The 288,358-nt window shown below is 32.8% G+C and overlaps 12 protein-coding genes and 2 non-coding genes across 25 annotated transcripts in view; 9 read left to right on the forward strand and 5 right to left on the reverse strand.

Annotated features, from left to right (window-relative positions):
- The first annotated feature begins 3,534 nt into the window (after positions 1–3,534).
- On the forward strand, positions 3,535–10,015 carry LOC129914961 (uncharacterized). Its single transcript, XM_055994412.1, has 16 exons — positions 3,535–3,826; positions 3,882–3,938; positions 4,021–4,101; positions 4,162–4,308; positions 4,377–4,715; positions 4,783–4,821; positions 4,891–5,007; positions 5,079–5,558; positions 5,624–6,103; positions 6,169–6,648; positions 6,714–7,178; positions 7,244–7,723; positions 7,789–8,301; positions 8,368–8,418; positions 8,485–8,925; positions 8,981–10,015. The coding sequence occupies exons 1-16, from the start codon at positions 3,743–3,745 to the stop codon at positions 9,032–9,034; spliced, it is 4,308 nt and encodes a 1,435-aa protein (XP_055850387.1). The 5' UTR covers positions 3,535–3,742; the 3' UTR covers positions 9,035–10,015.
- Positions 10,016–36,744: 26,729 nt separating this feature from the next.
- Positions 36,745–47,603, forward strand: LOC129914962 (trithorax group protein osa-like). Its single transcript, XM_055994414.1, has 9 exons — positions 36,745–36,810; positions 36,875–37,204; positions 37,270–45,204; positions 45,283–45,348; positions 45,406–45,522; positions 45,630–45,686; positions 45,748–45,804; positions 45,869–47,248; positions 47,357–47,603. Exons 1-8 carry the CDS (start codon positions 36,745–36,747, stop codon positions 45,962–45,964), a joined length of 8,724 nt encoding a protein of 2,907 aa, XP_055850389.1. The 3' UTR covers positions 45,965–47,248; positions 47,357–47,603.
- A 2,138-nt stretch (positions 47,604–49,741) lies between these two features.
- Positions 49,742–198,467, reverse strand: LOC129914533 (uncharacterized). Of its 8 annotated transcripts, XM_055993842.1 has the most exons (13): positions 115,154–116,048; positions 76,678–77,018; positions 72,170–74,657; positions 68,397–69,447; positions 59,337–59,719; positions 59,078–59,215; positions 57,646–57,960; positions 57,344–57,574; positions 55,668–57,071; positions 55,414–55,596; positions 55,251–55,346; positions 53,469–53,586; positions 49,742–50,583 (listed from the first exon to the last, which is right to left on the reverse strand). In XM_055993842.1, exons 2-13 carry the CDS (start codon positions 76,707–76,709, stop codon positions 50,444–50,446), a joined length of 6,579 nt encoding a protein of 2,192 aa, XP_055849817.1. In that variant the 5' UTR covers positions 76,710–77,018; positions 115,154–116,048; the 3' UTR covers positions 49,742–50,443. The 8 variants fall into 8 exon arrangements, 7 of the variants coding, with proteins under 7 accessions (XP_055849817.1, XP_055849816.1, XP_055849815.1 ...); XR_008772195.1 differs by lacking the exons at positions 76,678–77,018; positions 115,154–116,048 and adding an exon at positions 52,409–52,701 and having other exon boundaries at positions 50,411–50,583; XM_055993840.1 differs by lacking the exons at positions 49,742–50,583; positions 76,678–77,018; positions 115,154–116,048 and adding an exon at positions 52,885–53,072.
- Trnae-uuc (transfer RNA glutamic acid (anticodon UUC)) lies at positions 85,336–85,407 on the forward strand. Its single transcript has one exon. It is a non-coding gene; the product is annotated as a tRNA-Glu (tRNA).
- Positions 198,468–214,437: 15,970 nt separating the features above from the next.
- On the forward strand, positions 214,438–219,738 carry LOC129914544 (uncharacterized). Its single transcript, XM_055993856.1, has 4 exons — positions 214,438–214,618; positions 214,683–215,197; positions 215,256–215,391; positions 219,182–219,738. The coding sequence occupies exons 1-4, from the start codon at positions 214,609–214,611 to the stop codon at positions 219,706–219,708; spliced, it is 1,188 nt and encodes a 395-aa protein (XP_055849831.1). The 5' UTR covers positions 214,438–214,608; the 3' UTR covers positions 219,709–219,738.
- A 2,607-nt stretch (positions 219,739–222,345) lies between these two features.
- Positions 222,346–224,039, reverse strand: LOC129914542 (uncharacterized). Its single transcript, XM_055993854.1, has 2 exons — positions 223,810–224,039; positions 222,346–223,739 (listed from the first exon to the last, which is right to left on the reverse strand). The coding sequence occupies exons 1-2, from the start codon at positions 223,886–223,888 to the stop codon at positions 222,388–222,390; spliced, it is 1,431 nt and encodes a 476-aa protein (XP_055849829.1). The 5' UTR covers positions 223,889–224,039; the 3' UTR covers positions 222,346–222,387.
- A 1,863-nt stretch (positions 224,040–225,902) lies between these two features.
- LOC129914545 (low molecular weight phosphotyrosine protein phosphatase 1-like) lies at positions 225,903–226,703 on the forward strand. The gene is made up of 3 exons (XM_055993857.1): positions 225,903–226,051; positions 226,120–226,472; positions 226,534–226,703. The coding sequence occupies exons 1-3, from the start codon at positions 226,021–226,023 to the stop codon at positions 226,624–226,626; spliced, it is 477 nt and encodes a 158-aa protein (XP_055849832.1). The 5' UTR covers positions 225,903–226,020; the 3' UTR covers positions 226,627–226,703.
- A 2,248-nt stretch (positions 226,704–228,951) lies between these two features.
- LOC129914546 (low molecular weight phosphotyrosine protein phosphatase 1) lies at positions 228,952–232,065 on the forward strand. The gene is made up of 4 exons (XM_055993858.1): positions 228,952–229,214; positions 229,283–229,464; positions 229,648–229,812; positions 231,928–232,065. Exons 1-4 carry the CDS (start codon positions 229,172–229,174, stop codon positions 232,012–232,014), a joined length of 477 nt encoding a protein of 158 aa, XP_055849833.1. The 5' UTR covers positions 228,952–229,171; the 3' UTR covers positions 232,015–232,065.
- A 266-nt stretch (positions 232,066–232,331) lies between these two features.
- On the reverse strand, positions 232,332–238,664 carry LOC129914540 (adenosine deaminase 2). Of its 3 annotated transcripts, none has more exons than XM_055993847.1 (8): positions 238,250–238,664; positions 234,186–234,299; positions 233,628–234,128; positions 233,402–233,571; positions 233,164–233,345; positions 232,966–233,102; positions 232,547–232,907; positions 232,332–232,480 (listed from the first exon to the last, which is right to left on the reverse strand). In XM_055993847.1, the coding sequence occupies exons 2-8, from the start codon at positions 234,274–234,276 to the stop codon at positions 232,381–232,383; spliced, it is 1,542 nt and encodes a 513-aa protein (XP_055849822.1). In that variant the 5' UTR covers positions 234,277–234,299; positions 238,250–238,664; the 3' UTR covers positions 232,332–232,380. The 3 variants fall into 3 exon arrangements, with proteins under 3 accessions (XP_055849822.1, XP_055849824.1, XP_055849823.1); XM_055993849.1 differs by lacking the exon at positions 238,250–238,664 and adding an exon at positions 237,872–238,127; XM_055993848.1 differs by lacking the exon at positions 238,250–238,664 and having other exon boundaries at positions 234,186–234,405.
- A 1,978-nt stretch (positions 238,665–240,642) lies between these two features.
- On the reverse strand, positions 240,643–247,795 carry LOC129914541 (adenosine deaminase 2). 3 transcript variants are annotated; one of them, XM_055993850.1, is made up of 9 exons: positions 246,192–246,530; positions 245,876–245,896; positions 242,599–242,723; positions 242,158–242,521; positions 241,924–242,093; positions 241,677–241,858; positions 241,293–241,429; positions 240,871–241,228; positions 240,643–240,805 (listed from the first exon to the last, which is right to left on the reverse strand). In XM_055993850.1, the coding sequence occupies exons 1-9, from the start codon at positions 246,262–246,264 to the stop codon at positions 240,706–240,708; spliced, it is 1,530 nt and encodes a 509-aa protein (XP_055849825.1). In that variant the 5' UTR covers positions 246,265–246,530; the 3' UTR covers positions 240,643–240,705. The 3 variants fall into 3 exon arrangements, with proteins under 3 accessions (XP_055849825.1, XP_055849828.1, XP_055849827.1); XM_055993853.1 differs by lacking the exons at positions 245,876–245,896; positions 246,192–246,530 and adding an exon at positions 247,702–247,795; XM_055993852.1 differs by lacking the exon at positions 245,876–245,896.
- Positions 247,796–254,227: 6,432 nt separating this feature from the next.
- LOC129914534 (eukaryotic translation initiation factor 4E transporter) lies at positions 254,228–262,754 on the forward strand. Its single transcript, XM_055993843.1, has 3 exons — positions 254,228–254,606; positions 254,729–256,411; positions 259,805–262,754. The coding sequence occupies exons 2-3, from the start codon at positions 254,776–254,778 to the stop codon at positions 262,738–262,740; spliced, it is 4,572 nt and encodes a 1,523-aa protein (XP_055849818.1). The 5' UTR covers positions 254,228–254,606; positions 254,729–254,775; the 3' UTR covers positions 262,741–262,754.
- A 2,511-nt stretch (positions 262,755–265,265) lies between these two features.
- LOC129914536 (carotenoid isomerooxygenase) lies at positions 265,266–279,785 on the reverse strand. The gene is made up of 8 exons (XM_055993845.1): positions 279,577–279,785; positions 274,704–274,845; positions 270,757–271,015; positions 270,561–270,668; positions 266,634–266,887; positions 265,731–266,500; positions 265,577–265,675; positions 265,266–265,510 (listed from the first exon to the last, which is right to left on the reverse strand). Exons 1-8 carry the CDS (start codon positions 279,619–279,621, stop codon positions 265,337–265,339), a joined length of 1,851 nt encoding a protein of 616 aa, XP_055849820.1. The 5' UTR covers positions 279,622–279,785; the 3' UTR covers positions 265,266–265,336.
- Trnap-agg (transfer RNA proline (anticodon AGG)) lies at positions 270,449–270,520 on the forward strand. Its single transcript has one exon. It is a non-coding gene; the product is annotated as a tRNA-Pro (tRNA).
- A 7,757-nt stretch (positions 279,786–287,542) lies between the features above and the next one.
- Positions 287,543–288,358, forward strand: part of LOC129914537 (leucine-rich repeat-containing protein 40) — a 12,601-nt gene continuing 11,785 nt past the window's right edge. The window contains exon 1 of the mRNA XM_055993846.1: positions 287,543–288,001. Coding sequence (XP_055849821.1) covers positions 287,842–288,001 — 160 coding nt within the window. The 5' untranslated portion in view covers positions 287,543–287,841. The remainder of the gene's footprint in view (positions 288,002–288,358) is intronic.

Below are 288,358 nucleotides of genomic sequence, written 5' to 3' on the forward strand. Positions count from 1 at the left end.
AACGATACCTTGGCACTACTGTCTTTATTCAGATAAAAGTGAACTCAAGAAAATTATCTGGAGTTAATTGAGTGTATCACTTCGTTTCGTATCTCATGTATCGGATGATTTAGTATTGAAATTTTAGTAACGAATACATACGATTTGCTACAGCTCTATCCCTGGTTTCACTTTTAGAAATATGGTCACCGTAACTATAGCATTTTTGTTTTGTTTGTGAATAAACTGACGCATTTTCTACCGGTAGAGCATGATGTGTATTTGTTTCGAAGGAAAAACGAAGTCATTAGCTATTAAAAAGACAAAGAAAATAAGATCTACTTTTGTTCTGTTTTTGTAAATAATATGGATTTTTTCCTTGCAGTTCACACGTTAAAAAAAAATGGTCCCAATCTCTTTAATATCGGATATTCGATTGATGTCATGGGCATACTTTTAGCAATCTTTTGACATACCTAACAACTAAACAAAAAGCCAAAAAAAGAACAAGTTGTCAAAAATCACAGTACACATAATAAGTTAATATATTCCGAACGTTGTCAAAATTTGTTTGTCAAAAACGAGCACCAATCTGTCAGGTCGGCCTTAAATTTTTATATTTCAATCGCAGTAAACAGGAAATTTGTTTTTGTTTTAATTTATAAAATGTCATTTAAAAATATTATAAGTTGAAAAATAACAAATTTTCTTCGTGTTTTATCGCGGAAAATGGTTAATAATAATTGTTTAAAAATTAGTGGTGTGCGTGGTTTATCGGTTTTTGTGCGTTTTTCGTCGGTATTTTAAACAATTAAGAATTAGGTAGCTGACATTGGTAGCCAAAGTGTCATGTTTTGACAATCTGGCGACCAATGTCAGTTCGGAATATATTACCCTTTTATGTGTACTGTGGTCAAAAATGAACATCTTCGTTGAGTTCAGTCTTCAACTGGTCAGTTGATTTAACCGTTATGTGGCTGTGAAACCGTCTGCTGAAAGCCACATATAATAAAGGCCAGGTGTATACTTATACAAACATACACTGTGTGGGAAAAGACTTCCAGGCCCAACTAACGTTTTTGCTTCCGGTACCAAGTTATAAAAATACTTCAGCGTTATCATGGCTGCGCAGAGTCACCGCACTTGGGAATGATTTCTGTAGAACCAAGTGGCGAAAAAAAAAGGCATGTGTGCATAGAGCCTAACATTTAGTTTTTTTTTTCTGTGGCTAAGGATTTACACTTAAAACTCGTTTATAGAAATTCATGTTTGTGTCAGTGTCTTAAAATTGTTTTAGGCGCCACTATTGAGTACATTTTTTTATATAGCCACTCCCCGATTTTCAACCGACTTTTTCCTTCTTCGCTGCTCTGGAGATTATGAACATGTTGATTCCAGTTCTTTCCAGAGACCAAGGGTCTGCTCTTCCTTGCACCTTTTTAGATCATCTTCGTCCTTGTTGCTATTTTTAAGATTGGTTTATGAACTTCTACTATGAAGGCTGAACTGTACGATCGGTGATCGGTGAACTACATAGTTTCTCTAAATCCTTGTTTATCGTCACGTTCATCATATATCGAATGTGAACACCGCCTTACAGATTGACGGCAGTCATACTTGAATGTGTTATCTATGGAAAGCAACAAATACAACGCTCAACCATAGATAAACAACTATGTATTTAAATCGGAAACTTTCGTTTGTTAAATCTATGGAAACTTACACCCTTATTCTAACTTACAGTCACAACTTGTGACAGTTACAAAAATTCTAACTCCTATGGTGATCTGCTACTATGGAGATGCTCCTATGGAGCATTATGGATAAATTATGTAAATAAGAAATAAAAGTGAAAAAAAACTACAAAAACTACTAAATATACCATATAACATCAAAAAGTACGCACACATTGTGTCACAAAAACAGAACAAGATAGCGCGACAAAAGTCTTCCAGAATTATGTAAAACCCTACACCCTTTTTGACATGAAAGGTGGATGACTAAGGCCTTTGTCGAACCCCAAGGAGCAGCGTGTATTCAAGTGGACAGCACGCCTCTGTATATACCATCATATGCGTCTTGAAATCGATGAAATAGTGATGAGTATTGATTATATATATTGTGATTATTTGATCAATGTTATAATTTTCGCAACTCAACGAACTAAATTCTTATACACCTGTACTAGATTATGTGGAGAGTTTTTTTTTACATTCCTCATATACACATTTCACTTTCTCGCACATTTTTCCCAACCAAATAAAGTTTTTATTGAACTTTAAGATGGATTTAAAAACTCATTTTATGATGTCTGAAGCCTTACGTGAACAATCTGTTGGTCCTCATTACTGTAGTTAAAGAGCTGCAAAGCGCACCATCGATGAAAAATTCACACTACGGCAAATCTTGGAAAAAACCCATGAACATTATTAATTTCAAGGCTCCGTATAACAGTATCCATAGAAGCGAGCTGAATATAGCATATTAAGTTTTGGCATCCCTACCAACCTCGTCTGGCTTTGCAAGATGACCATCACCGATACCGATGTCAAAAAAGGCTTTTTCTAAACATAAAGAACTATCCCTTCAAGCAAACGAGTCGGACCTCGTTCCGAATCGGCTCCGAAGCCTCGTATTTGAGGTCGGAGTGTCTTTTCTCAGCTCGGGTTTCTTGCTTGAAGGGATACATAACTCTTACGTCAAAATTTTTCAAAAGCCTGTCCAATTGCTTGCATATGCCGATGATATTGACATAATATATTGAAGGTTTTGAGTTATATAGGCAGCATCAGTGCAAGTATAAAAAAGCCTTACAAAACCCACTTCATTTTGACATATGTAAAAGGAAGAACAAAGCATGATGCCAGTGTCACTTTTGTAAAAAACGGACACTTTATATCGACGTATTGGACAAAAGGTCAGTTATAACTAACGGGCAGTAAAGAACTTCGTCTACCTGCTTTTAACACGGAAAAACAACACCAGCGCTAAAGTCAAACGGAGAACTACTCTTGCCAACCGCTGACACTTTAGTTTGAGAAGGCAATTGACGAGAAAAGTTGTCCCGAGCATACTCATGGACTTTGACGAAGGCGGATGAAAACTCCTTGGATTGTTTCGAGAAAAAAGTTCTTTACGGGTACGGGTTGTACAAAGGTGGAAACTCAGAATAATGGGCTGTTCAACCAAAACTTTGCATTCATTGAAGTAAGATCTCAAGAACGCGAAAATTATGTTATCTAATTTAACAAATCTGAGCAGCAATATCACAGGTTAAATAACCCTGATTCGTTGAAAACCAATAAAAAAACATGACGTTCGTAGCATCTAATAAATTCTTAGCTTAAGCTCAGAAGGTTTGCCTTGATTTTAAATCTTTGTTTAAACAATCATAGACAATCATATATAAACTGACTGACGTACAAACCCTTAAAGTTAAATTCAATTATATCATAAAATGTAAGCATAATTAACTTTTATGAAAACAAAAGTTTAAAATTTATCATATAAAGCTGTGTCACATGAGGAGTTATCTTAAAATTGGAATGACACAAATTTAACAGTTTTTTTATGTTATTAAATAATATTGTTTATTAAATATGTTTATTTACCATAAACAAAAAAAATAAAACAAGATTAGACGATCTGATATTTTTTGAAAAATATATAAAAGCTATAGTTCTTGTACAATCATCAATCAGTACAACTGGGCGGCTGTTGAAATACACTCAGTGAATTATCTAAAAAATATAATTTAAATAGAATGAAGACGTTCAAGTGTTTCTTCGTAGCTGCAGCTGTTGTCGCTTTAGGAATGGCTAACATTTCCGAAGCTCAACTTTCGGGCGTAAGTGATTCTTGTTTAGTAAAATATTTCATATATATATTATTTTCTTCTTCAGTTAATAGGAATCGGTAATAACAATCACCATCAGCATTCATTAATAAACTTAAACTTGGTAAGTTGCTTTAATTATACAAAGCTTAAACAAAAAATTAAAAAAAGGACATACAATATTTATACATTTTCAAATTAAATAGGGATCTTCAAATAGGCCACAACACAGCGGTCATCAATCAAGTTCTGTGTTCTCTGGTCATTCTGGATGGATAAATGGAGTGGTAAGGCACTTTAATTTGATTATTTTAATGCCTAGAAATATTTTTTTTTAATGTTCTTAGAACGGACTTTCATTACAAAATGTCAACACCAATAATATAAGACAAGACTCATCACTGATTGGAAACAGCAACAGTGGTTCTTCAGGAATCTCACAAGGAAGTGGTAGTGGAATATATACATTTGGATCTTCTGTGTCAGGAGAAATGGTAAGAAATCTTGATATTTGTTTCTTAATGCTTATACCTATTTTACTTATTGAATCTTTTTTTTAAAGGGTGGAAGCGCTTCACCACAATTTCAAATCCCAAATACAAATGGACAAAGTTCATCAGGTGGAAATCTAAATATATTACAGGGAACGTCTGGAAGTTCTACACAAAATACTTATGCTTCATCAAGTCAACAATTTGTTTCTTCTTCCGGTAGCAGTGAAAATGTTCATGTTGGTCAACAATTACCACTTTCTCCAATCCCTAACGATGGTTTGTCAGGAAACGTACAAGGAGGAATTACAAATATTATAGGGCAACAAATATCATCCGAACGTCAAACACCTGATACTGAAAATACATCGTCACTGCTCGGTTTAAATATCAATGTCGGTCAAATATTGGTAAGAATCTTTATTCTTTTTTATACTAATAGTTTTGCTTATTCATAAAATTGTTATCAAATTTTAGAGTAATACAGTAGAAGGTGTGGCTGGACTTTTAGGAGGTGTAAGTTATATTTGTAATTTATTTATTTTCTAACTTTTATTAATTTTGTGTCGATCTTTTTTTTTTCAGAGCTCAAGCTCATCTTCAATAGTATCACAAGGACAATCCTCTGCCTCTGGAATTGCTCAAATTTTACCAACAGTCCAACCATCAATTACTCCAACTCAAAATCCAGGACAAAACATGGTAAAATAACTTAATTTTTACTTTATAGGTCTTAAGTTTATAAATTTATATTTTTAATGTCTTTTTTTTAGGCTGGAAGCTCATCATCACAATCTCCCTCCGCTAACGCTGGTAACTCAGGACGTCCACAAGGAAGTGCTCAAAATTATATCCAGGGATATTATTACATCGTGGATGGAACTAAATATTATGTTTCCCAAAATGGTGCTACAGCAGTGCCACAGGGAGGTCCAGGCTCTTCCCCATTAAATGGTATCCAAAGTGGTGTAACAGTAGCGCCACAGGGAGGACAAGGCTCTCTCTCAGGAAATGGTCCAATTTCATCAACAGTCCAACCATCAATTGTCAAAACTCAAAATGCAGGACACTACATTTCTTCTGATATCTCTAATCAAAATTCAATAACTGAAACTTCGAAAAATGTTACATCATCTGTACAAACTGTTTCATCAGTTGTAGGAATTAACACTGCTAATTCAGGAAGTCCACAAGAAAGTGCTCCAAATGGAGTTGAAAGCAATCCCTCAAGGCCTAATGTAAATGGTGGCATTGTAAGAAATCTTGGTTTTTTCTTTTAAAGATTTAAGTTTATAAATATTTTTAACTTCTTTCTTAGGCTGGAAATTCATCACCACAATCTCCCTCTGCTAACGCTGGTAACCCAGCACGTCCACAAGGAAGTGCTCAAAATAATTACCAGGGATATTATTACATCGTGGATGGAACTAAATACTATGTTTCCCAAAATGGTGCTATAGTAGTGCCACATGGAGGTCTAGGCTCTTCCCCAGGAAATGGTGCCCAAAGTGGTGTAACAGTAGTGCCACAGGGAGGACAAGGCTCTTCCTCAGGAAATGGTCCAATTTCATCAACAGTCCAACCATCAATTGTTCCAACTCAAAATGCAGGACACTACATTTCTTTTGATATCTCTAATCAAAATTCAATAACTGAAACTTCGCAAAATGTTGCATCATCTGTACAAACAGTTTCATCAGTTGTAGGGATCAACACTGATAATTCAGGAAGTCCACAAGAAAATGTTCCAAATGGAGTTGAAAGCAATCCCTCAAGGCCTAATGTAAATGGTGGCATTGTAAGAAGTCTATATTTTTTCTTTTAAAGTTTTATGTTTATAAATATTTTCAACGTTTTTCCTAGGCTGGAAACTCATCACCACAATATCCCTCTGTTAACGCTGGTAACCCAGGACGTCCACAAGGAAGTGGTCAAAATTATATCCAGGGATATTATTACATCGTGGATGGAACTAAATATTATGTTTCCCAAAATGGTGCTACTGTAGTGCAACATGGAGGACTAGGCTCTTCTTCAGGAAATGGTGCCCAAAGTGGTGTAACAGAATTGCCACAGGGAGGACAAGGCTCTACCTCAGGAAATGGTTCAATTGCACAGACAGTCCAACCATCAATTTTCCCAACTCAAAATGCAGGACACTACATTTCTTCTGATATCTCTAATCAAAATTCAATAGCTGAAACTTCAAAAAATGTTGCATCACCTGTACAAACAGTTTCATCAGTTGTAGGAATCAACACTGATAATTCAGGAAGTCCACAAGAAAATGTTCCAAATGGTGTTGAAAGCAATCCCTCAAGGCCTAATGTAAATGGTGGCATTGTAAGAAATCTTGGTTTTTTCTTTTAAAGTTTTATGTTTATAAATATTTTTAACTTCTTTCTTAGGCTGGAAATTCATCACCACAATCTCCCTCTGCTAACGCTGGTAACCCAGGACGTCCACAAGGAAGTGCTCAAAATTATTACATCGTGGATGGAACTAAATACTATGTTTCCCAAAATGGTGCTACAGTAGTGCCACATGGAGGTCTAGGCTCTTCCCCAGGAAATGGTGCCCAAAGTGGTGTAACAGTAGCGCCACAGGGAGGACAAGGCTCTTCCTCAGGAAATGGTCCAATTTCATCAACAGTCCAACCATCAATTGTTCCAAATCAAAATGCAGGACACTACATTTCTTCTGATATCTCTAATCAAAATTCAATAACAGAAACTTCGCAAAATGTTGCATCATCTGTACAAACAGTTTCATCAGTTGTAGGAATCAACACTGATAATTCAGGAAGTCCACAAGAAAATGTTCCAAATGGTGTTGAAAGCAATCCCTCAAGGCCTAATGTAAATGGTGGCATTGTAAGAAGTCTATATTTTTTCTTTTAAAGTTTTATGTTTATAAATATTTTCAACGTTTTTCCTAGGCTGGAAACTCATCACCACAATATCCCTCTGTTAACGCTGGTAACCCAGGACGTCCACAAGGAAGTGGTCAAAATTATATCCAGGGATATTATTACATCGTGGATGGAACTAAATATTATGTTTCCCAAAATGGTGCTACAGTAGTGCCACATGGAGGTCTAGGCTCTTCCCCAGGAAATGGTGCCCAAAGTGGTGTAACAGTAGCGCCACAGGAAGGACAAGGCTCTCCCTCAGGAAATGGTTCAATTGCACCAACAGTCCAACCATCAATTTTCCCAACTCAAAATGCAGGACACTACATTTCTTCTGATATCTCTAATCAAAATTCAATAACTGAAACTTCGCAAAATGTTACATCATCTGTACAAACTGTTTCATCAGTTGTAGGAATTAACACTGCTAATTCAGGAAGTCCACAAGAAAGTGCTCCAAATGGAGTTGAAAGCAATCCCTCAAGGCCTAATGTAAATGGTGGCATTGTAAGAAATCTTGGTTTTTTCTTTTAAAGATTTAAGTTTATAAATATTTTTAACTTCTTTCTTAGGCTGGAAATTCATCACCACAATCTCCCTCTGCTAACGCTGGTAACCCAGCACGTCCACAAGGAAGTGCTCAAAATAATTACCAGGGATATTATTACATCGTGGATGGAACTAAATACTATGTTTCCCAAAATGGTGCTACAGTAGTGCCACATGGAGGTCTAGGCTCTTCCCCAGGAAATGGTGCCCAAAGTGGTGTAACAGTAGCGCCACAGGGAGGACAAGGCTCTCCCTCAGGAAATGGTCCAATTTCATCAACAGTCCAACCATCAACTGTCCCAACTCAAAATGCAGGACAATACATTTCTTCTGGTATCTCTAATCAAAACTCTATAACTGAAACCTCAAACAATGTTACATCATCTGTACAAACAGTTTCATCAGTTGTTCCTGTTTTGGGAGGAAATGGGCAAGGAAGTGTGTCAGGATCAGGATCAAGTTTGTCAGAATCTGAACGCCAAAACTCTGTTAATGAAAATACGTCATTACTAGATGTTAATCTAGGTCTCAATGTGGTAAGAAATCTTAAATGTATGTATATGTTCGTTTTGTTTATTTATATAATTTTAATCAAATTTTAGGGTGATGTAGTAAAGGGCGCCACTGAACTTTTAAATAATGTTTTAGTAGGGGTTAGTTAGTTCGTTTGATATTTTTTGTCCGAATTGTTATTAAATTTTTGCCAATCTTTTTTTTAGGGTGGAAGCTCACAGCATCAATCTTCATCGACTAACACAAATGGTCTGTCAAGTCAATATGAGATGGCTTCGCAAAGTGCAGGTCAAGCATCTTCTGCAATCACACAAAGTGGCTCCACATCAGGAAGCGCGCAAGGAGGAATCTCTACCTCTGGTCAAATTGCAGGTCAGGCATCTTCTGCAATCCAACAAATTGGCTCCCCATCAGGAAGCACGCAAGGGGGAAGCTCTACCAACAATTACGCTCAAGAAGCATTCACTAGCACAAATGGTCTGTCAAGTCAATATGAGATGGCTTCTCAAATTGCAGGTCAGGCATCTTCTGCAATCACACAAAGTGGTTCCTTGTCAGGAAGCGCACATCGAGGAAGCTCTACTAACAATAACGGTCATCAAGCATCAGGACTGCTAGGTATTAATCTTAGTATCGGCTCAACACCGGTAAGAAATGTTTGTTTTTATTTTTTTCACATGTTATAACTAATTTAATTTTTAGACCGAAGCATCCTCAAGCAGACACCAAGGTGGTTTGTTTAGTTTTTTGGGGTAAAAACTTAATCTTTTTTTATAAATAAAAAAATTAATACTTAACTTCAAACTCATTTAATTCAATCTTATGTACATATTCAATTTTCGTCAAAGCATTTTTTAAACTTTGAAAGCTTAACTAATAAATATTTCAACATGTTGTGCATTGAAATGTTTTTTTGAATATTTTTTTTTTATACTAACTTCCGGCTTATGTTCTGAAAACCTATCTCACACAGTTGAACTTAACTGTTTCTGGATGTTGTTTTACCACTTTATTTTCATATTTCTTTAAAAATACAAAATTTTGAATTACTCCCGGAAGCATTAAGAAAACAGGTGACCTGACAGGTGAAAGCTATAAGATGCATTTATACAGGATTATACAGTTTCATGAATGTATATAATCCGGTTATCATCGCTGCTCTTTCAGCTTAAGCTGTGTGTTAGTAATCGTTATAGTGTTTTTATCTGTATTTCCTGGTTTTTATCAAGTGAAAAAAATAAATAAAACATTAAAAGTGAAATTTTAAAGTGGTATTTTTGTTTTAAAACACAATTTCTGCTTAACTATTCATATTTTGGTGTTAAATTGTGATTTTCACATTGTGTTGTTCCAGAAAATTAATCGTAATTCTTTGTTTTCTGTGAGTCATTTTTACTTTACTCTCCAAACTTCTTTGTTTTTGTTTTAATATTTAAGTTTATCTTGAGTGATTTCTTTATTTTGTAAATTTCTTATTGCATACTTTTAGGCAAACTAAATTTTAAAAATTAGTATTGCATAAACTCAAACACGCCGATATCAATTGCATAGTTTTAGGTTATTATTTATTTAAATTTGAATTATAACGTCTACTTAAATGAATTGCATTATCTGTAAAGAAATTATTGGCGATGGAGAAAGAATGTGTTTGTGTTGGTTATGTGATGGATTTGCCCATATGAAATGTGCTGGTCTTAATGTCAAAATAATTGAAGGTCTTCTTAAAATTGGTAATGGTTTACGCTGGTTCTGTAAGAACTGCATCTGCAAAAAAACCACTGATTTGTTTCAAGTCCTTAAAAAATCTAAAAAAACATTTAATGATATTACAAATGATTTGAAAAAAAATACAAAAAAAGTTGTCTGATTATGAATTGCTCTTCAACGACATGAATTTCGAAGACAAGGATTTATCGCCAAAACGTAAGAAGACAGAAAATAACGTTATCTGCGTCCCAACAGGGTCGAGGCTATCTCTCGTAGCTCCTTCGCAGATAACTTACTCAACACCAATAATTGAAGAAATCCCTAATTCTCCTACCGTGTCGCAAAAAAATCTTCTTTGGGTGATAAAATTGCTAGCTCGCAAACCGTCGGCCCAATAGCTTCCGAAATGGATGAGGGTGTTTCGGACGGGTTAGTTGTTGTACCACCTGAGAAGTCTATCTTTATATCACGTCTTCACCCAAATACTACTTGTGAAATGGTAGTTAACTATGTAAAAAAGAAACCTTCTGTGCCTGAATTGTCTTTGAAGTGTTACAAAATGCAGTTTTCGTATGAACGTCGTATTTCATCGTTTAAATTATTTGCTCCTGATCCTGCTATTAACCTTATGTTGTCTCCTGATTTCTGGCCAAAATTTACAATTGCTCATGAATTCAAGAACAACCCTAGAAAAGAAAACGTTGGTAGATTCCCAGTTTTTGATAATAACCCATCCATGGTTCAGTCAAAAAACTAAATATTTACTATCAGAACGCTGGAGGAATGAAATCAAAACTAAAAAACTTTTATTTAAATTGTATTAATGGAACTTATGACATTATCATTATAACTGAGACCTGGCTTAATTCATCTGTACATGATGCTGAGATATGTCCACCTGATTATAACTTATATCGTTTAGACAGAAATCCTTCTAATAGCGTTTTCAAAAATGGAGGTGGCGTTTTAATTGCTGTTAAATGTTGTCTTAAATCTGAGTTGTTTTTTTCAAACAAGCATACAAATTTGGAACTCGTCACAATAAAGATAAATTACTGTCATTCTTCGTTTGTCATCTGTGGTATTTATGTCCCGTCTGGATCATCGCCTTCTGTTTATGAACTGTATTCATCTGCTATATCGGATATTGTTGAAAATTCAGTTATGAGTAATATATTTATCTTTGGGGACTTCAATTTAACAAATCTTGAATGGAAAAGGGATGATGATTTGAAATATACTTATAATGTGCTAGAGCATGGTCCAATATTTCAAAGAAATTTTGTTGAGACAGTACACTTATGTGGTCTAACTCAAATTAATGGATTAACAAACGAATTTCGTCGATTTCTTGATCTCGTGTTTACTGATTTTCCTGTTTCCTGTGATACTGTTTGTGTAAATGACTGGCTTTTGCCAAAAGTACCTCACCACAACGTACTTAATTGCAATATACAAATCGATCATCAAATTTCATCAAATATTATTGCTGAACCTAACTTAGACCATGAGTTTAATTTTAGTAAAATCGATTTAGTGAAGTTAGAACAATTTTTTATCGATTTTGACTGGACAAGTGTCTTAAGTATAAGTGATGTCAATGCATGTGTTGAAAACTTTTATGCTGTTTTAAGTAATTGTATTCATTTTTGTGTTCCTGTTATAAGAAAAAAAGCAAATCCTCCATCAGTGAATTGGTTAAATAAGGATCTAAGACGCTTACGAAACTTTAAAAACGCATGTCACAAAAAATGGAAAAGAACTTATACTATCGCAAGCTATTTAACACAAGTTTAAAAACATCTTACAAAGCCTATATTTATAAAATTAAGTGCAATATATCAGGTAATCCGAAATCATTCTGGAAATATGTTAACTCCAAACGAAAAAGTTCAACATATCCGTCAACCGTGCAATATAAAGATAAAATTTCTAGCTGTGATAAAGAAATTAGTAACATATTTGCAGATTTCTTCCAACAGACATATAGGGGGAAGTGGTCACCCTTCGTACACGGTCACCCTTCGTACAGTGAGCTTAAAACAAAAACTAAACGGTATTCAAACACGTGCTTACTAGTGTGCATAGACATAGTAGGCGCCGAGCTGCTAGATAAATTTTGAATCCTAAGTGCAACGGATTCGGTCGCCACAAGACTTTTAGTGTTTTTTAGTGCTCTGAGTAATTTTTTTATGTACATTTGATGTCATGCTGTGTTTAAGTTAAGTATGTTTTTGGCTAAACAGTAATGAAGAATTGTTGTTTAAAGTGTTAAATTTGTGTTTTAATTATAAATATTGCAAAATCTCAGTACATTTTTTCAAAAATCGATTTTTCTGCATTATGTACAGCTTGGGGAGCATTCGTACAGTCAAACATGGGGCACATTCGTACGCATACGTATGCCCGCCAGTAAATTTTCTTGAGCAGATAACAATCAAAACACGGAGTTACAGTTTTATTGAAATGAAATTTAAACCTCTATAATAAGTTTTTCGCATTCTATAGTAAATTAAGGTTGGTATTTTTATATATGTAAATAATAATTTGTTTCAGAATCGTCGAATCGCGAAAAATTAAGTTTTTTATTTGTTTTTGTTTTTTTCTGAGTCAAGTTCAATTAATTAATAAAATAATAAGTAATTAAATGTTTTAAAACTCAAATTTGGCATTTGACAAATTAAAAGTTAGTCAAATTAACATTTTAAATACCCTGTACGAATGTACCCCATGTGCTGTACGAAGGTACCCCACGGGTGGGGAGGATTCGTACAAAAATCTAATCCCAGTAAAATGGCTATAACTATTTAAGCCTTTGACTTAGAAGTGTCAAATTTTTTTGTAAAGTGTAATAATATACATATTACAAATAAAGTCCATTTTCTCGAAGCTGGAGTGATTAAATAAATAACTAAAAAAAAATAAGTAAAAACTGTACGAAGGGTGACCACTTCCCCCTACCTCGAGCAATCCTAATTACTGTGATAATATAGATTTAAGTTTTCCAACCTGTGATATACCTTTTATAAGATTGACTGAAGCGGAAGTAGTGCAATATATTGACGAATTAAAAAGTAACTGTTTGTCCGGTCCCGATAAAATTCCGTCCATATTTGTCAAAGCAAGCAAGTCCTATATATGTTCTGTAATTACGTATATATATAATTGTTCACTGTCAACTGGTGTTTTCCCTGAGCTGTGGAAATCTTCATTTATTGTCCCTCTTCATAAGAGTGGAAATAAGAATAACGTTGAAAACTATCGAGGAATTGCGAAACTCTCATGCTTACCAAAATTATTTGAGAAAATAGTCTGCAAACATATTCAATTTTACTGCCAAGGATTAATTTCCTCTGAGCAGCATGGGTTCTGCTTGCAGAAGTCAACTTCAACAAAATTATTGGAGTTTGCTAACAATGTTAACATCAATCTGCAAAATGGCCTCCAAACTGATGTTTGCTACGCTGATCTTAGCAAAGCTTTTGATAGAGTTTGCCACTCCATACTATTTAATAAATTGGCAAAATACGGTTTTCCTGAATGGTTTCTTGACTGGACAAAATCTTATTTAAAAGCACGAACACAGTTTGTCATCTTTAAGAAAAGTATATCTAAGCAAATTGATGTCTTATCCGGAGTTCCACAGGGTAGCCACATTGGACCACTTTTATTTATCCTTTTTCTCAATGATATTTCTAAGGATATTTCGTATTGTAAAATTCTCAAATTTGCTGACGACTTCAAACTTTTTTACGGTTATTCGAACCCAAATGGCTATTTATTTCTACAACACGACATTGACAGAATATTTGAATGGTGCAATACAAATGGAATGGAACTTAACAAAAAAAAGTGCAAAGTAATGTCCTATTCCAGGAGCAGGAACCCCTATTTATCTTACTACTTTGTTGATGAATACATGATCGAAAGAGTTGAACATTTCAATGACTTAAGAGTCTTATTTGATACAAAGCTGTCGTTCAACCCTCATATTGACATCATCACAAGCAAGGCAAGGAGTCGCCTCGGTTTTATAATGAGGTTCTCAAAAGAATTCAATGATCCTCATATTCTAAAGGTTTTGTATTGTGCTCTCGTCCGTCCCATCGTTGAATATTGTAGCTGTATATGGTGTCCTAGCTACGACGTAGCCATAAATAAAATTGAAAGTGTTCAAAAACGCTTTTTACTATTTGCTCTTCGACATCTCCCTTGGGACCCGAATCTAAATCTTCCGGCTTATGAAAATCGCTTAAAGCTTCTTGGACTGTCGACACTTAAGAAACGGAGAGAAGTCACCAATGTTCTTTTTATCTACCAGCTTATATCCGGATCAATCAATTCACCTTCTATCCTCAGCATGCTGAACATCAACACTCGCCCAAGACTTACTCGTAACCCTTCATTTTTTTATACTGCTTCATCCAGAGTTAACTATGGAATTAATGAGCCTGTTAATATTATGTGCATGGACTTTAATCAATATTATCAAGACATAGATTTTAATTTATCAAAAAATATTTTAAAGAAGAAACTATTTAATTGTTAATTATGATTTCTTAAACTTTCTAAAATAACTATTGTTACTATTTTAACAACTTAGACACGTAGTCTGTAGTTGAATAAATAAATAAATAAATCCGTCTCTATTATCTTTGCTAACAATTATCGGTTTTCGTTTTTAGCTTTTTTATCTCAGAGAAGCCAACTGTCAAACAGATATCTTTGTTTTTTTTTTTGCTCAGACATACCTACATACATATCAGAGCACAAAACTTTTAAGCTCTGAGCTTCATCGATTTGCTCAGGATAAAACGACCGAGCAAATAGAGCGAAACTCTGAGTCAAGCTATGTTCAATTATTTTTTAGTGGTGTGATAGCAAAAAAAAAACTTCAGACAAACATACAAAAAAATTATCGAAATTTTATATAAAATGACAGTTTGGCGCTCAAGTGTCTTTCTAAATAAGATCTGACAGCTCCGAATAGAACATGCTCAGAGCTCTTTTCTGATCGCTCAGACATCTCTTTTTCAATCGATGGATCATGGATACGATCACAATCAGGGGATAAACTGGAATCGAATTATAGATACGCTGGAAAAAGAAAGATAAAGTCATTGGGAATTGCTCATTTTCTTTTGGGTATGTTGCATTGTCAGGATAAAAAGTGGCCTAAGAGCTAGCTTTTCGGAAATAATGAATTACAGGTTGCAAGCAATTATTAAAACCCCAAAAATTACACACACAGCTTCTTTGGATCTGATTTTCCAGGACTTAACAAAGAGTAGAAGTCCATGATTCCCCCATCTTTATGTTCTCAACACTGCATGTACCCCAAATCTCACAGTGACATCAAACAGAGGTGCAGAAATCCTTAATACAACTGATCTATATAAGCAACTTGGATGCCTTGTAGATTCCCTATAAAGTAAAACAGATTTACTTTTCCAATCGAAGCTGACGTTAGCTGTATGTAGGTACCCAAGATATACGATATTGTCAATTCTTCACATAACAGATTTAAAAAAAATAACGTTATTTTCAGCATGAACCTTTTGTAATAAATTATTTTCTACAGCGACAGGGGCAGCATACAGCAAGTTGAATAAATAGTCTAGCACTTATTTGAGCTTTCGAATAATTGCGATGGTTTGGATCTCAACTACAATAATTTTAATTCTGAATTATTTTTGAAATTTCCTTTTCGGTTGTTGTGGTAAATATGGGAATTTCTGTGAATTATTATGCTAGCAGGTAAAGTAAGGTTCGTTTAATTAGACGCACTAAACAAAACAAAATTAAGCAAATGAAATCTACGATCTTAGCCTTCGTACACTTGGACACTTAAGGCATTTTACTATTTGGTTCAAAGTATGTTTTTTGTATACATAATTCATGTGTTTACTAAAGTAAAGTAAATTAAAGTTTTTTGTTTACATAATTCATGTGTTTACTAAAGTAAAGTAAAGTAAAGTTTTTTGTATACATAATTGTGTTTACTAAAGAAAGATGTGCAGCTAAAGGCACCGAAGAATGCGAAACCACAGATGGCATACTCCAGGGAAGTGTCTTGAGTCCACTGCTTTTTACATTCCTTGATTATATTATACTTTAAGGTAAGGTTCAAAATGATAAATAGTTACTTGGGATGACGCTATCATTCATCGCGTTAGCGCGGGATACTGTACAGAGAGTATGATTAAATTAATGGCAGCTGAGATGAATCTAATACTCTTAGCCTTGCTGTATGGGGCGTAGGCATAGATATTGACAAGAGAGGATGAAAGCCTTATGAGGTGCTTTAAGAGAAAGATTCTTCTTGTAATATTTAATCCATTCTGCTCCGATGGAGAATGCAGAAAAAGGCTATGTCATACAACGTTTCGTTATGACCGCGAACTAAAGAAGAGGTAGGCCTTAAAGCTCCGCAAATTTAAGAGGACCTCAACCAGTTTGACGTGCTTAAGTATAGGCAGCTGGCAATTGATAGAGCTGCCTAGAGAAGCTTGTTGGTTGAGGCCCAAATCCAGAACGGAGTGTCTTACCGCTGCCAGTCACCTTAAAGAGCACTACCTTTTAGTATCTTAAACTCGTTTTTCAACGAATTCGGCTCTTTGCACAGCTCGTTTTTGGTATGTGCAAGAGTTGTCATATTTTTGAAGAGCCTTCAGATACTAAGCCCAACAAATTTCCGTACAATTGTTTGCTTGTTCCTCATTCTGTGCGAAACTATTTAATTTGAAAAACAAAAAATATACCCAAGACAGTCAGAAATTAAGAATTGAATTATAAAAATTTAATTTTATTAAATTAATTTGAAGTAATTAAAGAAAAAACACAGGTATGTGTTTAACTAAAAACTGTTACACTAGTAGAACCTCCTTTGTTTTTAACGACCTCACGCAATAGTTTCTTCATCGAATAAACTAGTTTCGAAGTTGTATCCGAGGAGATCTTATTCCATTCCTCAAGTAGAACAGATTTTAGCTCAGCTTTGGTAGTTATTGTACGCTGACGAATTTTTTTTTCCAAATGATCCCACAAATGTTCAATTGGGTTCAAATCCGGTGACTGTGCTGGGTGTTTAATTTGTGCTCGAACATTATAAAGCAACCATTCTCGTACTAGAAACGATGTGTGTTTGGGATCATTGTCTTGTTGGAATATAAACCTATTCCCCAGACCTAATTTTTGAGCACTTGAAAGAAGATTTTCCTTGAGTATATTCAAGTAACCATATTTGTCCATAGTACATTCAATAAATACAAGATTCCCAACACCAGACGAAGCCATACATCCCCATACCATTACATTAGAGTTGCTATGATCTTTTACAGTGGCAGTTAAGTTTTTCGAATTCAAAGTTGTATTTGGCTTTCTCCAAACCATTCGACGACCATCTGAACCAAAAATGTTAAATTTACTCTCGTCAGTAAATATAACTTGATCCCAAAAGGAATTCTCCTTCTCCAAGTGTGCAATAGCGTACTCCAATCGAGCTTTTTTATTTGTTTTTCGAATAAATGACTTTGTTCGGCTAACTCGACCACGAAATCCATTTCTAGTTAGTAAATTTCTTATTGTCTGGGGACACACATCAATACCATCTGAGGTTTTTAAATAACCAGCAATTACAGGAGCACTCTGCTTCGGATCGGCAGCAACACTTCTTAAAATTCGTTTTTCTAGACGACGATCTATCTTTCTTGGTCGGCCAGATCTAGGTTTATTAGCAAGTGTTTTTGTTTTCATAAATTGTTCCACAACATATTGAATAGAAGAACGGGGTCTTTGGAAAATGTTAGCAATTTCAGTATATGACTTTCCGGCGTTTCTCAAATTTATCATAATTTGTTTGTTAGCAAATGGAATTTCTTTATTTTTGTTTTCCATTTTTAATTTATTTCTAAAATAAAATTAAAATAATTTAATTAAAACTGTTATAATTATGATGAATATTGAAAATATTGTGCAAATTTTAAATACACACCTTGCATCCACAAAGACTTAAAAGCAAATGACAACTGTACGGAGACTTTTTTGACGCTGTTCAACAGACAGATTGTGTGATAATGATAATAACGGCGATGGTGTTGCGCAGAAATTCTTGCTAATTGGTGTAAACACTGTCAAGGGAAGGTATATTCTTTCAGTGTTGCCACTTAAGGTAATATTATTAAATATTTTGGATTTTTTTTACAAAACATAACAAGTATGTTTTTGTACGGAGACTTTCTGGGCCATGTATATTCTAAGAAAAAGATTTGAGAGATTTGATATTGGTTAAATGTTGATTTATTGTCTGGGAATATTTAAGCTTTATTGTTGAAAAAGAAAAATGGCAGAGGGAACAAAAATATCTGTGTTGTCTAAGAATGAATGTAATCTTGTGCTTGATGGCAGCTTGAATTGATTCATGAGGAAGAAGTGGACTTAGACCCAGTTTTTGTTGTTAAAGTTCACAACGAGCTTACTCCATAAACATGTTATTTTCAATTAATTTAGTTTCCGGGATTAACTCATCAAATTGGCTAAGTTGGCTCTTAGTGTAAAAAAGATACATAAGTATTGTGAAAATTGTATGATAAAAAATTTGTTAAAGCAAGATGTCCAGCTGGAGTATCTGAAATCATAGAGGTGTGTGAGAGAGGGAAGCGTCTTATGTTCTCTGCGTTTTATTACAGTCCTAAATTATTTGCTTGATGATAAAATGACGGACAAGGTACAAGCAATAGCAAAACAACAGCATTCAGTTGGTCTCAGAAATGGAACAACACAAAACCTGGAGGTTTCTGCATGCGGATTCCTGAGGTCAACCCGGTGAATTCCACAAGCGGATCACTAGTGTGAAGAACTAACGTGAGAGAGTGATAATCCAGCTGTTCGCATTCGGTCGTAAATTGTGGGTTCTTTCTATTCTTGTAAATTAATTTTATTTACTAAAGAATGGTTGAGAGTTTTAAGTGGCTTGGCCTTGCTCCTTCATGAGTCGTGTCAGGAGTAAGGAAGAGAATTTTATAAACTCGCTATCGAGAGTTCGAAAGAAAAGGTGGAGTTTCATATAGTTTTGAACATCGATATGCGCATATGTTTTGACAGTTCAAAGTTTAGTTGATCCAACACTGAGAAACTGAGCTTACTCTTGTAGAGATATTACTCTAGTGGAATTGTATTTTTTTTTTTTTTCAAATTTAGCCCATTGTTAACTCATGGCCCTTAGGACACTGGAGTTATCAATCGCTTAAAATCATTTATTTTTGAAGTGTAGCGAGTAAATGGCCTAGAGCTTGTATGAGCTTATGTCAAAATCGAACAAACTGACTTATCCTACTTCTAAAAATATGAGCAAGAACCATAATGATTTTTCTGTCTAAATTAACTTTTATTTTCTATTCGTTGTGCTCATGTAATCGCATGCCAATTAAAGTTGGGTCTGCGAACCAACTGTCAATGTTGTGAAGAAGTCATTGGATCATCAACAACCTATCTACATAAGATATTAACTTATCAATGAGGGATATCAACAAATCAAGAAATTTTGTTTTATTAGCTACAAATCAATTTCTATATTTATAAATTTCCGTTAAGTTAGGTCTTAAATGTGGTTTAAGGGTTTTATGCATAAACAAAAAATACCAAGACTGGAAACTTTCGTACGTCTTTCCCCCCAAAACCCTTTTGTGTACAGCGTTGTCTGTGAGTATATGTGAAAGCCACCACGTTGGTAAATGACGTTAACACGCACACATTTATAGATTCACGACATTCACCACACATCGGACACGACCACAACTATAGGTTCACGACATTCACCACACCTCGCAGCTTGTAGGCAAACGTCAGTTGACCGCCGAGTTTCCAGTCTTGGTATTTTTTGTTTATGGTTTTATGGTGGCTTTTCCCTCAGTGTGGGAATAAAATAGTAACAGAAGCAGATAGCGAGTAAACATTTTGACAGTTTCAGCGTTGGGACTTAAGTTGGCCCATAAATAGGCTTACACTTCAGTGGGACATAACTGCACAATTTCATTATGCTCCATTCAAGTACGAGAAAAGTTTAAAAAAAATTTTTTTAAGGGGGACATACTAGTATGTTCATAATTTTTGAAATGTTGTTTTACAAATATGTAGACATTAGATTTGCATGCAATTTAATTTTTAGTTTCTCAAAATTCACAGTGAGGTTTACAAATATCATAAGGGGAAGTAAAAATTATGAGAAATTTGCCAATCTTTTGGCTTTGTCCATTGATGGTACCAAGCTCAAGTAAAGAGACGGGACAGGAGACACCCGAGAAAAGGCATTTCAATCAGAGATTGGATTGCTCTGGAAGTTGCCAATGCTCTTTGGAGCATTTTGCTTTCATATTATGTATGACAGCAAAATATACATCTTTTTGGCTCACCCACTGATAAACATACGCTGTTTTCTTTCACTCGGCGAAATGCCAATTGAGGGAAACTCTCAATACCTACAACATTGGCTACACCTAGTGTCCTTTCTACTCTTTATTGTGTTTTTTTTTAAATTAAGCTAAAATATTAAGAAAATTGTAAAGCTGAACAAATAACATGACATAAGATATTAAAGATATCTCAAGTTTTCAAAATTCTTAATGCTTTTTAAGTCAGTTGTTTAATTGTTATATTAAATTATAAAATCTAGTACAAATCGAGTTGTGGTTGAGTTAGGACAAGGTACTAAACTGGTATAACAAATTTTATCTTAGACTGTAATTTCTAGTGACGTCTGCTATCTCAGAGTGTAATTTGTAGTGACGCAGATAGCAGATCCTCAGATTGAGATTTTTAGAGAGTCTGCTAACTCAGACTTTGATTTATTGTGACGTCTGCTATCTCAGATTGTGATTGATCTTAATTTTTCCAATTACATTGAAAAAAGAAATACTTTTTGTAACTAAAAATATTTTGCATGAAAAAAAAAATGTATTGCAAATGAAAAAAATTTGCATAGATAATAAAATTTTTGTTGCAATTAAAAATATTTTGTATTGAAAAAAAAAAAAAAATCAATGCAAAATATGTGTATTAAACATTTTTTTTTACTCGTCGAATTTCTTACAAATTTGATTTTTTTTTACCTTATGTTATCTTTAATATTAAAGTTGAAAAAGATTATGTATGGTCAAATAGCCAAATTGTAAGAAATTCGAGCAGAAAATTTTTTATTTGCAATAAACATTTTATTTTCAATGCATTTTTTTTCATTTGCAATAATTTTTTTTTTTTGATGCACAATATCTTTAGTTGCATTAAATATTTTTTTTTTTTTCAATGCAAATATTTTTCAGTTGCAATAAAAAATTTTTTTTTATGCAAATACAATAAATATTTTTTTTTTCGATGCAAAATTTTTTTTTTTATTCTTTTTATTTTTTTTTTTAAATTTCACATGGGTTTTTTTTTTTTTAATTGATATTTTTTTGCAACCCTGATTGATTGTAACGTCTGCTATCTAACACTGTGATTTATAGTGAACACTGCTAAGTATTGTATTGAATACAATAACTCAAAGTGATTGCATACGCTGACGATCAACGTCGTATCAGAAAAACATGTCTATACTGTAGTAGAACTTTTGGAAACTGCTCTTAAAACAAGCTAATTAAATTGGCAGCAAACTATGGATTAGGCGTGAACCTTAAAAAAAACTGAACTTGTCCTCTTTAGTCATGGTATAAAAAGAGAAGGTATGATCATTAGAAAAAACTCTGTATCGAGAACTGTCAAAACTTAAAAATGGCTACTTAAGGTTTTGACAGCTGCCCATTGAAATTGTTGTTGTAAGCAAATTTGTCTTGGAAATTGTTGCTGCTTTTGACTGTTCCAAATGCCAAACGTCAAAATCTTATTACCCCATTTTGTAAGATGGCGGCTCTAATGATCATACCTTGTCTTTTTATACCATGCTCTTTACTTACTTAAGAAAATCTACAGTGGCACTTAAGCTAGAGGGAATAAATTAGGACTGTCTCCAAGAATTACTCACTATCTATACATAGCGCCAGCGGTCGTCAGACCTGTTTTAACTTTCGGGGTCACAGTTTGGTGGCCTGCTTTGGAAAAAGTAATATATCGCGATAAGCTAAGCAAAGTCCAACGTACAACCTGCTCCTGCATGCAAGGTACGGCCTCATAGGTCTAAATGTGTCAGTTGTTATTCTGACAGCCATTTCTACTTAACCTAACCTAAACCTAACACATTTTTAAGGGAAAATGAACAAAAAGAACCTCAAGAAGTAAAATTAGTCGCTTCTTTAGTTACATTGTATCCGACGAGTATAGGTATTCACCAGCCTATGGCAAAGAGACCCTCACAAAATTCATATGCAGAATTGGTTAAAAACAATTCTTTTTTTTTGCAAAATGTTAACTTCATCAAAGCAATAGTTATCACAATAATAGACACCAGAATTACGAAATTCATTATTCAATACACAAATCGTTGTTTTTTCAACATTTTTACTTGCGATATAGGTACTATATATCAAGTTATGCATTCGTACAAAAAAAAAAAGTTGAGATAACATTTTTCCATGACATTACGATGGTAGACAATGCCAAAAAAGTGGGTCCCGGAAGTCCGTCTGTCTGTCTGTCTGTCTGTCTGTCTGTCAGTCTGTCAGTCTGTCAGTCTGTCTGTCAGTCTGTCTGTCTGTCTGTATAAGGAGCTACAGCCTAAACGGATGGACCGATTAATGTCAAACTTGGTATGTAGCGTTATTCTGCGACTCTCCAGAGGGGTTTTTGGAATTAATTTTTTTGGACCAAAAATAACGGTACTTGTCATATACCGATTTTAGTAAAATTGAAATATCTCGAAAACGGCTCTAACGATTTTGTTTAAAAAATTCAAATGTTAGTTTTAAGCTAAGGTCTATCTTTCAATGAAAAAATTTTTTTTTGAAAATCATTATTAACGGTACCTGCCATAGAACCGTTTTTTTCAAATCCGATTATCTCCGAAACTGCTTATTCGATTTCAACGAAACTTTTTGTGGAGAAGCATTTATATAATTTAAATATAAGCCAAAAATAAAATTTTGAAAAAAATAATTTTTGGATTTTTAAAAAAATTTTGAAAATTTTTTTTTGAAAAATCAAATTTTCGAAAACGGGACATTGAACTTTTTTGAAATTTTGTTTTTAGATGTTGATTAGTGATTTCTACCAAATGGCATACCAATTTTATTTTAAAACTTTTTTTCCAAAAAAATATTTATAAAAAATTAGTTTTTTAAAAAACGGCTCTAACGATTTTGAAAATTTTTTTTCTAAAAATGCATGTTAATATATCAATCAAAACTGCATACTTGTTTTGGAGGGCAATTTAATTTCAGATTTTATTTTATTTTTTAAAAAAACGAATTTTCTTTTTTTTCCAAATTTCTATATAAAAAGTCTTACAAATTTAAGCAACTTTAACTCTAAGAGCAAGTTCGTGCGACCCAGTCGTGCATTTTATTTATATAAAGGTGGAACCAGAAAGCTTCGACTGTTAACATTTGAATTCGATATATCTCTTTTGTTATGCATCTTTACATCATCCTTTATCTATAGATTAAGAACTTCAAAACGAATTAGATCATACTTCATAAGGCCAGTTGTATAAATTGTTTTTTTCCGATCCATGGAAAATCTATTATATTTAGAAATCAGATTAAGCTCTGGTTTATCTCAGCATTATTTAATCTTGTGAAAAAGATTATACCAGTGTCAACTCAGCCTGGTACGCTGTTCGCACTAAATTTCAGCCGAGATAAAGTTCCCATACAAGTTATCGATAATTTGTATGGGATCCATTTTAGCTCAGATAAAATTTTTCGATAATTTGTATGGCAGCTAAAATTTAGCGCGAGCTGCGTACCAGGCTTCATTGGGAGCTTTTCATATGTCAAAAAAATGCTTTACTATTCGAATTGAGAAATTATATGGAGATCACCTTTTCCTATTGGGCACTAGGTGGCGGGTTCATGAAACGTCACCTTGATTTTGATAGCGAGTGTTTCAGTTGCATCTTGCATAGGATCTGTGTTCATTTCATATTATTCTGTCAGACAATCTGATAAGTTAACTTCCGGTTAACATTTACACGTGAATAACTGCTAATGGCTTATGAAATACTCGAAGTACCATTTGGTACAATATCTACTATTTGTTTTTTGAATATTTCTTATTTTGCGGCCCTAAGCAATGGCCCGTTTTGCCAGTATAAGTAGTTTCGGGCTGTCTACATAAATTTCAATATATTATGTATTCTAGCTGTGAAACCATTATTATTGACAAAATTTTAAACACACAAACATTTATTGTTTACCCAAGCCGAACCATTTATTTATATTTCCTTGAATATTATTTGACAATTTACACATGCCCATAGAATAAAAGCCTAGAACATTGAAAAATCCATCTGTTTTCATAAACTTAGTAAAACAATGAAAAGGAAAAACAAAATATAAAAAAAAAAAAAAATACATCTGTTTTGTAAGAATATATGCTCAAAAATGAGCTATAGGTAATATTGTAAATATTTTTTTGTGAACATGACAAGCAGCACGTTTTTATTAAATAAGTTATTGCTTTGTAAGAATAAAAAGTTTGTTTACATTCTGTGTGTTTATTTTTTTTTTTTACCATGGCTTGATTGCGCCATAGATTTATCATTTGAATGACTTAGCCCACGAAGCAGAGGTAAGAGTCCTCAGCCAGTCTGCATCTGCATGTATGTCAAGCTTCTGCATAAACTTTGTGGCATCTTGAGAAAGTTAAACATGCTAAACTATGCCAGTTGGAGGCCGTTGTTTGGAACTTTCTTAACTCTCACTGCTGCTAGTTTTTTAAAATCAAATCTAAGGCTGTTGGGTCGGATGATATCCAACACGATTTTATAAGGATTCTGCTTCCCTTTTTGCTCCACCAAATAACGCACATTTTCAATACAATTTTGACCACCCCTGTTTATCCCTGCAACTGGAAAATTTGCAAAAGTTTTGCCATTGCCAAAATCATCCCCAGGAAATAAACCAGAATACCGAAAGTTCTAGAAACAATTATAAGTTATCAAATCAAAGTTTTTCTAAATAACAACAACTTAATTGCGAAACATCAATCTGGTTTTCGTGCCAAACATAACTGCACTTCCGCTCTAATCAAAATATGTGAAGACATTTAAGTACGCAATGGGTTTGATAATAATAAGATGGGATTAATTGTCTTTTATGGACGTTTTTTAGTGCATATCTTAAAATTTTCCTCTTTCTCAAAAAATACAATTTTTTCATATATTATATATGCTTTTTTAATTGCACTGTTTGAATTCTTAATGATAATGGATATTTAAACTTTTATGCAACTTTTGGTTACTTTACCATAACTTTTAAAGGTTTTTCGGTAGTAAGTTTGCAACTGTTATAATAATATGGATTGACAGATAAAAACAGGTATAACTTTTTTCGGAGGCGTCAGATTGCCTTAATTTTAGATTTTTTGGAATCAACATTAAAAAATACCTTGAAATCATGTATCATATATGTATAATTAATACCATCGTCTATTATTGTTAATTTTGAAAATCTCCATTTGGACTTGCGGACATGAGATTTTTTTAGACTTTTGAGATAAGTTATAGAATGGCAAACCGAAGATATTGAGCATTCCGAGGTTAAACCCTTATTTGACTGGATTAATTTAAACTATGTGAAGTTATACTTTTGTGGCGGCGTTATTTTTTACTATACGCTAAGAAGACTTTAAATCCACAGTACACATAAAAAGGTAATATATTCCGAACTGACATTGGTCGCCAGATTGTCAAAACATGACACTTTGGCGACGAATGTCAGCTACCGAATTCTTAATTGTTTAAAATACTGACGAAAAACGCACAAAAACCGATAAACCACGCACACCACTAATTTTTAAACAATTATTTACCATTTTCCGCGATGAAACACGAAGAAAATTTGTTATTTTTCAATTTATAATATTTTTAAATGACATTTTATAAATTAAAACAAAAACAAATTTCCTGTTTACTGCGATTGAAATATAAAAATTAAAGGCCGACCTGACAGATTGGTGCCCATTTTTGACAAACAAATTTTGACAACGTTCGGAATATATTACCTTATTATGTGTACTGTGCTTTAAATCAACTTGTAAAATTCCTTGAACACCTTAAAGTTAAACCTGAGGGTTGTCATGTTATGTTATGGAGCAAAAATTAGGAATTATATAATAAAACGGCGAACGCGAATTTTGTGGTACAAACTACGCGGCCCACAAAAACCCATATATATATATATTATATACCTACAGAACGATTAGAAATTTGCTCTAGAAGTTCAGATTTTAATTTTTTTAAAGTTTTTTTTTTTAACCGAAATAGGTAAATTCAATAAATTAAAATTCGATATTTAAGTAAAAAAAAAAAAAAAACAAAACAAAAACAACAACTGGAATGAAATGTCATTCAAGAATGAATGATTGAATGAAAGCATTCAGCGAAAATCAAAAAAACATTAAGGTGGTTTCACATTGGCGCGTTGTTTTAAGATCGCATGTTAACTATGGTTAACTTTCATTGTTTTAGTTATCTAAGTTTAGAAGTAAGATGTTTGTTTTATTACCATGAATTTTTTTGTAAAAATCGAATTCTATTAAAATCGAGTCTATTGTAAACACTTTTGATACCAATGAAATCTATCTTCGTCCTTTTCTCTCTTGAAAGAACATAAGAATTTGACAGTTCCTTTACCATTTTACCAAGTTTTCACTTATAGATGTTTACATTTTTACATTTTTTGCATTTACATTTTGTCGCACACCAAATGCCGCATGACAAAGCGTTTTTCTTATAAGGTTCAGTGAAAACTAACAAAAATGTCTTTTTTGTTCCTTAAAGCCTACAATAACCTAAAAAGTAAAAAAAAGGGAAATTTACAAAATTAAATTTTTTTTATTTCTTTCTAGCGCTATTTGTTTTTGTTTATTAAAGCAAAAAATAAGCTTTCTGTATCATTACACAGCCACACAAAAAAAGAGAAGTTCTGACCTGGGGTTGCGACTATATTTTTCATATAGTTTTTGGGTCGCTGAATCCAGATTCGAAGTTAATTTTCCCCTATCACGTCAGGTTTCCGAGATATCCCCAACAAATGTCAAAACCAAAAAAACAAAAGTTCTTATTTGGGGATGCGAGTATGTTAGTCGTATGTCAGCTATTACATGAAGCCTCAAGAGGCGCGCCTCTTTTCAAAACTAATGAGTGCAAAAGAGATAGAAGATCAAACAAAAAATTATCCGACCGGAGAGTAGTGGGCCAAAATTCTGAGACTCTTTTTTGACGTTTCTTTTTCCACTCTTTCTTTTTTCAACATTCCCTTTCATTCTGTTTGCTTCTTGGTGGAATACAACAACAACAATACTTAACTCAAAAGAGAAATGTCAAATTTGAGTCTTTGACTCAAGAGGCATCGTGTAATAGTATGCGCCTCACAGAATGATTATCAAAAGAAAATTCGAAAAAAGAGTAATTTGTACAAGAAAATTATGGTGAACAAAATAAAGTAGTATATACCTTACGAGTAGCAATATTTTCTTTACGTAGAGTAAAATAAACCTTCATCCAAAAAAGTGTATGACTCTTTTCACTTTAAGATTCTAGTAAAACATATTTTACAAATTTAACTATTCTGTGAATAAGTTTTACCTTACACTAAGGTAATAATATTACCTAATTCTAGGAATTTTCCCCTATACATAGTAATAACTCTTAATTGCTGTCATTGAAAAGTCTGCCATTTTCCATGTGTTTTGGAAATTTTTTTTTTTTACAATTTTATTTAGAAAAATGTCATCAATAAAAATGAAATTGACTTTATTTGATCCAATCTGGAACTAAATTATATACCTTCCATAGAGAAGTTCAATTTAATTTAAAAATCAGTATTTTCAGCCTTATAGTAAGGTAAAATATGTACCTAACTTTCTAGTAATTTCTATTAGAAAGTCATACAAAAAAAGGCTTTACTGTAAAGCTAATCCTAAGCTATAAATTTACTAGAAAAGTAAGGTGAATTCCATTTTATTGGGGAGTCATCCCTATTTAAACTTTACATTAAAGTTAAATATACCAGAAATAAGGTAGTTCATACCTTATTTTTTCTCCGTGTCTTGAGGCTTAATGTAATAGCTGACTATGTGTTTTGGGTCGCTAAAACCGAATCCGAAGTCTATTTTGCCGTATCACGTCAGGTTTTTGAAATATTCTCAAAAAATGTCAAAACCAAACAAAAATTCTTATCTGACAATTTTTAAGGATATCTCGAAAACCTGACGTGATACGGCAAAATAGACTTCGGATTCGACTAACATATTCACACCTCCAGATAAGAACTTTTGTTTTTTTGGTTTTGACATTTTTTTGAGGATATCTCAGAAATCTGAAGTGATTGGTGAAAATTAACTTCAAATCTGGATTCAGCGACCCAAAAACTATATGATTAACATATTCGTACATCCAGATCAGAAAAACGAGATTTTTTTCGTGACATTTTTTGAGGTTATCTCGAAAACCTGACGTGATGGGGCAAAATAGATTCGGATTCGGTTTCAGAGACCCAAAAACTATATGAAAAATATAGTCGCAACCCCAAGTTAGAACTTTTTTTTTGTGTGGCTGTGTTATTTTTGATTTTATGGTAAGAAAAACTGTCAAAAAATGAGTTTGAAAATTTTTTTCTCGCTAGCGTAATTTTTTTGTAAAAAAGAGTTAACAAATTGTTTTTTATACAAAAAAAAATATGCATTCCGCATTTTTTGTTTTAATTTTCTAGCCCGAAAAACCATACAAAAATGCGTTTGAAAATTTTCACTTTTGTACTTTTTCAGTTCTTGAGCCATTGCAAAAAGTCAAAAAGTGATAGATTTCAAATTCATTTTATGACAGTTTTTACGACTACAAAATAAAAAATAATTATGAAAAAAGCTTATTTTTTGGTTTCAAAAGAATTTTTTGTAGTTTTTTTTCCAAAAACAAATATTGCTAGAAAGAAATTAAAAAAAAATTAATTTTGTAAATTTCCCCAACTTTTCACTTTTTAGGTCACTTTTAGGTATGTATAATGGCCACTTTTTGCAAAAAGTCAAAAAGTGAAAATTGCCAAACTCATTTTGTGACAGTTTTTCCGAGCACAAAATTAAAAATAATGATGCAGAAAGCCTTTTTTTTGGTTTCAAAAACCATTTTTGAAGTTGAACATTTTTGAACATTTTTTCCCATGCTAATTACAACAAAAAAGCTATTTTCAGTACAAAAAACGTTTGTTTACATCTTCACCAGCCCAGAAATGACATTCGCTGGAAGTTTCCCATACCACAAATATCATACCAACAGGTAATGCGATAAATAACGCCTTCTCCCTTCCGGAAATTTAAACCTCAGCAAGCATGAAAAAAAATGAAGTGTGAATAACAAATTTGAGTGAAGTTGGTGGAGGTTGAATGATTGAATGATGGAATTTGAACGAATGAAACATGAAACAGGTTGAATTGAATCGCAAAATGCAAAGTGCAAACACAATGTCTTAAGGCGATTACACTTTGCATTTTCTTATTCGATACTTTTTTTTACGTAGTTGAGCGTAGTTTAAATGTAGTTCAACAATAACTAAATCGTTCAAAATATATCAAAAAGTAGGTATATTATACATTCCTGTGTATTTTGTCTTCAAAAAATGTAGTTAATTGCAAGAAAACAACAACAAATACAATAAAAAATAAAGAAACTATTTTGGTATAATTGTGTTCAAAATTGTTGCAAATAAAAAAAAATAAAGAAATTGGCACTCGAATTTCGAGGGCTGGGTCGGCTAGTTCGTATAAAAACTCATGGAAATTAAATAGATTTGTCATATGTCAGCTATTACATGAAGCCTCAAGAGGCGCGACTCTTTTTAAACACAATGAGTGCAAAAGAGAAAAAAGATGAAAGAAAAAATTATCCGACCGGAGAGTCGTGGGTCGTGAGTCCGAGACTCTTTTTTGACGTTTCTTTTTCTACTTTTTCTTTTTTCAACATTCCCTATCATTTCTTTTTGCTTCTTGGTGCAATACAACAACAACACATTTTAAATCAAAAGAGAAATGTCAAATTTGAGTCCTGGACTCAAGAGGCATCGTGTAATAGTACGCGCCTCACAGAATGATTATCAAAAGAAAATTAGAAAAAAGAGTCAAGCCTCTTGGGGCTTCATGTAATAGCTGACTATGTTTTCATAGCAGAGTTAAAAACATCCGAAGAAATCTCCTGTTCAAGGCCCAACTATAACGGACATTAATTGACATGAGCTTCTGTCAAATTCAGCTAAATTCGGCACTGGCACGACTACAAACGCGGTTTTAGGGAGCCTTTAAGCCTCGTTCTTGTGAGCTATTACATGGTGACGCCTGAGGCTTGACTCTTTTAAAAATTCAATGAGGGCAAAGGAGATACATGACAATTTTTCTTTTTTGCAATCACTGAATTTTGAACGCTTCAAGCATCACAGAGAAATTGCCCATTTTCAGTGCATGTGCATTGTGAACTTTTAATCTAGTGTCGTGGAATCATTTTATTCAACTTTTGTATGGAATATTCAATTCACACGACTAGTAGCCCATAATAGTATGTCACAATGACCACACCAAATATGAGTATGCAAGAATTGTTAAACTGTTATACTGTTATACTGTTATACAAGTATTATAAATGTTTCTCTGCTAACAACTCCAATTGAATTTTGAGGAAAATACATCATAAATATTTTATGAAAACTAAAGTTTAATCGGAAATCTAATAAATTATAATAATATGTATACATATTTTTAAAAGTTTGCTGGAAATCTGGATTTTGATTCGATGTGCGAATGTTATATCAGTGATACCGACCACTTCTGTTATGATCGCTTAAACCGAAAATAAAACTATTATTTTAGGAACCTTAAACTTTAGGTGTACGGGCCGCTATCGTTCCATGGCTAAAAAGGCTCATAAAATGAGTTTCCAGAGATAAGACCTTTAAAATTAAATTTTTAAAACTTGATATCTGACAAGTAAAGTTCAGGAATAAAGGAATAATAGATCATGAAATCTAAGATTTTTCCACTTTTTCCCCTCTTCACCCGCTCTTTCAGCTGTCAGATTCACAAATCTGATTCTGAATCTCGTCAATAGAAAACGAGACCTTATAAAAAAATTCATTAGAGAAGTGTATTGATTAAAGCTGTGGGCGCATGTGTTCATTTTGGTTACTCCTCATGTTTTCAGAAACAGGACGAAGCAGTTCGTACAATTTTGGCATAAGCTCATGCAAGCACATGTCTATTATAATTGGGTTTTTACTCTAATGAGGTGGGTATAAGTGAGCGACTAATAAATCGATTAACAATTGATAAAGTTAAGAGACTTAAAAGAACAAAAAATATGTACATACATATGTATTTTTATAACATAGCAAAAAATTAAACATTTGCCTTATTTAAAAGGTTATGATAAAATATTGATAACTTCTTGTGAAATCGGAATATTCCGTTGACAACATAAATAATTCAAAAATATACCTAAATGGGCAAACACTGCACACGAGTTAGGAAGTTGTTTTTTATTAAACTTTTGTTTGCCATAAAAACATTGTGCAATGACTCAATTTTGTTTCATATTCAAAACAGATGTCAAAATAAAATTAGAACATGGTTGGATTAGTTTGGCAGTGGGTATTAGTATTGAAAAATAGTGGATAAGATAACGTTTTTCTGAACGACAAGGGATAGGTTAGGTTAGATTAGGTTAGGTTAGGTTAGGTTAGGTTAGGTTAGGTTAGGTTAGGTTAGGTTAGGTTAGGTTAGGTTAGGTTAGGTTAGGTTAGGTTAGGTTAGGTTAGGTTAGGTTAGGTTAGGTTAGGTTAGGTTAGGTTAGGTTAGGTTAGGTTAGGTTAGGTTAGGTTAGGTTAGGTTAGGTTAGGTTAGGTTAGGTTAGGTTAGGTTAGGTTAGGTTAGGTTAGGTTAGGTTAGGTTAGGTTAGGTTAGGTTAGGTTAGGTTAGGTTAGGTTAGGTTAGGTTAGGTTAGGTTAGGTTAGGTTAGGTTAGGTTAGGTTAGGTTAGGTTAGGTTAGGTTAGGTTAGGTTAGGTTAGGTTAGGTTAGGTTAGGTTAGGTTAGGTTAGGTTAGGTTAGGTTAGGTTAGGTTAGGTTAGGTTAGGTTAGGTTAGGTTAGGTTAGGTTAGGTTAGGTTAGGTTAGGTTAGGTTAGGTTAGGTTAGGTTAGGTTAGGTTAGGTTAGGTTAGGTTATGTTAGGTTAGGTTAGGTTAGGTTAGGTTAGGTTAGGTTAGGTTAGGTTAGGTTAGGTTAGGTTAGGTTAGGTTAGGTTAGGTTAGGTTAGGTTAGGTTAGGTTAGGTTAGGTTAGGTTAGGTTAGGTTAGGTTAGGTTAGGTTAGGTTAGGTTAGGTTAGGTTAGGTTAGGTTAGGTTAGGTTAGGTTAGGTTAGGTTAGGTTAGGTTAGGTTAGGTTAGGTTAGGTTAGGTTAGGTTAGGTTAGGTTAGGTTAGGTTAGGTTAGGTTAGGTTAGGTTAGGTTAGGTTAGGTTAGGTTAGGTTAGGTTAGGTTAGGTTAGGTTAGGTTAGGTTAGGTTAGGTTAGGTTAGGTTAGGTTAGGTTAGGTTAGGTTAGGTTAGGTTATGTTAGGTTAGGTTAGGTTAGGTTAGGTTAGGTTAGGTTAGGTTAGGTTAGGTTAGGTTAGGTTAGGTTAGGTTAGGTTAGGTTAGGTTAGGTTAGGTTAGGTTAGGTTAGGTTAGGTTAGGTTAGGTTAGGTTAGGTTAGGTTAGGTTAGGTTAGGTTAGGTTAGGTTAGGTTAGGTTAGGTTAGGTTAGGTTAGGTTAGGTTAGGTTAGGTTAGGTTAGGTTAGGTTAGGTTAGGTTAGGTTAGGTTAGGTTAGGTTAGGTTAGGTTAGGTTAGGTTAGGTTAGGTTGGGTTAGGTTAGGTTAGGTTAGGTTAGGTTAGGTTAGGTTAGGTTAGGTTAGGTTAGGTTAGGCCCGTCTGGACAGGATGCACCCTCACTGATACCTTTGATAAGGTTTCATACATGACCTCACACTGTCATGCAAATTCTTTAATATATTTTTTTAAAGAATAATACAAAGCTTAAGCTTCCACACCGTTAGCACCATCTATGAAAAGTCTGTTCTGCTGCTTGCATATTCCAACGATACTGACATAATCTATAAATTTTGCGGTAGAAAAAGACTTTGTGGAGCTTTGTCTACTCCCATATAATTACAGATAACAGAACCAGCGCTGAACTCAAACGGAGGATTATACATGCAAATCGATGCTACTTCTCATAGTTTTTTTTCTGCATTTTAAAGCATAAACACAATCAAGCTTTGCCGTCGATTTTGACAACTGCCAAAAGTTCAACTATACGAAATCTGTGTAACCTCATACAATGACGCTTTTTTCTACGTACGCTTTTTTTGACAAACGTAAGGAAACGTAAGGAAGTGAGCAAAAGTTCAACTAGGCTGAACTTTTGCTTGCTTTCTGACATTTATCAGATATAATTAATTATAATTAATTAATTAAACATAATTATTGGGCCAAATGTGAATAAAAAAAAGTAAATTATTGCAATACTAGGTTTGCTTTTTTTGTTTCTCTATATAAATTTTGCACAAAAAAACCACATCTAGATATTTTAAATCAAAACTATTTACGTAGGTATTAAAAATAACAATAATTTAATGATGTGGTAGACTGAGTTTTATTGTTAATTCTCTTTAAAAGAGAATTTATTTTGATTGGTTTTGCTTTTATAACTATAGGATTAAAAAATAAACAAATTGTTATGTATTTTTCAACACATTATAATATCCTTCTTCATTTTTCCACATTTAAATCAAGATAAACCGTTGGCCCAATAATTTTGTTAGTGACTGTGTTTTTTTTTTTGTTTGACAGCACATTTTATGTTTCAATCAGCTGTTCAAAGTCAATGTGACAGAAGCGCGCTTTGAGGATTTCTCAAAGTAAAGCAACGACGCGTCTAGGCAAAGCGCGAATGTGTTTCTGCTTTTAGCGTTTTAACAATAAGAAGAAGTTCTATTAATGGTCTTTTCACAAATTCGCTTTGAAATTCAAACATAGGAAAGTATTCAGAATGCTCACAATAAAATTTTGCGCTTCACGTTGCGTTTTGACATACACAAACCATCGAAACGCTCGAAAAGTATTTTTGCGTTTGACGTTTGCAGAAAGTTTATCATGTTTTGTGCGGTATTCATCAAAATAAAAAAAAAACAAGACCAATGATTAACATCAAATTTTGTTGTCAACACTTACATAGATTTGTTCAACGAACAATTTCTTAGAATTATCATATTAATTCTATGAATTTGACGTTCAAAGTTTTTCAAATTCGCAGTTAAAGTGTTATTAATTCATGTTTCGATTTCATACTTTTTAAAGCTCCATTTTAGATAACTTGGGTTTTGATTTTTGTTTTTTTTTTATAGGGGAGAGTGGAGCACTTTTGAATACGGGGCACATTTGAACACTGCATGCAAATTTTTTTTTTCAAACCTATCTGGTTCGATTGCCCAAGGTTAGCCCAGGATAGCCCAAGATTTTTTTTTCGTTAGCCTACCCTTAGTTTTAAAATTATAACGGAATTATTTTTTTTCACCTGAAAAATCCCCAAAAAAAACTTTTTTTTTTATTCTGTGTAAAAATTGTTGGTTTTGCACTGTGGTTCGATTGCCCAACATTAGCCCAGGATAGCCCAACTTTTTTTTTCTCGATTGCACTATTTTTTCAAAAGATACAACAAAAAACTTTTTTTTCATACTTTTGGGGGTATATAATCGATATAATATGAAATTAAAGTCAAGCTGCTTACACCAATTAACGCTCCTGGTACATGAAGAACATCCACTTTGTTAACATTTGCATTTAATGTCTAGAAGCATAAATGGTATGAATTCCATTTTTCTAAGTTATGTTTTAAATGAATTTTTCTTGTTTTTTGTTTTTCTTTTCAACACATTAATGTAATAACTATAGTTTAAGTTTAAAGGTTATTTTTTCAGAGTTTTTATTATTTTTTGGCTCCTTGAATATGATATAATAATTAATTTTGAGTTAGTGTACGTTCTTATTAAAAAACTATTGAACTATCTTATTAAAAAACTATTCATTACAACGAAACTAATACTGCTGTTCAAAAGTGCCCCTTCCTTGTTCAAAGCTGCCCCATACATGGGGCACTTTTGAAGATAAGATCCTATATTGGTTAAACATCAAAATTTAATATAAATATTTCGTCTGACTAACCAAATGTTATTTGAAATCAAAGTTCAATGTTGCTTTTCAATGTTAGTAAACTTTACAGTTCAAGAAAACGAACATATTTCGTTCAAGCAGCTGCGAAAGCAAAAAGTGTTCAAATGTGCCCCACTCTCCCCTACTTAAGCCTATGACGAAACGAAAAAAGAAATTTTTCGTCGGTCTCCACCAGGACCACGAAATGCTTGCGAAATCTTGAAAAAATCACAAATTGCAAACCATAAATAATAAAATAAAAACAATGTCATTTTTTCGCACACAATTAATGTCCTCGGCAATTGTTTGTGTGCGAAAAAAAAGTGGAGTCTTATCAATTTCGCTGTGTCAAACAGCGTACTGCAGAACGAAATTTTTCGTTTATGATTTTGTTGTGTCATTTTTGTATGGGATTTTTCGTTTCGCATCAGCAACGTACTGGGCTTTGGGGATTAATACCGATTAAGGAAGGAGCTGCCAAAATAACCGTTGTGCTAAATTGCATTATTTTTCTAAGCTCATTTTTTGTTTTTTTTTGCATTTTCTATAAATGAACTGAATTGACAATGAAAAATTGTGGAAAAATCTCTAACTGATAAACAAGGCAATAAACTTTGATAATTTGTCAAAAAAATTGACGTAATGCCAGTTTAGTGCTCAGTTGTGTTTCTCAATTATTGCTCGGGTCACGGTCTTGTTGGAGCGAGCTCCATATGCTCAGACTCTCCTCTTATGTGCGCCACTTTGGACTTAAACTGAAAAACACCTAATATGTGTGTAAATCATACTTAATTCCACGTTGTTGAATTCGTGGCATGAAAAAAATATAAAACATTCATAGGTCCACATAATATGTACACAGACAACGCGTGTTGTTGTCAAAATTTTGCTGAGCTGGCTGCAAACTTTTTCACAAAACAACTCTACAATCAAACAAACTGTCGTGATGGCTTCTGTTTCTAAACTCTCTATAGAATTGACAAATATTAAACTTTTCATTGCCTAAAGCAAACAACTCCGAGCTGTCGTCAGGGAAATTTTCGCTTTAAACAACTTTGTTAGATCAACAATATTGTGTCTGTTTCATATTTGCAATCCAAAAAATATTTAAAAATGTATTTGCTGTATGTATTTAACTTTTCAAAAAAACAAGTCAAATTTGGAAAAAAAAAACAAAGTTAAACAATAAACACATGTGATCTTGCAAAAATAATAAATTAAATAAAAAAAAAATTAAAAAACAACCAAAATTAGATTTGAATTTAGACGGTTTTGAGAGTATAAAAGGTGAGGTTTTTGTTCAATCAGCATTCAGTACAATTGGGCAGTTGTTGAATAAATTACAAGTCCTAGTATAGTTACGAGAAAACAAAAAAAAAAGTTTTTGCAATGAAGTATTTCTTCTTGACTGCAGCTGTTGTTACAATAGCTTTTGCTAGCCCTTCTCCATTCTTGGTGAGTTTGATTAAAAATAATTTTTATTATTTCTATGAATTTAATACACTAATATTTTGTATAGTTTAATAATAGAGGGCTTGGCGGTGGTTTGAATATTGGCGGAAATGCAGGAGCAAATATTGGAGGCAGTAATGGACTTGGCGGTGGCTTGGGTCTAGGTCTTGGCGCAAATATTGGTGGCAATAATGGACTTGGCGCTGGCTTGGGTCTAGGTCTTGACGCAAATGCAGGAGCAAATATTGGTGGCAATAATGGACTTGGCGCTGGCTTAAGTCTAGGTCTTGGCGCAAATGCAGGAGGCAATAATGGACTTGGCGCTGGCTTGGGTCTAAATATTGGAGGCAATAATGGGTTATTAGGAGGTCTTGGCAACATTTTTGGTGGTAATTCGGTAAGGTTTTTGAAACATTTTTTTCCCAGAACACACAAAATCTAACCGAAATTTTCTTAATTTAGGGAGGTGCTTTTACTGGTGGTTCCCAATCGATAAAATGGCAGAATGGCAAACCCACGACAACCATTACCACCACTACAACAAGATTCAGAGTAACAAATATGGCTAAACCTGGAAAAATTCCAGCTCTGAACATAGATGATGGTAAGAACTATTGGATTGTAACATTACCTTCAGCTAGAGGCCAGCCTGGAGCAAGACCAGCTCCATCATCTAATCCTGCTCAACCTGTGTACCTTGCTACAAGCATTACTAACCAGCCACCATCAAATGTACCAACTGTACAACCTTCACAACCAGATGTCCAATATGTTCCCCTCACTAGTGGATCTACGTTGTATCTTATTACAATTAGATGTACCCCAGAAGTACCTAACTCATACAGAGTCGATACACCTAGAGGACCCATGTACCTTGTATCATATATTTTCACCAGAAAACCTACATCAAACCCGCCTTCAAGTTTACCACGCGAAGGATTAACAGTAGCTACAATGCCTGATAACACGATGTTTTATATTGTGGTTAGAACATTTAGAACACCTCAACCTGGAGCAGTACAATCCACCGATCCTACAAATGGAACTCCTATTTGGATGGTATCCAGCATTTCTCCAAAAAAACCATTAGGAAATATTCCATCTGGACAACCTCAACAACCTGGAGCACAGATAATCGATATGCCTGATAAGTCAGTTGTGTACATAATAACATACTTCTGTAGTCCCAACACACCTGGAGCCCAACCATCACAACAGCCCGACGGAACAATTAAATACCTCCTCACAACAGTTCATATTCAAAAAGCACCAGCTGGTCAGCCTCTTACAAAAATACCAGATCCAGAAGACCCACAAATTCAACCAGTAGCAGACAAAACTGGAGTTATAATCTACTATCTTATTACTTACTTGTCGCCTTTTAAACAACCTAATGCTATTGAATATAAACAACCTAATGGAGTAACTTGGTACCTCATCACAATTAAAACTCAACAAAAACCAATCGGCAGCGACTTACCCGTAAAAGAGCCAATTAGGGAAGAAAAAGGGCCAGATGGTAAACCTGTATATTATCCATCCGGAAGCATACCATCAGGACAGTATCCATCAGGACAACAACCCTCAGGACAATATCCATCTGGACAACAACCCTCAGGACAATACCCATCTGGACAACAACCCTCAGGACAATATCCATCTGGACAACAACCTTCTGGTCAATACCCTGATGGACAACAACCAACAGGACAGTACCCATCTGGACAACAACCCTCAGGACAATACCCATCCGGACAACAACCCTCAGGACAATACCCATCTGGACAACAACCATCTGGTCAATATCCTGATGGACAACAACCAACAGGACAGTACCCATCTGGACAACAACCCTCAGGACAATACCCATCCGGACAACAACCCTCAGGACAATACCCATCTGGACAACAACCATCTGGTCAATATCCTGATGGACAACAACCAACAGGACAGTACCCATCTGGACAACAACCCTCAGGACAATACCCATCCGGACAACAACCCTCAGGACAATACCCATCTGGACAACAACCATCTGGTCAATATCCTGATGGACAACAACCAACAGGACAGTACCCATCTGGACAACAACCCTCAGGACAATACCCATCCGGACAACAACCCTCAGGACAATACCCATCTGGACAACAACCATCTGGTCAATATCCTGATGGACAACAACCAACAGGACAGTACCCATCTGGACAACAACCCTCAGGACAATACCCATCCGGACAACAACCCTCAGGACAATACCCATCTGGACAACAACCATCTGGTCAATATCCTGATGGACAACAACCAACAGGACAGTATCCATCTGGACAACAACCCACAGGTCAACAACCATCAGGTCAACAACCTTCAGGTCAAGTACCCTCAGGTCAGCAACCCACAGGACAATATCCATCTGGACAACAGCCCTCAGGACAATACCCATCTGGACAACAACCCTCAGGACAATACCCATCCGGACAACAACCCTCAGGACAATACCCATCTGGACAACAACCATCTGGTCAATATCCTGATGGACAACAACCAACAGGACAGTATCCATCTGGACAACAACCCACAGGTCAACAACCATCAGGTCAACAACCTTCAGGTCAAGTACCCTCAGGTCAGCAACCCACAGGACAATATCCATCTGGACAACAACCCACAGGTCAACAACCATCAGGTCAACAACCTTCAGGTCAACAACCCTCAGGTCAACAACCCATAGGGCAATACCCGTCTGGACAGCAACCCTCAGGACATTACCCATCTGGACAATATCCAGCTGGACAACAACCCACAGGACAGTATCCATCTGGACAACAACCCTCAGGTCAACAACCCTCTGGTCAACAACCCTCAGGTCAACAACCCTCAGGTCAACAACCCACAGGGCAATACCCATCTGGACAGCAACCCTCAGGACAGTACCCATCGGGTCAATATCCATCTGGACAACAACCCTCCGGACAATACCCATCTGGACAGCAACCAACAGGACAGTACCCATCTGGACAACAACCCACAGGACAGTATCCATCTGGACAACAGCCCTCAGGTCAACAACCCTCAGGTCAACAACCCTCAGGTCAACAACCATCAGGTCAACAACCTTCTGGTCAACAACCTTCCGGTCAACAACCTTCAGGTCAACAACCTTCAGGCCAACAACCCGCAGGTCAACAACCCTCAGGTCAACAACCTTCAGGTCAACAACCCACAGGACAATACCCGTCTGGGCAGCAACCCTCAGGACAGTACCCATCGGGTCAATATCCATCTGGACAACAACCTTCAGGGCAACAACCTTCAGGACAATACCCATCTGGACAACAACCTTCCGGACAATATCCATCTGGTCAGCAACCAACAGGACAATACCCATCTGGACAACAACCTTCAGGTCAACAACCTTCAGGTCAACAACCTTCAGGTCAACAACCTTCTGGTCAATATCCTGAAGGACAACAACCTTCAGGACAATATCCATCTGGACAACAACCCACAGGACAATACCCATCTGGACAACAACCCTCAGGCCAACAACCATCAGGTCAACAACCTTCAGGTCAACAACCCTCAGGACAATACCCATCTGGACAACAACCCTCAGGACAATACCCATCTGGACAACAACCTTCAGGACAATATCCATCTGGACAACAACCGACAGGACAGTATCCATCTGGTCAACAACCCTCAGGACAATACCCATCTGGACAGCAACCCTCAGGTCAACAACCCTCAGGTCAACAACCATCAGGTCAACAACCCTCAGGTCAACAACCCACAGGACAGTACCCATCTGGACAACAACCCTCAGGACAATACCCATCTGGACAATATCCATCTGGTCAACAACCCTCAGGACAATACCCATCTGGACAACAACCCACAGGACAGTATCCATCTGGACAACAACCTTCAGGTCAACAACCCTCAGGTCAACAACCATCAGGACAACAACCATCAGGTCAACAACCCACAGGACAACAACCCACAGGACAGTACCCATCTGGACAACAACCCTCAGGCCAACAACCCTCAGGACAATACCCATCTGGACAACAACCCACAGGACAATACCCATCTGGACAACAACCCTCAGGTCAACAACCCACAGGACAGTACCCATCTGGACAACAACCCTCAGGACAATACCCATCTGGACAATATCCATCTGGACAACAACCCTCAGGCCAACAACCCTCAGGACAATACCCATCTGGACAACAACCCTCAGGTCAACAACCCTCTGGTCAACAACCCTCAGGACAACAACCCTCAGGTCAACAACCCTCAGGACAATACCCATCTGGGCAACAACCCTCAGGTCAACAACCTTCAGGTCAACAACCCTCAGGTCAACAACCTTCAGGTCAACAACCATCAGGACAATACCCATCTGGACAACAACCCTCAGGTCAACAACCCACAGGACAATACCCATCTGGACAACAACCCTCAGGTCAACAACCCACAGGACAGTACCCATCTGGACAATACCCATCTGGACAACAACCCTCAGGTCAACAACCCACAGGACAGTACCCATCTGGACAACAACCCTCAGGACAATACCCATCTGGACAATATCCATCTGGACAACAACCCTCAGGACAATACCCATCTGGACAACAACCCTCAGGTCAACAACCCTCAGGTCAACAACCCTCAGGTCAACAACCTTCAGGTCAACAACCATCAGAACAATACCCATCTGGACAACAACCCTCAGGTCAACAACCCACAGGACAATACCCATCAGGACAATATCCATCTGGACAACAACCCTCAGGACAATACCCATCTGGACAACAACCCTCAGGTCAACAACCCTCAGGTCAACAACCTTCAGGTCAAAAACCATCAGGACAATACCCATCTGGACAACAACCCTCAGGTCAACAACCCACAGGACAATACCCATCAGGACAATATCCATCTGGACAACAACCCTCAGGACAATACCCATCTGGACAACAACCCTCAGGTCAACAACCCTCAGGTCAACAACCTTCAGGTCAACAACCCACAGGACAATACCCATCTGGACAGCAACCCTCTGGTCAACAACCCTCAGGTCAACAACCCACAGGTCCAGTTTCAGAAAATTTACCTCCACCTACCGAACCTTCAGTCCAACCACTTCAAAAGCTTGATGGTTCAATTGAATATATTTCATACAAGCCATCGTCATCAAGACCGGGAATGTTGGAGCCAAGCGTATCAAAGGATAAACCCCAAGGATTACCTGAATTACCAGCCTATAAAGAACTCGTAAGCCCAACCAATCCCTCAAAAATTGTCTATATTCCTTTGTGGCCACAACAACCAGCTGGGCAACAACCTTCAGGTCAACAACCCACAGGGCAATACCCATCTGGACAACAGCCCTCAGGTCAACAACCATCAGGTCAACAACCCACAGGTCCAGTTTCAGAAAATTTACCTCCACCTACAAAAACTTCAGTCCAACCACTTCAAAAGCTTGATGGTTCAATTGAATATATTTCATACAGGCCATCGTCATCAAGACCGGGAATGTTGGAGCCAAGCGTATCAAAGGATAAACCCCAAGGATTACCTGAACTACCAGCCTATAAAGAACTCGTAAGCCCAACCAATCCCTCAAAAATTGTCTATATTCCTTTGTGGCCACAACAACCAGCTGGGCAACAACCTTCAGGTCAACAACCCACAGGACAATACCCATCTGGACAGCAACCCTCTGGTCAACAACCCTCAGGTCAACAACCCACAGGTCCAGTTTCAGAAAATTTACCTCCACCTACCGAACCTTCAGTCCAACCACTTCAAAAGCTTGATGGTTCAATTGAATATATTTCATACAAGCCATCGTCATCAAGACCGGGAATGTTGGAGCCAAGCGTATCAAAGGATAAACCCCAAGGATTACCTGAATTACCAGCCTATAAAGAACTCGTAAGCCCAACCAATCCCTCAAAAATTGTCTATATTCCTTTGTGGCCACAACAACCAGCTGGACAACAACCTTCAGGTCAACAACCCACAGGGCAATACCCATCTGGACAACAGCCCTCAGGTCAACAACCATCAGGTCAACAACCCACAGGTCCAGTTTCAGAAAATTTACCTCCACCTACCAAAACTTCAGTCCAACCACTTCAAAAGCTTGATGGTTCAATTGAATATATTTCATACAGGCCATCGTCATCAAGACCGGGAATGTTGGAGCCAAGCGTATCAAAGGATAAACCCCAAGGATTACCTGAACTACCAGCCTATAAAGAACTCGTAAGCCCAACCAATCCCTCAAAAATTGTCTATATTCCTTTGTGGCCACAACAACCAGCTGGGCAACAACCTTCAGGTCAACAACCCACAGGACAATACCCATCTGGACAGCAACCCTCTGGTCAACAACCCTCAGGTCAACAACCCACAGGTCCAGTTTCAGAAAATTTACCTCCACCTACCGAACCCTCAGTCCAACCACTTCAAAAGCTTGATGGTTCAATTGAATATATTTCATACAAGCCATCGTCATCAAGACCGGGAATGTTGGAGCCAAGCGTATCAAAGGATAAACCCCAAGGATTACCTGAATTACCAGCCTATAAAGAACTCGTAAGCCCAACCAATCCCTCAAAAATTGTCTATATTCCTTTGTGGCCACAACAACCAGCTGGACAACAACCTTCAGGTCAACAACCCACAGGGCAATACCCATCTGGACAACAGCCCTCAGGTCAACAACCATCAGGTCAACAACCCACAGGTCCAGTTTCAGAAAATTTACCTCCACCTACCAAAACTTCAGTCCAACCACTTCAAAAGCTTGATGGTTCAATTGAATATATTTCATACAGGCCATCGTCATCAAGACCGGGAATGTTGGAGCCAAGCGTATCAAAGGATAAACCCCAAGGATTACCTGAACTACCAGCCTATAAAGAACTCGTAAGCCCAACCAATCCCTCAAAAATTGTCTATATTCCTTTGTGGCCACAACAACCAGCTGGGCAACAACCTTCAGGTCAACAACCCACAGGGCAATACCCATCTGGACAACAGCCCTCAGGTCAACAACCATCAGGTCAACAACCCACAGGTCCAGTTTCAGAAAATTTACCTCCACCTACCAAAACTTCAGTCCAACCACTTCAAAAGCTTGATGGTTCAATTGAATATATTTCATACAGGCCATCGTCATCAAGACCGGGAATGTTGGAGCCAAGCGTATCAAAGGATAAACCCCAAGGATTACCTGAACTACCAGCCTATAAAGAACTCGTAAGCCCAACCAATCCCTCAAAAATTGTGTATATTCTTGTGAAGCCAGTCGCACCCCAACCAGAAGAAGTACTTTACGGTCCAATTGAAGATAATTTACCTCCACCTTACAAACCTTCATACCAACCAATTCAAAAGCTTGATGGTACAATGGAATTTGTTTCATACAAGCCATCGCCAACAAAACCTGGAATTTTGGAGCCAAGCGTATCCAAGGATAAACCTCATGGATTACCTGAATTACCAGCCTATAAGGAACTCGTAAGCAAAAACAATCCATCAAAAATTGTGTATACTCTTTTGAGGCCAGTCGCACCCCAACCAGAAGAAGTACTTTACGGTCCAATTGAAGATAATTTACCTCCACCTTACAAACCTTCATACCAACCAATTCAAAAGCTTGATGGTACAATGGAATTTGTTTCATACAAGCCATCGCCAACAAAACCTGGAATTTTGGAGCCAAGCGTATCCAAGGATAAACCTCAAGGATTACCTGAATTACCAGCCTATAAGGAACTCGTAAGCAAAAACAATCCATCAAAAATTGTGTATACACTTTTATGGCCACAACAACCAGCTGGGCAACAACCAACAGGACAACAACCAGGTGGGCAACAACCTAGCCAGGTTTCACAAATGCCACTTCCAAACGTGTCTTCATTGCAAAAGGTCACAGATCCAAGCGGAGCTACTTATTGGATACAATATATAGTTTCGTACGAATATCAGCCTAATGCACAACCCGTCAAAGACTCTAACGGAAAAGTATTGTACTACGTAGTGAAACAGAAGTATAATCAACGACCCCAAGTAAATCTTCCTGAATTACCACCTGTTGTAGAAAAGGTCGGTCCAAATGGCCAAAAAATATACGTGATTATGATTCAAGGACAAATTCCCCAACCCCAAGGACAACCAGGACAACAAGGACAACCAGGACAACAGCCCATTCCACAAGGTCAAACTTCAATTATTATTTCCGTTACCGGAAATTTGCCAGGTGGTAATGTTCTCTTGCCCAAAGAAATTATTCAGGCATTGAAAGATCAAGGAGCAGATATGCCACAACAAATGTTAGATTACCTTCAAAACTTAGGTTTAGACGAACCAGCATTGGTAAGTTAACCTATAACATGACTTCAATATTTTGGTTGTAAAAAATATGTCTTTTTTTTTTTTTTTTTTTGTTTTTAGGAATCTCTAATCAGTTCCATTCAGGATGGCAATGTCCCACAAGGTTCAGTCATTTTACAAGATCAGGTATGTTTTTGGGTATTTTAAATTTGTGGCACGTTTATATACGTAATTTATCCATAGTCATCACCAAACAACGGCAGTCCAAATTCATCATATCAAATTATCGGAGGTCCAGGTGGAGTTTATAACGGAGGATCCAATGGAGGATCCAACGGAGGCTCCAATGGAGGATACTCTGTAAGTTAATGATTATATTTTTTGTTTTACATTTTTGAATTTTATATTTATTAACATAGTTTTAATAATTTCTTTGCTACACGAATAAAATCTTAATTTACTTTTAGCCATCACAAATTAACGGAGGAGGTCAATATGGAGGAAACTACAATGGTGGATATATGGTAAGTGCTTGCACATTTCCTTATTATTTTGGGATATATTAATATTTTCATTTATTTTTAGAATAACGGATCTAACGGTATGGGAAGTTCAAACGGAGGCTACAATGGTAGCAACTCTGTAAGTTTTTGATTATTTCTTTTTTCTGTCAAATAAATTCAACTCATATATTTTATTATCTCAGGGTTTCATGAATGGAGGATCACCCATGATTTCTCAACCTATGATTTCTCAACCCATGATTTCTCAACCAATGATTTCTCAACCCATGATGGGTTAAGCAAATTAACTGATGATGGTGTTATCTACAAAAAAAAATTAACTTCTATTATTATTTTTATAACTAACTCCCTACTATTTTTCTGATCCTTTTTTGTCCTACTTGGCTTACTGTCAGAAAAAAAAAAACGATTGCATTTACAACGAAAAGAAACAATTAGATTTTTAAAACATGACAGCTGTCAAGATTGGGTCAACATAATAATATATACGATAAAAAATGTTTTTAAAATTAAATTTCAACGAATAAACTTTTTATTTCTTTTATAATTTCAAAAATTTTGTTTCATAATTATATACAATTGAGAGTAATGTATTGTTTATATCATATCTGGGAAAGTATAACGTCAACTTGACACAAATGTGAGAAAATAGTCACACTTATTTGACAGTTTAGCAATCAATCAAAAAGATCATAATCCATTCTTCAGCGATAATAAAATCTGATCACAATTTTGTAGGAGCTTAATCACAGTCTTCAAAAAAAGTGACAATTAAGTAGCTAATATTAGCCGCAGTTCATTAGAGGAGTAAAACTGCAGATAATCGAACCATTAACCAAACAGACAATGTTTAAACTGTCGCAAAACACGCATTCGAAATTTTAAGCGTGCATACTTTTGAGCGTTGACGCTGACAATACGCAGATTGTGGCTCAATTCAGATCTTAAATGTCAATCTAAATGATATTTGGATATATTATAATTTAATAAAGAAGACAAGAGAGAATGCATCAGACTACTAGCTGAAAGAGACCGAAAAGTCTCGCAGGTTCTCAAAATCTTGTGGCGACTGGCGAAGGTGACAGATTAGAGAGATATAACAAAACCCACTTCCAATAATAATTGAAGACAAGGAACTGTTCAAGGTTCAAGCACGTAATTTCAGTAAAGTGCATGGATAAAAATGTGTGCCATAAAACGCATCATAAGCAACTAGAAAAGAGCTCGTCCGAGTTGTTCAAATATGCTGCGGGTTTTGTCAGGTTATACCTAAAAGTATGCACTAAACGCTAAGCGAAAAACAAAAGAGTTTACTCTTTCGGCATTTTCCAGCCCTCATAGAATTTTTTTTTATTTCAACACCTACCCACGGACAAAAAAAAAAGTAAACAATTTCATCGGAAAGTTCCTACAACACGAACTTTAATTTCGAGAAAGTTAAATTGCTAATTGAGTTCCATCTTAACAAAACCGACCAAAAATAAAAATTATAAAATTATAGTCACACTTTAGCCTAAGTTGCAGTTTATCATGCTTATTTCCAACACTGAGATAGCACGAAGGTAAGGCACATTTGTAGGTACATAGGTTCGATCCTGAGTGGCTGACAGTGTTCTTTTTTTTTATTTGCGCATTCATGAAATAAATGTGATTTGTCACTTTAATTTAAGGTGGATGTCATCTTAGCAAAAACCATGCAAAAATCCGCACAAACAAAAACAGTAAAACTTCTACCGGAAAGTAACCTACAACACGTTACTTAACTTCGAAAGGCTGGAAAGAAGTTGAAAAAAAAAACGTGTTGTAACAGAAGGAAATGATTTTGTACAAAAAGCAGGATCAAAATTCAAAAACACTGGTAAATATTTACCGCATGGTAGGACGGACTTACAAGAATTTTTTTTTTTTTTTTTTTTTTGTTCAAAAATAAACCCCTTTTATTTTATTATTCATTGAATTTATTTAACTGTCTTTTTCTTATAATTAAAATAACATGATTATGATAGTGATTATTTTTATATAGCTATAATTCTTTTTTCTTCTTCTTCAGTTTTCTTTATGTAATTACTAGTTTTTATTTCTTAAATTTTTACATAATTTGTTGATTTTTCGGTTTTTATTTTATTATTATCAAAGACCATTAATATATTTAAAAACAAAAAAACTCATCTTCAATGCATTTTATTTTGTATTAATAATTTTTGTTTAATTAAATGAATTAAAAAAATAATAATCATAATTTCTTACTCAACCCCTTAAAATATAAAACTAAATAAAATATTAAAACGAGACTTGATTGAAATATAAAATATAAACATTAATTATAATAACTGTAATGCATTTCTACTCAATATAGCACCGGCGAATATCGATTGAACTATTAAAAAATAATAATAATAATAATAAATATATAAAACAATTTTGATTTTGATTTTCGTTTTTTTTTTTTTACAATTATAAATGTAAACAATATTGTTATACATTTAAAACATTTATAAATATAAATATTTATATACATTACAATTCAAAAGAAGTTATTTTAAAATATTTAAAAAAAAAAAAAAAAAACAAATATATTTAGGTATGTATATGATTTTGTACATTTTTTTTATTTGTGTGTTTCTTTAAAATTTAATTGTATTTTGTATGGTTTTGATTATGATTAAATTTGTTAAATTTGTAAAATTTAAATTCATATAATGTCGTTGACTTCTTTTTTTTTAATTAAATTTAATTTCCTTCTTTTTTATTCATCGTCGTTGAATTTATATACTATTTATGTATATATATATATATATATATTTTTTTTTTTAAATTTATAATAACTTTTGAATCGTATTAATAATTGACTTCAATAATTAACACATTTATCGTTCCATTGAAATTTAATTTACCATCAACAATTTTTAAGAAGTTTATACTATCGATTAATTTTTTTTTTTTAATATGACGACGAGTAATTTGTTTTGGTATTTTTATATTTTTTTGTATACTTGATGAGTTGTAATGGGATTTAGTTTAGACCAATGATGAATTAAATGAATATGATTCTTTAACCTTCAAAGAGTGTTTCTGGAAATTAAAAGTAGCGAAATGTAAAATATCAATTTAATCAAACGTAGTATTTCTAGTTTGATCGATGTTGCATGTCAACAAAATTACCACAGCATTTGATTACTTAGAGGGTGCGAAGACGGTTGCTATTTGCTATTCTCACGTTGAGAAAAAAAAAATTAAGTGGCAAAAAAAAATTTTTTTTGTTTTTTTTTTTTTATTCAAATTTTTTCTTAATAAAGAAACTATTTTTTTAATTAAATATTTTTTTGTAATAAATATAATTTTAATAAAAAAATGTATTTTTTTAAGTAAAATAATTTTTTTTTTTAATAAATAAATTAATTTTAATAATTTTTTTTTTATAAAAAATAATTAATTTTTCGGCGAAAGGAGTGATGATTATTTAAAGGCAATTCTACCATATCAAAGTATTGAGGTAAATAATTGAGGGGATCTGAGGTCACTAAAAAAACAAGCTACTCTCCTTCAAAAACACTCCCTTTGGATTTTCATGAAACTATTTTTGTTTACTTAAATGAATTTTTCAAGGTTTCTGACTTAGGCTGCCTCCACCTGCGTGTATATATTAAATGTTTAGAATCCAAGTGCAACCATGAATAAACGAAATTTTTTATCATGGCCTAAATCAATCGAATCTTGATGTGACATTTTATGATCCTTAATATTCTAGGTATGCTTGTTTTGAATTAAGTAATAAGTTTAACTTAATTCACTTTATGTGCTTTTCTCTATGTTTTTTTTTTTTTTTTTGTTTTTCTATTTTTCTTAAATTTTATTTTGGTATTTTGCATGGATTACTGATAGTGTGCAGTTCAGTTTATTTTTTCAATAAAATGTACTTTTTTTTGTGGATGTTGTTTTACAAAATCTACAGCTTTAGCTTAGATTAAATTACTTTCTGCATATTTCATGTTTTTTTTTTTTTTGTAATATTTTGTGTTTTTTCGTAATTTTTTTTTTTTTTTGAAATCAGTCTGTTGTTTTTTTTTTTTTGTAATGGATTTTATTGTTTCTTGCAACTTATGATTTTCTTCTTTTTTTTACTCATATGAAAGTGTTTCGTAAATTTATGTATACCTACACTCAAGTCTTTGTTTTATTGTTTCACGTATTTTTTTTTGCAAAAAAAAAGTAAAATGAAATAAAAGGAGATTGGAAATTTAGCTGATTATTATGATATGTTTAATCGTATGTAATTTTTTTTTTTTTTTAAGAAAAAAAAACTGTTTATAATAAAGTTTAAATGCCTGCGCCAAGCCGTGAGATATGGTTTAACTGTAAAGGATTTTACGTTTTTTTTTTTTTAAATTACTTAAGTCTTTTAATTTATTTTTTTTTTTTAATTTTAAATAATCAGTCAAAATTTAATATTCGGTATTTTTTTGATTAAGGCAATTTTTTATTTGGATATTGTGAAGTTTTACTTTAATGATTTTTCTATCCCGCCATAACTGTTTTTGTATTTATGTGTTTATTTAATTTTTAAACTTAAGATGATGTGTAACGTTTTCAATGATTAGTAAATCTGTTTGTTTTTTTTTTTTTTTTAACTTTATAGCAACAATTTTGGTTTCTAAGCTGTATCTCTGTATAATGTATAAAGAATTCAAAAAAATACAATAAAAAGAAATTTTTAATTTCATATAAAAAAAAAAAAAAAATCAAGACTGCTTCACTTTTTATGTAAAAAAATTGTCTCGTTGTTGGTAAAGTGGCAGTGAGTCTGTTGGAGAAGTTGAACGATCTTCTTCGGGTGTTGTTGGTGTTTTATTATTTAAATCGGGATTAATTTTTGATGGACGAGCTGCCATTGCTTTCTCTGTTTAAATGAAAAAAAAAAAACAAAATAACAAAAATAGATCAATATTTAAAATTTCAATTAATATTTAAACTTGCATCTAGTTTAGGTTTCTTTCTACTTTTAATAAAATTAGATAACTAAATTATATATTTTAAATATTTCATTTTTTTTTTTTTATTTTAAACTAACATACTTACTAATGATGATTATAATCCGTCTATTCAAAAACTATACTACTAATTTTTTAAAGCTAAAGTTAAACCAGAAAAAAAAGTTTGTTGCAAAAAGCAAACCTCAAAACCTAAAGTATAAAAATCTATGACGAGTTCGATGAATTTTTTTTTTTCAGACCTTATGCAAAGAATAACTTTAAATAAGAGTTAATTTCTACCCTTCTTCCTTCTTCCAGTTTGCGGAAATTTAAGATAAATGGGTAAAACACTTTTTCAATTGGAATTAAATGTTTGTATATGCCAACATATTATGCATTCAATGCCAAAATATAACAAAAATTCAGGGAATAAACGCATATACAAAAAAATTATAACAGTTTGCTTGATTCAAATTAAATCCATAAAATGAAATATTTAACTCTACATATTAAAAGAGAAAGATAGGACAAAATGAAATGGCATTTTATAACAGACAGACTATTAAGGTAAATAACTTTTACATCTACTCAAAACCAAAATAGATTCGAGTATACTAAAGTGAAACTATTATAAAAAGTACAAAAATTCTTTCATGTTATACGAATTTTTTGGGAGTTTAATCATTTTTCACACAAAAATATAAAAAGATAGTGAATGCCGCACATTATATCAATATTGTTTGACATTTTCCCTTTTCTAAGAGATGTTTTTTCTCACTAAATTAACCTAAACTGTTATACGAAATGACCATAATGCATTATAAATCCATTATAAAAATTGAAAAATTCGTATATCATGACATTGATTATAAAAACTGAAAAAGAATGAAAGATCTTGTTATATTGTGGGACATGAGTGCTGAACAGGTTGGTCCTCAATAAAATGACGAAACCCTCTTCGAAAATCATGGGTTATCCTACTCAAATCATCTATCCTTCCGTTGAGACCACAAAAAACTTCCGTTAAATCACAAGTTGTCTCGGTAAAATTACAAATTGTATTGATAAAATCAAGGATTATCACCTATAACGACCTACGTGAAAAGTCAGGAAGTATCACAAGAAATAATGGTTTACAGTTTTTAACAATTAACTAAACAATTATTGTTAAAAAAAAAATATATGTAGATATAGTAAAATCTTGATGATGATTGATGAATATAGTATTAGTCAATTAAAACATCATTGCCAAACAATTTACATCTAAAATATCACAATAAGTAGAGAATAATATTTGCTTGCATTCCAAAGCAAAATAATAAACAAAAGATGCAATAACGTGCATAAAAAAACTAACAAAAAAAATAAATAAAAAGATATATTAGTTCATCTGGAGTAGGTAATAGGTTCGTTCTGGTAAAATACTGACTTATAGCAAATAAAGATGAATGTTTTTTTTTTTTTGTTTTGTCAGTTTTCTTCTAAACGATATTTATTAAATTCTTTAGATTTCTGTCCATTTATATCTATATCTCATAATGAAAACGAAAATATTAAACAAAATGTTTTAACTAAAAAAAATTTATTTAATAATTAATTAATACTTTTAACTAAAATTTTTTTTTTATTTTCTAGGATTTTTTAAGTTATAAGTCCTCTCAATAAAAATAATATACAATAAAAAAAAAATATTATATTATATTATATTAATGAAAAAATTAATAAAAAAAAATAATTTTTTTTTGTACAAACCTGTGTGGGTGTTATGTGTGAACCGTTGTTGGGCTTTTAATTGCAAAGCAAGCAAATTGCATAGATTACAAATTGTATGTGTATTTTTTTTTTCAAGTTTTTTGTTTTCAATATTTCAAATCGAAATAATGTTGATTTATCAGTATTTGTTTTTTTGTTTTTTTTTTGCTTTCGTATTTTTTTTTTTTTTTTTTTTTCAATTATTATGATAGCGTAAGAGAGAAGGCATCCGCAAAAATATATATAAACTGAGAAGAGCTCCATCTACTTTTGGTTAGATTGGCTAGGATTTCCTATTATCACATCAGGAACAAACACAAGCAAAAAAAAAAATTAAATATAAATAAAAAAAAAATAAAAATCAAACAAAAAGAATATATATATTAAAAATTAAAAAAAAAAAAAACACAGTTATAATTAAAAGAATTAGAAGTAAAATTGCATTTTTATACATAAATAGATTTATTGAAATGAATTTGCAGAATATCTTTAAAAAAAAATTTTTTTTTTTAATTACAAAATGTGCTTTGGAAATTCAATGAAGGAAATGTTCAAATCGGAGATGATTATTTTTGATCACATGATTGAAATGACAATGTTTTTATGATGACGATGATGATCGTGAGGAGGGATGAATTGCAATTTTTTTTAATTCAAATTTCATCTATAAAAAATTACAAAAACAAGATAAAAACACATAACATTATTATTATTATTTTTTTTTTTTTGAAAACAACACATCAAAAAAATTGAGGGAAATTTTTTTTATTTTTATTTCGTAAGAATTAACAAAGGCATAAATGTGTAGAAAAAATAATTAAAAAAAAAATGATGAGGTGAGGTTTTACAAAATGATGATGAAATAAAAAAAAAAAGAACTCGCATTCCAATTAGTTTGTTTTTGTTGTTTAAACAAAGAAAAACAAACAAAATCAAATTATGTAAAACATATGTATTTACTGTGTATAATGATGTACTTATTTATGTATAAAAGAACGATTGTTTTAAGTGTTATCGATTTTATTATTTTCTGTTTTCGATTGTTTTTGACTTCACATACCTGCGACAATTTTACTCATTTGCATGACTTGTTGAGCTAAAATTTGATTAAGTTGAAGTAAATGTTCACGTTGTTTCTTTTCAGCATTGATTTTACTTGGTGGCAGATTGACTGTGTCCTGTAAAGAAAAACATAAATATTTGTTTGAAGGTAGAAATGTATAAGAAAGAACTCAAATAAATTGTACTTAAGATTAAATGAAAGAGGTATGAGGATAAATGAGGCTTTATTTTTAGTTCCTACTACCTTCTTTTCTATTAGCAACCAAAAATAAAACGAACAAGTTGGCCAACTAAGAGTCACGGGTTACGCCAGTATTTAGAATGGATTTGTCCCGTTAGTATCACGGATTTTTCGAATAACTTATCACAGTATAGATATCCTAGTATCATATTATTTAGCAGGGGTTGCCCACGATAACTTCAATGAATATAACAAGCTGAAGTACACATAACGGGTTTCTCCAGCCAGTATCACAGGTTGCCCCAAAACGATTCACGGATTGCTCCGGTTAACGTCATGGGTTTCTCTACTTAATATCATACTCGACTCCAGTTTTCATTCCGGGTTCCGGTTTATATCACAAGTTATCGTGACAATTATCGAGGTACCCCAGGAACTCTTCGGTAATTATTGACAATTGCCCTGTTAAGTATGACGGACAATTCTAGCAAGTATCACGGATAACTCGGTATGAGCCGCCTTGTATTGGCATATGTCATCGGTTGCCCTCGTTAGTATCACAGATTGTCCCGAAAGAAAAAACATGGATTGCTCCGATAAATATCACGGGTTTTCTTTACTTAATATGTATCACAGAATGTATCACGATTGACTAGGTAAGTATTCAATTTTTTTCCGTATGCATCACAAGTTATCAAAAGTATAGAGGTGACCCAGGAGGTATTAAGGATTGCCTAGGTAATTAAGGTACATAATTATTGACGATTGACTTAGTAAATATCACGGATAATTCCAGCAAGTATCACAGGTTTCTGGATGTTAACAAAAGCTTCCATTGGTATTTTTCATGGGTTGCTTTCGTTAGTATCACAGTTTGCTACGAAAATAATCACCTTGGTTTACTCTAGTAAGTATCACGGGTTGTCCATGTTAGCATTCAAAATTTTTCCGGTATAAGCTATCACGAATAATACAAATATCACGGGTTATTCATTAAGAATCAAAGCTGGCCTTGGTATATAAAAATTATGGGTTGACAGGGAGGGTTAGAAGCTACGTTGGTATCACAAGTTATAACGACAAGTATCGAGGTATCCCACTTGGTATCAGGGTTACTTGACAAGTTGACACGTTGTGGGGCGGAGCTATTTCTTAAAACTTGATTAATTCTGTTAACTATGGTGCTGGAGCCTCCTACTTCCTTTGCCTTTTGCCATCTTTAATATTGTCTCCACCAGGGAACAACATTATATTATTATAAATGAGTCTTAAGTGTTATACGGGGCCTTAAACCTATCAAATTATTGACTAATTTTCACAGAATTGGTCTTTTATTGTGAGATAAGAAGATCGAAAAAGTGTCGCTAAGAAGATGGTAGGAAATTGGGAGGTAGGTAATTGGGAATGGAAGTTTTTAGAAAGTGTTATACTCAAACCTATCAAATTTTTATATACTTTCATAGAATGTAACCAGAAGACTTATTTTTACTAAATCGGTCGTTTTTGTTGGTAAGGAAGGTGGGTTGAAAAAAGGAATATCATCTCGCTTACATTAGAAAAAGACTTAAAGAGACATTTAAAAAGCTTTAAAAAACTTACATTCGACGAATTAATGGGTGCATCCGAAAGCATTTTCTTAATGACTTCAACTTTTTCCTGCCGGCGTTTCTTTTCCTCTGGCGATAATTCTGGAGTCTGTAATAAAAAAAAAGGTTGTCAATTTTTTATTTAAGAGAAAAATTTAAGAACCTTCAAAACATACCGTTTCTGGGATATATCGTTCTGGTATAACAATTTTATTTGGCGCCAAAAGAAGATTATCGATTGTATTCTCCGATATTTTCTCACCATGCCCTAATGCCGATCTAACAACATCTGGAGCATTGATTCTTGGTCGTAGTGCAACTTCCATATCTAGATCATCTCGCGCTCTCCAATTTGTATTCTACATTTAAAAACAAAAGCAATGAAATATAAAATTTATCAAAAAATATCAAAAGATGGCAACACTCTTACATTTCGATTCATATCATTTTCAGCTTGAACATTTTCCATAGCCTTGGCATTAACATTATTTGGAGCCGTATAATGGCGTCTTTTCTCTCTAGGAACTGCCCGCCGATGCTTGTGCGATGAAGGAACCTTTTCCGTATTAGAAGTCGACGACTTTGCCGATTGGGTAGTTGTCGATAAAGTAGTATTGTCTTCGGAGGCACTTCCAGCTGACATTTCGTTCATTATTTGACGTGCGGCTTCACTCTGGAAAACAGTATTCAAGTCGCTTATGCTTTTATTTAGGCTTTGCATAGACTCCGTCTTCTGACGGAGTGCATGCTGAATCGATATGGGCGGAGCCGGTGGTGGGGGTTGTTGGTGATGATAATGCCTTGATTTTGAATGATAGCCATTTGGCATGGAAGACTGCTGTTGTTGTTGTTGTTGCTGCTGTTGTTGATGATGGAATGGATAGACATTGCAGTTCCGATCAGACATTGAAACCATATAAGGATTGTTGGGCGCTGTCGTTGATGGCGAGTTACTGTAGTAGTCGGTGTACTTGATCGATTGTCTGGAGCCAGAATGATTTTTGTGAACCTTTGGCATTAGCTTAGGAGGTTCGGTATAGGTACGTGGCAATGATTTAGAGCGCGCTTGGTAATCTTCGTTAATAAATGGTGATTGATGATGCTCCTCTTCCTGAACTTGATCAAGATTCTGAGTTGATGTGGTGGTGCTGCGTTCACGATCGCGATGTCGTCTCTCTGATTCGCGCTTCACAATTCGAACGGTTTTTATTTCTTGCTTTTCTTGGTTAGATAAGTTGGCGAAGGGATTGGTATCTAAGAATCCATCGCTATCCACTCCACTGGTTTCAAGAGGATCCGAGTCCTGATAGCGATAGGTGCGGTTAATCTTGCCACCATCATCGAACTCACTGTGTTTACTAGAACCAGAGTAGTTGATAACATTCACACTGGAATTGGCGGAGCTAGTGTCGACATAGAGTGGAGTAGAGAGACTTGGAGTGTCATTGACTGTTCGATCCACACTGACCATGGAATCCAGGTCGGTTTCTATCCAGCATGTGCTTGATGTTCGCTTTTTGATGTGCGAGGATGCTGTTGGGGTTGAGGAACCTTCCTTGTTGCCAATCTCCTGGTACAGGCGATTTGAGTTCTCTGTTAACTGGCGAACAGCTTGACTTAATTCTTGACGCTGACGTTGCATGTCTCCAACAAGCTGCTGAACTCGTTTGAGTTCTGACTCTAGGAGTGCTGTGGTGGAACTGGCATACTGCATACTCTCACCTCGAATTGGATTCAATGCGTTTTGAGAACCTCTCGATGCCTGTAGCTTTTGCCTGAGAACTAAAAGCTCTTGTTCGAGCCTAGCGTTGCCAGCAACGGTTTGTTCAAGTTTCTAAAATAAATGATTGTTTTTAAAGAAAGGGGTGTTAGAAATGAGGTTGGGATAATTAGTCAGCGGAGTTAGGGTGATAATAATGATTGCGTCTGCTTTCGTGCAAAAGTTAAATAGAAAAAACTAACTACAAAAATAATAATTAGAGGATAGTAGCTTAAGCGTGTAAGCATGTTCATTATGTGATTCCTCTTCGTGATATGATAAAGCAAAAAAAAACACAAAGTTAAAAAAAAAAAAAACAGACGACGACTACTAGGCACCTCGTCTACCTTAGAATTTTCAGCGAGCAACTGATGGACTCTAGACAATTCTGCCTCAAGAATGTGTTGTTGCTTTTTGGCAGCTTCCAAAACCATTGGTGTACCATTGGAATCATGGATTCTAGCACGAAGACCGCCCAGAGCTCGTTCCAAGTCCTCCTTGTCACGTTGCAGATTCTGCAATGTACCGGATTCTTCCTGTAACAACTGATCCAATTGATACAGTTGTCTAACTTTGGACTGAAAATATTATAAATATTATTATAACAGTTACTATTTTCTATTTATTATATGAGTTGGCATATACTAACTTGCAGCTCTGTATGATTTGGACTTAAGCGATCCCATTGCTTTTGCTCTTCCTGCAGCATACGTCGTTCTTGTACCCGTTGATTGAATTCTAATCGATCAAGGGTCACGGATTCAGGTCGTTGGATGCCACTTAAGCGTCCGGTTGTATCGTTGCTGCGATAGAGTGAACCCAATTTAACCATGTTGTCAACCAAATTCACCAATGGTTTGCTCTTCTCATATTGACGTTCAAGATCAAGAAGATGTTGTTTGAGATAGTCTAAGCGTTGTATTGATTCGGCACGTGTTAGACCTTCAGCTGTGCGAATTCGGTTCTGAAGTTAAAATAGAATTTTAATAAATAGTAAAAAAAATTGAGAAAATGTATGAAACAAATAGTTTGTTAATGACATAATTATGTTTAGTTTGAGTTCCCAGAACTGAATAATATTCATTATTTATGTATGCGAGTAAATATTTTAGAATTTATTGTAAAAACATGCGATTAACCATATAATTTATACTTAACTTTTTTTGTATAACAGATTTTCAACAAATTAATTGCTTAAGATCTAAATATTGCAATGGCATAAGGTAGGAATTTTAGCCCATTAATGTACTACGCAAAAATCAACGAAGATAATTGCATCATAAAATATTGGTTCAATGTGTAAATAGCTCACAATACATCTAAATTTCAACGTCCCCCGACCTGGGCGAAGAGAAGAATGCCATATGCAAGCTTAATGATTTCCTTTTTGATTCATATGGAACACATTAAACATTTAATACTGCGATTATAACAGTTTGATAGTTTTGTAGACGAATTTCAGTATTTAAATATCATTGCGGTCCTGGAAGTTCAGGGTCTTTCGCCCGTCAGCATACTTAACCTGCCTCTACTTTACTTCTTGTCAATATTGCATTTTACATTACTATTGCTGTTAAACTGTTATACAACTTAAGCTGTTATACAACTTAAACTCAGTTTATGCATATTATGTAAAAACATTCCTAAAACCGCAATACATCAAAAGGACTGTTTTAAGTTAAGTTATTGTTATATTTATAACACTATGTAGATACAATTTTATGACAGCAGAAAGATAACCTTAGTATTTTAAGATCAAAGTGAAGTGCATAATTTTCATGAAAACATAGTTGCATATTTCTAACAAACTGTTATACAACTGTTATAAAAGATAAGTTAGGGGTTATACTGTTTATTTTTGCAAGAAATTTAAGTTATTTATTGTCTGAAAAATATATCCCACAGTACAAGCTTAAAGAAAAACCTTCACCACCATTTTGATTAATAATAATAACAGAAGTATTTGAAAAATTTAAAGGTTATAAACTTTAAAATGAAGCTTTGCGAAATTTTGCCCATTAACCAAATTGTTAGTATAAATATTTAGCTTAGATGCGCTCAATTAAAATTTTCATTTCAACCTGAATTTCATGAATATCGGTGCAACATTGCTCAATAGCACGAGCCGTATTACTGTTTTGCCGCCGCAATTGAATCAATAACAAAACCAATTCCTCATGTGTGCGACTCAATAAATCTCCAGCTGATACATCCAGATTCTGTTTATGAATATGTTTATGTTCGTGTAACAAAATATAAAAACAAATAAAATAAAACAAATTTTGTTACATGCTGTATAAAAAAAAAACATCAAGTAAACCAACTCCCCAGAATACTCACCCTCATCTGAGAACTTGTCTCACGTTCCAACAGATCAATTTCAGCTCGACTTCCAACCCGTCTCATGGGATGATATCCATTAGCTTCCCTATAGGCATTTGCTGCATTGATATCATAGCTGCTACCTCTAAAATCCATCGTTATACCAGCCGATGTGCTGCCAGCCATTGGGGTAGAAGTTGATGACAAGCCATATATATTATTACGGTCTCGTTCAGTTGCCAATTGTGTGGTTTTAGCATATTTAGCATCCATAGCATTGCCATAATATGAACTGGCTAATTTGGAAATTTGTTCATAATTTAACATTTGATCGGATGGATCTGGTTTAACTGTCAAATTGACTTTAGGTATATTGCGTACATTTCGAACAGATATTGAAGCTGAAAATATGATTTTGAATTGTTAATTTTATTCAAATAATAAATTAAATAAAGGTTTCATAATAATGTCAAGTTACATTTTTATGATATTTTATTGACCAACTGTCAAAGCAGTTGACAAAACCTACTTTTGACAGCTGACCAATCATGTACCACAAGAAACAAAAGTGACATTTGAGTTATATATCAAAACATCTAAGCTATTCAGCTAAAAAAAAAATAATAATTATATTAAATAAAAACATCTTAGTTTGCTTGTGGATCTGTTTGATCGAAAAAATTTGAAGACTTGAAAAAAGAAAAAAAAAAAAAAATCTTTTACAAAAATGTCTTTTCTTTTTCACATAAAAATTGCATGCTATGTCATTCTTATAAAAAAAATAATTTAAAGATGAATGAACCAAGAGCCTCATCTGGTTGTTGGGATAAATATCAATTACTTATAAATGTGACAGCGTTAACTCCATTCTTAATTTCTGTCATCAATGTAAGAATAAATTGCTGAGTCATACTGCGTAAAAAGACGCCTGTGTGCACCGGGCTTAAGCTTTTAAGAAAAGTCGACTAAAGTAGGTATCGTGCAATAGACTCTTCTATTTTAATGACAACAGCATTTGACAGCTGTTGTGGCATGTTTTGCTCATGTAAATGTAGCGTTATCTAATATCAGTTCAATCTCGTTCACAATTTTGTGTATAACAGTATAACAATTTTATTATACTTATATTTGTTAATAAATAGCTTGAGATAGCATTTTGCACGGCTACAATACTGCCTAGTGGCTTTTAAAAAAGTCTTCTTAAATGCCTTTAATTAAAGGTCAGTTCACACTGTGAAACAGAGCGTTATTTACTTCAATTTTAAATTAGATGTCTGATTTTAGTTCTGCTCGGCTAAATTAAACTTAAAGCGACAAAGCATCATTAAAAGGAGATCAATATTTTGGTTGGTACTCGTGAAATAGATAACATTCTAGTTGTTGGAAAAAGTTCGGTGTAAAAGCACATAATTTGACGTTTCACTATGACGTGGGGGGGAATATAACAGCCTTATTGTTTTTAAGATTAAAGAGACAGTTTAAATTTGATATGGTGATTGACAATTTAAGGCATCTGTCAAAAGAACTAATCAATAGCAGAAATAAACTATATAGACTATTTGGTGCATTCGTCTCAATAATACTTCTTTCTTAAATTTTTCCTTCAAATTCCAGCAAACAGAAATATTTATTAAAGCAAAACTATATTAAAATAATATTTAAAAAATCAAAGTTTTACAAACTAATTAAAATAAAATCAAAATAAAAATCTTACCAAATCGGTGGTGAAAAAAAAAAATTGAAACAAAAACAAAAAGTGTGTGACTTGTGATAGTAGTAGTAAGTAGTAGTAGTAGTAGTAGTAGGTGTGTGATTTTTGCAAGTGTCATTTATTCAACAACAACAAAATTTTAGTAAAATTTATTTTCATTTTCTTTTTACAAATTTTTATTTTATTTTTTTTTTTTTACAAAATTGAAATCATATAAAATCATGCTCTTTCTTTCTTGCTCGTAAATTATTTTCTTTTCTGTTTTTGGTTTTATTTGTAGTTTTCTTGAGTGTAGAGTTTTGCGAATGTAACTGTCTTAGTTTTGACATTACTCTGAGTTTCTGTTTCTGTCATATTCAGTTGATTTTCTGAGCGTATGCTATTATCAACTCCGCTCAATCCACTTTCATTTGAATCGCTTTTTGGTGAATTGGTTTTTTCACCACTCACACTCAAACTGCCACCTCCTCTGGCAGAGTTGCCATTATTAGTGCCATTATTGCCACCACTATTTTTCATTAGACCACTTGACATTGAATCCCATTGTCGAATAGTTTCACGATCGATTTCAGTTGATTTTCTTGAATAGTTTGAACCACCACTATCTTCACGTAAAACTTCATAAACATCATCCATTGCAGCTGCTAATTGCACATAAACATCATTTTCATCTTTCTCATCAGGTGCGTCTGCAACTGTCAAACTTTCATGGATGGGATCGCTTAGTCGAGTCTTATATGATGATCTTCCTGAAACATTATCATTGACATATGTAACGTCTCGAGAGATTTTTACTTTATTCGACTGCTGTGGATGTTGTTGTTGTTGTTGTTGTTGTGGACTTGTTTCTGACATTGTTGCTGGTTGAATACGATCCAATTCATCCATTGATCGTGCATGTCTCTGGGAAACACGTCGTAAACTTTCCCGCCAGAGGGCGTCTTCTTCCCAAAGTTGTTCACCGGCTCCGCTAGTGCCTGAAAGTTTCGATGTACGATTATTCAGTTCTGTAACACGATCTGTATTAATGTGCTTGCTTAAAATATTAACCTCCACCGAGGGAAGTGGTGAGGATGTATTGGATGTAGATGATGCAAATGTTAATGACGTTTGACGTTGATGATGGGAATGATGATCAAAACTCTCAGCCAGTGGCTCTCCACCGCCAATCTTTAAACTCTTACCATCACAATAGCTTAGCTTTTCTATGTTTGTTTTTGTTTTATACAAATTCTTACTGTCGATCGTTTGATCCTTCTCTGTTAGAATGTCAACCGAGAGCGACCTAGCTGAGCCTTTGAGACTCATATTGTCTACTATCACAGGATTTGTTGGCTTACTAATTGGATTGTGAATATGAGAGATTCCAGTTGCTGATCGATGATGAGAACCTATCGCGATGTCACGTTTGTTGTTGAGAGTAATAGGGCTAGCAAGTTCTCGACTGCTGGTTAGCTCTGAATAATAGTATGGAGCTGATTGTTCGGATATATTGCTATTATTTCGACTATGAATTGGAGTTATCTGAGTTAGGTCGAATGCCGTACAAAATGATGTCTGATCGAGATCGACCGAAGATAAAGTTACGCTTTTTGCTGTATCGGCAGAAAAAGTCGTTCCAGGTATGGCTGTCAGTCCTGAAGTCATTATGACATCAGCCGAGGCACATTGAGCATCATGTAGTGAAAGATTCTTTTCTTTAAGGAGTGATTGTTGTTGTGGCTGTTCCTTGTCACCTTCAAGTTTTTGCAATGAGTCCGTCGATGAGACGAAATTAATGTTTCCATAAAAATGTTCATCACCCTTGTTGCGGAATATTTCCGGAGGTTTGATCAAATTTCCTATTATCCCGCCCCTAACTCCAGATCCTGTTGTGTCATTTAATAGATTCTTGTCAGAATTCTGATATATATAAAGATCATTAGTAGTTTGTAGATGATTCAAATACGAATCTAGATCGGTGGTGTTTATTGTCTCTTCGAACTGTTCGCTCATTGACTCGATCTCACTTATCGATTCCTCAGACAGTGGTCGACGGCTACGTTGCCTCTCCAGTTCCGAATCAGAACCTTGCCGATGTCGATACTCTACAGAGTCTGTTTCACTACTGTCACCTGTGGTGAGTTTTTGGGGCAGGGAACTGTTCGACTGGTAACGAGGACTTGACACAAATGATGGAGAGTTATTCTTGAGCTTGTTGTACAAATCAAAATCTGATGATGTATTCGAACTGTTGTCTGTTTGAATGCTATAGTTTGAATCTGATAATGTTCTCTCGTGATTTTTCAAAATCGGTGTTTTTAACCCACGAATTTTCAAAAACTGATCAGGAAGTGATAGACGAGAACTTTTTAGACCTTCTGGTTTGTTGCTTATGTTCAACGATGAGTTACTTGAGTGGATTTTTGGAATTTGATCAAAGGATATGTTGAATTTTTCTTTTCTCTTCACGGTGTCATAGTGTTCTGATGAGAATATCTCCTCGGTGTTTAGTTCCTCCATGGGAGGTGGTGATAATGGGATCGGTGGTGGCGACACAATTTCACTGTCTGAACTTTCAGCACAGTTCGCCAGTGGTGTTGTTGCTCCAAGATAGTACGATGCTGGACGGAATGTATCGGACAAACTGAAACGTGATCTTGATCGCATTTTTGTGCTATCAGGGTTCTTCGAGGATTCATCATCCGCATCAGAGCTATCACTGCTCATGATTGTACTTTGTGATGGTTTAAGAATATCCGGAAGATCTTTGCGTTTACTCTGTGCTCGTTCGGAAGATTTCTTTGACTTTTTCTTCAAAGTATCGGTAGATTTTTTCAGAGTATCTGTATTCTTTGTCTTTTTGAGAGTCGACTTCCCAGAGTTAAGAACTTCTTCAGATGGTAAGATTTTGCCCAATGACAGTTCCATATAAACTGGCTCAGGAATTGTTTGGGCAGTTTTTTCGGGCTTTGCTTTGGTATTAGCTAAAACGCACACCACTTCATAGTTTGAATTTGAGTTGTCCTCAAGGCCTTTAGTCATTTCTACATAAGGGTTCTCTTCTTCGGCTGTAGAGTCATTTAGACCTGCAAAGACCAAACTCGCTGATGGGCTAAGAACATTACGTTTAGGTGTCATGGGTAGATAGTGGTCTTCAGCTAGACTTGGCAAGGTTGGAGGATCGTTTTCATAAAACTGCTCGGTTGCTGGGTCATCCATCAGCAGGCTATTCACCGAACCGTTCTTTTCATCATTGTTAAGCCCAGTTGGGGTTGTAGCTGTTTCAGAATCGGCTAAAGCTTCATCCAGATCATCGTCGGTATACTCACAAGTTCTGTCATCTTCACCATCTTCGTCTTCTTCAGAGTTGAATTCATTCGCCTGGTTTGCAATGGCAACAACTTCTTCTTGTACACCAGCTTGTAATAGAGTAGCCTCAACTTTCTCGGAAACCTCTTCTTTGTCCTCAACTTTCAGGTCATTCGAAACATTTTCATAATTCTTACCAGCTGATGTTGCAGTTGCTTCTAAAATCTTAGGCTTATAAACAGGCACATATGACGAAACTGAATAATCTTCAAGCTGAAGGCATGAGCTGAGCAGCTCTTTCTTCGGCAATGCCGGTGAGTTTCTTTGTGGCAATGCAGGTGGTGGTGGTGATTCTAACAAACTATCAGAACCATCAACATCGATCTTTTGTAAAATATTATGGGAAGGGCATTCTAAAATGGGCTTAGGGCTAGTTTTTGTGTTATTACATGTATTTTGGTTTTGTACGCTACTTTTTGGATCAGTGGGATTTTTTAAATTTATATTGTCGCTTATTGTTTGTTCTGATTGTGAGCCTATGTCTATTGCACTTTTGTTTGTTTCAATTGTATACATTGAGGATGAGGGAGTAGTTGGAGTAGTAGTAGTAGACGACCTTCCTGCCGGCGATTTCTCGGACCCATCTGACGAAATTATATATAACAAATCAATTTACAGAGAAATTATAAGAAAAACAAAAAAAAAATTGTGTTTTATTCTTAATTTTAATTTTGTAAGTGATATTTTATAAAAAAAAAAATAGAAAAAAAAAATAATCAATGAAACTAAGTGATTTTTTTTTTTATAAACCAACACCTCTGAAGAAAATAGCTAAAACCTACAACCCAAACCATTTTTTTCTATTTTTTTCTACACCGTAATCAATCCCATTTGTATGTTTTTTTTTTTTAATAAAGTATAAAAAAAAAAATTATTTTATAACATGCAAATATTTTTTTTTAATATTAAATGCGGTGTTTTGAAAAAAAAGCTTTTGTAGAAAGTGATTTTCAGAGTTTTGTTGCTGGTTTTCTTGGCTATACGCAATTTTTTCTATTTTGTGTTGTGTTAACAAGGTTAAAATACAAAAATGGTGTTAAATAAGATTAAATTTAAAATTAAAAAATAATAATTTTAATTATAATTATAATTAAATTTTTTGGCGCGCACGGCAGGAAGGTAGTTAACAATTTTGTTGTTGTTGTTTTCTATTGTTTAAGAAAAAAATATTAATACTAAAAAAATATTTTATTTTGTTAAAACTAAAACAAAAAACAAAAAAAAAAGAGAAAAACTTAAAAAAAAAAATATGTATAAAAAATTTCCAAAAACGAAAAAATATATATAAAAAAAACTAAATAGATTTTTCGGGATTTCTATAGAAAGAAGAAGTAAGTATCTACATTCATTCAAACTAATTATGTTAGGTTAAGTTAAATATATTATATATTAAGCCAGTTATATAAAATAAGTAACAATTTTTATTTTTTTTTTTTTTAGTTTTCTATCTAGCCTGAAGAATCAACTGACTGCGTCAAGCGTAAAAAAAACGCATGCATGCACAAGGCCTCAACACTGTCTTCTAGTACAAAGTTCCTAGGTGTCATAATGAGTCCTAAATAGAGCTGAAAGTTAAAAATAATTTTATGGGCGTAAACAGTAGTTTTGCGACCCTTTCTGACTTTCTGGTGTTTCCCGTTCTGCCCACTAAACAGCTCAAGAAAGTTCAGATAACAGTGATCGTAGGAACGACTGAACTCTTCAATCTTGCACCTCATCTCTTACATCTATGTTCCTTCTTAAGTTCTAAACTACTTATTATAAGTTGACAATTAAAGTATCATTTGAAGCATCTTATTCGTGCGCTGGTTATGAGCTATAAAGCGTTCTCAAAATATATTTGATTCAGACACTATGGGTTTTAGTTTTTGAGCTTTTTTTTTATTAAACATTTTGGAGTTTTAATTTAAAAAAATATTTGCTGAGCTATTGAACGCTTTTTTTTACTGACACTTAAAGACTTTGATTATCTTTTAACCAGCGGACAAGAAACATGTTTCTCAGGATACCTCATTTCTCAACTTATGATAAATAGTTTAGAAGTTAAGAAGGAACATACTTCCTAACATAGATAAAACCAGTTAAATGCATATTAATTTTGTTTACTACACCATAGTATTTAAGTAGGTAAACAAAAAGCATTAGAAAAAATGGTTAACACCAGTATGTTGAAGCTGATTCAATAAATAATCACGACATGAAATACGCTAACCTCTAAATAGATTGTACTAAATACCTGCATCTCTAAAATGCATAAGAACATAGTTTTTAGTTATAAAGTTATGCACAATACGTGCTACAAATTTAGAGTATTAGACTTTTTCAATGGGTATACCTTTAGTGTAAATTTTTTTTTTGAGTACATAACTATATGTACGGATACTTTTATTGTACAGTACAGATGTAAAGGTACTCAATACAGACTTTCTAAAAAGAACGCAACATGGTCAATGTAGAAATATAAATTCGTATATAATATTGGCATTTATTTATTCAGTACAGACTTTTATTTACTGAGTACATACTACTAAATATTGCTTTAGTTAAAGTGTACTATATTCAGTACATAAGAACTTTTACTCATTACATATTAAGTTCATAACAGTCTGTATTGAGTACATAAGGTATGTACTTCGTCTACGTATTCGTCTTATTTATAACGATGCACTCAGCCCACATAACTAGGTCACGAAATAAGGAAGAATTTAACTAGGTTTGTACTCTATATATTATTCATTACTTAAATTCATTGAAAACATGTATTTTGTGATTAGTACAGTATAATCATGTACCAACGCCTTTCTAACAATGTTTTATAGAATTTTTATGTACAGTAACATAGCATGCAATGCAAGTCAAGTTCTCAGAGTTACAGTGAGTTCCGGAATTGGCATTGAAGTCCCTTGCCGATCGAATTGAGCCCGTTGGAGTTTACAAAAATCTCTTTTAATTTGCAAAGAAATCCTTGAAAAACTGGCGCCCAACATACGATTGTTTAAAACTAAATCTAATTATAAGCTCCAACACAACGTAAGAACTGAAAAAATATACAATATGTCCCCAAACCCCGGTAAAACAATTTTCATTTAGATCACTTTTTTCAAATTGATAAACCAATTTTGAAAAGTTTTTTTCTATTTTAGCTTATGTCATTTGGGACTCAAAAAATAACTTTCTGAAGAAACGATTCATAAATGTAGTGGCTTTTATTTAGAAAAGTCGATATATTTTACCGACCGATTGACTTATTCTTCCTTTTCAAAAAAAAAATATTATTTTTCTTCTCATTCACTCGAAGCTCCTCTTGACCGAATATTTTATAAAAGCTCAGAAAAAATAATATAACAGAAAAAAAAACTAAATTGTATTTCACTTAGCATTTTTACTCGAAGTAGATAAGTGCTCCCTATCTCGTTCTCAACCTTTCGTTTCACAAAAAAAAAAAAAAAAAAATACAATAAAAAGTAAACCTCCAGACATTTCCATATTCCAAATCGAAGTCACTTTTCACTTTTGAAATACTTTCAAGTGAAATGAAAAAAAAAATCCCAAGAGTAGGTACAAAAGCAAAATAAAAAAAAAGAACAAACATAAAAAGATGTTTAACAAAAGCGTGCACACAAAAATACAAAAAAAAAAAAAATAATAATAAAAAAAGAGAAGAAGAAAGTTAAGAATGGCTACAGGAGGCTGAAGGAAAAAATAAATTCAGGCATAGTCCTTTTAGTAGAGAAGTAAAAAGAAGAAGAAAAAATAAAAAAAAAACACTCACAAAATCACCAACAACAATGACATAAAAAATTTAACAAAAAAAAAAAAAAAACAAAAACCAACAAGCATACAACATTTAGTGGAAAGAATTTCATTTTGTTTACCGAAATCTTAACGGAGGGTTACATACGATTTATATGCAAGCATTTTTAAATAAATAAATAAAATTTAGTCAAGTTAATATTTTATTAAATTTTTTTTTTTTTTTTTTTTTTCAAAAAAAATTTTTTTTTTATTAAACTTACCTTCGTCATCGGATGAGAAACTATTGTAACCACCAGCATTGGCATGAGTCTCGGAACGACTCCTCTGTATACCAGATACTCCTCCGACCACTACCGCACCATTGGCGCCACTGGCACTGCCATTGCCAATAGTGAGATTGTGTGGGGCGACAACACCAGATGAAGGATGTTGTTGGGCAGGATTGTTTGCCGCTCCTGCCGCAAGGATGTTCGGATTGCTGCCTAGCTTTGTCATCAACGTTGCCGAACCACTCTGTTGCATACCTTTACGGGTGAGTGGTGATTGCAACATCCTTTGCTTCCATTCAAGCAAACGCTTCATTGACTCCTCACGTTTTCTTTCGCCGTCCTGCAGGGACGATGTCGGTGTGCTGGGTGCATCTTCGTCTCGATTGCGGGGCAAACGGGCACTAGCTGACCTCAAAAACTGTTCATGCTGGCTGGGAAGCTGTTGAGAGCCCTGATGATGGTGTTGAGGGCGCAAATGAATGCCACTGCCGATGATGTCCTTGCTGATGGCACTGTTGCTCACACCACGGCTCATTCGTGGCACACTCGAAGTCCCCTGATTTATGGTTGCCTCTTGAAGAAGTTCGTTTCGTTTGTAGGCTCGCTCGTAGGGATTCTCATAGCCAATTGTGTGCATGCCACTTGGACTTGGGTAGGCTGCAGTATAGCCATATGCTGAGGCTGGGGCTGGTGGTGGTGGTTGCTGTTGTTGTTGCAGATGGTGCTGCTGCTGCTGCTGTTGTTGTTGGGGCTGGGCCGTCTGAGGACTTTGCAGATAAAGAGCACTCTGTCGCATTTTTTCAGCATAACTTGCCTCTGAATAGTAAAAACTGTCTGGCGCACGGTTGATGTCCAAGCTGGATTTGGGTCGTGGGGCACGTATGGCATCTGGTTTGATGGCACCGCCAGTTGATGATGATGTTGCTGCAGCCGCTGCTGCTTCAACTCTGGCCTCGTATTCTAGAAAATCAGCCGAGTGTGGTCGTATGATCGATGCTGTTGAGGGTCTTGTACGCAAGTTTGTGCTGCTTCCAGTAGTTGACTATGCAAGAAAAAAAAAAAAAAAAAACAAATAGTAAATTATCATACAAAAAAAAAAAAAGAGTCCTTTGAGAATTTAAAAAGGAGAAAAAATACACTCATTTGTCGTATCAACTTCAACCAAATAGAATTGCTGCATTTCCGGGGACATAAACGAAACACAAATGCGGACACGAGAATAAATGTTTCTGACCCTATTTTCAACATGAAGGGATGTAGATGAGGGTTCGTTGACGATGAGACTTCTCCCCAATCAGGAGAGGCACAATTTCTCTTTGGATTTAGTCCTAATAACCTCCAAACCTTCAGCTTACATGGGGGTTGTTCTATCTTGCTACACTCCTGTCACTCATGGTGCCGACTTGTGTTTCCTTGTCATTTTGGGATCAACCCTACGGCACGCGCGGCCAATAGCACGGATTTGTTACGACTCTTTTGTGTGCTAAAATTAAGCGCAGAAAATCTTCTTCCACCTGATTTTATGTCCTGAAAAAGTCCTGTTTGTTGTTTTATTTCTGTTCTTTCCACATAAAGTTTGCAAATGCAACAAGGAAAATCTCGTTAAAAGATTTTTTTTGTTTGAGTATGTGTGTGGTTTTGTAAATGTGTGTTAAGTTGGGTGGAGAGGTTTTGTAACAAAAAATTTCTTCATTCTTTCTTTCTTTTGTTTTGTGCCAGTTTTTTAATCCTCATGTTGATTAATTTCCAGGAAAGCAAAAGGAGTTGGTGTGTGTAGTGTTTTCTTTTTTTTTTTGATTTTTTTTTTTTAAATTATAGCTGGAAGGCGGTCAGGATGGGTGTATATAATAGTTTAGTGCACTTTTGTTTAATGCAATTTTCGGGAGAAAACAAGAAATTATTTGTACAGGATGTATACATGGTCGTAAAGTACTTTTTCTTTGGATGTACTTATGTACACTGTATATATATTTTTGTAATTTATCTGAGGGCATGTTACAGTTAAAGTAATTGTTGTTGTTGGTGTGCTTTTTCTTCTTTACGATGGAAGAAATGTGTGTTAGCAGAGCAGTTTATTTTTGTATTGTGGAGGAGGATTCAGATGCAAAGAAGGTGGAGGGATTTAAGTATATCGTTTCAATAAAAATTTTATGTTGTGTAATTTAAGGGAAAATTTGGGTTAGAAGTAACCAGAGGTATTCAATATTTTCAGTGATTTAGGAAAACCTTAATAGATAAGGAAGTAAGGTATATGCGGCTAATAATGCCCAGCCCAAAAAAATATGATTTGGAATAATCACAGAAGCTAGATGTTTTTAATGCTTCTGAACTCACTTGCTGTCATCAGTGTTACGTCATTCAATGTACTGCTCGACGTTGACGTTTATGTTCGAAAACGTCTGGCGAAGATTATTCGAAGATGAACTTTACAAACTGTGGAGATGTAAGGGGGGGGTGAGCAGCGACGGTCTAAAGATAATCCAAGAGACGCATGAGCTGTTTTGTAGATGGAAAAAAGCCATTTCGCCTTATTAGACAGGAAATGGAATGGTTGACGTTTATGTTCGAAAACATCTGCTAAAGACTAAACAAATTGTGGGGATATGTAATGAGTGAATAGTGACACTCCAAGGAGATGCTTAAGCTGTTTTGCAGGTGGATAAAAGCCCTCTTGACTTATTCGACAGGAAGATCCTGCGTAATTATAATAGACTGGATGACGTTTATGTTCGAAAATATCTGACGAAAAAAATACTACGACAATTTGCAAAAACTGCAATGCTCTAAGAAGAAGCAAGTAGGTAGAGGTATGAGCAAGGAAACGCAAGAGCTGTTTTGAAGTTGGAAAAGAAATCTCTCAACGTATTTGTCATTAAGATCCATTGTATAGACTTTATGATCTCGTTGACGTTAATGTTCGAAAACATCTGGGGAAGAATGTACAAACTGTGGAGATGTACAGCGAATGAATAATGACGCTCCAAGGAGAGGCATGAGCTGTTTTGTAGGAGGATAAAAACCTTCTTAACTTGCGTAGATTATATGGAATGGTTGACTTTTATGTTCGAAAAAATCTGCCGAAGATTGTACAAACTGTGGAAAGGTGTGATGAGTTAATATTGAAGCTCCAAGGAGACGCATAAAGTGTTTTGCAGGTGGATAAAAGCCCTCTTGACGTATTTTACGTTAAGATCATGCGTTAATTATATGTACTGGTTGACGTTTATGTTCGAAACATAAGTCCTTAACTTCTGGAATAAATCACCGATAGAGTGACCAGATTGAAGATGTAGCTTAGTAGCTGACGACCGTGCTGTATGAAAAAAATAATTGAATGCCACTTTGACGCATACAGTGCTGTAGTGCTATCATATGTAGAAAAGAGAGAAAGTTTGATTGAGTGCGGACAAGAGTTTAATGTTTGGCAGGATTCAGTGAGTATTTCGAATTAGAGTGGTTGTTCAACAACACCTTTATTTAGTTTGGCTCCCACATCGAACAATTCAAAGCGAGTTGTGATTATGGAAAAAACTTGAAAGAAAAACTTTGTCATGTTTTCTTAAAAAAAAAAAATAGCATGTGGCGCTGAAGTTAAAACCAATACTTCCAGACTAAAGGCGCAAATAATTACAGTTATAAGAAAGCAAAGGTTGTTCCATGGTTGAATTAAAAAAATTGTGCTAGTAAATCAAAATCCACAGTTAAAAAGAACAGCCATCTATCAGTTAAGCTAATATAAAAAAAAAAAAACAATTATTAATTACCTCTAAATGGTTTGGTGTATATCTGGATGGCATCGGTGGCACATGTTTGGTGCTGTCATATGTTGGCGGGCTCATAGGTCTCCTATATGCACTCCCTCCCGCCACCCCTGCAGCCATTTCTTGTGGCTGAGGTGTCTTACATTGCTGTGTCAAATTATATATATCCTCATAATCTGAAAACGGTCGATTCTTAGACCTGCCATAGGCATCTGGTGTCCTTCGCTCTGCACTTGCATATCCCCCCATCACTGCCTGATTGGGTGGATACCTCTGCTGGATGATTTTTTGCATGTACAATTCTCGTTCACCATAGATATCATCGCCAATACTTCGTGATGGCATTCGCATAAGTTGTTCCTCCAAATCAACACCCTGATGGTTATATCCCGATCCAGGAATATTCTGTGGCAATGAACCACCTGCACTATAGTCATTTGAGTGATATGGCGACTGACGATTGGCATCCATGTTAATTTGCTGCATCTGATTGGCCAGATTGTCCGCTGAACTTTGCATTCTTAACGACGATGTGACATTGCCGGTTCGTGAGTCATAAATGGCATGATGTTGTGAGCGTTGCATTTGTTGGAGAGATGGTGACATGACGGTATTGCTTCGTCTAGCTGACGATGGCTGTTGCTGATTTTGACCATGTTTTCGGCCAACACTGCCCTCATTGTCGACCGAATGTTCGGGACTTGGTGATGAATAGCCTCCGTCGTTAATTCGTCGGGGTTTCGGTGGAGCATTTGCGTACAATGGTTGGGCGCCATTGTCGGATGCTGGAGTTACCGGACCCTGACTCAGGCTCATCTTGCTCTGTTGCGACTGCAAGGTATGAATGCCAGAGTCGCTATTATCAGCACTCTGATTGAGCGACGACACACTCGGCTGTGATGTCTGATCCGATTCACTGCTAACTTGCATCATGGTGGCAGCGGTAAGGGCTCGCACCCATTGGATCATCGCTTCAGCTGTTTCGGCTGCTAGCCAATAGGTGCGCATGTTGGTATGTTCACACTTAAAGGCATATTTTCGATAAATTTTATCTTCCGGCAGACAAGCAGACACTTTGTACGAAGGAAGGAGTATGGAACCCAAAAGCTTTTCCTCCTCTGGGCCTTTGTAGTAGTACAAACAGTATTCGGCCAGCACAAACCATCGTTTGCGCCACACCTTTAACCCATCAGAACCCTGTTTGTATAGCCAACCCGACATCGCCACAGGGGACGTGGGTGGACGTTTTGTAATTGGCGATTTGAGTGCTTGTATCGAACCAGAACTTTTCTTCCTATCCAGCTGCGAATGCTGGCCGGCTGAGGTGGACGTTCCCGATGGACTTTTATTCGAACTGTCCTCGCTGCTGGGTGTTTTAGCGGGTGTCTTATTGCCAAGTGCCCCAGAAAGTTGCGTTTGACATGCTTGATTCACAACATGACCAGGATGATTCTGCTGAATGTACACGGGACTTGGTTCGCTGCCTGGAGTTATGCCACTCATATCACTGCTTTTCAATGGTGGTGCTGGCTTTTGTCTTGCCGATTGGCCATTGTCTTGCAGCGAATGTTGATTCGACAATAGCTGATGGTTTTGCTTTTGTTGTTGCTGTTGCTGCAATTGCTGCTGCTGTTGCTGTAGTTGCAATTGCAGTTGCAGCTGATGCTGCTGTTGTGCGTAGAGGCTGGCTTGGTCCTGATGGAAGTGCTTGTTAGTATTGGGGGCGACTTTCAATGGACCAGGCGCCGGCTGGAATTGACTGCTTAGGTTAAGTGTCGATGGTGGCACGGTACGATGTGAGGACGCAGCAGCAGCAGCAGCCGCTGACTGATGATGCGGTGACTGTTGCTGTTGTGGCGATGACATTAAGCTCGAACTCTGACTCATATGATAGTGACCTTGTGGAACTGGCGGATTCAATGCTTGACGCATGGCAAAAGTTCGCTGCTGCTGCACCAGTGCCTCATTTTGCGTTTGAATTTGAGCTTGGATTTTGGCCTGCTGCAATTGTTGATATTGCTGCTGCAAAGCTGTGACTGGATTATGTTGAAGCTGACTGCTTGCAGTTTGATATAGCGGTCGTCCGGCTGCCGCAGACATTTGATAGGTTCGTTCTGGCGGTGTCTGATAGATTTGTTCGCCGGTAAATTGCTGCTGATGGTAGGCTGTGGTTTTGAGCATGTTGTGTTTTCCCTGAGGTTGCATATCGATGGGGGTTAGCTGCGAACCACTCGAACTGGGTGATTGCTGCTGTTGTTGTTGGTAGATTGACTGATGACCGCCACCACTGCCACCACTACCACCTCCATGATATTGCAAATGATGATTCTGGAAGACTGGCGAATGTGCCGATGTCCGATAGTCGGCTATATTAGTTTGATACGACAGGGGGACTTTCTTTTGTGGTGCTAAATGGGAATTGGCCTGCTGCAGTTGTTGCAGCTTTTTGCTGTCCATGGTTGCTGCGTTGAATAGTGGTGGAGAATCCAACCTGAAATAAGATAAACAGAAAACCTTTCATTATTTATCATCAGAAATGTATGGCAACATGAATTGATATTGCATAATATTATGCAGGTAAATATATATTATCTCTTGCTGCCTGCATTGAATGTCTGTTCTGAGCTTTATATGAGCGCCCAACATAAATGGGAGCATTTAATTGCACATAATTGATTAATAGCACATCAGTGTGACGGTGGGTAGGTATAAGGAAGACTTTGCTGCATGCCAGCATACATAATTTGTAAACCGGATAAATTAATTGCATTTGATGGAAATTACTTCAATTACAAATATGTACTTGTTACAGCATTAGAATTAAATTTGTAATTTTAAGAAACACATTTCCATGATGTTTGATTTAATTGTAATTGGAAATGAATAATTGACAGATGGCACATCCAGCTACGTGTATATTGAAGGTAAAACATAAAACAAAAACCATGTCATTACCGTGGCGTTCCATAAAACTAATTAATTTCGTGGATAACAGCATTTTTAAGTAATAAGCTCACTAGTTTTTACTATCAATTTTGTTGGGAATTGTTTTTATAAAGTTTGTTTTTTTGTAAAAATGCAATTCAACTAAAAAATATCATTACCGTGGCAAAATTTAAGAAAAGTGCAGTAAACAGCTAGTTCGTTTCTTCAATTATAGTGTTCTATTCCTAAAATAAATGTCAGATCTTAAAAATCTTAGATGAAAGGTGGAGAAGAAACAATGCCAAAAGCCCTCGGAAAAATCAAACCTTAACATGGTGCTGACACTTGAAGAAAAAAAAGAAAAAAAACCATGAGGAATGCCGCGATATGGACATTTAAAGACTGTTTTTGTAATTTAAGCTGAATATGAATCGACCTTACCTAAGATGACACGTACTTGAGACGGTACTAAAATGTTGGAGATTTTGCAGTAGGTCAGTAAATGACGGTACTGACATTCTGAAAATATTTTCGTGAGACAAAATTAATATGAAACAAATTTTGAGGCAATTAGCGTTATTGTACTGACATTTTGAGCATTTTTTTTATGAGACAAATAATGTCACGGTACTGACATTTTTAAGGATAGTTTCGTAATTTATTAAATTTATACTGATTTTTTTGTAATTGCTGATTCTGGTTGGAAAAGATTTGAACATGGTACAGTACTAAAATTTTTATGATTTTCCGTTTGTCAATATAATAGCACGGCACTGACATTTTTCAAGCCATGCAAAATATGAGTCAAATATTGATGAAATTACTGATTCTGGCCAAATAGTAGAGTAAGGCATTTACATTACAAATATTTTTGGAGTATTTTCGTTTGACATACCTATAGAAGTTATTTGCATAAGTCATGTAGAATGTGAGACGAATTATGATGGAGTTGGTCATTCTGGTTGCCACAGTCCTCAAATTTTGTCAATATATGGCACGGAACTGACATTTTGACTATTGCTGTGACACTGTCACATAATAGACGTATTGAGGATATTTTCTTGTAAAAGGCACGCTACTGACATTTTGAGGATATTCTCGTGTGTCCATAATAAACACGAGTAGGAAGTAGGAAAGGACTATAGAATATGAAGCAAATTTGTATGCAATTAGTGATGGTATAAGGCCACGGCCACGGAGGATATTTTTACAGACAAAAAATGCTACCTTACGAAGGTTTTAAGTTTTTCGTAGATCTAGAAAAACTTTGTACGAATTTGTCTGCGCGAAAGTGATGGTAAAATTTCGATAAAGCGGAAAGTCAGTACCGTGACAATTATTCTTTATTTTCGTACTGATATTTTGCTGACATTTTGTTACAGGAAAGCTTGATCCCTTATTAAAAGCGATTGAAAAATGACCGGACATGTTATCACCTAGAAATTTCAACGGGAGGTAAAATGAGTAGAAAATCATACATAAATTGTAAAATTAAGAAAAAAAATCTTGCATAACCAAAAAAAAAATTTTTTTTTTTTTGATAGCAAAAATGTTCCTTTAAGGTTTTTTTTTCAAAAAAAACTTACCAATCCCATAGCTGATACAAACAGGTAAACATTGTAGCGATGAATTCTTTATAAATCGCTTGTGTCAAAAGAATTTATATAAAAAAAAAAAAACTATCAAAAAAAAGCACGAAGAATACAAACCAAAATCACAATCGAATAATTTTTTTTTTTTGTTTTATTTTTTCTTCAGTTCACTTAACCGAAAATATTTTATTTCGATTTTCAAATATTTCTCTATCCACTTCACAATATCATTTTTTCGATTCATAATTATTTTTATTTATATTAATTTTATTTATATGTTTATTTTTATTATTTGTATCTCTCGTTGTGTACACACTACGTAATAAAAAAAAATCCTACGAAATATCAATAAAATATTCAAAAATTAAAAAAAAAATTTTTTTTTTGTTCAATAATTCATTTGGATTCAATATTAAATAACCGCATTGCACTGGCACCAGCATCATTCGCTATCATCGAAATGTTTTTCGTTTTTTTTTTTTAATTTTATTTCATTTTTGCAAAAAATTGTACAACTTTTATAGGTCAACGATGTATAATTATGCTATGACCGACGACGGACGGACGAACAATTCGAGCCGTGCTGTATGCAATGCCGGCTGTGATGCACCCGATGCTGATGTTGCAGCGATTATTTTTTTTTTTTGCTTTTTTTTGCATGATTTTTAGGCACGTTTCATGCGAGCAAAAGATTACTTCACACAGTGCAATCAATTTGTATGTAAGTGAGTATTTTTTTTTTTTAGCTTGGTGTTGGTTTGGTCAAAATGGCCAAAAGTATCTCACAGACACAAAGCACACACTGCTGTTGGGAGCTAGATTGAAGATTAAATTCGAATGCATTAGCTGAGCATTGGCGAGACTCTGATATGGATGCGATGCTGCTGTTGCTGATTCTGCTGCTGCTGGTGCTGCGGTAACAGCTGATGGATGAACTGCAAAGTATTTTGTCCTCAATCCAAGTCAACTGTGTGCCCGCAAAGAGCAGCGAGCGAGCAACACACACTGTGTGTGTTGTGTGTGCACACACAACATCACACAGAGAACAAAATGATTAGCGAAAGGAATTTCTCGGTCCATCTGTGCTGGCTATTTATTTTTTTTTTCTTCAGTCTTTCGTAAAGGACGGATTTTTTTTTTGTTTTTTTTTTTTTAGTATTTTTGGTGATGCTGTGCTACTTGAGTTATTTTTTGGGGAATTCTTAAAATTTTTATTTTATTTTTTTTTTTGTGAATTGAAAGAGAAAATGTTTCTGTCAGCTAATTTTGTATTCCTAATGTAATTGTCTTTTTTAGCAAAATGTTCGTCCATTGGTATAATGTGTGTCAACACGAACATAATTGGGCATGATTTTTGGGTGAATTATTGCATACAGTCGGTGATGCAAGCAAATTTTTTTTTCAGGTTTTATATGATTTTTATTTAATTAAATTTATGAGTTAAATTAAAGGTGAAAATATCGAGAAACACGACAAGTTTTACATAAACAAAAATCAAAAAAAGCATTTGTTTTAAATCTAAAAGTTTTTGGTTTGTACGTACAGTTTTTCAACTTATTGACTCTTAAGAATGTTTTCTTCCCAAGAAAATTATTATTTTTAAAAAACTTATTTTGAAACGGGTTGAGTCTTCATTTCACTTTCTATTCACAGAATGTTTTAGCTTGTAAAAAGTTAAAATAACAAAAAAAAAAAATTATTTGTTACGTATACGCCAGAGTGTCACTAATTTTATTAATTAAGTACGTATTTGCCTTTCTTTATCAAAAAAGACTTTGTTTCATTTCTTACAACTATAAACTCATTTAAAACCACTACCCAATTGAATAGGTTTCTTATTTGAAACTCAATGGAACAATTGTATCGATCAGTTGTGTTTATCTGACAATGTTAGAAAAAAAAAACACATTGTAGTGTTTTTTTTTTGTTTCTTAAAATAAAAATTTTCGAATTAAAGAATTTTGTTCAACCCCAAATGACATGTAATTAATAAATAAATACAAATTCTTTATTTAGAAAAAACATGTGAAATGATTTATGGTATCAAGGTCGAAGTCTTAAAAAAAATGTATGTTGTAAGTTTTAAAATAGAATATTAATTTTTTATGAAATAATTTCATGTCATCAACAGTATTTCTCGATTGGCTCTAAACGGGCAAGTTAAGGGTTTTTGTAAAAAAAATCCATTTGGAGATAAAGATCATAAAGATCGGCAATAAACTAGTATTAAGTTAGAGGATAGATAAGTCACTAGGGGCGATTTTCTTTAAGATTTCAGTTTTTTTTTTTCAAAGAAATTTTTATTTTTTTTTTTTTTTTTGACAAGTTTCAATAAAATAAAAAAATTGGGAATGAAAAAAAAAAATTTTTTTTGAAAAATTATTTTTTTTTCACGATTGATTCCGAGGAGCCAACATTGATTCGGAAAACTACCTTAAAAGCCTTCGGATACGGATATCCATGGCACCATGGAAAATTTGACGTTAAAAGACTTTTGCTGACCGTTCACTCCCCTAGAGATTTACATTACATAAAAAAATGGAGAGAGAAATAATACCGAATTTTAAGACAGAAAAAAGAGACGAAACGAAAAACAAGTGGTCGAAACAATCTACACAGGGGATATCAGCCCAAAATAGAATTGTGCGCCTGCCATAATGAAAACGGGAATAAAGTAAGCAATACGCTGTGCTGAGGATTTGGAAAAGTCACTTTTCGAAACTGCTAAGCAGCAAAGAAGCCCATACTTCCGCTTTAGGATAGAACAATTCTATTCTTTTTGGATGGTTACGATAGACCTAAAAGATATCGAAACAGCGATCCCAAGACTCAAGTCGCATAAAGTTGCTGTCTAGGATGGCCTACTACTGTACGAACTGCTTGAAGCAGCACCAATTCATTTGTAATGCATGGTCGGAAGTAAGTATGCCCACTTAATGGAAACTAGCTGTAGTATGCTCAATTTACAAGAAGGAAACGCTCTGAGTTGCGCCAACTAGAGGAGTGTAAGTCTTCTCAACATCGGATATACAATTTCGGCTTTACTGTGTGATCGCTTACAAATTGGCCAACGACCTAATTGGTTCTTATTGCTATACGGCCTTAAAAGTAACATCGATTTGGTGAGAATGCTGAAAATTCAGCCGTTAAGATGACTGGGTCATGTGGAACGTATGAACACCAACGCACTAGCCCCTCGAGTTTTCGTATCCAACCCCGATAGACAACGTGACAGCGGAAGACCTAATGTCAGGTCATGTGAAACAGCTTACTTGGAACCGAGCTGGCTACAGAGCTTTGATGGTTGAGGCCGAGATCCATCGTGGACTGTGATCGCCATCTTAACTAACCAACTAATAGCAAATGATAAAAAAGAATGCCATTTTCAAATTGAAAGATTGTATTAGGCAACCCTATCTGAACGAAACTTCTGTAAGAATCGTATTTTATTTTTATATTATTTTTTTTCAACTCATGTGTTTCGAATGAACTTATCTTCTCTCAGAAACAAGAGTTTCCAGCTAACAAAAGTTCTTCTTTGGTTAAACAATGTTTAATATACAAAAACCTATAGATGCATATTATTCCTTAGACAGAATTAAACCAGACTACTTGCATAAAATAACAATATTTTGTCCTCAAAATAAAAAAAAAAATATTCTTAACCACAAGGCAATAAAGAAACTTCACCGGAAATAGACACATGCACTCGAACACACATACAAACACACTCAGAACTCAGTGTTATAGAAATAACACACATCTTTCCAGTGATGGTGGCTGGCACAGTGCAGTTACAGTTAAACCCCCCAATGAAATATATAGAAGAAGTATATCCCTAAGGATACTTAAACACCGTTACACACTCAACTATCCAGGGAATGCATTCTACATACTCGAACGACATATAAGCAAAGCATGATGCATTTTTTTTTTTTTATTTGATTGTTTGGTTCACTTGAGTATTCCCCCCCTCTGTTGTCCTGGTGTTCTGTGTGAGCTTTCAATATACTTATCTGTGATATTTCGCATTTCCTTGTCGTCCTGTTTTTCAAATGGTATTCAATGGGACAAAAAATCGTTGCTATATTTTTTGTTTTCCTTTGCATTTGTCCATTTGAAATGTGCAGGAAACACAATAAACTAGAAGTCTTATCTTTCTTATAACTATCATTTTTTTTTTTTGCTGGTTTGGTTTCCATAGAGATCGTTATGTTTTGTATATGTTTGTATGTGTGTGTCTTGTATAACAGTATCATGTGTTATAAAGGTATAAGAAAACAAGAACGAGAAAAGATTGTAATTGAATGGAATGGGTATAAAACTAATGGTTATATGAAACTGTTAACAGGACGACCGACGAGGACTACGTTTTCTCTCTGTTTTTGTTCCTGATTTTGTTCTGTTGTCTTTTTTATCTAAATTTATATGTAAGTATGAAGAAAAACAACAACAAAATTGTCTCGATTGTAAAACAATACTTTTTTTTTGTTTGTTTTTCTTTGGATATTTGGAATAAATGACAAGAACAAGTATACCATCACAGTACGATCAATATTTAATTTCGATTGTTTTAGTTCACTGGAATACTATTTTTTCTGTCCTCTCTTTGAAATCCTTTAAAAAAAAAATAAAAATAAAGAACAAAAATAAAATCCTATTTGTTCAAGAGATAATAATCTTAAGTGGGTAGTTCATTGATGGTAAACGATTTACCAATTGCAAATTGTATGGAAACTATTATCCAGAATTGACTATGCTAAGTGAAGTGCAATCATAAAAAGAAAAACAGTATTTTTAAGGACATATAGTAAACTAAAATAATTCAGCGGATTAGCTTTGATTTAATTGAAAATAAGAGATTGCCAGGAAGGAAGAACTTTTAGTAGTAGTCATAGTTTAAACTTTATGTCTGTAATACTTAAGGTCTTTTGAAGTGCAACTTATATTGCACAGCAATAAAAGGTTGGATTGAGGGATAGGAAGAAGTTTGTACTGTCACACATTTGAGAAGAAATTGTGTTGGATTTAATGTCCTTGAATTAAACTCCAGGAGAGAAATTCTTGAAGTCTTTTATTGAGTCAACGTATAAAAGTTCCATTTGAACGGAAATTGAAGTCTTTATTCTTATAACTTTCTCACTAAAAGCGAGGCGCTACAATTCAATGAGGATTTAGGTCTGAACCAACAAGTTTCTTCAGCCAGCTTTAGTATCCAGTTTCGCAAGGTATCCAGTTAATTGAGGTACCTTTGCACTTGAGTACATCACCTAAAACGCGTTCTTACTCCACTGCATCACCTCTCCGGGTTGGAGTCTTTCCAGGCTTATGAATTATTGTTGCCCTCTACTCTTTTGGCTAGGTAAGTGTTCTTAAACAACCTGTACATTTCGTTGCTCTATCTTCTTTTCCAATGTTGACGTTAGAGTTCTCTATTATAATTTCAAGGATGATTTTAAAAAAGTCGCATAGCAAAGATAACGATGAGGATACTACCAACCTGATCGACGTACAAGCTTGGCAGGGATGCCAAAAGTAGACTCTTTTTGACTTTTAGCTCGTCTAATTAGATTTTGTCATACGATTTTGAAATCGATGCATAGGTGATAGGTATCGCTTTGATGTTCTTGGGTGCGATGTCCCTTTAAAACCGAGGTTGAATCTAATTGACAAAACATGGCATAGGTCCATTCGCACTAACCTCTTTCGGATCTGGAGAGACCAGGTTCCAGGCAGCCCGGACGACCCTTTAGCAGGGAGCTGTGAGTAATAAACTGTATTACAATTTTTTTTGTATTGCCCTCTCAAGATCTCTTCCCAAAAGTCAGAATCAAGGAAAGGGAAAAAGTATCTACACTACCCATTACCCAATTACTCACACTCTAGCCAAGTAGCCAAAAAGCCTCTTGACTGTGGCAACTGTCGAAACGCCGCCAAAGCATTGAGATAAAGTTTTGTAAGCATTGATTGTAAATTAAGGAGTTTTCTTTATGCCAAAGACCTTTTTCAGGGCACGCTACTCCTACTGTATCGGGGGAGCCCAGAATTCATAGAGAAAGTTTTCTTATCAATTACATTCAACATCAGATAAATGGAAAGAAAATTCTTAAGGTCAAGGAATTTGGAAGGCCCCAAAACTGATCCCCGAAATTTAATATAAACGAAACGCCTACCAAAATGTTCGGAGTACGACGAAATTAAAACTACCCAAAAAACTAGGAGTCCAAGACTGAAGGCGCGAAAGAATACAATTTCCGAACTACCAATATTTTCCGAAATATCCCATCAATCATACCGACCCTTAAATTTATGTCAATTCTTCATCTACTCATCACTAATACAATAATTTACTACTTCCGTGTCATTTTAAAAGGTGTGTTTAGACGAAGAGCTTTAAGTAAGTGAAACCAGTTCAAAATTGCTAGTGCCAACTTTTTTATCGATTTGAATCTTAGAACTAACTATTCTACTCAGAACATTTTCCGAAGGCATCCTGAAACTAGCAAAGATCCCAGACCTTCAAAGTTCAGATGTGAGACATGTATGGGACGCACAGAGATTGCCCAAAAAAAGTTGTCTGTAGTGTGAACTCATGAACGCGTTGGATCATATAAATTGCCCAGACTAAAAATCGAATTCCACCGAACCACCTATGTACGACTTTTTGACCGTTAAACCACGGCTAAACCAATTTCGCACAACGAATACTTGTTCACCAAACCACCGACGAGGTACCTATTACGTAATTTTGCACCAAACTGCTATGGTTCGGCTATGGTTTGGTGGTGATGGTTCGGCGTTCAATAAAAAATTATTTTTTACCCGTTTAGCTGCATTTTGCAATGAAAACTTGTTCAATTTCTCGATAATTGATTTATATTTAAACAATTTTTTTTTAATGATATGTGTAAGCCATTTCCATTCTCTCTTTCGGTGGAATCGGTGGCGTATACGTACTTTTTTCTGTTTTTTGTATTATTTTAAAAAATGATGAGTTGTTACGAAGATTACAAAAGAAAGTACTTTAAACGATTCAAAGAAACTTCTTGTTTTATTCCACTTCAACTAAAAAAATTATTTCAAAGTTATCGACCTTAAAAAAACAAAAGAAGTACCATCATATTGACTTATTCACACAGTTCAATAACCATGTCCATTGCTCTTACAAAACTTATATTTCTTTTGTTTTGTTTTAAGTTTGAATTAGAAAAACAAAACAAAAAAAATTTGTGTCAACGCTCTGCATTATCAAAATAAAATATTTACTTATGTTTTCAGGCTAAATTTTTCAATTTTTTTGGACAAGTTCCAAAAAGGATTTCCCCTATATACTCTGTGTAAGAAAAAAAAAAAACAAAAATCTTCAAAAAATTTATGACAGCAAAACACTGAGAATTCGAATTGGAACAGCTTCAATCGAAGAGAAAGCAAAAAAAAAAAAACAACATAAAAAGTAAACCAACGACAGGATGTCATCGACCATATATAAAATAAAAAAAAAATCCAAGAAAAAGGATAATAATTTATTTGAAATGACTTTAGGTAAAGGTTTAGCCTACATTTTCTTCGTCCTCGCTCGAATCTCGCTGAATGATTTAAACAGATTAAATAGCTTTTTGCTTTTGGTTTGATGGCCAAGTGAAAAAAAAAATATAGAGGATTGATTGAAAAATTGATTTCAATACTCTCAAATATGGGCCAGCAAATTTTGCTTTTAGCCCAATTTTGTATCTGCAAGAGATTGCTGCTTATTTTGACAGTCAAACTGTTATACAGCTAATTTTTTTTGTGGTTTTATTTATATTTTGATATAAATTTGATGTCAGTTGCAAAATTTCAATTTCCATTACAACGATGATGTGATAAAAGGGAGGAGGGCGTTGGTTATGATTGAGGTTGGATATTGTGCAGGATGATATTGGTAATAAGTATGTGTGAGAGTGAATGTCTGTTTGTATGTCAGAATATATAATATTATAGCATGTTTGTGGGTTGCGTTCAATGCATGTCATTTAATATTCATTAGGGTTTATGGAAATGATTGATGGTAATTTATATGCCAGAGGATATATTTATTGGCCTTTTGGGAATATGGACGGCGGGTGTGCATCCGGATATAGTAAATATATGGAATGCAATAATGCATAATGGCTGTATTGGTAAAGTGGCTTTATATGAGCATTAAAGGGGTAAAAAAATTAATTTTAGGGTTTTGGAAGTAAAATAAGAATATTAAAATATTTTATTTGTAATGGATAAGAGAAAAAATCAAGGTTTCTATCTATCCCAATTGTTTCATGAAAATACTAAAAGTAATAAAACCCCCCAAGCGATTACTTTCCATTTATTATTATGATCAAGTATTTATTTGTTATACACATGTTTTCACTTGACCTTCAATACTTATTCTTTACTTTCATTTTTAATGGCATTCAAAAGCAATTCAAAACTGAAACAATAAGCTATATACCTTCTTCTAACAAAAGAATGACGAAAGAGAAATTGCATATAAGACAAAAGATACAATTTTTATTGTGTGGATGCTAAGTAGGGAGGATAAGCTATAAATAGCTTATTCTATATGACATATTTTTACGTTTTATAAATATTTTTTTGTTTTTAAGTTTTGTGTTTCTTTGTTTCTTTCGCATATCCCATATGGTCTAGTGGCTAGGATATCTGGCTTTCACCCAGAAGGCCCGGGTTCGATTCCCGGTATGGGAAATATTTTTTTTTATTTCGTAAATGTGTACTTTGGAAGAAAAAATAAAAACTGGTCGTCATAAGAAAAAACTGATTGACGGTTGATAAAACTAAAAAATGTCGTATCGAGTATTTATTGAGACAAAGCGATTGCCGTTAAGTGAGAACGATTGATTTTTGCCGGCAGTGCAGAAGTGCAAAGACCAGCAGTTAAATTGTCTGCAAAGCAGTGTTGCCAGGACCGGCTATTTATAGCCAAACCGGCTCCTTCAAATTTTCCCACGCTCCTTCAAATTCTGATTTCCGATTTATCAAAATTTGGCTCCTTAAGTTTTCAATTTGGCGAATTTTGGCTCTTTCAAAATTAAAAACTTTTATAATAAGAAACTTGATTTCTTTATGTTTTATTATGATCACACCTTAAAAGTCTTCGAAGTTTAACTAAACTTCTTCGAAGTAGAATCTGACATCTTGCTGAATAGCGCAATTGTGAATTTACCTACTTCCATGTTATTCATTTTTGTTTCCACTTTTCCACAATCACCGTCATCGAGTTCCTATAAAAAATCGTTTGAGCTCGTCAATTAGAACACTGATTTTTAGTTTAAAAACATTTTAAGATCTTCTACGCTGTCTTTTTTATCACAATACTTAGAACTAACAAAGAACGGTGCTTTACAACTCGAACTATGTCGTATATTCAATATGTTGCCTATCAGACAAATCAAATCTTTTGTATTTAATATTTTTGAGACCTATTCTCAAAGAAACAAATTTAGGCCCATTTGCTCATACTAGTCATAAATTCTAATCTTAGATAGGTCGAACATAGCTCTAATGTTTTACTTAGTTTATTCTAAGTTTCTAAAAAATATTTATGTTAAACCTAGCAACGATTCACTTTCATGCGAGAAATCGCTGAGAGCTTCAAATTAAAATGTCAAACGACTCAAACGTCAGTGTATTTGAATTGTTTTTGAGAAATTAACCGGGAATAATTCAACAAATTTATTATTTTTGCAATTTTTATTGCAGAAAAAAGTGTTAAATAGTGAAAGTGGCAATAAAAATGTGTTTAATTTAATAAAAAAAATTATTCATTTGACAGAATTTGTTTTGCAAATATTTTTGTTTGTCAAAAAATAATATGAGATATATAAAAACAAAAAGTGAACAGTGTTTCAAAAATGTGTGTCGTAAATTTTACCGTTTGAAGATGGTTAATGCTAATAAATGTGAGTGAATTTATATTAAATTGATAATTTTTTTCCTTTTCTCCCACATACATCAATTTTTTAAGCCGCGTTCTTTCTTTTTTGGTCAATTAAATACTTTAAGTTGATCATAAAATCCTTAAGTTCTACTATTTCTTGCCCCTAAGTTATGTTAAACTTAGAGGAATTTATGACACAATTTGAAGTTCGTGCAAACCGCTATGTATAACTTAAGGGTTTATGTTTCACATAAATATTTAAGACTCGTTTCAGCAAATGGGCCTTAATGAATCTAATGTTTCAAAAACGAAAACTTAGATTTAAGTAAAGTAGGTATATTATGACAAAGTCCTGTTTATGAAATGGATATTTGAGTCAATTCAATGACGAAACATGCAATAGTAGATGTGTTTTATTTTTTTCGTGATCCAGGTCAGATCATTTTTTTATTTGCTTTACAACAAACGGAATATAATTGATCATGATGAGAAAAATGAGTTTATTCCATTAAACCTTATAGTTTTTGTTTATATTATCATAAATCTAATTTAATTTAAAGTTTGAAAAAAAAAATTTTTTTTTTTAATTTTAAAAAATGGTACAAAATACATATTATGAGTTATAAAGAACGGTTTTTGAAATTGGCGATTTTTGACGCCAAGACTTCTTAAATTCGGCTCCTTGTCTCTAAAATTCTCTGGCAACACTGCTGCAAAGTGCAAAGGGTCATGAAAAAATGCACTTTACTTTTAGAAATTGACAATGTCAAATCGTTAAGGAAATTATTTCATTAGATGATTTGGGAAATTGTTTCATTTGGGCTCTACTGTAAAAAAGGGAGCGTATCGGAATCCCGCTTTTTAAAAATCCCGTTTTTCGAAAATCCCGAAAAAAAGTTTCAAAATCCCGTCTACTATAATACCAATTTTTTAAATCCCGTCTTCTGAAATCCCCCTTATTTAAAATCCCGATCAATTATAATCCCGCATTTTAAAACCCCGTCAAATCCCGAAAATCCCGTTTTTTTTTTTACAGAATACATGCTTAATGCATAAATAAAATAAACATGAGAACTAGACAAAAAATTAATAAAACTGATTTTTTTGCGTCGTAAAGCCCATATAATATGTACCTACAACATATTATGAAAACGGTATTTCTTTTATAAAAACATAAAATGATTCAAACCTTAAATTGAGTTCACAAGTGAAAGATATTTCATTTAATTAAATATCAAAACTGTTGAAATGCATCCAAATCATATAATTAAACGGCGAGCATAGTTTTTGTGGTACAAATTACCCGGCCCCCAAAAACCGAAGGGGAACGAAAGAGAATGACGCGTAGATGTGCAGAATCACATTTTTTTTTACTTTTTATTAACCGAAATAACGAAATTAAACAAATTAAAATTCGATACAAAATAAAAAAAAAAACAAAAACAAAACAAAAACAAAAACAACTGGAATTCTATTGGAAAATTTCCAATCGACTGGAATGAAATGTCATTTATGACTGAATGAATGAATGAAAGCATTCAGCGAAAATCAAAAAAACATTAAGGTGGGTTCACATTGGTGCGTTGTTTTAAGATCGCACGTAAGCTATGGTTAACTTTCATTGTTTTAGTTATCTAAGTTTAGAAAGTAAGATGTTTGTTTTATTACCATGAATTTTTTTTGTTAAAATCGAATTCTATTAAAATCAAGTCTATTACTTTTGTAAACACTTTTGATACCAATGAAATCTATTTTCGTCCTTTTCTCTCTTGAAAGAACATAAGGGGTGCTTTCATAATTGCATGGTTGCTTTGTTTACATGCGGTCATTTGCGATCAGACTAATGTCAGAAAAACTATATGCGCATGTATTTTACTTTGAATTTATGAACACTTTTTCTGATTTGCGTCATTTGGCAAAATTTTTAAGTTTCAATTCAGCCTCTTCTCCAAAACAATTATATTTTCTTTAAGAAGAAAAAACAACTTTTTTTAACATTTCTCTAAATATTTACAAATTTATTATATCCAAGAAATTCGCGGCTATTTTTGTTATTTTTAATTGAACTTTGAATTTCCAATCAATATTTTGACAAAATTGAGAAATAAAGAAAAGCTGTATCATTTTTACCGCATTTTCTTTCTTTCTTTGAGTTTAAATTCATTGCGCATGGGAATTTTTTCATTTGCACATTTGCGCTGCAAATTTTTGCGTTTTACATTTATGAACACCTGACATTTGTCATTTGCATTAATGAAAACTTTGCATTGGTCAGACTTGCGCAACCATGCATTTATGAAAGCGCCCAAGAATTTGTCAGCAATTACATGAAGCCTCAAGAGGCGCGACTCTTTTTAAACATAATGAGTGCAAAAGAGAAAAAAGATGAAAGAAAAAATTATCCGACCGGAGAGTCGTGGGTCGTGAGTCCGAGACTCTTTTTTGACGTTTCTTTTTCCACTTTTTCTTTTTTCAACATTCCCTCACATTTCTTTTTGCTTCTTGGTGGAATACAACAACAACAAATTTTAATTCAAAAGATAAATGTCAAATTTGAGTCCTTGACTCAAAAGGCATCGTGTAATAGTACGCGCCTCACAGAATGATTACACACCCGACAAACAATTTTGGTTCTATAAAGCTTTACAGATGCAATTGAAGCAAAATTGTTAGTAGGGCAGCCACACAAAAAAATATAAAAGTTCTGACCTGGGATTGCGACTAGATTTTTCATATAGTTTTTGGGTCGCTGAAACCGAATCCGAATTCCGTTTTGCTCCATCACGTCAGGTTTTCGAGATAACCTCATAAAATGTCACGAAAACAAAAAATTTGTTTCTCTGATCTGGATGTGCGAATATGTTAATCATATAGTTTTTGGATCACTGAATCCAGATTCGAAGTCAATTTCGCCCTATCACGTCAGGTTTCTGGGATATCCTCAAAAAAATGTCAAAACCAAAAAAACAAAAGTTTTTACCTGGGGTTGCTACTAAATTTTTCATATAGTTTTTGGATCGCGGAAACCGAATCCGAAGTCTATTTTGGCGTATCACGTCAGGTTTTTGAAATATCCTCAAAAAATGTCTAAACTCAAAAAAAAAGTTCTTATCTGACATTTTTTGAGGATATCTCAAAAACCTGACATGATACGGAAAAATAGAGTTCGAATTCGGTTTAATCAACCCAAAAACTATATGAAAAACTTAGACGCAACCCCAAATAAGAAATTTAGTTTTTTTGGTTTTGACATTTTTTGAGGATATCTCAGAAACCTGACGTGATAGGGCAAAATTGACTTCGAATCTGGATTCAGTGATCCAAAAACTATATGATTTACATATTCGCATATCCAGATCAGTGAAAAAAATTTTTTGTTTTCGTGACATTTTTTTAGGTTATCTCGAAAACCTGACGTGATGGGGCAAAACGGACTCCAGATTCGGTTTCAGCGACCCAAAAATTATTTGAAAAACTTAGTCGCAACCCCAGGTCAGAACTTTTTTTTTTTTGTGGGTGTGTTATCAAAAGAAATTTCGAAAAAAGAGTCAAGCTTCTTGAGGCTTCATGTAATAGCTGACTTTGACAGTTCCTTTACCATTTTACCAAGTTTTCACTTTTAGACGTTTACATTTTTGCATAAAAGGCACTAATATTTTATCGCCGCATGGCAAAGCGTTTTTCTTATGAGGTTCAGGGAAAACTAACAAAAACGTCTTTTTTGTTCCTTATCTACAATAACCTAAAAAGTGAAAAAAAGGGAAATTTACAAAATTAAATTTTTTTTATTTCTTTCTAGCGCTATTTGTTTTTGTTTATTAAAGCAAAAAATAAGCTTTTTGCATCATTATTTTTGATTTTAAGGTAAGAAAAACTGTCAAAACTGTTAAGGTATAACTACAACGGCCACTTTTTGCAAAAAGTCAAAAAGTGAACATTTTCAAACTCATTTTGTGACAGTTTTTCCATCACAAAATAAAAATTTTGATGCAGAAAGCTTATTTTTTGGTTTAAAAAAACAATTTTTGTAGTTTTTTTCTAAAAAAAAATAGCGCTAGAAAGAAATAAAAATTTTTTAATTTTGTAAATTTCCCACTTTTCACTTTTTAGGCCATTGTAGTTATGCCTTTAACAAATTGTTTTTATACAAAAAAATATGGTTTTCGCATTTTTTGTTTTAATTTTCTAGCCCGAAGAACCATACAAAAATGCGTTTGAAAATTGTCACTTTTGTACTTTTTCACTTTTTGAGCCAATGTAGTTAAAAGCCACTTAGATAATGCTAAAAGTCAGTAAGTCAACATTTTCAAACTCATTTTTTGATAGTTTTTTTCGACCAAAAATTAAAAATAATGATGCAGAAAGCTTATTTTTTGGTTTGAAAAACAATTTTTGTAGTTTTTTCCAAAAACAAATGGAGATTGAAAAGAAATAAATTTTTTTTACTTTTTTAAATTTCCCACTTTTTCACTTTTTAGGTCATTGTAGTTAAGCCTCAAGGCTTTAAAAGTATAACTACAACGGCAACTTTTTGCAAAAAGTCAAAAAGTGATAGATTCAAACTCATTTTATGACAGTTTTTACGACGACAAAATAAAAAATAATGATGCAAAAAGCTTATTTTTTGGTTTCAAAAAAAATGTTTGGTAGTTTTTTCCAAAAATTAAAAAAAAAAAACAAATATTGCTAGAATGAAATAAAAAAAAAAATTTAATTTTGTAATTTTCCCACTTTTTCACTTTTTAGGTCATTGTAGTTATGGTTTTAACATAAAAAAATAAAAAATACGTTGTTGTGCGACGCAGTTGTCGTGGTAATGCCTTAAGAATTGATTTGTTTGATTAAAAAATGTCGCTTCTCACCACATAGTACCACGGATTACCTTTTTACTACAGTATATTATGAAGATCTACACCTGAACATACCTTTAATAAATGTGAACATATCTTTAATCATTATTAAGTGTCTGAACGCATTCATTAAAATTTTCCTGGAAGATTTGACATTTCTCAAACGTCAAGCTGAAAGTTTTCTTCGTATTGTTAATTTGAGAACACCAACTTCAAATAAAGAGTAAATTCTAATTGAATATCGTTTTTTTATTGCGGAAAAATATAAAATAAATAAAAAAAAAACCATTTGCGATCAAAATATATTTTTTCCTGGCATAGTTATTGTGAAAAAGTCAAATTACTGTGACTTTTCTTCCCGTGATTGTCTTCAGGATATTTTGTCTCTGTAAAACGACAGCATACGGCCAAAATAATTAACTTTCTACTTCATCTTCACTTAGATCTTAATAATATCTGCAATTTCCTATTGATTTTGATTTAATTGAATTTATATTACCGAAGAAAATAAACAAAATTATTGATCAAAGGAATCTCTGGTTTTATTTTGCAGAAGTTGTTTTGATTTCAGATTGACGTACGTGTTAAAATTGTTGTCAAAGGACACATACACAATCGCAAAAAGAACTCGGTCTGTTTTCATGTTCCTACAAGCTAAATGAAAAAAAAATGGTGTGAATGACAAATTTGAGTGAAGTTGGTGGAGGTTGAATGATTGACGGATGGAATTTGAACGAATGGAACATGAAACAGGTTGAATTGAATTGAAATGCAAGGTGCAAACACAATGCCCTTAAGGTGATTACACTTTGCATTTTCTTTTTCGATACTTTTTTTACGTAGTTGAGCGTAGTTAAAACGTAGTTCAACAATATCTAAATCAGGCTTAAAATATATCAAAAAGTAGGTATATTATACATTCCTGTGTAAAAAGTGTAGTTAATCGTAAGAAAACAACAACAAATACTATAAAAAATAAAGAAACTATTTTGGTATTATTGTGTTCAAAATTGTTGCAAATAAAAAAAAAATAAAGAAATTGGCACTCGAATTTCGAGGGCTGGGTCGGCTAGTATAATTAAATGAAATTTCTTTTGATTGTGTATGTGTAGTGTGTACTTAATTTAAGGTGTTGTGATCATTTTATGTTATTATAAATCTTAGCATTATCACGATTTGATTGTTCTTCTGATACTTTAAAGTATATATTAGTTTGTTAATTGATTTCTTTTTAATATTACATTCTTTACTTTTTCATATTTTTTTTATAAATTTTATTTTTTGCGTTTAGAAAAATCTCTCAACTTTTAATTTGTTTTAATTTTTTACTATTCCGATTTTGCAATCAAAACTAGTTGTTTTATTTTAAAAAATCACGCAATTTTTTAAAACAAAACAACTAGAAACGGGATTACAAAAACCGGGATTATAAAAAAGTGGGATTATAAAAAGCGGGATATCGAACCCAACCTTGTAAAAAGGTTATTAATCTAAAGATTTAGAAAAAAAAGGAATAATTGTATAAAAGCAATCGAAAAGAAGTCGAAAGCGAAACAAAATAACCTTTTTTTCTTCGCACAACTCTATGTCAATGTTTTTGCGTGACATCCTACTAAAAGTTTTATATAATCTCAAAGCTTATTATTTCCGCTCAAAATATATGACTGTACAGCATTTCAAAAAGAATTGGAATTTTTCCAATGCAATCAGTTTTTTATAAAAAAAAAACGTTTTTCATAAAAATGGGTCGCTTTATATATCTATTTTAATACCAAAAATAGATTTATGCAGCTAGCTACACTCAAAATAAGATGGCACTCAAAAAAGTGTTGTTTTAAGAAAATCTAGCTTTTTAAATCTCTCGTAGCTTAAAACTGAGCTACGCCAAAAAATAAATAGTTTTTTTTAGAAAAATAATTAAATTCAGTTTTTTGCAAACGCATGAAAATCACTCTCACCTATAAGTTCTATAAGTTTGAGATTTATTGCAAGCTTACAATAATTCATAAAAATAAAAAAAACACTCAAAAAAATACCCCTAAAAACTAGTTGTTTTTCAAAAATTTATAATTCGAAAATTAGGAGCTAAGAAAAAGTTGAGTAAGACACCAATATTTTTTCCAGTATCTTCCCATTGGTATAACTCAAATTGTTCCTAAAAATGTCCCCTTCCAATAATAAGCACTTTGTCGAAGAGGTCTATCCCTTACATAGTTTTAAAAAACCGTTCATAGCTCAGTATTCAATTTTATTAAGAATTTTTTCAATATTTCTGCCATTTTTCTAATAAATTTATCCAATGGAAAAAAGATTCAACTTTCTACGACTTACCGTTCAGAAAATAGTTTTACTATCATCTCATTTTACCCTTATTTGCCCTAGGTCATATAAATTGGCCATAAGGGGAAATTGATTATAAGTCATCGATTTATAAATTATCACTTCAGAAAACCTAAAAATTTATTGAAAATACTAAAATATGTTTTGTAAAAGTGGTGATCGGATTAGATTACTTATATAAAATTAATCTTTTTTTTTGTGTTTTTGTCACTTCAATTTAGGGATGGCGGTTGTTAGTACAAAAACCGGTTTTCGGTTTTTCCGGTTTTTTTTCTTTCGATTAAACCGGGCCAAAAAACCGGTTTTCGTTTTTTTTTTTTTGGTTGATTTAAAAGTAAAAAAAAAATTAACTTAATTTGTCAACCAAAAAAAAAAACTTTTCGAAGAAAATCCCTAAGCAAAGCTTTTTTAAGTTTGCTATGTGCGATGTGCCTGGCTACACGGTGATTTTTGAATCGCCTAAGGGGGAAGATGCTCACGAAGGGAACTGAATTTTCTGAGGGCAATACAGTTCCATTTCTAAATTTTTCTTCTCTTTGACGTTTGTTGCAAGAAAATGTAAAAGTGGAACGTGATTGGGCACAACAGTTTGTAGCCACCGCATGTGATTTTTTAATCGATTGAAAAATCGCTGTGTAGCCAGGCACTATTGTTATAAGAGTTCTTAACTCACTCTTATTAGGAGTTTTGAGGAATTTTTTAAGCTAAAAATATGAATGAAAATTTATGATTTATGTTATATCGTTAGTTGACAGAGGAAATGAAAGTTTTGAGGGTTTTCAGTTTTTTGTCTCGTCGGATCTTTTTTTTTGTTTGACGTTTTTTTTCGGTTGTTCGGTTTTTTTGCAAAAACCGGTTTAAACCGTGAGAACAAAAAACCGGTTTAAACCGGCCGGTTTTTCCCATCCCTACTTCAATTTCAGTTTTCGAGTTATGAAAACGTTCCGGGAACGCTTTATTTTGAGTACCATATTCGACTTAACATAATTAAAATTGAATAATCAGTAAATCTAGATCTACCCGCTTTTTTTTCGGGCGAAATTTAAGCTAACATTTGATTTATATTTCATTTCTGTTGTTAGCAAACCAAATTTTCCCATCACCCTTTATAGATTCCACTTTCAAACCCAAACGTTTTCTAACAACAATAATGAAAAGTTCGTTATTATTATGAGTTTAAACCTTAAAAAAACGATCTAGTGAGGCGGCTTAGCATTAAAAAAGAGTTCAATCGTGCACTTTGTGATAAAAGCATGAAATTAACATCGTTGGTAGTACTCAATTTAAGAGTTATTTTGAGATATTGGGCCACCTTGTATTCCATTGGGAAGGGTAGATACAAGACTTTTTCTGTGTTGCACTCGATTTGTTGCATATCGTAGTATAGGCAATGAAATATTGTATTAATATGATACATGATTTCGAGGTATTTTCTAACGCCCGATCGAATAAAATCAATACCAAAATGTCTCGACCATCATGTAAAAAGTTATTGGACTCTTTATGAATTGTCTTTTACTTAAAGAGCAAGAGTCAAAATATTATCAAGTACTCCTTGAAAAAAAGTGGTAGGTTGATAAAATTTCGTGTGGACGTTTCATATACCATAGAAAAAAATAATAAAATATGTTCATCGAAAAATTTCAGGTCAAAGGGTGTTTTTTTTAGCGAGAAAGAACACTTTTGAAATGGTACCATTGCAGCACATGGAAAATTTTTGCATTTTTTTGAACCGCATATATATTTTATACATCGTATGAGAATCAAAAATAATCAAAAAATGAATTATATTTACCATGGAATGTTGAATTTTCATGCAAAACTTAAATTGCTTGCTTTTATTTTTTATTGAATTTTCATACAAATTAATATTTTGAAGGAGTGAGGTGCAAAAGTAAAAGTATGAAAAATAATTGTGCAGTTTGTGATAAAAGGATCAAATTAATTGGATTGTTAGTACAATATGTAACCCTCATTTTAAGATATTGGGCCTTTTAATATTTCACCTATGAGGATGTACATGAGCCATCTAATAATCACAAATTTCACAAAACTTCATTTAAATTGCTTTCTGTGCATCGTTATAAACATCTTTAAAGGTAAAATATTAAGTGGCCCAATATCTTTAAATGAGGGTTATTTATTGTACTAACAATCCAATTAATTTGATCCTTTTATCACAAACTGCACAATTATTTTTCATACTTTTACTTTTGCACCTTACTCCTTCAAAACATTAATTTGTATGAAAATTCAATAAAAAATAAAAGCAAGCAATTTAAGTTTTGCATGAAAATTCAACATTCCATGGTAAATATAATTCATTTTTTGATTATTTTTGATTCTCATACGATGAATAAAATATATATGCGGTTCAAAAAAATGCAAAAATTTTCCATGTGCTGCAATGGTACCATTTCAAAAGTGTTCTTTCTCGCTAAAAAATACACCCTTTGACCTGAAATTTTTCGATGAACATATTTTATTATTTTTTTCTATGGTATATGAAACGTCCACACGAAATTTTATCAACCTACCACTTTTTTTCAAGGAGTACTTGGTAATATTCTGAATCTTGCTGTTTGAGTAAAAGACAATTTATAAAAAGTGCAATAACTTTTTACATGACGGTCCAGGCATATTGCTATTGGTTTTATTCGATCGGGCGTTAAAAATTACCTCGAAATCATGTATTATATTAATAAAAAGGTTTCATCAGCTATACTATGATATGCAACAATGCGGGTGCAACACAGAAAATCTCTTGTATCTACGCTCCTGGATGGAATACAAAGTGGCCCAATATCTCAAAATAACTCTAATATTGAGTAATACCCATGATATAAATTTCATGCTTTTATCACAAACTGAACGATTTAGATGCTAAGTCGCCTCACTAATCTGTTTGTAAAGCAAAACTTCATTCAAATCAAAGTTTGTTGTTTAACGAGGAGAGCTTTGTTGTTGTGTACAATACGCCACCTTTCTTAATTTTAAAGATGAAAAATTAGGAATACCAATAAATTAAGAAGAATCTTTGACTCTTTAATAACTCAAAGGTATGCCCTTTATAAAAATCAACTTGAACCTTATCGAAGAAATACCTATACCAAGTAGAAACCCTCGAGGAGTTTATAAGTTGTCTTCAAAAAAACAAATAAAACCCCTATTGTAGGTACCAATTAATTTGATTGGGACTTTATTCTAAACCTAATAAAGAGCTATTAAAATATGCTTTGTGCTGCAAGACACACCACTTAAATTGATTTGAAATACTACACGGAGAAAACAGACCACACAGAATTAAGCGGAGCGCACCTTAATTTAAGCGGATTTTGCATGGGTTCTTGCTAAGATGACTTTTAAACTAAGGTGACTTTCACCTTAAATTAAGGTGACATCACTTTAAATTAACGTGACAAGTCACATTAATTTCTTGAATGCTTAAATAAAAAAAAAAAAAAAACTGACAGCCACTGGGGATCGAACCTACAACTGTTGGGTTACTAGGCCAGTGCCTTACCATCGTGCTATCTCACTGTTGGGAATAAGTATGATAAACTGCCAGTAAAGCTAAAGTGTGACTATATCATTTTAAAATTTTTATTTTTGGTCGGTTTTTTTAAGATGAACATTCACATTAAAATAAGATGAAGTTCACATTAAATTTAACTGAGTTTAAGTGGAATCACCTTATTTTAAGCGGATATCATCTTTTTTTAAGGAGGTAAAATTTAAGGTGCGCATCATCTTATTTTAAGGTGACATTTTTTTCTCCGTGTATAAAATATTTATTGTTCCTTTGTTTTATGACTTATCAGATTCAAAATCCCTTTTCATTTTTTAACAAAACATTTACAACTCTACACAGCATTGTAGAATTCAAATCTCCACTTCTTTGAAATTAGTTTGCAATCAACTTAAACTCACGTAATTTTACCCAACATCCATCATCATCATCAGCAACTGGTATTACTTCAGCAGAAGCTTAAAACGGATGAAAGTTCAATATATCCAATCAACAAAATAATCTTTTTACCATATAAGTAGAGATAGGGTAGATAGATACACCGCTGATACTGAAACACTGACGTAAACAGAGTCTATAAATGCTATGTAGGACACTAGTAGTTTGATGAAGAGGTGATGGATGAACCATCCAGCTCAGCGGATAGTAAAACAAAAAATTTAGAGTATCCGATTTCGGAAGTACCATTCATTATATGTATCCCCCTTGGCTTTGTAAATGAGGGATTTTGTATGAAGTGTGAGAATCTTTTGAAACTGTATGCACACAATACACCTCCTTCACCTCTTTTTTGATATATTTTGGAATCTACAACATGCAGGTTGCAATTAAGTTACTTTAATTAGCATGCGATAAGTTTCCAGTTCAGTTAACTTTTATTCAGGTGGACTTTTGGTACGTGTTTAATGTAGGTACATAAAATGGGTAGTTGCTGGGAGTATGAAAGCTCTATATAGTAGCAACAGGAATTGGGTGTTTTTTTTGGTTTACTTGTCGATTTAATTAAAACACACAATGACACAGCTCAAAAATCAATTAATGAACTCAATTTACTTTCAAAAGATGTGTGCTTACAGATCGAAGGCAGAATGAGATATCAACAGAAAGAGTTGAAAAGGTTTATTTTTTGAAAGGAAGAACTGCATGCATGTAAAACAAGATTTTTGCAACATAAAACTGATGGAAAAGTCTGTATAAATTGGTGTTCGTTCGTTATGATGATCGCTGTTGGTCTTTGTTTTTGTGCTCTCCGAGTTTTCCAGCATTGCACGCTCTAGCAACGACGCACGTAAGTGAACTTTGATGTTAATTTTTGGAATGACAGTTCGTAAATAGCGCCTGAACGTCATCTATTGTAAGAACCTAGTACCGCAAATATAGGTGGAATAAAGTCATATCCCGAAAAACCAACGACAAACAAGGGGTCTTTCGCGTATTCTAAATGAAGATCTAACGTATAATTTATGGTTCAGGTAACGCAAATAGACAAGAAAACATTTGCCGAAGAACGACGAACTGTACAAGCTGATGACGTTAATAAGACTGGGACACGTTAATCTATTGAACACCAAGCCAACGTTTCAGATTGCATAGTTTTCAAAACCAAGCCGATCGATGGACGCACGAAATAAAGGAAACCTGGTTGAAGGTGATCTCCAACGACTTGAGGTGTTCAATTGGATAAGCGACGCACAATGGGGCAAAACTCAATAAAGCTGGCATTTCATCAAATCACGAAGTTGAGTGTTGTTTTGAATAACCCAACTATTTCTCTTCGAAAAATATAATAGAGAATTGAAAATGAGAGAGAAAAAATTAATTTAAACCTCGTGGTATTCAGGAGATTGTCTCAAAGGAAGAGAGAGATCACTTTTGGGTAGAGTTTTAACGACTTTTTATCAGTTTGGATTGCTTCAATAAATTATGAACTGTTTATAATTTATTACTTCTACTAAGTTGAATCTTGAAATGGAATAAGGTCCATTTTCTTCACTCGGAGTTGAACAAAACTTGAGAATTTTTATATTAAAAATTCTCAAGTTATGTTCAACTCCGAGTGAAGAAAATGGACCTAAGTGAGCTAGGCCTAGGGTACGTTCTAATAAATTTTCTTTTTGTGAAAAATATGCATTCAAAATATTTTAATTCCTAGTCAAAAATGAAAAATAACCTGAAAATAATGTGTTTTCTGCACTCTTCTGAAAATCTTAGTCATTTAGTTGTGTTTGCCGTAAAACGCCACTTAGTTTTATATGTCATTTTGTTCCACGTCTTATCTAGTTTTAGATTATGAAAAGTTTTTTTGCTACTTTTTGCTACCCTGTGAGAATTGTTCATTTTTAGCTGGTGACGTCATTTTCTATAAATGCCCGTTTTATAGTAAAAATTGAGAGTGATAAAGACATCTAAATTATTAAATTCGTTCATTTATTAAGTGTGTATTTATTTATAATAAAATATTTAAAAAATGAATTGAATAAAATTATTTAAAAAAAAAAATATATAAATAAAATATTAAAAAAAAAAAAAACATACAAAATTTCAAAAGTGGCAACCCTAATTTTTATTTTTTTTTTTATAATTGTAATTGTATTACTACTTTATAAAAGGCATTCAAACTTTAGGTAATTGAAAGTGATTGAGAATTTTCAGAGAAATTTCAAAAAAAGTGTATGGGTGGTGATGGTGATCCTAAAAATGGGCCTGGCCATTCGAAATTTTGCCTAGTGTCTAGCTCTTTTGGTTGATTTAATGCCACCTTTTTGCCATTTTGCCTCATTGTGCGACGCTCTGAGCGATATGAGCGATGCCCTGCCCATTCCCAATTCTTAAAAACACTTTAAAAACGCCTCATTTTCTTCAAGAAGTGGACAATGAAGAAAATCTCTTTACAGTTGTACAAGGAAAATAGAGGTTTTAGCTGGAATCTACGAATTGCACAAAAACGACAAAAAGTTTCACAATTTGGCTCAAGAAGCAGAAGATGCTGCAAATAGGAACAACAACAAAATAGTCTATAAGACAGCCAAGAAGTTTACAGGTAATCACAGGTTGTAGCTTAAGACAGGATCTGGTAAAAGACAGATGGTAGCCTGCTTAGTTCGGCTAAGGATTATGGATCAGTTCAGTAGCTTGAAGGCGCATTTTGCTTCAGTCTTTAACCGCGTACCAAACTCATTAGTAGGGATTTGATCAGTACCGCGATATTAGCACTGAAGAACATTAAGATGGTAGGATTTGTATTCCCCCCAAACTGTAACGAGCAGGAAAAATCGAGTGTACTAATACATTCGCTCATAGAGCCACCCTGTATCACCAAACGCTTTCCCGAAAAGTGGAATAAGGGTGCGATCATCCAGCAAGGAATTCGCATTTTGTTAACGGTTGCTTAAACAATAGAAAACGCAAAGGCAGTGTTCGGAATTTTGTTCAATATTTGCAGGAATAACTCTCCGGTTAAAGACCTAGCTACGGCAGTACCGAGGGAATGTAAAATGTTTAAGGTAACTGCAAACTTTCGAGCACTACGAAACTCAGCTCAGGAACCCATAGAATCTTTTATACGAAGTCGAAAGTGATAGCGGATTTAACACATGCTTGAAAAAGGCTCAGTCAAGAAAGCAGAAGAATGAGAACCCCAAGAAGCTGATGGCGTAGAACACTCGAGAATGAATCAAGGAAACTAGGCAAGAGCTGGAGGAAGCTAAAGTACAACCCTGGAAAACACGAGAGCGAACTAGTTGAGGTGTTTTGTCCCGAAAGGGATCACTCACGGACTCAATAACTCAAAACTCGTATACTTACATCATTCCAGAGATCCAAAACCGAAAGAAAACGTGGCAGATAAAGACCTCATTTAACGTGACTTGTTCGTGTTTAGAACAACTTCAACCAACCGAGCTGGTTCACGTGCTTTTTTGGTAAAGGCAGAGATCCAAGCTGTTAAATGGTTTTCATAATTTGCATGAACTGATTTTTAATTGAAAAAATATAGCAATGGCTTATTTTAATCAATTTAAATGTAATACATAGAAAAAAAGGACAACGCCATGTAAACGCACATGCAAAATGAACGTGTCATATTTCCAAAACAAACTAAATGTCAATCCTTTCATTTCTGTATTCAACATGCGTAAATTGCACTTCACTAACAAAACCAACAATCCAATAAAACACAAAATAAAACCAAAAAAAAAAAAAAAAAAAACCATCCTATTTTTCCACTCAATATCGTATAATTCTGTTTGTTTCCATCACACTTTCCCTATATTTGTATGTAATTTATTCCTTTTCTCTTCAATCTACTACTTTATGACACGCGTTGTACAATGTCGGCTTTAGAGCATTATCCTATACTGCCACAGTTATACCCAATCTACCACACAAAAACCCCTTTCCCTTATATAAAGCTGAAGCGTCAAACACTATATTCACGTAATATAATGTAATGTAATCCTCATGGATTACCTCTTTCTGGTCTGATGGGACTCTGTGCTGTGTGTATTTCCAAATAATAATAATAATAATATGCAAGGACATCAAGGACTCATGCGACACACGCGTCACAAACACATCCGATTTGTTTATTATTTTACGTTATGATTTGTTTTTCATGAAATAAATTTAATTACATCCTCCATCCCATGAAATGCATGATTTTTCCATAAAATTTATTTTTTGAAGGATATTTGTTTTTTTTTTTTCTCGCTCTCGATATGAAATATCCTTGACTCAAAAAAAAAAAAAAAAAAAAAACTCCCAGAGGATGATAATAAAATGAAAATCATTCAAGAGATACGTAGATTGAGAATTGTGACAATTTGCAAAAGCAAAAATATTTTCCCATACAAGGATACACACGAGATCCTTATTTAATTTTTTTTTTTTTTACTCCCTCGAGTGGTTTTTAGGGGGCGAGAGAGACTCTGCTGTCTTGCATGCCTGCGTGAAAATGGGAAGAGGGTATTCGTGTTCAATCTTCTGTTTGGTTGGTGTAGTTGCCCTGGAGTGCAAGTGTCGCATGGATCATCGAAGAAGGACTCTTTTTTTTTTGTTTTTTTTTCATATGAATTCTGGAGCACAGCAACAGTAGTGAAGTTGAACACAAAAAAACGAAAAAGAAAAACTACGCCAAAGGATGACACAATACATAACACACACTCCAAGGAGCACCATCAGGCGATTGATGTGACATAGTGTGGTTAAGTTTTGGTATTTGTTTTCTCTGTGTTTTCACTCCTCTTTTGCATCCTCTCTTATCCGCACTCACAACTCAACTCAACTGAACACCCCCTCAACACAACACAAAAAAATAAGAACAACACATAATAACAAATAAGATGTCATCAAGTGCATATATACTGACTCTTCACAACGACTACGATAGGTCTTAGAATAATAATAGAGGCTGCCATCATAGAAGGACATTTCAAAGGACGAAAGACCGACATAACAAAAAAAAAAAAGCAAGAAACTAATCAGAGGAGTTATAACGAAAGTGAAAGAAGAAAGCAATTGAGTTTAGAGAGAACGTTGACGACGAGGAGAATGCAGGCAAAAATATAAAAAAAAAAATAGATTTTCAGGACAAAGGTCCTTGGGGGAGTTTTCTAGTATTATCCTACACATTATATGGGTCAGAATATTAAAGTCCACGGTAAGGTTAACACTGACAACGTTCTGGTTCTTCATAAAAAAAAAAGAAAGGTAGAAATGGAGATGAACAACAAGATAGACCCATCAACTCTCTGTTCCAAGCTTTTTTCCTTTTTTTTTTTTTATTTAGCTCTCCTCTTGAGTGTATCATCCTGAAGAACGTTTTAAAGGACATCTTACAAAAGTAGGAGAGCTAATAATACTTTCCGGTTGTATATATAGTGGAAACCCACTATACTCTACACAATACCTCTATAGTTTGTAGAATTGTGCTTTGTTTGTCATTCAGATGGATTGGATTTAATATGTAAGCATATGACAAATTGGGTGGATGTTTGGTTTACTTTTAACAAGGACCAGATTGCTTGAGAGATATATTAAAGTACCTTTTCTACGAGTAGGAGTAGAGTATGTTGTTGTAGGAGGAGGTAGAAAAAAAGTAAACACATTCATGTGGAAATGTTTATAATTTCTTGTTTATTTTTTCGTATTTTGTAGAGTTTGTCATTTTTATGTATAAGAAGCTTAAAGTTAGGATACTTTGTATGCTTTAGATTAATGACGAAAAAAATGAAAGAATTTGGGTGTTTCCTTGGCAACACCATACTTTGTAGTATAAGGATAAAGACTTTGAAGGAAAGTTACTGCATGTATTTTTTTTGTGTTTGTTTTGAAATTAATTTAAAAATCGCCAAACATGAGTGATTACCTATTGCCAGTAAATCCCCTGAAGGATAAAAAACTTGTTATTAATGATTTTGATGTGAAGAAAGTGTTTGTTAGTAGTTTTGGACAGAAACTCTTGCCAAGTTTTTGGACTGGAAGGACAGCAGCCCATAATTATTGCAGAGTCTAAGTTTTTCAAATATTATTATGAAGTTCTTATTCGAATTGTTAGTCAATCTTCTACCGCGAAAGTGTGCTCTACTAACATTATATAGCTTCTATACAGCTTTATAGAAGCGACTGCAAGCTTGCCTAAGGCTTTAAAGAAGCTGAAATGTTTTTATTTTTTTAATATCAATTAGAGTTTACAATCTCAAATAGACTAACGAAATTTTTAAATTATAAATTGAATCATTATAAAATTAAATCTTCATATATACAAAAAATAAAATTATTTATTAACATTATTTAATTAGTTAAAAAATACAAGTTTAACATATTTTTGAATGAGTTTCTACTCAAATGGAAATTAAAATCTATATTATTTGACACATTATTAATCTCCCTAACACTGCGAGTCATAGGTTCATTAAACGAATAATTTACTCTATGAACGTTTTCGCGGAATAAGGTTCGAATTCTTAGTTCTCTAGAAGGAGCGTAAAGATCAATCAGCGATAACAAATAAGGACAATCAATATGATATGATAAAATGTCACTGACAAAATTTATAGCAAACATCTTACGGCGGTTTTCTAATGTCTGTATACCAATAAGCTGACATCTAACGTTAGTTTGTGTACTGAGGATTGTGTAATGAGGATTCCACACTATGCAGCAATATTCCAGGACCGATCTAACATACGTAACATAAAGGGCTTTTAGAGTGTATGGGTCCCTAAGACCAAACGAATTACGAAAAATAAAACCCAACATAGAGTTGGCTTTGTTCACCATGAATTCTGTATGATGTACAAAGTTTAGCTTGTGTAATCAAAAATTACTCCAAGGTCTTTTTTAATAGAAACTCTTTCAAGGACATGACTATGCATATTGTAATCGTAAACGATAGGTAACAAACGACGAGTAAACGAAAAATATTGACATTTGGATATGTTTATATTGCACCAATTGATAAGATTTTTAACATCATTTTGGAGAAGCGTACAGTCTGTTAAATTTTTTACACGTCTAAAAAATTTTAAATCGTCCGCAAACATAAGACACGTTGAGTTAGTAAGGACATCAGGAAGGTCATTTATAGAAATAAGGAACAGCATTGGACCTAAATGACTCCCTTGTGGAACGCCGGAAGTTACAGAAAAGGGATGAGATGTAATCGAATCAATTGAAACCATCTGGCTGCGTCCTGTAAGATAAGCTGTCAGCCATTTAAGCATGTTGGAATGAAAACCTATGTTCTCTAATTTTTGTAATAAAATTTTATGATGTACCCTATCAAACGCCTTTGCAAAATCTGTGTAGATAACAACGTCTACTTGGTAACCCTTTTCTAATGAATTGAGTTAATCGAGTTTACACGCGAATGCCACTTTCAGAAGGCTTTACTATACCATTGTTTGTTTTATGTAGGTGTTTAAATCTTCGTGTGGTGAGATCTTCCCGGAGAGTTATATCCAAGGCAACCTAATAAGTCAGGACCGTCAATTTTTCAATTGATCTTATGCATGAATACATCATTTATAGAATGTATAAATAAAAATGGTCCAAGATGGCTTCCCTGGGGAACACCTGAGTCTTAGTAAGCAAGGGTGAGAAAGACCGTTTCTGAATTTAACCTGACAGAATTTTTTTTCAGGGTATGATTCTAACTAGGCTATCAAAAAGGTGGAAAATCAATTTTCTAAAGCATTTGAACATTTATGTAGGAAGGCAAGAAAATTAGTAACAGGTGATCTCTTTCTTACAAAAAAAATGCTCTTGATTACACTGGTTTACAAGGGTTTTGTTGCCCAAACAAAAATATAGTTTTCTGAAGGTTTTTTGGTGTGCTGAACTCGAATCCGAAGTCAGAAACAACTAATCAGCTCCCGTTTTTGAGATATTACCGTTAGAAAATGCAAAAATACGTTTTTTTGAATTCTTCGGACCTTCTTCTTTTGTATAAAGAAAATTGTTTGAGCATATTTAGTAACGGTTTCTATAAGAACTGTTTTCAATATTTCGACACTTGTTTAAATCTTTTCAATATCTTTTATATTGCCCGAGATATCTCAACTGAAGTAAGTGGGTTTGGCTTCATATATCATAAAGAAGATAATGACGTTATAAAATTTATAAAAATACCAAACAACTTAGGATATCTCGGGCAGTAAAAAAGATATCGGAAGGATTTAAACAGATTTAAAATGGTGGTAAATAGTACTTATGAAAACCGTTACTAAATATGCTCAAAAAATGTTCCTTATATAAAAGAATAAGGTCCGAATGACTGCATTTTCTAACGATATTTCAAAAACGGGAGCTGATTAATTTTTGTTGACTTCAGATTCGAGTTCAGCACACCGAAAACCTTCAGAAAAGTATATTTTTGTTTCGGCAACAAAAAAAAAGTTTAATTTTGTTAACCAGTGTTATTAATGATGATTTCCAAAAATTCCAGATTTGATGGAGAGTAGAATGAAACATGTAAGAGTTTTATATCCTCACGGTTTTTTATTTTCATTCATTCATTCTACTGGGACGTTAACGAGTGTCCAAAATGACTCCAAAATTCAAATCCTTTTTTAAGGTACTTCCTTTTTTTAGTCAAATAGTAAGTGTAAAGTGTTCTTGAAAGAGATTTAAATTTTTGCAAAATTGCACTATAAAAGGCTTAGTTTCGTTCAAGCCTTTTAGCATTCTTGTCGTGTTGAAGAGGATCCCACGCGCTTTTAAAACCCCAAAAGGATCATCTAGCAGGCATGTGTTGTAAAAAAGTTTTTCCTCAGTTCATGACTGATGTAGAGGGCACTACATTAAATTTATATGGGGAATTGGGGAATTGGGGAATCGCAATTGGCATTTTAAATCACAGCCTAAGCTGATTAATCGCAATCGAAACTAGTAAACTGCAGCTTAAAAACAACTCCACAACAAACCATTGTAGAAACTGGGTGGTAGCTGAATTGTATTGATATTTTAAAATACATAATGTTTCATTTGACTTTCAATATACGAAATATTTCGCTTTTTTTTATAATCCTATTTCCGAGGGCCATTCACGACGATGCGATTGACCTTCCCACATCTATGATTGCAAGGAACTGAGCCTTTAACCTTTTTAACAAGGTTATGGTTTAAATGACAGTTGTTTTCAAATTGAAGTGGATGTATTCATTGGTTTTTAAGAATGAATGCGTTTATTTTATGAACCAAAACATTTGCAAAGTGCCTCCTATTTTATTCTATACAATTCAGGTTGCATTTAAAAACCGAGGACTCTAACCTTATTCTTCAATTTCTATAATAAAAAAAAATTTTAAAACTTAATGTTATTCTAAATTAAAAAAAAAATAAGGTCATTCCATTTTACATAAATTCTCGTCGAAAAACTTGTTATATTCTCGAATTATTATCATAATTATACCCTAGTGCCTTGTGGGTGTCTTCAACCTACAAATCTAATTTATGTATCTTCCAACAGCAATCCATTTTGTACCACTACCACGATCCACGACCGACGCCAGTCTTTATCCTTGTTATTTATATATTCAACGAGTGTCCTTAGGTCATACTCATACAAGAAGAAAACACATTTAGAATATTAATATAACTAAACTAGAGACGAGAAGAGAGACGACATGATGATAGAATAAAACTAAAACTAAAAAAAAAAAAAAAATTGCATTGACAAGGAGCAACATAAAATAAGACTCCTCTATCCACCAAAGTGAAAATCAATGCTTTTTGCTTTTTCTTGCTGTGTGAAATAGTTTAATTCTCTTATGGCACCAAGATGAAGATGGTAGTGGCAACATCCCTGTACTATTCTCTTGAACCATCATTACCGACACGGCATGGGATGGGAAATACAAAAGTTTTGTGCCAAAAACTTTTTCATCTTCAAATCCCTCCTCACGATATGCAACAAAAAAAAAAATAACCTATCTAACGTTTCTATTTTCTTTTGCTGGGTTTATACTGTGTAGTAGGGAACTTCAATGAGTAAAGTTTTCATTTTAATTTCATTGACATATCTTGCAGACATTTTTGAGGTACACCAAAAGTCACAGATTAAATACAGGGTGATCCGAAAAGAATATAAATTTATTTTCAAAAACCTGATAAGCAACAAACTTTGACAAGCTTCCAATTTTGATTTTTTGGAGCTGGCCATCAGCGAAAAACTTGCTGAAAAAAATCGTTCATTTTTTTGACACCTGTCAGTGAAACAAGCTACTTTATGTCGCTAAATGTCAAACATCATCTAGGGAATTTGTGACCTGTCAAATCATTTCAAAAATTCGTTCATTTTTTATTCTTATTCCGAAACACCCTGTCAGATAAAATTGGAAGAAATGTCCCAGCTTGGCAAAGAATACGAATATAAAAACTTGTGTGCCTCCTTTTAAATGAATGAGAAGAAGAGTCAAACGGCGCAAGCAGTTGTGAACTTCTGTCGAAGAGTCACCCTTCTTCGTACCATGACTTCTATTTTCCGAATCGTAATTTTGGTGAATTGTAATTAAATTTTATGCATATGAATGAGTTCGACTTCGAATGTCAAATATTTCTGTGTGTTCTAAGCATTTTGACAACTATTGCAATGAATCATTTTAAATAAACTTTTTTTTTTTAGCAAACAGCAGACAGACAGTGTGGGTTTTTTTTTGTGGGAAACTTATGAAATAAATATAATTGACAAGGAGGTGAATATGGTAACTTTGATGATGTGTTCAATTAAAATTATTAAACTTTGAAAAATATAAGTCAATGAAGGAGTTTGAAGAAGTGTTTCAAAGAAATGCTAGAATTGGAAGGGCTTTTAACCCCTTTTTTTTGACATGGTGAAAGGACCAAGAAATTTAAAGGTATGCGATCGAAAAACTCATTTTCGCAAAAAAGATTGCCATTAACAACAGGTTTCTTAGTGAAGGAGACCTCCCACTTCATCTTTCCCCCTAGTTAAAAAGTATCGAATGGTTTCTCTTAAAGAATTCGTCGTTCTTATCGACAAATAATTTTGCTTCTATAATGCTTTACATAATGGTACTTTTAGCTTCTGTAAATTTGAAATACTTATAAGACAATTTACGGAAGATGAACAGCTGCGATAAAGAGTTTTTAAACAGCTTAACAGCAGCTTAAGTGAAGACTTGTTAGTGTTAACTTTGTCATAATTCACTTTAAAAAAACACTAACTAACCATTCAAAGATCATCTCGAAAAGACGTTTGAAAGGTGCCTATACAAAGATAAGTACAAACTGGATGAAAATTTCTTAATTACAGCACTAAACTTACACATTATATCGACCGTGGTTAAACTAATTTTTTGAATCGAAACGAAATAAAAACTTATCCGATTTTCATGAATATATACATATTATATCTCGGATTGTAGATGAACATAGGCTACTTACTTTTATCAAAATTTTACTTTAATAAAAAAAAAAAGCTTCAATGGCAAGGCTAGCACAGTTCTGCTTACTTATTTGATTTCGCTGCTATTTATAATTTATCTTTAGATTCGTTAAGATCCTTGAAAGTTCAACTTACTTGTAAGAAATAAGTTTTATTTTGTCCCTCCCTTCAAGCAAACCAGTCCGACCTCGGTCCGAATCCGCTCCGCCTCAGGCGGAGCTGAGTCCGACTTCGACTACGAAACGGGTCCGAAGGCGGCTCAAATTAGTATGGAAACTATATATGTATTGGTTTTTTCACCACGATTTCTCCTTCGACTTTGTGTTCATACACAAAAAGTTGCAAGTGTGTGAGTGCAACCCCGTTTTTCTCGGCTTGAGGTCGGAGTGTCTTTTCTGAACTCCGTTTTCTTGCTTGGAGGGCTTTAGCAATGCTCATGTCATTTTGTTTTACAAAAGTCCATTAACGTCCTGTCTTTTATATCAGAATGAATGTCAGAATAAGCATAGTTCATTATTCAACAGCTTGAATCTTCTATTTTATGATAACAATGTCTACTAAGCGAAGAGCATTGTTGGAAATTCGCACAGAGTGAAAGTCCTTTTGGAACAAGGATTCTGAAGGAAATCAAAGTGGATAGAGAAATTGTCACAAAATGAATGCATTGGTACGTGACTTTCTCAAAGAAACTATTGGAATTGGGTCTCATATCCTTTCTGCCTCTGTCGAAAATATTCAAATACAATCAGTTTGGAATTGTATCGAAGGACGAAAATTATTTGACAATTCAAGGAGAATAATGATATAGGAATAACGTTTTGTATTCATTAAACTCCAAGAGTATATAGCTTTTATATCGACTATGGTATGGCAATGGCGTAGGCGAGACCTTTTTATAATTTGCGTATTTGTTCATTCCTTTCCGCCTTGCTGTGTCGTTTGTCGGCCGCTCATATATGAAATATTGGCAACTCACATACAAATGAACACGCATCATCATGCGGGGACAACAAAAGAGGAAGATTTGTATCTGCAAATCCTTGGGCTTATTTCATATTATGAATTCCGTTGTCCTTTATTTTTTTTGCTTGTTGGATGTATGTTCTGGGTTATATTGTCCTTGAATACACATATCCTATGCGTGGTTGAAAATTCAATATGGCTTCATCACTGTTTATGCCAAGCTACATGTGTATAATCATTTTGGAATTCCTTATGAGATTCATTTGCATAAATGAAATCGCTTATATATCACCAAACCCATCCAGCCATCACCCATCACCGAATTCCAAGGATAGAACTAAAGGAAGAAGATGTAGCACCAAAAGCACCCTATTCAATGATGATTATTGTCTGCGTGTAAAATGTGTAATTGTCATTCCAGGCTACACTCACTCTCCTTATCCTTTAGCACATTCATAAGGTACAACACATCAGCATTTACAAACTATGTATGTAATGTGATGCCCGTGGCATTTTAAAATTCATCAATTTTCCATTTTTATCTGCAAGTCTGCATAAATGCAAGTCGCATTAAAGTATCTTTCATTCTTGCTTAATGGGGTTTTAGTTTTGTTGTCTGATGATGATGATGACGATGGAAGGGTAGGGAGAACTTGGAGAAGGACAGAGAGAGAGAGAGAGTGTTGTTAAAGTGTTGAGAATTAAGGTGTGTTCTTGATTGACTTCACACAGCACGAATGTGGTTTTGTGTGGTTGGTTTGTTCGGTGAAGTAAAAATAATAATAACAAAAAGAATTATATTCTCTTCGGTGTCGTAGTCGGTGGTGATATATCCTTAAGCTTATGATTTTTTCCTTATCCATTTTTAATGTTTATTTTATCTCTTCGTTGTGTCATTTAATATTATCAAAACGTATTTTGCTTTAAAATTTATTCCACAAAGAGGTGTTGTAGTATTCTTCTTTTTACATCTGAGTTGGATGAATTATTAAGATTTTGACTCAGTTTATTTCTGTTTTTTTTTGTTCTGCATTAAATGTACTTAAGTGTGTTGGGAACGGAAATTTAATAAGGGCCAGAGGAAATACAGAAAAAATCTATTCTTAAAGTGATTATTCTTACCAAGTTTCAATATTTATTTCAGAAAAAATTCAAGGAACCTTCGTATTGAAGACATTTTTTGGAAGAGATTTTAGACATACCTAATACAGCATTATCGACCAAGGTGGTATTATAGATACCTATGATCATAAACAAAAAATACCAAGATTGGAAACTCGGCGGTCAACTGACGTTTGCCTACAAGCTGCGAGGTGTGGTGAATGTCGTGAACCTATCGTTGTGTTCGTGTCAAATGTGTGGTGAATGTCGTGAATCTATAAATGTGTGCGTGTTAACGTCATTTACCAACGTGGTGGCTTTCACATATATTCACAGACAGCAATGTACACAAAAGGGTTTTGGGGGGAAAGACGTACGAAATTTTCCAGTCTTGGTATTTTTTGTTTATGCCTATGATCATTAGAGCCGCCATCTTACAAAATGGGGTAATAAGTTTTTGACGTTTAATTTGACAAAGTCAAAAGCAACAACAATTTCCAAGACAAATTTGTTTACAACAGCAATTTCAATGGGCAGCTGTCAAAACCTTAAGTAGCCATTTTTAAGTTTTGACAGTTCTCGATACAGAGTTTTTTCTAATGATCATACCTTCTCTTTTCATACCATGGTCAGCACTAACCACTACTAACCACACAGTTTAGTTTTGAATGTGAAAGAGTAAAGTGGTAAAGTGAAGTTTTGAATATGCCAAAATCCACGGAAAAGCAGGTTAAAATTGTTGGAAACCTGACTTTATGTACCTACAAGAAATTAAGGAAAAACTGCCCGAATTCGAAAAATACATTTTTACAGTTGGTCAGTTTTTACTTGTAAACTATGATACCCGTGGCTGCTTTTCTCGAACAGGAATAATTCAGACTGTGAAAGTTTATTGACTCTTTTCTAGACTTTCACTGATTTGGCATCTGCTTAGTTTTTACCTCGAACCAGTCTTTCTTGAGACCCCAACTCCAATACTTTGTTCTGTAGTGTTCAAAAAAGATTATTTTTTTCAAATAACATTTCGACCCTGGATCTTACAATAGGGGTATTCATAAAACGGTGTAAGCCCTGGGTAAAACTGGTAAAATGATAAACGTGGTGAACGAACTCATACAAAATTCTGACACATTTACCACTTTACCACGTTTAGCCAGAGTTCACACCGTTTCATGAATACCCCTAATATTTTTAGTCTTTGTCTTGCAATATCTGCCATTAATAACTTTCGACTATCAAAAAATTTTGATTATCTGATCAGGTCCAATATTGCGAATATAAACGCAACGTAAAATGTAAAATGTTCAACGTTGATTTAATGTTGAAAAAATTAACATGAAACTTCTTCAAAATAATATTGAAACAATGTAAGTCATTTTTTTATCTTTGTCGGACTTCAGCTTTTGTTGCATTTTATCAATCTAATTTTCAACAGATCTCACTGTTGCACGTTGGTAAAGCATTCACCTAGTAACCCAAGAGTTGTAGGTTCGATCACAGCGGCTGCCCATTTTTTCTATTTTTTTAATAAATTGATGCTTTTTTAAAAGTTTAAATAACTTTAATTTAACCCTCTGTCGGCACACGGGTTCGAATTTGTCAGGACAAAAATACAAAAATTACCATTTTTCAAAAAAGTGGTTACAAAAAAGTCTCATTATAAGGGTGAAAATATTTTTTTTTTTCGGAATTGTGAATACAATATTCGAATTCCTCGGAATATTCTACATCAATTTCATACTTGATTCTCTATAAAATATTGTAACCGAAAAAAGTTCTAGCGACATGAAAAAGTATAAACCAAATTCGCACCCGTGTGCCTATCACGTCACAAAAAAGAGGTGTGTCTACAGAGGGTTAAAAATGTTTTATAACGGTAAACCACTTTAAACTAACGATGTTCTACTTTGATTTTAAAATTTTCGTCTTCAAAGCAAAATCATTCCGAAAAATAGAAATCAACGTGGTTTTCGTTGATTTTAAGTTGTTTTTTCCCTCAGTGTAAGTAATATGAAAAATTAGAACCGCTGTTTTTAAAATGACAAGACCTATTATGTTGTTTCGGAGTATCTATTTATTATAATTTGTGTCAAAATTTATGAAGGAGCAAGGTCTAGTGACCTAAAACTTCCAAATATTTTCATGACAATGAAACATTTGGAGAATTTGTCAATTCCTCCCTAGAGGGAGTACCTACCCTTGAAAAATATCTTTTAAGATGCTGGTGGATGGGATTCGAACCTAGACCTCTGGCGTAATGGTCCATCACACAAACCGTTGCGTCGCGAGGTCGTGCTGATAATAATATTGACAAAAAAAAGCACTATTTTTCAATATAACAGAAGAATAACTGTTGCATTTTTAATTTTTGGGAATATTTTCAACAATTTGTAGATACTTTGTTTAACTTAAGAGAGAAAGTATTCAATAAAAATTAAGTTTTATTTTCCCTATTTATACTTTTCAAAACATTCTAATGGTCAAAAGAGTTTCCATAAAAAAAGCCTCTTTAAAGAAAAAAACACAACACTAAAAAAAATGTCCTTCGAATTTTCTTAGAAGTTAAATTCAAAGAAATATTTTACTATTTAACGCGTTCTTCGCATGCTATTTGTTCCTGCAAAAAAAGTTCCTTAAATTCTTTTTCTTACAGAAGTTAGGTACCTACACTAAAATAGGTGACATAATCAAGGTTCCTGAAAACAACTTTCTAAAACTTCACGAGAAACCTTAATATGAGAGGGACTTTCTTTGCCTTATAGAATTTGAAAATCTCCACATCGTAAAGTGTACTCGTATTTACGTAATTCTTTAAGCTGGCTTTTTCGTTTTTCCCTTACCTAACGCACCCAATTTAATGTTGACCTACATCAAATTAATACCAAATAAACCAGTCGTCCCCCCTTTACAAAAATTTACGACTTTTCTTTTCGGTCTTATAATGTCTATAGAAGTTATTTAACATTCAAATAAAAATTAAAGAAAAAAAAAGGTCTCCAAATGACTCAATTTAATGAAACAAAACATAGAAGGATTTTTCTTTTGATATTTTTAGTTTGAATTCATTAAAAATGTATCAACAAGGATACAGTTTGGGGAAAAGGGGTTTGAATTGCCTCCTTTCGAAATAAATTCCCCCAAAAAAGTCAATTCTACTTAAATAAGTTTTAATGGAAAAGAAGTAAGAAGATAAAAGATATAGAGTCTATGCCTTTTGACATTAAATCGAAAAAAGCTTAAGGATTATCCAAGCCCAAAAGGAAAGGGACTTAACCATTCTTTTGCGTGGTAGGTCAGTGGTTTTGGATATATTTTGTCTGATGTCTATTGAGAGTCCTTTCGACATAAAAAATCCTTCGACATAATACGTCAAAATAGAGTATTGAGTATCACAAAAATTTCCCTCACACAAACACATACACACACTTCCACACGCAGCACATACACACCGACGCAAAAAAAAGCAATTACTCAAGTAAAAAATAATGGATGTATCCTTTTTTCTTCCTTAAAGGTTCCCTAGGATATCGTAAGTAAGTACATACAATAGAAACCAGAATTTAGGTAGGTACACACAAAAACAATGAGACTCCTTGATTTGAGTACTTAACGGTGATTTCTTAAATATAAATTCCCGTGGAAATGATGCGTAGGTTTTTTATGAAATAAGAGGATATTTTGTATTTTTTTAAGGCTCATTCATAATAGGACAAAAAAATTACGGGTGTTGCTGTCAGAAACATTTTTTTCTTTTTTTTTCACTTTTTTTTCCTGGCTCGTCGCCCTTCAAACTCCCACACTCAATGATGCACACATCACAATAGATGTTTTTTTTTTGATAATTCACAATAGACAATTATTATTACCCCCGCACAACTCTTACACGCACTTAAAAACGGCGAGAGCAGAAATCGTTATCCTTGTAAATTTTTTTTTTATGATTTCCTTTGCAAAAACACACACAGGACACTCTTTTTATTGACAAATCGAAGAAAAATTATTTCCAAAAAAGGAATTAAAAAAAAAGAAGAAAAATGAAAAGAAACAGAAAAATAAAAGTTGGAGTGAAATAATGCCGCGCGCCGGAAAAGGATCCGTAACTTAATGTTCCTGTGATCCAAACGAAGCAATTGGCGTATCAAAACTGAGAGAGTAAATTCGTTGCTCGTATGGCAGAAGGCATCAAGCACAGAACGTATCATGGAATTCGTTTCGCTTTTTTTGCGGGGAAATCCATCTCTATATAGAATTAATTTATTATACACATCCCTGGAACAGGCAAAGGCATATAAAGTTGAGCTTTTTTTGGGGTTCTATAACCGAAAGAAAGAAAAAAGGGAATTGGCAAGGAGTAAGGGAATAGTGCAATAGTTTTATTTTTGTAGTAAGCTATTGGAAAGGTATTCATTCCTTGGGGATAGTGCCGGGCGTGCTGAAAGTAGAAATACAGATACAAAGATAGAGAGAGAGAGAGAATGAGAGAGAAATTGATACCCCACGCGCACGTCATTAATAAATCATGAAGGAATATGTTGGTTTCGGTGGGTAGGTGTAGTATAGAATGGAAAAGAATAACGATATAAAATTGTAAGGAGACACAGAGAGAGAATTATTTGAACGCACACAACACTATCGTGGGGGTTTTTCATGACGTCGCGAATTGGGTTACTTTTTTGTGAATTTTATCTATTTCATTTTGCGGTAAGGTTTTCATATAAAAGGGAGCTTTGTATTATTAAGGATTTTGATTAAGGTGGCGCGAAGCTTTGAGTAAAGGTGTTGCCAATAGAATGGATTACTTTAAGTGGTTTCAGTAAGATTTGATGAAATTTTAGTGTGTTTTAGTTCAGAACCAGCTGATTAAGAGTTTGTAGTAAAATTAGATTTTTCCAACCCGTATGCGAGCATGCACATTGTTCCCTCATAACTTCTAAACTACTTATCATAATTTTATTAATGAGGTATTGTATCCTTGTCCGCTGGTTATAGTTTATGTTAAGTTCTTTAGCATAGCGCTATCCTTGAAAAAGTCATGACTCATGACATATTAGTATATTTTGTTTTTAATGTATGTACCTACAGTGGCTTTACAAATCCCTTATAAAACTTCAATAGATGATTGATTTAAAAGTAAATCATCCCTATATCATACAAAATTAAAAATTATGATGAATTAGCTCCTAACGGTTTCCCATGTTCAAAATCAAATAAAGTTGAGTCCATACAGACTATTGATCCGTTGGTTCTGAACTACAAACTACAGTAAAACCCGGATAAGTGCCTCTCGCTTAAGTGCCTAACCCGCATAAGTGCCTTTGTTTTTTAGAACCAAAATTTTAAGGATTTTTTCATATAAAACTCATCTTTTAAGTACCTTTCGCTTAACTGCGTTTCCCGCTTAACTACCTTCTATTTCAAATACTTATGATTGAATTTACTTGCAGGAAATTCTTTTAAGTACACATTTGAAACAAGTTTCAGCAGTAAGAAAAACTTCATTTGCTAAAGCGCTTTAAGATTAAAAAATTCTACTAAAAGTAGAAACTAACTAGTTAGTTATTTTAAACTTTCAAAGTTATTTTGTTTGTGAAGATTCTGTTTTTAATAATCAAACATGTTTTTTTTATTTTTAAGTAAATATAGAGATAAGTGCCTATGAGCACTTAAGCGGGTTCTTGTAAGTAACTTACCCGCTTTAGTGCCTAACAAAACCGGGCATTTAAGGTGAGGTACTTATCCGGGTTTTACTGTACTTAAATCATCAATTCAATTCTGACTAAACCCACTATTCACATACATATAATAGCTTCACATTCATTTGATAATCGTTTCAAGCCATACAACTTAGGTCCGAGAACGAATACAATGCTGTTGTAAAATGTTTTTAAATATGGTTCAGGATATTCTTTAAACTCTGTAAACTGGAGCCGATTCGAAATGGACTTGGTTCCAACTCTTTCATTATATCAAATTTTCTTACAAATACTCACTGACCATTATATCAACTCGGCCATGCAGGACAAAATGTTACCCTTTTTAACAAAAGATTCGCAAAAGAGATCTTTTATGGAAGAATTTCTTTGAAGCCTTGCGAGTGGTTGACTCGGCGGACAACTCGTCACATTAGGTGCTGGCTTACATGTTGGAATTTCACTTGCTTTATTGGAGAAAACAATTCAGGTAACAATAAATAGCGTCAGTGATCTTTGTACACAATCGACCGTTTGATCGTTTCATTTTTTGGAACCTTCTTCTTCATTGCCGATATAAAAGGCTCCACACATAGCACAGTGGGTCCCGCCGTAGGTCAAAAATAAAAAAGTAAATATCAATTTTTTAAAATCCAATGATTTAACAACGTTCTACAATCTCCTATCGAACCGAAACCAAAAAAAATTTGACGGTTACCCTTTTTTTTCATTTCTTAATAGCCATTCAAAGTCGGTATATAAAAAAAGGTGCAGTTTTTTAATCGCTGCAGTTATAAGGTGTGAACTTGCGATAGTGATAGCGAGTGTTAAAAATTGTGAACAGTATTAAATTGTTATGGATATTAAACGAGAAGGTTAATACTTTCTAAAAACATAAATTATATTGTTAAATAACATAAAGACTAATTGTAATGGGGCTCGTTAGCGAAGCAATTTTAATCATTTTTATTTAGCTTAATTTTCATTAAATTAGAGATTTAGTTGGTTTGAATTCGAGAGCCCTCTACAATTTATGTTCTCAAATGAAGAATACCGTCCTACCTTTCGAAATAATAGCGCCGTTTTTTCCCCTTTTTTCCCCTTTTCGAGTAATACGAGTTTAAATGACGATACACGGAGAAAAAAAAATTACAACGTAAAACTTAAAAAATTCCTTTTTGGCACTATTATTTTTATAAAAGACTGAACTAGAGGGTAAGGGTAAAGTGCTCGACTGACAGGCATTTTTTTTTATATTTTTAAAAAAAAAAATTTTTTTTACCTTGAAAATAACCAAAATTTTAAAAAAACTGACTTGATGCATTTTTTTGCAATAATAAATCATATAAAATGATAATACAGGTGTTTCATTAAAAAAAAAATGGTCATTATATTTTTGACAGCACTTTGTATGGGAGGTGACCCACTGTGCATAGGGTTCTATAATTTTCTTAGAATAACCCAAAAACAAATCGCTCTAAATCGTTGCTGTGCGTTCCTGGCAAAACGTGCAACATTTTATCCCATTTCTGTATACTAACCCCGTTCTTTTAGAGGTGGTAGACTACTCATGCGTAGATGATAAGATAGAAAGATGAGTGATCTAGTACAAAATTAGACACATGATCTTCTTCTCCAGTAAATTATTAAATATCTAAAGCCCCCTTCAAGCAAGAAAACCGAGTTCAGAAAAGACACTCCGACCTCAAAACGCTAAAAACGAAGTTGCACTCACACACTTGTAACTTTTTGTGTATGAACACAAAATTGAAGGAGAAATCGTGGTGAAAATACCAAAATCGGTTCCGGTACTAATTTGAGCCGCCGTGGGACCCGTTTCGTAGTCGAGGTCGGACTCACGTCGGAGCCGATTCGGACCGAGGTCGGACTCGTTTGCTTGAAGGGCCAGTCTTAACCAACTCCCAAAAAAACATAGAAAACACGATATGACTTCCACTGTAAAACTCCAAATTTCCCAGTTATACTTAAAAATATTCAGAAGCTGTGAGAGTATTTAGGTCCATTTTCTTCACTCGGAGTTGAACAAAACTTGAGAATTTTTATATTAAAAATTCTCAAGTTATGTTCAACTCCGAGTGAAGAAAATGGACCTTAGTTTGTTTTTGTTTTCGTTCTTCTATGTACGGTCCGTTAGTTCCCCTCAATTTACTTTCATTATCAAAACAAGCCCTTTTTTCCCGGAAAAAAAAGAAGGCTTTTATATAAAAGCTCTTTCTCTTACGATATCAAAAAAATTCATTCTCATTTTCTTTATTTTCTTTTAGTAACATTTTTCATAGATTTTCCACCTGCTTCTCTTTTTTATTGGTCATGCGCTCTCTATATTTTCTTTAGTTTCCTGATCCTGATTTTTGTACACATCTTCTTTCAAAAAGATAAATTTCATTCCTCTATGTCTTTCTTTTTCGTCTGTTTTATTGTTTTTTTTTTTTTTTTTGTTTCTTTTCTTGGTTTGTTATTTATTTTTCCACAGGAATTTCTTGTCGAATTATTAAAGCTTTCTGAGGGTTTGCTTTAACATTCCACAACAGATACATGGATTCATGGATTTACGGGTACACAATACAAGATTCTTTTCCTTTTATTTTTTAATCCTTATCCTTGTTTCTCTTATCTTTTTTTTTCTATTTTTATTTAATTCGTCCTGATAGAAAGATTTTGGTTTTGTACTCTTTTTCTTCAGCAGAATAAGCAAAACGTGGTTCTGGGATTTTTTTTTTTAATTTTGCTTTACTTTTATGTTCAATTTTTAGATCAATGTGAATTATTTTTAATTTGTTTTAAATCTTTCTTTTTTTTACATTAAATTGCTTCATTAGTTTTAAAAATCAAAATTTAATTAAAAACCATAAAACCATAAAAAAAAAACGTTAATATTCCACAGCTCATTTTTAATTAGATTTTTTATATAATTTTATATTACTTTTTTTCTTTCATGGATGAATATGTTCATCAAAATTGATGTACGGAACAGAAAAAAAAAATGAGAAGGGAAGAGAAGGTAAAATATGAGAATCATTTTTTTTTTTTATTTTAAATTTGCCTGCAGGAGTTTTCGCTTTTTGTCGTTATTTTTAATGAAATTACTATAATGCTGGATCGGCGGGATGAAACTTTTTTTCAGAGGACTGACTTTTAATCCGGGCAATTTTTTTTTTTTGTTTTCTCGCACGACTATTGTTGTGTATGTGGTGGAGATATAGAGAATAAGCACTGACAGTAATATTTTACATTTTGTTGGTTTTGATAACGAAGTGTAAACTTTTTAACAGTAAGCGATGACTCTAATAGAGTTAATGAAGATAGTTGGGAAAACTTATTTTGCATGGTGACTTTTAAAGTAGCTACATATAAGTGAGTAAAATTTAATGCAAACAATTAAATTTTCCTGATGGTTTTGGATTTTAAATTGTCACTGCAATAAGTGAAGAAAGTGTTAATCCAATTAAATTAGGATAGAACTTCGAAATAATTGCCAAAATGAATGAATTTTGGTTGGACATTTAATAGGTCTTTCCCGCAAAGTTGGTGTTACAATTTTCAGGACTTTACTGCAAGTTATGGTTTATAGACGTTAAGACCCATACTTTGACTTTTGACAATATACCCAAACGACGCGTAAAGTTGGCAAAAAATCCTATGAATTTGAATAAAAGAAAACTAAAATGAAAGGAATAGCGTACATCCAAGAATTTAGGCAACTATTTCGGGCTTAACTACACCGATATTGGTTTTCTCATGGAGAAACAATATGTCAAGTTTATTTTATTTATGTAGTCCTTTTTTTCAGTAATAGTGGTAATAGTACAGTCATAAACATTTTCTTAATCATGCATCATGAAAAGATGCATTTGATACATTACTACTGACAAAGGCGAATTTTATATAAAAATGGATCACTGTGACGTATGCGTAACATTTTTGTCTACAGACAACCTTGATCAATGGATTTGAAATTTCTATTGCTGGATCAATGTGTGATATTTTTTAAAGGATATTCATTTTTGATCGCTGAAAATGTAACGTAGGATATAAAAGTCACACAGGATATAAAAGTAAGAGAAATGGCAACTTTTAAATTTTTCTGTAAACTCACCTAAAAGGCAATGACCAAACTTGTTATTTCAAAACAACACATTCATCATCGGGTACATCACGAAAATTTCCAAAATAAAATAATTAGGTACAAAAATTTGGTCGGTGATGGCAGATTTAAGAATGTTAACAGTTGAAACTATAATACTAGAAGATAGAGAATAATTTGCGCCTAGATTTTAGTTTTCGGACAGGATTCTAGAGGGTGGTTCAAGTGCCAAAAATATTGTTGTTGTTCAAACGTCAGTTCCAACCGAACCAAAACAGAATCAATTCCAGACCGTTCTCCATAATTGGGCCTACTTAAACAACACTACGAAGAGATGGAGTTAAATCTAGAACTAATGAGGCGAAGTTCGTAGTAGTCGAGGATGGCTCTAGAATTTTTGGAAGAAGTTGACCGATTGAACGGCCTCGTCAAAACATGTGTATTTTTTTGTATGTGTTATTTGCCAGTTGATAACACTGTGCTACAAAATAAAAAAAAAATACCCCCGAGAAATTACATAGTGTAGGCTGTTCGTATGGTCGAAAAATTTGTTATATTTTTGGAACCCTCCATTTTTTTTTTATTTACAAAAAACCATTTTTACAGACTTTACGATGTAATCTATCAATAGCTCAGTAATTTTTTTAACAATTCTCAATATTTTTAGAGTTTTTTAATTGCATGATGTAGGCAAACAATCGATTTAAAGATTTCAGTTTTCAATACATCGATTTTTACAAAGAATCGAACGCTGTAAACGCCCTTAAACCGTACAATTTCGGAAGAAAATCCGTAGACGCCTTCAATTATTTGATAAGTGCTGAAGTTATACAGACTTCACGTATGTTTGAATTTTTATCGGTTTTACTCAAAAGGGTTAGTTTTAGAATCTCGAAATTGCATATCTCTAACTCTTACTAACCTCTCTCTTCGGAAGACCATATTCAGAGAAACATTTCTAACTCCGGAAAAATTTTAATTTGCAGGCATTGTGGTGCTTACTTTTTGAAATGTAAAATGACTAATATTGATTTCAGATATATTTTTAAACATATTTGTCTTCTATACCTGGGCCCTATTTCACCAACTTACAAATTTGTAATTACAAGTAATTTTCACAATATTTGTGAAAAAATCGCGAAATTCTGTTTCACCAGTTTCTTGTGATCACAAAATTGTACTTGTAATCTACAATTTTAAATTTGTGAAAAAATCCATTTTCTGTTTCACCGAAACTTGTATTTTACAAGTAACAAATTTGTGAGCTTTCAAGTTTCTTGTGGGTTTCTGTTTCACCAAAAAAAAAAAGTTACAAGTTTCTATTTATTTGTGAAAATTTTCTACAAGAGTCAAGACGTATGTCATTTTTGTTACAAGTTTGTAAAAACCGTATTTAGCGTGATTAAAGTGTTTAAAATGGCTTTACGCCGAAGGCCATTATTATTATATTAAAAAAAGCTATATATTATTATTATTCAAGGTTGTAAAAATACATTTGAAATTTAAAAAAAAATCATTTATTGCAAGTAAAAAAATTTCCTAGTGAAAAAAAATTGCATTAAAAAAATTTGTATATATTTTTCAGTTGCAATTACATTTTTTTGAATGCAAATTTTTTTGTTTGCAATAAATATTTTTTTAATGCGATTTTTTATTTGTAATAAATATTTTTTTTTTTTTGAACTTGTAATGGAAAGCAAATGCTTTAAAAATAGGTAAAGCATTTGTGTTTCAAATCGAATGAAAACATCACAAAATATCTGTTTAAAAAATTTTCCTGATCGTCTCTTAAGTATGTAAAAATTCGTTCTCTTTTTATCAAAGAGGCTTGTTTTTTTCTCATATTTGTAGTTCTTCATTCCTTACATTATTTTATTAATTTTCCTCACTCTTTACAATTTTATTATTTTACCGTTTGTTTTACTTCTATAAATCCATGGATGCCATTATAAAATAATAAATATAAAAATTATCCAGCAATACAAACATCTTAATATATACTATTTACAATTTTGTTTGGCATTTAAAAAATTTTCTTATTTGATTTAGCTACTAAGATATGACAGTATTAGTTATTTGATAATTTTTCGTTTAAAATAGGGTTGCTTAAGTTTTAAAAATGGAAGGCCTATATTTTCATATTCAATAGGTATAAACTTAGTTTTCATTTGAAACCAATTTTAACCCCTGTCGTTACGAGTTAAGTTACTCAACGGTCACCGGTTAGACTTTAAAGAGCTTTACAAGTTTGTGAGAGAAACTTGTTACTTACAAGAAAAAAATATATTTGGTGAAACGGTAATTCTACAAACTTGTGGTTTTCAAAAGTAAGTTGTAATTTTTTTTCTCGATAATCACAAATTTGTGAATTACTTATTTGTACTTTGTGAAACAGAATTCCATTGTACAAATTTGTACTTGTGATCTACAGGTTACAAATTTGTGCTTGTAACTTGTAGTTGGTGAAATAGGGCCCTGATCGCTCACAGTATTTTAAAGCTTATTAAGAGGTCACGGAAGTGACATTTTTTGTCTATTATGGTAGTGAGATTTTTATACTTCAGACCTTACTAAAACAAAATTTCTTACTTTAAAAAAAATCCTAAAAATTTTAAGGTTGTTCGAAATAAAGGTTAAGCTATGATTACACGGTCAACGAAATCGGTCAACGCGTTGACTCTCTGACGTCAAGAAAAAATCCATATTCTCTCTGTCATCTCACCGTCAACGTTCACAATGTCAATGCTTAAAACATTGACTATCACACGATTGACACTATTGCGTCAATATTGTCCTAAATTACGTTGACGCGCAGGTGTGTCAACGTGACGTTTACTTAGCAGTGTCAACGCGTTGACTCGCAAAACTATGTTGATCACACTGTTTGACACAAAGCAAAAATTTAAATTTTCCAAAAATATTTTGAAAAAAAAGCGGAGAAAATGAGATTTGAAAAAAAGTTCTCATAGAAAAATTAAACAAAAATTAGTTTGACAGGGTTGCATTGAAATGTAAAAATTTCGAGATATACGCAATGCACTTTTAAGATGAAAGTCTTAAAAGTTTGCTGATAAGATTGTTGAATAGGGTGGCCCACTTTTTTGGTTTTCACATTTTCGTTGTTACCCACTCAAAAATTGGTTGCATATGTGTTTTGTATTACACACGTGAAATTTCAGCTTTTTAGGTGAAGTGTAGATAAGTGGGCGCTCAACAGGCTCAAAGTTTTTGCTCAGATGCTGGTATAGCTGGGTCCTCATGCCTAGTAATTAACTCCTGTTTTGATTTATCAAGTGAATTAAGTTATGATGTGGTAAAGTTTTTCATAAAAAACCAATAGTTAAGTGATATTTTCACAGATAATAATTTTTGTTCATTTAAATTCGTCTGTAAGTATTTTTTGCTTAAAGTTATCAAAACAGAATTAATCAATGAAATACGAGCTAATGACTCAAAATCAAAGAAACGTGAAAATCATTTACTTGGTTGTCGGGAACATGCGTGTTTATCATGTTTAATCCAAATTGCAACCTCAAGCCAAGTCCTAATACGATATAATCAGATATTAGGGGTAAGGTAAGGGTAACAAAGTCTAATATTCCAAAGCTGATGAGCGCCCTCTTCCTTTTAGTTTTGAAGGCTAAAACTTTCAGCATATGTTGGTATTGATGTCTGTAGCAAAATAATGGGTGGGGAACTAATGAATTATATGGTTTATTTTTTTGCCTTATAACGTGGACCACACTATTGTTGAACGAATATAAATGTAAAATTACCAAAGTTTTGTCGAAAAATTAGAAAAAAAAATTAAAAAAGTTTCGACATTTGATTTTTAAAAAATCGAATAAAAAACAATATGGCCACCTTCAAACGCTTATAGCATAGGAACGCCGCACCCAATGTTAATGGTTGTGGTCTTAAAATGTAGTTTGGAATATACAAATGGTTTTTGGTTTTTTGCAAAAAAAAAATTTTTGCATCCAACATGGATGCCATGGCCATACCGAAAAGTTTTTTTTTTGTAAAAAAAATAACAAAAAGGTGAAATGAGAACCGCCCTCCCTCCAAAACGGTACTCCATTCAAAAAATCGTCCTACAAAATATTTTCCCCATCCAACTTTCATCACATTTCTATACAAAAAACAATGTCAATCTGAAACGATGACACGGTATTAAATTCTGCCGCGTCAACGCTGGGACAGGGTCATTGCGATGACACCAAGTCCTAAAACCCTGTCAACAATGGCAATGATAGAGAGATTACACGGTCATCGAAAATAGTCAATACGTTGACCCAAAAATGTGTGTCAACGCGAGTGTCATCGTACCCGTCAATGCAATGACAGCAGTTTTCGTTGACGATCACACGACGTGACACTCTTGGGACAGATTGTGACGTCATTTTTACGTCAGAGAGTCAACGCGTTGACCCATTTCGTTGACCGTGTAATCATAGCTCTAGCACGGTAATGACAACGAGTTTACTCCAAGTTTTTTTCCTAGATAAACTGCTCCATGAAATACATATCAGTTTTAGCACAAACAAAGCTAGTATTAATTAATTAAGAACAGTCAAATATCAAGTAATATTTATGAATTTATTTTTGGGAGATGCCATGATACTGACGTTTTGATGTGTAGTGACAAATTCATATATTTTTACACACAAAAATGAAAACAATCAAAACTAAAATAGCACATTCTATTTCATGACTCGAAATTAACTTTCTTTACTCTCACCTGTTGAAGAACAAACATAATAAATAACTCACCTTAAATAACCAAATTATTCCTAGAAGCACATCGTTTCACTTGTTCATCTGAAAGAAATTAAAAAAAAACAAACAAAAATCTGTTAGAAAATTTATTTACTCAATTAAAATATGCAAAAAGTCCTACGAAATAATATAACACAATTGAAGTGAAGAGAATAAAGAGAACTTAACTTAAAAAGTGAAAAGACTGACAAACTACAAATTTTGGTAATTTAGTCACGTTTTTTTGGAATTCTTTTTTTTTTTTTCTTTTACAAAATGCATACTCTGAACAAAATGCATACAAAAACTAAAAAAAAGGTCCAATTCATTGATCATGTCCAAATTGTCAGTTGCTGAAGAAGACAAACGCTAGAAAAAAGAGTCTCCATCGTCGTTGTCAAATAAAGGGACGAAGAGGTGGAGATTTATGAGAATTTCACGATTTGCATGCATAATGAGGTGAATAAAAAAAAACGACAAAATTTTCGAAAAAGTTCCAATTTTTCGTTTAATTGATGGAAAGAGGGGGAAGGAGTTGGTGTTTGGAGACCTAAGCCAGAAGATTATACTCGGACTCTGGCCATCGGTGGCTAAAATAGGACGAACTATAGAAAATATATGCATGAATTGTTCGTTTGAAAGAGAAAATGAAATAAATTTTCGAACAAGTTCCATGCAGCAAACCATCCAGCACCAACTTAGCAACGAAAACGGGGATAGTTTCAGTTTTAATTTTATTATTTTAGCCGCATTTTCTTCGTTTCGTATCGAAAAAGTCTTTATTATTCTGCTGTGGCATGTCTCTGTGTCTTCAGAATAATGTCGTGAAACTTCTGTTAAAGGTTTCAATCACAAAAAAAAAAAACAAAAAAAAAACACCAAACTTAAGCAAAGACATGAAAATAGTAGTGAAACCCACTTATACACACCATATCGCCATCGTCGCTTTCATCGTCATCGGCAAAGGCATTTGCATAGCTATCAAGAAAAAAATTTACCATCAACATCGCTGAGTATACCAGCCATCAGAAATAACACCGCCACCACCATAGTACCACCACTTGGCACTTTGAAAGGCTTCATTTGAATAGCTCGTTCTGTATAGAGATACGCCTGCTAGAGGCATCCCAAAAGGATATAGAGAGTATAAACATAAAAGGAGTTGTGTGAGATACACCACTCACCGCGCCGCACCACACCATCCTGAGGGCTCAAAATGAATGGTGCAAAAGAGGAAAAAAGAGGAATTCCAGCCTTTTCCTTTTTCTCCGAAAAAAACACTCGAGACCCGTTTAAGTGGATGAGGTCAATTATTTAGCCCAATTTTTCACTCCCGTAAATGGTTAAATGATTTTGACATTTTTGTTCTTGGCTTTTTTGTGATGTGATGAGGAAAAATTTTTAGCAAGAAGAAGGATTAAAACAAGGATAATATAGGTTGGAGAAGGTGTGTCTTCAGGATGATGATGAGCTGGAGCTGGATAGCTGAATAAAATTAGTGCAAATGTACCTTTATATACATAAGTAGGGAATATAAACTGGAAGTGGGGCTACAAATTGGGAAGATCATGGAATTAGAAGGTATATTGTATTAGATTATCAGGAACAAGATGAGTGTTTGTGTATGCTTTTGATGGGGGTTCTGCCTAATTTGAAATTGACATTGGGATCTATTCCTGCTTTTTGAGTGGCACGACAAGTTTTTTTGATAATTTTATCGTAAGGCAATCATCTTCAAGAGGATTAGAGGATATTACGACAAAAGATAATTGATATTATTTGAAAAAGTCTTAGTTCATTGAATAGCTTGATACCGGTTCACTTTTAACTTCTATTTTTTTTTTTTACAATTTATAATTACACGGTGTTACAAAAATGAGGTTTTAAAATATACGCGGGCGGAGACCTATCACGTTTTGAAGAGCTAGCAATTTTCTCAAAAACCAGAAGACATAGAAACATATAGTTTTCACTGTTCGATAAGAAATCAACTGAAGCAGTTTCCTGTTTGAGTAATTTTTTTATTAAAATTCACAGTCTGGACAAAAATAGTATAAAATGAGTTTTTAAAAATTTTGTTTCGCCTATTTTTAACTTTGAAATCGATTATTTAAAAAACTATTGGTTATAATATATTGATTTAAAAATAAGAATTAAATGTACAATTTTGCCTTTCGGAAATGGTATCATTTATTACTGTAAGTGTTGCCGTTGTTTTTTAATAATTTTTTTTTATTTTCATAATTTTTTTTTAGAAAACTGCCCCTCCCACCTAAACGGGGGGTGATAGACCACCCTCCCAAAGAAAAAAATGTTTGTATTGAGCTCCTCTACAAAAACCCGTTATCAAATCTTGGCGCCCAAGTTATCCTACTACGTGCCGAAACAACGCTTTTGTTCTATACCTAAAAGTTCGAATTTCTGTATCTGGGTTGAAATCGAAAATTTTTTTTTTCTAAGCCAATTTTAAACTCATTTTCATAAAAAATACCTCGTTTGATTTGGAAATAAATATTATTTGAGAATATATTTTTAAAACAGCATGCTGTTGTGAAAACATATACTTTAATTTGACGTCGAAGTTGGATAAATGATGAAAAAAAATGGAATTTTTTAACTTTGACAGCTTATAAATTCTAGGTGGTTTAACCGAGTTACATGTTTTATACATTGTTGAAAAGGTATATTTATCTCCTATTAGAAACTGTAAAAAAATCGAAAATGGGTCAAAATTTGACGAAACTAGATTTTTTTTTCAATGGGTGAAGGTAAAAAAAACGTTATTTGCCCCTAACTCCAGATTTTGAGGGTGTTAGGGACTTTTTAAATACCGTTTCGTAATCAGTGCGACTAGCTCTACAAAACGTGATAGGTCTCCGCCCGCGTATATTTTGAGTGTTACACCGTGTTATTATTAAAGTCAAGCTCAACATGGAAGTGGATGTTTAGCTAATTTTTTTTTTTTTAACTTGATGTGTATTTAAATATATCGGCAGTAAAAAAGAATATGTTGGCTAAATGAACATTGTCACGTTTTGAAATTTATCGATTCAATAAAAAAGATTTTTTAATCGTGATTTTATTATTTCTTGAGTTTTATAAATTGATAGAATTGACATACATAAATACAATATTCAGTTTGATCAAGTTTAAGCTAGAGTTTTTCTCACATTTAATGATAGTAAATGGAAAAAAAATTGCTAATTAAAACTTCACACCTTAAGTCTTTCCATTATTCGTGACAATTTTTTTAAATAATTTGTTTTAATTAAAATTACATTAATGTTGATATATATGTTTATTTACATATTTAATATGTTTGTTTATTTATTTTAAGTAATTCAAACATGAAAATTTGAAAAAAAAAAAAAACACTTAATAGAAAAGATCGCGATGTTTAAAGTTAGTTTAAAGTTTTCAATACTTTTTCATATAAAGACAATAGGAATGTGGAGATTTTTACCTATTAACTTTTCTTTAAACAACAACATTTCAAATTGTATATTTTGATCTCACGATTTAGTTAAGTAAAACAAATAACATCAACCCGATTTTCACAAATGACATATTTTTCTTAAACTCGTTTAACATAGTACCTATTATATTTTTTGGCGACTATCTATAGTTTTTTTTTTGAAAATTTGGCCGTTTTCAAAAGCAATGCAAATTTTAGGGGAAACCGACGAAGTTACGAATACCAGAGTTACGGGCGAAAGAGTTACGAGCGTCAAAGTTACGCGAAACCGAAGTTACGAAAAACTAGAATTACGAATTCTAAAGCTATGTTAAGCTATGACATGTGATTTTTGGGTTGGCAACAATTGCGAGGAATGGAAATACAAACAAGAGATTAACATTTTTCTCATTGGTCAGAACTAAATGAGTAAAGCGAAAATGGGTGTTATTTAATCTTGTAAAATTTTGATTGGATAGGTATAGATATACCTACATATATGGTTTTGTTTTTGTGAAAAGATCGCAAAAACGTTGAAATAGAAAAAAAAACATAAGTATACTTATGTAAGTTTGGGGGACATATGTAATTTAAATTAACTTCTTTTTTGTCCAACTAATATTGCACCTACGTATCGATATTCTCTTATTTATGTTTCCATAATTCCATATCGTTCCTCGCAATTGTTGCCAACCCAAAAATCACATGTCATAGCTTAACATAACTTTAGAATTCGTAACTCTAGTTTTTCGTAACTTCGGTTTCGCCTAACTTTGACGGCCGTAACTCTGTTATTCGTAACTCCGTTACCATTTCAAATTTTAGATATACTGTTTATTGTTTTAAAAAAAATATCTTGAAATTTTTGGAAAAAACTCCAAACGTTCCTTTTTTTATTTACACTAAACATTAATACAAACGAGATAACAGGCATACCATCCACAAACTACAGGATACAATTTTGCATTCTAGCCAGCAAAGCATTCTTAAGATTTCAAGTGGTGCTGGAAGTTCTGGCAACCCTGGTCACCCTAACTGCAGGAACACAATGAAAAATCGTAGCCGGAGTTTGAATTGGGGTCGAAAAAGCTATCAATACTTATCGCACGTTTTTCAAATAGTACGCATCACACATTGTTTCGTACACTTTTTAACGTTCAACACATTGCATTTCAAGACATTCTGTCTATATTGTTCAGTACCAAACGCAGTATAAGCCAAAAGCTCAGATAAAATTTGAAGAGGCATCATTTTTGAGGGCAACCAAAGGCCTTAGAAAATACGTCGCCCTAGTATACGCCATTTTTACATTTTTGGAAAGCGCATTTAAATGTTCGGAAGATTATTGCGTAAGAACTTACCGCTGGCATTTTTTGATTTTGTAGTATTAGTATGATATATAGTTAAAATCAACGGCGTATACAGGGGGGGAAGGGGTCACGGGGTCATGATGTGCAAAACTGGCAAATCAACGTTGTCCAAACTCATAAAAAACACGCTCAAATGATAAATTGAATTATTTAAGAGTAAATTTTCGCCAATTTTATTTATTTTTTTTTTAAAGAAAACCCCAATATTTCCAAAAAGTTACATTTTTGAATTTGGAAATGGTTTCGTATATAGATTTCATAAAAGTTACGTAAAATCTTTTTATAATTTTAAAGAAATAGTGATATTTTACAAATTCATGTGGCCTTAAAAGCATATTTAAAGTGCATATTTTTTTTAAGAGTATATTTTGAGAGCATAATTTTCGTTTTTAAGTGTATGAAAATCCTATCCCTATACATTACACTGTACTTAAAGAACAGGATGGTCTTAATTGGTTATACTTAAGGTTGAACCCAAAACAAAAGCAAACGAATCACACAACGTTTTTGTTTGGTTATTCTTAGAACTCTTCGGAACTGCTCGATTCGATATGCAAAACGAACAAACTTTAATATTTTTATTTCAAATAGCACATTTTCAAGTTTATGCCTACTATCAAAACTTTTGTAAAAAAAAAAATTGCCATGAAGTAACGAAACATACGAGTAACGACGCGATTCCAGTTTCAATACTAAATCCGATGTAGAGATACGAAATGAAGTGATACACTCAATTTGTCGCATTTCGCACCTCGTGTCGGTATCGTAACCATAGTCAGAATGCTAACTGCAGTTAATTATCTGGAGTTTAATTTTGTCTCTTCAGTTTCCACCCTCTCATTTAATAGCACTCCGCGGTTTTTACCCATTCAACGATTCCTGCAATAAAAACCCGTGAACATCTTAGTTCCTTATTGCCATTTTTTTTTCGACATAATCAATAGCCTATTAATATAAACAGAAAAACAAAATCCTTTCAAATATACATAAGAATCAAACATTCAAAAATAAATGTTCAATTCAAAATATTTCAAAAATTAAAAATAAATTCAATTTGAATATAATTAGGTACAGAAACAAAAATAAACAAACACACTACTAACACAAAACAAAACTAATACAAATACACCAAATATAAATAATATTGTAGTTGTGGTTACTTAGTAACCAAACGTCCTTTTCAGGAATTTTTTGGCCATCGAATACACAATCCTAAAACGCCACCACAATCCTAAAGCGCCACCCCTCAAACAAAGCGGATGTTTTTTCCGGTGTCACTTCTATATATAATTATTCAATGCTTAAATACTAGGGCGATAAAAAAATAAGATTCTGCCCTCAAGCAAACAGAAACACATCTTTAACTAAAATTTGCATTCACCCGTCAAAAAGTTTCGCTCAGAATCTTTTGAAATAACTTATCATTTCCACCTTTCAAATCCGGTCTTCTCTGATGACCATTACTTTGTTTTTTGAATTCTATAGAAATCTAAAACACCTTGCATTTCAATTGTCAGATAAAATTTATTCGTTACATATGTTTTCCAAGCCTATTGTTCAATTCACTCTCTAAAGCCTACAATATATTCCAAAAAGGTGTATCTCCAAACGGTCAAGTGATAAATGACACCAAAAACACACACACTCGCACTCACTAATAAATCAAATTCAATTCTACAACAGAAGAACAATTTCGAAAATATAGTCAACAAAACTATTTTCGATGGTATTTTGGCCTAGTTAGCAGCACACGACCAACAAACAAACGGATGGACGCCATTGAATAGTATTCACTCAAAAAAAAAGAGGAATCATTCTAACACTACTATTTCCAAGCCCTACACCACTTTTCCTACCCATAAAATGAAAAATTAAGTGATTTATCACTTTTTCCAAGCCCGAGGAGAGTATTTTGTACCACAAACTTCCACAGAGTGAAGTAGGTAATGTTCACGTCACCAGAACTGAGAGCAATAGAATATTCGGCCAAGGACCAATTTAATATAACGAGAGTACAAAACACAACAGCATGCGTTTTTATCGGCATCGGTAGAATGTGTAAACATTAATTCCGCTTGAAGTGCTTCCAGTTGAAATAATAGGCTTTGAACATTCTAATTCAATAAATAATCACCCTATCCCTTAGATAGAAATGTTGAACCAAAACCAACCAACACCCATGGTCGCCTCATCCTTCTTCCAGGCCAGCAGAAAAGCCGGATGTATAGATGGAGACTATAAAGTTTGGTGGATTGTGTTTTGTTCTATGATGGTCTTCACCATCCAACCACAACTCTCCCTATACAACATTGCTATATAAGCTTTGTGCTCTGTGAAATGGAACCATAGAGATTTTGTTCGCTCACAAAATTTGTGTGGTGGTATGATGACATTGATTAAGTTGTAGCCCTAAATGAAGATGGAATCCCCATACGAACTAAGTTGAGCATCAAAGGATCCATGCAATTTCATCGCTCATTTCAATTTTGAAGCATCACCATCCCCATCGCACACAGCACAGAGACTTTCATTCAAAATGGATATGCTTCAAATATTCACTCATGGATGAATTCTTAAATGCACTTATACGTAAATAATGATTTTTTTCCTTCCTTCCTTCCGTATCCTTTTTAAATATTATGCTTTCTTATGGTTTTAAAGTGATGGTTGTGTCATCATACACAATAACCAACATGATGTGTGTGGGTGTTACGGGGACTTTTGGATGGCTGCAAAACTTGGATTTAATCTCGTGTGGCTGTACAATTTAGAGAATACGTAACCGTGAATATTTTCCACATAAATGCATTTTTTGTGTTAAAGCACACACAGTCTGTGCAGCAATAACTCAAAAATGTTTCGAAAAAGTTTTTAAATCTTTTTGCTATAGATATCCTCTCGTAATATTTTACAGCGATCCGGGCTTAAATTTATTTCAATTTAGTCTTCCAGTTTTCTAGGTGAACGAAGAGTTTACTAAAAGATCTCTTAGGTCGATGAAACTCTCAAGAAGTAGCTTGCTTTTAAGTAGTTAAAACCCTCTACTGCATACGAAGCCAAATATGGTTTTGTCTGTTTGTATGCACTTTTCTCTTCTCTGTCACAAAAAAATGTTAAAGATTCAATACAATCTCCTTCTTTGTGTTTCTGAGCACCCATAGACATAGTTTTTTCGTGTGTCCGGCACAAAATAAAGGTGTATTTTATGATCACAGGTGAGTCGATCAGTCGTGTGCATTGAAATCGAAAGTGTAGAATAAATTCATACTTTAAGTGTTAATTACTGCGTTTGTTTGGAAAGAAAAGTGGAATTAAAAATTTATTTTTGATCGACTGTCTAATTGTGTATGCTATGAACCAATTTTGATTGAAAAAAAATTATTGGCCTGGTCTTGGGAGGGCAAAAAGTAGGGAAGCCATATTTGGCTTCGTATGCATTAAGGGGTTGTAAATCTACACAATTTGTTAAATTTTTTTGTTGGAAAATTTTGTTCCTTTACATTATTATTTTACTTGGAAGCTATGTTTTACTTCAGAAATGGAGCCCCTTCGCTTTTAGAGACATTTTTCTCATGTTGACCCCATTTCCAGCGGCGTAACCACAAAAATTTTAGGGGAAGGGGGGCTCACCTATAATATTTTTCAATCATTTTATTACTTTTTAGTTTTTGTAAGATCTGGGAGTGGGTAAAAATGTTGGAGGAAGACTTACTTCGACAGTGGAAAGAATGTGAACCAGAAAAAATATATATAACGGAAAAAACAAATAGCTTTTCTCGGTTCCATGGCTTAAAATGAGCCAAATTTGAATTAATTCTTAACCTTTTGTAATGCAATGAATTTATTTTACTTTATTTTGTTTTTAAATGATAAATATTTATCTTTTGATAATTTTAATTGTCTTCTTTACATAATCTGAACAAATAAAATTAGTAAAATTTCTTACCCCTTAATGCACACGAAGCCAAATTTGGCTTATAAACAAATTTTTTAAACAAATTAATTTAAACAAACTTTTTTAATGAAAACCGTTTTGAAACAACCCAAAGAACCAATGTAAATCATTTTTTAATTTTTTCGTCCGCTAATATTAATTCATGCAGTAGAGGGTTAATCTACTGTGGTTTTGATTTGACCAGCTTATGAAACAAGTTGTTCTCCCGTGGTCTTGAGCGCAAGCCTATGGCCCTTATGAAGAAATTAAGGAAGACAAGAAAGAAGTACTTTCGAGCCCATAATGACAGAAAAATTGAACGCTACTGGAAAGAATTCTCATCCATCTATTAACCTGTCAAGCACGATAGGTACGGTATTGAATACTGATGCTTTACATAGACCTTGTCAGAAAACTTAAAATTCAGCGGTTAAGATGGGTAAGCCATGTAGAGGGTAAGGAAGAACATATCTTAGGTGGCACGCTGAATTGGAGAACAACCAATATTGATGTGCTCAACTGGAGGCTGCTCTACAGCTAGGGACCGAGCTGTCTGGAGAGGTTTGCTGGCTGAGGCCTAGACCTTTTATGGACCTTTTATGAGGCCTAGACCTTTGAGCGCCACCTTAAGTAAGTAAGTTAAGGTAGGATATCTTTTTTTCCAAGTTGCAAAATGAATTTGCATTGTATTTACGTCAGTCTGAGAGTTTTTTTTGCATATTTGGAACAGGAAAGATTCGAATGCAACACACTTCTCGCTATCTATAAGCTGAGAGTATTTAAGAAAGTCTGTGTTCGTCGTTTAATTCGAAATAAAATTTCCAAAAGGATATGATTTTTCGCCACACACTGTTCTTACATGACTCTGTGAGACTCTGTTGTGCCTGGAATATAGGACATTCAACTCTGCCCAGACACAACACAAACTAACTGGATGTTTTCATTTAAAGTGACACTGCTTCGCTGTGTCAGAAAAGCCAAAACTTCATTGCTGTTATTTTTTTTTTTTCATTTTTATTTTTATTATTTTGTCGTTGAATAATAATGATTATATCACACTCGGTCTTGCTTCCTTTTTGCTCCGCTCTAGCTAGCTCGACATTCGACAAGAGTCCTTAATGTTTTGTGAGTTGAGTGTGGAAGTCCCCATTGGTTTATGAGAGATTCTTTTTTTTTTTTTCTGTATTAGTAGGTGCTTGTCTACTAATAGTATGCGCATTCATTAATGTGGTGCTTTTCATTTAGTACTTATATAAAACCAAACGAGAACATAGACTTTTGTTTCTCCTTCTCTATCCCTCTGAATTTTACCCCCAACTCTGTACTGTACATAACCCGAGACTAGAGACTGTTGCTGATCTTCCTTGTTTTTTTTTTTTGCTTGCATTAGAGTTTTATATGTATAGCATGTTTGTATTGATATTTGCGACAGTTTAATGTCAACAACACAGGAAGGAAATGAAAACAAAATGGATAAGGCCAAGTCATAAAGGCAAAACTAACATCAGACAAAACGATGGATAAACAGGAACTTTGGAGAGGTTGAGATACCTCTTTATGTAGTAGAAGAGAAAATTTATCGACTTCGGATGTAGACTGAAAAGCCAGACAAATATTTTTTTCGTAATTTAATTGAGGCAGTGGTGCCAAGAAGTGTGATTTTGCTGTTGCTTACAAAAATTGTCAGCTATTCAGCATTATTCTATAAATCGGTATTATCACGCAAAAATAAGCATTTTAAAGCTTTTGTTTGGTTGTATCCCACTTTTGAATGTTTTTAAACGGTATTTCTTCTTAAAATGATTTTTAGCTCTAAGACAGATTTTTAAAATCTATCAGCCATATTTATAAAAGAATTTTAAAGGTTGTTTAACGTTAAACAACCTCTAAATAGCTTTTAAGTACAAAATGTGTATTTATAAAGAATTTACACATTTAAGCAACGTTGCTTAACGATTGCTTAACTTAAACGCCATTCACCGCCTTTAGAGCTTGCTTAGAGCCATTTTAAGATTGATTTGACCACATATGAATTATTACTAAGATCGTGAGCTCAGTATCATGTTATTAATTTATCTAGGGTGTGTGTGGGGTGAAGACTTCATTTTGGTTTGAAATGAAATTATTCCCTAAAAGGAGCTTGAATTTTAAATTCAAATCAAAGAATTAAAGAATGTTAAAAAAAAATTAAAATGGCTAGTACAAATGAAAAAAATCAATGCCGTCTGGCAACGAAAGCAAACTCATTGTCAACGACCTAATCTGTTTTTTTTTTTGCGCAGTCAAGGTTAAGAATTTTTGTTTACAAAAATACATACCCTCAAGTTGTCAAAAACCATGTGTTCTAAAATGTAATAGTATTTTGTACTAGATTAGTCAATTCCCCTTCATTTTTTGACACAACTATCGTTTAGTTAATCATCTGTGGAAATTCGATTATAAATACAAATTTTAGCAACGTTGCTTAAAGGCGAATTAAATATTTAAGCAAGCTTAATTAAACAACCTTTGAGAACCAATTTAAGCAAATCTAATAAATACCGCTGTATTTGTGTTATTTAAACAAAGAATTTCATGATTTATGACAGCCTCAGTTTGGCACCACTGTATTTTATTATTATCGTCTGCATCTTTTGCCTGTCACTCAAAGAACTTTAAGTACATTTTCCCGCCGCTATACAATATTCTATCGATTTACTTTTATCTTCGAAAACCAATTTTTCCAAAAAGAACCTTCGCTTCGATGATGCTGATGGGTTAAATGCATTTTATGTCTCGTTGGGACTAAAAACTTCCTTTTTGGCAATGGCATCGAACAAGGGGTTCATTGAATTTCTAATAGTCTGCTACTACCGGAACAGGACAGGACACATCGTTGACAAGTAGTGCTGAAAAGCTGAAAAGGGTACCTGTATTTGCTGCCACAATTTTTATTTATATGAACATCTTCTACTATGCACTGTACACATATTTTCTGCTTTATAAACTCTACAAAAAGGATGTACGAGACATTGAGGACATTTCAGTATAATGTGGTCATCATTTCATATATAAAAAGCAATGCGGACAGAGGGCAACGAGGAGTTTTTTGTATGTCTCATATCACTTAGACAGCAAAAATGTTGTGTGTCTGTCTCATGAGACTTTTAAATAATCAATGAATGACGGTGTATTCTATAGGTTCTAGCTCATAGTGATGTGATTCGGATGGAGACCAGATTCATTGGGTTTCAATTTGCTGTATGATGGTTTTTGGGGTTTGTGCATTTTATAAAATCCCCTTAGCGACATTTTGGTGTTGCCACTATCAGCCGGAAGCTGAAGCAGGAAAAGTGAGTGACACAAAAGAAATAGATGATGTTTTATTAGGGAGCAATGCAGTAAGGATAGTGCAGTTGCATTTACATGATGAGATAGGATTGAACAATGCTTTTATTCAGTGTTAAGACAGCCCGACTCAGGACAACACGACTTTGAACACGACTTTGAACACCCCGACTCACGACAGCCCGATTCAACCAATAGCCCGACTTAATATAACCCGACTCATCGCAACTCGACTCAGGTAAGAACTCGACCTGAGTCGAGTTGCGATGAGTCGGGTTATATTAAGTCGGGCTATTGGTTGAATCGTGTTGTCGTGAGTTGGGGTGTACAAAGTCGTTTTGTCCTGAGTCGGGCTATACCCTTCCTCTAATCGGGCTGTCGTGAGTTGGGGTGTACAAAGTCGTTTTGTCCTGAGTCGGGCTATACCCTTCCCACAGGAAGGGGCTACCAACTCAACTGATGCTGTCAAACATTGGAATAGCGAGTACATTTTGAATCAGTGACTTTGACTTTTACCAACGTTCCAGTCCTCTCAGTGCTTATCATGCCTACAGCTTAGGGTTTAATCAAACGACTTATTTGGGTTTGCGATGATGCAAACCATCTTTTCAGATGTGAAATGATAAATAAGAAAATGCATGTTTCCACAGAAAGCTAGCCCAGTCTATCAACCCATCAACAAAACACAAACTGGGTGATTACTGTGACAGAGAACTGAGATTGATCAGTGAAACAAATTTTGTGATGGTTACCTTCTTAGAGATGCTTGTTTAAATGTTTAAGAAAAAAAAACTCATACAACCTAGAAATATTAACACCGAAAAACAATGTTTAACAAGAAAACATGTATTTTAACACAATTTACCTTGTACCAATTATGAAAGTAACGCATTTTATTTGACATGTACGTTGCGTATGTCACGCACCAGCTCAACTCTTCTCACGTCATTAATATTTTAAGCTTTAATATAACCCGCCCGCCCTCTTTATTAAATCTACATCAAGGTTCATAAATGTTCAGATATTTACAATTTAATAATATAAAACATGCGTAAACATAATGCAACGTTAACGAAAATAAATTAGAGTTACTATACTGTGACACAAGTGTTGTAGATTTTTTAGACAAATTTGGGAAATCATAAACCTCGATTTGTATAAATCTTTTTGATAACTGTTTTTAACAAGTTTAAGACCTTGTAACAAATTAACAGGTCCAAAATAATTTATAAAATTTTTCCCATCAAAATCAAGGAAGAATTATATTACAACAAATTTTAGTCAAAAACTAATTGATTTTGACCCACTGTTAATTAACTCAATTCTGTTCTAAATGACTGAAAAATACACGGCAAATTGTGTCATTATTTTAAAATTGTTGATTTTCTTGTTTACTTTCCATGAATGTGTGAAAATAAGTTATGAAATGCCTGACGATGCAATTATCTGCCTCTCATCAGGTTTTATACATACGTAATTTTTGCTGAAGAGGCAGCTCTTGTTCGAGAATAAAATTGCCAAATATTAATTAATTATGTAGATTAATAGATTACTTTGTGCATAGTTTATGATGGAGTTTTTTAATAAATAATAATTTGGCTTCTGCTTGAAGCCACAAATTCCAGTAGCAAAAAGTGACACAGAGCCTTGGGCGATAAAATTTAAAAACCGTAATTAAAGCATATTAGATCGTAACGTAGCGTATGGCGATGTATTATGATGTGAATCACATTTTTATGACTATTTTAAGTTTGAATTACTAACCCAAATGACCCAAATAAAAAAAACAATAATGACGTTTTAAACGTCAAATTGCTTTATTGTTTTTTTATTAAATGACAACCATCACGTTTACGTTACGTTTCAACCAGCAATTAAATTAAATTTTCAAAATGCAAGTCAAGTGTCAATAATAATAATAGTAGAAGTAGATAATAATAAAATTAAAAAAACAACTTTATTAATTTATTCACACACAGCCCCGGAGAGCAGCTATTATGTCACAATTCCATATTTAGATGGAGTCATTATTATTATAGAAGTTCAGTGCCTTCGGTTGAATGACTGCAGGTTGTGGAACAATAAATTGTTACCTTTTGCGGCGAATTATAAAAAATATTAATTTCCCACAATAATTATGGTTTCGCAAGAGTGTCAGTTCAAATCAGAGACACTCGAGACACAACGCAACGTGACGACACGCAGACTCTAGGTAAACACATCACATACGAACATTGTGCATTTTTAATTTGGACAGTTTAGGTGTAAACGTGAAAGATAGGTAAGTACGTGCTGGTTTTTTGATGGAAAATGATAATTATAAAATCTGTGAGAAAATAAATTATTACATAGTAGAGACAGACTTGAAAGACCAGAATTAGGAAGAAAGTGTTTAATGAAATGTTGTTTTTATTTTTTTTTTTGTTAAATTGTATTTGATGGAAAGTGAAAGTGGGTAAAACAGGCGGAAGTTGAAAACGAGATTATTCGGAAAGGGAAAAGGAGGAGCTATTGCGTATTTACAAGACACATCAGGAACTTGGCATAAAATTACGAGTGAATATCATTCGTTTGAGATTGACAAGAAGTGAATTTGTCAATAATGGATTCCTCGGCTGCTTTCTGCATGTTTTTTTTGCCAAGATGACTTCCACATAATTTATGATAAAAATCTTCTAATTTTATGATCCGCTTGTTTTTAGGTGGTCTTTTTCTTCGTGTAAGAATATAGTCCTATTGTTATAAAAAAAATGTTTTGCCCAATATAATTAACGGTTCTTCTTTCGTGCTCCTAAATCTACGAAAAAAGTTTTTTTTTGTTAGAGTAGTTTCCAACGTTTTCTCTATTTCCTCGTCCAATTACTTGAAGTTCGCCAGTCTGTTATACTAGCGGGTTCTGTTATACCACCGATAGAATTCTGGGGCATGCGAAGGTAGAAACGACCGTTCTAAGAAGACTTTCTCTGGAAACTAAATTACTGCTACTTATCGCAAATTTCTTGCCGTAATGAATAAATCATGTAAAAAACAGTTTTATGGCGCACATTGCGAGAGATTGCCATTTAGTCTGTAAGTCAGAGGTTAGGATAGGATGCAGTGATAGTTCTGACACACTTCTTTATTGATTTCTAGCTACCTAGCTGCATGAGCAAGTTTACGCAAGAAAGAGAAGAAAATTCCATAGCATATCATTGGGCAATAGTCTACGGATTAGATGTTTCAAACAGCTGGGGCCCGTAAATCAAATGAACATAAACGTTCCAGTCCGTAAAGTCATCAATAATAATTAATAATTTTATCATAAGCTTTTTAGCCCACCTCGCCGGTTTAGACTATTAAAGTTTGGGCACTTGCCAATTACAATGTGACAAGTTTAAACCGATGAGTTTCTCAGGAACCAGTTTTAAAGAACATCTTTGCATTTCTTGGTCTGTTAAAGTAGAGGTGACATTATTCAGAACCCTTGGAACCGACTAGTTTTTGGTTTCACGAGTTCTAGCCGCCCACAAAATTCCCATTAGGAACCCAAACGATTCGTATAACCATTAAAGCTGTGATTCAAACATTAATTTGCTCTACCGTCAAAATGTCTGTTCTGTTAATTTATTTTCATCACCTCATCTCATTAGCGAATATTTATTTTCCTCTCGCCAGTCGCCACACAAAAAGCAATTATAAATTAAATACTCGATTTTAAAAGTCGAGACTTAACATCATCACCGAGTAAAATTGTTTAAGATTCATAACTGCGGACTTCAATTTTTTAAGTTTCCCAGAAACGATTTAAGTGTTGAAAAGCCATTTGTTTGGATAAAAACAAACAAAACAGAAATAATTTTAAATGCATTGGTGTTAATTTGTAATTTGTATTGCTTAAAAACAATCTCCATGCCAGAACAAAAATTTATAAAATTAATATGCATCAGAGGTGTTGATTGAAAATAAAAATAATTGTGCACGTTTTGCCTGTGAAACATTCCTGATAATAAAATGAGTAAAATGACTATTTTTCTTTTGAATTAATTAATAAATTATCTTATGATAGCAATAATTATTTTTATAGTTTACCTACTATACCACCATCGCCAAAGACGCGACACGCTGCCGACCAACGTTTCTCCAAACTTTACAGACGTGAAGTTATTTGTGTCATACACAAAAGACCAAGACACGATGGCGGTAACGATGGCGTGTCACATAAAGTGCATGTCAAACATTGTAAGCAAGTTCATTGACCGAAATGTTATTTTCTTCCTGGAACTATAGCAACCAACTTCATTTGCATAGAAAAGGCGCACACAAATTATTCATATTCAGCTATTCAGCATCTTCAAATTTTCTTGCCTTCTCAATAATCTAAAGTTTTTCAAGACTTGGTGGGTGAAGGGGGATAAAAAACTTTAAAATCCAGTTGAAAAAAAAAATAATATAAAAAACTTCTAGGATAATATCAGGAGCATAAAAAAACTGTTTACCTACAATGAAAAAGTTCTATGAAGCAGATGGTGGAGATGATTCAAGGGAAAGGCAAATATTTGTCATTTTGAGAAAAAAAAAAGTTCTTTTGGGATAGATACTTTCTTTTATGATGAAGTATGGTGTTTTACATTTTAGAGGTATAATTGAAAAAATTTGCGTCAAGATTTTCATAATAAGACATCAAAGATATGGAAAGATTTTTTTTTAATAAAAACCTAGTGCTGCTACCATTTCCGCTGGATATGAGATTTTTGAGAAATTTGAATTATTTAACTAGATCAAGGATATGCTTTCGGCAAGAAAGGCGCCCTCTTTTAAGGTGGCGCTCCAATCTGGAAAGGATCCTCAATCAACTTGGAGTGTGAAAATGGAAGCAGCTGGCTTAGAATAGAGCTGGCTGAAGATGCGCTGGTTGGTTGAGGCCCAGATCCACAATGGATTATGGCGCTGGTCATCATTAGTAATAAGATAGCGGCTAAAACACTACAGCAAACAGAAAACATCGCCAACCAGCATAACCCTTCAAGCAAGAAAACAGAGCTCATTTTTGACACTCCGACCTCAAAACGCGAAATACGTGGTTGAACTCACACACTTGCAACTGTTTGTGTATGAATCAAAGTTATTGTTCTTTTTTTGGTCGCAAATGCTGCATTTCTTTTTTTTGTTCCTTTTTCTGGTAGGTTTTCGCAGCTCCGACTCGGGTACGACTTCGGCTCCGTTTTCTTGGAGTGGAGATTTTCACCACACCAATACCTACATATGCAATCGGCTTCGCGGTGATTATAATTTCCATACCAATTTGAGCCGCCGTGGGACCCGTTTCGTAGTCGAGGTCGGACTCACTTCGGAGCCGAGGTCGGACTTGTTTGCTTGAAGGGAACCAATTGAGAATGATCCAGGTCCAGGCGTTCTAGCAATCAACAAGGAATCAGTAAACTTCTACAGTAACCCTGGACAGCAAACCGTCGTAACTAAACGTCAGGACCACTTAAAAACTCTACTGCCATTTAACAACCGGAAAGTAGTGCTTCTAGAAGAATCAAGTCAACACAACAGTGCATTGCATATTGCAAGTCATTTCAAATGTCTCAATAGAATCCCTTTGTTTTTGACGTTTGGCAGACATAAACTGTCAACAATGGACTTAACAGGACTGAAACTACTCTAGCAACATTTAATTAGATCATAAGTAATGAGCTTGGGACTACTCGATCCCAACCTTTCTCTCATTGTTACTAGCAAGAAAAATGTCAGGGAAAGGTACCCTGTTATTAATTTGAATTAAAACTGTTAACGGGTGAATGGAATAGACATCTACATAATAAAAACGCAATTAAGGATAAGCGAAATGAGTTAAATTTAAAAGACATTAAAGTGCTATGGGACAAACCTTCAGAAAAGTCTTTCCCCCCAGACATTAATCTCGATTATAGCAAGTAAAATTAATTTCAACAAAAACCACCCATCATCAAACTTGCTGCTCTGCTTATGACTATGACACAATCAAAACATGAGTTAAATCCAATTAAAATCCTGCCGCATGCACCACCCTAAACTATATACCTTCTTTAGAAATTTGTTTAGAATTCTTCAAAAGTCTTTGAAAAACACACAAACACAAGACAAATTTACAAAAGAAGCTGTTGTCATTTTGCATCAAGATTGAAATTGCAATGCAAAATTTTTCACCAACAACAAAAAAAAAAAAGGGAAAAAGGAATAAAATCTGTGTCACTACTTCCCCATCTGTTCAAGATTGATGGGAAAATTTCAGAAAAAGCCCCACCAGAAGCAGCAGCATCATCTAGCAGTAGCGGAAGTACCTTATACCTTAGAGCTCATCTCATTCTTCCCAGCGCAGGAAATGTGCATCATGTGAAGAGAAAATCCCTTAGAACACAAAAAAAACTTCATTCACCTCACCTTTTGACCTATTTTTCCTTTAACTTTAAATCGACGAACAGTCAAAGTGTAATCACAGCCATAAACCACGAAACGTCTTTAACCCAGAGTCACACTATTTTACGCTGTGTTTTTGTGTGATACGCTGCTGCTGTGGCATCCAACATCTCCCTTTCACGTTTTTTTTCTTTTTTTTGCACATTTCGAGGCTTCAGTAAAAAAAAGACATAAAAAAAGGGTAAAAGGAAAAGGGTGAAGCCAATAATACAAAAAAAAACCCACAACAGATCAGAAGAATAAAAATTCGAAATCGAAGAAAAATACGGTGGCGTTTCTTTATATTTACGGAATCATCAACGAACTAATGAGAATCAAATGGAGGTCCCTTTGTTGTAAAGCGTGTACAAAATGTGGGTTGTGGTATTGGCTTTTTTATAAGTAGTTCTCTCTCGGATAATATTATAGAGTGAAAGGGTCTTCGGGAAAATAATATTTATGTTCGTTGGTACTTTCATTCCAATTGTTTGCTTGTTTTTATTGTGACGATGATGATGACATTGCAAATTAGTTTTCCATTGATGGCATACAAAAGACAGTAAATGCCAAGACAAAAGAAGAAAAGGGAAAAAGTCGCATGAAATCAATCAATCGATATAGGGTCGACTATTAAAGTGGAGTGAAACTAAGATGGAAAGGTGTATTTCAGCGGGGAGAAGTTTTATAGAAGAGTTATAGCGTAGGCAAGTCTCTTCTAGTCTTTTGTATCAGTTATTTACCCCCATAACGCAGTTACACGTGTAAGTGTAATGGGGGACAATGGGGGCAGATCTGACAAAAGTTCTTACGTCAGCTAAATTTGGATGCAGCATTGATGCAAGAAAAAGGAGTTCTGTTTGATTTCTCCATTTGGACACGCCATTTTACTCACACATTTACAAATTTTTGTGTATGAACACAAAGTAGAAATCGTGGTAAAAAAAAACCAATCGGCTCCGCGGTGATTATAATTTCCGTTTCGTAGTCGAGCTCGGATTCACTTCGGATTCACTTCGGAGCCGATTCGGACCGAGGTCGGACTCGTTTGCTTGAAGGGTGTGAGGCGTCCGCCATTTTGAAAATCGCGTAGATCTCAATATTTCGAGATTGACATGTCGCACACAAAATTTGCTAGGGCCTTTCTGATTGGAACTATAATTATCTTTATTTCTGTTATACATCATTTTCCTTACAATGAATCCTTCTTCGATGCTGCATAAAAATTTTGCTGTTTTTACAACTTTTTCATATTTCTGGATTTGACTCCTCATTGAATGAACTAATTGGAAAGCAGGTCCAATACGCATTCATAGTTTTGATTCTTGCATGCTAAATTTGGGGCAAGTAATTTGACAGTTTCCTTCCAACTAAACAAAATTCTTAAATAATTTAAACCTGTAAGGAAATAGGCATGCAAGGGGATTGTCTCCTATTTATAAAGTTTGTAATTTATTACTTGCATACCAGAACTTTCAAGTGTGATAGCAAGGTAAGAACCTAGGTACCAATTAAAAAACAAAAGTAGTAGTGTCCGGTGTCCATGTCTTAAGTTCGAAAAATGTCAGGCTGATTGACAAGGAATTTTTCGCAAAGCTATGCCGTATCTAAGCCGTACCTAACAATCAATCTCTGTGGATGTAATGGTGCTAGGTCTTATGTATTGCGTTCTCTCTTAAAATGACAATTTTTTTTTTAGACATAGCCATTGAGCTGAAAATTGGTCTTGTCCAAAAAGGTTATGTTTTTGGGGATCAAGACCTTCAGTCACATTAAGTGCCAAGTTGGAAAACTCTAAATGTCGGTCGTCTATTGTCATCCGGCTTCAATTCTTGCACCAGCATAGAACTATGTGATCCCAAAGTAAGGTGGATTGACTCTCGAAACATGCTCGATTCAGCTGATTCTTATCAAATCGAAATTTGTGGGTCTTTTCGTTACCGTTCGCTTAAGCAGCAATATCATTCTTATATGTCGCATGAATGTCTGTCTCGTAGGTAGCACGTTCTAACTCTCTTCAACTTCGAAAGCACACAATCCTATAATTCTCATATGCGTGGTTCGTTCAATTTTCGTTAAGCATGAGGCAGCTAATGTAGTTTTCCCGAAAACCCGACTTTGCTGGAAAAGCTTAAGAAGATTCTAAAAAGTGGCATTATTTTAAAGCATGTAGTTCGAAAATTCTGACGTCAGAAACGATTTGAGGCGTTTTTTGAAAAGATTAGTTTCTATTATTTCCGTAAGATTTCATAATTTAACAAAATGTGAGGAAAATAAATTAGATTATTTGATAAACCTTGCATGATTTTACTAAAGAATTACTTTGGATTGTGCAATAACCAATAGTTTTTGACAGTTGAAGCGCTTCAACCTTCTCCCAACGCCACCTACCAAATCTTTTTTTTTGAACATGCTCTCAAAATATTCTACTAAATAAATCAGGGTGCTTGCTCGACATAGGGACTTTTTCACTTAAATAAAAATAAGTTCGGATTTTGACATTTGGAATCTCAATTTGTTTTGCGATTTAATGCTGGTGAAATTCCGCTCAATCCATTTAAAGTTAAAACCCAAGTTCGATAACAATTCCTTCAACAATTCAATTCCCCCTATTGTTTTTCTGTTTTTTTTTTTAATTGTGGACTGACCTTAAACTTTGGGTGCACCACAGCAACAGCCGCTGCCGCACAGTTTGATGAATGCAGAAGGAAGCCCACAAAGCGTGGCGACGACGTCGACGACTGCAACGACGACGGATGACTTCTTTGTAATTATTTCGCATCCAGTCGGCAACAAGTCGAGTAATTAATTCATTTCATGGGGTTTGCTCATCGAATAACTTGCAAGCCAATTGCTGGATTGCTGGCTGGTGCTGGCTGGCTGGCTGGCTGCTGCAGCTATTACAACATGCATGCCGACCATTTCAAATGAAGAACGACCAGGCCCATTGTAAATGGGTATTGTAGCTTCGTTATGGTTTATAATTTAAAGACTCGTTGAGTCTCTTTTGTTGATGATGTTGATGCTGGCTCCCATGTTTCAAGCATCTGAAAGAGAGAGCCATGGGGAGCAAACACTTGTTTGACTTTAATTATCATCATAGAATGAAAATGAAGGTCCCACCAGCCGAGTTTATTCTCGCTCGCACAAAGTCCGCAGGTCCATTTATTCTTCTATGGGCGACCGACGAAGTGAAGAAGAGAACTATAGTATCTTTAGTCTCTACCCCCAAGTCATTTATTTTAAAACGCAAATGCAATCTCTTTTGCTGCTGCACCGGATGGTGAGCAGTAAAACAACAGCTTTTAATATTTTTTTGTGGTGATTTTCATTTGAATTTTTTGCTTTTTTAATTCGAAAATAATGCTTCCTCTTATGAAAAAAAAAACAAGGGTTCGTTGAGGGCTATAATTTTTAATTGAGTGGTAGATACTATTTGATTAAAATAATGCAGTAGAATTTGCAAATGCATAAACAGCAATTAAGTATTTAAGCTTGCTATGCTTTAATACTGGAAACTGGAGTGGTTGTTGGGTTTATTAAAAAAAGTATAAGTTGCGTGATGCGTTGAATTTCGTGCATTGTACTGTTGAACCCTGAGATTTTACGCTTTGTTTATGCAATTATTTGAAGTAGAAAGAATAGATTTTAAGAATTTAAAGAGACAAGATTATGGATAGAGGTCAGTATTCAAAACTTAACCTGGTTCGTTGGGAACTGGGGAACCATTTTTCTGGGAATGATCACCAGTGGAGAATCTATGTTTATCAAAAACTCGAGTTTCAAAAACGCATGTGTTTGCCGGGCCTTAAGACTTGCATAACAGCTCTTGTATGGGGTTAACGACATTTACGCAGAAGAATAAGAACAAGACGCAAATCAGTGCTTTGACGTTGACGAAGAAAGCTGAATGAAAAATTATAACTGTTGAAAAAGAGGAAACTATCCCCAACTCTATTATGCGTTAAGTCCGTACCTAGAAGTAAATGCACAATACCATTAAGCAGAGAAGAGATATCTTACGTTATTAATAAGACAAGGCAATAAAACTCAAATTCTTCAGCTTTGACTAGCCGTGCCCACGAAATCGACTTAGGTCTGCTGCACACATTTGTTTTTTTAAACGGATGACGCAGCCATTTGATGCTACAGGAATTATATATACATAAGTACGGTGATGATGTAGTGACGCTGCAGTGACGCAGGAGTGTTTTGGCAGTTTTCGAATATTTTTCACCGCAGCGTCACAGCACTTGCGAAACTTTCACCGAGCTAGAGACAAAAATTCTACGACCTTGAACCAGCTTAGAGACAGAAATTGTTGATAGTTGTAAGTCACTAGGACGTTGATGAGAGGTATCTGGCTTAGATGAGCAAAATGGGTGCTTCCTCTGCTAAATCCCATGTGTTACTCACAAATGAAGAACAATCGACACCAGTTTAAAATGCGAAACTGAATAAAACTAGTTTTGGGGTCGACCTGGCTGTTGACACTTGTGTTCTGAGCGCAAGGTAAATCCTGCACAATAAGCGACACTTTGAGTGAGTAGGATAGATAAAGTTTGTCTACCCTTTCAGTGGGAGCAAATCTGGCAAATAAAGACATAGGCAAACTCGCTCACTTCATGAGGAGCTCCAAAAGGTTTAACGGCTAGGAATATGAGTCTTGAAGGTTCATTGTGATATAACAACGGACCAATCATATTCTAAATGTATCGGGTCTCTTCTGCTGATACCTACGTTAAAATAACCTAACATACAAAGAATGGCGAAAACTGCACTCGAGTCTGTAAATTTGGCCGTCTTAATTTTGCATCTTAATAGTCACGTCTTTTTTTGGGATTCAGAAAGTTCTTTTATGTATCGACTGCTCAAAAATTTTTCAAAAGTCACTTGTGTTGGTTGATTGGTGCAGTACATACTTTTGCAGAATTTTGTATCCTTATCTTCCATTCAAAGAAAACTTTCGCACGAGAAATCAATACAGAGCTTTAATCCCTTAGGAAACTATTTTCCAGTACAAAGCTTAAACCTTTTCAATGAATCCTAAAAAAAAATAACCCATAGCAACACCTAACTTGATGTCAGTTTCCATCTTATTTAATCTTGAATAAAGTAAACCTTCAAAATAAATGTCTATTATGCTCATGAATTCCCCGAATTAAGATCACATACAAATAAAAAAGAAAAGAAAAGTTTCAAAAAAAAAAACTGAAAAGCTTATAACAAAAGATACATCATAACAAAGCCCTAAAACTATTACTCGTGTTTTATATCTGCTGGGCATCTTATATACAGTTTTTTTTTTTTTGTATTCTAAACACGTTTCACTTTATCTGAAATTTCAGAATAAATACTGCACCATTCGATTCGATGATGGTGACCTAAAAAAGTCACTTTCATTTCAACTGATGTTAGTATTGCCAGCATAAAAGATGGTTGGTTAGTCTTCGACCAGCAAGCTACATTATAGCCGAAAGGCAAAAGGGTAGGGAATTAAACCTTTTTTTTTTTCTTAGTTTTGTTAAACTTCAACTTTTTTCCAGTTTTCATTGTAAAATTTATTCAACTGGCGTGGCAGCAGTTTCTTATTAATGCTCGCTGTATATAGTTGCTGCCCATTGTCGTTGGTGTTGGTTGTCATCGTCTTTGCTGACCACACCAAACCACACAACATCTGCTCACTTTGGCTGTCATGGGATAAATCAATGACCCACCCGGTTTTTCTATAGCAGAGCTCCACGCTAACAAGAAAAAAAAAACTTAAACACACGAAGACGTTGTTCGATGGTCTATAGCTTAGGTCTCTTGAGCTGGCTACGAAAGAAGAAAAAGTCTGAATCAGCTTTAAAAAATTCCAAACGACCAAAAACCAGTCTTGGGGAGGAAAATTGGGAAAGATTACTATTATCAGCGATTGTTGTCGCTCGATTGGTCATCGCCTTCAATATGGGGCTCTGCCAGCCAGCACCGCATCGAGTCATATCCACACAAGACCGCTGGACATAGTTAAGGGGGACGGTTTTAGTGTTTTTTCTTCTTATATTTTTGTCTAGAAAAAGGGAAACTATGATGTCGAAGGCATATAAAAAAGACGTCTTTTGTATGACAAAGTATGTTATTAACATTTTAGTTGCCCCTAGACCTGAACTCAATGTGTTACCTTGTTTTGTGTCGTTGATTTAACAACAACAACAAAAAAAATAAGGAAAGAAAATTGCTGTTTATGTGAGGAACGTGAGATTGGTCTATGAACAAACTCAGGGCACACACCTGCGTCCGGAGTTAGACTGCAATTTACTAGTTCCACAAACAAAAATATCGAAAGAGAAAACCAGCGAAAGGTGTAAGTTTTTTTGAAAGATTTATTTTATTTTTCTTATTTTGCTGGGATTTATTTTTTTATTTAATATTTGAACTATGGAAGCACTTAGCGAGAAAGTGCATTTATGAAGCTTACCAATAATAACCAAGAGGTGGTAATTATAGGCTTTAACTTTCTTAGAAAATTATTATACTGCAGACCTAATGGAAATATATGACTACCTTTTAAGTTGAAGATAAAGTTCATACCTAATGAAGATATATTATGTAACTTTACGATTCTGCTCAAACACAGTGTGAATCAGCGTTGCCACAAAGTGCCCGATCGGGCCATTTGGCCCCCTATTTCTAATTGGCCCTTTGCCCGGGCCAATTAGAAATGGCCCACGAATCCAAGTTTTAGTAGATTCATCTTCATATGGTGCTTAGTAATAATTAAAAGGCTTTAAAAAATTAAATATATATCATCACTATGCATCGCAACTACAATGTGTATTCACCACACATAAATAGGTACCTATGTATACTGAATTAATTAATTTATCTCGTTTAGTAATTTGATTTTTCTCACGTCAGTTGTATTTATTTATTTTTAATAAGTGGCTCAAAGCTTAAAGATGTCTGTGAAGTAAAAGTTTAAAATGTTCATCTGTGTTTTTTTTTAAATTAATTTTGTAAACTAATAAGATTTAACAAATGTATGGCCAATAAAGGCCTTTTAAATATTTGTGTCCCATACAAAAACGTCATTTAAAATTTTAAAAGCCTGTTAAATGTTTATGAAATCGGCTATTAATGCTTTAAACAAATAAAAAAGAATAAATAAAATTTTTAATAAATTGCATTTTTATGTTTTTAGGAAAATTTTGTTAGTAAAATATTTGGCCCACAATTTTGTCAAATGGCCCTCAAAAAAATTCCAAATGGCCCTCTCTGCTTTTTTCTTCGCGGCAACGCTGGTGTGAATTGTAAAAAAAAAAAACAGAAAAGTGATAAGAAATGTCAGTTATATTTTTGTTTTTGGCTAAGGGTTATGTTGTAGCAGCATTTTGAGTGCTGTATGAATCGTAATTCGTAATAGATATGTCAAGAGAACTTTTCTTAGATGGCAAGCAAAGTCTGCGAAAGAGCTGAGCCAAACAATACTTGCCGTCGCTATACTAGGTTTAGTGGGTTGTGGACTTACGCATTTATGCATGCAGAGAAGGCCTTACACTTGCACGTCTTAAGGTTCATAGGTACCGAATGGCAATTGTTTTTGGCGTAACGACCTCGATCATATGGAGAGTTGCAAAAAATATTTTCTAAATTGAAAGACACCTACCCTTCAAGCAAACGAGTCCGACCTCAGTGCGAATCCGCTCCGCTTCAGGCGGAGCTCAGTCCGACTTCGACTACGAAACGGGTCCCAAGGCGGCTCAAATTAGTATGGAAATTATAATCACCGCGGAGCCGATTTTATATGTATTGGTTTTTTCACCACGATTTCTCCTTCGACTTTGTGTTCATACACAAAAAGTTGCAAGTGTGTCCTGAACTCAGTTTTCTTGCTTAAGGGTAGTGATTTGATGTTGTCAAGAAATTTGCAACGTTGATATCCTCTTATGGGGACTTTTCACGAGTCAATTTTTGCCGTGCGGCTAAGCTTTTCGACTCGTGTGAACGTAAGTCGCAGGCGACTAAAGTAACAATACCCATAGAAAAATCCTATTCGACCGACATATCGTGCGACTAAAATCGACTCGTGAAAAGTCGGCATTAGCAAACTTTAATCAAATGAAGTTAATTAGAATATTAAGAGAAAAAGGTGCAGCAGAGTAATTAAAGAGCGCATGTGTAGATTCGTAGTGGCACCTTAGATGTCATTGCAGTCGGGATAACGCTAGGTCTCTAAAGCTGGGTCCATACTAGGTTGATCAACACGTTCAACATACGTTCCAAATCGACATACCGAACAGTTTAACAATTCTAAATTCTTCTAACTGATGCACATATCTGAGCCTACACAACAATTGAGCCAGTTTGAAAGGGATTAACAGTTCATTATTTCGATTTTGAACGTATGTTGAAGGTGTTGATCAACCTAGTGTGGACCCAGCTTAAGAAGAACAGTGAAAAACTGGCAGCCAAACTCGCACGACAAGGGAAAAAAAGAAACTTAATAACTGATCAAAACAAATGTTGTTAGGCTATCAAGCTTTTGATTTCCAGTACATTTCTTGTTTCTAATTAGCTTGTGAATGATAAATGAATGAAAATTTAAGATCTGTTTGTAAATTAAATATTCCTGAGTCTCTGCGAAACATGTAAGATAACTGTTGCCTTTTTGGCTTGATTTATACTCTAAAGCTACCAACTCCATAAATTAAACAAATAAATAGATTTTAATGCATGACATGTCTTTAATTTGAGCCTTGGTGTTTGCCAAAAGTGAAAGTATATATAGACCCAAGTTCGAAAGAGCACTTAAAATATCTATAATTGGTATCTTTCCATCATTATTCAATTGACAAGAAGTGCATTTGTCGTGACAAAATGGTTATGTGGACAACTTTAAATCATTGAGGAGACTTTGACCATATAATTTTTGAAATGGTATGTTATAAACTAATAAATCAACCTTATAATGCTTTTAACAAGTTTTCGGTTTTGTCACCTTAAGTGCATAGCATACATATAGTTTTGGTCATAAACAATTTGCACTTTCTCAAAATAATTATATACCTACATCATTGCTGCACCTGCAAGAGAGCCAAGTGTTTTGTTGTTTGTTGTATGGTCATTTTAATTGAGTTTACTTTCGTTTGTAAGAGTTCATTTTAACTTAATAGCCCTAAGACTCAAAAAGACTCTTTGAAACGCAATCTCTATCTCTTTTACAATGAAACATAAACCTGATGCATTTCAAAGAAAGTGGTTAAGTTACAAAATGAATTGTTAGGTTAATTAAAAACTTGTCATTTTTTTTATGGAAAAATAAATAAAAAATAAAATCGTCTGTCTGGATGAGATGTTTTTCATCTTTTTTTTCCTTAACTCGCATAACTCAATAACAAACCAATCTCATTCCTATGAAGTAAACCTAGGTAAGAGCGCCGCGTCAGTTAATCAAAAAGAATGTCACCGAACAACTTTCTCATATTTTTTTTTTTGTTTGAGATGATTTTAAATCGACAGACATCTTGGATGGAATCAACTGTAGACAGTCAATGGCGATGGTGATTGATTTCCCAAGCGTTTTCACTTTCAATATTTTTCTTTTTTTAATATTAAATAAATAAAGATGTTTTTTTTTTCTTTAACATAATCATTTAAAGTGAGAGTATTTTCTAGCAAGTTTTTTCTTAAAGGATGACAATATTTTGTCTTGCATTCGAAAAAAAAATGACAAGTTTAATCATCAATTTGAAGATACCATTTCAACGAACTACAGACATGCGTCAGTTTCATATGAAATTAATCATGGATCAAAGATTGATTAATGTGATTCGATTGACGATTTATGCGAAATTAATTAACGAAGCTTTTTGATTGAATGCGATTCAGCAAGAATAAATCTGTAAGCTTTTATAATTCAACTTGAAAGATTGTGTCAAAGGAGAGAGAGAAACTGGCGATGATGACACGCATGAGATGTCAATCATTTTGGATACACATGATGTGAACCACTTCCAGAGATGACGATGATAGACAGGAGATAAGAAAGTTATAGTGCACAGGATTTTGATTGCTTATATCGTTTCTGTGAACTTTGTCAATATAAAGTTTGAATTGAGTAGAAATGGAGGTACTAAATTTGTTCTCTCTTTGATTGGTCTAGTATATATTGACAAAATGTATCAAACCTTGACATGGCTTATGACAGGTTGGAGGTTTGAGTTGCAAGAATGCACGAGGCTTACAATTTTCTGCTTAGTTCGAATGACCACAATGGTGAACCACTTCAGAGATGACGATGGAACGAGCTGGGTGCAGAGGCTTCTTTGTTGATTCCCAAATTCACAATGTATTGTAGCACCGCCTTCAGGCCATGGTCACCCAAAGTAAGTAAGCAAATAGGTTCCGAAAGGTATAGAACCAGCAGTTATTTGGGTGTATATTTTTGATAAGTTGACAGTTTGAAAAGACTTATGAGCCTTTACGATCTAAATGAGCAGATTGCCACGATTTTGGTAGAACGGCTGCTGGCCAGCAACAGATTGGTGGATATTGCTATTTGGCTTACAGTGTTTTGTTGAACTTGGCAGCTTTTTTCGCTTTTCATTTGAACAGTCTTCTTAACTTGCTTCCTATGGGATTCCACCACATTCATTGACTTACATCCATGCACCTCTGGGTCTTAGCTATTGGCTTTAAAGCGACGTTTTTTTACGTCAAAATAGTTGAAACATAGAAGCTAAAATGTTTAGAGCATTTTAAAAGTACAGACATCGACCACTATCTGACAGTAACGAATGTCGTTGAAGCTGTTTTAAAAGCATTGATTCCAGCCCTCTAATAAATTACTTTTGGTTAAAGAACAATGTTACGCTTTAAATTGGAATCTGTTCTGCTGACTAATCTAAGCGAAGGAATGGCTGGATTCGAAGAAGGTACCATATATCTGTTATATACCCTATTACTGTATGTACAATGATGTGACAGTTATATAAAGTGTGAATAACAGATGACTTTCTGTACTGGCAAGGATACCTTTGATACGGGCTCTTTAGCCAACAAGCTTCCTCTAGACAACAATATTATTTTTTCTAAATGCGTTAAATTTCAATAAATTATTGAAACTGTTATACAAACATTGGCATTTCTCTGGACACAGCGTTTCTTTAACATAGTATACCTACCACCATTCTTTATAAGTATTCTTCTTTAATTCTTTAAAATGCACATTCATCTTCCAATGTTCATGAACAATGAAAAAACACACCATAAAAAATGAATAATACCTTAAAACTAGATCAATGTTCGTTTAAGATAAATTCTTAAAATTCTTTTATGTGTGTATTCTTCTTTATCCTTAAGACAATAACTCTTAGTCAATGTCAATCCGTCCTTTCAAGCAGGATAAGCTGAGAGTGTTACGTACTTTAAAAAAAAAAATATATCCCCAAAACCTCAAACCTAAATCCTAATGCCATACATTGAAACGATAGTCATACATTTATATTCATCAGAGACAAACTTGCACTTTGCCATCATTTCACCCTGTAATCCCTCTTAACATTGAAACCACCCACAGGTTGGTTTTATTTTTCATTCATTCTCATTCATTTCTTTCTCTCTCTATATGCTCATCTATCTCAACTTATAGTCGACAAGAAAAGCTTGCCCCATTAACAGCTATGCCAACTAACGGTCAAGTGAGAATCAATACAAAAGCAAAAAAAAACTATATGAGCTATAAAATTTCGCAACAGAGAGAGAAAAAAGTGTTATACAGAAATTAAACTGTGACAGTCAACAGTCAACCATCATCATCATACACATTTTTATTCTTGACGTTTAAGTTGGCCTGGGCTCCTCCACCTCCGAAGGCCTCATCTGCATGTACCTCTCTCAATTGTATGACGAGAAGCGTGTAAGTAGCTCATTCATTAGCGTAATTATGTTTGCTTGAGATTTTTTTTATTATTCTCTCTTTCTCTCTGTCTCTTATTCTGCGCGGTTTTTAAGTGTTACATTAACCTTAATAAACCTCAAGTCAATGTGGGTCATATTGGATCTGTCATTATTTGATGTCAAATGCGCGGGCACACCTGCCTGACACATTTGACAGCGCCATTCGACGACAACATCGACGTCAAAAGTCGAACTTTAATGATTAACGATGGGAAAATGTTTGTTGACATAAAGTTGGAGTTGGAGATGATGTGTAATGTATCGGGTACGTTGTTAATATTAAATTTATGAGATACAAAAAACAAAAAAAAACTTATTGCAATCATATTGTAATGGTTGATGCAATTTTAAAAATAGATGCATTTTAAGTGCTGTATAGCATGCAAACTTACCGTTTTGATGGAAATTAATGCAAATTAGTTTTAGTTGATGGTAGACTTCATTGTCATTAATCTGTAAGGAAATAAAAAAAAAAAACTTTGTTATAAGGAATATGTGGGAAATATTTTAAGAGTTAATAAAAAAATATTTTTAGAGGAATTAAGAAAACAATGTCAGTTGATATTTCCAAACTCGCCAATATATAACACTGAATAGAAGGTATAACAATTTTTTTGAACCAGTTGGAGATGACACGAGTCATACCAAATTTTTTTGCCAGCTGCTAGTATCTAGTATCCAAGTATAATTAGTTAACAAGCATTTATCAATAACTGTCAAAGATAAATTTGTTCAACTTTTGACAGCTAGCCACCATCAGTGGATAATACGAGGCTTGCTAAAGCCATCACATTTTGTATTTATGTTTCATTTAATAGCGAGATGTACGATAGCTTTGATATTTGATACCTGTCAAATTCAATTAAAGTCAAGAAAACTGTTATAATTTGAATGTAATTTACCATCCTGTGAACTATTTACATATAAGAGATGTTGAGAAACCTGAAAAAGACTTTTTGAAAGCCTCGATCGAATCATTGCGAGGGAGAAAATTGCTAAGCTCCACAAAGTTTCCATGAAAGAAAACTGTTATAACAATGAAAGACCAAGCTTTAAATAAATTATCTGAAAGTTTTTAAGATCACTGAAGTCTTTGAAGTTGAGAATGGTTTTTGACAAGACGATGCGCTATCATCTTACCTCTTTAACATGGTACTTGAAGCAACTGTGCGCATCTCAGAGGTCAGTACCGGTGGTACAATTTTTCAAAAGTCCGTTCAGCTTTTGTCTCATCGACATTATCGGCAGAACAAAGAGAGAGATGTCAGTTAAGCGTTTGCTGATATTGAGGCGGAGAAGGCAGGAATAGCTTTGGCTGTGAACGAAAAAATTGGCTTACCTAGATGGTAAATGCAGAGTTTCACAAATTTGAATTTATAACATTCCAACTTAATTTTTCCTCGAAACTCGAAATAAAATTTCCATCAACGACTAAACGAATAGCCTATAAAAAGGTTTTTCATAAATTTGAAACATTAAAAACCACTTCAAAACGTTTAATCTTTGAAAGCGAAAGGCAAAGTTCAAACTTCTCCAAAGCACGCTAGCAATTTTTCAACAATAAACGCTCATTTTCGCTTATGGTCAAAATAAGAAGAAGAAAAATAAAATTGCTCTGAACGACACAAAGTTATTCCATTAAAGAGCACGCAAATAATTTTTAATTTAAACTTAAAATTGGAAAATTTCAATGTTCCGTTGCTTCTTCGCAAACTTGTCGTGCTCCTTTGCCAAACCTCCAAAAAATAGGAAAAAGCATGAAAGAATGGAAGACCAGGTATGAAGTAAACGGAAATGAAATAATTTAACGACGAACATAAGTTCATTTTGGGAGAAAAAGTTCTTCTTTTAATAACAACTTGTGCTGCAGCACGTTGGTTGTTATCCTTGGCGAATTCCGTCTCTATTTCGTCGACGTCACTGATGGGTGTACGTGTACGAGGTGTGAGATATCCTGATAATCATGGAAAACATTCCGGAAGGTGTATATATGTTTTCTTTTTTTTTTTTTTGAGAAAAAGTTTTTCCTATCTTGGAAGGTTTTCTTTTTTTTTTTCCTGTCACAATCTCACCTCACAATGAAATAAGAAAGTTTTAAAACCAAAAACAGCAGGTGGACTTGACAGCTTAACGAACACACATGCATGCAACCACTTTTCAAAAAGTAGTTAAACCAAATTGAATTTTCTGCAGCATGTTTATTTGAGGTCAATTATAAATTCAGTGTGAGCAATTTAATCATTGAAAAAACATCACCACATAGAGCTTTACTTTTGGAGTATTTAAGGTGCTCACAATTGGGAAGAGGTGAGAGGAAGAACTCTCTGAGAATTCTGTCTGTTAAACTATGTGGTGTAAAATTGCAATTCGATGGTCCGTGTAAGTTTGTTGTCTTTCCCTTAAACTTAATAGAGAACTTGGCTGGGCACTACCGTGCCCCTTGATGTTTTGTGCAAACATTTCAATTTGATATCTTAAACAAGTTGTTGCCATAAAAATTTATCGATAGGAAAGTTACATACATATATGAGGCTATTTAAGGTTCAATGGATGCAAAAGTACCTTTTTGATTGGGAGAGTCCCAGTAATTTTAAGAATAAAAACGTCTTACTTGTGTGAGTTTAGATAGTAAAGTTTAATACAAATACATTTAAATGAAGCATTCTACATTTCCTACAACTTCTCTACTAAATTACATAACGCGCGACTATAGCTGCTCATCGCACTCTATATCGTATAACAGTTGTATAACAGTAGGTTTTTTTTACCCCTTTAATAACCACAATCAAATCAAGGGGCACGGTAGTGCCCAGCCAAGTTCTCTAGCAACTTTGGCACTACTCCCTTATTTACAGGAAACAACTCAGGCCATTTTCGACCCCCCTCCAACTTCCACACCAAAGATGCTAGAAATTTCAAACTCGCTACATTTATTGAGCTTGTCAAAACCAAACTCCTCGCAAAATCTCAGCCTTTTACGATGAGTAGTTTCTGAGATATAGGGCTTCAAAAATCGCAAAAACCGTAACTGACTGACTGACTGACTCACTCACTCACTCACTGACAGATCATCAAAATTATGGAGAACTTCCCGTTAACGTAGAAACTTGAAATTTTACACGGTGATAGGGCTTGTGGTGTATACAAAGGGAAAAATCGAAATTTGAGATTTTCAATTCAGGGGGCGTGGCATCCACCCATTTCCGCTGAATTATCATCAAATATTATAGAGCACTTCTGACTATCGTAGAATCTTGAAATTTGGTAGAATGGTAGAGATGGTAGTTTATACAAAGGAAAAAATTTAAAATTTGAGAATTTCAGCCAGGGGGCGTGGCAACCGCCCATTTCCGCTGAATTTTAATTAAATATAATAGAGCATTTCTGACTATCGTAGAATCTTGAAATTTGGTAGAATGGTAGAGATGGTAGTTTATACAAAGGAAAAAATTTAAAATTTGAGAATTTCAGCCAGGGGGCGTGGCAACCGCCCATTTCCGCTGAATTTTAATTAAATATAATAGAGCATTTCTGATTATCGTAGAATCTTGATATTTGGTAGAATGGTAGATATGGTAGTTTATACAAAGGAAAAAATTTAAAGTTTGAGAATTTCAGCCAGGGGGCGTGGCAACCGCCCATTTTCACTGAATTTTCATCAAATATAGAGATTTTCAATTCTAAAGCCATACCTTGCAAAAAGTCGTGAAATCACAACAAAAACATTACTGTTAAAAAAGGAGCCAAGTTCTCCTATGTTGAAATTATGCTGGCACAAAAAGTACTGAGATGTAAAAGTGTACCAAGTTCTAAAGTTTGGGTTCAAATTCGTATCAATAAAATTTTGATTGTTTACTTGGCAATTTTTGAAATAACTTTAAAAATCGGTAATTAAAAGAAAAATTGTCAAGAGAACAATCAAAATTTTATTGATACGAATTTGAACCCAAACTTTAGAACTTGGTACACTTTTACATCTGAGTACTTTTTGTGCCAGCATAATTTCAACATAGGAGAACTTGGCTCCTTTTTTAACAGTAATGTTTTTGTTGTGATTGTTATAATTTAACATGATTTGCAAGATTCACGTGTTGTTTGAGTTTAGATTTGAAGTGTAGTACTGTAAAATGGGTCGTCATCGATCTCTCTTTTTAATGAAGTGATGTCAGTTTTTCCTTCTGACGTTTTTAAACATACTGGGCCATATTCATAGACGCTGTCTAAGTTGGTACTAAAGATAAACCCCAGTGTATGATAAAAAAAAAAGAAATGAACATTTTTGAAGTTATACTTCTTATGGGAGGGTGGGTATGAAAATTTACTTTTTGACAAGAATGTCAAAGGGATTATGACGCGATCACCCTGGGTAGCAGGGCTGTCGTTTCACCTTTAGAGTACGCAGTACTTTAGTATTTAAAAATGCAGTACGCCACAGTACGGCAAACATAAAACACACAACACGTAGCAAGTTACATGTTTCATGTGGCAAGTTGCATGTGGCAAGTTGTATGTGGCAAGTTGCATGTGGCAAGTTGCATGTGGCAAGTTGTATGTGGCAAGTTGCGTGTGGCAAGTTGCATGTGGCAAATTGCGTGTGGCAAGTTGCATGTGGCAAGTTACATGTGGCAAGTTGCCAGGGTTGCAAAAAGCTAACATTTCAGCTCAGCTCACAGCTCAGCTCAAATTTGAGCTAGGTACCATAGCTTAGCTCATTTGAGCTGAGCTGAAAGTGAGCTGAGCTGAAAGTGAGCGCCCCAACTTCCAACGCCTATATCTCGGAATTTTGAAAAAAATGAAAAAAATTTTTTTGATGCCAAAAGGTAGCGGGGACTCTAACCTACATTTGGGTACAACTTCCATTCCTGTAGGTACACGCGTTCTCAAACCAGGAGAACTTAAAGGTAAAAAAAAAGTTAAGCCCGATTCTGAAAAAATAGGCATGATGTGGCGGTTTAACATGCAAAGCGATTTTTTAAAAATCTGACAATGTGCAAAGCGTAGGCCCATGACACAAGCTATCATTTGGCATCACTCCCAAAAATTGCTCTCAAGCGGCTTAGCTTCCAGGAGCGTTCAAAGATTCGGGGATTTTTCGAAAAAAAAAATTTACCCCAACTTTCAAACACGATTTTCTCGGAATTTTGAAAAAAATCGAAAAACCGGATTATACCACTTTCGGGTAGCTGAGAATATAAGCTTTCATATGGCACCACTCCCCTGTCTCTAGATCAAAGCCTTCCAACGCCTATATCTCGGAATTTTGAAAAAAATGAAAAAAAAATTTTTGATGCCAAAAGGTAGCGGGGACTCTAACCTACATTTGGGTACAACTTCCATCCCTGTAGGTACACGCGTTCTCAAACCAGGAGAACTTAAAGGTAAAAAAAAATTTTAAGCCCGATTCTGAAAAAAAGGCATGATGTGGCGGTTTAACATGGAAGGCGATTTTTTAAAAATCTGATAATGTGCAAAGCGTAGGCCCATGACACAAGCTATCATTTGGCACCACTCCCAAAAATTGCTCTCAAGCGGTTTAGCTTCCAGGAGCGTTCAAAGACTCGGGGATTTTTCGAAAAAAAATTTACCCCAACTTTCAAACGCGATTTTCTCGGAATTTTGAAAAAAGTCGTAAAACCGGATTGTACCTGATTTTTTTTATGATTATAAAAGAAATATTTTACTAAAAAAATAGAAATATATTTACTATTAACCCTGGAAAGATTAATCTACGTCTGTAAGACGTATGGCGTGTAAAGTACTGTTTTATCTAATTCAATTCAAATTTCTGGGTTTTTGTTAAATTGATTTGATTTATTATATCACTTCTTTAAAATAATCTAAGTAATGAGTTAAATAAATATGACAAAAAGTGTTAACATAAGACCAAAAATCTTTTTTAGAATCATACGTCTCTGAGACGTATATTATGATTATCTTTCTAGGGTTAAAAAAAACCAAGAGAAAGATCACGAAAAATTATCTGTTTTATTTATAAAAATATCCATGTGTTAAAATAATTCCATTAATAACTAGAACCAAACATCTTGAGCTATGGTGTTTTATAAAAGTTTAAAATATCTTCATATTTCATTATACTTTCCAAATAAAAATCAATGTATCCTCTCACCCATCACAGCTCAGCTCAGCTCACTTTACTTTAGCTCACCCAACACCTCAGCTCAACCATCAGCTCAGCTGACTTTCAGCTCAGCTCAAATGAGCTGAGCTATGGTACATAGCTCAAAAGTCAGCTAGCTCAAAATTTGAGCTGAGCTGTGAGCTGAGCTCAGCTCACTTTTGAGCTTTGTAGCAACTCTGCAAGTTCCATATTGCTACTACTAGTGCTGAAGCACACACAATTCTCATAAAATAACCATATCGCACATTTTATGCTCAATTCATTTAGTTTCGTTAAGCGTATACCGTACGTTCTGAACCGCACAACATGTGTAAATTTCACAGAATAAATTGAAAACTACATGGACGCAAGGAGGATGAAAGAATTAATTTATTGTTCACTTGATAAAAATGTAAAAAAACGATGTGTGGATTAATTAATTTAATAATAGAAATTAAAAATATCAAATGAAATTCATTTACATATACTGAATGAGAAGTATAACTTCAGTCGCGTGTACATGTGTACACACACTCTTTTTTTTTTATGCTTTTTTGGTCTACATGAGTCACAGCCTTCTCATCTTCGCACTTTCAAACAACATCTTAACCAATTCGTCATATACCTACATCACTTTCGAATGAGTACCACCATCAAAAATGAAGTTAAGGCAATAGCTGAATAGCTTATAACAGTTACCAACATTGGTAGCTGTCATTTGTCAAACGAAAACAAATTTCTTGTCGAGAAGACTAGGTGTTAACAAGCTACAGGAAGATGTTAAAGAAACTTTCAATGTGCATCCGCAGAACAGATATCCGTTTCCTGGAGCAGCTATTACAGATGCACTGAAAAATTCAGACAGATACAGTTATTTGCAACGCTTAAGAAAAACGTATCCCAAGGATTCACAAGCAAGACCTAAATAGACCCAACTCAGTCTCAAAGGTGACAAAAAAAACCTAGAATGATGACTTGAAGAACATCAACCGAGCTGTTCAATAGTTAACAGCCCCAAAGAGACAGTTAAATTAATAGTCCCCTTCAATCCAATGGAAGAGGTATTCTAAAACAGTGATTACCTTCTTAACTTTTACTCTTAATGCAAGAAAAACTTCCTGAAAAATGGAAGAACTGCAAAAGTCATGGTGACTGTTAAGAAAGGTGCTCAATTTTACAGCCTGAGTTTGTTTCTGGGAGAGCTGTTTTTCAGAAAGATTAAGAAGTTTTGCAACATCATCCCAGACATCCAGTTCGAATTCCTGAAGTTAATCCCTCTGGCCACAAACACTATCATGTCACAGTCAAATACTGTTTTGATGCTTAGAAAGTTTAAATAAAGTTTATAGAATAAAGTCCTTGTCCATAAACTTCTTTGTGCGACTGGGAACAAATCAACGGTAAAGTGTAGATATCAAACCTAGAGCTGTTCAATACTCACAACTTGGACCATTTCTGTACAGCGACCTTTAAACCTTCAAACAACCGAATTTAAATTGTATTTTAGAGCCTGCTCTACTTTGTAACCTCACTTAAATACTCCAAACCCCTATAAGAACAAGTTTAACTTACCAGTATTATAGTATATTATCTCAGAAAGAGCCAGAATGGACCTCTAACAGTTTTTATGGAAAAGCTTGCACCGGTTTTTTCTCCAGCTGAAAGTCTACAACGACCATCATATCTTCAAAGAAGCTGCAATCATCCCATTAGACAAATATTTGCTACTTTCGTTTAAGAAACTGGTTGGAACTCGAGAGCACCACAAACCATCTAAACCCACTGCACTGATGAGAAGGACTGATACTTAAGTTTAAAAAAGACTTCTCGAGCTGAGATATGTACCAGTACAGTACATTGAATGAAACTATTGTTTAAAAAGTCAACGACAAAGCAATAAATTTTCTACTGATCCTGGGACAGCAAACTATCATCATCCCTAAACGTCACTCCCATCCAAACCAACCAAACACCACTATCATATTTGTCCTTTCCTTACCCCTATCTCAATCGACTCTTTGGAAAAGTGAAAAATGTGTGACAATGAAGTTCTGGTGAATATAACAAAAAACCTCTTGACCTTCTGAAGGTTCTGAGAATATTAAAATGTATTCATGTCCCCTAACTATAAATCATGACTCACTTCATTAAATGTCTCACCCTCTTCCATTGACCCAATCATAAGTAAAATATTAGATAACTTTGTTATATGGGTATGGGAAACTCTTTTCGGCATTTATCATCCCCTTGGTTCAATCTCTTAAGCCATTAAACATAAACATGTTGTTTTTTTGTTATCATTTTGATCGCCTTCTCTTTCTCCATCCATTTCAATGAACATTAAAAACCAAGACCTAGGCCAATTCGACTCATGCAATGCATCCATCATTTTCGTGGTCAAAGTCAACTGCGTGGAACGCAAGAAAACAAAAAATAAATTCAACCACCCGCCTCCAAACAAAACATTAGCGTGTTCACATAAGATTGCCAATAAAATCGTTTAAAAAACATTTCTTTTTGTGTGCTTCCTTCTTCAGTTGTTTTAATTAAAATGCCAGCCAGCCAAAGAGTCGGTCTCGGAGTTTTGTAGAGCGTGGGAATTTTTTTCAATTTCTCTTGTTTTTTTCTTCCCCTCTCTGTGCTCTGAGTGGTCCCGGGTGTAGTTGAGATAGTAGCGACGACGACGATATGGAGGACAACATCAGCGAACATTGCAGGTGTCAAATTGAGAGATCTATCTACTGAAGGGTAACAGCAGTGGAGCAATTAGATAGAAAACCACGATGGGTGGTTTGCGAGTTAGATAGGTTGATATATGTATCTCTCCACATCTCGAGCAGCAATTTCTATCCTATCCACCAGACATTAGGTTTACCTCATGTGCTTTTGGGACTTCTTCATTTGCTATTTATTTTTATCTTCTTTCCTGGGATTTGAATTTTTTTTCCATCATCATCTATGTGGTTTTGTCTGACTGTCTGTCTGTCTATCTAGTCTAGTATATCTGAGTCAATCTTTTTTTGCTGGATGACTTTTGTAGAGAAGAGGTACCTCGTATATTTTTGGGTGGTACCTGTACCTTTAGTCTATATTTCTAAAAAATATTTGTAATGTAGATGCGGCATGACGGACGCCATAAGGTGTCTTCGTCTATAAGTTTGTGGCGGGTACTTCTACCTCATTCTCAATCTGTGTTAATTGGTTTTGCCATCAAACGGTCGTCGTCGGTTGGGTGATATGGTGAATGGTGATGTTGATGGTGCTGGTTGGCTGCTGCTGGCTGGCTGGGTGTTGCATTAAATTTAAGCACATTTGATCGGATGAACTGAATTTAGCTTTCGGAAAAGGCAATTAGAGTAATTAGTTAAGACGTCCATTAAAGAATTATAGGTAGGTAGGTATTCATGGGTTGCGGTATTGCTTTCGGGGATTGCTTCTAATTAGTGTTGCCTACGGTTTAAGGGGATTAAGATATATACGAGGTACATCAATACATCTGAGAAAATTGAGAGACAATTGAACTGATTAATGAGACGTTTCATGTTTATGATTCAGATTGAGGAAATGTACAATTTCAATTTAAGCTAGTTTGAAAGGAGATACGATTCACATACATTTTTGAATTTCTGGAAATAAAATAGGTTAATAACAGCTGAGAAAAGCATACCACATTTCATAGTGTAGCAAATTAATGAAACTTGATACGTGTGGAATTGGGTACCAAAATTAACTGCCGAATAATTTAAGCTCGGTAAAAACAGAAGAGGAATCAAATACTATCTCCCTGGAGCTCTTAGTGCCAAACATAAAATTGAAAAAGATGTTGTTCTTCAAGAGAGTTTTGTTTTCAAGACTTAAAAAGCTTTATCACAATGTGACTGCGAAAAATAATAAGTCTGTCTGATGGTCAGTGCTGGTTTGTCGCGGGTTTATCAACCACACATGCAATCTTTGGATTCAGAACTGTTACGGAAAAACAACGAAATACCTTGGAGGATTTTCATATCGTATTGGTTGATTTTGAAAAAGCATTCGACCGACAACCACGAGTTTTAATATGGGTGCTCCTTAGACAACGAGAAGTTCCTAAAACCTTCGTCACGTGCGGATGAATATGGACATGTATGATGGAGCAGAGTCACCGAAGAATTCGAGATCACAGAAGGTGTACACCAGGGAAGCGTCTTGAGTCCTCTAATCTTTTTCACAGTTCTTTGATTGCTTGTTTTAAGACAAAGTAACGTACCTTAAAGTACATAAGTTATTGTTTAGTGACGATTTAGTGAAAATCCGGTATCTCTGGATGTTCTGGAAGGAAATGGGTACCGCATAAGAGCGAAAAAGACAATAACTATACTGCCCATTTTCTTATCCATATAGGCCTATTAAAAGAATACTCCAGGAAAAAGTGCTACTAAATCCATTGGTGCATTTCTGAGAAAACGGCAGCACTGGTCGGTTTTCAGTTTTTTTGATTTAACTCGAAACCAAGCCTAACTTTGAAATGGTTCAAAGACACTTTTCATAGCATAGCAAATTAAATTTTCTGTCAAGTTAAGATGGTTAAAAAATTTTAAAAATTATTTTTGACTAAAATTCTAACCTAAAAAAAAGGATTTTTTTTACTAAATCAAGTAGAGGTAAAATCCTTTGATAATATGCAACTTTTAAACGACTTAAATGTACCTTTTCAAAAATTAGCACTTTTTCTATATTTTTGACTTTTTTAGTTAAAAGCAAGTTTTTTTGTATGTGCATTTTTATAAATACGGATCGAATGGATGGACTGAGAGCCGTTAGCTTTGGTCTTATGCATACATAGAAGAACATTTAATACTAACTCTTTTACTGTTTTAAATGGCCTGAAAAACAATTCTTGTAAAATCAACGACCAACAAACAGTTTGTCTTGAAAAACGAAACAAATACTCAAATGAGTTTTAAACAAAATAGCCCAGGCAAATTAGTAAATTAAATCGCATTTTTATCATGGAACGTGTTGGAGTGTATGTCCTTATCGTAAAAGTGAATTTTTTGGGATGATAGGACGCCGGGAACAGCCGCCATCTTGGAAAAGAGGCCGGTGCCGTTTTTATTTCATAGCTCCATTTGTACTCATGTAAACCAAAAATGTCCAAGGACATGATATACGAATGAATTCCGTGGGTTAATTTAATTCAATTTTATAGTCGGTCAAGGTCCGGGTTCTTCTCGCAAGGTTAGGACAAAATGACATTTTTTCAAATATCTGAAGAACTTTTGATTTGTTTGGGATTTTCTTCTAGCACTTTTAATTATCTATAAAATGAGCCCGATTATGCGTCCTGGAGTCACATACAGTTCACAATATTGGACAATGTACAGAAAGTATAAGTGTCAGTATAAGAGAAAGTATAATGTCAGCGGATGCTGAAGAGAAATGTGAAAAATTGTGCGTCAGTAACATCAATCATGTTTTGGCCGATTTAATAAAAAAAAAAAAAAAACACTTTGGGAACAATGATAAAATTGATATCTCACAAGTTATAACTCCTATAAGCCTTCCACGAGCCTTCCTTAGAACTAATTGTCCTAAAGAAGTCATAACTAGTTGAATGGATACTTTAAACGTTTTTTTAAAGCTTTTCAAAGACTTTTACCGTTCTTCCATACGACTTCGATAATAAAGTTTATAGAAGTTAAATAATGCAGGGACTTCCAGGCATTGATCGGCCTAGTCAATGACTTGACAAATCAAGTCTAGAAAATGAAATAAAAATTGTTTCGTCAATGACACGTGTCAACATACCTAACTGCCTTGAACTTTTTATAACAACTTATAAAATCCAATCCAAGCACTCAGATATAAAAATGAAAGTTTTATCAAAAATTCGAATTCTATACTAATTCATCTTATCCATTTGAGCTTTGTTAACCCTCTGTAGGCACACCTCTTTTTGGTTTATACTTTTTCATGTCGCTAGAACTTTTTTCGGTCTTACTATTGTATAGAGAATCATATATGAAATTGATGTAGAATATTCCGAGGAATTCGAATATTGTATTCACAATACAAAAAAAATGTATTTTCACCCTTATAAAGACACTTTTTTGTGACCACTTTTAATTTTTGTCCTGCCAAATTAGCAACCGTGTGCCGACAGAGGGTTAATTACAAATTCGAGTTAAGCTCATCATTACAATATATTGTGATATCACATCCCGTCAACAATGAATTAATGTTATTGCACTACATACTAGATAGGCAAGACATGTTGATGCCCACGAAACAAAAACATATTTCATCGAATGCATGTACTATGACTCATAAGTCGTATAACACTTTTTTTAAAAACCAATGAAAGCCCAAATCTAAAGCAAAATCCAAGTTCCCAATCTATAACTCACAAATGCGAGTGACCAAACCGGTTAAACATTTACCAAAAATGTCAGCAATTTAATTTCCACAATTCTGTGTATTTTATTTTTTTTGTATTTAGAATTCCATTTTAAAGTCTCATGTGTCTTGCTTTTTTTAAGCTGACTCCATTGAAAATTAATAAAAAAAATGTTTCGTAATTTTCTTTTAAAGACATTTTTTTGTATTAATTAAAAAACAAAATATCAAATATAGACAAACTGCTTACTGTGTTAAGTGCTCTGAGGAGGAGGGTGTGTATCATGTATAAAATACACGAACCTTAGTCGTTATAATTGGATGAACAAATTATAAAATGAACTGATTCCTCTCGTTTTCAAGTCAGCTATTCAGCACTTTAGCTGAGTAGCTCTGTACCATGTAGTCATGTCTCATGTTATTACTACCAACCAACAACACTTCTTAGCCCAGATCTTTACAATTTGAACTGGTAATAGAGGTTAGGGTTATTTAAATGATTCAGGAATTAATAGAACTCTGAGAGATATAGTTAACTGACCGCTGAATAAATGGGTTAGGTACTTCAAATGCGTTTAAGGAGTACGGATATAATGGTAGTAAAAACTGAGTTCAGGAATAGGTTACATGCCCTTAAAATCGAAAATAACAACGTTAAAAAATTGTTCAAATCATTCAAGTTTGTGCGACTCCATCGTGAGCTTTATTATGTATCCGCACTATGTTTGTGTGCCATCCAAGTTGATTGCACTTGGAGTTAGCTCCTCTCGTTCTCTCTCTCTCTCTCTCTCTCTGAGATGTAAACAGAAACTTATATGTGCACTTTTATATTCTTTTATTCTGATGTTTTAATGTGTTTTTTTTTTTTTTTGTACGGGAGAAAATTTTAAGTGAGTAGGGAACTGGGTTTCCATAAAAGTACTTGAATCTTTTTTCCTTGACTCACTATCCCCATAAACGCTCCAATTAAACGAAAGAAAAACAAAATTATAACCGAGAGATCCGCCTCTCGTTGGGTGGCATATAGTTATTATTATTATTACACGGCCGGGTGTATGCCTAGTGCAGGTATGACCTCAACTTGCTGCTGGCCCTTAAGTACTTTACTTAGAAACTTATACCTCTTCATACACATTTTACCATTAAATTTTGTCGCACGGTGATATGGTTGTCATCGTAGAAGAGAAAATAAAAGTAAGTTGTTGTTGTTATTTTTGAGTTAATATCTCTGACATAGAAGTCGGTAAATCAAAACCATCATCAACTGTCAACTGACAGTCCGGGCTGGGTCGGATATTGCGGTATTTTGCTGTACATCATCTTCAAAGAAACCTTAGATTTTCTTTTATTATTTTTTCTGTCTTATTTTTTTTTTGACGACAATGATTTCGGGGAAATTAATGATGATGAGGGGGTTCTAAATGAGCTATGAACTTTAAGTGCTAGCTGGTGGTGGTGGGCTCTTTTCTGTCAGAAATTATCTACCTTTTTTTTGTTTTAATGGTTAATGTTGTCCAAATTTGTTGTATGTTACTGACAAGTGAGTTATTAAATTATCTAGAATGTGATAACTTTATTCTTTTCGGTTTTCCGGTTTGTTGTTTCTTTTTTATTGCATTTTAAACGAAAACAATTAAAGAGCATTTTGAATGAAGTCATAAACATGAACACACTTTTTTTTTGGGGAAAATCATGTGTGTGAATTAATTTTACTTTATGTCAACTTTTTTATGGGCGCAAGAAAGGTAATTTGAGTTTATGGAGAGAGAAAGATAATGAAGATTTCTAAAGAAAGTAAATATCTGAATTCACCAGTCGAGAAATATTTTCCAATTTAAGGTTTAGACCTTAACTTTTGATAAATGGCCTATCGAGTTTTTGCGAATGAAGTGATTTTCGTATTATGTCAATGTCAACACATTGTACAGACTAGAAGAGAGAATGTCATTTAAAATGTTATTAATAGATACAAGGATGAATAACAGACATTTTCATCATGAAAAACTCTTATCGAGCACATTTAAGATTATCATCCCTGTGCAAGTGCTGACCATATCAAAGCTAAGAGGAGGAACGACATGGCACACATAAGGAATTAGCCCCACTAACCATGTCGCCTTCAATACAACTATCAACTTTACAGGAAGAACTGATGTGATAACAGACGTGAATTGTAAATATACTGAGATCAGCTTCAAAGTTGTCAAAAAGTAAGCCTTTGTCAATGAAATTTTACAACCTATCCATCCGCATCCGCAGAACCGCCATTGTTTAAGTGACCTATCCATACGGTGACCATATTTATAGAAGCAAAACCCGGGACAGAAAAAAAATTTGTTGGATCGTTTTGAAAATATTGATTTACAAAAAAAAAAAATAAAAATTTTATTTTTTTAAAATGAGTTTTCATAATTTTCTTATTTTGATACGATGATTTCTTAAACGATTCGATGGGAGCATTTTCATTGAAATCATTTAAGCCGTTTCCGAAATCAAGAAAGCGGATTTATAATAGGTACCTACTGTTAATTACTTTTAAACAAATATTTTTTCAATACAAAAAAACTTTTCCTGATATAGCTTTTCAACTCGACAAATACAAGCTGGAACTAAACAAAATGACAAAAAAATTTTAAAACTAAAGCCTAGTCTTGAGGTGAAACGAAAATTTTCATATAAAACCAGCACGACGAAATACGAATTTTTTTTTTCTTTTAAAATTTTGAATAAATAATCATTTTTATCAAAAAAAAAAAAAAAAAAAAAAACCGACTTCCATGGATCGAAACTAGGTTTTATGGTTTTCTCATAGATTCTATAGCCAGAACTGCACCACACCAGCTTTTCAATACAAAAAGAATTATCAAAATTGGTTCATTCCGTCCAAAGTTATGAGTTAACAAACATAAAAAAATAAATAAATAATAAATAAATAAAAAAATTTGGAAGTCGGTAAAAAAAATCAGAAAATGTGCAAATACGGGACAATCACGGGACAAATTCCAAAATACGGGACACTTATACGTCCCGGTTTTCTAAAATAAAAACCCGGGACAAGCTGTTGAAATACGGGACAGTCCCGGGTAAACCTGGACGGATGGCCACCGTACCTATCCAGCTAATTTTGTCAGCCCAAAATAAAAACAGTGTATTGCATCATGGCATAGTAGTGACAAGTGCAATGAATCGTCACGAACGGCCCGTACATTCTGGGCTTAAAACCAGCCTATAACATCTTGAATTTTATTTGGAAACTAAATGAAACTTTCTATCTTTGTACATATCCAACTTCGTACAACCCCAAATCCTATATTGATAATAGTTTTCTTAATCTCCACCCCAAAAACTCATTATCAAAGCAAAATTATAAATTTTTATGGATTTTTTTGGTTTCGACTTTTCCCTTTAAGGAAGGTTGGGTTAGGTTAAATAGGTTGTCGGGAGAAGACCCGACTCATTTAGACCTCATGAGTCCATTGTGATACCCAAAAGACTAGCGAGTTTAGGAAGCCACTAGTCGAACCACTCGGAGCTTCCTACGAATTTTGTATCACTAGTTCACTCGTATCTTCATAGAAGAATTGGATGAAATTTTCATTTATTGGCCAAGTACAAAGAAGATTTTGAACTTTTTCTTTAGATAACACGCCAAGTCGTTATCTACCTATCAAACAGCGTTATAATACCTATGGTGGAGCTAATAACACTGGTCGGCACCGAAAATAGAGCTTGAACCAAACCATAGTTTTCTAAGGATTTTTGTGTGCTTATTCCGAATCCAAAGTCAAAATTTCAATGGCACGTCACGTTTTCGAAATATTTTAATATAAACAGGTCAAACACGCGTTTTTTGGTACTTTTGACGTTGAATTTCATCACCGTAAAATTTTTTTCTGCAAAACTACCTATGCAATCTCCAAAAGCCATATTTTATCGTCTTAAATATTTAAATTTTTTAAAGTTATTTGATAAATAAATGTATGACATCTGCAAATCTTGGTGGTTAAGGTAACTAATTGTTTTTTGAAACAGATTTTAAGTCAATTCAAGTTTTCGACTACTGATTTGGATGAAAAAAAGTAAAATATTACCTAAAAATATATATTTTAAATCAAATGTCAACAAATATTTCATTCAAAATAAGTTTTTTTGGACCTCAGGTATAGCGAAAATAGTGATGAGCAGAGCTTAGAAAAAAAAATTTACGATTTCAACCCAGATACCGAAATTCGAACTTTTAGGTATAAAACAAAAATGTTGTTTTGGCACGTAGTAGGATAACTTGGGCGCCAGGATTTGATAACGGGTTTTTGAAGAGGAGTTGAATACAAACATTTTTTTCTTTGGTAGGGGGGTCTATCTCCCCCTGTTTAGGTGGAATGGGCAGTTTTCTAAAAAAAAATTATTAAAAAACAACGGCAACACTTACAGTAATAAATGATACCATTTCCGAAAGGCAAAATTGAATTTTTAATTCTAATTTTTAAATCAATATATTATAACCAATAGTTTTTGAAATAATCGATTTCAAAGTTAAAAATATTCGAAAAAAATTTTTTAAAACTCATTTTATACTATTTTTTTCCAGATTGGAATTATAATAAAAAAAATTACTCACACAGAAAACTGCCTCAATTGATTCCTTATCGAACCGTGAAAACTATATATTCTAGTTTTTGAGAAAATTGAAAAATAAAAACAAATAAAAACAAAACAAAATTTGAAACAAGAAAAGTCTGATAAAATAATTTTTCAATTTTCTCAAAAACTAGAAGACATAGAAACATATAGTTTTTACGGTTCGATAAGGAATCAATTGAGGTAGTTTTCTTGATGAGTAATTTTTTTTATCAAAATTCCAATCTGGAAAAAAATAGTATAAAATGAGTTTTTACAAATTTTTTTTCGCCTATTTTTAACTTTGAAATCGATTATTTCAAAAACTATTGGTTATAATATATTGATTTAAAAATTAGAATTAAATGTGCAATTTTGCCTTTCGGAAATGGTATCATTTATTACAGGGGGAGATAGACCCCCCTCCCAAAGAAAAAAATGTTTGTATTCAACTCCTCTTCAAAAACCCGTTATCAAATCCTGGCGCCCAAGTTATCCTACTACGTGCCAAAATAACATTTTTGTTTTATACCTAAAAGTTCGAATTTCGGTATCTAGGTTGAAATCGTACATTTTTTTTTTCTAAGCCAATTTTAAACTCATTTTCATAAAAAATACCTCGTTTGATTTGAAAATAAATATTATTTTAGAATATATTTTTAAAATAGCATGTTGTTGTGAAAATATATACTTTAATTTGATGTCGAAGTTGGGTAAATGACGAAAAAAATGGAATTTTTGAACTTTGACAGCTTATAAATTCTAGGTGGTTTAACCGAGTTACATGTTTTATACATTGTTCAAAAGGTATATTTATGTCCTATCAGAAACTGTAATCGACTGGGTAAAAATTTGACGAAGCTACATTTTTTTCAATGGGTGAAGGTCAAAAAACCCGTTCTTTGCCCCTAACTTCAGATTTTGGGGGTGTTAGGGACTTTTTAAATACCGTTTCGTAATCAGTGCGACTAGCTCTACAAAACGTGATAGGTCTCCGCCCGCGTATATTTTAAAACCTCATTTTTGTAACACCGTGTATTGATTTTTATGTCAAAATCATCAGTATTAGAAGGGAAACTATTGTCGTGAATATTATAGCGAGTTATGAATGTTTCCCTATTTTTCATACAGTTTATTAGATAAGAAATTGTTAACAAGAATTGTATGAAAGTTGTGAGTTGTGATACGGCTCCATCTTGTCACTCACCTTTTTCATTATTATTTTTATCAAAGAGCTTTTAGTAAATACTCTTAAGCCTCTTGCTTTTTTTTGCTTTAAATCTTACCATGTATATTATTAAATTTCGTCTTCTGAATTTAATATTCACAGAAACTGTCGTTGACAATTACCTGAAAAAGAAAAAAAACAAATTAATTGACACGCCATATTGAAAGCAAAATTGATAGTTATATTGAATAAATTAACCCCTTCCCAGCTGATATCCCTGCCAACACTCTTTTGAGTACTCTGATGTATACACTCTACTTCTAAAACTAAAATCTAAAGAATTTGGTTGAAAACCTTTCCTCCATTACTACTCCAAAAGTGATTATACATTATGTTCCATTTTCCATTTACCCAATTTACAAACCATTAAAAGCAATTATCTTGAGAAATAATTCAATTTGTGTATAGACTAAGGCAATCTGAGGAATGCCTAACGCGCAAAGTGGGTATTGGGCCCAATAGGGTAACTATTCGGAAAAAAATCGACTTTTCCAACCACCACCAATTAACAATAATTCAAACAATTCCATTTATTCCTTTTCCTACTTAACCAAAACTTTAAGGACCAGAAAAAAAACCTATCAAAGTTCATTGCCCTCAAAAAAGGTTGATAAACTTTAATTGCATCCCTTAAACAAAATACAAACGAAAAAAAAAACAACGAATCCAGGTAATATCGACCAAATAGTCCTTCAATACAAAAACAACAAACAAACAAACTGAAAAAAAAAACAATAATCCTATCAGAAAAGTTTTATGTTGTTCGGGTCTTTATTGAAAATGGAATTCAATTCAAAGTTATGGAACTTTTTTTCTTTGTTCTTCAAAAATATCCTAGGCACTGAAAAACAACAAAAATGCCATAGAAACTCCATAGCTTATACAAAACACAAGTTAAGCTGTAAACCAAAAAATAACAGAAAATAAAAAAAAAAAATCCTTCTCCTTCTATCGGATATAAAGGCATCCTGTTACCAACATCCTCCATCCATTTCGCCACCATGGCAGCAGCAACTTTTCATATAATATTGCCTTCGCCATCGTCATAGCCAAACACTCGACACAAAAAACAGGAAAGAGGAATCATTTCAATTGCAACAACAAAAAAAGTGTAACAACAAATTTATTACAACAACAAACTGCCAAAGGATTAAATTCCTCACACACACACAGGAGAGAGGAAAAGGATATTATTATTCGTAAAAAAGTTCGATGAAATTGCACCACTTTCAAAACAAAATATTGGAAAAAATATCTTTTTACACTCTAAATTGGATTCATACTCTTTTTCATACGTAGATTGTAGATACCTACTCTGAATGTTCAATAATAATTTTCGAAGATAAAAAATATAGTTGGTGATGGGAGGGGGTAGAGATAATATTTGTATAAATGCAACACTTTAAATCCATGAACCAATAATATTCATATATTGAGGAATGTGCTGTGCAGTGGGGAGGCAGCACGTTTTGAATCGATTTAAATTTCGTCATAAAAACCAAAATGCAACTCGATTTACCATCGGTTGCATTAAATGATTGCCATCTTCTTTAAAATAAAGTAATGAATTTTTTGAAGTGAAAACTTCTTTAGTATCGTAGTGATTTGAAACAAGATGAAACGAAAACGCGGCACGACTTCAACTTGTTATAACTTTTTTGTTTTAACAGATAGATAAATGAAATTTGTACTGTAGATAGGTAATTAAATAAATTAAATAATTGTACAAAATTTCAATTTATTTCATATTCAAAGTTCGGAGATAACGGTAAAAAGATGTTCTTTTTCTATACACGTTATATCTTTTGATTTAGTGCACATACAAATTTGATTTAACTTTAAAACGCATGCTGATAACATAAACTTTTATCACAAGTTACACAATCTTAAATTGAAAAAATTGAAAAATACCTCAAAACACCTATGGAGATCTGTTGCCGATGACCAGCCACCAATGTAGGAAGTACCGTAATCTTAGTTTGAAATGTCGACATATTTGGCTTTAAAAAATTCTTACTTTTTTGTAGGCATGTTAGAAATATGATTAATACGTCATGTAAAAGGTGAAATAATCTTAGATGATATAAAATTTATTAAAAGTTGTCATATAAAAAAATGGATTTAAAAATGATAGGTAGAATAAAAAAAAGGTAGATTTTGTCGATTTTTTTTTTTTCAAGAAAAATGATTTTTTTAAGGTTTCACTTTTACAACGTGTGAATTACACACATGAGGTTTTTTCTTAACCATGTTCAAATTTTCAAAAACTATAAGAGCCGGAAATGGCGTGCTCATAGAAATGTTGGGCTCTAACAACTATTAAGCTTAAGGGAAGCAATATTAAGGAAGCTTAAGAACATAAACACCCTTCGCCTCCCGAAGTCAAATTGCAATATTTCTAAGCTTTAATCGAGAAGAGATGTTCGAACGCATCGACTCGGACAGAAAACCCCGATGAACAGATATAATTTGGAATCCAATATGATCCATTAAAGAAGACCTAAATCATGGACGCAAGGATAAAAAAAGAGCTGATAAAAACCTGCGGTCCAGCGTACATCGGTGGAAAGTCAAGAAGATTCAACGAAGTGTTATACCGTTTTTTATAGCAACATCATAAATCTTGTCAAAAGGGGAAAATACAGTCGATAAGGTGTTTGGGATCATAAGATCACCGATTGACAACGTACGAGAGCAATCAACCAAATTGATATGCGCAACAGGAGACAGCTACCAAACACCAAAGGACTGAAGGAAGTGGCTACAGAAGCTAGATGGTAAAGGCCGGGATCACTAAGGAGTTTCAGTTCTTCGATATATTTTTTAAGCTAAAAGTTGATCGGCCTTTCATAGTCAAAGAAAAAGGAACGTACCTAAGTGCAATCGATCGATTGTTTAAGGATAATAATGACTCAACGTTTCGGGAGGAGGCTGGACAAATGCTATTTTCCAAACACTCGAAAAGAGGCTTGTAGAATGAAAAAGCTAACGTAGAGGTTTTGTCATGGCGGTAAAATACCTCAGCAAGACAAACGGAGATTAAGAGGAAGATATTTATTATTAAGATCACCATATTATTGTATGCCCATATCTTTCAAGACTCTTTGCACTGTACGAGAATAACCTGCTCTCTCCAATATTGGAGGAGTCATGACACTATTTGACAGTACAGAGTTGGTGTTTTCTCAAAGGTGCTAACAAAGGTACTGTCATTGAAAAATGTATATACTCCTTTTGGGACACTGTAGCATTTTCTTGCTATTATATCCTATTATGGAAAAATTTGGTTCCTAGAATATGGGCGTTCCCTTCTAATTTTTTTTTGTCCCTCAGGCTTTAAAACATCGGAAGCTTGGTTCCCTATCACTAATTTGTTAGTTTAGACCTTTTTTCGAAGTAAGTCACTATCACTCTCGAAGGAGAATAGTGACCAGTTAAAATTCCTCATGAAATCATTGAGACTCTTCAAGGTGGTTTCTTATTAGACTGGATTAGTTTGAATAACTCTGAGAAATTCGGAGTTATGACACATTGGTCTGATGTGCCTAAAAGCGATATCACACTAACAGTATATTGAGTCTAATGTTCTTTAAGTTTGACTCTTTTGGTTAATTGCTAGGGTTGGGGTCAAAATTCTGCCGGGATCAAAATTCTGCTTTCAAAATTCTGCTTTACAAAATTCTGCTTTCAAAATTCTGCTTTCAAAATTCTGCTTTTCAAAATTCTGTTTTTCAAAATTCTGCTTTTCAAAATTCTGTTTTTCAAAATTCTGCAAAAAGTTAAACAACATTTTCCAAACCCTTTTTTAATTTTTGCAAAAATTTGTAAAATCATCTTCTTGAAAAATTTTCTGCTTATTTGATTACTTACCTTCCTAATTTGTCATTCTTTGAATGCAAATTAATTTTTGTTTTATAAATGAATAAATTTGAAAATATTAAGAAAAGGTTTTTAATACATTTCCGAAAATAATTAAAATTTTTTTAGTTTATCAAATAAAGATGAATATTCAAAAATTTGAATAAGAAAAGGAATATTTTGTATTAAACAACATCGGTTCCAATAAGTTAAACATAGATTTTATTTGAAAGAAAGTTAGTCTATGCATTTTAAAAAATATTTGCGACACTTAAACAAAAAAATTTAGGAAAGTACCAATGTTGAATTATATTAATGAGGTGTATTTTTTTTTAGTCAGCGCATATGCTATAAAAAAAAAAAAACAGAATTGGCAGAATTTTTTTGTTCAAGTATAATGCTGGCAGAATTTTGAAAAGCAGAATAGAAAAAAAGCAGAATTTTGAAAAACAGAATTTTCGTTAAAAAAGCAGCCATAATTTTGACCCGATCCCTAATTGCTAGCTTCCAATTTGGACTTAAGAAGCTCTTCACTATATTATTGTTAACATTATATGGAAACGATGGCACTGCCCGGGGTTGAACCATTTGGTGTAGTAACCTCACCGGTAAAATTTATGTATAGATGGCTGTTATCACAAAATACCTATTTCTGATTAATCAGTCCAGTTTTCTGAAAACATCTGAATCTGGTTTCATGGACAGGAGTCTCTTTTGGTGCTGGATATCATTTAAATGCTATGCAGAATTTTTAAACATGATATTCACAAATTTGGTAGATTCCGTGGCGCGATGGTTAGTGCGATGGGTTATGAAGCCAGAAGTCTGGGTGCGATCCCCAGTTTCCTTTACCTAAAATTTAAAAAAGAGATTTTTTCAGGAGTAATTTTTCTTGCGAGTAATTAACAAATTTTAAGATCCTCTCCATTCTTGCAAATTAATTACACAAACACAAGAATGATTAAGAGTTGTTAGACACTACCCTCCTTCATAAGATGTCTAATGTATGACATGTCGTGCCAGAAACTTTTATCTTTACAAATTTTAGCTAACTTAGTAGTTATCATTGCCGATGTTTGGCTTTTGCAGTTAGTTTCTCTCAATTATTAAAGGCATTCTGGATGAACCTTTTTTCTTTTTTCCATTAAACCATTATACTTTTTTTTCTGTGAAAAATGACTGAATTAAAGTATTAAATAGAAAATATGTTTTCCATAGTTGGCAACCTTGTATTTAATGTCGATGATGAAAAAAATATCAGTATGAAAAATAAACGTAAAGCACTTTGCCAAATACAAACACACACAAACAAACATCACAGAGAACTGATTTTGAAGCTGTGGCATTTCGCTTTTGATTTCTATCAAAGATAACATAAATGCTACCTCATATAATATTGCTGCAACTGATGCGACGTGTCCATAAAAGATTGCAATTTGCTTCCAGGCTGGCCAAAAAGCTTTATAGTGTTGCACCACAGAAACACACTCACCTCTGCTGACTCTTAACACACAATGAAACATGCATTCGACCAGATACACAGTGTATTGGGCTTCAGAATATTATTATTATCACCCCTCTCAGATCGATGACGGACGACCTGTTTCGTGCCTCAATTGATGCAGGTAATTAGTATTCACCTGTCTTGACATCTGCACTCTAAATTTATACAGATACATCAGATTCTACGGTCTCTCTCTCTCTGTGTTGCTCTCTCGTCTAAATTCACATGCAAACATCAAAAAGCTATTTTAAAGATTGCATCTATATTTAGCAGGTACTACACATTTCACTTGCTTTTCACAGAAATGTGTGGCATGCTGTTTTGTGGGCATTAAGCCAGAGATTAATGCAGATAAAGGTCACACGAAACTATTCTCTCTCTCTCTCTTCAAAATTATATGCGGTCTATGATGATATTGCAATTTAATTAGATTCCGGGAAAACCAATAACCTATATAATATAATTGTATCCGCATCCGTCTCAAAGGTATGATAGAAGTACCTTTAGAACGGATAGGATACTGGATAGAGGTTAAAATGCTTGCTAAAATTTCTAAGACCTTTGTTTACTCTAATCTGGACTAGTTCTAATTAAGCATTAATTTAAAGATGGAAACAACTTTGCACAACACCAACACTTAAGCTCTTCGAATCAAGAATATCCGTCAAACTTGAGGTGAGTTGCAGCGTCAATACAGGGCGGTTGTCTCGAATAGAGACATTCAAGAAAATTAAAGAGTCTAACTTTGCATTTTACTTGCTTACAGCTTACTTGGTTAAATAACTCCGCAAAATAACGTCGTTTGGAGTTTTAACTTGTATGTATATAAGGATTTTGTATTTAAAGATAACTTGAAATACTCGTAATATACCTAATACCTAATCAAGTTAACAAGACTGTAGAATGCTATACAATGTTTAAGAAGAACAAATAATAATTTATTTTTGAAAAGTGGGTATGTACTTACATACATACATAAATTGTATGTGGTTAAACTGTGCTTAAGTTTTATGTGTGAGGAGAGTGGTTAAAACCTTAATTAAAACTATTATAATGGAAAGTAAATTTGAAAACTTTCATTTTTATTTGCGATATAGGTACTATATATCAAGTTATGTATTCGTACAAAAAAAAAAAGTTGAGATAACATTTTTCCATAACATTACGATGGTAGAGAATGCCAAAAAAGTGGGTCCCGGAAGTCCGTCTGTCTGTCTGTCTGTCTGTCTGTCTGTATAAGGAGCTACAGCCTAAACGGATGGACCGATTAATGTCAAACTTGGTGTGTAGCGTTATTTGGCGACTCTCCAGAGGGGTTTTTGGAATTAATTTTTTTGGACCAAAAATAACGGTACTTATCATATACCGATTTTAGTAAAGTTGAAATTGCTCAAAAACGGCTCCAACGATTTTGTTTAAAAAATTCAAATGTAAGTTTTAAGACAAGGTCTATCTTCTAATGAAATTTTTTTTTTTGAAAATCATTATTAACGGTACCTGCCATAGAACCGTTTTTTTTTAAATCCGATTATCTCCAAAAGTGCTTATTCTATTTCAACGAAACTTTTTGTGATGAAGAATTTATATAATTTAAATATAAGCCAAAAGCAAAATTTTGAAAAAAATACTTTTTGGATTTTTAAAAAAATTTTGAAAATTTTTTTTTGAAAAATCCAATTTTCGAAAACGGGACATTAAATTTTTTTGAAATTTTGTGTTTAGATGTTGATCAGTGATTTCTACAAAATGGCATACCAATTTTATTTTAAAACTTTTTTTCCAAGAAATTATTTATAAAAAATTAGTTTTTTAAAAAACGGCTCTAACGATTTTGAATTTTTTTTTCTAAAAATGCTTGTTAGTATATCAGTCAAAACTGCATACTTGTTTTGGGGGGCAATTTGATTTCAGATTTTATATTATTTTTTTAAAAAACGAATTTCCTTTTTTTTTCTTTCCCATATATTTAGATTTTCCAAATTTTTCTATATAAAAAGTCTTTAAAATTTAAGCAACTTGAACTCTAAGAGCAAGTACGTGCGACCCCAGTCGTGCAATTTATTTTTATTGAAGTGCACTTCAATGATTTAAATTAGCAAAAAAGTTTTATTTTCGCAATTGTTGGGGAAAGCATTTTTTTATTTTTTTTATTATAGAGTTGGACTCGTATTATTTTTGAAGTAAAGGCTTGCTTTGCGTAACTCTACTGCTTGCAAATTTTAAATCATTTTTTGACGTTGACACACAAAAACATTGTCAAAATCTTTGCCAAAAGTGTCATTCATCCGGAGTGGTCGACAGCTAAAAAACCTGTCAGCACCCTGCGTTGCTGCCAACTATGTTTTTAAATAAATATCAGAAAATTTGATATATTGAAAAATTTCAATGTTCAATAAAACTGGAGAATTTATTTTTTCGGTAAACCGAATATACTTTTCTGATAGAATTTATTATTCTTAATTAAATCCGAAGTCGACAAAAATCTATGATACGTTTCGTAGATAAAAATTCATTTTGAACTTCTTATTATCTCAAAAACGTCATGTCAATGTTTTTTTTTTTTACTTCGGATTTAAATTAGGAATATTAAAATCTATTAGAAAAGTATATTTTGGTTTACCAAAAAAAAAAATTCCAGTTTTATGGAACATTGAAATTTTTCAATATACCTATCATGTTTTCTAATATTTATTTAAAAACATAGTTGGCAACCATATAACCTCAAAATACTCAATTTTTTATGAAACATAAATGGAAGATATGTCAAAATGGTGCTTATTTACTAGAATATCCATGAAATATCGTAATCAGAAGTCTAAAATTGTGTTTTACTAATTTGGCACTTTTTGGAGTTTATTTTAAAAATTTTGGATTTTTTTTTATGGAATATGAAAAAATTTGGCATCATTTTCGTATTCTCCATACAAACATCCTTCAGTGTACCAAATTTGGTAAAATTTCGTCAAGAAATGGTAGTGCAAATGAATTTTGAAGCCAAAAAGCACCAAAAGCACCACTGTGCGCCGCACCACGACTGCACCACGACTGCACCACGACTGCACCACGACTGCACCACGACTGCACCACGACTGCACCACGTCCGCACCATTTCATTTTTAATGAAAAAAATTATATTCTCGTACTTATACAAATGTTAAAGTCGTATTCAAAGTTATTTTGACATGAGTAACAAATTGACAGGTCGTATAAACAGGACTTGGTGGTCGAGTGGTTAAAGTGTTGGACTTCTAATTGAAAGTGGTCTGGATACTCGGGTTCGAATCTCATTCTCGTCGGTAGTTTTTTTATTTTTTTTTTATTTTTCATTAATCCAAAATTGTGTATCATGTTGCAGCGAATTTTTCATACACAATGAAATGGTGCGGACTTGGTGCAGTCGTGGTGTAGCGGTGGTGTGCCGAAATTTTCCTCCAAACGGCGGCGGTGCACAGTGTGACAATTCGCACATTTAGCAGGATTTAATTAAAAAAGCAACATACATGAATGTAAACAAAAACCAGTTTCTCTTAAAGCCTAAACCTCCCCCTCAATGAATATGCACATTTTTATGCGTTAGAACTAAGCACAACAACAAAAAATTACTTTAGAAATTAACTTTTGTATTATTTTTTAGAGAATGGTCTGATTTAGTGCCAAGTGGATTTTGCTTCTGTTGCAAGTGGTTCGTGAGGTTTAAGGGAAAAGTTTATTTTTTTTATATTTAATATAATATTTGTGATTATAAACTTAAGTTTTTTTTTTATAAACTGTTGTCATAAAAATGGGGGTGCTTGGAAGCGAAAAAATAGTGAAAAACTATGTGTTTTATGTGTTCATTAGACAAAAAGTATAGTTTTACAGTGTTTTTCAAGGTTGAGACCCTTTTTGTTTTAAAGCTGTATATATGTGGAACCAAAAAGTGTTTTATCTTTTTGCGCACAGGTGCGACACTCATACAAAATTTTTCGTATTCTAGGATGCCAACCGAAATTAGGAAAAAACAAATTTTTGATATTTGGATTTCCAAAATCAAAATTAAGCGTTTCGATGCTGTGTTTTCCTTCGTTATGGATAATTTTAATAATTTTTCATTTTTTGAAGAGGCAATTAAGTCAATAAAGGCAACCTTCAAAACTCTATGCTTGAGGTTTGACGAAAAAATGGCCAAATGTGGTCGTAATAGAGAACGCTTTGAAAGCAATAATTGTGATTGGTTAAATGAAATCATTAAACTGCCACAAATTGTTTTAAATGAAATTCCCTTATCATCTATAACATCTTCGTCACAAACCTGCTACATTTGCGCAGAAAAACCATCTGAAGTGAACATTCAGCTTATAGACTAGATGTTAAAGTTTGGCAGGTTAGAGATCAAGGGAGTAAAGAAAAGGTCAAAGCAAGAACAAAATGATTCAAGATAGATTTAGAGCTGAAATTCAACAGCCCGGCAACACAAATGATAGCAACACGGCCAGAAGATTTTTTAGAGATGAAGAAAAAACTGCTGAAATCACAGGAATCGATATTGAAATCATAAAAAAGTTTCACATTATTTTAGAAGCGCTTGGGTCTGGGTATGTAATTGACGTAGATTCCTTTGAAACATTTGCAAGAGATACGAGGGAGCTATATATCAGAAACTATAGCTGGTTTCATATGCCAGCAAGTATTCATGAAGTTAAATATCAAAGACCATTTTTGATAGTGGCACTGTTAAAGCCAAGGTTATGGTTATGCAAAAAAAAAAATCTTATAAGAAAGTAGTTTCCTTATTTTTCAATTTTCTCAAAAACTAGAAGGCATAGGAACATATGGTTTTTAGTGTTTGATAATGAGTGAATTAAAGCAGTTGGATTTATCAATCAATTTTGTACTGATATCCACAGTCTTTAAAAATATAGTCCTCTATGTGTTTCTTAAAACTTTTTTTTTCCCAAATTTTGAATTTGAAATTGGTTATTTCAAAAACTATTTATTAAAATAACTTGATTTAAAAATAGGAATTTAGTATAAAATGTTGGCTTTTGAAAAAGGTATCACTCATAACTGTAAGTGTTGCCATCGTTTTTAAATAATTTTTTCTTAATTTTAAGTAATTTTTTAGAAAATTGCCCCTCCCTCTTAAACGGGGAGGAATCGACCCCCTCTCCTGTAGTAAAAAATGCTTGTATTTACCTCCTCTACATGAATTCGTTACAATTCTTCACCTTGTGAGTTATCATCCTTTTGCCCAAAAATGACCCCCATTAAACCTCTTTTGTTTAAAAATATGAAAGAATATTAACAAAATTGTTGTTTCATTTCATTTTGTATATATTTGTTATAAATTCTATAAAAAAAAATCCACGAAAAGTTATAATCTGTGAGCGTTATTAATTAAATCCCGCTAAATGTGCGAATTGTCACACTGTGCGGTGGTGCGGCGGTCTAATTTTTTTTTTTAATTTTTTCTTTAAAAATTAAATTTCTATTTTTACTCGAGTTTCACGATCTGTGATCAACAGTTTTTGTTTTCCTTTGCCAGAATCACACTTAACCATTCCACAAACAATCCAGGTCACAAGAGTTATGGTATCATCATGGCGCTAACCAGAGCTGGGTTGTCTTTCTGACCAGCTGATCTACCTGACCTTCATAGGTAGCCCAGAATGATATAGTATTCAGTGATTGCATACTGGTTTGCGATTTTTTAAGAATTTACACATTTTTTCCAAAATCGTTTAGTGTAAATGGTGACGTCTTAGACCAACAACGAGGAAAAAAGCGTAGACTTACTTTTATCATTTGCATTTCTTCTGGGAAGCAAAGTGTCATTTACCCCAAATTAATTAGACTTCAACTGATTTAATAAAACATTTCAATTCTTATCACTGTAACATAAAAATTCAAATGGCTTCTTAGAATATAACGCACACCATTTATTTTTGTTCACAAAAGCCTATTATCTCAACTTTCAGAAGCAATTAAAAGAATAAAAAAACCCAGTTAAATTTCAATCTGGAGTTAAATTCTTCCGTTAAAATATGTTCCATGGCACAACGCACTGGCACACACAAGGCGTCACAATTACTCAAAAAGCATAAAACATTTGCAAAAACAAAACAAAAATAATGTCATTCGTTTAACGGTAGGCAGTAAATACATAAACACTAAACAGCTTTAATATTGTTTCCTCCTCTTTTGACTTCTAAAGTATTCTACTATAATATAGAACACATCAGAGAACAATACGAGATATCCATGAGGATATCAGTTCTTGGCAAAAGACTTAAATAGCACTATTGCCATGCATAATGGTCTTCTAACTCTTATCCCTCTTTATGAATAAAAAAGGAGCAGCCACTTACATTGCGAACGAACATAGAAATCCGCAATAAGCATTTTTATTTTGCGAATATTTGAGGGCGTTCGCTTCGTCGACTGTCAGTCGGCAGCGCGGCGATGGTGCGGTGCGGTGGCGTCAAAGTTGTAATGTTGCAAAAGTTTCAGGTTCAAGAACAAGTGCATTATGTTCCAGTAGAGTGGGTTTTTTGGCATCGGCTCTCTTGTTTCATATATATTCGCTGAGCTGTATGCTGGTTGTTCCAAAAAACAAATAAAAGAAAAAAAGAAGAAACATGAAACATTGAACTCCAAAGAAGGTTATAACTGCTGAGTCTTCAGTTTGTTCGTTTTGTTGTTATTGTTTGATGACGACTCTGTCAAAGCCTTTAAAGGAAGTTTAAGCTTCGAAATCAGTCATTTAGATCGAACAAAAGCGGTTAAGAAGAATCTTAAAACATGATACTTATGGCCACTTAAATGTCAAGATAATACAAGCCAGCCTCAAAACGTGTGGTCTTGAATCAAAACTAACCAGAGCGTAAAAGGGGTCTTAGGAAATACAGCCAGCTATATCATTGCAGCTTTATTGTTTGAAACAAAAGGCTGATTGATGAATGAGTGGTTTCATCAACTATGTGCCCATAAAACTCATGCAAACTTCACTAATTGTACTAGATTTACCTATTTAAGATCTAGTTTCCAAGGTTTTTGTTATTTCGTATGTTTCAGTAGGTATTTTAGGAACTTTGGAAACTATAGTGCGTGCCTATTCGACCGAATCTAATAATAGTTCCGTCTCTCCTATAGTTTCAATACGTTTTCTAAAACTCCGTAATGCACCTTTTTCATTGTGGACCATATAGGGAAAAGATAGAGTTTTTTTTTTTTTTTTTTTTGAATATGTTTTGGGTAAACATCTGTCGAAATGGTTTTGCACCCTCACACGCTGCCGGCTGATTCGGTCCAATAGCACCAAAACAAACCAAACCGAAATTCCATATCATCTATATTATGGAATAGGGTGTAGTAGGGTTGAGCGGTGCAGAATGTATATTTCCTGTCTGATGATGTCTGGGTTGTCCGTTCTCAACTTAATATGGCAGGAAATTAAAAATCTATATGTCTGGTGTTGTTGTATCTGTATGAATTGAATGGTGCATAAAGTGGTTTCCCATTTGGTCAGATACATGTGTAAACTACCAGTATAGCAGGTGCGGCTAAAAGTATTTATAGAGAGAGTAATGGTCGGTGGTGGCTTGGTTTAATTGCAGAATAATTGTACATGAATATTGGTCACAATAATAAACCGAGTTGATATAGATATATACCGACAACGACGATGGTCGTTGGACCTGTAGTTAATGATTCTTTGTGATATATAAATAAAAACAAAAATGACAAAATTGTAAAACATGTTGTTTTGAGGGATGTTTTGTTGGTTTGAATTTATTTGTTTCAATTTATATGTTTTTTTTTTTGAGTATGTGCGGTGGACCATGAATGAAGGTTGTTTATATTTGTCCGGTTTCAAATGTGTATTTTTGTTCAAATTTGCCAAACGTATCACTTTATTTTAATTGAAGTGGAGTTAGATGTTTGCCATGGTGAAATTTATGACTCAGCATTGTTTTCAGGGAAAAAAGATATAAATTGAATGACAATTAATTTTGAAGTTGGCTGTCGGCTCAAAGCCTTGCATAAATGTTGAATTGATTCCAAATTGCCTACTAACGTCAGCTTTTGTTGAAAGGAAGGTATGATGATATAGTGGCTTTAAAAATAGTTGGCCAACAAACCCATTTAACTCTTGGTAACTCTATTTTATATGCAAATTCTTGGGATCATAATAATTAGAGTCATTTGGGGTAAGATCGCTCAGTGGGTAAGAGCGCGCAATGTTTATTTCTCAAGTTGTGTCCAAAAAAAACTAAATCGAAAAATGAGTAAATCAGCGCTTAGTAAGACGTCAATAAGTGATGACCTTCGCGATTGTGTGCTCAGCTTCATTTTATTTTAAAAGCGGGTTGAAAACACCCGGCTCAAAACAACAAAAAAAAAGTTGTGCGGGAAAAGTGTATTTTATTATAAATTTGGTAAATAGAAAAAAAAAGTACCTTTGTGGGTAAAATCGCGCAGTCCATTTGGGGGTAAGAACGCGCACTTCTCCCCATATTAAACTTTTCTTTTTTCAACAGGACAGAAACATTTGAAACTTGAATTTTGAAAAACGAAGGCTGTTATTCATGAATTCCAAAAAAGAAAGGCCGTAATCTTCTAATTTAATTCGAAATATTTTTTTGTTTGTTTTGTTTTATAAATAAAGTTTAAGTTTTTGTATTTGAACTTAATTTGTTTTTTCATTGGGCGGGTTCAGAAACGTTATTGACTAAATATTTAGGTAATTTATCGGCTTCTGATTGGTCAGCTGTCAAAAAAAATCCTTCCAATTTAGGTAATTTTATTGGAAAGCTAACTGGAAAATTAGGCAAAAAAATTTTACCTAAAAATTTAGGAAAGATATTTTTGTCAAAATGACAGCTGATTGTTTTTAATAATTATAGAATTTGTTAGCAGAATTGAATTTATTTGTGTGACAAACGATTAAAAAGTGCATTATCGGTTATAATTAATATTATTTATTTATTAAAGTGAAGTGAAATTTGGTGTCTGCCCCATGCGAACCATAAAATTCTCAAGCAAGTTTCGAAATTTGACAATAATGGCGTATCCAAACTAATTTAGTCAATTTACTCAAATTTCCGTTCAGAAAATGACGTTGCCTAAATATCTAGTCCCTAATATTTCTTGAACGTGCCCATTAACATTTTCATTCATTTTAGTGAAAACTTGAAAGTTTTGAAATAAAGTTTTGTTTAACTAAGTATAACATTAAGTTTTTAGACATTTAGTTGCCGTAAACTGTCAAGATTCCTTTTAAAATTATGTGCGCGCTCTTACCCAAGATTTTGAGCGATCTTACCCTGACTTTGGGGAAAGAGTGCGCACTTCGACTTCATTTGGTTTTTGTTTTTAATCATATGAAATATTTAAATTAAAAAACTTTTTTTCTGTGTTTTCTTGTTCCCAAAGTATAGGTTTATCTAATCTAAAAAAATTATGCTGATATCTCTTACAGAATCTTCACAATTTCGCCTTAAAGTGAAAAGTGCGCGCACTTACCCCAACTGACTCTAAACCTTAAAATTCTGCTGCTTGTGACCAGTAGTATTTTAAGGTTTAATTTATCATTACTCTTTCCTGTTCAGTAAAATGCGTTGATTAGAGTTAGGTACCTGTTTTTTTTTACTGTGAGTAATACTCACTGAGTATGCAGTTTTATAGCCTTATGCATTCTAATAACGAATTCAAAAGTCTGGCAGCTTTAAATCGCGGTTTTAAATGGTTTCTGAGGGGTAAATATAGCAAGTTTTCCAATTACTGTGAGTAGGCTAAGTTAACACAAAATCACTATCTGAATATTTTGTTTCTCGTATTGATTCCTTCTGTGTGATGAATACCCGTTGATAAGTTTTTCAAGTGAGTTCTTTGAAAGGTTTACTGATCCGTTTTTTGGGCCGTGCTTGGCCCAATCAAAATCCGAGTAGATTATGCAAAACCTCAAAACCTGCAAAACATTTCTATCTAAAAAAAATTTAACAAAAATGAAGAAATATAAGTTTAATCCATGTCTACATTGTGGGGTTAGCTGAAAAGATGTCTGAATTCACCCATGCGTCCGTCTAAAGGCAGTTCAGTAGTTTGTTGGATTCCATTAGGTAGCAGGTTTGAAGTCCGTGATATAGTAATAGTGACATTTTTTTGCTCTATGCAGAGAAAATACTTTATAACGGTACTCGTTTGATTTCAATTTTACCTCAAGTTTCGGTAAATAAAAGGACTTAACCAACGCTGATTTCTACGTTGCGCTGTACGTGTCATTGTTAGGGACGATCCTTTAAACCTTTAAACGATCTTTTAAACCTTTGTGAAAAGAATGAGTAGAAAGGCGGGAGTCAAGATCTAGACATAAACTTCATAGTTAAACTGGATGTGAACTATATTTCATGCTTTAGTGCATTACTAACTATTTTTTTAAGTTATACTTTTTTCCGGAGTTTGTATCAGAGTAAAAATTTATTTTTTGACAAATGCCAATTAATTTTAAAAGCATGTTCACACGAGTAGAAAAAATGTTTTGATAAATTCCAAACTACAAATTAATGGCTAAAACAGATGTGCGGCACATCTGCACGCATCACTGCACGCAGCGCTGCACCCAAAATACATGTGCATCAATTTTTAAATTATTGATGCCGATTTCTGTCAAAAAAAATTGATAACCTTGATATTTATTATTATTTAAGAAAAGAAAGTAAGAAAACGATAAAAATGGATATAAGTAGTTATAATGGAAGAAATAATTGAATTTATAAAACAAAACAAGGTGGTTATGTTTTTTTTATAAATTCAATTCAATTCTTCCATTTTAGGAAAATCAAAACGAACGTTATTTGAATTTTTGAATGATAGATTGTGTCAACTGCCAATATCAGTAATGCCAAATAGCAAGTATTTTGTATTTTTGTCGCTCTGAGACAGGCACCTGGTAAGTAATGCCCTTGGTAGTTATGAAATTGTTTCGAAATTTAAAATAACATGTGCCTCGCCAACACCGGTCTTGGAAAAAAAATGCTAGGTATAATTCAACGCTTGAAGTATACTTTTGAAATGAAAGTTGTGGAAACGAAAAAATAATTGTTAATTTAATTAACAGCCAAACGATATCAATGCACTTTTGACAACTTGTGCTCATAAGATATTCTGCCGGAAACTGGGTTACCAAATTCATACAACATGCTATACATTCATTTATATGTATATATTTAAGTTTTAAAGTTTGAACCTTGATTTAAATCAAAATTAGCCCTGATATGAAAAATCAGTCAATTCCATAAATTAAAAAAAACACAATTTAAAACTTATTAGGTAACTATAAGCTATTTAAATTTTAATGGAAATCCGTTAATCGTTGTTTTATTTTACTATGAGATAAAAATCAACATCAAAATGTTAATTTTATTCTCAAAACAATATAATGACAAGCTCTAAAAATATTGTTGGTATATTCATCAATATTTTATCTATCAATATCGGAAATGAAATCATCTATCGAAATGTTTATCTTTTTGTTTTTTTTTTTTTATTTGTATTATTATAAATAAATAAATGGCCAAAAAAACATTAAAGAATTAACTATTGATTTTTTGAATAAATATCAAATGATGACAAGTGACTGCCAATTAAGCGATTTTAGTCCCACGGTACCACTTTCATTCCATTTACAACACAATAACAATATTTAGCTGATCAATGAGATTTTGTTGTTGTAACGGGGTAAATGGACGCATTATTTTATGCAAAACAGATTAATAAGCTTTTTTTTTATTAACAAACAAACAAAACGAGCGTAAAAACAGTTAAAAATTGAATTAAATTAAAAAAGATTTTTTCATTGATAATCGAAATCCAGTAAACTACTTCATTTCCCATATTAATAAAGTGGAGAGTTTTGCTTTCTCTACCACAACAGCAAAAAAGTTTGTAATTTAAATTATAATTATGATTAATTGAAATAATTCATCTTTTGAATTCTGGTGAAAATATATTAAAAACTTTTCACCAACAAAAAGTAGTTTTTTGTTTTGCTGGAGAAAACTAAGTTTAAACCAAAACCATAAACCAAGAGTTGCGAAAACCTTCAACTTGCTAATTTGTCCTAATTAGTTTTAAAATTACAAAAAAAAAAAAAAATCTTCAACTTTCTCACTTTTATTAGAGGTGTAAAATTATTGTGTGTTTGTTTCTTTTGAACTTTCTCACTTTTTCATCGTGATTGACATTAATTGAAAAATCTTCCATTAAGCTCTTTTGTAAACTTAAGATAATCGCTGATCTGATGCTGACGTTTGTAGTGTTGTAGCGTTGCTTTGATTCACGATTATATAATTAACACTCTGACAAGAGTGAGAAGAATCTTAATCAAATTTTGTGTGTTTCATGTATTAGCATTTTTGTTGTGTTGAGTTTTGTATTTTTCTTTATTGATTTTGTATTCTTTCGTCATGATAATTTAAACCAAAAAAAAAATAAAATTGTTTATACTAAAGTCTGTTTCACGTTCTTGTGAAAATTATGAATTTTGAATAAACTAAGTGGAACAGGGCCATGATAAATATACATATATACACTCTGGTGTATACTCGTTTAGATTTGTGGCTTTTTTGTTTGATTTATTGGATTTGTATTAGAGAAATATTTATTGTTTGATTAATTTATATACTATAGCCGGTGAATTGCTGGTGAATTGTTTTGTGTGTTAATTTCGTTCAATTAACCTAATTTAGTTGATGAAATAATAAAACAATAAAGCATCATTTTGGTGTTGAATTTTTTGTATCAAGTGTTTTTTTACACAAACCTTGTTGTCAAGTGCGGAAAGGTGAATATCACTATAAGAGCATTTTACCCTGACTCATATAGACCCGGTTTACAAGAGAAATTTTTGTTTGCTGTTTTTTGTTTGAAGAGCAGGTTATGTAAGGTGTTTTAGTTTATCCACAATATGAGTTTAAAGAACTGAAATGAATTCCGGATAGAAGTTTCACAAAGTGTATGCAATCGGAAAATCGTTATAACTAGTGATTTCGAAGGGGTTTATTCCAAAATTTTCCTCTTATGCTGTTCTCTTCCCGAAAAATATCTTATGCTGTTCTCTTATTTGTTAGAATAGCATACGAGCGAAAATTTGGAATAAACCCCTTCGAAATCACTAGTTATAACGATTTTCCGAAAGGTGGCTGGAAACTGGAGACGGCCGAAAATAGGCAACTCTACCCTAGTTGTTTTTTGTTTTCTTAAGCCTTATGCGGAGAATGTTTATAATTGTCATATTCTATGCGGATGGCTTTAGCAAAAAAAAAAAAAACAACACACATCACAACTCTTCTACAAGGTTGAACTTATGGGAGTTAAATATGCAAAGAAATAACGATCACTCCTTGCAAGACACGTAATCAGCGCCAAAGACAAAATACAAAGAGCGTTGTACAAGATTTTAAAATACTACTTTTTAACGTTTTATTATTCACATTATGGCATTTGAACACCTACGCACCTGCCCGTCGAGCTCTCGTATCCAACTCCAATAGGAAAAGTAGAAGAGGATGTCCTTAGCGCCAAATTTTAAGGTATTCTAGACTTTACAGAAAACCTAGTTATAACACGATTGCCACTCTCCAAAAAAAAGTTCACCCCGAAATTTTCCAAAATCTACCAACTATTCCAAAGTTCAATTTTCTAAAACATCACATTTTAAAACAAAATTGCTTTTTTTTAATATCTGAGTAGCTTACGTTGTATTCCAATTGCTTTAGAGTTTAGGATAATTGAATTTCAGCTAGATTTGTAAAAATGGGTCACAGGGATTTCAATGCCTGTGAACACACATGCTTCCAGTGACTAAAATTTTGAAAACTGTCCGCAATCGTTAAAATCGTTGTGATCTATTTTGAGAATGAATAGTCGCGTGACCGAAATCGTATGTGTGTTCCTAGCCTTTAAGAACAAAAGACGTACTTAAATGCATCCAGTATTTTGTGTAGGTATTATTATTTGAAGCAACCACTGAGATAGTAATGTTCAGGGATAGGATGTTGTGGACCTAAAAACTTAAAAAAAGGCAAAATAAAACTCTAAAAAAGGCATAAAAAGGCATTTATTGGGAGAAAGCATGTAATATAAAAATTAATTGTAGTAATTTTGAACAATCATGAGTTTTTTTTAAATTTTCAGGTAACAAGCGCCTGCGATTGTCCATTATTGGAGACTTTTCACGAGTTGATTTTTGCTGTGCGGCCAAGCTTTTCAACTCGTGTGAACGTAAGCTGCAAATCGTGCGACATATCGCGCGGCTAAAATCGACTCGTGAAAAGTCGTCATAAGTGCTTTAAAGGAGCTAAAGATTAAATTAATTAAATAATTAAAGCACTCGACATCAACCACTTCAACATTTGCCGGGAGCTCTTGATTTGTGTTCCCATTTATTACTCAATTTACTTGTTCAACTCACTCGAATCCCTTATTGCCCAAAAAAACTGATTTGTACTTCTCAACAAAATCTTTTGCGACTGCCCTTTTCGCGGCTTCCAAATCTCTCTTGATTTTCAAAATCTGTAGAACTTCTCCAATCGAATATTGTAAATTGAGTAAGTTAGCTTTTGAACCCTGATACGTGTCGGTTGCCGGCCGCGCAATAGAACATAGAAGGCATTAAATGGTAGCAATAGCAGACAAACAAGTTGCATAGGTAGATCCTTAGATATATTGAGTAAGTTATCTTTTTGTTTGTATTTGAGTGTTTTGTGTGTAGGCATTATTTTAAAGACGCTAAAAAGATTAAAAAAAACATAGATAAAGGCAAAAAAAAAGGCAATAACAAGAGAAAAGGCAAAAAAAGGCAAAAAAGTAAGAAAAGGCAAAAAAAAGGCAAAATAAAATACATATATTTGGCACGAGGGGGACGTTAAACGTGTTTGTTTTAAATCTATAGTGTCGTACGATTGAGCAAGAAAAAAAGGCAAATTCCACAACATCCTATCCCTGGTAATGTTTAACCCGGTGAGAATATTTTTGTCTTGTGCAGTACTTCGCGTCATTGTCTTGCTGGAAGGACCATTTGACTGACAATCTTATTATTTTCTTAACTGGCGCCCGGGCATGAAACTTTTTTCCCCTTCTGATCTATTTATACATTTAATATTTATTTAATATTAAGTCTCGACATATGAGTGAGACCTTTATATGTTTCTACAAAAAGTCGCAAACTCAAACAAAAACTACTTCTTCATATCCAAAGAGGGAAACTATTTTAAAAATAATTCCATTTTAATTGTATTAATGCCATTTTGTTTATTACAAGTCAAATCATCAGTAGATCTGTTATAAAAAGATTTAAACAAAATATAAAGTGGCGCCCAACAAAGGCATTATTCTAATTTTTTTTAAACTTTAAATTCTTTTATTCTGCATTTATGTATAATAAACTATTTAGTATGGGCAAAGTCATAAACTAGACGAATTGTGGACCAACTTACCAAATTACTTACCTACCCAAACACACCTAAGCCAAACATTTTACGAAAAGCTGATCATTGAAAGTTATACATAAGAACTGTGTGGGTAAGATACGTATAACCTACAATATCTCACTAATTAGAAAGCTAATAAGAAATTAAAATATTCAAAAGTAAAGGTATGTACCTACTTATCTACCCAGTTACCTACCCAGGTAAACAATCAATTAGAATGTACTTTTTACAGTCGTAGGTAGGTATTTGTCGTACACTTCCTAGATATGTATACATATACATAAAAACCATTAATTCTTCTAGATATCTAACCACAAAACCGTTAAGTCGTCTTTTTCTAGGCAAAATAAATTCTCCAGAAAAATGAAATAAAAAAAAAAACACAACACACCCAACAACTTCGCACTCTAAGTCTAGGTAGGTACCTATATAGATTCAAGTTCTAAAATCAAAAACAAAAAAAAAAAGATGCCGCAAATGTTTAACCACATTTCCGCCACAAAAAAAAACCTTAACATAGATACGATAGATATAAACCTACAAAAGGTAGGGTATTAGGAATGTTATAGAAATAAAATAAAAATAAATCTTAAGCCGGAGTCACAACCAACTATGATATCATATTTCCATTCTCTCTGTCATTCCAAAGTGCAACAAAGGCAAAAACAAAAAAAAAAAAACTGCAAATATTTAAAAAATGTAATACAATCTTATTCCAACACCACAGAGCAAAAAAAAAAAACCAACAAGGGTATCTGTTTTATCCTGATTTATTGTGGTTTAACACATATAAATACAAAAATATAAGTCCCCTCTCTCTACTCTCAAAGTCAAATGTTAAATTGAAATTAAAATAACAACAACAAAAAAAAGTTAAAACTTATTGGCAACATTTCGATACGACCTGTTGAATGAATCACAGCAAAAATATGCTTAAAATAAGGTATACCAAGGCAAGGCACTCAACACGACACGTAACAAAAAAAATACAAACAACACAGAAATACACACCAACCAAAACCCCATCACCAACAATATTATTGCTGGCATGCCACTTCAACAATGTTCAACCAGCTATCCGGCTTCCAATTCCAATTCTCCAAACTCCAACCAGCAACAAATGAGGAAACCTCAAAAATACACACAACACGACACAGCTTCGATTCGAATATTATTTTACCTATTTTTCCAACTCACCACACACATACACCCGACCAATGTGTTGTGAAGGAAATCCCCCTTTTTTGTCTTTTTATAACTTTAAACTAAAAAAAAAAAAAAACGAAACCCTGGCGCAGTGTGACAACCTTTTCTGAGCGCCAAATCGATTCTTAACAGTGTCAGTGGCTTTGAAACCCCGTTTTCAAACTAAACTAAAACACCCCACCACTAACACTAACCACCCTCTTTTTTTCTTCTGTTCTGCTATTATATTCATCATGCATCTCTCAAATAAAACACGTTTAGATACTTGAATAATACAAAAAAAAAAAGATACACTTTCCACTCTTCTATACACAATAATACAAAAGAGTATCTAAAGGCTAAAGTGTAGTATATCTTAAAGAGGTTTGTTTTGAAGTATGGATTATAAAACACGTGCAATTACGGTGAATTAGTCGGCCATAGAGTCGTTTAACCTGTTTTTTTGGTTTTTTTTTCATTTGTATCTTTTTATTTGTTTGAAATTCAAAAATGCTATAAAAGTAATTATCATTCTTTTAGATACATTCATACACTCTACACTCCCATAAATATGTAAAGTGAATTCTTAAGAAATATAATCAAGTATCATTCATTTGACTGTGTTAGTGTTTGAAAAAAGTCGTACAACACTGACCTGACCCTCTAAAACAAGGACCGCATCCTTGTTTTTTATACATAAAACTGAAATACCTGCGAATTGAGAGAAGATGAATTTACCTGGTTGAATATTTTTTTCCTTTGAAGACGATGTTCTTGAGTTTGCTTTTATGTTTTATCCAAATAGATTGATGATGGTGTTGTGACGATGACGATGGTGTTGTGATAGTGTTGTTGTTGTTGTTGGTTGTTGGTTTGATTATAAATATCCTCCTTCACCGATTATATAGGTACCTTGCATCGGTTGAATCAAGAATTTCTGATTCTTCGTTAATACAGGTTTTTTGTGTGTTGTTCGTTGTTCAATGATGAGTAATCCCACAAGAAGATTCAACACATTCAACACAAAAAAAAAAAAATCAAGGAACTTTTGATGACGAGGACTCTTTTCTTTTGAATCTTTAATTTTCTATCTCAAAGATTTCGAAATTTAACACAACCTTCATAGAAAAACACATACAAAAGAGTTGAAATTCCAAAAGGCTTTTTTTTCCCAAAGACAACACAAGAACAAACAAAAACTATCTACAGAAAAAATGCAGAATTGACGCTTAGAAACTTGTTTAGATACACTTGCACTTGCCACACTTCTTTCCTCTTCTATATTCCTTGATTAAATATTTATTTTATTTTACTCAAAAAGCAAAAAAAAAAGATACACAAATTTTCACTCGGCGCATAGAGCTCGCATAGATACGAATGAATTTCCATAGATACAACTTGTTTTCCATGCAATTTGAGATGAGAAAATATACAAAAAAAAAAATAAAACTAACTAAAAACCAACAAACGTACAAAACGAAAACGCACACAGCGATAAAATTATTTTTATTTAAGACAAAAGATTGATTTTTTTTTTGATTTTTCTAATATCTCTCTCTTGTTTAACGTTTATAAATACAAATCTCTCTTAAACAATAAATAATAGATAGATTATACTCTAACTTCTTCTGAGTAGATAGGTGTGAAACAATAGAATATAAAATTGAATTTTTAATTTTAACGGACACTATTTTTTGTAAGCTGTAGATAGAGATACTTTTTTGGATGACACGTCGTCCGCTGTTTTAAAATTTCTTTCAGAGATACGTCCAACAACTCCGATAGCACGACTGAAACTGCTTTAAAACTTGTTTTCAAAATAATAAACGTTTGAATTGAATTCAATCGGTTTTTTTTTTTTTTACTTCATACCAACACATATACTAGTGCATTTTCAAAAAGCGCATACAACACATTGAAATAAAAAAAAATAAAGTAGACAAACACACAGATACATCGTAGAGACCAGCAGATACAGTACAGGTAGTTTTGGTAGAAAAGATATCCAAACCCATAATAATACCCATAAGTCGAAAAGAAACCTGCTGCTGCTGTTGATGCTAGCTGAATGTAGTTTGTGTTGTCGTGTTGGGGATACTTTGTTGAGGAAACATTTTTTTGTTTTTTGTGCAACATTTTTAAATTGTCTCCCCGCAAATGAACTCGGATAGGTTTGTTTTGTTGCTAGGTGACGACGATGACGATGAGAAGCGTGGTGGATTAAAAAAAGTTTAGTGTTTATGTGGTGTGAATGCTTTGGGGAGTACTTTGGAGCAGACTTTGGAAGTGGGAAATAGAAACAGTGCTGTCGTTTGGAAATAGAAAGATGCTGGTATAGAAGGGTAACATTTATTACAGATATCGATTTCAATTTTGTATCTTGTGCATCCATAAAGTGCCTTTTATAATATAACACTTTTGCGTCAGATCTTGGAATTCGGTGTTTTTTTTTTGCAACAGGTAGCAAAATATCGATCAAAGCCTCAAATACTGCATAAAAGTCAATTTAAGTTTTAATAAAATATAAGATTAGCACTTTGCTCCTAATAGCAGTCCATAACGAACCGAAGTAATTTAATGAGGAAGAATGGAAAAAATCTGTTGAAAGCCACTCTATTTTGTGTCTGTCACATCTTAATTTGACAACGAGTCAATTTCTGAAAGATTGAATATTGGCCAAAAAAAACTTTGGCAGGAACTTTTGGAAAATGTCCTGATAGGTGGACATGGACACCCATCAGAAACAAAGGCTTAGGGAGGCTATAAAAACAAACCCATTGTAAGATCGGTTTCGTCGGCATCGCACAGTGTGTAATTTTGCCAATCTAGCGGAACTTTAATCAAAAATAAATGTCTCTCAAATGCGACAAAATTGGTATCATATGAAAGGTAAAACCTCTGGCAATAGAGTGTTAAAAAAAAAAACAAGAAAACAACTGTATTTACCGTTCAACAGAATCACAAACATCAGCTTGGTTCAAGAGAAAAAAAAATTGAAGCTCATTGCTTTTCTTGTGTCAAGTTGATAACAGCGTGGTCAAGTGGAAAATAAGTTGTGTAAATTAAATTTATTTTATTTATTTTTGGTAATATATTAGAACTTCTCAGGGTAAGTAATTTTTTTGTGCACTTACAAATAAAAAAAAAAAGTCGTTTGTTTGAAGTCCTTAAAAGTGATGTTTTTTTTATTGTGTTCTGTAACTTTGTGAAGCGTTTTAAAAATGTATCCTCGTGTATATTTCGTGTTATTGGGTTTAAAATCTCCGTTGGTATATTCTGTGTTAGAATTCGTTTACTTTCCATGCTTTAGACTGCTGACCCCATACAAAATTTTTTTTTTTGTTCAGGTACATAGGCCAAAAACCAATTTTTTGATCTTTTGAAAAATCGCACATCACATTTTTACAAATTGAAAATGACTTTTTTAGATTCTTGTTGGCAAAATAAGACAAAAAGATTAAATAAAATTTTTCGATATTTTGCTTCGTTTTCGAAATGGAGACAGTTTAAGAACCAACTCCCAAAATCGTTTGCTCGATGTCGGCTCTTCCCCACCCATTGTGGTACATTTTGTACTCGTATACCACATATTGGACATATAGTAAGATATATAATTTTGAAAATCAATAAAACCCTTGTAGAAATACAATACTTAACAAAATTAAGCTGGTTTGCATCAAAAAAATTAAGTTTACTTGGAATTAGAATTAAGTACTGCTAGATTGGCAAAATTGCACACTGTGCATCGGTTCGATCAGTCGCGTTATCGGCATCGGTGGATCAAACGATTAGTGTCAAGCTGCTGAAAATTAATATTGTCAAGCTCAGTGAGGGAAAGACTCGTGAAAATTGGACTTAGAGTTTTTAAGCCAGTGCTGAAGCCGGATTTTCTTATATAGTTAGCCAAACATGATTGGGCTAGTCTAGGTCAGAAGCATCTTATTTGAACTCTCAAGCATGACATGTGGACAATGTTATCATTTTCGAGGAATCGAAGTTTAAGCTGCATGTTGGAGATGAGAGGATTCTTGCTCGAAAAAAGCTAAAGAAAAATAATTGGAATATTCAAAAAAAAAAAGAAAGACTGACTTCTGAAAGTATCTTACGGATCTTTTTCAAAAAAAGAAGTTTTGATGATCTAGGATGCTTCTATGTAGATGAAAAAGTTAGAATGTTCTTCTTAGAATTGAAAGTCACTGCAGAAGTTTACCTACGGGTTCCATATTAGAGCTCTCTGCGTTTGAGTTTTTTGACACTCTTGCAAATTAGATTTTCAACATTCACTAGAATGCTTTTTGCCACACAGCCAAAATTGTAACTATGAACTTGTTTTTTAGTTTTATTTTGAAAGACTGATATGAAACTTTAAAATAAGTTAAAATATTTATGACTAAAAATACTAAATGCATTTTTTTATTTCTAAGAATGAGATGTGTTATGGAAAAAACATTCTTCAGTAAAATCACTTGTTGACATAGTGACCTCTTGTGAAAAAATTTAACACTTTAAATGTTTGATGACTTTGCATTAGAAAACATGTTCTCATTAAAAACATGTATTTATATTTAATGCAACACATTAGACAAAATAAAAAAAAAATTGACTAAATTTTATTTTTCCACCAATTGTTTTGTTTTTCAGTTTTCGAAAAAATGCTTTTGAAAAAATGAGAGTCAAAAGAACACTCCTGCTGAAAAATTGATTTTTCAAACAGTATTCGATAGGCTTCCGTTCCATTACCACATCATTTACTACCCTTCTTCTTTTGTTGACTCCGAGAAATATTTTGATTTTTTTATTAGACATGTGTACATAATGTAGATATTAATTCCTTTCGGGTTATAAAATACCGGGCGAACAAAAATATTTTGCGTTGAAAAATTGGGGCTCATTTTATTTTACATTTTGTGAAGCAATGTGAAAGTTTTCGATTTATCAAATCCGACTTATTTCAAAAACTTCTAAAGGAAGGCTAAAAATAAAAGTACATATACTTCACGTTGGGCGCCAGTTATCAAAATTGGTTGTATTTTTATGATTTCCAACAATATTTCAATTTTTTTTTTTCTGGTTTAATTATTCTGTTCAGCCATTTGTCTTGTTAGATTTTATTTTCCTTAAAGCTGAAAGATATTGATACAGCATTGGCAACACTTCTCAAAGTTGATGTGTTTGAACAAAAACTCTTGTTCGATTGTGGTTTTGTTGCGCAAATGAATAGAATACTCTTGTCGATGCACGACGATGCAACAACCAAGCAAACTGTGTTGTATATACGAATATAAACCACCCACATTCTGCAGATGAAGATTTTTTGGTTGCTGTGTTGTTGGTGGTTGCTTATTTTATATTCGTATTGGGTTTCGTTTTGACGCGCGACGCGACGTTTTTAAGATGAGTTGCCAAATGCATTCCTCTTATTGAATAATGGGAATTTGTTATCGCGAAATGGATGACAGACCTGACGATGAAGCTCTGAGTCTAGGTTTGGGATATAGGGAATAAACAAGAGCGCAGCATTGCATTTTGTAGCATCAAAGTGATGAATGGGACTTCATTGTTCGATTGACAGATACAAAGTTTGCGGTAACTGCTGGAAGGTATATTGAAGAGGCTGTGTGTTGATGGGGTGGGTATTTCTTTGACGTTTTGTAGCTTCTTTGTGTGTTGACATACATAGTTTTATTTTTGGTTTTAGACATCAGTCAATGGTTTGGTTGCTTTTTTTTTTATTTTTTTTTTTGATATATTTCGATTTCAATTGAATGAAGATGAATATGGTAGTTGATTTTTTTTTTTTAATCATTAGTCTGAGTGCGATTTTGCATGCAATTTCTGTCTTGTTGTTAGGAACATATTGGTATAGGTAGGTAGGAATGTGTAGTGAAATTCTACTTGTATTGAATTGATGCTTTGCATAAAAGGTTATGCAAGGTATTGACTCGTGCATCAAGTGTTTTTTTTTTGCTACAAAAAAAGAAACTTTTTTGTGTTGTATGTATGTTAATGAGAAGAGCAAGAAATGTATGTTGCGTTAAGATGTATTTATATAGGCACATATTTCAAAATCCGACCTTTGAATCTGTGAAATTTAATCTTCACATTTGAACTAACCTTTACTAACCTAAGAAGGTGTTTCCAATCTCAGTCTAGTTCTTAGCCCCAAGCTGAAGCTGGGCACACTTATTTGGTAAAACTCATCGAGCTGGTCCCTTGGTCTCCATCCACTAAATGTATCCCAGAAAAGGTGATGTAATTTCAGTTACTTTTAAAGATTTTACAGTGAAAACCAATTTTTTTTTTATTTTTCAAAAATATCATTTAAATTAAGGATTTTTCAACACAATAACTGGCGCCCAACGTGAAGCTCACTATGATTTCTTGTTTCTTCCAGAAGGTGGTGGGGTTTCATTTCGTTTCAAGCGATTTTACAGCTAAATGCTTTTTTTCCAGAAACACCACATAAATTAAGGATCTTCCACCACAATTATTGGCGCCCAACGTGAAGATAACTTTGATTTATTTTTTCTTTGAGAAGATGGTGGAATTTCATTTCGTTTTAAGCGATTTTACACCTAAATGCTTTTTTCCAAAAATATCATGCAAATTTAAGTTTGTTCACGTTCACATTTAAACTAACCTTTACTAACCTAAGAAGGTTTTTCCAATCTCAGTCTAGTTCTTAGCCCCAAGCTGAAGCTGGGCACACTTGTTTGGTAAAGCTAAGCGAGCTGGTCCCTTGGCCTCCATCCGCTAAATGGATCCCAGAAATCTTAGCCATTTTCATCTTTTAGGAAAGCTTGGAATCGGTAAAAAGCCCGTCCCGTATCGTCGTTAAATCATTTCCTTCACTCCATGCAAATTGGAAAAAAAATCATTCGAAAAATATTTCTCTCAAAGAACCTAACTCAGCGGATCATAGCATCTCCCTGCAAATTGGTAGTACTATGACTAATTTACAATAGGCATGTATCGGTGGATGTCGCGACGGACGTCGGAATCCATAAACTTTTCATCAAATTTAAAGCTGCATGTAGGTATGGTAGCTTACATTGTTAAAGGCTTTTAATTACAATGGCTTTACTTGGGATATACATGGGATATGAAAGCCAGTTGTGCTACACCCAAGGCACTATTTTCAACAAACCAGTTCAAGTGGTTTGTTGAAAATAGAGGCTTATAGAGCAATTGTAGAACAAACGAAATCTATGGGTTTGTAGTATAAGTATCTAAAAAACAAGCTGTTGCTGATTGGCCAAGCATAAAACTTAATTTTGATAGCAGCAATTTTGAGACAGCGGAAGCTGTTCACTTATCTCGCAGTTAACATCATCTCAATGAATGAAATTAAAAATTGTCAAAATCCCAGAAAACCACTGGTAATTGATACCCAAGGCTAAAGGCCACTACCAGACTACCACTGTATATAGAGGGACCTTTGATAGATGGTGCCAAGGAAAAGGAGTCAAATGAGAATCTTTAGGTATAGGTAGGTAAGGTAGAGATGGCGATCAAAGCAACCGAGCTTGATGACCCAATTAGCGCAGAATGCGCCGTTTTGATATCAAAACTCATGAAACCTATGAGTGATAAATGAAATGAGAATATTTACTAATAAACAAAAATAAAAAGTAAAAATTACTCAAAAATGCGACATGTGCAAAAGAAGTTATTCATTATTAAATGTTGAAAATACAGTTTTTGTGTCTAATAAATATATACTTTTACAGTCAAAGCTGTATAAAAGTTGATTTTGGAGAGTTTCTGAATCATACTATTCACTACAAGTTGTGCAATTGTTGAGAAAATTTATTTAATTCAAAATTGAGGAGCGAGAAACTCAACAAACGCCAAAAATGCATAATTGAGATATTGGTATCAAAATTTTTTGGCATGACCATGCGCACAAGATGTCAAAATAAAAAAAAAATATAAAAGCTAATAGTTTTTATTTAAAAAAATATTTAAGAAAATCGTTTTTGCAAAACTTAACAAAAAAACTACGTGGTTTTGCAAAACTAAACAAAATTGCAGTTTTTTGCCAAACTCAATAAAGTTTGCCTGTTGTTGGAAAGACTTATCTTTTTTTACATTACATTATGCATAAAAGGTTATAAAGTTATCTAGAAAGAAGTGCACTTTTGGATTTGTTTCGTTTTGAAAAAAAACGCGGTATTTTCATGTTTAAAATAAGAACAAACCGTTCCAAATATGAAAATAAAAGTTTAGCCTATGGATTAGCTTTGCAAGAAAGAACAACTTCTCCTATTTACTTTTTGAAAATTTGGTTTTTAAACAAAAAACCTTCTCCTGAAAAACTAAAAAAAAAAATTTGTTGAGTTTTGAAAAAAAAAACGCTCCTCAATTGTAAAACGTTTAAAATAAAGTTTTTTCACACCTAAAATACAAATAATACACTTGAATCATAAAAAATCTAAATATTCTTCAATCTCATAACAAGTTGGAATTACCTATTATGATCCAACTTATAAAATAAGTATTAAATTTAAATTTAAATTCGCTTCAATATTCAAAGATTGTATAATAATTTCCCATGACAAGACAATAGATTCCGTGGTGTTATGTTTCCCCCCAGATAATATTTATTATGTATTCTCTAAAATACCATTGCATTAGGAATCTAACACAAACAGGATGCTCATATATTTGTAAACAAATCGAATCTTGAGTCTTGACACTGACAACAGCTGTTCTATATACTGGATGCTGTTTTGCTGCCAAACATTAAGAGGAATAAAAACAATTGAATGACTAAAATTGATGCAGTCAGAGACCTACACACGACATTCTTACTCTGGATATGATATTTATGTGTGGGTTTGTTATTTCTGACTGTCGTCTGTGGAAATCTTTTAGTCAATGGGATCAATGTTAAGGTGATTCTCAAGATATCGATTCGATAAACATGTTCTATCTTTGAGTTTACCCTTCATATATGGTATTTTTTCTCTCAAGTGTATTCTTTTGTCTACGGCAGGATAGCAAGATTGCATATACTAGTATATTTGACATTTCTTGAGTTGAAATGTCAGGTATATCGATGGTATGTATATGTAGAGGTATACAAAAACGCACACATGTCATTGAAAAGTTATGCTAAGTATTCCTTTGAGTGGGTGGTTGGTTGTTGGTAACCATGACAACCTTTGAAAGGTTGATTCAAAAATATGAAGTGTATTTTCCTTTGTTTTGGAGTGTTAACTTAATAATAGCATATGCATACTCGCTCTCGGAAAATACATTATTTATGAAAGGAATACATAGAGACCAAAGGCAACTTTACATTTGTGAATGTATAAATTTAAAAGTTTTTCCTAAAAAACGTATTTAGTACGGATACTCGAAAGCAATAAATGGCGCCCAACGTGAGGCTTACTATGATTTCTTGTTTTTTTTTTAAAGTGGTTGAGTTTCATTTCGTGTTAAACGATTTTACAGTGAAATACTATCTTTTTCCAAAAATATCACTCAAATTAAGGATCTTCCATCACAATAATTGGCGCCCAACGTGAAGCTAATTTTGATTTCTTGTTTCTTTTAGAAGGTCATGGTGTTTCATTTCCTGTTGAATGGTTTATAGAGAAATACATTTTTTTTTTTTCAAAAATATCACCCAAATTAAGGATCTTCCATCACAATAATTGGCGCCCAACGTGAAGCTAATTTTGATTTCTTGTTTCTTTTAGAAGGCGATGGTGTTTCATTACCTGTTGAATGGTTTTATAGAGAAATACATTTTTTTTTTGAAAAATATCACACAAATTAAAGAATTTTCATCACAATAATTAGCGCCCAACGTGAAGCTAACTTTGATTTATTTTTTCTCTTAAAAAATGATAGAATTTCATTTCGTTTTAAATGGTTTTATAGAGAAATACATTATTTGTGTTCAAATATCAAATATATGTTCAAAAGATGACAGAGCTTCATTTCGTTTCAAGCGATTTTACAGCTAAATGCTTTTTTTCCAAAAATATCACACACATTAAAGATCTTCTACTACATTAATTGGCGCCCAACGTGAAGCTAACTTTGATTTCTTGTTTCTTTTAGAAGGTGGTGGAGTTTAATTTCTTGTTAAGCAGTTTTACATTGAACTACCTTATTTTTCAAAAATATCAGGCAAATTAAGTATTTTTCAAAAAAATAATTGGCGCCCAACATGAGGCTTGCTGGCTTTTTTCTTGCCTTGTAAAATTTTTTAGAGTTTAATTTTTTGCTATTATATTCTGTATTTCTTTTTATTCCATTTTAGATTGTTCCAATTCGTCTCTACGAAATATTATGTTGAAATGTATCTATCACATATGGCACTTTCCTGTGAGGAAAAGTGACAATCTTATTAGATTTATATCTTCACAATAACAATCTTTGACCACACCGCCATGTCAGCCATTAAGGTAAAAAACAAATTCAAAACTATTTCCATGAAACAAAACAGGTTGTGCTCCCAGAATGTTCTCATATGTTATGTGATGTGTTTTCAAGAAACCTATATCTCCAATTTCCTATCAGATTTATTGATGTTTACTCAAATAAATACAAAGGAGAATGTTTCAGAACGATGCTATGTGTGCGTCTTCCTCATCGTCAGATGGATGGATGCATCGATGCCGGTGACAAGATAACGTCCTTGATATAAATTTGTTTTTATCCATCGTTTGTGTTGTTCGAATTTTCCGGTTGAGTCCTTTTTTTTAATCCTTTTTGCAAAGAGAAAAAAACTTGCTCAACTATTATTTTTTTCACTCTATACATGAGAATTTGTGAACGAAGATAACAAAGAAAAAAGAAAGATCAATGTGAGAGAATACAAAGATAGCATTTTTTTACCTTTAAAGTTCGTAGAGCAAAGGTTTTCCTTTTTAAAATGAATAAATAAATATAAACAAAGTTGGGACACACGAGTATATAAAGTAGACAGCAGCTACACGCAAAACACTCCCGGACGTTGGTGTTGTTTACATCCGTGCGAATGAACTAGAGATGCATTTTTTGTTGCCTTCTATGTGTACAGGACATAGTGTGAGACAAATTTAGCCTTTTCACTTACCCTATACTCTATGACCTTTTTGATGGTGTTTGCTTTCGTTTTTATTTCCTTGTCATTAAGAGGAAATTCTTTGGAAAACTTTAGTAAAGAATATAATTTATGTAGATTTTGAGGTGAAGGAACGTTAGAAGTTAAAAAGAACAAGGATATCAAAGCCTTTGGAAGGCTTTTGATAGAACATATTTTTTGTTTTGTTTTAACACGAGGAATATATCTTTGTTTATATAAGCCTTAGAAGCTTAGGAAATGTAACCATGTTTTGTTCGATGAAGAATGAACGTGAACGCATACAAACAAAAAGTGGACACAAAGACCAAATACCAAAACTGCTGAGATAAGAGAGCTGCCTTCGAGAAAGAAAAAAAAAAAAAACACCAAACTCGGTCTATTCAATTGAAAGGTTACTTAAGTCCCATAAAACATTCGCTTTTAAGGACTTGTATGAGCAAGAATAATATAATACGTTTTTCCATACATATGTGCATAGGCTATTGATTATGTCGAAAAAAACAGGGTAATAAGGAACTAAGACGTTCACGGGTATTTATTGGAATCGTTCAATGGGTTATAAAAGAAGATAAAACCGCGGAGTGCTATTAAATGAGAGGGTGGAAACTGAAGATAGGGGTGCAAAAGCCCCCTTTTTGGTTTTTTCAATATACCTCGTAAACCAAGCAAAATTTTGATATATTGTATATACAACTTTTTGTAGAGAATTAAATTTCCAATTGGAATAATGTTTTTTAAAAATTGAAAAAAAAAAATTCCATACCAAAATAGTCGAAACAATCATAAAAAAAATACCAAAAAAATCGATTTTTTGAGTTTTTTTGCTTTTTTAGTTGTACATTTTTTTTGGGTTGAGATAGACATAAACATTGCTCCAAAGAAAAAAAGAAGATTAAATTTCCTTCAAAATGCTGTACTCACTAAATTTTTTCATTGAAAATTGACCGAAGTATGGCCATTTTAATCTATCTTTTTTTTCGCATTTTTAGTTTTACTTAAGTAAAACAGAAACATTTGAGGGGAAAGTACGATTACTTAAGCACCAAGAACTGATGATGAGACTTTGTAGAGGGGTTAAATACAATCATTGTTTACTATGGGAGGGAGGGTCAATGTCCCCCCGTTTTGGAGGGAGGGGCAATTTTCTATAAAAAATGCTTAAAATTAAAAAAAATTATTAAAAAACAACGGCAACACTTACAGTTTTGATTGATACTTTTTTCAAAAGCTAGAATTATAATCTTAATATTAATTTTAAAATGAAGTTATTTTAATCAATTCTTTTTGAAATAAACGAGTGATTCCGATAAAGAAAGTATTTTGTCTATTTTTCAATTTTCTCAAAAAGGAGAAGGCATAGGAACATTATGATTTTCATGATTTGATAAGAAATCAATTAAGGCAGTTTACTTTGTCGTATTGAAGTCCACAGTCTTTGTGAAAATTGTACTCAATGTGCTTTTTAAACATTTTTTTTACAAGTTTTGACTTTGAAATCGGGTATTTCAAAAAGAATTGATTAAAATAACTTCATTTTAAAATTAATATTAAGTGAACGTCTTAGTTCCTTTCTAAACTACATAATCAATAGCCTAGCAAGCAGGGTTTTCAAAATATAAATTGCAAAAAAAAATAATGCATTTGAAAAAAAAAAATTATTGCAAATAAAAAAAATTGCATCAAAAAAAAAATAAACTGAAAAAAAATGTATACATTGCAAAAAAAAAGCAATGAAAAATAAGTGCCTTAAATATTTTTTTTTTTTTTTCTAAGAAATTCTTCAAATTTTGTACAATTTTGGAGATGTGACCATACTTATTTAACTATAATATTGAACCTAATGTATGGTCAAATCTCAATTAGCCCAATTGTAAGATATTCGACGAATATTAAAAAAATATTTAATGCACACATTTTGCATAGAATTTTTTTTTTTTAATGCAGAAAATTTTATATTTGCAATAATTTTTTTTTTTTTAATGCAAAATACATAATTTTTTTATTTTCAATGCAAATATTTTTCAGTTGCAATAACATTCTTTGTCTAACGCAAAATTTTTTACTTAGGTACAATAAATATTTTTTTAATGCTAATATATTTCAGTTCCAATCAAATTTTTTTTAATGCAAATTTTTTTCAGTTCCATTAAATATTTTTTTAATGCAAACATTTTTTATTTGCAATAAATATTTCTTTTTAAATTTGTAATCCAAAACAAATGCATTTAAAAAAATGATTTCTTACAACTCTGGATGTAAATGCGACGGTAAATCAACGGACTGTCGAACTTACATAACAGTATTATCTCACACGAATTTGCGAAATATTTTATAGGTATAAACTTTATTCTCAGGCAAGCTACAAAAAATGTTTCCATTTTAGTAAAGAAACAAAAAAAATGTTACACATACGCCACAGTGACCTGTTCTATTTAAACTCTCAAAACAATATGAACATTTTTCGCAAATTAAAGATCTTTTTGGCAACTTAATTCATTATTGTTTTGTTCTTGATGCTTCTTTTTCAAGCTAAAGTAAATCCACTTTTTTTAGCTACTTACATACGAATAGATAAAACAAGTAAAAAAAACTTATTTGGAATTTAATGTCACATACAAATATTTTTGCTTTGCTCATTTCAGAATAAAAATTAAATTAACTTACGTTTGAAACGTCATTAAAGATGCAGATCAATGCTAAGGTTGACACCAAAACTATATTAGAAATTTTTTGGGACCTTGTCCCAGTTTAAACTGTATGCAGCAAACACACCTTTTACGGTTATATATTGTGTATCAAAAAATGTTTAATCACATTTTTGTAAATACACACTTTGCATTTCTATTGGAATCAATAAATTTTTTGTATAATCTTCAGCCTCATTTGAGCATTGACTCTTCTGTCTTAACAAAATGATAAGATTTTTTTCGAAGAAAATTTCCCTTTAATCCCTTGACTGATCGCATCGACAAAAAAATATTCATTAAAAATTGTAGGTCAATTATTGTAAACAAGCCCGCATTGTTATTCTTGTGCAATGCACAAAAGTGTTTTGTTATTCATATTAATGCTGAAATTTTGGAGGTGTGGCAAAGTAAAGTCAATAATGCACCCAACCAGATTGTTTGTATCTTGTTAGTAATGCGTGGAATGTCACGTGGAGATATTGGAGTTGAAAATTAAAAAAAAAATACCTAACTGAGGCGCGCTCAGATTGTATTTGTAATTAGAAACAAACAATCACTTTTTCCAATTTGTTATTGAGGTCATACTCGAACAGTGTCACGGTTGTGTGGTAGATGTTGTTATTGTTATTATTGCTAAATATGTACCTTAAGTAAATGGTTTATTGTAACATTTATGTTCACCATTTAACAAAGCTTATAAATAAAAAAAAATTGAATAAGCTGCACCTTACTCTTTAGGAACAAAAATATTAGTATACCCAAATATGAAGCTGATTTCCAATTTTTAGATCAATATCTTGCTCAACATAAAATCAAAGGACACGAAAGTACTCACTCAAAAGTGGAGGACTGACTTCTTATAGTAACAAAATCTTGGAAGAATGATGGGGCTGGAAGTTAAGTAGACAAAAGTAGGTAACAAGTATAGGTTACAAAGAAAATATTTTTAAAAATATAAGATTAACTACTGAGGAGGCGTGAAATCAACCCTTTGGTATGGCTAAAAGCTGTAGTAGACTTAAACAAAACAAAAATTTTTTCACATCTAATGCCAAACTCTACGCAAGGCTAAATTTTTGTAGGGTCTGCAAAAAGCTGTGTCAAAAAGTGCTGCGTTTATAAGATAACGATTTAAGAAAACTCGTGAGTTGTTGTACACATATCGACATGATCGACTGAGGCCCCGGCGAATTTTTTATTTTTTTTCGATTTTTGTTTTATGAGTTAAATACTGTATTATCTTCCCATAAACATGGTAAAATTGTCTTCTTCGAACTCAATGCAAAGGGTACTTTCGCTAACAAAGTTTTTGATGAAAGAATGGCATTTCCAAATTCAGACTTTTTGAAGTCAATCCGCGATAAAGTGAATTCTTCAAAAAGCTTCAATTTTTTTAAGTGCATTTTTTAAATTTTTTGTCCATTTGAGGTTAATTTTGAATAGTATAATTATATTTTTGTGTTTGTATATTTGGTAATTTTTGGTTTCCCGCGATAAATTCAGTTCTTCACAGATTTTTTAACAGACACACAGAAATTATGACTTGCAACAGAAGATGCACTAATTTCAATGTTAAGTTCCGCCGTTTTTCGCAATTTTTTACAAATCGGGGCCTTAACAAGTCTGTCAGGTTGTATACGTGCTTGAAACACGTAAAATGCATTACCTTACCTTACCAACGTTGAAAAAGAACGTTTGTCAAAATACTTTTTTCCCTCAAAAATTAGTGCTTTTTATACAAAAAATGCAGCCTCGAAGCATAATACCAACTATATGACTGACATTCACCATAATATACTTAATAAGTAACCGTCAACTTCCTTATTTTATGTTTAACCGTTACAGATTATTCTCATCAGTTAGAAAAATGTTCATTTTGTCAAAATACTTTTTCCGACCATTGTACCTATACGTTTTATTTTTTGTTAAAATGGATTTTTCGCTAAAATCGGGTCTCTTACTAAGGTCTCATGTTTTTATATATGTCAATTTACACTTTTTAACAAAAAAAAAATTTGCAAACACTTTTCTCAGTACCTAGAACGTTTTGTAGGGCAAATTGGCTATAGTGAAACTCCAGGGGCGTACACACCATTTTGGCGGGGCGGTGCTCCGGGGCTCCCGACACAGCACGGTCCCGACCACATAATATTTCATCTAAAAAAGAAATATAACCTCAGAGGCCCCAAAAAATAAATCGGTTTTTTGAAGAAAAATTATTATGTTAGGCTACGGCCACGTCCTAAGCGGCAGACCATCTAAGCGGCTGATCGTTTAAGCGGCTCAGCGGCAATCCTGAGCGACGAGGTGGCCACGTCCTGAGCGGCAATTTAAAAACCCTACAAGTGCAAAATATTCGATGAGTATTCGGCTCGCACTCGGGAGTCCCAGGTTCGATTTCTATAAGTGCCATTTTTTTTTTATTTTATAATTCTAAATAAAATAAAGTTGGTATGCCATATCGTAGTTAATATAGATCAACACCTAAAGCCAAAATTTCAAAAGAATCCAATGACCAGTTTTGGAAAATTTGATTTTTCAAAAAAAAAAAAATTCAACATTTTTTCTAAAATGCATTTCTTCAAAAATTTAGTTTTGATTTATACTAAGATTATATAAATGATTTTGTATAAAAACGTTTGAGAGAAATTCAGAGCTTAAAAAAAAGGTTATATGACAGGTACCTTTAATAATGACTTTCGAAAGAATCTTTTTTTTGTTAAAAGATAGGCCTTGTCCAAATACCCACACTTATTTTTTATTTAATAGCTAAAAGAGTAAAATTAAACTTTTCTAGATTGGTGCATCACAGGTATGGCTACCAAAACTGAGACAATCGAAAATGCTCCTCGGGAACTACAACCGAGAGCGTTTCAAATCATGTATCAGTCTAAGTAGGAACAATCTCAGGTTAATCACTGGGCTCCTCACTGGCCACTGTAAGTTAAGAAGGCACCTACATATTTTGGGTTTAGTAAATAGTGCAATATGTAGATTCTGTAGCGAAGAAGAAGAAACACCAGACCACATCCTGGGTAGTTGCAATGCACTAATACACCAAAGATTTAAACACATGGGTCGCTACCAAGTCGAAGAGGATAAATTGCACTCTTTGAAAATACCCCAAATAATCAATTTCATGAAAGGAATCAGGTTAGAGGAGGAGCTATAAAATGAGGTACTAACTCATTTAGCTTAATAGGGGGGTACAATAGATCTTACAGGTCGCAGTGCATCCTATACCCCAAATATCAATCAATCAAATGGTTAGATAATGTTCTAAAAAAATTAATTCCATAGAATCATCTGCACAATCTCCAAAAACTGCTACATACCAAGTTTGAAGATAATTATTGATCCCATCCGTTTAGACTGTAGCTTCTTAAAAAGAGAAAGATAATTTTTCTTCACAAGAAGCCATAATTTAGGCCACAAACTAAAAATATTCGTGTTAATTTAGTACATAATGTAGTACGCCGCTCAGGATTTCAAAAAAAAAAAAAACAAAAAAACAGACCTGACGTCACTCAGCCGCTTAGGATTGACACTCAGCCGCTCAGGGCTCAGGGTCTATGTGGTCACCCCCATACATTTTCATACGTTCTAATTTAGTTTTGCCGCTCAGGATTGCCGATCAGCCGCTCAGACACTCAGCCGCTGAAACCGAATTCGAAGTCCGCTTCACCTAGGAAACGAAGTCTCATAAATCTACGAACTGACCCAATTCTTCATTGTGAATAGGTCTTAAAAAAAAGTTTTATTAACATGAGAGTAGAGAAACAAACAACAACACAAAATTACGAAGAAGTGTGTGAGAAAAAAAGAGAAAGCAAACAATAAGCTGTCTCTTGAAATATAAAAAATGTGTAATTTGCATCAATGACCGACTATTGATTTGGATAGAGTGAACATAAAAAGCACATAAATTTTTTATCAATACCTTAAAAAACTTTTAGGTAAAAAAAACTAATTTTGTATTTCATAATCTATTGTGAATGAATTTGCTGAATAAAACAAAATTGACAGCGGCATCCGCTGAATTCACCAACTGTCAAACTACAGCTGATAAATTTTGTTATCTTTTCTGTTTATGAAGCCAAATTTTGTTTGATAATAAATTTTTATACTTTTTTTTTGTTTTCCTACAAAATAAAAATATTCTTCATTTTAAAATAAACGCACATTAAAAAATAGCTTCCTAATGATTACCGGTAAGCTCTTAAAAACAAACCTTATATTCATCCCATTCTAAAAAAAAAAATACTACTCTTCCAGACACACAGCTTCCCGATGACATTGTTGACCATTTGGTCATGCAAATTGAAACAAATAATGAAAAAGTAGAAATCACCTTTAAACCTGAAGAAACAAATGAAACACAACAACTCAATTCAAAAACTGAAAATACTAGTTTGTCCCACGAGGAAAAACGCTATAAAAAAAAGCGCAAATATGTTCCACTTCCTAAAGACCGTGAATTCTATGCCTCGGTCATACCATCTATGACACCCGACGATTTTCGTATTCATTTCCGCATGACTCGCACTTGCCTTCAATCCATTATGAATCGGGTGGGAAATAGATGTAGAATATTTAGCATGGAAAAGAAATTCCTCTTCACAATTTGGATGCTAAGTACTCGCGAGAGTTTTGCGGCTGTGGGCACACGATTTTGTCTTTCCAAAGGTGCCTCGCATCAGTATTTTTGTGATATCATCGATGGGTTGATTGTTCTCTTCAAGGAGTATGTCTCGTGGCCAGATACATTCGAACTCACGCATATTGAACAGGTAATTATTTGCAAAAATAACTCACTAGCTAGATGCTAAGAGGTATGCTTTTCTTAAGGGTTTCAAGCCAAAGACCGGAGGCTATGTGCCTGGAATCGTTGGTGCCATAAGTAGCTGCCATTTACTTATTAAAAAGCCAGCTCGATATTCAATCTACTGCAACCCCATGCAGTCACATTCGATAGTCCTTCAAGGTAAAAAAAAAAACTTAAATGGGTTAAAATCATGGAGGTGGGAAATTTCGATGAACGAATTCTTAAAAAAAAAACTTTGTTTTATGATACTAATTTCATGCTCAAATGTTTGCTTTAGTAGCTATAATTTGTCGGTTCATGAGCGGGGAGTACACAAAAATCTATATTTTTCAATTTACCGCAACATCCCCAAAATTAGTAGGTACTAGAAAAACGTTCTTCGAAATGGTGGTGATCTCTTCAAAACGACAATAGAGGTCTGGAAATAGTATCAATTTGAATGATGTGTCATTATCTTAAGAAAGTAGGTCTTAAATAGATCAAATAATATAATTTTAATTCTGGGTTCGGAGACCAATTTCTACAAAAAAAAAATGTTTTTTATGCATGTCCGAAATACTTAGGCCAGGGATGGCGAACCAATGGCACGCCATAAAATATTTCCGGCACGCCACCAGTTAAGTAATTCAATTCTTCTCAGACGAAGATACTCACGTTCTGAAGAACGGATTGAATTTACATGAAAAACCAGACGAAGTAAAATTAACTGAACAGTTTTTTATCGGTAGGTAATTAGGTTTTCACACGTTAAAGAATTATCGGAAATGCTAGGTCTACTAGGGATCCTGATACGACATTTAGACTTAACATGTCTAAATTTTACTGGTAGGAAATTAAGAAATTAAAATGTAGCTGAACGAATTTGTCCGATATCGACTCCTCAAAAATTAGTCGAAATGAGGAAAGAGTTGGAATCAATCAAAGTAGAGAGGGTGGAGGGCAATACGACGAACAATTCCAAATTAATGGAAACATGACATTTGAAAAGTTGGAGATCTTGACAATATTTTCACCTACTTACGCCTGTGAGTCATAATTTGTCCAAATTAATAAAATTAAAGATTCGCTTAGAAGCATATTGTCAGATGATTTAAACTTTATCTTTTAGTTCAGCCTGCATTTTGGTTAAAGTGACGAAACGTAGCCCTGATATAAACTACTGGCATCGGGTTAACAACAAGAGAAGTCATACTACAATATTTCTTTCACTTTTTATTTTTTGTTTCTTTGTTTTATTTTGTTGAGGTACATCTAAAAATTGAAAAGTGAAAAATTTCAAATTCATTTTTTTGAAACTCAGTTTTTCCGAACGTAAAATTTGAAACAATGATGCAGAAAGCTTATTTTTTGGTTCCAAAAACAATTTTTATAGTTTTTTTTTTCAAAAACAAATAGCGCTATAAAGAAATAATAATTTTGTAAATCTCCCACTTTTTGCAAAAAGTGGCCATTTAGTTATACCTTTAATCTGAAATTTTGTTTTTTTTTATTCTTATATTGCTTTTTGTCGAAATTCCACTGTTCTAAATTCTAATGTCGAATTCCAATGAACCAAAAATTTGATCTGCAGTCGGCTTGCAGTCGCTACTTTTTTCTTAAATGAATTCCAATCAAAAAAAAAATTCGCTACTTTTTCCCGAAGAATCGATTCTTTTTAAATTTCTTTTTTGAGACGGATTTTCACACACACTACAATTTTGCCAAATGCAAAACGTCAAACCAGATTAAAATTTTGTAAAGAAACGAAGAATCAGAGCTAATTTTCGTTTATTTGTGAAATATAAATCAACAAATTTTACTTTGTTTTGTTCTTACTATGAAGTTGTGTATATTCTTTTGTTTTTCATCCGTCATTTGGACACAAATACATTCACACAAAGAGATCGCTTCCTTTTTCAATTTCCTTAACAGCCAAAAAAAAAGTATGGACTTTAGTAGCGATTTAAGTAGCGACTGCTAGTGGTTGAAAGGAATTCGACATAAAATTCCAATTAGTTCTAAAAAGCGAAAACAAAATTCTCTAATTTTTGCGAATTTTTATTTCAACTGCCTAGTCTCTCGGTACAATCCGAAAAACCCCATATAAAATTAGAAAATTACTTAAAAATATAAAAGTAATGACATTTTAGATGAAAATTTAACGTTGATTCGGGGAGATGAAGGGAGTCAAAAATAAAAATCTAAAAAAATTAGGGAAAATTTCCCTCAGTATTTCCAACCGGATGGCGGCTATCCAACTGCATGTCCCAAATAAGGACCGCCCTATAGGCCATAAGTAATTTTCGTTTTGTTTTTTAGTAACTTTTTTGATAAATGTGTATAAATTACAGTCATACTTAGGGCTCAATTATAGCTATCAGTAAAATCTATCAGTAAAAATTCTGTTTTGCTATTTTGAATAATTTATAATAATATAAATATTGATGGAATAAATTAAAAACACATTCTCACTAACGTTTTGAAAAAGAAGCAAATTTATTTTATAAATTTTACTGATGAAATTTCATTTTACTGAACAGTAAAATTTATTAAATGGTTTTGTGAATAAAATTTAACACTAAATGCATTGCTTTAGTTAAATTAAGCTCCTAACTTATTTCATCAATATTTTGCTCAAAATAAAAGTTTAAATTATTCAAAATAGATGATTTGAATATTGATACTTTAAGAAATTTTTGGTACGATGCGATATTTTTCTTGGGACAACTTTTATTATGAGGTTTTTGTTTGATAAATTTATATTTTGATCTATAAATTGATTTTTTTCGTTACGAAACGAATACGTTTTCAAATTGATTTTTATTTGCTATAGTATTGGTGTGTATTTGTATCTGTGGACCAAAGCAGCGATCGCAGTTCTCAAATGTTGATCCGACCGCTGTTTTTTTGTTATCCGAAGATGAGCTGGACGAATAAATTTATTCACTCAAAATTACTTTCATTTGAATTCAAAACTATTTTAATTCTTACTTAAAACCGAAACAAATTATCAAACAAAAACTTTTCAAACTAATTGCTGTCAATAATGATGCATATTGGTGTTAGTAAAAGAGGGGTAAATCTGCCGAAAAATCCAGATCTGGAAAACTGATCTCGGATCAAAAAATAAATCAATTTTTTAGCCAAACGAAGGCAAAAATTATTAAAATCAATTTTTTGACAGATCTAAATCAAAAAAAAATTGATTTTTGTACCAAACGAAAACCCCATTAATGTACAAAAAAACACAACTTAGAGCCATTTGCTGAAACGAAACTTAAATATTTATGTAGAACATAAACTCTTGTTCTCTACTTTTTCCTTTGCGTAATCTGTCACATAGGGGGTTATGTAGAACGTAAATCCTTAAGTTTCGTTTGAGCAAACGGTTATTGTAATAGATCGAACGTTGATAGCAAGAGCGGCCCTTAACAAAAAAAAAAAAAAATTGGATACGGGAAACATTAGCGAACCTCCTGTAAAAACAAGGCGAGGTATCAAAATGACGAGATTTGCAAAAGGTGCTAGTTATATTCAGGAACCTAGTTTGCGTTTTAACTAAAAAATGTACATTATTGTTTAATGCTACTATTGTTTAAAAGTCCAATATCTCAAAATTTAGTTTTTCGATTAGAGCCACTATTTTTTCTGTGGGATGATGTACAAATTTATAAAGAGTATTGTGTATAAGTGATGTTAAGTAAATAAATACTTAAAAATAATTGACTTTAGTGTGTTTTTAAGCCATTTGAATTTCAGTTTTTGAGTTATGCACATGTCCGGGAACGCTTTTTTTGAGTATATTAGATGCTATAAAAAAGAAATATAAACTTTTTTAATTGGTAAATGAGAAAAGCCTTTGGTTAAATGTTATTTTGATTTTAAAAAATGTCGACATCAAATTTTCCACCTCCATGATTTTGAACCATATCCTCCTCAATCTTATAACCATGCTCTCTTCCTCCCAAAGGTGTCTGCGATCATCAGAAAATATTCACAGACGTTTATGTCGGCGCTCCTGGATGTCTAAATGCCGAAAGAGTTTATAAAAATAGTCCTTTGTCCAAGCAAATCGACAAACTCATACCAGAAGATTTTCACATTGTCGGTAACATTTACTTCCCCCAAAAGCAGAACTTGGTAGTTCCGCTGTTGGATTACGAAATACTCAGCGAACCACAAAAACAATTCAATACACATCTGTCAAAAGCGAATTCGATTATTGAAGAAGCTTTCCAACTACTTTTGGGAAGATTTCGGCGTTTAACGTTTTTGGATACTTCAAATCCAGAAATGGCAAATAGGATGGTTATTGCTTGCATCATTCTACATAATCACATTCTCATGACGGATTTGGATGAGGATCCTCAACTGTTTCTCAAGGAACCCGTTGAGTGTTTTCTTAATGTAGATTATGAAGGCAATACAGCCAGTGATGATGATGTACAGGGAATTATTAAGAGAAATTATCTTTTGTCTTTATTTGAGTATGTTTAATGAGATGAAAATAAAATTTTTATAAATATGGAGGTGATTTTTGAATTTGCAAAATTGTGAAAACAAATTAGTTGCTGCACCGAAAGGTTGCGATTCGATGAGAAATCATGTGACGGTTGATATGGATTAAAAAAACACCCGAGAAGGGGAAAGCAGCTCTTTGCTTCTTTTTGAAACTTTGGATTTTGACTAATAAATAAGCGATGTGCACTATACAAACGTACAGATTTGAATTTGAAGAATTGGGGAGATTGGTTAATAACTTTTACTGTGTATAAGATCATGAATCTTTATCGTACTGTAACCCCCAAAATGATCATATTTTAAAATTAGTTCTGGACAAACGTAAAGAAAGTAAATAGTTTTCAGTATCTTTGAAATACACTGTCCTCAAGTTCATAAAAAGAAATCTGCAGCAGCGCTGCAAAAAAATATCTTGCATTTACTCAGTCATGTACTGTCTGTTTGAAAATGTATAAGAATAGAACTATTGTCCTTTGTTTGTATAAGAACGAGTACCAAATTAGACAGAATTTAATATTAATTAAGGCAGTATTATCAGTTCTATTTTCAGTACTGCTGCAGGTTTGAATTTATGAACTCGAGGACTGCATACTGAAGTCGAAAGAACTATTTCTTTCGGTAAGCTGGATAATTAAATCGGCCTTAAAGTAGATGGCGTAAAGAAATCGAAGTGAAATCTGTAAATCCAGGGAATCGTTGAGATTTTAATATTATCTAAAAAAAATTTCATAACCCTTTTTTTTTATACGAGCCGTTACTTACTATTTGGTATCGCAACTTAAAAAAATAATAAAAAGGTAAAGCGTTGAAAAATATTTTTATAGTATAAAACTCCAAAATGGTTTCATTGACTGAAAGAGTTTTACACAATTTTGTATATATTTTAAATTTTAAATTTGAAAAAGGTCATATTTTTTTGCAAACCGTTGTGAACAATTGAAATGCGAAAAGACAATATAGTGAGGTGGCTTATCGTGCACTTTGCGATAAAAGCATGAAATTAACATCGTTGGTAGTACTCAATATAAGAGTTATTTTGAGATATTGGGCCAACTTGTATTCCATCCGGAAGGGTAGATACAAGACTTTTTCTGTGTTGCACTTGATTTGTTGCATATCATAGTATTGGCAATGAAACATTTTTATTAGAATGATACATGATTTCGAGGTATTTTCTTACGCCCGATCGAATAAAATCAATACTAAAATTTCTCGCCCATCATGTAAAAAGTTATTGGACTCTTTATGAATTGTCTTTAACTCAAAGAGCTAGAGTCAGAATAATACCAAGTACTCCTTGAAAAAAAGTGTTAGGGTGATAAAATTTTGTGTGGACGTTTTATATACCACAGAAAAAAATAATAAAATATGTCCATCAAAAAATTACAGGTCAAAGGGTGTTTTTTCTAGCGAGAAAGAACACTTTTGAAATGTTACCATTGCACCACCGGAAAAATTTGTGAATTTTTTTGAACTGCATATATATTTAATACATCCTATGAGAATTTAAAATAAAAAAAAAATTAATTATATTTACCATGGAATATATAATTTTCATGAAAAACTTAGAGAGCTTCCTTTTATTTTGTATTGAATTTTCATACAAATTAATGTTTTGAAGGAGTGAAGTGCAAAAGTAAAAGTATGAAAAATAATTGTGCAGTTTGTGATACAGGAATCAAATTAATAGGATTGTTAAAACAATATGTAACCCTCATTTAAAGTTAATGGGCCACTTAATATTAAACCTCTGAGGATGTACAAGAGCAATCTAATAATCACGAATTTCACAAAAAATCATTTAATTTGCTTTATGTGCATCGCTATAAATGCCGTTAAAGGTAAAATATTAAGTGGCCCATTAACTTTAAATGAGGGTTACATATTGTTTTAACAAAGGAAGCTCTCTAAGTTTTTCATGAAAATTATATATTCCATGGTAAATATAATTAATTTTTTTTTTATTTTAAATTCTCATATTGAGTATTTTGCTGGCTGCCTTAACGAATGGACGCATTTTCTTGAAAAAAATTTTCAAAATACATTTCGGATTTACGGTTCGGACAACTTTTACAGCCCTTTTCTGCTATTCGACTCACGTGAATCGAAAGATTTTATCCCTTCGTCACGTCAACCTTTAACTTTCAAAAGCAAAGCGTTGTGTTCATTTCTTACAGATTCTAAAGAAAAAAAAAATTGATTTGTTTTAATTTAAACCCCCATTTAAAGGCTTTTTATTTAAGACTTCCACGTGAATCGAATAGCAGAACAGGGCTGTTATTCACGGGTGGGACACGTACTCTGTAAACAAAGAGTTCACCTGAATAATTTTGACTTAGTTTTACTATTTGAAATAATCTCCCCATGATCAAATGGTAATAAAAGTTTTTGCCTTTTTTTGAGGTTCTCTCATGTCTCATTGAATGCCTCATATAGGTATGTATATAGGTCTTATATCAAAACTAAATTTGTTTTTTAATAACATTGGACCTTAACAATTTTTTCTAGAGATTCGCAAGACATAATAGGGCCCGTTTTGAAGTTTTTCTAAAATAAAGAAAATAGTAAACTGAAACATGCAAAGTACGTTTTTTGAAAACTTTTTTTTTTTATTTTTATCATCATACAGTCATTTATTAAAAAAAACTTATTTAATTAGCTTAAATTTTTGTTTACAAATTGTTTTCGTTTAGCCCTCGTCTTAAGATGTAACAATTTGCTTTGATTAAATTTAAGCTTCCTCTCTCGAATACTATTCGATTTTACCAGCTCTTCCAAAACTTTCTCAATGGCAATAGTTCGTCGCTCTTCAAGAGCAAGCATTTTCTTAGCAAACTCATATTCTTCTTTAGCGTCTTCCAACGACTTTTTTGTACTTTGAATATTCTGTTTTGGCGTAGGTGTTTCTTCATCAATTCTCTCAATTGACTGAAGTATTTCATCATCTAGTCTCTCAATTGTATTATCATCATCTAAAGCTGAATAATCAAGATCTCCCGGTGAGATGGGACATTTTATTTCAACAATGTTATCATTCCAAAGATTTTCAGTTTTTGTTTGAGAAGCATTTGGAGCAGGTAAATGAAATTGCTGAAAAGGATCTGGTTTGGGGAGTAATTTTCGGAAATTCTTTGATGTTGTTAGATCATCAGAAGATGGTATCGTTTCTTCTTTCTTGATTTTCTTATCTTCCCCAGGATTATTCCCTATTCTCGATCTTCTCGATCGTCTTCTTTTTACCCCCGAATTTGAACTTGGTTTTTTATTAACATATCCATTATAAAGGGAATGCAATTGTTCAAAATAAGGCCAAGGATAATGTTTCCTTTTGCCCGTCGATTTGCTAGTTCGCATTTTATAACTGTATTTCAAGTTTTTAAGTTTGCAATCAAGCGAATCTGGGGTAAATGTATACCCCATTTTTTTTAGTTTTTCACTAATCTCAGTGAAAACTTCATTTCGAACAATATTGGGATCCCACAAAGCGTCCTTTCTTTCGATACATTCTTCCAAAAAGTCAACAACCGCTTTGTGGGTCCACATTGATTGTTTCGTTTTTTCCACTTCCCCATTTGCCGTCTCTTGATCGTCTTCTGTAAAACAATCACCTAAAGAATCATCTTTCTTTTGTGGCAACGCTGTTCGGGGAAGTGGCAATTCTGGATAAAGAGATGCCATTGTTGGGCAATCTTCAATATCCAATTCTTCGGCAAAGATTTCCATCATTTTGTCAAAGAATGGCCAATTGACTGGTCGCTTTGGAGCGCCACCATTTCGGTCTCTATTGACGCATAAAATATCAAAGTTTCTCTTTAAACAATGGAATTTTTTTTCCAAATCTCTTATAGTAAAATGAAGAGACCATTTGTCGAGTAATATATCACGAATTTCACCGTAATATTTGGTACAACGATGTTTTGGATCGTGCAGTTCTTTTTTCTTTTTTAGAACTTCATCGAGGAAATAGAAGGTTGTGGTTGTGGTCCATTCGGGTTCGTCTTCGGTTGCTTTTTTGGACAATAAATATTTATTATGTTGTATAGTTTCTTTTGTTTATAAAATTTTGTAGGTACTTACTATTTATATCTTTTATTGGTACTTGAAATGGATTATTGGATGCAAGCATTTCGAAGGGAACTTCGATTATTTCATTCATTTTTTTTTTGTTTTTATTTATGAGGAGAGTAAGAATAAGAAATTTACTTTGAAATTCTTTTATTTATTTACTTTTTATTTTGGTTTTTTTAAATGAAATTTATAAAATGGTTGAGTTCAAGAAAACGAGACAACTTAAATTTTGACAAAGCTTGTGATTGGCTGGGTGTCAAAAAAAAGCAAAATGTTATGAATAGGTTTGTTCAGATTGTTGTGGAAAATAGTAGGTGTGTTCCATAGAGAAATTCCAAAAACTGTCTTTTCCTTTTCTAATTTGACATTTCTCGGCAGGGAAAAGGTAAACAAGAAACATATGGCCACACACACGTACTTAGAGGATATAATATATGGAGTGCTTGTGTTGTTAGTTCCTTGAAGCTTTTATAGAGGGCTCTAGTTTCTTTAAGTTTTTCGTTGAGTGCATGCCTCCATTTTATTTTCATTTGATGGCTGTCATCAACAAGCGTGTTTATTTACAGCTGCGGAACCGGACTCTCATTGAAAAACGAGGGCAGCGACCCCTATCCATGCATATGGCGTTACAATGTGTTAGGTATAGGAACAAGCACTCCATATATTATATCCTCTAAGCACACGTACAACAAACACTGCATGTGTTCGAAATCATTTAACTATAAAAACTTGTATATTTCGCGATTGCTTTCAGATTTACAGCCCTATTCTGGCAAACCTCACAAGTTATGAGGACCTCACAAGGTGAGCTGAATTTGATTTTGTGAGGTTTTCGCTTCACAAAAACTTTCGAATTTGTGACCTGCTCTAAAGGAGGTCACAACTCACAAGTTGAATTTTTGCTAGTTAGAAGTTTGTGGGAAATTATTCCTCACAAAAAGGAGTTATGATCACCTTGTGAGGTTTTTGTGACTTGTGAGGTTTGCCAGAATAGGGGGGTTAGTTTCAATTTGTGAGTAATTGAACAAAATCATTAATTTTACATATTTATTTTGGAAAACACTCAATCACAATTCGCGCCTTCTATTGTTTGTTTATGTCTTCACCAGCCACGCTATAGCTGTAAATTTTTTTCTTTTTTTTCTGTTTTCTTTTGACTATTTTCTTATACTGACAAGCGTTGGAAGTTCCCCATTGAATGTGAAGTAATTTGTGACCTGTTCACAATGAAGGGTGTTTTTCATAAAAATTTCTTGCTCTTTTAGTAAAAATGAAATGGAAATTATCTTTTTTCAAATTTGTATGAAAAATTATCTCAACTTCTCGAAGAGTGGTTCAATTATCTTTTATATAGCCCGTTTTCACAAGAGCCCAAATGTGATAATTTCACAACTGAGGTCAGTTCAGATTTCAAATTCAATTTTTTTTCCATAAAACTTGACATTCGAAATGAGATAATTTGCGTAATTACCTCATTAATTTGAGCTCTAGTGAAAACAAGCTATAATGACCCTGGCAAATTTTTTGTATGCGATTTCTCGTGAAAAAACCCAGGATAAAACGACCGAGCAAATTGTGTGTTTTTTAGTGGTTTGATAGAAAAAAAAGAAACAATTAAAAATTGATTCCCAGGACAGCCCAACTAACACAATAGATTCTGTAAATTTAAATCTCCCAGGTACTACTTTTTATACAGATTGTGCTATATGTATATATATATGATTCCAGATTAAAGCCTAGTATGCAGCTGAAGAGGAACGAAAAATTTTGGAGTCTCCAAAGTCAACATGAACATGTTAACAAAAAAAATCCATCGATTATTATAGTAAAGTAAAAATATTAAAAATACAAAATAAAAAATTTCAAGAAAAAAACATCAGAAAATAAGTTTTAAAAACAAAAAAAAAAAATTAAATTTCGTTCAAGATCGTTGTGCTTTTTTTGTATGGAAAATTTAGTTTCGCTTCAGCTGCGTACTAGGTTTTAAACCTCGCTAGTGTACACCGGACATAAGCCTTATAGCCTGGCCTTAATGTTTTCTTTGCTGAATGCATTCATTCAATGTTATTTGTCATGTAACGTAATACGTGTCAAAGTCATTATGTAACGTAACGTATTCAGCTGTCATTAGTCAAAACACAAAGCACGACCCGCAAATATTTATCTCTTCATTTTAATTTATCCAATAAAAATTATAAATTAACAAAATATAAGATAACCATGGTCAAAAAAGTGTTAATGATTTGTTTAGGTATTACAAAATCCAAAAAAAAAAATCAACTTCCATAACATAAATTAATACAAATCTCTTAAATTTAGGTAACATCTGCCGGTCTCCAATTGCCGAAGCAGTAATGCAAGATACAATTGAAAAAGCCGGTGTTGCCCAAGACTGGGAAGTCGACAGTGCTGGAATTGGTGATTGGCATGCTGGAAATTCACCCGATTATCGTGCTTTGAATATCATGCGCAATCACGGTCTAAAATACTCAAATCATGCTCGACAAATTCGCAATGCAGATTTTCAAGAATTCGATTATATTTTTGGAATGGACGACGAGAATATGGATGATTTAAATCGGCTAGCACCGAAAGGATCCAAGGCAAAGTTATTGATGTTGGGTGATTTTGGTTTAGATAAAAAAGATCGTATTATTAAAGATCCTTATTATGTAAGTTGAATAGATGATTTATTTGAATTGGCCAAAAATTGATTTTGTCTTTTATTTCCAGTTGAAAGGAGAAGCTGCTTTTGAAAAGGCTTATCAACAATGTGTGATTGCTTGCGATGCTTTTTTCAAAGAAGCTTTAGCTGGAAAAATCTAAATTTTATATAAATTTTGTGATTCTCTTCTGGGAAGTGATTTAGCCAAATAAATTTTATTGTTTCTTATAAAAAAAAACAACGATGTTTTGTTTGGTCTTTTCTATTTTTAACTTTTGTCTATTTAATTTTTTTAGACGCAAAAGTTTATTGCTGCTGCTCTGTCAGAGCACAGCTGATTCTTGTGACGTGTTTTTCGTCAGAATAATCGTTGCTTATAGCGCAATAACACTAAAGCAGCTCTGTATCAGCTGTATTCATGTAACAGGGCCTCCGAGATATAGGGGCCACCAAAAAATTGAGTATTAAATATTTTCTGATAACACAGCGGTCTGCAAGGAAATCCTCCTTTTAATAAAACTGTAACTTTTCTAAAAGATTTTTTTATTGTAATTCAGAATCCGAAGTCTGAATTAGCTCAGCACGTCACGTTTTTTTAGATCTTCCCGTTAGAAAATCTCAAAAACACATTTTTTTTGCTGTTTTCGAAGCAATATTTTGGCATTAGGTAATCTTTTTCAACTAAATTTGTAACGGTTTATGAAAGAACTTGTTTTTTTCTTTCAAATTCAGTTTCAATCTTCTCAATATCTGTTTTTTTCTCTGAGATATCTAAATTTAAGTTAAGTTTAACTTAAAAAAAGAAATTCAATCAGCTTTCGTTTTTGAGATATAAGAGTTTTTTTTTTAGATTTTCTTAAAAAAAACTTGATTTGTGATTCTTAAATGCGTATATCTCAAAATTTTGATGAGCTAGATTGGACTTGGGATTCAAACTCAGCACATCAAAAACCGTAAGAAAAGTATATTTTTATTCCTAGGAGAAACAAATTTGAAACTTTAGAAAGCCGTGTATCGAATGGTTTATCACAGATAAGATATTTCTAAATTGAAAAATAGTATATACCATTAAAAAACACGTATAAATTGGTTTTAATGTATTTTATTACAGTTTTCTTTATATATTTGTCTTTTTATATATAACGGGCGTTGAGATATTACATTTTCCTTAATTAAGGTGTTTTTGTTCATGTGGGATTTACTAAAAACTTCAGGATTTCAATATTTTTGCTTTTTGCTTATTTTTGTAATATGTAGGTCAACCGAATCTAAAAGGGTTAATATTTCACAAACTACTCATAGTTTTCAAAAATCATTTTAAAAAATGGTACTAGAATTTTGTCTGAAACCAGATTTAGATTCAGGAAAGTCAAATCTTTCATAATTTCAAAAAAATTATTTGAAGGAGAAAAAAAAGATAAATTTTGCAGGCCAATGTAACCATTTTTTGTACATGTGTCTGGGATATTGTTTTTCCTGTGTACAAACAAAACAAATGTAAAAATTTAAGTAACGATTATTTTGATTGAAAATATAAATCCTGTTTCCAAAGTCCTTTACCATGGCTTAGAGAAAGAAAACATTTTGTTTTTTTTTGCGAGGTGCGACATGTTTTCAAAAATAAAAGCAGGAACATAAAGAAGCGCTCTTTTGATGAGTTGGCAGAAGTAAATAAGTAAGAATTTCAAATCCGGAATCGTATTTACGATAAAGTCAACATTTACAATTGCCACCTGGGATATTTCGATGGGTTAAATTCAACAAGGATGTTAGGGCGTTTATGCTTCATGGTCATGGAATACTATTCGACACCTTATGGCCAGATAAACTATTTTCAAATGATGTAATAAAACAAGGATCAACAAAACTGGTAGAAAAGTGGTTTCTAAGAGGAACTAGTTACTTAAAATCGAAAATCCACAAAATTATTCCATAAAAGAACTTGCAAAATTATTACGCCCCTTAATTTGATGGAACCTTTGTGGCGGAATCAAAGAGTTTAAAAGTAAGAGTAAGAGTAAAAAAATTTAAATTAAAAAAATACATTTCCAGCAGGTTTTCAATACCTGCTGTTTTTAAGTTAATTTTTTATTAGTAATTATATATTTTATGGTGCAAACTCCAATTTTGTAGCTCAACTCATAAAATATTTAAGGTTTTTTAAATACAAGTGAGCTTAAAAGTTAACCTAGACCGAGATGAATCGCTTACATTCCCGATTTTGTAGAAAACTAATCGAGCTGCAAAATTGAGGTTTGAGCTTTTCATTTGGGTCTGGGTAACTTCAAATTTGTGCAAAACAGTCCGGAAAACTATACAAAAATGGCATGGGTTTGAAAATTTTCACTTTTTGAGCTTCCAAAAGATTTGGATACAGGGCCCCTAAAGGGCTAGCTACGCCACTGCACAAAAGTCTATTTTCCTATACATTTCTTGAAAAAATCATGATTATTCAAGCATTTTGCTTCAACAAAAAGTGAAATGAAGCACAATTTCAGTTGGGTAGGCTTCAAGTCGTTTAGTTTGAGGAAGCTTATTCTCTTCATCAAGCAAATAAGATAATTTAGTTCCACAAATATTGTATACTTTATGACTTGTCCATAAAAGTGGTGTTTTAAGTTCAAAGAAGTTACTTCATCATTTTGTTTAGTCTTGTCTAAGTAGTTGATCTTTTTAGTTCTTACGAAAAACACTTACCTTTGAGTCATGAGTGAGAGTGAAGTTAAGAGAATACTTTTCGTTTGCATAGGTTTGAATTCCATTTCATCATTGATTGAATTTTGGCTTCATAAATCTTTTTAATTCTTGATTATGAAGGAAACACCTGTCGGTCACCTATGGCAGAGAGTGTTATGCGTGATCTTGTTCGGAAGAATTGTTTGGAATGGGAAATTGATAGTGCAGGACTTCGGTCATGGAATGTTGACCGAACTCCACAGGAACGATGTGTTAAAGTATTGGCTGAGCATAATTTGAAAACAAGACATTTGGGAAGAGAAGTAAGTTATTTAAAAGCATTCTTAAATAGACTTTTTGGTAATAATAATTTGCATGTGACATACTAATCATCAACAGTTTATGTTTAGAGAGTTTTATTATTAAAATAATCTTGATTCTTATCTATGTTTGAAGTAGCTGGTTAAATAAGATTTTATGATGTTAATTGCTTTATTAATTTGTAGCTTGAAGAAAATGACTATCATACATTTGATTATATTTTTGGAATGGACGAGATGAATATTGAGGAACTTAATGAACGTGCACCACAACAATGTAAAGCTAAGATTGAGCTTCTTGGATCGTATATTGGCAGGAAAGAGGATGAAATTATTGTGGATCCATATTTTGTAAGTTTTAAACTTTGATTCCCATTTTAGATATTTTTTTTTTAATTTTTAAAATAATTGGAACAATTTTTTAAATTAAATATTCTCACGATTTTCATCAAGTTATAAAAGAGATGCAACAAACTATTAAGAAATATTAATCGTTGCACTCGGGGATTCCTTTATAGAGAAATGATATATGAAACGGGTTTAACAGCTTTTACTTGAGTCTGAATTTTGATTGGATTTTGATGAACAATCAAACAAAAACCATACTATGCCATATCTGAATATCTAACCAGAATGCTTGAATCGTTAATAATACACGCAGAAAAATAATGGACCTACCGAGAAGTGGGTTAAAACAAATGTGTTTAAAATAACGTAGTCTTGGTTAAAAACTACTTAGTTCTAAGTTAAATTGTTTAAAATAACCATTTTACAAGGTTATTTTAAGCGATCAATTTGTTTATATTGATAAAGAAACTCGGTTAAAATTAAAACAATTTTGAATAACCGAGTCGACTTGTGTAATTTTAACGGGGGTTAATTTGCAGGTGCTATATTAACAATCTTCTCTGTTAATCTTACACGAGTTTTACGTTGTTTTTAACCGATAATTTTTCTGCGTGTATGAAAGTATAAAAGTTTTTACGGAATTCAGTTGGTACCAGAGATGGCAAAAATGGGATTTTTTTTGATTTCCTACATTTGTTACGTCTACTACATAATTGAGGTAGTTAACGTAGTTTAATGTAGTTAACGTAGTTAAATGTAGCAGACGTAGCGCTAGACGTCAAAATGTAGTTTGAAATGCCAATTTTACCACCAAATTGTCAAAGTCTTATTCAAATCGAAATACATAGCTGTCATAGTGTGAATTTGAATAGAATATTTGAAACCAGATGGATTTGGGGTGGTTTCTTTGAAAAGGTTTTACTTTACTAAACCAAATTCTCACGAAAACACAGCTATTTATTTTTTAATATTTTTGAAATATAACGTTTTTTATGTAGTTATTGCACGTAGCAAATGTAGGTAGTACATGAAACAAATCAAGCGAGTAGTTTATTCGATTAACTACGCGTAGTTAACCGAGTAGATTACCTGACGTAATCTACTCTGCCATCTCTGGTTGGTACTTTATTTTCCTTTTAACTTGCCATATTCCTATGTAGGTATTTTAGGGCAGATGTAAAACGAGTGTAACTGTCTAACGTCACACTCGTTACAACTTATTGGAAGTTATTTTTGGACAGCAGCATAGTTGGAATACTCTTAATATAAAAAAATATATATAAATATAATAAGTGTGAATGTGAATGCCAAAATATTACATCATGTATAACCTAATTGGTTTATTTTTTTAACAGGTACAATTTATTTTAAATATGCTTCAAATAATTTTTTTTAAAGTTCACTATGGTGTATACGTACTTTTGTTGTGTGTTTTTATTAAACATTGAATACAGAGTTCATTAGGCAGCGATAGTGAATCTATTGCGTTTTAAAGTGGCAAAACTTTGTTTTAATTTAAAAACGAAGGTTTTTTTTTAACTCAGCAACTATTTATATACTCTTTCTGTTAAAATGAAAGTTAATTAAAAATCAGTTGGGGTGGATTTTCAACACATATGTTGAAAACTTAAAATGCTTTTTTTCCTGACTTAAACCTTCATTTCATGGTGGTCTTTGTCTAATTTAAACAAAAAAAAATAAACCTCATTTAACAAAAAAAAAAGTTTTTATATTTAATAAATTACGTAAAAATCACATCACTCACTTAAATAGTACGTGTAACGTATACAAAAATTTAAACCTTATGAATGTTTCATTTTCAATGTGAATGGATGATCAAAAGAGTCCATACATACATTTTTGGGGGAAGAGTGTTTTATTTTTAAGGAGAGAGGGACGACACCAAAATCATGTAAATTCAAAAAAATTGCATTAAAAAGTCAAGCGTCGTTTCCGAGATTTGTTCTAAGACGAATAACTTTTTTTTTTTTTAAATTAAATATATACTTGCTTTTTTAGAATAGTTAGGTTTAAAAAGAACTAATTTTATACACCTACTGAATTTTATGTACTAAATTATAAATTTATTTATTTATTTTATTTTATTTTTTTTTTCAGGAACAAGGAATAGGTGGTTTTCGAAGGTGTTATGAGCAAATAAATACAAGCTGCAAAAATTTTTTGGCAACTCAGCTAGAAAAATAATAAGACAATAAATGTGTTTTTATGTTATTAAAAAATAAAACTATAAAAAAAAAATAATAATTGTATAATAAATTTATTTATCTATTTTATTGGAATTTTGTACCTTTTTATTTTTTAAGCATTGGTACATTTTTATATTTTGAAAGATAAAATATATTAAAGGATGATTTCAAAAACAAAAGAGGAGATGCGATCTGCAATAATCACTGTGAAGTAAGTAAAGAAATTCATATACATATATGTAATACCTATTCTCTATAACTAAAAAATTCAAACACTTGTCTGATTTAAGGAAAAAGGTACCTATATCAAACGAATACATTCTATCAGTCATTTTTATTAAAATATATCTGAATATTTTTCACATTAAACATCATTCTCAATAATTCGGTCTAAGAACTCATCCCACTTCTGATCCAATAACGCATATGCCTCTTTCCTTTCATATTCATTTAAAACCGAATATCTATATATAAAAAAAAAAAACAAACAAAATACTTATATTTTTTAACCCAAAAATTAAATTACTCACTTAATTGAATTCCACACCAACTGCTTCAGAGTTTTTAAACCTGCATGATTTGGTGCAAAACTCATAATGGCATAGTAAAAGTCATAACTCAATCCTTTGGTATTCCAAAAACCCGGATCATCACTTGTTATCACAATTGGCATATTTTCCGAAATAAAAAATGCCCCCGGATGATTTCTCAGATCCCAGACTAAATTTAAAACTTGATTTGATATTGGACTCACTTCCAAAGCAATATCACGTTTTTTAACAGCATTCCATAAAACAGGATGTTTAACTAAAGCATAACCATGTCCAATTCTGGTAGAATTTAAAAGAATAGCATCAAGAAGGTTATAATCAGATGAAGATCCGAACCAATCTAAGAAAACAAAAACAGTTAGAGGGTTTGAATGACTTAAAATAGTAAATTTTTGTACTTGTTTCTCCTGCATGGAAGAAGTATTTAGCAGTTTCTGGAAGCTCTTTCAGTTCTTCAATAAAGTCATAAAGTGAATTCCCTAAGTCTTCCTGACCAACTAAGTCAAATCCAATTACAAATTTTGGATATTCTTGGCTGAAAACAAAGGCAAAAGTTAAACATTTTTCTTGATTTAAAGGTTAAAAGTTAAACTTACTGAAACTTTTTAAATGCTTCCAACTTATTTGAAACCCGTTTCTGATCCACTTTCCTATTTGTTGAGTAAATAACTTTGACTCCGAGAAAATCAGGATATAAAGCACGAAACCTTTGTACAATTGCTATAAGCTCATTGGCAGCAAATTGTGGAGGATATTCTTCACCCTCTTCATCGTAGAGCTATTGTCAGAAAAGATCCACATAGTATTGAATTGGGAATATTTTAAATATCTTACCGTTTTAAACTCCATTCTCAATTCAAGATACATGATCCCATCGTGATATAATTCCTCCAATAAACGCCAATGATAAGTACGAAAAGCTGGAATATACTTCAAAACATCCGAAATTGAGTTGAACACATTTTGAAATTTGGCCCAAACTTTGTTTAAGCTCGAATATTCCACTGTAATTATGAGTTCCTTTAAAGATATTTTATACAAGCGCTATAGGAATACTTACCCTCTGGAAAAGGAGTGTACAAGTTGATCGTTTTTTCCAACTCTTTGTCAAATTCTGTCTTATTCCATGATTTCTGCCTTCTTAAGCTAACTAACGAATAGGAAGAATTGCAATCATGTTTAATAGGGCTTTTGCGAAACGTAAATACTGTAACTCCTGAATTGTCGACGCAACTTAAAAGTCCTGGCATGTAAGTTAGATTTCTTATGACCCATTCCGAAGAAACCAATGCACTATTGTGAGCATGCAAAAGAGCACCTTTTGGCATTTCTTGTAAAAATTGAAAAACTTTACTTTTTTCAATTAATTTCTTAGCTTTGAAAAAATGCATTCCAGGTGCATAGGTTTCGTCATTTTCCAGAAAACCTTCAGAAAGTTCAGCTAGCTTATGTTTCATAAATATCCTATTAACTAATTGTTCTTTTTGTGATAAAAGAATTGTTCCGCCAGTTGAAAGCAGATCTTCGGCGTCCATAACTGCATTTCGGGCTTCTTCATAGCCTAAGTAAAACAAGTGGTTAAGAGATAGGATTCTTGTAATTGATAAAAGAATCTTACTTAGAGAATTGAGTTTTCCCTTTGTAGTAAAACAAGAGCAGCATATTGCGAAAACAGAGATCAGAATAAAGCTCTCTTTAGTCAAGTTCATCTTAAAAATTTCAATATAAATGCCTGTTCAAAAGGTATAAAGCCACAAAATTATAAAATGATTGGAAAAAACAACCATTTTTAATTAGGAAAATTAAATAATTTTTTTTTTAACTCAAAGCAAGAAAACCCTTCTATACCTTCTCATTGTTTACTTCATCCTTATGTAAGTCCTATAAGTTCTAGAACAATACCCCCCTTCATGCTTAAATTAAGCTGTATGTTTTCTACTGTCGAAATAAACAAACCGTGTAAGAGTTGCCATATTGCCAAATCGCTGATTTTTTTTATGCTTGGCTTTGCTTATAAATTATACGGGCTGATGCAAAAACAACATTTATAATAATTTTGTACACCCGTATAAAAAAAGCTGTATTTATTTTTAAATCGATTTGCTCTGCAGGAATTTTGAGCGGCAACCCTATCAAATTTTGTTTTTATCAATCGTTGTGAAAATGCCGATGAATGATGCTGGAATATTAAGGCATTTTACAAACAAGTAATTTTTCATAATTATAAATGGAAAATAAGTGGATGATAGTAAAAATGTAAAAAAAAAAATAATAATAATACTTCTTAACATACATATGTACATATGAATGTACATGTATTTTGAAAAAAATCGGTTGAATCTTTTATGAAAAATGATAAAAAATAGATTGCAATTTTTACTAAAATAGCTATTTTTATTTTACTTTATGAGTTAAAAATATGCTTTCTTATTTAAATCTGTTTGTTTCTGAAATAGTGTCTCTGGACCTCAATGTTTTGGGGGCCCCAGGAATTGAACTCTTCGCTTTTAAAAAATAAAAAAAAAAAAAAAATAACCCCAATATTTGTATTAGAACTACACTTTTGGAATTACTAAGTTTTCATACATATTGGTATTAAATAATCCAATTTATCGTTTAATCGTAAAGGAGTTCATTTTTTTATGCTTTTGGGAAACGTTTTTTTTGCCAGTTTTGTCAGTTTTTGACTTTTTCGATTGAAGTCATCAAAAGTGACTGGTTGACTTACTACATTCATAAAAGAACAATTTTAATTAATTAACCTAACCTATTTTAATTTAATTTCATCATTAATCTTAAATGAAATGTAGGAAAACAAACGTACGAAAACACGTTTATAAATGAGGACCTGCATAAAAAGGAAAGCAGCTCAGTAGATCTCTAGAAAAACGTCGCGAAGTTGCCAATGTTATTTTCATACACCAAATTTTATCTAATCTAATTGAAAGCTCCACACTTCTTGATGAAATTAATTTTAATTTAAGTTGAAGTTCCCACTCTCTCAAAACGACCCCGCAATTTCATCAAGCTCTTCATAGAACTGATTATGGCAAAAATGAACCGATTACGAGAATGTTAAGGAATGTTAATAAAAGTTGTAATATTTTTCATTGCATTAACAGCAAGATCACACAAAAAATCCTTCTACATATATGGTATTTTATAAAGCCCTCTTGGACCTAAAGATTAGTAAATAGTAAAAGAGAAACTGAAAGTAGACTTTTTTTTAGTGATCTAACAAGTGCTTATGCATGCTTTTTGATTTTATTTTTTGTTTTTTTCTACACTTTTTTTTATTTTTTAATTTTTTCTTTATTTAATACTTATTATTTTTGAGAACGACCCGTAATTCTGTGTCTGTGTATCTGTCTGTCTCTATCTCAAGCTAGATCCCAAACCACTGAAATGATTAGGGAAATTTTACTTTTAGGACAAAAATTAACGGTAGGTACCTACTTGCGATAAGACCAAAATGGAAAAGGCTTTTTTTCTCAAAAAAAAGTGTTCACGATTTTGATTTAAAAAAGTACTTGAAATTTGGAAAATAAAGGCCGTTCTTTTTAAATAAAAAAAAATAATATTTTTTAAACCGTTGCTTTGTGTCCGTTGTGAATTGGTTCTTTCCATAAAACCGTTTTCGTTGTGTCTGACTTTCTCCTTAGTGACCCAACCGATTTTTATATAAACGTTATTTCCAAATATTGAAATTGCGAAAAATTTTCAAAAAAATAATTTTTGAATTTCTAAAAAAAGTTCAACATTTAACTTTGAAAAAAAAACTATTTTTTAAAATTGATATATGAATTTATTTGAAATCTTATTTGTATGTCTCGATAAATATTTTCGTTTTAATAATAATATACCAATTTTTTTGTTGGATTTTTTTTTTTCATTTCTTATTAAAAAAAAATTTTAACATATAAGCAAGTAGTCGTGCATTTTATTTTTTGATACACTAGTCACTTTGACAGAGTTTAAAATAAAATAAAATGCACGACTGGGGTCGCACGTACTTGCTCTTGCAGTTCAAAGCACTTTTATGTTAGTTTACTTGTAGATTTTACGAGCTGCCTCTAAAATAAATTTTAAAGAAATTTTGTTGAGGTTGGGGAAGAGCCGACATTTAGACTAAATTTTTTTAATATAAATTTTTTTTTTGTATTTAACTTTTTAGAGAAAAAATAAAAATGCAATTTTATTGCCATTGCCTTAAATATTACGTATACAAAGTTTAATCAAAATCGTTAGAGTCGTTTTCGAGAAATTCGCAATATCGTATTTTTTTGTATCGGAGGTATACGTTCTAAACGAGATATAAAAAAAACAAAAAAAAACCAACTTTCAGAATTCCATAAAAATCATCTGTACCAAATTTGAAGAAAATCCATTCACGCGTTAAGGCTGTGAAAATGTGTACAGATGGACGTTCAGACGCACGGATTTGCGAGACCCACTTTTTTGGAATTCTCCATCATCGTAATGTTGGTTTTGATTAAAACCTCAAATTTTTTTTTCGACACGAAACCAATACTTGCCCTATAGAGCAAGTAAAAAGGAGACTGGGCTCAGTGTAACAGATTGTGACATACATCAAATGAAAGGTCTCGATGAGTGTATTATTTTTTTATATGGGCACAAGTCTGTATATCGTGTATGGTTCTGGCTTTACACCAATGGGCCAAAATGCCCAGTCTCCTTTCTTTTAAAGGTTTACTACAAAATTAAACAAAGCACGTTTCTTGTAAATACAAATTTTCTTTCAATAAAATATGCTTATTTCAAATAAATAATGCATGAAATTTTTAAGAAAAATTGTCATAATGGGATTCACAGGTTATGTTTGAAAATGATCAAAATTTCGTTTTCACATTAAACAAAAAATATCCAATGTTGATATGGTTTCCCCGAACTATTTGCACTTAAAAAAAAAAATATACATATGAGAACAAATATTTTAGTTATTTTTTTACTTCGTTCATATTTAACAATTAGCGTAATATCGATAGTTAGCCCGGAGCTAATCTAAAACACTTTATATACGATCAGTTGGGATGTCGATCGACTGGGATGTCGATATCAATATGTCATAAAGTATTCGCGCTTAAATTTTTTGATTAAATTATATAGTACCTATGTGTTTTCCTTAAAAAAAAAATAATTACTAATGTATTTAAATTATTTAACAATAAAAGAGATCCACCAATTCCGTAGTTACTTTTTATAGACAATTTTGAATTTTTATTTTTTAATTGATTTTTTAATTTTTTATGGCTAATCGTTAAGCCGTTAAAACAAACAAATCACCTTAAATATTCTTATTTAATTTTACTCAGGCACATTTTCAAATCTTAGAAACAATTTCTTATGACAGTATACAGTCTTTTACACTGAATAAATTTAAGATCAACGCAACGTCCAAGTCGTCTAATTAAACCAACAAACAAATTTATTTTCATTAAATTTAAATCCAAAAAAAGTGAACTTGAATTTTTGTTTGTCTATTTGTAACGAGACTACGGCGAACTTTCAATGGTCTTGATACTTCGGCAGTATCTCTAAGACTAATTTAAGATGTCTCAAAAGCAAAACCATAATACAAAGAAGATCACAATCGTAGTTTTATGAAATAATTTCTTAGGAAAATAGGTAATGTAATTTAAAAGAAGAGACATTTCAATTTACCTGCTTGCGTACTCTAAAAATAATATAAGCTTTAGGTATATTGTAAAGCATCTAAGCATAGCTTAAATGTTTTAAATTCTTGGTGTTGTTTTAATAGATGACAAGCTTTGAAATTATTTAGTTGACGGTTACTTTTTTTATTAGTCCCTAACAGTGGGCCTTTATGACGTATATATTATTCCAGTGTTGATTCTGTTTTAGTTGAAGATCTGCGATGGTTTGGAAGAACTAATGAAAATAAAACTTTTTTATTTCAATACCTATATAAACTATCTGTGGACTGTATTGGCACTTATGAGCATGTGACTCAATCAAGTAAATTAAAAAATAATGTTTGGAAGTTTAAAAAACTAGACGAAATTAGTTGACTTTCACATAATATGATGGACATCAGTTGTCTTTTGAATACAATGTACAAATTTCACAAGCACTAGAACAGTCTGAGAGGTTGGTGAGAAGTATACGCAATTAAAATTATAATAAAACACTTGTTTTTAATTCAAAAGAGCATATTGTCTACAATAAAAGATACCAACAAATTAATTAAACCACTCAGGGCTTTGTTAACATTAATTGATTTTGTTATTCAAGTAATCTACTTCGAGCTCCTTGATTTTTTTGTTTTTTGATAATTTAATATAAAGTTCTAAAGTAGCTTACATGAAAAAAAAGTCAGATTATAAAACAATCCTATTGGAACTCTTCACACTATCAGACTATAGTTATTCTGGGATGAATATTAGTTTCTGCCTAAAAACTTTATTGAAGTTGCTTAGTAACGATGGCATTTTATACCAGTCTCGTGTAATTGATTTCTATTATAGAAATAAGCACTTATATGGTATCATTACTTAGATCTATAAATGAAAATTTGTTTTATCAATTGCTCTAGGTTCACGAGTTTTTGTGTTATAAAATGATGTTTTTTTTTCATTAAGATGTGTTTTAATTTTTAGTTCGTCACTTAGCAAAAAAGAAAAATGAAAAAAAAAGTAAAAAAGATACGCATACACCACAGTGACCTGTTACGTATCCTTGGAAATTCTTGCTTGATTTTAAATGCTCGTGATGTATTAAATAGCATAAAACTTTTATAACATAAGTTCATAACTGGATGTTACAGGTTCTTTAAAACGTGTCCTTCAGAGATGTACCATGAAAACATTGTAAATTTAATTAAATGCAAAACATTTTTTAAAAATAAAATGTAAAAAAGTAAAAAAGTGATTATTTATCACTTCAAAATGATAAAAAAAAAAAACAATTTGAAAATCAATTCCGAAAAAACCGTTAGACTATAAGTAAGGGAAATTTTAAGTCCAAAGTTAAACTATTGATAATAAATTCTTCATCGAATAAAACTTTTACTTTATAATTTGACAAAGGTTGTAATTTGACAAAAATAGAGCTATTTGAAAAAATCGGGTCTCAAAATCATAACTTCGACTTTTATGTTCAATTTCATTACGTTTTAAAAAATATTACGCTAGCAGCGAAACGAAAAATAAATGAACTAGATTATGTACATAGTAATAAGAAGTTCCATCCTCTTATGGAACACTGCTTATATTAAAAAAATTATGTTTTTCTTTTATCTCTAATGAGTAAATGTATTTTTTTATTTTTGCTTTAGTTAATATTGCTTCTATTATTCAATCAAGAGAAACAAGTGCGTAAACAAGTTGAACATTTTATTAAAAAAAGCATATAAACGATATTGATTTTATTTTCAAATTTAAAACAACTTTAATTTAACGATGCTTTTTGTTTTATGAAACTCAAAATTACTTCACAGAATAATTTAATCAAAATAGTTTTAGTTGATTTCATCGTCCTTTTTTCTCCAGTGTATTTTGAGAAATTTTGCAAATTTTGCTCTTCTAGAAGTCTAGTTTAGTATCTTTTAAAAGCCAAAATCGATTGATTTAGACGTAAAAGAAGTAGCAAATCAGTCCATTGAGCCACACCAATTTACTAGGGCAATTACAGAAATTTTCCAATGTTTACTTCGAGTAGTGAAGTCACCTTATCTCGAAATATGCTCAAATGGGATTTAAAAATTAATTAGATTCCTTACCAAATCAATATTGCACTAATTTTTTTTCTAGATTATTGCTCAACTCCGAATGAAATTTGCTGAAACTTTAAGCTTTAAGGATATAAAAAACTCCATTTTCTTCAATAATTTTGGGAACACAAATGTTGTTAATTATATTATCCGAGGTAAAATTTGACTCCGGTGAAATATTTTTTGTATTAAAGTTATATTATATAAATTTATAGTCATGTGGGAATTGATAAAAAGCTTTTAATTTTTGAGGTTTCTCCTTTATCATACACAAAAAAAAAAAAAAAAAAACAATAAAATAAACTTCTTTAAAATTTTTTAGAATAAATATTTATTAAATAACATGCATATAAGTACGAAAAATATAGTTTCCATTTCTAAACTCTTTCTAAAATCTCAAATTTGTAACATCGTCAATAAATTCCTCCCATTTTCTTCTAAAAACTTTGTTAATCTTTCGACGTTCATCACCATTCAACACTGAGTATCTAAAATGATAAACGGAAAAATTAATAAATAAACAATCATTTTATAAAATAAGAAGAAATCTCACTTAATTGAGTTCAAAGCAAATTGCTTTAATATCCTCAAATCAGCATCAACTGGTGCAAAGCTCATGAATGCATAGTAAAAATCATAACTCAAACCCTTGCCATTCCATACTCCTGGATCATCAGCCGATATTATAATGGGTATATCTTCAGCGATAAAAAATGAAGCCGGATGATTTCTTAAATCCCAAACTAAACCAAGAACTTGGTTTGAAATTGGATTAACTTCAATTGCAATGCCACGATTTTTTACTGTGTCCCAAAGCTGAGGATGTTTAGACAAAGCAAATCCGTGACCAATACGACGAGTATTCAAGAGTATAGCATCCATAAGATTCCAGTCTGTTTTACCATACCATTCTAGAAATTAGTATAAATAAGAAGTAAAAAAAGAAATTTTAAGAAAAGAGAGCAATCTATTAACTTGTCTCTCCAGCATGGAAGAAGAAATGAGCCCCTGTCGGTAAATCAGACAACTCTGTGACAAATTTATGCAATGGATCACCCATATCTTCTTGACCAATCAAATCAAATCCAATTATAAAATTTGGTTTAGCGGAGCTGAAAAATATATGTAAATTGATGAAAACTTAGAAATCGTAGTTTCGATTGAGAGTAGGTAATATAAGAGTATATGAGTATAAGAATATAAGAGTATGAGAGTGTAAGAGTTTAAGAGTAAAAGAGTATAAGAGTATTAGAGAATAAGAGTATAAGAGTATTAGAGTATAAGAGTATATGAGTTTTAGAGTATGAGAGTATAAGAATATAAGAGTAAAAAAAATATAAGAGTATAGAGTAAACTTACTGCAGTTCCTTAAATCGAACAATTCTTTCTGTCATATCATCAACAGTTCCCTTATTTTTCTTCGCGAAAATGATTTTCATGCCAACAAAATCAGGATTCGCGTCTTTGTATTCGTTAACGACCTTTTCCAGTTCATCTGCAACTTCTAAAGCATCATAAGTCTTATTTTTGTCCCCATAAAGCTGTGAACATATTAAAAACATTTTGTACTCAAAAAAGCTCAAAACGTTCTCAAAAATCACTCAACTTCTGACAAAGAAGCTCGAATCTCAGCATAAATAATATTATCCTCATAAAACTCTTCCATCATGCGTCGATGGTAGGCTTTAAAGACCGGTAAATATCTATAAAAGTTATCAATCGAATCAAAAACATCCTCGAAACGTCTCCAAATTTTCTGACTCTCTGTGATAAGTGCTGAAATCTAATATATCTGCGAAACTTTCTCCAAAAAATTGTTGATCTTCACAAAAATACTTACACTCCGGATGCATAGTGTACATGTTGATGTGTTTCTCTAATTGCCGATCATACTGTCGGCGATCATCAGTATTTAATCGTTCAACGCATACGTTTTTCAATTCACTGGAACACCGACTTGTATTGCGGAATGTAAATAACATAACACCTCTCTCATCACGACAAGTGTAAACATTGTATTGAGATGTTAAGTTTTTAATGACCCATTTTGATGAAACAATCCCTTTGTTGTGTCCATGAAGAAACGCACCTTTAGGCATTTTTTGAATAATTCGAAAAACCTCACTTTGACGAATTAACGGTTTCGCATGAAAGAAATGCATTCCCGGTGGGTACATATCAGGTTTTTTAAGACCTTCAGCTATCTGAAATTATTGAGGGAAGGATCATTAAAATGAAAAAATCCAAGTCATTCTCTTAAAACAAACATAAATGATTTTACCTCTTGACGTTTGGCATTCATTAAAATAGAATTGGCCTTCTCTTCTTTTGGTGACAGCCATAAATTGCCACCAGTAGCAGATAAACGTTCTGCTTCCATGATCTTCTCCCGAACAGAATCATACGCTGGAATACAAATGAAGTGTTTGGAGTATAATGTAATATTAACGATTTGTTAGACAAATTATTGTGTTAAATTGTTTGCAAATTTCTACTAAGTGATTCAAATGAGTTGATCTTTTTCAAATTATCATCTTTTGTTGTTTTAGTTATGGTACTCAAATTTAGTTTAAAGATTTTTTTAAAACTTTTTAATTGGATGCATGAAGGAAATTTAGAGCACAAGGTCAGTATGCTAGGTAAAGGGCATTTCCCTTAAGTTGAAGCTTGAAGGTACAAAGCCTGTATATAAATTGTTAGAATATACCTAATAGACATCTTTGCCTCGACTATTCATTTAAGAAGACACCTCTTTGATAATTACCGTGTTTTGGTGGTACTCAAATCTTTTCAAAATCAAAAAGCTCGGCAAAACTTATTAAAAATATGTCAAGACAAAGCTTTCAAAATAAAAACTTCCCTGTTTCTCTATTGAAAGATAGACCAACAATACAGAAAGCAAAAACAGTAACAAAGTGCTTTACTTAACTATCGGCTAATGTGCAGCCGAAAGAGATGGACCGATAGCTATAGAAAAGAAGAATATTTTCTCTTCGAAAAATTCTTAGTTTTGAGAGGAACAGTGTGTTTTTAGCTGTGAGTTGAATTCGCGCTCTCTTCTACTCAAAGAATATTCTTCTATTCATAACAAAAATTATAAGTTCTTATAAAGTGGTATTTAAATAACGTTTCATATGACTAGATAACGTTAACATGAATTTTGTAGTTCGTTCAACCGTGTTCTCCTCACCAGCTCTTTCTTTGCATATTCGGTTGAAAACAATCAAATAAAAAAGCACGTATACGCCACAGTGCACTTGAACAAAGTGCAAATAATGTGAATTACAACTTTGGCCGAGATGCTAAAACACCCTAATCGAAATTAAATGAACACTTGCACTCAATTTAGGAACAAAATGTTCATCTTCTTGTCGTCAGTGTTAATAAATTAATTCAAATAAAAATCAAAAATTTAAAAATATTTCTTCAGTCCCGTTAATTCTTCTTTTTTTATAAAAACGCACCAAAAAACTAATTCAATAAACAGTAGTCTAAGAACTGATAAAAATGAAGGTTTATAGGTTATTTAAGTCCTAATACCGAACTCTGAAGCTTGCCATTTTAAAAACGCGCTTATTATTGATGAAGAACACATTTTAATTCAAACATTCTGGCAATTACAGCAAGTATTGCAGTCTTGCATTTAACTTCGTCAAAAGTCATTTGATTTTCTAAAAACTGAGCATCAACTTGTGTTCAAGGTCATCTCTTCAAGACATTTTATGAATTAAAGTACTTAATGGCATAATATGAAAAAATTGTATGTCATCAAAAATGTTGGCTGGATTGTTACACAAACTCACATCTGCTCCAGGTCAGATAAAACAAAGTTAAAAGTGTTATCATGAGAACTATAAAAAATGTACATTAATATTTAATTGCTGGTGATTTGTGTTTAATTGCTATTTCATCTTAAACAAAAGATAAACCATAACCCAGTTTTTTTTAGTTATTCTCGTGAACAGCAGAAAAGGGAGAAAGATGTTGTGGGTTTTTCTATTTGTTTGAACATATTTGTCAGTAACAACCCTTTACAAGATATTCGGCCCTATTCTGCTATCGGATTCGGTGCGATCATTCGATTTAATGATTTTATAATTTAGTTATAAGTGCAGTTTAACAGTTTTCAATAAAAATGATCCCCAGTATTTATAATCGTTGTATAACTTTATACAACAACTGTTTAAAAGCAGAAACACAATCACAAAAAGTTCAACCATAAGAAATCTGTGTAACCTCCCACAATGACGATTTTCCTACGTACGCTTTTTTTGACAAACGTAAGGAAACTTAAGAAAGCGAGCAAACAGACTGAACTTTTTCTCGCTTTCTGACATTTATCAGACATAGTTACAGTCACCCACATAATTATTGCGCCAAATGTGAATAAAAAAAAAAATAAATTATTGCAAAACTATGTGTGTTTTTTAATTTCTCTTTATAGATGTTGCACATAAAAACGACATCGAGATATTTTAAATCAAAACAATTTACTCATTAAAAACAAAAATAATTTAATGATGTTGTAGACTGAGTTTTACTGGTAAAAAACAATTTATTTTGATTGCTTTTGTTTTTATAACTATAGGATTAAAGAATAAACAAATTTCTATGCATTTTTTAAACACATTAATATCCTTTTTCATTTTTCCACAATTAAATCAAGATAAAGACTTGGCCCAATAATTTTGTGAGTGACTATGTTTTTTTTTATTTGACAGCAGATTTTATGTTTCAATCAGCTGTTCAAAGTCAAAGTGACAGAAGCGCGCTTTGAGGATTTCTCAACGTAACGCGATGACGCGTCTGGCAAAGCGTGATTGTGTTTCTGCTTTAAGTTTGGAAAATGTGATCAAAAACCTTGTTTATTGTTGCCTTATAGCTGTCAAACTTATATACAAGAATAGGTACATTGTCTTAACCGCGAATAATGTGATTATTATTTTCATTAAATAAAAGCATTTCCAACAATTTGAAAAAATTTATACAGTGTATAAGTAGACAAAAATCTAATTAATACGACTGGATTTGTTTATATCCACTTGTAGACAAACATGTACATTGTACAATTCATGTGAAGGTCAAATGGGGGTAGTTTTAGTGCAGGTCAAGTGTTCAACAAATGGATAGCAGAATAAAAAGGTAGATCCAATCGAATTTGTAGTTCAATTGAATAGCAGGGTAGGGATATTAAAGGGGGTTAAAATTGTATCTGGGACTCACTTCACCTTTTTTATAGCATTGCAGTAAAAATGCTCTGGGATAAATGTTGAATATCCATACAAAAAAAAAACTTCAAAATCAGATTGGTTTTGCTTAACTTTCTACACATCTCACAAAAATACCATAGTGATTTGACCACACAAAATATAAAATTTTGCCCACCTGAATGCATATCATCAAAATTTACCAGTTGAATCAAATTAAGACGAAGTTAAAATGAAATTGACGAACTACCGTAGACAAAAAATTACCTTTAATATTTTTATGATTCAAACTACTTTATTTAAAAAAAATTGAAATATTTTAACAATGTAAAAAATACATCAATACTTTACCCCATTTTTTAGTAAATCCACCTGAAAGATGGAAAGAAATTATTTCGAAAATTCACTTCGAATAACAGGTAGACGAAACAATATTAAATTGTTACACACTAACTAAATAAAAAAAAAAAACCATCATCAAGCATTAACAAATTGTTATCAACAAAAATCAAACTAAATTATTATCCAGGGGATGCAATCCCCATTTTCAGCTATCAACATAACCAACAACCATAAAACAAAAACAAAAAAGTAAAACAAATAACAGCAGACGGTCATCCAATTCAAAATTATTATTATGAAGATATTCAATTTTAGCATTACTTACACAGCTCTAAAGTTTGAACCAAAAGCAAATTGATTGCGACAACATAAGCTATAAAAAATATAAATCGACTCATCTTCGCCAAATATATTTTGCAGTGCAAGCAAATGAAAATTCGAAGTCGTATTTCTTTCGATATTAAATTCTGACAGATTTATTTCGAATAAATATTGACTTGTTTTGTTATTTTGAAGTTTCGATTAGATTTTTGAATGACACTTTCAATGAGAACTTGTATATTTTAAATTTTCGAAATTCTGAAGTTCGAATTCAGAACCACTTTTATTTTGCAATCCGACATTTATGAAATCGCGAACTCAACTGAGGCAATTTGTCGTGCGGATACGAAAAGTATGATTTGCATAATATCTATGTGATGATGGTACAGACAAAAAAAAATAAAAACAAAAGTCCAGCTGGTGGTCCAGAATGGCGCGACGGGGTGATATCTCATATCAACATACTGATGCTATAGGTAATTTCCAACCATAATAAACAACGAACGCAACGAAAATGGTTCGAGTTTGCTCTCTATGAACTTGTCAAGTTCAGGTCAGTGTGGCAATAGCTGACGTTGACATTCACTTGTTATGTGCATTATCTGTGAGGTAGGCACCATACACACCTTTTTGAACGAAATAATTGGTCAATCTAGGACACAGAACTCATGCAATAAAAAAATGAAATTGGTTTAGATGCAACAACAAAAAGCGAGAACCCAAATGAATTTGTTTGATGGACCGCGTGAAGGAAAGTGTTTTCCTTTTAACTTTGTTTAGGCTTTAATTGCAAATAGATTATGCTTTTGTTTGCTTGGTTGGGAGGGATATGCAAATGGTTGGCCTTCATAATCTTGGAAACTGATACATATGTACATATTTGGATACGAAAGGTGGTGATTCGATGGACAATTTAATTTGAGATTTTTAATTCGATTTGATCATGGAAAATAAATATGTTTGGTAAAATTAATAGAAAGCATAAGTTGAAGGCTTTGATAAAATTCAATTTTTATCTTTGTTCAGCATCCGAAAAAAAACTGTAGGTATGATTTGATATTATTTTAAAAACTTGCCCTTTTATTGCATTAAAAAAAAATATTTAAATAATTTCACGGGCCTAATTTTAAAAGTTTAAATTCAAATTTGCACAATATAATCTTTTTTTCAGAGCTATGCACAAGAATGCCTTTTTAAATTTTTTGGGTTTTGGCGAATATCTCGGTTGCAGTATGTCGTACAACATAAAATAAAAGTAAACTGTTTTTTTCATAGGGTCTATTTTCGGCAGTCTCCAGTTTCCAGCCACCTTTCGGAAAATCGTTATAACTAGGGATTTAATAGGGTTTATTCCAAAATTTTCTCTCTTATTTGTTAGAACAGCATACGACCAAAAATTTGGAATAAACCCCTTCGAAATCAGTAGTTATAACGATTTTTCGAAAGATAGGCAACTCTACCCTATCGTTTTGGTGCAAATATATTGCGTTTAAATATTTTCTTTTATTAAATACTTAATGCCCGAATTTTAGTTCTTAAAAAACCACTTTTGCCTTTTATGATGATTTTGTAGCCCTTTTTATTTCCAAAATTTTAAAGAAAAAAATGAACACAAGTAAAATCGGTACATTGATTATTTAATTTTAAATACAGAAGTGACACCGATAGGTTCTCAAGTGCATCTGAGGTTAAAAAAAAAGTACGTATACGCCACAGTGCATGTATGTAGATAACGTAAATGATGTGAATTATAATTTACGAAATTAAATAAACACTTGCACTCAATACCTAATTGAGCAAAATTATCATTTTCTTGTCTACAGTGTTAATAAAAATAAACATAAAATAAAAGCCCATTCGAATAAAAATCAAAAATTTTAAAATAATTCTTCAACCTCTTAAATTCTGTTTATTTTTTAAATATTACAAAAATAAAAAATTAACAAATAGAAACCTAACACAAAATAAAACCAGTGCAAATAAATAAAATGTAAAAAGCATTTCTTTAGTTTTTCTAACCAAAAATCCTTTTCAGGGATTTTATGGCTGTCAAATACACCATACTGAAAAGCGACCGTAGCGCTACATTTCATTTATAGCAGATTTGTCTCCCTGCTTTTACCCTATAGATTTTGATGGACTTTCATTTTCCTTAAACACATTGCCGCAACATTTTAAACGCTTTATAAAAATACTTGAGCCATTTTAAGTAAGTTACTTAGTTAAACATGATCAGTCCAGTTTTAACTTACTAAAGAGTGGCTTTAGCATTTTACTGATTTTTTTTTTAAATTTTGCGTAATTAAGAATAAATAACAGTTGGTAAAACTTGTGCAGCAAACTCTTGCCATATTATGTTAATAACGATGCATTTAATGCAAAAATAAATAGAAAATTAGTCCTCTAAGTTTTCTTAAAAAAGAGTACCTAAGCTGTTTGGGCTAACGAGAACTACATAAGTATGTTGTTAGTGTTAGGATATATATACCAGCAATATAAAACCAATTTTGCAGCTTCAGTAAGGTATTAAAGTTACTTTTTATTTGATTATAAAATTGGGCCAACACGTTTAAAGTGAAATAAAAAAAAACAACGTTCAAAAATAAAAAGAAAATACGTCCACTCTTTTAAGCTGTAGAGTTGGTTATATGAACGTACAAAAAGATGGACACCACGACGAAAATAATTTCTTTCTGGTAGGTATTTAGCTATGAAACCAATACAAAGAGAAAGGAAAATGCCAATTATAAATTTTTAATTTTGTATGGAAAAATAATTAAAATTAATTGAACATAAGCGACTTAGCACCACTGAAATGAGTCTGATGATCGGGTTGGTCCCCGTGAAAAACACACAAGTTGTTATTCTTCATTCAAAACCTTCAATATAAATTGATTACACAAGCAGCTGCCCTGCAAGTAAGTATGAAAAAGCCATACACAAACCTTTTCTAACAATTATAATGTTCCTCAAAATAACGACGACAAAAAACGCTGAAGGCAGGAATCCACCTACAGCTTTGAAGGAGCCTAAAATCGCCAAACATCAAAACTTTAATGACCATATTATTTATTCGTTTAAATTAGACTTAAATATACATATAAGCAACTTTAATTAAAAAAAAAATAAATCCAAGTCCATATTATTCACTAGATATTATACTTAAATCCAAACTCAAATAATAATTTAAATCCAACCTCTATATTAGTGTGGTCCAAAAAATATTTTTTCGATTTTCGGTCGGGCCACCCTCTAAATTTGTTCCACTTATCTATAACATTAACGTTGTGAAATTTCAATTCGCTCTCAAATCCTGGTTCGCGCGGTAATCTTGATTTTTTTTCATTTTTTTTTAAATATTTTATTTATGTTTTACTTGTAAAACATATAAAATATTTTTTTTTTCGAAAAAAGTGAGAAATAATTAAAAATAATAAATAATAAGCAAAATGTGAAAAAAAGTCTGTGTTCTACCTGTTGACGAAATTTACTTGGAAGTGCCCCCAGAAATTATTATTTCGATATATTTTTTCAGGATAAGTACAACAACCACAACTTTCAAGCAATTTTTAACTAAAATAAAATATTTTTTTAATTTTTTCCAACAAAAAAAAATTTTTCAATATCAAGCAGCACCTTCTTCTATAATAAGATAGGAGGCTGAAAATTTAACAGTATGATACCAATAGTATGTGGAACCCAACGTTTATTTGAAAATTTTATTTTTCCCATACAAGCGTGGACCACTCTACTCTATATACACTGTTAAAAAGTCTGTCGTAGTTTTTAATACAACCTTTGGAATAAATCCTTTTCAAAACAAAAATTATTAGTTTTTAATATTGCAATTTTATTACACAGTTTTTTAATATTTTTTTTGTATTAATTTCAAAAAAAAAAATTAAATGTATTATATCAAATACAAAATATTAAAATGTAGTCAAAAGTAGTTAAATATAAGAAAATTTGAATTATAAAATAATTCCCTTCCCTGGCACCTAAATTATAACTTTATCTGATTAAGAATTGAAATTGAAAGAATTGAATTACAGACAAAATTTGTGAAAAAAAAAAAATAAAAGTGATAATAATATCACCATAACCATTATTATATTTATGGTGAGTATAATCACTTTCAAAAATGTTTTGTTTCATTTTAAAGAAGTAAGAAAGAAAATATACTTTAAATAATAAAAAATAATAAAAAAGAAAAAGAAAGAAATATCATTATATTAAACTGAAACTTTAAAGGCTTGGCCACACTGGAGGGTATGCGGTAGCGGTACGGGTAGCCGTGAGGGTACTTGTATGAAAAAAATTCCAAACTGACACATCAACGTTCAGGTGTGGAATTTTTTTAGTGCAAATATCGTTACCGCTATACCGCATACCCTCCAGTGTGGCCAAGCCTTTAAAGTTTCAGCCTTAAGGCTTGGCCACACCGGAGGGTATGCGGTAGCGGTACGGGTAGCGGTAACGATATTTGTATGAAAAAAATTCCACATCTGAACGTTGATATGTCAGTTTGGAATTTTTTTCATACAAGTACCGTTACCTCTACCCGTACCGCTACCGCATACCCTCCGGTGTGGCCAAGCCTTTAAATTTAGGAATACATCCTTGATTTTTAATACAAAAATAATTATATTTCAATAAATTTTGTATTATAGCCTGTTTTCACTAGAGCCCAAATGATTACGCAAATTATCTCATTTCGAATGTTGAAATCTATAGAACTACGGCATACGTTCGTTAACGTATGGTTGCTATGCTTCCTTATTTGTTTCTACTGATTAAATAGAGAGAGCAATAGTCAAAACGTTAACGTATGATCGTAATCGTGTGCCGTAATTCGACCCCTGAACTGAACTCATTTGCGAAATTATCTCATTTGAGCTCTAGTGAAAACAGGCTATTAAACTTTAAAATCTATACAACAAAAGTATTAAATTTAAATAATATGTTTTTGTTACCTCATATGTAACCCACATTTTCGTAGAATCTACACCAACATTTTTAACCGTGTAAATGAAAATGAATTATATAGTTGGATTTAAGATTCAATTTAATCTTAACTATCAGCCCTATTCTGCTGTTCCCGTGAATCTCAGATCCGATTCACACATTCGGTTCACTTTAACTCTACCTTGCCATCCTGCTATCCATCGGGTAAACTGCATTATCATCCCTCAATTTGACGTCCAGGTGAACGTCAAATTAAAAAAAAAAATGGCGACGAAGTAAATTGAAAGGAAAAAAAAATTTTTTGTTTGTGTTTATTTGCATAGAAAAAATAAAAACAGCCGATTAAATGTTAAGAAATAATTAAAAATTTATGAAAAGTGGCATTTTGCTTAATTTCAACGATGGTGAATTTATTTTTACAAACAAAAGTGACAGATCCGCAACATTTTTTATGCGGATTGCAAATGTATGGAGCAAGTTCATTCACGTGATTAGTGGAATACTGAACAACATTACCGATATTACCGACGTGAGTTTGGATTCCCCCCGATGAATAGCAGAATGGTAATTGGTGAATATTTAGCGATTTTTCCCCCCGATGGATAGCAGAATAGGGCTGTATATAAGATCCTGATTCATAAAATGGTTGTAAGAACCAAATTTTTATAAAACAGATATCAAAATTTTAAGGATACTCAATGCGCCTGTTTGGTAATAGCTAAATATTCTACTTTGGCAACATTGCGTCTGATCCTACGAATTTGTCAAATTTTTAATGAAGGAGATTTATTGAAAAAAAAAATGGTGTTATTTCATTATTACCTATATTAAAATTATAGATGGTGTTAATATAACTAGTTAATCCTTTTTTTTAATGAAATTTTCACATTGAAAAAACGTGTGTGATTTCAAAAATTGAGCAAAAGCATCGATTTTTTCTCAGCAAAATAAAACAAAAAATACAATTTGCTGTTCAAATAGTACTTCCGTGAGCACACTTTGCCACACGAAAACAAAACTGAACATAATTGATGAAAAATCTGTTAATATAAGTACGCCTATACGATTTCATATTTTCATACGACGCCGAAAGCACTGTTCCCTCCACCATTATTGTTGGGTATTTAAGCGTGAAGAAATTTTATTTTTCATAAGCTATGAATCAATAATTTATTTAATTAAATTATTATACAGCCCTATTCTGCTATCCCCGTGAATCTCAAATTCGAAATCCGATTCACACATTCTGTTCACTTTCGCTCTACCTGTGATTCTGCTATCCATCGGGTGAGCTGCATTATCATTCTTCTATTTGACATCCACGTAAACGTCAAATAAAAAAAAAAAAATGGCGACGAAGTAAATTGAAAGAAAAAAATCTTTTTTTTTGCTGTTTTTTGGCATAAAAAAAATAAAAACAACAAACGAAGGTGAATTTATTTTAACAACTAAAATGTACCGATCCGCAGCATTTTTTATGCGGATTACAAATGTATGGAGCGAGTTCATTCACGTGAATAGTAGAATACCGGACATTACCGATATTACCGACGCACAGTGTGGCCAATGGTATCAAAAGCTGGCAAAAATAGCTATTTTCAAATTGTACCGAACTGCCAAATACAAATTTACTTTAATAAAGGGATTAATAAGCTACACAAAACCGGTTTTTATTCCACGGTTTAAGTCTAACGCGGTGAGTAACTACACTTTAAAATGTCGCCATTGACGAAATTATTCGTTATTTACCTTTTTCTAGCTCCCGTCTGTGTTTCAAGTTTTAAGTGCTATTTCGTTAAATCAAAAGATAAAAATTTGAAATAAATATGGAATTACAAGCAAAAGGGAAGCTTTCGATTCTCATTCCTCTTTTGAATTATGAGTGTCTAGTTTGTTTGAAAAAATTATTCGAATTCGGTGTCTTTAAAATCATTCGTTTTTTGTGTGCGTCATACAAACTCGTTAAAGTTCACAAAGGTGTGAAGTGGCGCTTTGTTTTTGGTGTCCCTTTATTGTTGAGAGTGTCGTCTTTCGTGTCAATTAAAAAAGTGGTGCCCATGTTTGCCCCTTTTTGAGTAAACACTATGTGAAATTATCTAAAAATAACGATTTTTTTGTATATATTTCTCAGATTCCGGAAGTACTGACAATACAGTTCAACAGAATTTTACTTTTCTGAAGGTGTTAGAAATTCTGAACTCGTATCCATAGTCAGAATTATTCTATTAGCCAAAACTGAAAGTGTGTACGGTTAGCATTGTGGCTAAAAATTTAAGGAAATAGTGTTGATCTACGCAATGGATACGCAGGCGCAGCTTGAGATATCTCATACATGAAAAAAGATCGGAAAATTTGAAACGGTTCTCTGAAGAAGATGTCCGCGTCAAACTATGCTTAAAGATATTACCACACTTTTTTACCATAACCTCATAAACATTCAAAATAACGTGTTTTTTTTCTATTTTTAAGAATAATCTTATTTAAAAAAAAAACAAAACAGTAAAATCTAAGTATTGAACAAATAAATAACAATTTTCTTTCTCAAACAACTTCAAAGTAAAAGGTAACAGATACTTATGTCCTTATAATGTGCGTTTTTGATAATTTTTCATAGATTCACAAAAGTTGTCTCAGTTTTGTGCTTTAATATAGTATTTTTACCCATAACAAACTTAGAAACGAAGAAAAATAATTTTTGCCAACTTTTCCTACCATCGGCCACACTGTGCGACGTGAGTTTGGATTCACCCCCGATGAATAGCAGAACAGTAATTGGTGAATTTTTACAGATTATTCCCCCCGATGGATAGCAGAATACGGCTGATACATTCTTTTTGAAGTTGATATACAATTTTTTCTCAATTGAAAAAGTACTTTCCACAAATGTATAATATAATACTTATTTACTACTAAATACAAAATTATAGCCATTTTGTTTCCACCCATAAATCCGCCCATCTACTCCATTCATTCTATCGAACCCACAAAAAAGTGTGGAACCCATTCTACAAATACATATATTCCTTGACAGTTCTTAACAAACAGAGTCGCTCATTTTATTTGCAGAAAAAAAAAAGAAAAAAAAATTCATTTTCTTTTTTTTTATTAATAAAATTAAAAATTACTCAACATTTAATAACCATTTAAGCAGTTATTTAAAAAATTAGTATAAGTCTCTATAGAAATATTTCATTTTCAGTTTAAATATATAAAAAAAAAAAAACAATTACAATTAGCCCCAAAAAAAAACTTCGATCAAAAAAAATGTTTTATTCACAATATACAGTTCGCGTAGTCACCAACTCAACTCACTAGTGTCACACACTCTAGCTGATGTATAAAAAAAAAATGAAGAAAAAAAGTTCCTTATAATATGTATAGTCTACTTCTACTTTAAAAAAAATTTCCCATAAAGAAGAAAAGAAAGAAAAGATTTTTAAATATCCTAAAATAGGTAAATTATTAAAAAAAAAAGAAAAAGTGAAAAAGTGTTTTTTTGTCTTTTTCTTTAATTTTTATGGAAACAATGTGTTTTATTGAATTTTTTTTTCTTTCCAAATTTTTTTATTCACATAGCCAATTTGAGGAGAAGGTGAAAGTTTATTTATTCGTTGTTTTTTGTGATGACTCTATCAAATAGCCAATCTTCGAGTGGCACAAGTAATACGGACACGTCCACTCCGCAACAACAACACCATCACCAACAACATCATCATCGATCATCCACAAGTAGCAGCAGGCATTCTGCTAGTGGCTCTGGTGGCGCTAGTGGTGGAGGTGGAAATGGTGGAAATGCTCAACCACCTCCATCACGTCGCTCTGATTCCGATAGAACAAAGAATCCAAATAGCAGAAATATTCTGCAATCCGTTACGACGACGGATAAATATTCTAGACAATCTCTAGAATCTTCCTCGTCAGCTTATCGTAGTAATATCATGACTCCAACGTCGATTTCTGATTCCGATTTAATTCCATCGAATCCAAATCAATCGACTAATCCAAATAAATCTAAAGACTCGTCTTTCATGGACGAATCTTTATATAAAACTGCCCCCGAGCTAATTGATCCATCGATTATTAGCCGCGGACCGCCAATTGCCATTCGGCGATACACCCGTTCGGCTTTGTATCTACTTCGTAATGATATACGTTCACGCTACCGTCCAAAATGCACATCAAAACTACAAGTTTTGTGCATCTGGAAGACTAGCAATAGTTCTTCATATTCGAAGAATTCATCATCATCGTCGTCGAATCCAATGGAAACGACAGCATCTTCGCCACGAATGTCAACTTTACAACGACTTTCGAGTGGTGGTCATGATGATTCCGATAGTTTGCATCATCAAAAAAACTATCATTTAGATCATCGAAGTATATCGTCGTCGCATTTGATGCCGGCATTTGCTAAAAGGAGAATTGTTGTTCCATTGGGGGTGAATAGTCCTCCAGGTGCAGGGTCATCTGGTGGGGAACCGATGAAGGCACAGGGACCGACAAAGAATCCAGAACATAGTAAATATGTTTCACCACAGAGGAAAAACACTCAAAGTCATTCTTCGGATGGGGATAGAGAGTTGGAAAGACCAGATAACGATAGAGATCGTAATTGGAATCGTGGGGAGAGAGATATGAATTCTTCTGGTGGCGGTGGTGGAGGAACGAATGCTCGGGAACGACGAATTGGTAGTGGTCGTTTGATTCCGAGAGATGTTAATTGGGATTATCCCACAGAGAAGGATTCTACTTCCTCCACAGCTTTGGAGAAGCCAAGTGGTTTTAATAATGCTTCATCAGATTCAAATAATTCGTCTTCAAATCAACAACAACAACAACGTTATGATAACACACATCGTTCACCAACATCAAAAGATTCTTCTTATGTTGGTGGTGGAAGTGGTTCTGGTAATGTTAAAAACCAACAACCACAACCATCTAATCGTCAAGAATCTAGATTTGATTCACGTAGATCAAGCAATTCATTTGCCCGTGGCGAATATGAACGTGACAATCGTGGAGATAATTCAAATTATGTACGACGTTTTATGTCTGATTTGATGAATCAAAATGCTAATAATAATTTTCCAAGTCAAAAACCGAATCATAGTGGGGAAAATAATAATCGTCGTCGTAATAATCGTAATGCTGAACCAGAATGGTTTAGTGGTGGACCAACTTCACAGCATGATACAATTGAGTTGCGTGGATTTGATGAAGTCGAAGATTCGAATTCGAATAGCAGTGGAAGTATTAAAGGTAAGATATTTTTGTTAACATTATAATAATTATTTGTATATAAACAAATATATGTATTTAATTTAACAAAAAATATAACAAACTGCAACTACATTGGGTATGAAAAAAAAATCATATTTTAAAAGAAAAATTGATATTTACGCTTTTTTTAGAAGAAGAAGAGAACCGAAATTTATTTGTTTATTTTCTCAATAACAGGCGCGCCTTTGTTATTGAAAGTTAAAACCTGATTGTTTATATTCTTTTGTTTATTACTTTATTAGTGTAATATGATAAGTCATTGATCATATAAGCAGCAAGTAAAGGGCTTTGAAGGATGTTAAAGTTATTTTGAGGCAATTTAAAATTTAGGTTCAAAGCGTTTTGGAGATTCAACATTTTTTTTATTCAAAGCAGACATTAAGGTGTGGAGATTTATAAAAATCAATCTTATGTAACTGAAAGTGAACCCTACCGATTGGTGACCCTTGCCATATATTTCTAGCGTTGTCCTTTTATTGTTTTAGACTTATAAGTCCTCTGGCATCTGCTGTGGCTTGGTCTTTGTAAAGAAAATTGAGTATTCTTTACCGCCCCAAACTTATGGACTGGAGTTCGAGTGGTTTTTTGATGAATCGTTTTCTTGTATTCACTCTTTGTGATCGAGCTTATGATGAGTACTGTTTTAGCTTTTAAATTGCATACACATTTTGATGAAGCAAAGGAGTTCTCTATGGTATTGTTCCATCATTTGTATAGTTTTTGCCTGACACACCGCCGAAGAACTTTTATTTTAAATGTCCACTGTCCAATCTTGGCGCTATAAAGAAAGACTTGCAGGTATCTCAGTTATTTATAATGTTGACCAAACAAATCATGCGAACTAAATAGGTGCAAAAATGTTATAAAAAAATATTTAAAACAAATGGTACATATTTCTATTTCATTTTTACTACAATAAGATTGTAAACTATTTTACTTAGAACTAGAACATGCGCATTTTTGTTTTGCGACCTAACTACCAATTATATTAGTTAACTTTAACCATCATTTCGTAATGCATTTTTAACCTTCGCATATTATTCTCTTGTTTCATCTTGTCTCTTCTGTTCCGTTGAAGCATACTGTAGTAATTTAATTACATTCTACTGATCAGCTTCAAAACAATTATAAGTTTGGTTTATGAAGGCCATTGTCACGTTTGAACCTGGTTAGAGTAGTATATTGTGTATTCCAACTCTTCTGTGGAGTATCTGAATGACATAGACATTTACCGGCTTGATCACAACATTGCAGTAAATGAATACCACTCTGCTTTAAAACTGGCTGCACTTTTACTTTCCAGTGTAATTTCTTTCACCTAAAATTTTGATTGTACTGCCTATCTCTTTTATATCTCCATTAAATATTCAGAACTTCGGAAATAATTAGCATCATTATCTTTGAAATTCTTCCATATTTTAATGCTCGAGCTTAGATGTGACATCGATTTCCTCTCAAATCGTCGCCGATGAATGAAAATTCCATGAGTTAACCAATAAGAATCTAAGCCTGAACTCCATTTTCGGAATTAACATAGAGTTCTAATTGGAAATCCAGTTAATTTAATAATTCTAGTTCGATAAAAATATGTGTAATGTTTATTATAGAACAGTTTGTAAGAACAACAAACACTCCTCCTTAACCAGCTTTAATCTAAGTTCATGAAAAATAATCTTGCTCAGAGATTTGGTAGATATCACCAATTATTTTGTTGGTGTTAATATAAACTGTGTTAATTGTCTTGCCAATATGTTGATTGATGAATTTACGACGTATTTTAATATGCTTTTTCTACGTTTCCAGCATGTGAATTGCTTCCTTATTGCCGATGAATAGTTTTGTAGGTTCTTTTATAGTTATTCCGAGTTCTTACATTCTTTTTCCAACAAACTTATCGTATACAACTAGCTGCTGAAATAGTTTTCACAAGAATGTGCAGGTTTTGAAGGAAAGTATTGTCTACGAAAGCCTACGTAAAGTATCGCACGCGCTATAAACATTGCGTGTTTTTACAATACGATCTCTGAGGTAAAACAGAGTTGGAGGCAATGTGCGAGTTGAGAGATACTCGCAACTAAAAATGTGTGATAAAAATTTCAAACTCGCTTAAAACTCATGACAAAAAAAATCGGATTCGCATGTCGCATCCTTTTGGTTCGTTGTCATTCGCTGCATATATGATTATATGGCTTTAGTTCTTGATTTAAATTCAAAAGAAAGCGTATTCTCAAAATTCTGAATAGTAAGATTTAAGCGATGGCCCTTGTTATCTCACTGAATAGGTTTTATACAAAAATAAGGGAAATTACGCCTAGACGTTCAAACAAAATGGTCTACGCGTTGAGAATCTGATGTAAAAGTGACGTAAAAATTAACCAACAAATACTAGGCTTTCTGTCACGGATGTCCTCTCCGTCATTGGTGTTTATCAAATCCTCGTGCAAACCCTTAGCTACTAGGTATCGACGATCGCGATGTTTTCGACTGCTGATTATACTCTTCTTTCCAGTGGATTAGGATGACTTTCTAATAATCAAAAACCCTTAAAAACCTTACTCGAAATGAGTAACACAAACAGTTGTTTTGAACTTTATCATTTTTGTTTTTAAAAATGTTCTTGCCTTTGTATTACGAGACATCGCAAAGATTATTTGATTTTTTAAAACCTTTTTTGTTTTAATACTGAAGTTACGATAATATGTTGGTTGTCGATGTATCTTTCATTTGCAAATTATCTGTATAAAGCATACAAATTGATCTGGAAGTTATATACAATGTTTAAGACATTTTTTGTCTCCTTCTGAAGTAAAGAGGGCTAAGTTATTATACTTTTATGATTCAACAAAACCAAATACAACAAAACCATACAACAAAAAGTACCAAATAGGATTTTTATAAGCAATCATTATTTGTGACTTTTTGATTTATGTTGAAAAACCTACAATTCTATTTTTTACAATCACTTTTATGGTTAGTGGTTCTCAAACATTCTTACATTTATTGTTTGGGGGTCAGGGGCACAATAGACCTTTAAGGTCGCAGTGCAACTTCCCCCCCACACTACATTCATTCATTGGGGGTCCAGTGAATAATTTTAGCCTTAAACGTACAATTTTTGTTGCACGCCGTTGATTTTTTTGGTCTATGCTTCATAGTGTGGAACTAGCTCCATAATGTTATTATTACTATTATAAATTTAATGATACATACAAAATTGATACATGATACATAAAATTGAGCTTTACCTACCATGGTTTGGGCTAAAGCTCCATAATGTGTATGAAGCCTTGAATACAAAAATAAGATTTAAAAACATCCCATTTGATCATAAAAATATTCCTTCACTATTTATTTTTTTTTTCCATTCAACAGGTCGACTTTCGAAGCAGACTTCTAACAAAAATGACGCAGGCAAATCACCCAAGGGCAGTCAAAATGATTTATGTTCAAATAAATTTAACAAAGACGAAGAAATCTCTATCCATAGCGACGATGAAGGAAATAATATTATGTCTCGTGAAATGTTGCCAGATAATTTTGATGCTGCACCTCTTTCAAAAACTGGTGCTCCAAATAAAAACGATTCAAGCCAACAGGATGATCAAAACAATTTTGGCAAGCCATCAGATGATAAACAACAACAACAACAACAAGCTGCTGAAACCAAAAGTCAAAATGAAGAAAAACAAGGAGGATTCAATTTTGATGCTTTCCTCAACGAAGAATCACTAAACAATCTCTTACTTCTTGGCGAACAAAGTGCTGGAGGTGAAAAAGAAGTTGGTTCACGATTTAGTCGTTGGTTTGGTCAACCAAGTGATACCACTCAAAAACCCTTAAATGGAGATACACCAAAACAAGAAGATACTGCTCCTGCTCCTCCTCAACAAATGTTGCTTGAAGAGAAACAACAACAACAACAACCAACTTCTATCAATTTATCTAACCAAAGTAATACTCTAATGGAATTTCTACAACGAGGTAAAATGAACAAACAAATTGCCCCAGGCAGACCCAATCCCCACTTAAGCCTGGAAGAACTGGAAGCTAGAATGCGTAAGGTTGGCACAGATGATGCACAACCACCACAACAACCAATAATCAAGGAACAATTAGATTTAAATAAAATGCATGACAACCCATTAAATCAATTCCTTGCTAACAATAATGTACTTCAACAACAGCAACCCCAAATTAAGCCGCCAAATCTAGAAGATGGTGGCCATCCAATCCATCACCATCCACAACAACAACATATCCCAATCTATCCAACTCATCCAATCGGTCATAATCTCGTCCAACCACAGACACAGGACATGGATGCATTTAAGAAACTCCTCGAGCAAATTACTCCAGCTGGAAAACCTCCCACCAATATAAAGCAAACAATTGCGCCATTACAACAGCAGCAAATGCAACGTCCACCACCTCCTCCAGCTCTATCAATGCCACCACCACCACATTTCATGAAAAATGATGAACTTACCAAATTCATTCATCAACAACAACAGCAACAGGTTCAACAGCATGGACCACAACTTGCAGCTGCTCTCAATCAACAACAACAACAACCACAACCGAATGACCATGCCATGTTCTTGGCTCCGCAACAACGATTTGAAGCTCAATTACTCCTTCAAGGATTGTCACGTGGTGAAGTCACTCAAAGTGCTCTCGGACAACAATTAGCTAATCCCAATATATCACCACGAAGAAAAGAAGTCCTTGTGGCTGTTTTAAAAGAGACCTCCCGAGACACTTCTCCGAGTGTTATAATGCCACCTGGTCCGCAAATAATGTCGCCAGTTCTCGGTGGACAGGGACATGCTAACTTGAATATTCCAACACAACCACCACCATTAATTATCCCTGGCCCACCCATCAATCATCCCATTCAGCCAATTCCATCGCCACGTGAGCTGCAGTATCATACACAATCTATCATGCAAAATGCTTTGATTAAAAAGAAATTGGAAGAGCAACAAGAGAACTTTAGACGTCGTCGTCAAGAGATTCAAAAACAACAACAGCAACAACAGCAGCAGCAACAAGTCCAGCATAATAAACCTTCATCCCAAGCTGATGCCAATGACTTTGGAAATATGAATGCATCACAACAACAACAACAATATTCTCAAAACCAACAGCATGCAAAAACCCAACAACAACAGCGCCATGTTAATTCACCAACTCCTCTCGCTTTCACTCCAACTTCAGTCCTTCGCAAAATGACCGCTGAAAAGGATACAGTTGGCGGGGTGTTCCATGCTGCATCTTCATCGAATGTCACTAGAACTGCAAACACTTCACCATTAATGGTTGCCACCAATACCGGGCCTAATAATGCGAATTCCAACAAACCAATGCACTCTTTGTTGATGCATTTCCAACAACAACAACAACAGCAGCAACAACAACAGCAGCCAAATGCATCTCAAAATCAACCAAGAATGATTTTGGGTGTTGGCAGTCATTCTCAGCAACAGCAGCAGCAAGGCGGTATGCCTATTCTTTCTGGTCCACCAATTCAACAACAACAGCAGCCACAACAGCATCAAGATAATTCCAGATTGAATCAAACGCTTCGTAACAACAATCCAATGAAATGGACAGGACCAGGAGCAGCAATTGTCAACCAAGTTCCATCAAATAAACCAATGGGACGACCAATTTTAAAGGGAAACCTTACACAGCAAATGCCAAATGCTGGTTTGAATCCAATCCACCAGCAACAACAACAACAACCAACTCCACAAATGGCATTTGCCTCTAAAATTGAATTTCAACAAATTCAACAACAGCGAGCCGCCAATAATCAACAACAACAACAACAGCAACTTGGTCATTCACAACAGCAACAACAAAAACAACAACAACCAATTTCAATGCCCCCACAACAGCAGCAACAATCTCAAAATATAATTATGACACAGTTGTATCAACAACGTGCTGCCTTGCAACGAGTTCAACAATACCAATTCGATCAACTTCACCAACAACAACAGCAACAACAACAGCAGCAACAACAAATGAATTTAATTCAAAACAACGGCAATCGCCCAGATCGCAGCGGTGGCGGTGGTGGAGGTGGAAATAATCCCATTCAACCAGCCTGTGGTAATATCATCAATTATCAGCGTGACGGAGGTCTTTCACCAACTAGCAATCAGTTGGCTCGATGGTTCTCACCTGAACTCTTGGCTCAAGCATCTGCTGGCAAGTTGCCCCTTTTGAATATGAATCAAGCTTTGAGCTTGGAAGAATTTGAGAAAAGTATACAACATTCCTCAACGGCTGCGAACAATTAAATAAAAAAACAAAACAGAATATAAAAATATTGAAACAAAAAAGAAGAAGATAAGCAAACAACAAAGGAAAAAAATATATAAAAAAAATCAAGCAAAAAGAAAAACGGTAGTACTTTTCAAACATAAATAACAGTAAAATATTTATAGAAACATATTTTGGCAAACATTATTATTATTTTTATTTCTTTGCAAAAAAATGTTTCCTCAATAAATTAAAAAAGAAAACAAAATTGTTAATTAAAAAAACATAAAAAGAAAAAAAATATTTAATTAAAAAAAAAAAAAAAATAGTCACAAAATACGCTAGTAAGTGTATTTTCCAAACATTGAGAAACCTAAAAAAAAATGAAGGCGCAAATTCTAAGGCCTAAATTGATTTCTAGGTAGTTTTGAAAAATTATATATATTATATAGATATAAACTGTCTTCGAAAAACAAAAAAAAAAAACAATTTCTCTTCACATAAATATTATTATATTATTATTTTTCATTTTTAAATTTAAAATAAATTAAAAACAAAAAATATTCAAAAAACATAAACATAAAAAACAAAAGAAAAAAAATATATAAAATCTAGAAACATAATAAACATTTTAATCGGATAATTGGGGAATCACTTTAAGTTCATTTTATTTTTTAAATTTATTAAAAAAAAGAAAAACATAAAGATAAAAACATAAAAACGTAAAAAGAACAGAAAAAAAATAATATTTAAGTTTGTTAAGACTAAGGAAGTATAATTATTAGATTTTAAGTGAATAAATAAACATAAAAAACTTACTGCTTACAAATTTTGTGTCAGTGTTTTTATTTTTAACCAAGTTTTGAAGAGTTTGCTACGAAGAAAGCTCACAAAATGAAGAAATGTTAAATGGATTTGATAATGTTAAACTAATTTATGTAACGCAAACTTGTGAGTTTCTTTTTTGAGTTTTTGAAAATAAAATGTATAAATATTATATTATTCCTCTTATCAATGTGCCATAAATAAGGAATGAACACAAAACTATTGAAATCGAAAATGGTCAAAAGAAAAATACGTGGAATTTTCGATCATGGAATTGTTCAAACACTCTTATAGAGTTAGGTCCATATTCTTTGAGCACTAATATACTGCTTAAATCTAATAAACCAAACAGTATAGAAAGTAAAATATTTCATCAAAAAAAGAAAGATTTGATGAATTACTAAACTAACAAATGTAAGGTCTTTCAAGGAACTTTATTGAAATGCAAGTAAAATTTGGTTCTTTTTTTATGATATGTTGCAGAGTTCGAATATTTGTATTGTTTAAGGATTTTATAAACGGTTTCGTTTTCACCATTATCTAAATTTGAATAAATCAAACGAAAATGGAAATTTAGTTTATATGGATATATTTAATCCATTTTTAAAATCTGATGGTAAGCAACTAGTTTTAGCGATGTAATAAACTAAAATATTCTTATCTCGGTCTGTTGTATAATGAAATACTTTTTTTCCTCGAATTAAGCAGAAAACCGTTAGCTGTTTGCTATTTATAATTATGCCATTAGTGGCGTATAACATTATAACAGTCTGATCTGAAATCCCAAGAAGCCAAAACAAAAATATTGTCAAGTTTCAAAGGAAAATACCTATTGTTTGGGACAATTCCACTTGCTCTCATAAGCGAAAATACAAAATGATATATGCATTTTTTTAAGAATTCGGCCGCACTTTGTCGATGTAATTTTTAGGTTAGAATTTATGCACTCAAAAAAATTTTCTCTTATTTTCTTCGAGAGGTTTAGGCATATCTTATGAATTTAATAATAAACCAGAGTTGTGTTTTGAAAAATTGTAGTTGTAAATTTTGTAACGCTACTTTCTTTTGCAAAGAAAAAAATAGTATAGGTTCATTTACGGTTATTTTTCATCGCGAAAAAATTTGTTAACGTAAAGTATCCGACGTAACATATCTGTAATATTTCTGTTTACATTATTCTGTAACTTTTCAAAAACTTATTCATCTGTTGGGCAGTTGTAAACACTTTTCCGACACTGAATTATTTATCGTCGTGTCTTACTACTAGATTCAGAAATAGAAAAGCTTCAAGCTTTTTTTGTTGGTTTTAATGAAATTGAAAGTAGGTACAGTTGTTGGTTTGATGATGTGCCATAAAAGCATACATCTAACCATTTAGAGCAAAAATTAGTAAGCAAAAAAAAATTGGTTACATTTTTGAGGCAGCCGTAACAAAGATCTTATCAATTTTGAAGATCGGTCACTGCGACGTATACGTGATTTTTTTTTAAACTTGTTGGTTAAAGTCTAGTTTTTTTCTATTGTTGATTGTTTGCTCTGTACCACAGGAAAATGGTCAAATATTGTTCAAATTAATTGTGTGCGTGGTTTATCTGGTTTTTGTGTGTTTTCGTCGGTAATTTAAAAGTGAAAAAAATTCAAAATAAATTAAATGCAGCATTATTTGTCACTTTGACAAGATCTCTGATTTTAGCACATTTTAACAACGTGCGCAATAGAAAAAAATAAAAGAAATAAATATCACTTCTCTACAACAGAAATTAGATTTTATTAGACTAACCGTTAACAATTATTTTTTTTAACTTAAAACTAAATATCTTTGGCAAACCATCCATGTAAACATTTAGGAACTGGACCACTCGAATGAAATTCACATCTTCCCATTTCCGTCCAAGTTTTCGCGCATAGCACTAACAAACCAACATGGTTATCATTGATTCCACCCCATACCATAGCTGCTAGCACAACTCCATCATCTTCCTCCTTGAATGAGAAGGAAAAACAATAAATATTTTATAATTGTTTATGCAATATAAGTAAAAACATTACATGAGATCCAGGTGTAGGGACAAAAATTGGTTCACTGGGATAACAATTTTCCTCGCACCATTTTTTGCAGGTTTTTGATACGACATCAACCTTGATCAGCTGTAAATAAATGATTTTAAATAAATTAAAAAAAAGAGGAATAAAGTTCTTTTACTGTTCCAGGATTTTCGCAGTCAACATCCGAACTTATCGCATAGAAATATCGATATTTCTGACCCAGGTACGTGTCGTAATTGATTCTTGGAGTTTCACATCCCAAATCACACAGTAGTTCCGGCCTGACCATAATAGTCTTGTCGGGCATTTCATATGCCTCTGCTTTGGCATTTTGTAGCTTAACCAAGTTTACCAAACATTCATACTTGAACTCGTTTATCCTTTGAGATTCGGTTTTTATGGTCTCACATTTATTGGTAGGAAAGTGAGTAATATCATCATATTGTGACTCAGATCTTTTAAATTGAGCATGTTGTTTTGTTTGTTGCAATCTTGAACTGATACCACCCAGCGAGAATGACTTTGTAAATCCACGACGTTGTATCGCAGTTCCATTCAATGGCAGGACAAATCGAAGTGGACGACCTCGAAACATTGCGGCATAGTTTGGATTTGTTTGCATATTCATCATGCTATCCAGGTACATACAATTGATCATTGATGGATCTTTATAGCAACAAATGTCGATAACTACATGATTGTCTTCCTCGTATTGATTGATGATGTGAAGGTAGAAAAATGCCTCAGACCGGAAAGTATACAAAAGCTTTCCTGTTTTACGACTTAGCAAGTAGAAATGCGTACATTTGTCTTCGAACCATTTGAGGCAGGTTGAAAAGTTTTGACTATTGAGATGTGATTTTACAAATTCGGTGAGGGATATTGATAGAGGCTGTTCAACTATAATGTAGTAGTTCTCTGTGATTCCTGAAAAGTATGAGAAGAAAGATGATTAAAAATTAAACAAATTAATTTTAATCATTGCATAGTTTTAGGAGAGTGTTTGAAAAATCATCAAAAATTTATAAACTAATAAGCATATAAAATCATTTATTCTTACCAAATGTGTGCATATAACCAGGATTCAAAAGCCATCGACAGGGCACTGATGCAACAATATATGCATCTTGGAACATACTATCGCCAGCAGGAAAACAAACAATATTATATGCTGGCCCAGATTTTCCAGCTGACATTCCCAAGTTATAAACTGTTTTATCGGCTAAGACATGTGGATGTGATGTATGGCTGACGATTCCGACATAGTCGTTTAGAAAAATACGACCTTCGGTTTCTAGTGTGACTGGATTTATTCTAAAAAACAAAAAGAAAATAAACAAATATGAACAAAATTAATGAGCAGATGTTAAAACATAATAAAAATTATAACGAAGGTTAAATTTGTATTTTTTTCCCAAAAATCAAGGAACTTAATTTGAATATTTATGGAATCTAGATCTATTACTGAAACACCCTGTGAAAAAATGATTAATTTAGAGTTTGACTTGCGTTATTGTTAGAACTAAGAGTCAAATGGGTCCATTCAATTTTTCCCCTGAAGGTGTTTTTCGGAGGAAATTAAATTAAAAGTTTTAAACTGAAATTTTGTCTTGGAACATTGCAGTTTCTTTATCTCTTCAAATTTCATTAACTTACTTCAAGGAAGAAAAGGGAGTAGATTTATAATTTAAAGTGACTTCTGTAACATATTCCACAACGGAAATAGTAGGTATAGGAAAAAAGACACGAAATTTGAATTTTCAAAGCCACGGTAGTGACATTTTTTTATTAATTTATTGTTTTAAATAATTAAAGTTGCATTTTCTTATTTGAATAACGATTACAGACAGGTAGGTTAAGTGATCTGCACTAGACAAGAATGAGGGGTCGGAAACGCCATGGTACTGACATTTTGAGGATATTTTTTGTTATACCTTACGGATACACAAATTCTGGTCAAGTTATAAAATGCGAAAAAGGGAGCCACTCAATTCTGTCTATCTCTCTCTATCTCAAACTATAATCCGAACCACCGAAGCGATTAGTTTCAAGTTTTGTAGTCAAGGGATTTGGGTGATCTCTAGCGGGGAAATTGAATTATTTAACGGTCATATGACAAAACTGAAAAAAGCTGTTTTTCTTAAAAACGACTTTAACTATTTTGATCGAAAAAGTGTGCCTACGAATAAGAACAGCTGAAAAACGGTGCTACTTTTGAAAGAAAAAAAAATGTTTTAACTGGTATATTAAAATTTTTGTACGAAAACTTTTAAATATATCTTTTATTTTTAAATTAAGATCAATTTCCTCAAATAATCATTTTTATAAAAAAAAAACAACTTCTTTGGATCGAAACTTATATAACGGTTTTCTCATGGTTGCCATAATGAGAACTGAACCAAATTAAAATGCAAGCGCCATCTTTCAAATGCAAAAAGAATTATCAAAATTGGTTCACCCAGTCCAAAGATCTGAGGTAGTCGTTAAAAATAATCATTTTCACAAAAAAAAAAGGTTGTCTGTAAAGCCGGTTTACGGACGATGATTTTACGTGATAACGTCGTCGGAAAAGAGGTTGTGTGCTTTTGCTTAAAATGAGTCAATTGAAGCGTCTACTTTTTTCAAACCATCATAATTTTATTTTCTCATTATATAATTTTTTTCATTTTAAAAGCTTACAAAAAAAAAAAAATGCAATTCTAAAGCCAAGTATTTCTTCTTAAGAGTAAAACAATTTTTATATTTTACAATGCACAAAAAGTATAAAAATAATTTATTGAAAACAATCATTTTCATAAAAAAAAAAGCAAAGAAAACATGAATTTTTATCTTCTAATGTCATTAATTCTATTTTTTCCCCTAACAACCTATAAAAAATAAATACCATCTTATTTTCTTATTGTCTTAGCTCAAAATATATTTATCGATCAGGTCTATGAGACATCTGCAAAAAGAGCTAGAATTTTTTGAACTCCATCAAATTTCATTAAAAAAAGCAAAAAAAAACATTAATTTTTATGTTCTCAGGCTATGGAATCAATTTTTTTGTTTGAGAATCTATAAAAAATTGTATACCACGTGAAAGCTTATTATTTCACCTTTCATATGACATATCAATCTCATTTCAAAGATGCCTACAAGAGAAGTTAGAATATTTTAAAGTCAACCATGTCGAATTTCCAGACTGAGATTACGGTACTTCCCACACTGGTTGCTGTTCGGGGGGCAACAGATCTCCACTGGTGTTTTGAGGTTTTTCGCAAGTTGATTTAACATTGTGTAGCATGTAGTTAGTCTACCGTTATGGGTGATATACCAAACGAAAGGTAATTGTATGAGGATGCTCATAAAAGTTTAATAAAATTTCTATCTGCTCTTGGTCAAAAGTTATAACTTGTTGAATTCTACAATTTTATTTTACCGTTATCTCAAAATTGTGTTTACGAAAATGATTGAAACTTCGCACACATTTAGTCGTGGTCATGGTCTATTATTACTCCATTACTTTATTCCTGTATCTATTAAAGAAAAAAAAAATAAAAAGAAAAAACGATGAAAATCGGTTGAAAACGGTCAAAAAACGTGTTTTTTTTTAAACTTGTTTCTTCCGTTATTCAGTCAAAACTCACTAAACGATTCTAGTTTTTTGCACATGTATGAATAAGGCCAAAACCTACATATCCTATAAGTTTATCAAAAATTACCCAAAAATACCCCTAAAAAACAAGGTGATTTTCAAAAATTCATATTTCGAAACGCAGAGTGTTGGAAAAAAATCCGTAAGAGACGCCTAATTTTTTTCCCTCATCTTTCACCTGGCATCTTTAGAATTGTCAAAAAAAAATTTTCTTTACCCAAAATCATCATTTTGTCATAGCTTCAACACGTGTACAACGTTCAAACAAAACGTTATAGCTTAGTTTCAAAATTTTTTAGAATTTTTTCTTAAATGCAGTTATTCTTAAATTAGTCTCATCTATCTATAGCAAAAAAAATCAACTCTCTACAACTTTGCGTTTAGATTTTAGCCCTAATTTCATCTTTACGTTTTACCCCTGTTTACCCTATTAAATGATGGAATTTTTTCAAATCCTTTAAATGCAATTTAACTTTAGGTTATTATCTTTCAAATAAGCTATAGAAGATTTTTGTATCTCTAATAGTTTATTTTTTTTTTTTTTATTTTTAATTGAAATTTTTTGCCGCACTGCGAAAGTGCGAGAGTGTAACGTTAGAAAATGGCGTCACTTTTTTGTGTTGGCTGCCATGGTTCATCGATTTAGAAGACGTTATCACGTCAAAAAAAAGCCGACTTCTATGGACCAAAATTTTGTTTTATGTTTTCTCATGAATAATTCTATAGTCAAAACTTGACTGAAATGGGACCACATTGCAGGCATCAGCTTTTGAATATTTGAATAGGTATTGTCGTTATAAACATTCCTATAATTGTAGAAAATATCGAAAACATTTTAGCATTATAACATGAAGAAAATTAAATTTTAAAAGGTATTAATTTCATCGCAAGAAAAACCAAGATACTTAATTTAAAAAGAGCTGAAATCTAAGAAAAGGGGAATTTTCCTTGGGAAAAAATGGGGCGTTTTGATTTTCGACCAATTTTCTATCGTATCGCAAAACAAAAAAATAAATTGTGGGTGCTGTTTTACAACTTACTGAATTACCCATATAGAATTTTTATGATTGCAAGAATACAAATTTAGAAATTGTAACTTTAAGTGCATTTCCCTCATTAGCTCATAAAAATACGACCCCAATGTTTGCTATCATCTACTAATCTTACAAAACTGAAACTGCAAGTGCTTCATTTTGTCATTTACTTCAAAACTTAAATTATTCATCAATTTATCAACTGGCTCGTTGGTCTAGGGGTATGATTTCCGCTTAGGGTGCGGGAGGTCCCGGGTTCATATCCCGGACGAGCCCAAGAGATTTAATTTTTTTTTGTTTTTTTTTTTATTCTTACCTGTGTATAAATGGTGCTTCAGTAAATGTGTAATATTCATCACCAAACGGGTAGACTGATATCATGGTGTTATCCGAACCCATATCATTACGAAACATTGCTGAAACTCTAAAAAAAATATAATTATTCCAATTTATGTTGACAAAGAGAAAAGTTTAATGTTTTTGAATGAATTATGTTATATTTAGGTACATACTTATCAAATATTGAATGACACGGATCGGGTACAGAAGATGTTCCAAACTCAGTTACAATAATTCGTTGTGCTTGAGTATTCTTTTTCAAAGTCTCTGTTTGTATGAATCTATTTTGATAAGTTACAGTACCATTTTTGATAGCAAAACGATGAAGTAACGCTGAACAATCGAATAAATGCTGAAATGTCATGTCACCAACTTTCCAATTCCCGGGTCCATTGCGCAATAAACTTCCATTTAACCATGTTGGAATTGTGCCTGTGTATAGGTAGATTAAAATAATTAATTGTTTTCCTATTCCAATTAATTTATTAATAAGTGTGTAATAAACTCAAGAAACAATAAAAACGCAGGTATTAAAAATTTTAGCAATTTAACTCTAATGAAACTTTTCGAGAAGAAAGTGACTGTTGTCATTCTAAAATACTCTGGGATATCTGAAATGATGGTCATTGCCCAAATAGATTAAAAAATGCATATGTCAACTGCGATGTTGATAATAATTTTTTTTTTAAACTTTGGTATTGAAAAGTTCGTTGATCTTTACGGATTAAAAACTGCATCTGTTTTTGAATCATTTTTCTGTGATAGCTTTTTTCGACTAGAGCTCAAATTAGATTGTTTCGCAAATCACCTACCTATCTCAGTTCGAATGTCAAATTAAATAATGTCTTCTACGGTTATATTGTAGGTTCATTCGAAATAAAATAATTTTGGAAATTATCTCATTTAGGCTCTATCGAAATAGCCTTCTTTTTTGATTGGTTTTGTTTAAATTAATAAATCAAATTTATTATAAATATGCATTATTTAAAAAAAAACAATAATTTATCTGAATATGAATCAGTATAGGCAGTGGCGTAGCGTGGGAGGGGCAAGGAGGGTATAGGCCCCGGGCGGCACTTTTATAGGGGGCGGCAAAATTCGAAATATCAACATCCGGCTAAGACCAGAAAAAAAAGTCATGTGTGCAATTCACACGTGGTAGAAGTGAAACCTTAAAAAATTTTTTTCTTGCAAAAAAAAAGAAATAAATTGCACGACTGGGGTCGCACGTACTTGCTCTTATGCTTAAAGTAACTATAAAATGTTAAAGCTTTTTATTCAAGAAATTTAAAATTTGATATTTTGAAGAAATTTCATAAGTAGTATAAAAAAATGTAATCTGTTTTTATAATTAATTAAACTCCATTTTAAATTATCTTAAAAAAAAAAACAAATATGCCATTTTATTTCTTGCATAAAAAGGTATTTTAAGAAAAAAAAGTCATGTGTGCAATTCACACGTGGTAGAAGTGAAACCTTAAAAAAATTTTTTCTTGCAAAAAAAAAGAAATAAATTGCACGACTGGGGTCGCACGTACTTGCTCTTATGCTTAAAGTAACTATAAAATGTTAAAGCTTTTTATTCAAGAAATTTAAAATTTGATATTTTGAAGAAATTTCATAAGTAGTATAAAAAAATGTAATCTGTTTTTATAATTAATTAAACTCCATTTTAAATTATCTTAAAAAAAAAAACAAATATGCCATTTTATTTCTTGCATAAAAAGGTATTTTAAGAAAAAAATTTTTGAAAATTGTAGGAGCCGTTTTTTAAAAAAATTATTTTTTATATATAAAATTTTTTTAACATTTTTCAAAAAAAAAGTTGGTATGCCTTTTTGAAGAAATAATTAATTTACACATAAAAAATAAATTTCAAAATTTTTCATTGATCCGTTTTCAAAAAATTGATTTTTCAAAAAAAAAATTTGAAATATTTTTTAAAAAACCAACAAATGCGTTTTTTGAAAATTTTCAAAAATTTTAATATTATTTTTACTTACACACTTTTGTATAAAAATTTTCATTAAAATCGGGTTAATGTTGTACGAGATATTCAGAAACGAAAAAAACCGTTATATGACAGGTACCGTTAATAACGGTACAAAAAAATATTTTTTGTATTTAAAAAGTTGGCTGTTATGTGTAGTACTACACACAAAAATTTTAATCAAAATCGTTAGAGCCGTTTTTGAAAAAAAATAACTTTTCTATTTCCGTTATATGGCAGGTACCGTTAGTTTTGGTCATAAAAAATAAATTTCAATTTCCCCTCTAGGGAATCGCAAAAAACTGCTAACTACCAAGTTTGAAGAAAATCACTTCACTCGTTTAGGCTGCAGCTCCAGATAGAGACAGACACACAGACAGACAGACAGACAGAATTGCCGGACCAACTTTTTTGGCATTCTCCATCATCGTAATGTCATGTAAAATTGTTATCTCGAGTTCGATTTTTTTTACGAATCCTAAACTTGCCCTATAGTACCTATATCGCAAGTAAAAATCTACCTATTTTTTTATTCTATCTCCTTTAAATACATGTTTTTTATATGACAACCTATATTAATTTTATATCATCTGAAAGCTTATTGTTTCAGCTCAAAATATTTATATCGTCCATGTCTACACAACATCTACAAAAAGAGCTTATTTTTTTCAAACTAAATCACTTTTCATTAAAAAAGCAAAAAAATCAATCTTTTTTCTATTTTAACACCATTAAATATATTTTTTTAAATTACAACCTATAGTAAATTTTATATCATCTGAAAGGTTATTTCACCTTTTATATGACGTATGAATCATATTTCTACCATGCCTAGAAAAAAAATAAGAATTTTTTAAAGCCAACTATGTCGAAATTTCAAGCTGAGATTACGGTACTTCCTACACTGGTCATCGTCAACAGATTTCCACAGGTGTTTTGAGGTATTTTTCAAGTTTTTAAATTTAAGATTGTGTAACTTGTAGAGCTCGTACAGTTAATTGTGATATATCAAATGAAAGGTTATGCGTATTAAAGTTAAATCAAATTTGTATGTGCACTAAATCAAAAGATATAACGTGTTTAGAAAAAGAACATCTTTTTACCGTTATCTCAGAATTTTGAATATGAAATTAATTAAAATTTTCTACATTTATAGTTTATTTAATAACCTATCTACAGTACAAATTTCATTTATCTTTCTATTAAAGCAAAAAAGTTATAACAAGTTGAATGTTCGTGTCGCGTTTACGTTTCAGCTTGTTTGAAATCACTACGATACTAAAGAAGTTTTCACTTCAATAAATAGGGGCGGCAAAAATTGGTTATGCCCAGGGGGGGGGGGCAAAAAACAACGCTACGCCACTGAGTATACATAGGTACATGTTAATGTACGAGTAAGGACTGAATAGTATGCAAAAAAAGATAATTTCGCTCTGAATTTTGTTTTCTTTGAAAAGGAGGAAAATCTAAAAATACGTTTTGATACAACAACATTTTTGTACAAAAATTTATTATTTTCAATTATTTTTGTTTGAATACAAAATAATTGCTTTGCCAATAAAAAGGAAATATATGTGCCCATGATTATAAAAGGGGACTAAGTGACTTTTTGCATTGTTTAAAGAAAAACTTACATAATAATTTTCTTATAACGATTTAATTATATTTCTATTATGAAATCACTAGAGGAGCAATAAAGAACTTTATTTACTGCAATTTCGCTTTCAAATAAACTTCACCCTTTAAATAATAATTATTTTTAGGCTAGATGTGATGGCATTTTTATAAGTGACTTAGTCCACTTTCATAATTAAGGGCACATATGTATTAATCGGAATACAATAATAATAGTATACCTGAAATTAACACATAAAATTAAAAAAAAAATTGCCGAAAATGTATTGAATTATTTTTGTAAAAAAAAGTACTCATACGCCATACATCATGAAAAGAACTTTAATATAAAGTTAAACAAATGTTGTTTTAATCAATACATCATAGATAGTATTATAGGTACATTTATATTAATAAAAGTTTTTTTCGACTTATCGGGTATTTAGGGAAAAAAGCTTCGGAAAAACGCATGATTAGGTTGATTTTAACGTTCAATAAATCATCAGTGAACTTTACCTTTGACTTTCCCTTCAATTGGCTCAATAACTTCTTCCTTGCAAGATCGTAGCCATACATCTGATGCACAGTTAGGGAAACACTGTCCACTTCCATCAATGCGTTCTGATTCCGGGTCATTTAAGCTGGCGTCATATTTAACCTAAAAAATAAATTTTGATTGTTTTTTCAATGTTTTGTAAATATTTTGAAAATGAAAATTTTGACATCCAAGATCCAACCTTCGAAGATTTTTGTAACTAAACATACTTTGTCAATTAAAAATGCAATCAAAAATTATTTAATGTGAATTAAGCTTTTTGAAAATTAATTTCACCCTATTTCACGTTGAAGTTACCATTTTGCAAACCAAATTCACCTTATGTATTAGAAAAATATTTTTATTTATTTCACCCCATGCAATTCACATTGTTTTCTCACATTTATTAGGTATATGAAAAATTAATTTCTCATAAAAGGTGAATTTGATTTGCAAAAGTTCGTTTATTATAATTATATAATTTTATTATATAATTTTATTTGCAAAAGGGTGAATGTTTAAATGTACAAATTTTTAAGGAGGTTGGAAGCGCGAATTAAATTCAAATTGATTTTATGTGTGGCGAAAGTTTTTAACAAAAGCAAAACAATAAAAATAATAGCTTTGTTTGAATTTATATTTTGAAGAGGGTTAAAACCTATAACATTTCTCGTTAATACGATTATTCCCTCAAGGCCTTCCGTTCTTAGCCCTTAAATATAAAACCTTTAACACCTCACCCGATTAACGAACATTATAAACCTTTTGTATTACCGTAAAAATACACATCGCAAAAATACAAAATTTCATCATTCATTGCATCATTCGATTCACATTCACATGAATAAATCTACCAATAAATCTGTGAAAATCTCTCCCTTAAGCTTATTAACAGCAACACACCATTGCTAACAAGGATAAGTTTCATGCCATCGCTATTCAACTTTTAAATCGTTGAAGAATATATTGGCTCACGTTCAATATTAAAAAAACACGTGTTAGCTGTCTTATACAGGTTTATATATAATTGTACAAATGTTTGACAATGTAAGTATTATGTATGTTGTGTGAACCATTAATTGAATAAACGCTAGAATGCACAAAAAAATATGAGAAAAATGAAAAAAATAAAAGGAAGGACAGGTGGCTTAAAGAAGTTTTCAACAAGTGAATATTGTGTCCTTAAAATGAAAAATAGAAATGTTCATGAAGTTTTAAAACATATTACCTACCTTGATTCTTTTATTCGAGGTTCACATAATTGATATTTTTCTTTTCATGGCATAAAGAATATTGATTCAAATTCATGGAAATACAGGTATTCATTCGAATGGTCGGAATTTATTTTAAGTTTGGATTTGTAGCTAATCAGTATTAAAAAACAACTGAAGCACCTAGGCCCAATTTATTCACTCTCCATTATATTTAAAGACCCCATTAAAAATAATAAATCTGTCAAATCACATACAAATTTTAAAATTTCCCGTTTTTAATGGAGACTTTAAATTTAATGGAGTGTGAATAAATTGGGGCTAAGATGATTAAGGTTCTTAAGCCTGAACTACATCAAAACACAAAGTCAAAAAAGTACAAAAAAGTAAACATGATGTTTTTTCTTCTTCCCCCTAGTAGCTTGTTTGTATATCTTTCTTTCATTTTAAAAAAGTATTCGATTCAAAAAGCTTGAACAAGACCACATTTCATATTGCTTTTCAAAGATTTTCTATGGACGAAAAAAACTTAACTCAAATTTTTAAAAATGTTACTTAGGTCCAATATTTTGTTTAGATCACTTTCGATTGAAAACCTTTGAATACAAAAATAAAATGCAGTTGCTATAAGAATTTAAAGACCTTTTGTTTTTATAGAAAAATTATCCTTGAATCCGGTTACGCCGTTTACGAGAAAGTCAGACAAAAAGAAAGCAGTTGTATGGACCGTTAACACTGGCCTAAAAAATATTTTGTATTCAAATATAATCACGTTATATTTGCACATTACATGCATTTTTTTAATCAAAATCATTGCAGTCGTTTTCGAGAAAAACTAACTATCATGTCGGATTTTTATCTCGAGTTAGATGCTTTTTAAAAATTTGTTCATGAAAAAGACAGTTGTTTTAAAGTCAATGAAGATTTGCAGAGGCTTGGTACAACGTATTTTTCTGGCACTTTCATGGAACAAGACGGTCATAGAGTGATTGTTATTTCGGCGTGTGATTTTACACCTCTATTTAGGTGGCCCATAATTTGGATTTTACATTTCTGTTGTTCCGACTACAAGCTCCAAGTTTTTGCTTTGTTGCTGTTCTAGCAAATGCTTGGTAAATTTTGTAGTTAATTCCCAGTTAACTTTAATTCTTTTTCTTTTATAAAAAAAATTTAGTTGGTATTTTTAACCAATAAATTTTAACAGATAAATTTTTAATTTATGTTTGACTGTAAACCAATTCGTCACCTGAATGCAAGAATGTAACAGACGCTCTTTATTTATGCTATTCTTTTGTTGTTAAATTAATTAATGGAAATATTGGCTCGCATCAACTTTAATATTCCTAGACGAAACAGGAGTTTTATACCGATAGCATATTTATTTTTAATTATTGTACTAGTTACGATAGATTTGCTCCATTAAGGGCCAATTTTTCAATAGTCAGTTAAACAGTCAGTTAGTACTTATTCCTAAGGATAGAGAAAAAATCAATTTTTCAACAGGCAGATATAGCTTATTCCTAAGAATAAATCTATCTGCTTCTTTCAGAGACGAATAAAATTATTCTAAGGAATAATCTCAATAAAAATATTGTGTCAGTTGTCAAAGCTGTTTTGAAAGAATTTTGAAAAAAATACAGTGGAAAGCAAGAAAACAAAAACAATCATGAATAAAAATGACGTTTAATTTCAAATATTTTTGAATTTGACAATTTATTTTTGTTATTCTGTAGAATAAATTATTCTTGATTGAAAAATTCAATGTTTTTATCTGATTGTTTATGAGCCTAATAACTTTATTCGTCGAACAGTTAACTGACTGTTTATTAGAAGATTGAAAAATTGGGTCTAAATAAAATTATTAATTTATTTAATTTTTTACAATAAGGAATGTAGCAACTTGTTTGACCAATCAGTTAAATTCTCATCAAATTTCTATTCGATACTGTAATTTATAATTATTTTATTATTAATATAAGTTATGTATATGTATGCGCATAATGTTTGTAATTGAAGCTAGTATTTAGCTGTGTTAAATGAAAATAAAGGTACTAAACTGAAACAATTCTTAGCTACGAAATAAATTTGTTTGGTGTTTTGCTTGTGAGGTTGTCCCTAGCCCAAATTTTTTTTTAAATAATTTCAATAAAAAAAAAATGTTAGATGCATTAAAATGAACAACGGAAATAAATAAATGTGAAATTTTTACAAAGCAAAATTTTGTTAAATGAAAAAAATTTTTGCTTTGTTTTTAGTTTTTACAAAAATAAAAACTTTAAATAATTGGAGTTGAAATTCGTAATTCTATAAGAGTTGGCTGATGAATCGTGGTATAAAAAAGAAATGTAATATTTTTTTCCAGGAGTATGTACTTAATCAACGTCATTTTGATTTTATAATCAATTTGCTTGCTTGTTAACATTTACCTAATACAAATTAACAACTCCTCGAGTTCGGATAGAGGAAACAATTTTTAATATGTAGGTTTTTTCATAAATGCAACTTCAGGGGTTTCGAAAACAAATTTATCTACCCAAACGGTGATCAGCAGACTTTTCGAATAGCTCAAAATTGGCTTGAAACTCCTGGAAATTGTGCACAAGGTTGGAACTGAACTCAATTCTACTTTTTGCTAAATTATATGCCCACTTGGACACTAAAAAGGAGATGTTAATAGGCAAATTTTTGAATATGAATTGACTTTTAACCCGGAATTTTCCATGAAAATGAAACTGATCGAATTCGCGTCACCAGTGTGAGTCGCAATTTCCTCAAACTGTCGATCAGCGTTGTGACCATTTTAACTTAATACTTTTTAAAAATCAATTAATAAAAAAATTAAATTGACATTTTAAAATCAATCCAGAATCTTTAATTGTTATATTCGATATTGATATTAAAAGCTATCTCACTTATTACGCACATAACTTCAATGATAAAGATTTAGTATGATTTTCATAAGTCACTTTTATGTTAAAAAAGCAGAAATTACACATATTTTTACAAATGCATTACTCTAGGGATCATGCCATTTCATACGAAATTATCACAAATAAGTACATAGGTACATACACATTTATCTTTCAGCTTTTATTTCGCAAGTTTTCTTTTAACTCATGATTTACGTCGGACAGTTATCATTTCACAATATTTGATTCGCACTTTTCTGTCTCTCTTATTTTTAAATAGCAAAGTGTTGCTTTGCTAAAATTTATTTTAGCAAAGAGTTACATATTTTGCAAAAATTAGAGTAATTTTGCAAATATTTGAGTAACTTCGCAAAAATTACATTTTGCCACTTTTTTTAAACAATTTAATTCAAATGCTAAATAACGGCACACAAATAGGTAAATCGCAATGTGAGATAAAAACAGAAAAATAAAAAAATGTGGGATAATATCTAGTTTTGCAACGTGTTAACGTTTCAAAAAAAAAAATCTTTAAAAAAAACTGCGAAACCAATTTATTCAAAGGGATGAAATTGCGAAACAAAAACTGGCGGAATAGAAAATTTCCAACAATGACCGCTCGTTGGAATCTTTTCTTTTATAATATTTTACTCAGCATTCATAATTTATAAGTTGTATTCAATTTCTGTTTCGAAGTAAACCATAAACCAACATAAATAAAAACTACAACTGACCGCAAAAATATCTCGAATAAAACTCTTCAAAACTCCATCGCCCATCTTTGGAACTGTAATCCTTCGAATATCCTTTATGCACTTCAGGTTTCTAATTAAAAATTTCCAAGAGCTTATTATTATTATTAATTAAATTTGTTAAACACGACTTCAAGCCAAGAATTCGGTTTTGTTATATTTAAAGACCGTTACAACTGTATCCGCTGAAATCTTACTGTAAACTGAATAAAAATAATTTCAAAAAATATTTATTTCCATACAGTCATATGCATGCAAAATACCTATACTCGTTACCTATACCTTGAAGAGTAGTGGCAAATAAATCCATCCCCTTATATTCTAGAAGGGCAGTAGTCTATATGGAGATGATTTAATACAAAACCATACCGCTAGCTAGCTACTGAACCTCCTACACTACCTATACTTGAGTTCCAACAGAGGGTCGGATGGTAGTGTAGGGTGTGCAAAAATAAGCTTTCCTTTTACGTTCATGTTAATAACATCAATGCGTCCCATTCAATTAGACTTTGACTTATCCATAGAGTCGACGACGACGACGACGACGATGGCAACAAACTTTAGGGGTTTCTTATGCACACCCAATACCCATGATAATGTTCTCTAAGCTTCTAAACTATGCCGAAGTGATGGATCTTTGCGCAGACGTTTTTTTTTTTTTGTTTTTTCTTTGTTGTTTTGTTTCAGCAATATGCTTATTTTACTGATTCTTTGAATTCTTTATGTGGGGTAGATACCAACTGGCCGAGGCAAGTGGTCATGCGGTCTACCTAGTTCGACCTTGACTTGTTGAATAAATTGTAATCTGAGAAATGAGAAACAAAAATAGATTATGCCAGTGAGTGTATATAGGTACGTATTTATTACTTATACCTACCCTTACTGACATCGATATTTGTGAATGGACTTGAAAACGTATTTCAATGTTTGTTTGTGACGTAGAAGATATTAATTAGAGCAAACTACATACACGTAAAGAAAGAGACTGTGCGCACAGTCTTAATAGATATAGCAGAGAAAAGGTTTTTTAGATAGTCTCAATATATTTTTGCATCGTTACGGGTGTGACACTTTTGCGTGTCACATATACATATATACAGCAATGTATATATGTATGTTGTTGGTTTTTATAAAACTATGTATAAATAATTGAAAATACGCTAGAGAGTAAAAATATTCACTTAAGTTATTACGGGTGTGACAGTTAAAAACATTTGATTTTTGTATATGAAAATCAAGACAAAATTAAAAAAAAAAATAACTAGGGTTATGGCTCTTATGAATGTTTATGGATGTTTGTTTATGTTATATGGATCTTTATAATCAGTAAAAACTTAAATAATGGCTTGATTTTTAGAAAAAAGCAATGCAAATTTTATTCAGTTCTTAAATAAATATACATTTTTCTCAAAATTAAAAATATGAATTGAACAAAGGGAAATCAGGTTATGATTAAGACATATTGATTGAGTTGTTTCTACAATTAAACTTTTGTACCTATTCTTTCTGTAAGTTTTAGAGCAATGTTTAACAGAAAATAAAATCTTTTAGGGCCAATTTTTCAATAGTCAGTTAAACAGTCAGTTAGTACTTATTCCTAAGGATAGAGAAAAAATCAATTTTTCAACAGATTATTCCTAAGAATAAAACTATCTGCTTCTTTCAGAGACGAATAAAAATTATTCTAAGGAATAATCTCAATAAAAATATTGTGTCAGTTGTCAAAGCTGTTTTGAAAGAATTTTGAAAAAAATACAGTGGAACACAAGAAAACAAAAACAATCATGAATAAAAATGACGTTTAATTTTAAATATTTTTGAGTTTGACAATTTTGTTTTGTTATTCTGTAGAATAAATTATTCTTGATTGAAAAATTCAATGTTTTTATCTGATTGTTTATGAGCCTAATAAGTTTATTCGTCGAACAGTTAACTGACTGTTTATTAGAAGATTGAAAAATTGGCTCTTAAAAAAATTTACTTACGAGGTTCAAGCAGACACGGGACGATAAGCCTTTGTAACCGCGTTTTTATAAAATTGGTTAATGGCGCAAAATTTTGAACGATTTAGTAAAATGCTTTCGCCATTTTTATAATTTACAAAAAATCAGTCTGCTCTGACTTTTTTTAATCTTCTGATATTTATTCTAAGACCGTTCAATTTCTCTGGTCCGAGCTAATTTTTTGTTTACTTTTATGTCACTTTATATAGGTAACAACCTTATTTGAACTTTGATAAGCGATGCTTTTATGTTAATTTATTAAGACACTCTGATGATGAGGAATTTTTTCCTCCAAATTATATTGGCTACAAATTAGTTAAAAAGGCATTTTAATATAATAAAAAAAACTAAAAACTAATAGAACTTATCTTGAAATAAAATTTTTGGAAATATGTACATATTCAAATACATATTATGTCAAATATATGGATGGCAAATAGAATATTTTTGTTTTGGATTTTATACTCCAAAAAATCGATTGCTAGACACCTCTAGAATATACTCACCAAATATGAGCTCTTAATATTAATGGGAATATCCAATATCCTCCTCTTCGCAGTTTGCCATTTCTGCATCAATCTTATCATCATCATTTTTTTATCAATCGACTTTTTAGAAATTTTTTTTTTTCATATTTTTTTAGGAAATTTACGTTCTACAAAAAAGGCCAAATACATATTTTTCGTTTATCTAACCGCTCTAAAGACATTCGAAGGCAAAATTTTGAGAAAATCATTTAAAAATACCGTTTTTTTTTTTAAATTTTGAAACACATTGAAAGATTATAATAACACTGGTCAACAAAATTTTACTTTTTTTTTGCCACAAGAACCAAAATATACTTTTCTAGTAGTTTTTGGGGTGCTGAATCCGAATCTGAAGTCAGAAAAATTTGATTGGTCTCCGTTTTTGAAATATTGCCGTTATAAAATGCTAAAAAACGTCATTTTGGCTGTTTTCGAGGTTCTGTTTTTATGTGGAGTAGTTCATTTTAAGCAAATTTGTAACGGTTATTATAAGAACAGATATTCTTCTTTCAAAAACTGTTTAAATTTTCCTGATATCTCTTTTATTGCTCGAGATATCTTAAGTTTCATTTAATAAGCCAAAGAGAAACTAAACTTAATCTAAAGCTTAAGTCACTGGTCACAAAATTTTTGCCACAAGAACCAAAATATACTTTTCTGAAGGTTTTTGAGTTGCTCAACTCAAATCCGCAATTTGAAAAATTCTATTAGCCTCCGTTCTTGAAATATAACCGTTGTAAAAGAAACCTTTTTTTTCATTTTATAACGGTAATACTTCAAGAACGAAGGCTAATAGAATTTTTCTGATTGCGGACTCGAGTTCAGCAACCCAAAAACCTTCAGAAAAGTATATTTTGATTCTTGTGGAAAAAAAAAGTTAAATTTGGTTGGCCAGTGTTGTTTCTGATTCAAAGACCGCTACTTAAATTTTAAATATCTCGGGCAATAAAAGAGATATCGGAAAGACTTAAACATTTTTTGAAAGAATAAAAATAGCTCTCATAGACACCGCTACAAATTTATTCATAATGAATTACACCACATAAAAACATAACCTCGAAAACAGCCAAAATTCGTTTTTTGACATTTTCTAACGGTAATATTTCAAAAACGAAGGCCAATCAAATTTTTCTGACTTCAGATTCGGATTTAGCACCCCAAAAACTACTAGAAAAGTATATTTTGGTTCTTGTGGCAAAAACCTTGTTGACCAGTGTAATCAAACGGGCAATACATATTCTTGTAGGAAACAGATTGCTCTACAAAAAAGGACTCAACTATACTTTTTTCATTAATCGAAGCATTTGAAAGATTTTCGAGGTCAAAGTTAAAAATTTATAAAAACATTATTTACTTCTTCAAATTTTTCTATTTCACTAAAAAGTCATTATTATCAAATAAGCAAGATGTAGTCTTGTAGGGGCTCAAACGTTCTACAAGAAAAGTTTTTGGTATTAAACCGATTTCTTTAACCGTTTAGAAGATATTCGTATCCAAATATCCCTAGGCATAATTGTCATAAAAAACTATTGAAATCAGTGAATATTATTCAAGGACAAGGGTGATATTGCATTTTTTATTTTTAAACTATCTTAAGCAGCAATTGCAAAGTGTCGTCAATTTAAAACAAATTTTGTTTAACTATTTAGATTATTTTATGGTCACTGTGGTGTATACGTAACACTTAACGTGAAATTCCTGAATTTGACCAAGACGACAATTATTAATATCGCGCTGCGAAGAACTGAATTGACGTTAAGCGTTACAGTTTTTTTTTTTGTTGAAAAAATGCAATTATAATTTCATACGAATATTTTTCTGACTGTAGGAATCTAGATGCTAAATAGGGTAGTTGACATTGGGGTAAGCTCTCCAGTAACGCTCATCATGTGAGATGAGAAATATGATAAACATAATATGCGTTCTTGATGTGCACTTAGCTTGTGGCTTCGTTTAATAACAATTAAGATTTAAGAGCCTTCATATCATAACCATACTCGCACGCAAATGCATTGAAGACAAATTGTAGTTGAGTGTAGAAGCGGTTATTCTAAAAGCAAACTGCAAATGCATGCAAGCCATAACCTAAATATACCTACAATAAATGTGTGTATGGAAGTACCTAGTTTATAAAAGAGGTGCATAAAGAAATACATTGCATGGCGATGACAAAACTTAAAGTGATAAAAGAACGAACCTACATAAGTATTGTAAAGTGCGGATTAAGATTCAGTCAATGATTGTTTCAATTAAGGTATTTAAATTTTTTTATTGGAGCAATTGACGACATGCATCTTTTTTTTGCGAAGGGGGATGAAACACGTGTCGAAAAATAGTCGTAGTACGTATTATAGAATTGAAAGCGATTTAATATTTGAAGAGCCATGACTGGCTGTCAACGCGGTTAAACAATTGTCAGAGAAAAAGTAATTTGATATACATAAAGGGGTAATAAAACTCACACTTCAATGAGTTGTTTTTTTTTTGGTCTAAGTTAAATTAAGAAGGGATCAAAGCATGCTTTGTAACCACATTTATAAGAGGAAGAAGACAGCAGTTCAACTTATGAATTTTCTTTCAACCACTTGCAATCGCTAACAAAATTCTATACTTTTTGAATATTTAGGAAATTAAAAAAGTTGTGATCCCTTTTTGTTAATGATTATGTGTCCAAGTAATTGATGAAAATCTATATTTACTATTTAAAAACGATTTCGTACTTGATATTTCGAAATAATAATGTTAAATTAACAAAAGGATAGGCTTATTTTCATAGATTTATACACGTAAAAATACAAAAATTTATTTATTTTATTATCACTGGAAGGAAATATTAACAAAACAACTGAGCTTAATTTAAAATAGCGAATAAATAACTAAGCAAACATTTGTTAAAAGATGTGAATTTAAGAGAAAATTGAAAGATTGAATCAATCGAATCGTGAGGATTTCATACATTTATTAACTGCTAGGAAAAGAATTAAATAATTTTGAAATAGAAATTTTGCTTTAAGAAATCAGAATGTTTGGTATCAGATAAATGAAGATTGATTGTTATACCTACTATTTTTTTTTTATTCCAAGCCAAGAGGTTCTGGTTTCAAATCCAACCTGCCTCTTGTGAGAATTTGATAAAACCTCTAAGAGTTCCCACCATTGTTACATCCAATACCCCTCGTGAAAAAAAAAATTTTAAAAAAATTTCTTATATTTAAAAATTGAATGAGAAAATAATGAATTTTTCGAAACGCATCTTAAAGTTTTTTCTCAAAATCTTCTGTCTAGGCAAATATTTAGCAAGTCTAAAAATGGAGAAACCATTATAAGTAATTACTCTATAAGCCCATACAAACACTTTAGCCAAATATTTGCCTTAAATATTTTTAATGAAATTTTGAACTTCAAAAAACTGTTTTTTTTAAAGAAAGTGCTTTTTTGTTTTTATTAAAATAAATTACAAAATCTTTCTTTTTTGACAATCATGCACTGATTACTTATAAACAATGTTTGTTTTCTTTTTAAAAGTTGTTTTTTTTTTCTTTTATTATAAGAAGTTTCGTGAAACAGGGTGATATGCTATATAAAGTTAGTGCTTTTGTTTTTTACTTTTTTTTATTTAAATATTTTTTAATTTAATTTATTATTCATTTTTTTCGAATTAAAATTAATGCGGCTATAAAGTTTTTTTTAAAAAAGTCCAACCTTACAAAGTAAATTTGAAAAGAAAAATAACTTTGAACATCAAATTTGACAATTTTTTTCAAAGTTTTGACTTTGAAATTTTATTTCACAAAAAGTATAGGCGAAAACTACTTAAATCGAAAAACATTTGAAAGAATGCAAAATAAGCTTTCAAAAAAGCTATTGCACAGTATTCTAGGTCTTTTTGTTGATTTTATGTATTTTTTTTTTAATTTAAGGTTAAATTTTCAGAAAATTGCCCCTCCCACCGGAACGAGGGGTAATACAGCCCCCCATACATTTTTTTTCTTAGATCAAACTAAAGAGCTATTTCTTAAAATAAAGTTCACTTTTAATACAAAAAAAAAATAGGTTTTTCAAATTTATTAATATTTTGTCCCCTTACTTAATTTCCTGGAGAAAAATAAATATTTTAATGGAAAAAAGTTCATAAATTTCAAGAAGACTGCTAACTTTAGTTACAAAACCAAATAAAAGTGACAAAAAATGTCTTATTATTAGTAGAAGTAATTAATATAACAAATCGACCTATTCTGCCCCACTATGCGTCGGCGTGCAACTGGCTTATTTGTATACGTGACCGTTAAAGAAATAAATAATTTTTGAGAATTTTAGTGAAGTTGTATACAAAAAAAAAAACTTGCTGCACAAAAGATTTCAAAATTTTAAGGTTAATGTAGTAGGTATGTGTATGTACCTATTAGTGTGGCCCATATTTGTATGGAAGACATTATAAATTATTTTTTTTACAGCATCCTTTTCTTTTTTGTTCCTCTGCAAGATAGTCAATCAAATGAGAAATCTAACGATCAAATGGTCACTGTGGCGTATGCGTATCATTTTTTCTATAAAAAACTTAAATTTTTAACTTTGACCAAAAGGACAATTTATTAACATCGCGGTGCGATAGGCTTAATGAATAAGAATCTAAATAAAATCCGATATTTAAATAATTTGTAAAAAGTTATATTTTCACTAATAGTAGATATTTGAAAAACGAAAATTTTTATTTATTATTTAAAAATAAATAACTTTAAACTTAGTCTTCGTAACGAGTTCTTAGACTGTGAAGGCTACATCCTGGGTATTTTTGGCGATAATTTTGAACAGTCTGAAATTTGAATTCTTATAAATTATTAATTTTGTCAAGGAACGTGTTAACACGAAAAAAGGTTAAAGATGTAGGAAAACAAAAAATTGAGTCAATCTTAAAAGTAGTAACAGCCAACCTAACCAAATATTTGTGGAATATCAGCCCCTTTTTTTGTACTAGCGGTACTTAGTTCAGCAAAATTTTGCACAGTAACAACAACAAATGATTGCTAAGAATAAACAAAAGTATTCATTTGTTGCGGTTCACAGAGAAAGTTTTTTTCAACAACAACGGATAATTTAAAAAGAAAACATTTAAAAATGCAACCTGTTATAAAGGCAAAGAAGCATACCTAATCATACTAATAAAACCGGATATCATGTTTATCTCAACGGTTGATTCAAATTCTCAAACGGAAACTCCTACTAGCGACATCTATCTCTTCAACTAAAATACTCATCTTAGCAAAAACACTCACCTGAAAGTACTGTGAAACTAGAGATTCTCAAACTTCTCCAAACCAAAACCAAATGCCAAAAAAAGTTGACATTTGATATCAAACAGCTGTTCCAATTTACAGCACAAAACAAAAAGCAAAAATAAAAAAAGAAAACAAATCTTTTTTTCTCTACGAATACGAACGAATACGACGACGGAATTATGTGCGTTCTGTCTAGATATTTGTTTTAATTAATTTTTTCGAGCCCATAGGGGAATACAAAGTGCCAATTCCAATACATATTCTTGGTGGCTCTAGTTCGATTAAATAAATTATTATTACCTATATATTTTATTTTTATAATGTAATATTCTTATTGTAAAGTATTGAATTTCCTCGTATTGTCTTTTTATGTAAAGTGTTTTGGTTGAATAAAGTTTCTTTGTGCACCGGAATTTGTGTTTTTGTTTTGTTGCTAAAACAATGGCGAGTAGAGCTTCGCGTCGCCCTAATTTAAGGAATCTAAATCCTGTTTTTCACAAACGGGAAAAATCCGAGGATAACAGCGAACTATCACATGGAATGATAAAACAAGCCCGGAAATCGGGTGTTTTAAATCTATCGGGAAGAGGATTGGCCACAGGTAGGGGGCATTTATTCCTAATATTCTTATCAACCTTTTTAAATTTCTTTATATTCCCGCATGTAAAAATCAATAAATTTGAACTCTATCGATTAAAGAAGTCCACATTAAACTTATCCTAATTCTTTTAAATAGTATTTACTTATACTTGTACACGTTTTAAATTTTAGGGCTTTTAATGACGTTCAAGGTCATTGTGATTCACTTTCAGTAGAGCGTTTGTATAAAGGGAGAGGGAAACTATATAAAATGTAATTGAGAGAGGACGGATTTGTCAGGTCAATAGCCTGGAGTAGAGAGTTATTTTTATCTGAGATTTAAATATTTGCAAATTCCTTTTTATTGCAGTTGAAATTA

This window comes from Episyrphus balteatus, chromosome 3 (genome assembly GCF_945859705.1).
Source record: "Episyrphus balteatus chromosome 3, idEpiBalt1.1, whole genome shotgun sequence".
Taxonomy (NCBI): Eukaryota; Metazoa; Arthropoda; class Insecta; order Diptera; family Syrphidae; genus Episyrphus; species Episyrphus balteatus.

Excerpts from the sequence above, each read along its gene's own strand:
- LOC129914533 (XM_055993835.1), bottom strand. The coding sequence starts at position 75,609 with ATGTCAGTACCGTCATTTACTGACCTACTGCAAAATCTCCAACATTTT. Across the intron at positions 69,448-72,169 it reads ATACACCAAACCATTTAGAG|TCAACTACTGGAAGCAGCAC; the intron begins GTAATTAATAAT and ends TTTCTTGCATAG. Across the intron at positions 64,965-68,396 it reads TTTCTCATCCGATGACGAAG|ATGGGTCCGAGAAATCGCCG; the intron begins GTAAGTTTAATA and ends TAATTTCGTCAG.
- LOC129914536 (XM_055993845.1), bottom strand. The coding sequence starts at position 279,621 with ATGGGCGATGGAGTTTTGAAGAGTTTTATTCGAGATATTTTTGCG. Across the intron at positions 270,669-270,756 it reads TGTCATTCAATATTTGATAA|AGTTTCAGCAATGTTTCGTA; the intron begins GTATGTACCTAA and ends TATTTTTTTTAG. Across the intron at positions 265,511-265,576 it reads TCCCTACACCTGGATCTCAT|GAGGAAGATGATGGAGTTGT; the intron begins GTAATGTTTTTA and ends TTCTCATTCAAG.
- LOC129914534 (XM_055993843.1), top strand. The coding sequence starts at position 254,776 with ATGACTCTATCAAATAGCCAATCTTCGAGTGGCACAAGTAATACGGAC. Across the intron at positions 256,412-259,804 it reads TAGCAGTGGAAGTATTAAAG|GTCGACTTTCGAAGCAGACT; the intron begins GTAAGATATTTT and ends TCCATTCAACAG.
- LOC129914542 (XM_055993854.1), bottom strand. The coding sequence starts at position 223,888 with ATGAATGAAATAATCGAAGTTCCCTTCGAAATGCTTGCATCCAATAAT. Across the intron at positions 223,740-223,809 it reads ACCAATAAAAGATATAAATA|CAACCGAAGACGAACCCGAA; the intron begins GTAAGTACCTAC and ends TGTCCAAAAAAG.
- LOC129914544 (XM_055993856.1), top strand. Across the intron at positions 215,198-215,255 it reads AACTCACGCATATTGAACAG|GGTTTCAAGCCAAAGACCGG; the intron begins GTAATTATTTGC and ends GCTTTTCTTAAG. Across the intron at positions 215,392-219,181 it reads ACATTCGATAGTCCTTCAAG|GTGTCTGCGATCATCAGAAA; the intron begins GTAAAAAAAAAA and ends TTCCTCCCAAAG.
- LOC129914541 (XM_055993850.1), bottom strand. The coding sequence starts at position 246,264 with ATGAGTCGATTTATATTTTTTATAGCTTATGTTGTCGCAATCAATTTG. Across the intron at positions 242,522-242,598 it reads TGAATGCCAAACGTCAAGAG|ATAGCTGAAGGTCTTAAAAA; the intron begins GTAAAATCATTT and ends CAATAATTTCAG. Across the intron at positions 240,806-240,870 it reads TTTGCTTTGAACTCAATTAA|ATACTCAGTGTTGAATGGTG; the intron begins GTGAGATTTCTT and ends TTATCATTTTAG.
- LOC129914546 (XM_055993858.1), top strand. The coding sequence starts at position 229,172 with ATGAGTGAGAGTGAAGTTAAGAGAATACTTTTCGTTTGCATAG. Across the intron at positions 229,215-229,282 it reads AATACTTTTCGTTTGCATAG|GAAACACCTGTCGGTCACCT; the intron begins GTTTGAATTCCA and ends TTGATTATGAAG. Across the intron at positions 229,813-231,927 it reads TTATTGTGGATCCATATTTT|GAACAAGGAATAGGTGGTTT; the intron begins GTAAGTTTTAAA and ends TTTTTTTTTCAG.
- LOC129914962 (XM_055994414.1), top strand. The coding sequence starts at position 36,745 with ATGAAGTATTTCTTCTTGACTGCAGCTGTTGTTACAATAGCTTTTGCT. Across the intron at positions 37,205-37,269 it reads ACATTTTTGGTGGTAATTCG|GGAGGTGCTTTTACTGGTGG; the intron begins GTAAGGTTTTTG and ends TTCTTAATTTAG. Across the intron at positions 45,349-45,405 it reads CAGTCATTTTACAAGATCAG|TCATCACCAAACAACGGCAG; the intron begins GTATGTTTTTGG and ends ATTTATCCATAG.
- LOC129914540 (XM_055993847.1), bottom strand. The coding sequence starts at position 234,276 with ATGAACTTGACTAAAGAGAGCTTTATTCTGATCTCTGTTTTCGCAATA. Across the intron at positions 233,103-233,163 it reads GAAGCATTTAAAAAGTTTCA|CCAAGAATATCCAAAATTTG; the intron begins GTAAGTTTAACT and ends CTTTGTTTTCAG. Across the intron at positions 232,908-232,965 it reads CTTCCATGCAGGAGAAACAA|ATTGGTTCGGATCTTCATCT; the intron begins GTACAAAAATTT and ends TTGTTTTCTTAG.
- LOC129914961 (XM_055994412.1), top strand. The coding sequence starts at position 3,743 with ATGAAGACGTTCAAGTGTTTCTTCGTAGCTGCAGCTGTTGTCGCTTTA. Across the intron at positions 5,008-5,078 it reads AAAATCCAGGACAAAACATG|GCTGGAAGCTCATCATCACA; the intron begins GTAAAATAACTT and ends TCTTTTTTTTAG. Across the intron at positions 8,302-8,367 it reads TTAATCTAGGTCTCAATGTG|GGTGATGTAGTAAAGGGCGC; the intron begins GTAAGAAATCTT and ends ATCAAATTTTAG.
- LOC129914545 (XM_055993857.1), top strand. The coding sequence starts at position 226,021 with ATGGTCAAAAAAGTGTTAATGATTTGTTTAG. Across the intron at positions 226,052-226,119 it reads AGTGTTAATGATTTGTTTAG|GTAACATCTGCCGGTCTCCA; the intron begins GTATTACAAAAT and ends TCTTAAATTTAG. Across the intron at positions 226,473-226,533 it reads TTATTAAAGATCCTTATTAT|TTGAAAGGAGAAGCTGCTTT; the intron begins GTAAGTTGAATA and ends TTTTATTTCCAG.